This window comes from Hirundo rustica, chromosome 3 (genome assembly GCF_015227805.2).
Source record: "Hirundo rustica isolate bHirRus1 chromosome 3, bHirRus1.pri.v3, whole genome shotgun sequence".
In the NCBI taxonomy this organism is placed as follows: domain Eukaryota; kingdom Metazoa; phylum Chordata; class Aves; order Passeriformes; family Hirundinidae; genus Hirundo; species Hirundo rustica.
This window is the reverse complement of record NC_053452.1, coordinates 22,353,217-22,641,574: the sequence shown is the minus strand read 5'-3', so window position 1 is coordinate 22,641,574 and position 288,358 is coordinate 22,353,217. Positions and strand designations below refer to the sequence as shown.

Here is a 288,358-nt window from a genome sequence, read left to right as displayed (position 1 = left end):
AGCTATATTTTGTGCACCTGAAAGATTCATTAAAGAACTGCCCTTCATATCAACCATTTTAATATTGTTTGAAAAGTTTTTCTTCGATTCCAGGCAATATAACCACAAGCTGTGGCTCTGAAGATTCAGAATAGAATATAAGGAACACTTACTCACTAGAGGATTAAGCTCCTAGAGCAGGAACAAGCTACCTAAGAGCTGGAATCTCAGTCCATGGAGGTTTTCAAGACTCATCAAGAAAAAAAAACCCAGAAAGCCAGATGTGACATTATCTGGCCAGTTAGTAATAGCTGTGCACTGAGCTGGAGGCTGAACAAGATGACCTCCAGGAGGTCCCTTACATTTCATACTTCTGTGGTCAAAAAGTGTTACAAAAGTTCAAAGGAACTTTTCAAGGAGCCCTCTGAGAGCATACACGTATACACACTAACAGAGAGAGAAATCAAACAGGACTTCCAGTACAAACAGCTTCTCAAGATATTCTGCCATCAAAGTTAAGCTCCTGTGATCTCCACAGGCATTTGAGACATGAAGAAGGGCAGAAGTCTGAGGGTCATGTAGAAGTCTGAGAAAAATAGTCCCTGTGTTGTTTACATTCAAGTTTTTAGCCTTATCTCCCTATAAAATTCTTGTACCACTCGGGAAGCCCCCAGCTTTCTGAAGAAGCAATTGCCAGCTTCCTCCTAGTTCTTCCCTAAACCATTTCTGTTCTTGAAAGCGTTTTCCCTTCATGTGAGCTTGCATTCTTTCTAATTCCACATCCTGACATTATTTGGGTTTTGTCTCTATTCTCTCGGGAATGTGCCATCTTGTGTAAACCCAAGATCTGGCTCCTTATCTCCAGTAATTTCCACTCTCAGCAGCCTCCGAAATAACTGGTTAATTAGAGGCATATGCTTGGAAGCTGTGTCCATTTCCACAGTTTATGCTGTATCACTCAAGGGAAGCATTGGTGGAAAAATCTATCCTTTTCTACCGAGAAATACCTTTGGTTTGTTGTACCACCCCAGGCAGCTTACAAAGTAAAAGATGGTTTTGCACAGGGGAATTCAGGGATGGGACAGACTTTTGCACGGATTCTTTTCAGTAAGCATTTTGCTGCATTACCATTTCTGCTATCGCGTCCAGTGTCACCAGGGAACGGTTCAGCATAAACACCTCCTGAGGAACTGTTCCAGAGCCTAATGCCAACCTGAGACAGCTGCTGATGCTGAACAACATCATCAAGGGCCCACTGTCCCTTCCTGCCACTCCTCCTCCTTCACTACCAGTGAAAGAACTATGAAAAGACCAAGAGCTGGTGTACAGCCAACAAGAACTAAAGATCTTGCAGCTGGTTGTACCACCTGTGCCTTGTGAAATTCCAGCCAAAACAACGTCCCCTCCCTCCCCTCAGATAACCCCTTTATTAGAGAGAAGGGCATCCCATGTGATAACTTTATGAGCGGGAGGGGCACGTGCACAGCGGCAGGTATGGGCGGCAGCGGCTCCTGCTGTCACCAGTGGCTGTGGGTGACGGCTTGCCCGTCTCCTGTGGCTGTGCTGGGCCTCTCGGGGCGAGCTGCCGTGTACGTTCAAATCCACACGCAGCGTGCAAGCCACATTGTGCCAGATATATATAGCTGTTCAATGCCACCCTGCTGAGCCAGTGCCAGGACAGATCACATGGTGCCGGCTTTATTTGGGCTGGTTTGAGGGAGATGTACAGAATCCATGAGTGAAAGCGCTGATACATGCGACTCTGACACAAAAGGAAGAATCCTTCACTTAGGGCCATAGAGCAAACCCAATGTTCTGGATTCCCCCATTAATATCAAAGGGCATTATACATGTGCAGTCAGAGCACACTGTCTCGGGGCACGTTCTGCCCCACAGCCCTGAGGGGAAAATTTTGCTTGAGGAATGTTAGAAATGGGTCTATAGCTACTGATAACGTTCTTCAAGCATTCATGACAACGTTCAGACTCATTGATAACGTTCTTCAAGCATCAAAATATTAGACCTATTTGATTTTATCTTTTACTAGCAACTAATATTTTGATTAATAACATTTATTTTAACTCTACTAGAAATGGCAGAGGAACAGTTAAAATGGAAATTATGCATCTTCAGTCCATCTTAATCACATATCTATTCCAATTTTTGTGTTTTCACATGTGGCATGAGCTTACACTCGTGTCTTGCTTGTGTCCATGTCCTTGTTTAGGTTCAATACTGGTGGATGTTAGAGAGAAAAAGACCCTAAATAAGCATGTCTGGATACAACCAAAGGATTAGTTGCTGTGATTATAGTGCACACCCTGGTGACTAATGAGAGAGGTGAGACCTTACTTTTTGTGAGTGCTTGGTCTAAAGGGAGGCTCCTGATGCCAGCAGTAGCCCTGCCTTCAAATACATAGCTGACCAGCTTTGACTCTCTTCAGTGAAGGGCAGCAGCCCCTCAAATATAGTGGCTCATTAGAAAACATCAGCATTTCAGCTTTTTTATCCAATTAAAAACATCTGGCACTAGGGCGATCCAGCTGGCAGCCCATGGCTCCATACCTAAGTTGTGGAATGGCTGCACCCGTGGTTGCCTCAGCAGAGACCAAGAGCAGCTGCTGGAGCAGTGCTGGAGGCTGAGCACCTCTGCTGCATCCCTGCATTCCTGCCCAGCTGAGGGTTTCTAGACACCCCTGGAGGCAGGACTTCTGCCCTGGGCACAGCTGGCGGCTCAGAGGGTGGGCATCTCTTCCTCCTGAAGGGAAACATGGGCGAGGGGCAGGAGCACCAGCTCCTCTACCCAGAAGTTTGGGGTTTTTCCTGTATGGAGTAGCTGGAAATCTATTTAATGCCATTCTCCTATTGAGGGTCGCCTAACATTGTACTGGAAACACTAGGAACATTTTAAAACAATCTTTCAAGACAGAAATTTCTTGGCAGGATTTAATTTTGCACACTTAGTTCTCTCTAGCAATTTCTGACACAGAATTTGTACTCTTCCCTATTGACTCCTCAGGGTGGTACTGAGAGGAAATACAACATGACCTTCATCAAAATAAGAAGCACCATTAATACAAGTCCTATTCTTTCTCTGCTTTCCTCACAGAGTTAAGCGAGGCACAGGAATCATCAAATTAAATGGCTGGGTCAGCTTAATGTAATAAATCTATTAGTTCATATCATCGTATATTTGATTTATACCACCCCAGACAATTACTAGCATGTCATTTCTTTGTTTAGGGATTTTTAATTTGAAAGTGTTCTAATCCTTAGTGTCAGCTGTTCCTGGTGGGTGATGACATATCTACTGTGAGCGAAACATTCTGATGACATATAGAGTGTAGGAATCAAATGTCATAAGCATAAATATTTAAGCAATAAGACATGACAGGTAGAGCATTTCTTGGCGATTATCACACACCTCGCGTGGTGTTATGACGAGGCATTTGTCCAAAGGCCAACTGACTTTAACACACTAAAAGTGGCATGATTGCCTGGGAACGTGCTACTTGGAAGTGTCTTAGCCACATTTTTCCCTTCCCTTGATGATTTCTTCATTTTCCAATGGGAGCCCCAAGGAATTACCATTTCCTTCCCTCCAGACAGGGAAGGATTGCACCTTTGAAAGATCTAAGCACCCGAAGCTACATGGAAAAGGATCCTGAGAGAAGATGGACCTAAACCTTAATAGATGGCGTTCACTGCCCACATTCACAGTCTGAACTTGGCTTTGAAACAGCAGGTCTGTCATTTCCTACCATAATAAGTGCTTTCTGAACCCAGAAGACACAGTCAGCATGGCAATGAGGAGCTGAGTAATTTCTTAAGCAACATTCAAGCTACAGACAACTTTTGAGGAGAAAACACCACATCATCTTCCCTCAGAAGATGCTTTCTGTAGTTCCTTGCTCGGGTTTAATAGCATTACCTTTTCTATGAGTGACATAAGGCTATGCTGTGAAAAACAGAGGGGTTAGTCTTGATTGAAAGTGTATCAAATACATATTTAATCCTCAAAGTTATAGCTTCAGTTCAATCATCCAATACTGCCGAAAGCTACACTGAGATAAACCAGCTACAAGCAGCTAGACCATTCACACCTCTGGAGCTCACGTCTCAGGACTTGTTTCATTTCTGTCTGAGCCGGATTTTGCTAAATAGAACACTATGCACAAAAATAAATGTTGTTCAATGCCTCTAGTAGATTTTTACCTATTTGCTTGCTGTAAAGGACAGGAAACATATGGAGGAATTTGCCAATATGACCAGATCTGCACCATCCATGGTGATTTCTTCTGTGATCAAAATACCTCGCCTTTTTGCATAAATACTTGGCTGGGGTTAACATAAATAGGTGGAAGAATATATATACACATCTAGTGCACCTCACTGAGGAAAACAATGGCCCACATTCATAGTATGAAATTGAAGGTTGCAATGCAAATTTTAGGCATAACCGACTCCCTCAGCAACTCAGCTCCTTGGCAATGTGCAAGCAGAGCCTGGTTTTAATTTCACAGATATCTAAATCATGCTTAACTTTTGCTTTTGGATTGGAAGGAAAATGCCACAACTTTTTCTTTTACCTCCATCAACCACAGAGCTTACTGAAATAATAAAGAGTAACAGCAGTAGCCATGACAGTGTTTTCCTGTCTTGAGATGAGACACTGATGTTTCTATGGATGACTCTCTGCCTAGTGCTAAGGTGAATCCCTCTTTTTGTGAAGAAAGAACCATTCTGTCACATAGGGCTGCAAATCTCCCACTCTTCCTTCCTCGGCTGTAGCTCTGCAGCAGCTTCAGCACCAAGGTTCAGGTTTGTTCCTCAGCCTACGAAACCCATCAGGAGCACTCAGCCTTAGCAGCATTTAACATTCAAATCACAGGAAAGCCAACAGGAGCATCTCATGCAATAAAGTAACAGAAAAAAATCAGAAATGGAAAAGACACCAGCGAAGTTTTCTTTGTGATCATTGTTTAACACTGTAAGTAATGAAATATTAATGAAAGTATGCTACTTTCATTTTGTGAGCAATTTAATTCAATTAAAAATAAATGGTTCTCCTTGGCTCAGTGGATATACAGATATACAGCACTGCCCTTAACTTATTTTCAGCAGCATTTAAACGCAGCACAGCACAAAGTACAGCGACTGAAACATAGCCCCCAGCTAACATCGTTAACTCTTGAAGTCCCAGCGGCACGATTCTGTCACCCTGCTGAACCAACACGGCCTCTCCCAGGGAGTATTGGCTGTGCAGTTTAACTTGCAGGAGCAGTCATTTATACCCAGTGTGTTAGCAAAGATATCTTGCACTGGGGCACTGTTTTCTTGAAAGGAAGTAATTTCAGAAAGACTTAGCAGGCCTGCATGGGCCTGAATCTGCTAGCATGCCGTGATCTGGTTAAGTAATATATCTGGGAACTTCATGTCACATAATGTAGAACTATTCTTTTATTGCGCTGAAAGAGCTGTTTTAGATTCCCTCTGAGCCCATAGGCCATGTCTTTCTGATAATAAGAGTGTTATCAATGCTTTAATATTGAACTCAAATCTCTGCGTGAGAGAGCATCTAAGAGCTATTACTCAGTGCTGAAAGCAAAACCCAACTGTTCTGAATGGGGAGGAAAATGCCAATCTGTTGACAAAAAGTTAAACAGAGGTGAAATCTAAACTCTGGCCAACATTTTACAGCCTTAGCGCATTGTTAACTTTTCAACTTATCTGTCAGGAATAGGAAACTAATGTTTAAAAACAATGTATTGCTTTTACGAGCAAGGTCAGCATTTGTTAGATTTCAGGGTTATGCTGAGCACAGTCAGCCAGGGATACGCAGAAAGAATTGCTTCAGCACCCATGGCCTGAGGTTTTCAGAAAGTTAAAATGTACAAACTGATTTCATTCCCCTTTTTTCCACGCAACCAACAGGAGCTCTGCCCTGACATTTCTTTCAGCCTCTCTTTTCACGCGTGGTACTGCAAGCTGGAGGTTAACATCTCTGCCACGGGGCTGTGGAACAAAGCCTAGGTCAGAGAAATGGCTGTTGCATTTTGCTTTTGGGGGAGCTCGGGTTCAGGGTCACTCTGCACTCTTCCAGGGGCGAGGTCCAGATTTGTGCGTCTGCCCCTTGGACAATGCCAGGCTTTGTTCGAGCAGCAAAGCATCCTTGCTCAGCCATGCAGTTCCCAAGGAGCTGTGTAGGTAAGATAATACAGGGGAAGTGGAACAGAGAGTCATTCTCTGTGAGACAGAGAGAGAAACAGAGATCTTGTTCAGAAAATGTGACTCAAGGGTGTTTTCCCTATATACTTTTATATTAAATAATCCCACCCCGTACACTCAGAAAGGATTTGATCCATGAAGCAACTGTATGGACTAGCAGATCATGGTGTCATTAGGCACAATCTGTGTGCAATGTCCACTGCACAGTAAACTGGCCAATGAGGGAGAAAAAAATTAGTTTCGTGCAAAACAAAGAGCTTCTAAAACATGTGCAGCGTGTGCTGCCACATTCATGGATTTGCTTTCCTTCCCTTCTCTTTCCTTCGCAGTAAACAGGTGGGCAAGACTTACCCTTTTTTGCAAGCAGTAAAAAACAACATGATTGCCAGTTTAGGTGAATTTGGGTGGAAATCCCAGGAAGAGAGGGGTATTTTTTATCATTCACATTGAAATGAAATTTATTACTCATAGAATTAAGAATATTGGTGGGTTATACACAAATAGAGAAAAAATTGCTTCCACGAAAGAAAACCACAACATAGTATGATTTAGCTGATCAATCCCATAAAAGAGCTGAGAAATTGCAAGTACTCAAAAATTACCATCTTTTGAACAAATTGTAGACCCAGGTTTGCTTACAAAATGTAATACTTAAATAAAAGTCAAAAGGCACAACAGGTCTCATAAACAATCTGGCGTGAATTATTTGACCGGTTCTACTTAAAGTATATTTTGTATCTTCTGTCCCATGTGCTTGGAGACTTCCCAGCTTGTTTTAATCTCTCTAAGCAAATGGGAGCCCTCAAGGCTCATTAAGGCTATTTACACAGTTCTAAACTGGGAAAAAAAAAAAACAAAAAAACAAAACAACCCACCACTGATATGAGGTATGAATGGGAAGCTATGCTTAAAATCTATTTCCAAGTCTGCTACCAACATGGATTTCCCTGGGTCTACTTCAAAAAAATAGCCATGGGGAGAAAAATAAAGAAATGGTGAAAAAGAAAACAAAAAAAGAAATAAAGAAAAAAAAAAGGGGGAAATCTAAAATAGTTAAGGCTAGTGCTCATGATAAATCAGAGATAGCAGACTCTGTAAAAAAAAAACATAAATAAAATACAAGTCAGAAAAGAAGGGAATCTCAGGACCTGTGGTGTAGTCTTGACTATCCACAGGCAGCCATTTTTATGATCTTCTCATTATTTGTGAAATAAAAGTAATGGCACCTACTTTTTCCCCCACGTTATTGGTACTGTTTCTCTAGGTGTGGGATATCTCTTCCTGTGAATGTTCACTACTGTGGTTATTAAGGGAGAGAGACAGGGACTCTTGTTACATGGGACTAGAGGAGCATTTGCAATCATATTGATCTCCCAGACACGCAGGTGCAACTACTCATGGCCAGCCAGTTCCTGCCATCCATATACACATGCTCCTTTGAATGGCAGTTTGTACCTTCCCACCCACCCCAAAATAACATCTATCTGATTAGCATAGCACCTGGGCTATCCACATTTTCCAGTGCTGAGCCACTTCTTGGAAAGCAGGCCCTTGCCTCTGGAAAGGGGAGGGGGAAAAAATGGATATTGCAATGGAGGTTATAAATTGCCAAGTGGCCAGTTCAAGTGTTGCATGTGAAAGGAGAGGATCTTCTCATCACATTTCTTCCTAGACCCTGCGATTCTGTCAGCAGAAAATTGGGTTCTTCTCAACCCAAGCGGGTTTCAGTCTGTCCTGTTGTATGCTTCCTTATAAGCACATTGCTCCAAATAATAGAGCTCTAAACTGATCCCTTTATATCATGGAAGGCTGAACTGATGGCTGGGGAGGTAGCGTTTTGTGGCCAGTGATGCCACAGCTGAGGTTCTCAGCTCTGGTGGTCTCAGATGCACAACCAGCTTCAGCTAAATCAAGAGGAATCATGAATGCATACCCAAACGAAAAGTCAGCCTTGCATCCATGGTATGCACTCTGCATTGCAGCCAAGATACATATTTCCGAGCAAGACAAAAGTTAGAATAGACTTTGAAATTATAGCCACATCAAGTAGAGCTGGCTGACTGAACAACATTTGCTTGGGGCATCCAAGATTATACACAAATATTCTCCAGAGCTGCAAGATGTAGGCTAAGCATTAGAAGCTCTATCTTGAGGTTTCATCCAATCTTCAACAGTGTATTTTTTAAAAATTCACAAATTTTCAATAGCTTGTGAATAACAGGATACAAACATAACATTGTTCAGCATTAACTATTAAACATGGCCTGCAGCTGTACCACCTGGGGCTCTGATCCTGACAGCTCTCACAAGTTACAAAAGACTTGACTCTGGCCAGAACTTGGACAAAAATCCTCTAAGGAAAATATAAATGCTACAGATTTTTGCAATTCAGTAGGAGTTTGTAGTGCTCGCAGCATGTTATAACTGATGGCTTTTAAAGGCTCTTTCACTTCTTGGGGCAACGGTGTTACCTGCCACATTCCTCCTCAGTTATGAAATTACTTTCCACTTCTCTGAATTCCCCTCTATGGTTTCCACATGACACTGAAATATCCAAAGCTAAATTGTCAGGTACTGTGGCTGTGTGATCTCAAACAGTTGCTGCTTTTCACTCCAAAGGTAACTGCATTACTGCAGAGGGTAAATCACTTCCTATGGATGTAAAGTCCCTAATAAATTCCTTGGGATCCTTTGAGATGACATATGCATGAACACTGCTTTTAATATTGTACTAGAATTCAAACAACAATTATGTGAATCAAAGATGGCAATAAGAAAAATGTCTGCTTTTTGCTGTCTCTCTGTCTTACCCCTTCCCACAAAAATCATAATTTGAACACATCTGCAGAGTTAGATACAGGGCTTACACCTTCATACCATCTAGCAGCTGGAAGTGGTTTTCCCTCCAAATACCCCCTTCAAAAGCTTCAAAATCTGCCATCTTAAGAGCTTCATGTCTGTTTCCTCAAAGAGCCTTCAGTAGGAGAAGCAAGCCTCAAACCCCTTCCTTCATCGACAGCGATTGTTTCCCCTTCTTCTCTTCCCAAACCTGGCCTTGTGGTGAAAACTCCGTGGGACTGCTCTAAGAAAATTCTGCTGCGTGCTGACATTTACCAGGTGACAACAAGGTCGGGTCAGGTGTTTGATACCCAGGTCTTTGCATGTAATTATCAGGTAGTATTACAGGTAGCTGAGGCTCAGCACATTTTATGAAGGGTTATGATGAAGCTGCTCCTTAACTTGTCTAAGTTTTTTCTCAGTAAGATTTTTTTAAAGAGGCAGGGGGAATTTAATTCCTAATTCTACGCCTGTCATGGTCAAACGTGGAGGTTATTTTTGTGCAACTAGAAATTGTGAATAAGCAATGAGCGGGTTTGTCAGTCCAGAAGGTGATAGTCAATAATATCTGTCAGTGGTATTCTATGAAGTTTTGATATTTGCCACCAGATTTCTTCTCTGATGTTAGCAGATCAATCCCTGTTCTCTAAATCTTCTTAAAACCTCAAACGAGTGCTGCTTTCAACTCTTGAAAGAAAAAGCTATCCACTTTCTAGTTTTTTTCTTCTGTGTCCAGAAAACAGTCCAACAGAAGCTTCTTAAATCCACGAGAAGCTTCACTTGGGATTAAGGTATCCGTCGGTAGATCTGACCGGACCGGAGTTAAATTACATTTCAAACCAACATTTTAAATACTGCAATCATCATTTCTGAGGTCTGTTTGCACGTATTTTGGTCTGTTTGGTCGTCCTTTTAAGCTCAAAACCTTGCCGTAGCTGCGAAGTTGCCGTCTTAAGCGTAAATCAGATCTCAATATTTTCCAACAGAGGGGAAAAGAAGAAGAAGAAGGAAAAGCGCGGCTGGGGGGGCTTGGGGAGGGCAGAATTAACTTTCTAAAGGAGAGCGTGGGCTTTGAAAGCGGCGCGGCGGGCGGGCTGCGGCCGCCGCTAAACCAGAGGCTCACTGACACCCAGCGGCTGCGGCGGAGAGCGCAGCGCCCCCGGCCCGCGGGGACCGGCGCGGCGGACGGCCGGGGTGCCCTGCCTTGTGATACTTCATGGCAGGCACCTCTGCTCTTCGCTCATTACTCCCTCTGACGCTGCAGGATGACCGGCTCTTGCAAGGCGCTGAGCGTCTCTCCCTCTCCCGGCTCCGGTACCTCTCAGGTAATTCCAAAGTCAGAGTCCAAGGGTGAAAACTAGCCATCTTTTCATGCCCGACAAGGAAAATTATATACACGCCACACTGCGGTGTTTTTCTTCCTAAAGTCTTTATTTTAAAAAGGTTTGATGCCCTAGAGAGCAGTCTCCTCCTTGATTCACACGAATACATGTCGCACGCAGACCAGAATAGTATTCCCTAGAGTTCTAGAGCCCTGGTGTTTCCAATCACCTGGGAGGAGTGTGCCCGTGGTTAGGAGGGCTAAGACATTTCAAGGAAACAGTTACTGATCATCTGAGAAAAAGACAAGAGTTGGATTGGCAATAGAGGTACAAAAACCACAGGAGGGAGAGGCCAAGAGAAGAAAATGCTTAAAATATGGATATTAAAATATTCATCTCTTTGAATACTATAAAAATGGGGCAAAAATAATTGCACATAGAACAGTGGAAGCGGTCACAGAAGACAAGCATCCGGTGCCTTAAAAGAAGCCCATATAAACTGACCTTGGCCTTTAGTGTACAATACCTGAGCTGCTCCACTGGACATCCTCTAACTCTGAGGATATTCCTGGTTGAGGGATTGTGTCTGCCTCAATACCAGTTGTTAAAAAAAAAAAAAAAAAAAAAAAAAAAAGGCTGTAGACTCCTGGAGTTGCAGGACTGGACACCCAACCAAGCATTTGTTTGGTACCTCTCCATCAAAGACGAAAGGCATTTCCAATGTGAAGATGGGTGTAACTGTGCTTATGTCCAAGATTAACAGCCCCTCTTTACACAGTGCATGTAGTTCATAGCAGCAACAAGCCAGAGCTTTGCTTCTTTTGATTGCAGGATTCTTGCCATGCTCAGCACCACAGTTTCTGGATGCTTGATGAACATCAAAGGGAAAGCAAAAAATCAGTCTCAGCATATAAAATCCTAGTTCTCACCTCCAAAGTTTTGAAATCTGTTTCAAAATTTTGAAATTTTTAATTCCTCCTCTTTTACTGGAGCAGTACGAGGAGGAATTTCCTACCTTATTTGAGGCTTGGGAGTGCTGTGTAGAAAAGGTGCAATTCTCATTTCCCCTGCAGTTTGTGTGTAGGAGGAAAAACACTAGGAGTGTGAATTTCTGGTTTAAAAACCAGTGGTATAATCCTGACAAGCAACAGGTCTGTGGCCATTTACATCTCTTCAGTTGCCCACATGCTGAGCAGCCAGCAGCTGCTGGGCACTTCACAGCACACACTGAAGTATCCTTAGAGTAAATGGAGATTCCCCCCATTAGCAGCTGGAGGTGGAAAGTGTCAGAACAGGGCTGGGCTGGCCCAAGGCAGCCCAAAAGACTGCAGAAACATGCACTGGTCACAGTGTGCATTTGATTTCCTTGCATGGGTTTTCTGGCTTCTCTTCAGGTCATATGTCAACTTTTGCAATCATCCAGGGAGGAGGTTTGTTCCTCCCACAAGATCTGGAGTGACAGGCCCACGTGTGATGCTAATCTTTTGACAGAAAATTCCTTCAACCTCTCTTCAATAAGCGTCCCAGCAGGACAAGAGAATCTGGAGACACTACCATCTAGAAATTTTGACAGAAAAATAATCTAAAAACAATGTGGGATGCAGTCTTAAATTTAAAAGAATTAATTGTTTTGTTGGTGTTTTGTTTGCTTTTGTAGAGAAAATAATTCCCTTGTCTTCTTCTTTAGCAATTTACTTTTGAATAGGTGGATCTGTTCTTTACATTACTTTTGAGAGCCTGCATTTCCCAAATTCCTATCACACCACTGGGCTTTCAAGGACAGGAGGGAAGCCAAAACATTTCCATCTAATGCAAACATGGATTACTGGAAGGATGTTCTCATTTTTTAAAAATGTACTAGGAGCAAGAGCCAGGTTTGCTAGCACCTTCCCTGCAAGCCGTTGCTTCCTTGGCTTGCCTCGTGTAGAGAAAGAAAACCTCAACAACAGGAAAGGGCAGAAGCTCCTGGAACGCCACAGCATGCGAAGAGATGTGAGAAAAGAGTTACTGGGTAGGCATGCACACCCACAGCAGCTGCAAGGAGAGGGAGCACACGGGTGACTGCAGCCTTTTCTCATCAATCTCCACTGAGTCAGCACCCTGTTTTATCTGGGGAAGACCATCTCCAAAGTAAAAGATACCGTGCAAGGAGAGAAGATGTTTGATACCTCATACAGTAGCAGAGTTGAGATTTCAGCTGTGACTGCCCCCAGGCAAATCCAAGTTTCCAAATGTCCCAGGTGTGGTTCCAGGAGGTGTCTTCAGTTCCAGGAGGCAGACTTCTGAGTTAGCAAAAGCAGTGTCCAAAGCACATCTTGCTTAGAGTCTAGATGGAAACTTCATGTCAATTTGAATCGTTCTTGCAGCCAATGGATACAACATAGTCCTGAGAAATGCTGGTGAGCTGAAAGTTGTCACTCTGTGTGTATTCGTATGTATTTTTTTAATGTTTTTATATTATATATATATATATATATATATATAAAGATCTTGCCTCCTCTTGATTCTTCCTCTGCTCCCAAAAGTTTGGGGTATCTGGGGATCTAGTCAAGCAGAAAGTGAGGAATTTCAGAGCGTGCTGCTGACACTCCATCCCTGCAGAACTCATTACATGCCAGTTGCTCTACTTAGGGTGGATTGGGAGGGGGACCTATTAGAGAGAAAAAGTACAGAGTAGAGTTAAGAAGCATTTTTTTTCCTTCTAACTGCTGTCCTTTCATCTGCTCTCCTTCTCATGTTTCTGGGCTTTTTTTCCTTCTTCCTTCTCCTTCATCCTATGGAAGTGGCACTGAATGCTGATGAGATAATAAATGGTCCAACCCCAGGCAATCATTTGCTGGTAATTAGTTCAGCTACTGAACTTCTAAAGAGTCCTTTTTTTCCACTTGCCCAGCCAGAAAACTTGGGTGGTTAGTTACCCCATCACTTCCCTTTGGGGAAGGGGCGCTCAGAAGCTCAAGTACCTGAGCTCCCGGATACACTCCACAATCCCTAATTAAGCCTAGCCCTAACCTAGGTATTCAGTATTTTATTTACCTTTTATGACATTCCTTACTTAGACCAAGAGCCAAGTGCTGTATCCCAATGGGACCAAATCCGAGGTTCATTGTAAGCTTCTGTGCACAATCTCACGCAAGGTCTCAGGTTCAAAACAATTGGAATAGCACCACATTAGGGAACTTGGCGGGGGGTGACCTATCTCTGTTTCAGAACAGACATTTCAAAATTTGCCTTAGAAGGGAGGTTTGGAGAGGGAAATTATGGCATTTGGTTTAATGGGCCTGACAAGAAAGGTTCCATCTTTTCCCTTTCCCAGAATACCCAGCCTCCTCACCTCCACCTGGCTTTGCAGCTCCCAGCCTTGTGATGAGGAGCCTGTAGGCTTTAGGGCTGTTGAACCTGAAGCAAGCATCCTTGGAGCTGAGGGTCAGGAGGGATCCAGCTCCAGAGTAGTCCAAGTGATCGAGAACCCCTGGACCTGTGGCCCCAGGAAGCCCACCAGGTGAAGAGAATGAAGGCATACAGGAGGGCTTCCAGGGGAACCTTTGCCTGCATTCTATTGGCAGGACCCCAAATCCGCCTGGTTCCAAGAAACACTCTGGTTCCAACAATTCGGCTTTTTCTGACAAAGATCTCTTCCATCCGAGAATTCCTGTCTGTCTCTGGTGTACCCTCAGAGCCTCAGGGGTGACCTCTGATGAGCTGAGGGGAGATTTGGGGTTTTGGGTGCATAATTGCCTTCTTCATGGTGTACCACCTGATAGCCAAGTCTGCAGGTGAGGAGAAGGAGTTCTGTGTAGGCAGATTATGAAAGGTTTGTGCCCTTCCTTCTGATGGTGATCTGCATCAAACACAGAACATAAGATTAAATAAACCAACCATTTGTCTGCTTTGGAACTGACAATTCATGTTTGCTACTTATTAGATTCAAAAATAAAGCACCCTGAAAACACACAGAATTTATCGGACAACGCTGCACTTTCTGAATCACTGAAGGAAGGACATACCCACATTTCTCCCATCACACAGATCATCTCCAGAAAGTTTTGGTTTAAATCTTTATTTTTTAGTCCCAGGTTTTTGGTTTTAATTTTCTTTTTTTCTCCTCTTAAAGTCACCTTGGGCGACAGATGTCACTAGACCTCAAAAGGGCCGCTTGGATAAATACGTAAATAATATTCATTAAATAGTATGTGGCAGCATATCCCACTTTCTTTTTATCCATTCTAACAATACCAAATTTCTCATTCCTGAGACTCACATAAAGCCCACAACAGAGGGTTCACATTCAAACTCCAATCAGCAATTCACAAACTAACAGAGAATGATCTAGCTGATTTCACTAGGGACCTCCATATGGTGATGAAATTTATTCTGAGCCATGTTTAGGTTTTGTAGTTGTGGGCACCATACACAAACCCTGAGAGAAATGGAGATTTTTAAAGCTGAGCTGGGAATTTACAAATACAGTTCCCACTGAAATAAATGGATGCTATTTGCCCTCAGAATCTCAGTCATCCTAAAAGTCAGACAGAGTCATCTACACTGCATGTTTGTTTCTCAATCAAAATTAGGATAATTTCTCTCAGCTTCTTACGTCTACAACAATTTCCCAAGATACAGTCTTTTAGGCAGTAATTGTGCTGTTATATCCTGGAGGTGGATACATCTCCTCCAGTTTTATTATTTTTAAGCTATAAATTGTTCAGTTGGATTCAATTCTCAAAAAGACATAATAAGAAACTTATATTCCCCAACATTTTGAAGCATGTAACAAATATACCATTTTATAGTATGGTATAGGTCACAAGTTTGTGTAGCTAGTTTTCAAAATAAAGTAACATTCCAAGGTTTTATTATTATTATTATTATTATTATTATTATTATTATTATTATTATTCTCCCTACAGTTTGAAAAATTGATTGATTTTTTTTTTTTCCTTTAATTTTTGCCTGTTTAAGTACAGGACTTGGGTTGTTTTGTTCTGTATTTTTCCCTTCAGACAGCATATTTTCCTGATGGAACTCCCCTCCCCCCAATACACAATGTGCTTTTCTGATTTACCAGCTCTAGCATTTTCTCAACAATCATGTGAGCAAGAGCAAGGACTGAATATTTTTAGACACTGGAACTAAGCAGATGGTGAAGGATGTAGAAGATCAATAACTAGTTTTTGTAAAGTTTGCATTTCTGCTTATTTCAGTGTATTTCAAAATGCAACAGGAAGAATATAAAACTTCATGGAATGAAATGTGAGGAAAGTGCTCTCGCCTGTGTGCCTGGTATAGGAACATTTTTCCAGCCATTGTTTGAAAGCAAGCCATGCACTTGCTCCAGCTTTAATTGTGAACTCTCCTTTTGTTAATTTAATTGTACTCATGTTGCCGTTTGGTAAAAGGTCTTGGACAGATGTGTACTCATCTGACATTCTTCCAAGCATGTCTGCATGGTCGAACTCGAAAGGTTTTTGGGAGCTGAAAGTCATCCCATCAGGAACCTGAAACAACACCATCTGCTTTAGGTGACTAAGCACATGTCAAGAATAGCCATCTCCCTCCTTCTGGGCTCGAGCCTCCACGCTCCCTTGGGCTTTTGCTGTGGAGCAGCTGCCCTTCAGAGGTGCAGAGGAAGGGGAAATCATAAAACAAGTCCTGACCACAACACAGTTTTCACGGTTACTTCAGGAGCCCGAGGGCTTAACAGAAAACAGGGTGGAATCAGGCAGATGCTCCAAAGCTGGCAGCACAATGCTGGAAATGGGTGCTCCTGGCCCAAAGTAGGGACACTTAGCAGAAGAAACCAGTGTCTTGTTTTGTGACCTTGAGTAAGTGTCTCCACCCTTCTTCACCATCACTCCTCAGCAGCAGAAAGGGGCGGCACAGCCTCATTTCTGTTCCTCCTTTCCCTTTCAAACAGCAAGGCTCGCGGGGCTGGCTCTGGGTCTCTGTCCCTGCAATATTAGCCCGCAAGCACTAAGTAGAATTTGGAAGGCCAGCGGTTGACAAAGGTTGACGCAAGTCCCCCAAAGTCACTAAGGCAGAGTTCACGCTAACGAGAGTGTTCTCAGACACTGGCTGTGGGGCTGCAGAGCAGGCACCTTCAGCAGGATCTGCTGCAAGCCTGGAGTGAGCAGCTAAAGGACAGAGACGAAAAGGCTGGGAGGCAAACAGCTCCTGCTGCAGCTTTTTATCTCCAGCTGCTGACCTTTCCAGCCCTGCAGCTTCTGTTCATTAGTGGGAATGCCTGCCCCGTGCTGACGAGGAGGAACCGACTGGGTGCGCTTCACACGTTTCCCTGGACTTGAACTGGAGCTGTTCCTAAAACTGGGCAACGATCACGGGGCCAGGGAAGACCGAGATGCATTTTGAAGCCTTGTTCTGAACAGAGAAAAAGTGGCTGAGGTTTGCATGACAGCTTTAGGGCTTGCAACATCCTCAAGCTCTTCATGCTTAGTATGGCGAGGCAGGTGCCCCACAGCTGCCATCGTGCCCAGCGAGGACCAGGGCACTGGAGGGCTGGGACCAGCGGGGCTCCTCGTCTGCACGGGAGGAGACACAAGGGCAGGGTGGAGATGCTTCCTCACACCAACTTTAGAGAGCTGCTGTGGGGTTCCCAGCTTCCAGCCAGATCCTCACCACCCAAAGGGGGCCCCACTAAGTGTGTCGGTGTTGTCTCTAGCAGCTGTCCCTTCTACCCGAGCAGTGTCAGCCTTGGAGCCAGGCCAGCAGCTACGTGTGGAAGCTGTTCCCTCCTCCAGCCTTCTGGACCTTAGGCAAAAGAGCTACTAAATGAGCCATACTGACACCAATACTGCAATCAATTTGTTAATAAGGATCAGAGACAGACTCTGCTGCTGGGAGGAGGAGGCGAGGGGAAAGGAGATCATTATTTTTAATTTAAATAAATCAATATGTTAATGGGGGAAAGGATGCACCCTGCACAAGGATGGTGGAAGGGGGAAGGCAAATGAGTACAGATATTCTTTTTTTTTTTTTTTTTTTTTTTTTTTTTTTTTTTTTTTTTTTTGAGAAGAGAGGGAAGAGGCATGAATTTGTCATTAGTGAGTTTTTTTGTTGTTGTTGTTTGGTTTTGGTTTTGTTTTTTTTATTTTTTTTTTAAATAGAAAATTATTTAATGTAAAAAGAGTGTGAATAGACAATTTTAAAAGTCCTGTAACAGCAAATAACTAATTATACCCGTCTGAGACTCAGAACCATGCCTGGCTCTTTTCTTTCTTTAAAACAAATTAAAGAAAAAGGAATGCTTGATTCCCAGGTGGGCTTATCTAAGGCCTCTCATCTCTAATACACATCTAAAGGGACGGGAAAAATATCTTTTATCACTTAAATCTCCCTGAAATTTAAGACCAGCTGGGAATTTTTTTTCATGTGGATATGATTCATTAAATTCATGTCATTCCAAAGAAACCTTCCTGCCGGTTTATCTTTGCCACTGCAGTCATCTCTCCAGAAAAGCACAGTTTCGCAAATGTTGTCAACCCGGACAGCTCAATTTTTGGCTGAAGGTTAGATTTCATTCGGAAACTATGGAACTGGCCCCACATTTTTCTTTGCGAGGAACTGGTATTTGCAAATCATTCTTGAAGTCAACTTTTTCCCCTCTGCTGAGACAATAGGAAAATCCTGCGCCACCGCACCGCTTCCGTGAGGCTTCTCGGTCCTGAGAGGTGGAGGGATTTTATTTGCACGCTACATTTCGATATTAATGCATCGTGCTTGGGGGTTTAGAGCCTTTGATCAAATATAGGTACAGGAGCTCTGAAGGCTGGGCTCCGAGAACTGGCTGGGAGAGCAGCCGCATCCAGCTTCCGCTGGGATCAAGCGCAGCGAGTTTGTATTTCAGCAATCCTCAGAGCCGCTCCGCGGTGCGGGGATGTACGAGCTGATAAACAGAGGCTCCCGGCGCCCTTAATGTTCCCACATAACGTGCAGCCGCCGGGACGCTCCGTGGAGTTTTCGCAGGGAGGAAAATGTATGTTTTACATAATGAGCTCCTTCACATGTAGTGCCACAAAAGTTACTAGGGAGACCGTCTGTCCTGGGCGCTGGGAAAAACAAAGGGAAGTTCACGTGGCGCGATCGCTCCTCGCCGGCTCCGTCTCGCAGCCAATGCGGAGGGTGGGGAGGCACTTCCAGGGGCCAGAGTTTGAAAAGCGGAGCGGAGCCAGGGCGCCCGGGCAGCGGGGAGCGAGAGGCTTTGGGAAGAGGTCAGGCGGAGGGCAGGGTGGATCGGGTTCAGGGGCGGCTGTGGAAGAAAGGAGAAAGGAGAAAGGAGAAAGGAGAAAGGAGAAAGGAGAAAGGAGAAAGGAGAAAGGAGAAAGGAGAAAGGAGAAAGGAGAAAGGACGGCCGGCCCCGCCAGATGCTGCCGGCTCGGCTCGGCTCGGCTCGGCTCGGCGGGCCCGTGAGCGCCGTGGGGAGGGATGGGTGCGCTCCCGCAGGGAACACCCCGGGCATCCCCGCCGCGCCGGCATCCAGCCGGGACACAGCGCACGCCAGCCCTCCCAGCCAGATTGCACCCAGCGCTCGGGAAACGAAAAGTAACTGCGAGCGAATGCACCCTGAGCTCACCGAATTCATCCCAGGGTACAAGAGGAAACAGGTTTCACCCTGGGATTTTTCTTTTCTCTCATTCACCAAGCAGACGCAGCTCTGCCTCTTGAAAACCTCCGTAGGACGTGGCTGAGAGTAGAAATCTGCCCCTGGACTCCCCTTTTTGAATTCTTCCTTCCCCCAGCAGGTACCTGGGCACGTCAAGCTTTGGCGTTTTCCTGGGTGAAAGTATCATTTTCCCTGTTTTACCCTGGAGGAGCTTACTACTTCCCTGTATTTCAGTCGTAGTTACTACTTTAAGATTTAGAGTTACATTTCTAAGGTTCGGAAAATTCAAGTAATACAAATACTCTCTGTCAGTATTAGTTAGTACAAAGGCTGTATTTTCTCCTTGGAATATAGACAAAGCCCTTAGATCCACATTAGGGCTTCTACCGCATTTCCAAAATCCTCACAGACGTCCACTACCTTGAACACAGCGAATGTGATTAAAAGTATCATCTCTTCTCACCAGACTCCTGTGGGAGTATCAGATCTAAACTAGATTATTAGACTAAAACGCTGCTTTTCAATTCAATTCAATTCAATTCAATTCAATTCAATTCAATTCAATTCAACCCAAGTTAGCAGTTGGGATTTTCTGGTTACAGTTTGGAGCAATCGTCAGCATTTAAAGGCCAGACCCGTACAGGAATCGCCAGCAAGAGCTCAAACCACGGGTTTTCTTCAGTTTTGCAGCTCCTAGATGTGATACGGTTCTCTGTCAATCTCCAAATGCAGGCAGTAATATGAGCGAGAAACCTACACTAAGTATTCATAAATTACCCGTTTTTAAAAGCCTACAAAAACAAGAAAAATGTCCCCGGTAGAATAGTTCTCATATTAAAAAAAAAAATTTTTGTTGTTGTTGTTGCTGTTGTTGTTGTTGTTCAATAATTGTTTTTGCTTTAGCACTTCATGCCTTCATCACAAGAACAGTTTTACCAGGCAATATTTTGCTGCTGCCTTCAGACCAGCAATTAGAACAAGTAACAGACAGTTCAGACAATAGCCAATTTATCTGCAGAAAGGGAATTTGCATTTCTCTTTATATACCTTATGTTAAGCATACAGAGTATCATACAATAATTATCACTATATAAACAAATTGCAATGCTACGGTCTTCAGAGCAGTGACCTTTTGTTTTATTAGTGCACCTGCACAAAAGCTTTTAAGATGTTTAAAATGTTTTGAGCCTCTCGATCATATCTTCTGACTACTCCCATTATATAATTATCAAATGGATGCATCTAGAAAACAATCTATAATTAACATATATAATTAATTGATGCAATAACATATACATTAAATATTGTTATTAAATATTAAATTATATATAGTATATTATGCCTTATACATTATAATCTTAAATGATGTGTCATATATTGTATAATTCATGGGGTCTTTTGCATATACCTCTAAACCAGTATCTCACACGTCTCCACACATGATCACACCTAATATAAGCACCTTTGTGCATTTTGCACACATACAACGGCACCCCATTATTAATTTGTAGCTGTATTTGGGACTGATGGTTTTTAAGCATATGGTTTAAAGGAATTTTCTTAAGACATATTCAGTAATTACATAAATAAAATAGATTGTGAAAGTCTACACTGGTATCAAGTGCTTTCTATTAAGAAAAGTATTGTGAAGAAAAGTATTAGTATCCGAGCCTAATTATTGGTGCTGAAAGTCATTTCATTTCAAACATCCTATTAAATGAAGTCCATACAGAGAAATTATTGGCTGCTTGCACCAATCCCCATTATAAAACCCGGTGAAATCCCTTTTCAAAAAAAGGGAAGACTACAGCTTAAACCTTAAGTACTTCGATAAAAATATAAGATCAGTTTCATCCCAAAGTACAAATCCCAATCTCCATCTAAAACTGCCTGACCCTAAAATATATTCAGAGCTTGTTCTAATCACAGGAGATGTATTCCGAATAGGACAGCCCTCTATCATCTGCTAAGTCTCTTTAAGTCATCGTTTTCACTGTATCTGAAAAATTAATTCCTTTTCAGAAATATTCTCATCTTCTACTAAAAGAAAGAAAAAAAAAAAAAAAAAAGCTTTTTGATGTAGAGTGACAGGATTATGAAGTGACCCTTCAGGTCAGAAGGAGACTTTTCCTTTTCTCATCAAGGAAATCAATTTCTAAGTCCAAGTCTCTTAAAATAATATATTCTTGTGGCACGCATACAGCTTTTTTTGATCTGCTATGAAAAGAATAAGAGGTAAAGAGGATCAGGGGTGGCGATGGAATATTATAATCTGCCACACTCACACATCAGCCTTTCACTAAGTAATTCCAGATAAATTGAGGATTTACATATTTAAGATTAAATGGTGAAAGAGTAGCGATGCATAAATAGAAGAATACAAAGATACAATTTAGGGAAGTTAACTCTTAAAAAAATTTTACCTGATGTTTGGTACCCTTCCACTGTCCCACCCCATAATTTTTAAAGCATATAATGTTTATAAGGAAATAACCAGGATAATCTCTTTGAGATAACTGAGCACAAACACAGATGCCTTAGGGTTTCTCTCCTCCACCCCTCCCACCTTCACTACTGAAAAAATACCAATTACCATGACAAGAAACAGTTAAATGCCTCCAAAGACACATACACACAGCAGATGGAAAACAGGAGGAAACCAGCTGGAAGTGTGTTTCCCTTAGAACTGTTTTTAACAGCCTGTGCACAAATAATGTCTCACTAATTCGCAGATAAAAATAAAACATAAATATTTAAAAGGTGACTGGTCAAAGCAACAAGATGGCATTCGATATGGGAACTTTCCTTTTTTTACTCCCTTCCCTGCCCATATTCTGGGTAATTGTTCAGAGACATCCTGATCCAGGTCTCTGATTTAGGGAAGGTAACTCCAAGGCAAAAGCTCTGGTGATGGCCGTAACCTCTTGTGTTGCTATTTTCAAGGCACATGGGCTTGCCTTGGTTTTTATCACTCACCTGTTCAGCCTTTGCCTTTACGGTGAGCTTCCTGCGTGGAGGGCGTCCCAGGACTGCCCAGCTGAGCTCCAGGAGCAGTTGTTCACACCAGCACAAGATAAGTCCAGCCCTTTACAAAATTCCTTCTGCTCCTGGGTGCTTAAGCAGAAGCATTTTAAAGGAACGCCTTTTCCAGAAACTGCTAAGCACTTTCTGATAATCTGGATATTTTTAAGATGTCCGACAGATCTCTGTAATCCATATTTACCACCAGCCATCTCGACCTGACCCCTCAGAGTCCAGACAGCATCCAAACTCCCTCGTACTCCTGTAATTTTGCCATTAGGGAGAGCAAAATCAGTGGGGATGGGGAGAGATGGAAATGCCCATGCCCCCTTCTAGCTGAAGAAAGAAAGCAAGGACATGAGCAAGCACAAGGCATTGATTGTAAGAAAAAAGAGAGACTTCCAGAAGTATAACTGGGGCAAAGACAGCTGCAGGGGGCAATGGAGAAGGGAAGCCCATGATTCTTCCCTAGAATTCCCTGAGTCAGAAGCATTTGTGATATATCCTGCTTGTCCTGTCTTTGATCTTAGCTGTTACCATCACGTAGAACAATTTTAAGTAGAGTAGATGGGTTGTCTGCCATTTATTTAGATCCCTTCCTTTACAGTTCCTTCTCCACTGATTCTCATTAGGCAGCCCTCTCACACTCACCAGGAATTCAGCAAAGCAGATCCTTAGCTGGTGTTAATTGGTCTAAGTCCATTTGCTTCAAAGAAGCTGCTCAAACTTACAGTGCCCAGAAATTTGACCCAGTTTCACTTCTCTGCATAATGTGGTCTCTTGATGGAGGAACAGATATATTCCCTCTGCTCCGCGTCTGAAGTGTTAAGTCATTGCGCACATTTGTGAGAATCTAAGAAATCTGGATTTTTTGGAGCAAATAAAGCCTGAGCATGGTAACTTACTCAAGCTCAGGAACATAAGGCAGAAAAGTAACAGGGTATCATGCTGGTCCACCCAAAGGCAGAAAGAACTAGAAAATGCTGTCATGACACATCCAGATGACAGCAGAAGACGGGTGAACACATGAACACCTGGAGAAATCTTGGCCCGAATGACCTGAGACCATCAAAGACACTCTTTAGACAACTGTTTAAACAAGAAATCAAGAGGGATTTGGTGCAAATAAGACTTTACTGATTTGGACCAATAACAGATGGATACATGTAGTCTGATCATTCAAGGGAAAGACAGATATTTTATTTATTTTTGTTTGTTTATACATTTTTATAGCTTTTCCCACATGCCTTCAGGACCAAGAGAAGTGAGTGAGTCCTGGCCAACACCGCTTTCTCTTTAGGAGCAGCCCTGGCTTGATTGCAGAGGATGGCTGTGCCACAGAGCAGCAAAGGCAGTGGGGGGTAAGCAAGAAGGACAAGTAATTGCTGATCTGTGAGGCGAAGATGGGAAGAGAATGGTCTCACTCAGGTGGCACCACAAGGTTCAGCAGTTAAGGAGGAGCACTTCTCAGAAGCTTTTCCTGTTAAAATTCTGGCAGCACATCCCTTGGTTTTACCAGAATATTAAACCTGATTTTAAAGTTGTTGTTTTCTAGTGATCAATTTCCTTGTTGAAAATCTACAGAAAAAGAAAGGTCTGTTTCCTCTGATGTTTCTTTCCCTCCATGAATAAACTATGCCTTTGTCTGTTTTTATTTTTGTAATGCCACATTTATACCTAACACCTTCAAACACATATTATTTTAGAGATCTGATACCATCTAGTGTTATTGCTGGCTTTTCACATCTTACACTTATCAAGCAACCACAGTCAGCAACATGTCAGAGTTCATCACTACATCACGTCAGTAGTAAAACAAAACCTGCTTCCCACCCAATATCTATATTTACACACCCCACAGGTGGGTGAAATTTGCAGTTCATCTAGGAAATTCACTCTCCTTTAATCTTTAGAAATTAGTTTGTCTGTGTGTATATGTATCATTATCATCTAGTGCTTTGCCACTGATTTATTTCAGGCTCTGTAGAAAATAGGCTGGGATTACTAATAACAAACACAAGTGTTTATAAACAGCTTTTATACAATATTGGGCAGGCCAAAGTCAAGGGTGCATTTACTTCAAACCAAGCAATGTTTTCACTCCATTTTTCAGAGAATTAGATGAGATTTTTTAGTTTTCAAGTACTAGTGACTGGTGCAAAGTTTTCCTAAATATTCACAGCTCCTGAAAACTGGTGCTATCCAGGAGGGAGATGCTTATATGATTTCATGCTATAAGAGGACAAGACCACCAAGAAAAGCCAATCTCTGCAGTGGACAACAAAGTGGGTTCATCTGTTTGTGTACTTTAAAACACAAAGAACTGATAATATGCAGAAACACAGTATTCGTGAAGATAAAAAAGAAAGAAAAGAACAGTGTGGATAGTCTGATAGAAGATGGTGGATTAGTATCCATGGAGACTCCTTTCTTCTCTGTATTCACCCAATATGTACAGGATGTTTGGTGGTTTCTCCACAACATCCCACAAGTGCCTTGGCCTGGACACACAGCAAACATCTCTCTAGCTAAAAGGATAACTGGACTCCACGTCCCTTAGCTCAAGGCCTCTTTTCCTATATCATTGGGATGGATGTCAGTTACAACACTAATTTCTGCAGTAGGGCCACTTTGGAACTGCACTGGTAGCCATCAATACTTTTAAGTCCCTCAGCGACCTATATGTTACAGATATTTATTAGTACTCCTTGCAAACAATTTCCTGCCTCTAAAGGAAATTATTCTTTAATGATTACATGGAACTCGTTAGGAACAGAGGGAGGGGAGTTTATAATTTTGTAGTTTTGTGGAACATATTATTATTATATGTGTTCAACACTGGGTTTCACCTGCTCACTTAGGACTGTTGTCAGGGGGTACTAAATGCTCTTACACACTAAAGGTGTGTTAGACAATAAAGGTGTGGACTTCTGTGGTGTTTACACATGCTAAATGCCTGGGGCTAGGAAACAGATACTTGTCTTTTAGGAGCACTCTTCCAGGAAGACTTTTTCATCATACAGGCCATGTGAATGAGATCAGTTTAGAGGGAAATGAGCTTGTGTGTCTCCAATAAGAAGAAAAGAGACAAAGAATAGAGGGAGAAAGCCCATGTAGAGAGGGCTGCCTCCAAAAAAAGAGAAGCTGGCGTGTGAATGTTATTAAATGATGATGGTGGAGAAACAATTCAGCAGATAGAGATTCCCACGTGCCTCCGTTGTTTTAAGATGTGTGCTTAATTTACAAGACAACCACTGAAAGTCAGCACATTTCAGCAGCACATATGCTGCTGTCCACACTTGGAACAGAACTGTGATGAGCACCGAGTTGGATGAAGGACACCAGCTACACCGCAGGTGCCCAGAGCAGACCTGGCCACACCCTCCAGATAATTGATGCTCTGTCAATCAACAGCTTCACCAAAATGGAAAGAATTGTCAGAGCACACTACAACCCACTCGGGTGTGGCCACACTCTTGTGGAAGGAGGCATGAACTAAAATAACATGCTGCTACTTTTAGGGAGCTCAGCACCCGGGAGCTCCCGGATCCAGCACACAAGTGGTCCCAAAGCAGGGGGAGAGACTCTTTTGGGTACATCTGTACTTTGGTACAACTCATCCAGTAATCCTTAAGGGTGTACTCAAGCCAATTAAACTACAGTGATAGAGAGGTACCAAGGACAAGAAAATGTCGATAATGTTCATCTCCCATCTGATTTCCTGCTACTATTCCAGTTACACCTTTTTAGTCTCTGAGTTGAGCATCTCTATGGCTGTCCTCATTCTCTCTGGAGAATGAGAAAGTGAGAGAATGTTGCATGTGCAACAGCTCCGTTGGAAAGTTTTCAAGAGGTAGGCTGTGAAAATATTTTTTTCTTTTCTACAGTAACATTTTTCAGGGGCTGAGAACTGGCTTGGATATCATCTTTTCTCATTTCTCATTTTAAATAAATAAATAAATAAATAAAGTGTTGACATGACTTTATTTTGAAACAATGATTTATCAAAGAAAAAAGGAAAGAGCAGCTGTTTCTCAACCTTTGAAGCCAATCTGGCTGAAGTGTCCCATATTTCTCATTCAACTTTAAATGCTTAATTTTCATGTATATGAGAAGAGGACTTGAGTAACACCTCCTCTTTGTCCTAGCATTAGATACTTTTTAAAGTGTTATTTGTTCTGGCTGAAGTCGTGAGGAATTCCAAACCACAAAGTTCTCTCATTGGAGATGTCACCAGCACATACAGCAACAAACATATAAACAAAACTTTTGTGACTGAACAATCTACCTCAGCTGATGCTTGAAAGTCGACAACATATGTGCATTTTATTCACTCTTGTAGCACACGAGGGCTTTTCAGTCTCAACTACTTTCTGTATTTAAATTAAATACATGATATAGCAGTATACTGAAGTGCTTTCTTTGAGAAAGGTTCATTGGTGGACTGCAATAATTAATTTGCTTTTACATAATGTCAGAAGATAATTATAAAAGCCCCCTCAATTTGACACTGGTACAACCTGGGTGCCTTTTATTAACAAAGCAAGTTCTTAAAATATCCTTATTTTTACTGCTGCTACTATGTTAGCAGCTGAAATGTGATTATACCTTTGAGATCCATCATGTCACCTATAGTTACATGAAATGCTGTTCTCAATTCATAATACACAGAAATAAAGATACAAATCCAGTCCTACAGTCTCATTTTATGTGACAGCTCTCAGTCATGTGGGAGATGTGTACCACAAAACTGCATTTATTATAAATCTATATTAAAAGCCTGTCCTATATGAGCATGTGGATTAGAAAACTTGTTTCCTGACAATGTCTACAAATGCACAGTACAATCCATATTCCTTGCCCTAATACAGATCTAATAAAAATGTTCACAAAATTCTTAAGGGCTAGCTGCCTTTCAATTTCTCCCCCTCAGGTGCTTCCTTCCCAAGGGACTGGTTGTTTTAAAAACAAATCTACCTATGAGCCTTGTTTTTCCTAGAAAATCTCCAGATAAGCACAATTTGAAATTGCCTTTTTTTTTTTTTTTTTTTTTTCCCATCAAAGCTATTTCTTTATATCTTTGACATTGGTTTTGTTCTTTTAAATTAAAGGGGGGGAATCTGTAAAGCTCTGAAACTGAAAAGCACAGAATTGCAGGTCTGTCTGGAAAAGGCCATGGTTTAAGGCAAAGCTTACAGCTCTGGAAATGAACAGAGGGGATCCCAGCTCCTACCACCTGGAAAGAGCTTTCCAACCCACTGCATCAACAGCTCGTTTGCCTGTGCACAGGTGTGGCCAGCCCGGCTCTGGAACAGTCTGATAATGTTAAGTCATACGTTGCATGGATGGGGTCAAGGGAGGAAAAGGGAAAATGTTCTGTTTTCCATTGCTTCCCACCGCTGACAAATTTAGAAATGAGGCTGGGCGTATGGAAAAAAGGCGTTACCTCCCACAGCACACCTTGACTCTCTCCTATCATTAGACCATCACGGTTCCAGCCATTTGACTGGTACAGGCTTAGAAACAACAAGAGTCTAATTACCCAGACATTCAGTCTGTGTTGTTGCAGTGCATTCAGAGAGAGCTGCTTTGAAATCCTTTCAGCAATACACTGCATTCCCTGTGAGAGGCTCCCTGCTTTGCTGAGTTTACACAGACCCCTCTCTAAGGTAAGAAGCACATTTGCAAGAGCTGGCAGAACCCACGTGAAAGCTCAGAGCTGCTCAGGGCTTTCTTGACATGTTTGCATAATTGTGGTTTTTCAGACCAAAAGAGGAAGGTAAACTTCATTCATGCCTGACCTGCTGGCCTTCACAGCTGGAACATGTTGGAATCACTTCTGGCACTGAAAAGGTTAATTGTGTCCTGCTGTGAGGTAGGAGTCTAGAAAAGGATACCACATTTGGTGGGAATTATAGTAAATGAGGTTTTCTTTATAGCACTGCTCATTCTCAACATGTTGAAAGGGCATTAGTTCACAGTCACTTTCTCTGGAATTATCAAATCTGCTCAGGAAGCCTTCATTAGGATATTAAACAAGACTTAATAAGTGAAAGTGATTTGCATCGCTGATAATCGTGTGCATTAATCAAGCAAGCTTCTGTCTCTCCCTCTGCAATATGTTTCATGTTCCATTGTAAAGCCTCTTTAATTCTGTAGGGCTTCTTAAAAGGGAAACGTTACATTTAGAAAGCCATTTTTAAAATTATTTACTTAGCAAAGATCACTATAAATAATGTTCAACTCACTCCTCAGCTTTAACCATCAATATAATTAATACTGAGGGGTTTGTATCAGGGATATGGACCAGATGTGTTCCCATTTATCAGATATAGATTGCACTTACTCTAATAAATGTGTTTTCGTTCTGAGTAAGTTTTGAAACCAAATAACTGCATGTGACACTTTAATCTGAAGTCACAGTTTTAGGCTAAGGCATTTATTTCTCATGCCGTGGTGGACCATGCAAGCCTTCACTACATCATCCCACATACCAGAGTCACCCTCCCAGTCCTTAATGAAATTGTGCGGTAAATATCCCCCGTGCTCTTTAGTAATTCCAAGGTAACTTTGCATGATTTATTCTTAGGGGCTGAGGCCACTTCTGTAGCGCACAGCCAGCTAGCATGGTGAAAATAATCCTCACACTTCTGCAGATTCTCCCCCTCTCAAGATCCCACAAGGGTTTGTGAACAGGTTGAATTCTCACAACACCCCACAAGACAAGCCTTTTGCTCTAGGCAAACCAACACTCAGGGCACAAGTATTTTTTGCCTACATCAGCAAATGCTTGAGAAAACAGAATTAGACCCTTAAAAATCAGAACTGGACCCTCTGCTGCCCTTGCCGCTAGCCTGCACTTTGCCAGTGTGGGCTACCCTGCCTAACATGACCCTACAGACACCATGAGGGCTCTGTGCTCCCATCAGTGACACAGCCATGAGAATTTAAAAAACAAAAACAAAAACAAAAAAACCCAACAAACCAATCTTGATATTACTGCTTGCCTTCACCAAACGTCTCACCAAGCATAGCCTGAAGGAAATTTTTGTCGCATGAATTAGAAGCCATTGTGAAAAATGTGTATGTGCTGTTTATAGTGCAACAGGAGGGACTTTGGCTATAGTCTGTGAATATACAGAGGTGGCCAAAACCATAGTCTAAGTAAGGAATGACACTGATGCCAGGATGAAGCAGCACATCATCTAAACAAGCTCACGAAAGGGGGTGACCCCTTATCCACAAAAATGAGCTAGAAACAAGGAGGTTTCTACATTTCTTAAGGAGAACTTGACCTCTTGTCCATGTGAGAGGCTGAGCAATTATGATCATGTTTGGCTATTTCTGATACAGCTTTGATTCCGTTCCTAAAGAAGGGGTGGAAATAACTGGTGGGAGTCAAGGCCCACTCTTTTTGCAGGTATGATGGTTTAGCCCATCCTCTGGAAGAGGCTGCTTACTTCCTTCATGGACTTTTTGTGTTGTTCTTGCTGCATTTCATGACTTTTACGTTCTCCCAAGACTCAAAAACATCATTTAAGAAACCATCACTAAAATTATGACCATGAAAGCATTTATTGCTGCTAAGAAAATGCTGTTTGCTGGAGCTCATGTTTGCGTTCACTGGGGCTGAGCACATAGCTTAAATGGAGCTAAAGAGATGATGTTTCTATAAAGTTGTGGAGACTCAATTCATTCTAATGGCCTGAAACATGAATTATGTGCCCTGCTTCACTAACTTCATGGTTCAGTAAGCTGCTGTAGCTCAGATGGAACACTTTATCTGAAGAGAGAAAGGTGTTATTCCCTGCTTACTGCTGATTTCCTTTTATTTGTATCTATGTATGTGTTTATGTGTGGTGTTTTCTAGCTAGCAGATGTTAAACTTCATAGGTCTAACTGAACAGCTTCAGAATTTTTTTCCTAGATTATACTTGAGAAGATCAACATCCTATTCTTTCCAGTTTTCAATATCAAGTTTTATGGTTGGACCATTCACCAACTCATTGTTCCTCCCAGCTTTGAAATCAGTTATGTGGATTCCTTCTGATGATAACCAAACGGGAAAAATATTCCAGTGTCCACTAATAAGAGTACAAACACAACCATGTTTTTTTCTCAACTGCCACACGGAAGTTTTAAATTTTCAAAGCAAGTTTAAGCTCCCAAACCAATGCTTTGGTGTTTAAATGGATTTGGCCATTTATTTTGCAAGTGTGTTGGGAGTTGCACTGGAGGTCAGTGCAGCAGGCTTTCCTGAGCACGGTCCATTACCCTCTGCAGCAGCAGCAAACGCGGAACAAAGGGACCCCTTCATTATCCCACACAAGGAAAACTCTGGCAGAGGCTGAAAGAAGGTAATGAGTATATCTCCAGTGAACAAATAGAGTGCCACATGAAGATACCCAAACTAGTTCTAATTGACCAAAATGCAGTTTCTCTAGATGGCATTGCACTGTGCCATGCAAACATAGCTTAAACCCGTGTTTGTGGTGATGCATTCCTGGTAGTTCTGGGTAGAGTTACCTTTAGGGCCAAGACACCCTCCCTGTAGTTCTGACAACTGGAAGATCAGAGATAATGCTAATGAGACCCTTCTATTCTGAATTATTGTTGCCAACTGTACCGCTGTTAAAGCCCCTACTCGTGGGATCACATGATTTGCTGAGAATCTCTACTCTCATTTAATAATAAAAAGGTAATTTCCATCAATGATGCAGAGGGAAGCTTGGAAGCATGACCAGAATATGTCCTAAAACGTCTCCTCTCCTGCCAAAAAAATCCCTCAGAGGCATTAAAAGGAGTCTAAAAGGTATTATTTTTAATCTTCCAATATTTAAGCCAATGACATAATTCTCTGTGCTGCAGCATCTTACGATTTTTGAGCACTCACAAGTATTAATAATGCAGCCTAAAACAGATATTTGTGAAAATACAGCACTAAATGGCATAGGCACGTGAGGCCTTCCAAATAGCCGAGCAGGTCTGGGAAGGGAGGGAGGGCAAATGGCCACACAAGCGTTATCAGTGTGACCAAATAAGACAGGCCCTGGATGTCTCTGTCTAGAGGCCAAGTGGAATGAAACGTCTGCTGCCCACATCCATCAATTTGCTTTCCCCCAAAACAGCGTTCAGACTGCCCCCTGGAACTAGGTGGTCACCCATGAGTTTGCTTACTGCCGTAGATCCTGGGCTAAAGAGCAGGGAGAGGCTCGGGGATGCAGGGAACGGCGTACACGCAGGATCTCTGCGCAAGGAGAGGAGGGGAGCAGCTTGCAGGGTGGAAAGGGTAAGAGAAGCACAAAGGGAGGGAGTGTCTGCCAGGTGGGAAAAGGAAAGAATCCGGAGCCAGAAGGCAGCAAAATATGCAACTCTCTGAACACTAAAATAGAATGACTTCCTGGACAGAAAGGCGCAACTGCCCTTCTCTTTTGCTGTAAAATTTTACTACTACGCAGCTGCAGTTTGCCACCACCTCTCCTTCTCAGCACTGGTGGAAGTTTCTAGATAAATAATAAGCTTTACTAAGCCAGACTGGCATATGACCCAGAAAGAATTCCATACCAAGTTTTAATTTAATCTTTACATGCCACATTGAAAAATCAGGCAATATTATATCAACCAAGTGCTTTCAGGAAAAAAAAAAAAGCCCACAAACACACAAGAACCCATGTAGAATGAGATTGTTGATTTAGGCTTAATTGGAGCAAACTTTGCTATAAATGGCACGTGAATATAATTTCTCAGAACTGCTGAAATTTGTGAGTAGTATTGGTGTCAAATGCAGCCCTGCAGGATTTTGAAATAGGGGAATACAAACAAAGATAGGGTCTGACAATCGCCATTGCCCCCGATGTATTTTCACACCCTGAAGAAGGTATTACACATTAGAGACAAATACTTACACCGATTTGGAGGAAAAATTTGGGTGTGAAATTTTTGGGCAGGCTCATCTCATGACCAGAGACCAAGTCTGTGAAAAAATTTTATAAGCATAGGGCAAAACCACAGAGGGGTATGGTCACAAATATTTTTATTAGTGGAAAAAGCAAAGCAGAAAACTCTGGCCTTTGAGACGCAGGAGACAGCAAGGAAGTTGATTGCACTAACATAATCAAAGCACCCAGGCTCTGCCAGAAGCCTTGGACATCACCTGTTTTTAACTGTGAAGGCCAGAAGGTCAGATGTAAACAGCAATAATTGCTTGCAGAAATTATAACAAACACTAAGCAATCCTTCTCATAGAACACCGGTCTGATTTTGATGATCGTGACGTGGTAATAATAAGAGGAAATCCTTTCAAGGTTTTGTGCAAGCGTCACTGTGGATTCTCCCAGCCACCAGCTTTCCCACTGTTAAGCATTAATTGATTGCTAATCTCTGTTTGATGGCCCAGTTGCAGTGGGATCTGCTCTCACTAATTCGGAGAGTTTGTGACTCCTCTGAGAAACCCTACTCCTCTCCCCAGAGGCACCTTCTGAAACCAACAGTAGACAATAGCTCACTGGTAATTTCTATAATGATGTGCCAGTGGTACTAAGATACTTGCCTTCTTGCTGGAAGCACTTGGATAGCCTGTCAGTGTCTGTTATGTTACCATGTCATATCATATTTTATGTGACACTGCCTACGGGGCTGCATATATGGATTTTCATGAGCCCCTTCCCAGTGGTCATGGGGCATGTTTGGAGCAATATTATTTTCTACAACTTCTGGAGTAACACAAAACATTTTTGGAATTAAAATGACCTCAAACTGAGACTTTGCTGTTGGCCTGATATATGGTGCCCATGAAAAAAAAAAAAAAGCAAAAGAACATGCCTTCTGTCCTTCATGGTAAACTATCACAAGGATCCAGCAGCCACATAAAATTGGATTCTGGCAGAGCGATCAGCTCATTTGTACTCATATTTCCTGTCATTTGCCTTGTGATTTGCTTAGCAATGTCCTCTTGGTGAACTTGATATTACACCCTAAATCTACCCTGGTCTTTTTTTTTCTTTTGCCCCAGCAGTATTCCCCTTCTCACGCGCTGCAAACTCAGCGTTGTTGGTGGAAAGTACTCAAGTAAGAGAAAAACACAGATAAACCAATCAATATAAATTAGCACACAACCAAAGTAACTTAATTAATAGCAAAGAGGCTTTTTCATAAAGAGAGTAAATGCAAGGAGAACCATTATAATCACTTCTTCAGTGCAGGCTTTACAGTGCCCTAGTAGAGTAGCAACTGCACCTTCTTGTTGGAGATGGACAGTGTGCAGAGGAAGAGAGAGGATGAGAGAGGAAGGAAGGAAGAGCAACTGATGTGGTTGGCTTTCTGTTTTGCTATATCTGGGTGGCAAGTCTTCTTCAAGGAAAACTGAAATACCAGTAAACACTAGGCAGGAATTGTGGGAGGCCGGGAATTGAACTTGTTTCACACCTTAAAAAACTATATGTATTAAGACCTTTTACAGATTGGGTTTTTTTAAATCCACGTGTCTAAGAAAGCTTCCCACCGCTGTACCTTTAAAGAGGTGAGGATAACCTAGAATACATGAAGTGCCTGTGAGTGACAGAGTCAAAGATGGAACCGAGGGTCTATAAATCCCAAATCCTAGCTCTCACAAATAGTTAACACTTCCCCTCAAATGTGAAGAATGATGATTTTTCTGGGTTATGTTATTTTTGGGAGGCTATATAATCTCTTATTGGCCAATAAATTAGTTGTTCAAGATCCAAGCAAAGTAAACACACTGCAGTGAAAGGTGAAGATCCTATATTAATTTGTCTGATATAGCCTCCACTTCTGAGGAAAAAAGCTCACTTCAAATGTGATTTTATTACAAGAGCAATAGAAAATACTTTTCTTAAATGAAGTTATAAAATGATTTTTACCACATCCTTCCTCATCTCCTTTTTCTATGGATCAGAATGACAGGAACCAGATGCTAAGCCAGAAAGGACATCGTTCCACCTGCAACATCTGGCTTTTTGGCAAGCTATACAGGAAGCTTCAAAGTTGCATCTCTGCCTCTCACATGGTAAGGCTGCTGGTTGATTGCTTTATCTTTCTGGATGTAATTTTCCTTTGATTCACCTATAATTCGGAGGAACTGATGCATTTGTATCCATTTTGAATAAGGTTCTCTACCAAATGCCACATTTCATCTACAGGCAGATCCTTTTATTATCATTTAAGTGTTCTTTATTTCATGCACTGGCTCTACTGCTGCTCATCTACATTGTGGCTGATATTTGCACACATGCCACAGCCTTTTTTTCCTACACCAAGTTAAACAGCCGGGCTCTCAGCCATGCAAAGCCAAGTAAAAATTAAAATATTTTTCTTAGTATTACTCCCTGCTGCAGTGAGGCATTTTTAGAGAAGAAGCAGCCTCCTGTTACTTACAAACGTTCCTTGCTTACTCCTGTCCTCAATTCCTCAGTCCTCTTCTACCAGATTTTTTTTCCATTTCTCTGTTTCTTGTGAGCATTAGATCAAGTAAATGAAACATTAAAGTAACTTTTAGGTGAACCAGAAAAACAAGATGACTGCAAGTTAAGACTGAGCACCACTCTCCTCAGAACCAGCTGGCCTACTGAGGTAACAACTAATTTCAGCTGTTTCCAAGCCCTTTGATGTCAAATTGTGAAAAAGCCCCCGTCCCTACAAAAAGATAATCGAGATAGCAGAGAACTGTATGAAGCATGCATAGCACAACAGTGTTCTGGCTGGGCTCTCTAGAGGGTGCTGTGAAACACTCTGTTAATTAGTAGGAAAGGAGTAATGCATTATTAGCATCCATTCATTCAGGATTTAAATCCTGATTAGGAATGTATCCTGCCCTACAGCAATCAGTACCATTTTTACTTTGTGTTGTAATCTGTAAAAGGGAACATGGTTCCTTCCCATCTTCGTTCTGCTATTCCCTTCCTCCGTCTGCCCCAGCCATCTGACTGAAACCTATTTTCCTAATTACTCTATCCCTGCTCTGGAAGCAGGCTAAGGTAGAGCCTAAGAGAATTATTTTTCCCTTAAAGTACCCTTTTCTTCAGGTTCTCTAACTGGGGTCAACCAAAACTCAGCAGCTGCTTCAAAACAGCATAAAACAGCATAACCCATGACAGCAGGTCAAGTCATCTGTCCACAGAAGGCAAAGAGTCTGTTCCATGACGTGGCCCAGCAGTACCTGCACCATCTATTCACTTTAAACACGCTGGGTCAGGCTCCGTTTCATGATGGGTGGACTCTGACCTAAATCCAAGGCAGAGGGAATTGCAGCCTTGCCTCTGTCTAACTACCAAGCTCAAGGATAGATGCCTTGCAACCTGCAGATGTAAAGAGTAGAATCAGTGGAGGTGAAATGGATGTGGGTTGCACCAGTGTAATTGCCAAAAATATGATCCATTGTGTTCCACCTTCTCAAAAATCAGCAGGAGTAAAGGAAGCTTATTTTCCTCTAAATTTAAATTTATTTGAAAATATGAAAAGAGTACCCAAAACTTGTTTCACCTTTCTGAGTTTTAAGGATAATTCCACTCTGAGTCAGAAAAACTGGATTTTCTCCAACCTTCTGAAATTTGTTGTCATGAAAGTTTCTAGCAACAGAGGAAGCTGCAAGTGAGCTTATGGCCCAGTTCTCCTAGCTACTGTACCGACTCATGAATGGTCTTTCCTGCAAAGGATTCCCAATAAAAACAAACAAAAAAAAATAGATACGGAAAGTGACAATGGAAAGAGAAGCATAGAGGTGAAGTGACTTAATGAGGTTACACAGCAGAGCTAAGAGTAGAATATAATTCTACTCGTGCCTTCTCCAAGTACCCACCAGAAGAGACCACAGACATCCCTCAGTTTTTCCAGGCAGTCCCCCAGTGTTTGTTACCTTCCACTGGGCATCTTAGTTTGGTCTTTCTGAAAATAAAATAAAATAAAATAAAATAAAATAAAATAAAATAAAATAAAATAAAATAAAATAAAATAAAGTCCTTGGGCTGTACTTCACAGGGCTGACAAAATGGTTTACCATTATGAACACCTATAAATGAGTTTGATCTCATTTGTTATTTTTATTGTACCCATTTTGCACCTTTATATAGTTGGTTGTAAATAGGAATATAACTGTATCTTGTATTTGACTCATTTCTCCTGCAATCTGTGCAGATTGCAGATTCTCCTTCAGCCATCTGACAAAAAAGCAACTATAGCTGATAATCTCTGGGGCAGCCACAGGCAGTTAGTGGAGAAAGAACTTCAACAGTACTGTTTTCTTGACTCAAAAAGAAAATAAGAACTAAATACGATCTGAGAGTGATAGCTCCCATGGAAGACTACACATCCTTTTCCTCCCCAACAGCAGAGAAACCAACCAGAGGTGAAGCACCTTGAACCTTCTCAGACCTAGAATAAAGAAGAACTTAACTCCCCTCACCCTGTGCTTACAGGCATGGGTGTCTCCAGTTATTGAACCCTTATGGAAGAGTTAAAGTCATGCTGCTTGCAAGCCTGAGAGTGAATAAATAAATGTATTAACATGCACTATTGTGAGATGGAGCAGAAGCACTCGTAGCTCCAGTGGATACTGGCAGTCACGGGTTCACTGGGTAGGCATTGACTGATGTTAAGGTAATATCCAGCTCTTACTGGCCCAGCTGCCAGTCTCCAGCCCTCTCAGTAGTCTTTCTGTCCAAGGGAACCAAAGCATTCCTTTGCCTGCTCTGGAAGTACCAGTCACTCTTTTCTCTAAAATTGCCCAGCTGACCAGTGTAGTTCAGTAGGGCTCCGAGAGACTGCTTCCAGCCTTTCCTTAGTTTGCTGTCACTTCTGCTCCAGACGAGAAGGAACTTCTTTTGTACCAGAACCCACACTTGATTTTCTAGCCTGACCTGGAAGTAGATAACTTTTCTTCCCAACTTTTCCTCTCTCCTGCTCTTTCCTCTCCGCATACTTCTGTCCTTGCAAAAACTTTGCCTTTCTTCAGGGAAATTGAGGGATCATGGAGGATCACTGTGTGCAGAAGATCCTCTTCACTGCTATGACCATTACCTGAAGGATTCATTAGCTCTGTCAAGAATGTCACTTACCACATAGTGCTCTCCAAAATCTTGAGGGAAGGTCACAAAAAAACAACCAAGGAGCTGGGAATCTGGTGGGCACCAGTAAGATTAGACAGGACAAGATGCGGTCAAGGTCTCACATGAGATGGGAGAGAGATGGAAATCAGGCATCCAAAAGAGGTGGGTACAGACTTCCTCTGAGTCAAAAGCCTGATATGCCAGAGAAAAAATTGCTTCCAAGACCTCCCCTAATGCTGGCAAATTATGTAGAAATACAGATTTATCATCCAACCAACACAGTTTTGCCAGCTTTACAGATGTAGCTTTCCTCTTCTCCATTTTTTAGGCTGCGCAGCTACCAAGATAATTCTACAATGTTGAGCTTTTACTTCTGTGTAAAAGGTCTCATCTTGTTTCCAAAAGGAGTTAATGTTTTTCTTCAAAGATAAGATTTTATAATTTGTCCTTCCTCATTTACAATAACATTGTAGTTTCTTAATGGTCAGAAGCCAAGGGTCTAATATTTGAGTGTCGAGGACCACAAAAAAAAAAATCCCTGTGAACTGAACAAGATCTGTGTTCCAGGCTCTCTTGTGCTTAGCTATCAAAATGATTGGCACCAGTCGTATCCCTAGACAGTGTGACCTATATGAAAGTATTCCTCCTTCAAAATCTTGTCACTAATTCCAAATCACATTGCTTCAAGACCCTGTCAAAAATATATTAAATTTCTCCATAATCCAGTCCAGTTTCTCTGCAGAAGAACGGTTTAATTTACCCTGTTCAACCTGGTTAAGCTATTCATATTCTCCATTCGATTAGGCCAGCTCTACTTTTGATCACATCCACACCAGAAAAAAGATCATTTCCCAGATATGGTCTCAGGACATTCACCTTTTAATATCTTCAGTCAAACTGCTGTTTTGATGCTTTTCCTTCTGTTCTCCAGTCCTCTACCTATATTTCATATAGTTTTCAAAGGATGTCTTTCTGTGGAACCCTGTGAGACTTTCCTCCACCATCTCATGGAGTGGCCCCAAAGCGAGTGGTGATTTGCCTTCTCTTCAGTCATTATTCTTTATGTACACCTTTGCAAAATCAGCAACAGTCTCTTTACGAATGCAGTGAAACTGTTCATTCATAAACCAATATTAGTATTTCACCTGTGGCCTTTCCCTGGAAAAATGGAATGGCAGAGGGTGTCACAACAATGGTTAGGGAATTCTCCCTGTTTTTGTTGAGTGTGCATCCATCAGACCAGCTTTAATATGTGCACCCACCCACAAGCGTATATATTTTTATAGCAAATTCTGTCCAGCTAGTGAATGAAAATAAAAAGGGCTGCACTGCCCTGTGACACATCTACCAATTGCCCAGGACAAAATCTTAGCATTAACCTTCAATAAATGAATGGATTATACTGCAAATAATAAGATGGTTAAATATAGGCATGATCTTGCCTAACTTTGCATGATGCTAATTTATTTTGGCGTATCTTGATGGTTGCACTGTGGCTGTGTCCTTCTGAATGCTTTTTAATTGTCCAGTGGTTACCCTTGGCAATCCAGCTGTTGGCTACAGTAAAATATACAGTAATCCATGTCAACACGAAATGCACAATTGCACATATACATTGTGTACCAGACACGGGGGACACTCTGTGAGGTACACAGACAGCATTTATGCATACACGGCCTCATTCATTTAAAAAAATATAAAGCAAGATTCAGTTCTTGAACTGATTAGGAATATTGTGTCCAATGACTGCAGACTAAAGTTTTCTGTGCCTTTCCAAACAACAAATCATTAGCATTCCCCATGTAGTGAAATGTCGCCCTAGTCTTAGCAGTAAATCTCTTGCATGTGGTCTTCTGTAAAAACAAGAGGGAAGCCTCTGCCAAGAAAAATTAGCCTTTATACTGGGTACTCTACAACCAGAGAAGAAGGATGAGCCACTGCTCCAAAGGCTCTCTAAGGTACAGGAGAGATAACAACTGGGTGAAATTAAATACACAGAGAAGGGGCTTGCTCCAAGTCCTTGGGCATGGCAGCTCCTGTAAGCTTCTGTCTGCGTGCAGGATGAGTCTAATCCCAGACAGCCAGAGAATCCTGTCCAGAGATAGAACAGCCGTTGGTGGGAAGGCAGGTTTAGGGGTAATTAAAGATGCGAGAGGCTGCTGGAAGACAGGGAAATTGCAGAGCAGCAATGAAGAGCTGAAAAGCCCCACTGCAGGGTGCAGAAGGTACTGTGCTGAGTCAGGAGGATGTGCTGAACCTGCCCTGGCCAGGGTGGCACTGAAGGTCACTCACACAGTGGCAGAGATACCCCCATGTGTAAGCACGGGGTGCACATTCACCTGAAGGATGCTCAGCATGGTGAGAACTCTGCTTTTACATGGCACAGACACTCAGAGCATGGCCAGTGCTCTGTGGCACATGACTTTGTCCTTACATGTTCATTTCAAATACAGGGGCACTGCAAGTGCCGTGCTCCTTTCAGCCAGAAAGGCTGTTTGATCCATAAACCTGCTTTTTACTCTTTTGGTCCTCTTAGATGCCCACCTGTGCCTTAGAACTATTTCTTGAGCAGGCCTTTCAAATGCTCCAAGGGTGTTTGTACCTCTCTCCAGTCCCAGACTTTGGCCATATCTGTCCTTCTCCCAGTCAGAAAATGCATCTGAGAACAATGTGCCAATGCTTTCAAAGACATCATGCGTATCCCTGACATGGTGCTGACTGTTCTGCTAAGACACAAAAAATTCAGCCTCTACCACCTACCCAAAGTTCCAAATGCATGATCACCTGGAAGGAATGTGCAAAAAAGCAAAAAGAATATATTTACCATTGGCCACTGTTAGAGGATGCACAGTATCCTGTAAAACCTCCTGGATCAAACCATGCACAACATACCCTGATAATCCTTCTTCCTAAATTAATTTATGCAGATCCTGCTCAGGTTGGTCAGGTACCAATATCAATGATTTGATTCCTGTAAGGGAGGGCTGGAGAGGGGATTGTCCATTTAAAATGTGTTAACACTTTTTCTATGTTTTTCCTCCTTTTTACTTTCAAACTCAAAATATGGAATATTGTGTGACTTTAGATCTGCAGGGAAGAAGATTAGCCAGCTTTGGAACATGGCAATGTGCTTCTAAGCAAGTGGCAAGCACCACCTCAAACACACAGCCCTGGAAGGTGTGCTCAGTAAACTAGTATGATTTTATTTTTTTTTTTTTTATTTAATGAAGAGATGAGCTTCCCATTGCTCTCTGTCATGTAAAGCTCATTATGGAGGCCAGTTTCACCAGCTGATCCCTGTGTTTACCAAAACTCTATAGGTAGAGCTCAGAGAAATAAAAGAAAATGTTGAAATAAATAAATTAATAAATACTGGAAATTAAATGTGTTATTCATAGAGCAAATTAACAGAGATTACTTGTACAAGTAGCCTGCAATGTCCTTAAAAATATTCTTTAACCGAGGAAAAGTTTTCTGACCTTTGGAGGAAATGCTTGCTTCTAGCTATGACTAAAAAGAGATTTCCTTCTTTCTCTGTTGTGTTAAGAATCTTTTCTTCTTATAAAGAAGGCACCACAGTGGTTTATAACTGTCATAAAAGCCTGCAATCCTTTTGAGGTTAAGCTACTCAGCTATTCAACTTTTACTACAGAAACTTTGAAATTCAAAAAGAAAAAATAATGTAAGTTTTTGAAGGACATGTGTTGCTGTAGGTGATCCTGTTAATTAAAAGTGATTGCCTGCTAGGAAATCATACTTTAAAAAGTTTCATGAATTTATTAGAACCCTGAAGGTATCTTTGTATGCACAGGGCTTTACATGCCATTTATGCAATTTTGTTTCAGATCTGTTTAAAGCTTCACTGACGCTCCCTGAGCAGGGAACAGCACTGCCAGCATTTGTATGTGTTTTGGCTAATTGAATTATGTGAAAATACATACTAATGAAGCTTTACCAGTGATGTTTGCAGAGGATAGTTTAAGTCTCATTTTCTTCTATATTAGCAGTATCTTTCTGTCGAAGATTTACCTTTTTGAACAGCACACATTCCTATAGATTTTTGTGCAAAAACTATGTCTCTTTTTTTTTTTGCAGTGTTATTCAGTAAATAGTCATGTGAATGTATATGTGAACGCATGTCAATTGACATACAGCTTTCTACAGAGATGAAAAGATCAAGAGTAAACTATGATTTGAGATTAAAATATACTTGTTTTTTTATTAGGAGAGAACAATTTCAAATGGAAAACTAATTAAGGTCTATCTTAAAAATTTATTTTTCCTGCTACTAGATTTACAGATTGTATTTTAATTGGTCATTACTTAATTGTCCATTTCTGCACAAATCCATCTGGCATTATTCTTACATAGACCTTTCCTCAGCAATGCTTTACTGCCCCTTGACAATGGTGGTTGAGGGATAAATGATCGAGACAGAGCAGTTGTTTACTGTGTGGGGGGTTTTTTAAGCTGAACCATGGGAAATATCAAAGCTGAGGTATATGAATCTATTGCACTTGAGATGTGTGGGGATCCAAATCCCTGAGCTTGCCAACTGACTGCAGGTACCCCAAGTTTGTGGCCACTTCACAAAAGCAATCAGCTTAATTGCCTAATAAAAATTGTGCTCAGGTTTGCTGCTCATTTTCTTTTTCAGGTTAGACATTAGAAAACTCTTTTTTTCCTTTCTGTCATGTCATTTTTGTACTTTATAGCATATTGCATAAACTAACCCAATGTGCAAGCAGCACCCTGCCTTGGTGTAATATCAAATACTGAAATGTTGAAAGGGAAAAAGAATCCTCTGTGACTCTTACCAGCCAAGGAAAAAAGAGCTGAGGAAAAGTAACAGGAGATTTATGAAAGTTCACCGTACACTTTGATGAATGTGTGGGCAGGTAATTTTGCACAGGCTTTGGAATATGTTGTCTGTTACAGAGAAATTTATGCATCCCAGAATTGCTTTGGAATGATCAGTGCTGGGGAGTTGTTTGGACTTGACTGGGCAGTTAGTAAGGTTAACATTCGTCTGGAGCCACTGCACTCTCCTCTGCTAAGCTTTTCCAGATTCACACTATTAAAATAAAATCCCAGTACAGCTCTAGACAGTGTGCATAATTTTTTTTACAGCATATTAATAGCAAACAGGGAAAACTGTCATTTGACATCATTATTATTATTATTATTATTATTATTATTATTATTATTAATCTAGATTCCTCTTAGATTATTGTGCTTTGTATCAGAAAGACTGGAATTGAATTTTTTCAAGATGGGCTTCCCCTGATATTTATAAAATTTAATAATAGCATCTTTAGAAATGTAAATATTTAGGGTTTGAATCTGGGTGTGCATGTCCACGCATTTCAGAGTAAAAGAGTTCTGCCTAAATTTTGCCTTTTTAAAGTCAGAATCTGCATTTATCTATCCACCTGCTGTGGTATGAACAGTTTGTTGTGTAATGCATGAATAAGGTTTGTGAATAATGAAGCCAAGAGTTAATACTTTAGAGGATGGTATAAAGTACAGTAAGAAAAGCAAATATTCAATTTTTTCAGTCTCCCATTAATACTAGTGCTGTTGATCTAGACTGTAATGTCTTTTAGGATTAAATAAAAGTGTCAGTTCATCTGAATGACTGAGTGAATAATGTATTAATGTGCATTTGATGTGCCCATTTACGAATATGTATCTGCCAAGCCCAGTAAAAAAATTCCTTCTACAGAGAGTCCTTCTTTCAGAAACGATACCTCTTGAGGCATTAGAAACAAACAGGGCTTTTCCCTCAAGCTCTTATAGTCCCTCTTCACCATCCAGAGTAATCAGATAAACATTATTGACATGTCAGTGAATTCATCATTACATAATGATGAATTACCACTTCTATCACTATAATAGCAAGGTGTTTCAAGAAACTTAAATGAAAGAAGGCCTCAGGTTAAAGGGAAGACTTTTGTTCCATCATGTAAGAGATGTACATAATGCGGAAGAAAGCATCTGTAAAGACCCAGAGCCTTTTGAAAAAATAGCAACTCGAGCTCAACAGAAAAGAAGCAGATTTTGCATTTTGTCTTATTTATCTGTCATGCCTCTTTGCTCAGTGCTAGTATCTTGAAACTGCTTCTGCAGCAGGAGTCACAGCCAGTTCTACTGCAAGTTCTCTGCCACCAGCACACACTCAAACACTCAGCAGCTGTTTTCCTCTGAAAAGGAAAAAAAAAGACAACCTGGTGCTGTTACCAAATGCCAAGACCCTAGTTGAGATGCAGACAATGTCTCCAGGCTCCCATTATGTTGCCTCAGCCCTGAGCTCTGAAGAGTATCGATAAGGGGCACAAAATAAAACAGGGAAATCAAGAGACGCTGAGTAATAGACCTTTGAATCTTTGTTATTGTTCGATTTACAAATAACACAAACTGGTTTGGGTAGGGAAGAGAAAGCAGTTTGCAGTTCAGCTTTGGCCTCGATACAACGTAATTTCTCATACATGGAAAAAAGCATATTTGAACACTGAGAGTCATCGCGGTACAATGAAAGCGAATAATCGTGGCTTCTGTATTAAAGGGTGAGTCCCTCTGTACCCCTGTAAAAGGGGTGGCAGTGCTAATGCTGACGTAAAGCTTATCCACCTGAATGCATTGGGCGTTGGATGTGCATCGAGAGAGAGAACAGGTTTGTGTTCGGAGTATTTTCCATCTTGGAAGATCACCTTTCCTCTGTACCAGGCGTGTTTTCATCTCACTTTAAGTTTTGCCTGTGGCCAGTAAAACCTTATGGTTTTCAACTCAGATGAAGATTTACATTGAGAGTCTGGATTTTGAATGAAAAGAAACTCTAGATGCTGAAAGGCTTTTTTTTGTGTGTGTGGATGTCAGCTTGTGTGTGCAATTGTTCAGCCTTCTAGAAAGAATTTAGAGTTACTTGCTCTCAAAAACGGCACCAAACCCAGAGCATTTTAAGCATAACATACTATGCTTTACTAAAAACCAAAAAACCTCAATAGCTGAAGTCCCTTCCTGGAAGAGGTGCCTGGCACTCATGCACCCACAAGGATTGCTAGTCTTTGTCCCTGGGTGCTGCCTGTCTCTGAGGGAAGTCTGGTACTCTGGGCTGATCAAAAAGTCAGTTTAGGGCAATTGTTTTAGTTGGGTTGTAGACTCAGGTGGACAAAACTGTGCCGCTTAATTCAGATCAAAGTTTTGCCATGTCCGAACAAAGATGAAAGCTAAAAACGATGAATTCAAGGGAAAGTTGTGGGTTTGCCGTCTTTGCATGTCTCTATAAATACGTGGGCTCATTGTGACCCTACTGAACCTGGAACTCAGTCCTCCAAACACATCCTTGGCTTCAGGTAGAGTTGTTATCTGTTATCTGCCTCCTTTCCAACCACACTGCCCAGTCTGGCCCACACATAGACTGATCTGTGCCTGCACAGCGGGCCTTTGTCTGAAGTGACTTGGGGTTTGTATTTCCAAGGTAGCAACCCTAGATGGAGCAATAAATACTATTTCCTGGCAACGTTGTTCTCCTTAAGATGGCAGCATTATTTTTAAAGTAGTCCATTGAAGCAGGCTGTTGCTTTGAGACAAAACCACAAGGAAGTGCCGAATGTGGTTCCTGAGTAAAACACACCATGCTTTCCCACCAGACTTGTATTACAGAAGGGGCTTAATCCTTCCCCAAAAGATATGTCTTTCTTGAGACTCAGTTCCGACCAGTAAAAGATGGGTCATTCAGAATTTAAAAAAAAAGAAGAGAAAACAGACATGGCTCTTTGCAGTTTGCAGTCCTGATAGAACAGCCTCCCCAGCCTCTGGGGGATCAGGTAACAATGGGGTTTGATAATACTGCCGGAGTTTATTTGAGGGATGTTGACAAGCCTAATTGCTTGGCAGCTCCGAGCAGCTGTAGGGCCCCTGGCTGGTCTGGGGGGGGGCATTAACTCTTGGTTTGCCTGTGGGGTTCCTCATCACAGCCAGAGCACTGCCCGAGGGAGGGTCACTGTGACACCAGGCTGTGAGAAACACTCTGAGAAAGCATTTGAGTCTAAATCGAGGGAAGTGGCCGAGAAAGGTACTGAGAAAGATACAGAGAGGATGTAACAGTAGTAGAAGAATGGATAATGTGTTTTAAATGGATAGCAGGTCTAGATGTGGCCTTTCTGCATGTGTCCTCTGCGCATTTAAAATAATGTGCAGCAGGGTCAGTTCTTGCAATGGAAGCTTTTTCCTGTGTTATCCAGATAGCTGCCTGGAAAAAAAAAAAAACCCAACCAAGGCAAAACCCCCATGACAAACCATTTCTCTAACAGAGACAATGAGTGAACTTCCCTCAGCAGTCTCTCCACCATTAATTTCTACTTTTCACCGAGCTTTGACTTTAAAAGCAAATTCTACTGAGAAACAGAAGTGAATGGGGAAACATACCAAACATCATCATTGCTGATGTGATACAAAACATTGCAGATGTGAGAATTTGCACCACTTCCACTCCGTGTTCTACCCTACCAAAAATGGGTCATTTGCAAGTCTAGCAGCAGGTATATAGCTGTAACATGGCAGGGGAAAGTTATTTGGGGAGTTGCAGTCATGTATTTCCAGATTACTTTAGTGAAAGTGAAGTCCCTATTTTGCATTATAGCGGTGGTTTTGCAAACAATGTAGTTATCTGATGTGGAAAATAAAACACACAATTGTGCAATTGTTTTGGAACACAATAAAACTGCCATTCTCATTAGGCAGTGACCATTTGATACAGAAATCCCTGAATTATGTCTTATAATTCTGCATTAGTACTTGGCATTTCACCCTTTCATGGCTTGTGCTAGCAGAAGACTGAATAGCCAGAATTTTAGCAGAAACCAAGAAGCTTGCATCTCTTCACCATCACTGCCAAAAGGTTTGCATGCTGTTAGCCACAATATCTTCCTCGTCTCAATTCTCTGTCAGTTGGGATACAATCCTTAAAATTTGGCACGCAAGGGCAGCTCTAAGTCAGCCCACTTGGCACAACCACCCCAGGCCCAAAGGATTTCTAGGATTACTATCTTTCAGAGAGACCCCAGCTGTGGCATACAGCGTTATGTCTTCTTCCTGCAGTGTATTTAAGCTGTCCACATATCTTGCTGGTCCAAAACATGTGCGCCATCTCTTGTTAAGTGTCAAAAGGAAGTATATTCCTTCCCTTAATTATTAATCAATTCTTCTGCTTGATTTCATATTCATTTAAGCATTTAAAATAGTGTTCTGAACACATGCCTACAACATTTCTTCATGAAATCAGGAATTTCAAGTCTGTATCATCTGTATGCTCTGCACATAAGAAAGATTTTAATTCTTTTTACTGATACTTGGGCTTTAGTGCAAAAGTTTCTAAAGATGAGCTAAAAACCCTAGGAGATCTATGAGTTACTTCTCAGGAATGCCTAAGAAAACTGTGCTGCAAATAGTAGTATTTTCTTTTGTAAGCACCTAAACATTCAGCAGAAACATTTTTAAGGGTTACAAATCAGAAGCTGTTGAGAGCTCCTGCTTCAGTGTATTCTTTCTGGGAATGCAATTCAGACACGCCTGCCTAAAAGATGACTCCCTGAGCTCTGAGAACACTGAAAGCTTCCTTTGCTCAACTCATGTGACTTCTTTGTGTTTGTCATTTGGCTTGGATCAGTGAATCCCACACAGTGCATCATTTCTGATAGGAATGGCCAAAAGTGCTTATATATCAATCCACACTATCTGCTATTCAGGGAATATTTTGGCCACACCTCTCTTTGGTGCAGACCTTTGTATTTTTCCTTTGGTGATTTTCAATGCTGACTTTATTTTCTTGGCAAGGTGTAAACTCTGAATAGGACAGAGCTATTTTTAGCTGTACATCAACACATTAAAAACAAAGAAATAATTCCCAGCACCCATACATGAGCTAAAGTATAGGAGGATTTTAGATAGCTTGTAGACTCAAGTTTCTTTTACAGGCCTTAATGGCTAGCAAGTTAACTGTTCATTTTGCACTGTAAAGTAAAACATGCCCTCCTATCCCTTTTAAATAGTCTCTCCTTTCACCACTTCTATCAGAGAAGAATACTTTGTCTTTGTTTACTAGGTGCCTCGTCCTCTTAGAGTGCTCAGAGGATTGATAAAAGCTAATCAGTTCCAGCATTTAAGATACAGTAAATGACACAATTACCATCTGTGTATTAATGTACATCAAGGTGATTAATTTGATTTTCTTCCAGCTCAGTGAAAAAGAGCACAGTAAGGTAAAAGGGGCCCTGGATTCCCAATGAGCATTTTCTCCTGCATATCTTTTATTTTTCTATCTTAGGTGGTTTTACTTTTTTTTAATTGCAGCTCTTAATTCCAGGCCACCCTAGAGCATGAGGCGCCCAAAATGGCATTTATGCCAAGACAGTGTAAGACCACAGAACTCTGCCAACAGTGTCCATGTGATTTCCAGGGCATAGTAAAAGCCTACATTGCTGTGTAGTGCCCTGAGGACCTAGACACGAGCTGCACATTAAAAGCAATGCCTGCTTACTTCTAGTCCCTTAGGCCACAAACACCTTTGTTCCTAAGTAGCATGTTAAGGACCAATAACTGCTTGAAGCATTTCCAGGTAAACACTTCGAGGCAGCATTAATTTGAAACACCAGAGATCTGCTCAAAAATAACCTGAACATCTGTGTACAAATCCTACACCTGGCCTTTTTTCCTAATGTGGTTTAGAGCTGGTTGTGGAAGCCCCATCCTTGAGAGGGTTCAAGGCCAGGATGGATGGAGCTCTGTGTGACCTAGTGGAATGTGTCCCTGCACATATCAGGGGTGTTGGAACTGGACAGTCTTTAAGGTGCCTTCAAACTCAAGACGTTCTGTGGTTCTATGATTTGCAATTCCTTATTTCAGCTGACTCATCCAGACAATTGGGACAATCATAACAACTCCTGCAACAGCCAGGGACCACTCCAGCCTCCATTTTCTGGTGCTTATGAAGGCCCTTAAAGGCAAGTAGTTGAAGAACAACTCTAGTTTTATTCTGTCATTAACTCACCCTTTGGCCTTGAGCATGTTCGATTCCTGGTATCTTGAGTGAAATGGCTGAAGGCGAGGGGTTGCGGGTGGATGGATGGATGGATGGATGGATGGATGGATGGATGGATGGATGGATGGATGGAGGGATGGATGGATGGAGGGATGGAGGGATGGATGGAGGGATGGATGGATGGATGGATGGATGGATGGATGGAGGGATGGATGGAGGGATGGAGGGAGGGATGGAGGGAGGGATGGAGGGAGGGATGGAGGGAGGGATGGAGGGATGGATGGAGGGATGGATGGATGGATGGAGGGATGGATGGATGGATGGATGGATGGATGGATGGATGGATGGATGGAGGGATGGATGGATGGATGGATGGATGGAGGGATGGATGGAGGGATGGATGGAGGGATGGATGGATGGATGGAGGGATGGATGGATGGATGGATGGATGGAGGGATGGATGGAGGGATGGATGGAGGGATGGATGGAGGGATGGATGGATGGATGGAGGGATGGATGGAGGGATGGATGGAGGGATGGACTGGCCATAGACTCCTTCCTGAGCAGGGCAGCTCATTAGTTTCCCTCTGCAAACGCAGTTAAGGGATAGCCCTAAGTGGACCCAGCATGGCCAAGCGAGCACCACAGTCTGCCTGCAATCCCCCAATTTCCCGGCTCCCCAAAAGCTGCTTACACACTTTGGAGTGAGGAGCTTGCTCCGAATGACTCGCTCGCGTCCCTCCGAGATAGTTCGTGGCGCTGCCAGCAGATGTCAGCAAGCGATAATAAAACGCAGTCCCGAGCCTCGCAGCAGAGCGCGAATTTGGGGTTGCCTGCGCCCAACCTGCGCTGCGACCTCGGGGCATCCGAGCCACCCCATCACCCGCGGCACCGCCAGCCAGAGCAGGAGCCGCGACCGCCTGCAGCCACCTTCCTTCCAGCTGCTTTCTTTTGGGGTGATCCCCTCCTGAAATCGTCCTGGAGGGCAGGAGATTGCGGTGATGCCAAGAGCAGGCCACCAGGAGAAAGGGGTACTGTCCGACAGGACACGGCAGCATCAGGACACCCTGATGGGGGCCGGGAGAAGACAGCAGGGCTGGTACTTTCCCACTAATAAATGAAATGTGCCCAAAGCACCAGTGCTGGGAAGCGCTTGCTGGCACCTCCTGTTTTGCCACATACAAATAGCCAGCATGTCACTGGATCTGCTGACAAGTGAAGAGCAGAGCAAAATGACAACAGAACCAAACTGCAAAACTCTATCCCCAAATTCTCACTGTACAGGTTTAAGAATCGCCTCAAGCGACAAAATAGCATCACAGCAATCCCCATATAACTGTGCTTATGTCACTGTGACATGCTTTTATAAGGTATAGGTTTAGATTTTAGTATGGCCAGAGCCAGAGGTGGAAATGGAATACTTTCAACTCAATACTGATTGTCTTCATAACCTCAAATAGATCTGCTGGCACTTCTCAGAAACACTATTTAATGCAAGCAAAAAGTTTCATACCAGGACTTTTTAGCTATCTTTTTAGGCTGTTGAGTATAAGGGTAGCTTAGTTCTTACTGTGGTTTTAGTGCTTCAGGGGGAAAAACAGATCCCAGACAAACATCCTGCAAGTTATTTGCTGACTACTGACTCAGTCCTGGCCTCACAGTTATTTGCCGACTACTACTCCAGTCCTGGCCTCACTAGCAGAAATAAGGGTGAGGTAGCAAATTCTAATTCTTTGTGCTCTTCTTGATGAACAGCTCATCCCCCCATCAAGGAAACTGGAGCCGTGTGAGTGTTGAAAAGGCATGTGGAAAATTACTCAATGTTTGCTACAGGAGGCTGAAGCTAAGTATCATGATCAAGCTCGGAGTAATCCATGTTTGCACCGAGCCCCAGAGGCTTCAGGAAAGCAGAATGAAATCAATGTCCTGAGTGAATCACCGAACCATGGAAGCAGACAGGTCAGCACACACCAAGAGGCAGTGCTGGGTTTAAGTCTTCTTTGTGGCTCTTTGGAAAAAATATATATTTTTCTCACTCAGGGCCACACATCAAGTTGTTACTCAGATTTCCAGCCTTTACAGGAAGACTGGAAGGCATCTGATTAAAGCAAACAGATTACAGAAGCGTTTGATTAAAAAGCAATCAAGGAAACTTTTTAGCAGAATTAAAAGACATTTGAGTAGCATCATCTGGTCTGGTACCTTTTGCCTAACATTTTTCTTGTTATTGGGCTTTCTTTTCAAGTCTCAACTATCCACAAAGAAATCTTTCTCACATAGTTCAACCCTCATATTTCACTGAATGTGTTTGTCTGTGCTGGATAATTTACATTTTTTGCCCTGCTTTGAAGCCCATTTCAGGTGTTTTGGAAATATCTGAGCCTGAAAATTGATTGGAACCTATACAGAAAAATATGAGTATGCCAAAGGCTTTGCCAGTTCTGTCCCAGCTGTCTGAATTGTCACCAAGCATAGAAAATACTGTCCTCAAAGGAATTGCTCCTTGATATTTATAGGCTGCTAAAGTAAAACAAAACCAAACCCTTCTGCCCTGGTCCTCCCTGGGAATTCTCCAGACAGGCAGTTCTTCATCTATGCTCAAACCAATGAAGAAGATGGGCGAGAATAAGGAGACAGAAATTCAAATTCCAGATGATGTCAGGAAGTTATAAGAAATTTCCTGCTCATAACCTGTGTATGGAAGGAATACAGGGGAAATAGACAATGTGGAGATGAGACTGGAGAACATCTAGAAATACCTGTGTAGAAATACCTGGATTTAAGTCCCTTTGGGTGGACCAGAAAGTCTAAAGCACAGGTTACAGAAGCTCCAGAAAGACCTATAGTTTCAGGAGTAAAGGATGTAAGAACATTGTTGAATAGGATTTACAATATCAAAGCTGGAGACCAAGAAAATTAGGTTTAAAGACCAATTTACCGTACCTTACATCTTATTAATTGCAGCAGCTGATTCTTCAGGTTTCTATGGTGTATCTAAAAATTCACCCAAAGCCAAAAGACACCACTAGCATTAATGTTTACCTCACCGATATCCAGGAAGAGCAGGTTCCCACAGAGCTTAGCTTGGCATTTTCTTTTATGCTACATTGCTATTGCTACAGTAACTCCAAGAAAACACAACACCAAGGGTGTTTTCACAGGTGTATTTGTTATTGCAGGGTTTCTCCCGAGGGCTGCAGCAGGGAGGAGTGAATACAGGTGTTGGAGGCCAGCAGGGTCTGACACCCACAGCAGGGCTCCCTGTCATCCCACCCTCTCCCTCTGCCCCTTACCTTCCTCCAAAAACACCCCTGGGACTACTTATTGCAAAACTCTGCAAGGGAGGCTGTAATCTGAGAGGTTTACTGGTGCCAGTGTGAGCTTTTCCAGAGGGTTTCCACAGGGTTTAGATCCAGTCCTGAGGTTGTTATTCACCTATCCAGCTTATTTGCTGTAAACTTAAACATGTACTTGCAGGATTAAGGCAGGTGTTTCAATTCTGTGCCCAAACAGAGAAGCATTTAAACGTGTGCTTAAATGATTTGTGGAACTAAGGCCTGGAAACCCCCCAGTTTCTCCTCAGCATAAAGAAAGGATCAACAAATGAAATGAGAAGTTAGTAATGAAGTTCAGAGAATTACGTTGAAGGAGATTCAGGGACGAGAAAAGTGGGAAAAAAAAAAAACAAAAAAAAAACCCAAAACAAACAAACAAACAAAAACCCCCCACAAAACTCTTCTCTAGCACTTCATTCTTACAGAAAATATCCATGGCTTCCAGAAGAATTTAATCTATTTTCCAGTATCCACCAGAATAACAGTCTTTCTCAAAACACCAGCACAGATGCAACATCAGATGCGATGTTCTGACAGTGCAGGAAACAACCTTCGCAGCCCAGCAGGAAACAGGTCAGATCCTCTTGTCCCTCTTTCTGCTCAGAACCCTCAGAAAACGCTGCTGTACGAACTCTGCTCAGGTGTGAAAACTTTCCCTGCCCGCGGCTGTTTTTCCCTCAGCATGAGGAGATGAACCCACCTCAGCTAGTAAAGCTCGGAGCCCGACCGATGCCTGGAATGATAATGCAGAATGTTCGATATGTTCTTTTCTAAACGTCTGATTCTCAGCTTAAATGCCATGTTCCTTCTCTTTAATTGCGGATATAACCTAGAACTATGGGTTATTTCTCTAGTCCAGAACAATATATTTTAATTTTTTTTTTTTATTGGGATGTTTTTTACCACGAGGAAGAGCCACACAGTTTCAGCACTTCACACAGTTCCTTCTATTTTATTATCCCCTCTTCACACTATTCAGGCCTCTCATTGTTCCTTTCTTTGTCTTGTCAGATTTCTCTTTTGATGACTCGGTTAACTCTGATGGAAAGTTCTTTCAGCTGTTTTCCTCACTGCTGCTCTATCTTTTTCCCAGGCAAAACAAGGGTACGTCTCAGCTGCTGATGCACTGTTCCCAGCAGCCCGTTATATCCAGGAATGCAGGAATTTAGGAGGCATTTAGGCAATGTCCCTTCTCCCATGGAAAAGGAGGCACTCCTGGGTTTCTTCAGAATTCTCCACGGGTTACCAGGAGTCTGTTACGACTTCTGTCCCCACCTCTCTTTGACCACTCTGGAGTCATCCTGAGCCCAAAGCCCAGTTCAGGAAGGGGAAGCTCAGGCCCTTTGGGAATCCCAATGCTCTGATTGTGTGCTGAGGGAAAAGAACTCACTGTGCCATACGACATGGAATTTTATGATTGTAAGCAATTTTAGAGGGAATCCAACAGAACCATGAATGGAAAAGGGTTATATCTTTTTGGCTATGTTTTAGGAGGTAGTACAGGTTTAGCGTCCACTTTTGTATCTAAAGCAGTAAGAAAAAATATTACTTGTGATAACTGTAATCCCACTGCAAAGGAATGCTTGAGAGATTGCAATATTTACCAGGAAGGTGAGTTTTTGAGAAAACTGTGGCCAGAACTGAAGCAACATCAAAGAGGAAAGACATCAACACTCATCGAGGCATTGAGATTTTTATCATAAACCTGATATAAACTGGAATTTACCTAAGGGTCTGAAGAAGAAAAAAAAAACAACCTCCTTAGAGCAAATCTGTCTGTATCCTTTCTTCATCCTATGTCAAAGTGAGTTCTGTGATCCCTGAACAGGTATTTTTAGAAATACATTCTTCATCCTGTTTATAGAAAAATTAACATTTAAAACTTGGAAGAAAATGCAATTTTCTATGGTTGTACTCGTTGTACAATCTCAGACAGCTTTAAAATTATCAAAAGTGTAGTGAAACATAAGCAGCTACATCAGTGCCGTGACCATGCATCTGTCTAAAGATTTCAAATGAAGGTAGAACATATCCACAAAAATATGGATTATGGACTCATTCTTCTAGAGGACACTCAGCTTCTACAAATTTCATTAGGGGTTAGATTGTGATACTCTTATCAGTTTCAAGTGATGCCTTAATCCTTCATTCCAATGGGATAATTCAAAGAATTAGGTATTATGCAACTTGAAAAAGGTATGACAATCTAACCTTAAAAGCTGAGTGCTCTCAATGCCCAGTGGCACCAGGCACATTGCCAAGAAAATTAATGTTAGACTTTTGAGACAAATAATATTCATTGTTTTACACAAAGTATACTTTCTACCAAAATCACATGAGAAATTTCTTAACTTATAGATGAAATCCTCTGAGGGGAGGGGAGAATAGCTCCGGTTTCACTGCCTAAGTGTCTGTTCCATTTAAAGGATATTAGCTAGCCAAATGAAAAATGCATGAATCAATCAGCAACAAGGACCTTGATCTCTAAATGAGACAATGCTGAGCTTTGAGATTTATGGTCTTGCTTCCAGAATTCCATTATTTGGAGGAACAACAACAATAACAATGGGAGATGACATCAGAATAACTCGTGTTCTTCTTTTCTTTTCCTTTCCTGTTGATCACAAGATGCTGACTTTGTGTCATTCACCCCTGTCAAATGAGTAAATGTGCAGTGCTTTAAAACCTCACCAGATGCACGCTGAGCTCAAAATAAAATGAGAATACCTTGATTGGAAGGGCATTATTGCCACTTGCATTTTGCACTGCTAATTAGTTTATCCACAGAGCAATTCTTCCCTTTTGCCTTTTTTTCTTCTGCAAACAGAACTTCTTTTGATTTTTGCACAGAGAAAACATATACTGCTCGGAGTCATACTGGTGTAAGGCAGACAAGGGTTTCATTCTAACCACTTTTGATTCTTGTTCTCTTTTCCCTATAAAACTGCAGTTGCCCCTTGATTTTATGATGTCTAAAGTGGGTGAACTTCCTTCAGACAGTGTCTGGCAAGACCTGCCATAAGAGGCTGAAATGCTTCTGCTGTAATACCAAAAGTGAGAGAAGGTAAGGAGGGGATAGATTTATTGGAGGAGGCAGGAGAGACTCTCATTAGCACCGCCTGGATACAGGAGCATTCACAGCTTATTGTATCTTATAGTGAAAATATGTATACATATGAAAGGTACTGTAAAGATCAGATTCAAACTCTCTCCAGATGAAGGGATTTAGAATTTGTTCAGTGCCTTTTCTTGCATGAATGGCTCCTTTCCGGGGCTGTGTCCTTTCTGCAGTTATCATGGGATAGCTCAGGCATGGAGGCAGGAAGGAAGGGTAAAGGATATGTCAGAGATAGGAACACCCTTGCTACCTGACTTCAGTAACTTACAGGTTAGCCAAATCCTTGATATCATTTTAGGACACCTCAAGCTAACCAGTTAAACCTCTTTCCTTAATGACATGATCCTCATTTGGGATGGCAGTGAGTTTAACACAGAGTACATCAAGTTAGGGAGGTAAAGAAAGAATTGAATCACCCAAAATTCCCTCACCTTTCAGGAGTAACTCAGTAACTGGTTATCTGCAATGAAAATGACACCTACAAGGAAATTGTGGCCCTGCATACCAACCTGTGCACAGAAAAAGGTAAATTCCAGTGTTTAACTGCAAAAACAACCAACTTCATTGACATGGTAGCTCTTCTCAGCAACTTTGCACATTCTTTTGCAAATAAACCAGCACAGAACATTATCTATTTTTTTTCAAGTAGCAGAGAGAAAACCCCTCCAAAGAAATTGTTGTATGTGCTTGCCAACAGAAAACAATGCCTATGGGGGTGCCATCTCCAGTAACATGAACAAAAAAATGCACATAAATCTTACACTTGGGGTAAATCTAGCAATAGAACTGCTAGTAAATCATTACTTCTGCGTTACTAGTTGACACATTGCTGTGAAAAAGTGAAAATGCTGATTGCTCAGCTGCAGCAGTGGTGTTGTTTGTAGCCGTGAACGTATTGTGTGATCTTCTTCTTGTTCATTCAAGAGAATGTTCCAGTGTGCCACAGTCAGAAGAGCCTTCAGTTCTTGGTAAGGAATCCACACTTCCTAGCAGGAACATGAATTAAACCAAGGATGATTTCTTCCATGGATTACTTAAACTAATATTTTAATCCTCTTTCAGCCTCTATATGCTTATCACTTATTACTTTTGCATTGGCTTTCCCAGAAAAAACTTCTGTTTACCATCTCAGGATACATTTTACAGAACTTATGATGGTGAGTATGAGGAGAAAGCAACTGCTTTCCATACTTCTGACATGATACAAAAGCCACTGGAGTCAACATAGGAATTTCCCACTGGATTTAGTAAATTTAGAATTAGACCATTTTAAAAACAGGAATTATGGTTAAAAAAGAAAATGGAAAACAGCCATGGGAAAATTTGGAAAATATGGTGGCTAAGAAACCATCTGGTTTGGAAAAATATTAGATTTAATATTAAAAATATTATATATTTTTAAAGGCAGTCATCCATTTTGCATACTTTGAGTAAGTTATTGTTATTATTTATATGTTATCATTACTGGGGGTGCTTGCTTTACAAGAAATTCTTATGTTTTCAGAGTTCACTTGCTCCTGCTGTTCATAGGAGCAGTTTGCTGAGACCAGCAGTCCTCAGGTCATTTATTTCAGACAAACCAACCCCTCCCTGTCTGGCTGCCGCTGCTGTCCTGAGTGATGTGGCCATATAGAAAGCACTTCAATGTAGGACATCATGGCATTGTCTGGTGCTGGTTAGTTGATGACTCAGTGCCATTTCCAAGGAAATAAGTGACAGAAAAACCCCATCTTTGTACCTCATACATACCCAGGTGAGAGGTTTTGGAGAGAGAGAGAGGACGAAGGAATGGACTGCACTCAAACTCAAAATTAATCTGTAACCTTAAGAAAAGAAGATCCCCATGCTTTATGGCCTTGAGGAATTAGAAAGTTTGTACAGCTTTGGGAAGAAAAACACAACTCAGTGTGAGGGGAAACAGTAAATGCAAGCTGAAACTAGTTCCCATTTTGTGGGAAAGTCTACCTTTCATTCTGTTTGTCCTGAAATGGAATAAAATTTCTTCTTAATTTTTCCTTGAAGTTAAGTGCTAACAGGGTTAAAGTATTTAAGATTAGCCCAAATGTTTTGCTTTGACTTGAAAATTTTGAATTAAAATATATTTTGAAATTAAAATAAAAATGTAACATCTTCAATTTGATCAGGTATTTTTTTACATTTTTCTTGTAATCAGATTTCAAGGAGTTAACGTTTTTCATATAAAGTTTTCCTGAAAAGTTCCTGACAGGCAGGGAAAATAACTGGGCACAGAATTTTTGAAATACACCCCACTGCACCAGGTAGCTGCACGCACAAGAAGGCTTTGGCTGTGCTGTTCTAACCTGCTCTCAGCACTGAGAGTTTCTTTTACCAGCCTTTGTTGCTCCAAATGTTCTTTTAGACCACTAACCTGAAGGAATGGTCCTTGTGGTCCTGTGATGACACTCCTTTATTTATCAACAGATATCCACTGAAAAAAAAAAAAAAAAAAAAAAAGAAAAAAAAAAAAAGAAAAAAAAAGAAAAAAAAGGCTGACTTCAGTGGCCCCCTGCAGATGGAGGAATCTGGGGATCTGAAGTTAGGTTTCCCATTTCAGCAACATATTGTACTAAGTTACACTGGCTCTTCTGTTAGCTGAGAGCATCACCCAGCTTCCAGCAAGGCCACAGCTGCAGGAAAGGACTGGCAGCTACCACAGTACTGAGTAAGTATCTATTGAGATTCACTCATTACTATTAATTTCCCCAATTCTTCCAATTGATTCAGGAACTACTTATGGAAATTCTTCTTCTTCTGTCTTGCTGAAATCCAGCACTGTTGCTGTCAAACCTGCCAACAGGCGCAGCAATGCTACTGTGATAAAATAAGACCAATTCTATCCCAATCTTGCTTTCCTAGGGAAGAAGAGAACTCATTAAATAATTATCAACTGTGACAAGAAAGTAGCTGGCCAAACACTTGCTGCTAATCTAGGCATGACAGCAGGACTATACCTTTCAAAGCAGTAATTAGTTAGATGAACAACAACATAAGAACCAGACAATGACACGGAAAGGACTGTCCCAAAAGGACAGATCCATTATTCGTAGGGTTCAGTGTTTGTGTGACTTATGAATGTTATTTTGCGGTATAAAATTACATTTCTCCTCTGCTGCCTTTCTCTTTGTTTTCTGCACAGTTTATGGAAGGGGACAGAGAGAAAATCTGGAGCTGAAGCCAGCCATGAGAGAGCAGGTGGAGAAGCACTGCAAGATCTTCCTTACATTCATGAAATGAGGGTGGGTGGATAGATTTCACAGTAGAGCAACACCATCCATCTGCACCCTCCACCTTGTCTGGATAAGAAATCTGGTGCTTGCACCCTGCCCTTGTTTTATGCTTGGACTGACACTCACCCAGTATAGATTTGTAGATTATGTCTGGCTATCCTCTTGACTTTCCTTTCTCAGCAGGGCAGATTCTTAGGTGGTGTAAATTGGTGTAACAAAATTGAAGCCAGTGGAATAATACAGATTTATCCTCAGCACACACCATAACAGCAGTAAGTGCCAGAGGTGTTGTCCTACCAGCAAAAAGAAATCACAAGCCCAAAGTGCTGCCACTGAATGTAGAAAGCAGGATTACGATCACACGGAAAGTCGAAGCTGAAATTACACCCAGCCAAACTTGTTTTCAGCTGGGCTGCTCCAGTGCTTAAAGTTAAGTATACACATAAGTGTTTGCAGGATTAAAGCCTTGGTTTGTAATGACAGAGCAAATCCAAACAGAGATGGATTAGCTGGCAGGGGGCAGGTGAGGTGGTCAAAGGCACACGCAGTTCATCATATGGCTCTGTAATTTACTACGCGATTATCACAACTACATATTTGGTGTGGGGATATAGATATACATGCACACATGTATACACAGAGCCAAACTTTATTGGCACAGAGGCCCCACAGTCTTTTCAAATTTAGACTCTGGGCTGCACTTGTTCCAGGACTGTGTGTCTATTGCCAACACACTGAAGCGCCTCAGGCTTCAGTCTGATTCTTTGTTTGCTTGCCCATTAAAGTTCTTATCCCACACTCCCTTTTGGCAGAAAATTTTGTTATTTCTGCTTTATGCTGGCCTAGGCCCTTCTCTTGCCTCTGTTTCTATTAACCTATAGCAGTGACAGCCAGGAGCAAACTGAAGCAGCTGGTTGGAGATGCTACTATCAGACTGAGAAACAGCTGTTGTGCAGAGGGGCCACCCTGAAAAACTTCTATTGCAGCATTGCTGGGCTGTACTTTGGCCATTGCAGTTGGGGAATTGGGGAAAGAGAGCGCTTTCATTTTCAGATATTTAATTGCTGAAAAATGTAGGGGTGTGTGCAGCATCTTTATTGGATGTCACACAGAAGTAATGCTTTCCAGGTATTTGTTGGCACTTCACATGATTATCCTCTTACTGCCAGCATGGAATGGCCCCACGTTGCATCCTAGTGTGCAACTGACTTCCAATTTTTCTGTTTAAATTAATATTTACCAGTTGGTTTTTTTTGGCAGACTTTTATTGATAGCACTGATTCAAAACAAATAGCCAAATTCTGGCCTTGGTTACAGCCTATGACATTTGGAGTTAACTCCACTTTTACCAATGCCACCAAGGGCAGCCATGGTCCTTTTCTTGCCTTTTTTGTAGCATGGCCTTTGCTCTGTCCTTGCCTTTAGATAAGAGCTGGGCTGCAGTTTTAACTTGGAGTAAGCTGGGATACAGCATTGAGTGGAGCTCCAAAATGTATTACACTGGGCACTTCTCTAAGGTATTTAATAGTCCCTGCATCTTACCCTTCAGCAACCAGTTACTTCAGAATACCATCGTGTATGTGCAGAAGAAAATCTTGCAAAAGCACTATTAACTAGACCTTCACTATCAGCCAAAAAAATTAATTACTGCAGTACTTTTGTATTCATCAAAAATCAGGTGGCTTAGTCACTTCAGACACTTTAGTTATTTCCCAACTAAAGATGTACCAGTCACTGACCAGGGCACAGGACCTACACAGCAATTCGAACAGACTCAGACCAAGTGAGGTACTCGAAGAAGCTGCCCAGAATTTTCTGCATGTCCTGCTGTATGTTTGCCTCCATACCTCTGTAAACGTGCAGCATTCCAGAATCCAGGATGTTGATACGAGCAAAAACCTCAGCTATGTCTACAGAAAAGCTATAAAATGGCACAGCAGTGCCTGTGTAATGGGCATGTGGGCTTAAGAACTGTGGCATTCGGCTCACATCAGGAGATGTACTTTGAACCACATTCCTGTTTGTCATCTTACGAGTGGGAAACCGTCGAAAGAACAGTCAGCCACCAAGGCTGCCAAGCTAAGTTTGCTGTGACATTGATAAATATTCAAGCCAATGTCTTTCAAATGTTATTGTGAATCACCTTTCCCTCCTTCCTTCCCCTGCTTCAGTCATCTTGCTGGCTCAGAATATTCACCTTTGTCTCAGACCTCAGCTGCCTTCACTTTATTGCATATGATTGCTATTGTCTTTGTCTCTTTTATCCGCTTCACTGTGTCTCATTTTCCTAAAGTATCTGGCACCCACTTTTCCATAACACTGTTCCTTTGTTTCAGGAAAACATAATTTCAGGAGGCAGCAGAAATACAGTTCCAAAGGCCACAGGGTGACATCCTCTCTCACCTGATCTTTATTCATATCGAGGTTTAATGGTACTTTTTTTTCCATTTCTCAAGCACCCTGCAACACCCTTCCTCCCTGACAGGAAGGCACATTTTATTTCTCATAAAAATGCTTTCCTACCAGTCTTCTGTTCTTCAGAAGTTTCAGAGACCTTTCTGTTAAATGCTGGTTTTCTCATGTGGATGGACCTGTTGACCCGGTTATGGTTTATTACTGTTTTGACACTTTTTTCTCCTTCCTAGATTTGGAAGAACTTAGACCCTTTTGTCATTTCCAATTCCAGTCAAATTGGCTTCAGCAGCAATCTTCCTAAATTCTGTTTTGAATACTGTGGTAGGAACAATTGAGAATTCTAAATATCTGACCTGTCGAGCTTTCTAAAAGTAATATTTTTAACATAATACCACTAATCTTGTGTTTGTGGCTCATGCATAATCAACCTGCCCTGGATATCATCAACAACACCGAGGAAAGAAAAAAAGAAAGGTAATTTCAGTAATTTCTACCAACTCAGGCAAGGATGCTGTTATGCTGTCCTTTATGTACACTTTCTTAGCTCCCTGGTGCACTGAAAAAGGGCCCTCAGTCCATTGAAATAATACAAAACCTCAGTTGCTGATGGTAGTGGTAAGTGATTTCCTGTGTACGTTTTACACCAGAAGGTACAGTGCCTATTGTACGTCCCCATTTAGAACTCAAACACAATGGCTCATGCAGCTGCATGGTGACCTGCCAATAAAGTTTAAGACAGCATAGACTTCCACATGAATCTGCAGATTAATGAGACAGAGAACTATCTTCTTTTTTCCCCACAAAAGGCTACTCGTGCATTCAGAATGTGCTGCAGACTAAAACCAAAGTTCAGCTCGCCACAGGAGCAAGAGAGAGAAGAAACACGCACAGGATACACTCAGAAACAGCCCAGCCCTTATGGAAAACTCCTGTGGAATTTAACACAAAACGATATGCTTTCTACAGCTTTTTTTTTTTTTTTTTTTTTTTTCCTACCATCCTATAGCTCAGATACCTTTTCTATTAAATTCTACACAATGGCTAAAAAAACTTCATATAAAAGATATAATGCTCCATAGGTTTTAGAGTAATTTTATACTGTTATGTTACATTTCTATAGGACCCCCTTGTTTCTATTCCAATTATGTTATCCAGAACTTTTCATAAAAGGCCTATCTTATAATAGGCCCTTTCCCTCTCTTTTTGTTTTCCTCAAAAAAAAAAAAAAAAAAAAAAAAAAAAAAAAAAAAAAAAAAAAAAAAAAAAAAAAAAAAAAAAGAGAAGAAGTGTAGAGAGATATACATTACATGGTGTGTTTCTTACATCTCCATGATTTCAGGCATATTAAATTCAAATACATGGCAAACGCATTATTTGTCTTCTGGCTAGGAAGCTTAGTAAGTTACTGAGAAAATTGTCAAAGATAGACAAATATAAACTTGCAACTGCCTTCTCCTCTTGTTTAGGCCAATGAAACAACACTAGTGTGGAGGAAGGAGAAAAAAATGAGCTTTCAATATTTTTTTCTTGGGCAAAGCCCAAACTATAAACACTTTTAGAAACCTTTCTTGGCAAATGTCCTCTCAGGACTTTATGTAAAAAAGTGAAGTAAGTAGTGCAAAGGTTAATTTAGCTCACTGAGAAAAGTCTTCAGGAAGTGTTTGGCACATCACAGTCCTAAAACTATGATGTAATTCTTACCTATCTGTTTTTCTGGAATACAGTGGTTTTGTCTTGGGCGTTGTTTCCACTTGCAAAATACTTTCCATGATTTTGGGCTGCTTAATATTTGTCAGTAGACAAAGATTGCAGGTACTTCAAGGGTGATGTGATACCTTTATAATCTGAAGGTGCTAATCCACTGTGGAAAGATAGCTCAGACTATTGTTTGAGCTAATAATTACAGGCCAGATTATTCCAAAATGAACTGGAGAAATGACAGTAATATAAATAGATTTTTTCATTCAAAACTTAACTGTGTTGTAACAACACTGGATTCACTAATCCCTGTTTGGCACGGCCATGGCTCCAGACACAAAATTGTCTTCATGTACGTTGTTCAGAGGGGAAAGGAACACAAGATATTCCATATGGCCTTATGATGAGCAACAAAAATTACAGTGACTAAAGACATGGTGTCTAAGAAATAAGTTTCATTACTCACTTTTTGCATTTACAGAGTTAGTGATCAAAGTAAATAATTCCACATCCGTGAAGGAAAATGCTGGGTATATTAAGGAATGTATAGAAGACCAAAAGTTAAGGTAGTTGAATCAATGAAGGTCACATGGTCTATTATTTTTTTCTCTTCCATAAATTTCACAGAGTGACTGTGTTTTGATCTCAGAGAGGCAGGAGATGGAAACTTAAAGCAAAGTGGCAAGATTTAGCTTATCAGTTTGAGACAACTATTTTTAGTCACTGATTCTTGACACAAGGATACCCTTGCCAGTTTTTATGGCGTAAAGAGAAGAGATTCCAGAAGGTTTGATAAAATGAGAATGTCCTTAAAAAGGACCCATAGTAAATATAAAAGTAAGAGCAATTCTTCTTGAGTTTATTAACTGCATTTATTAAAGAACAATTTTGTGTCAGTTTTGACTCATCAAGAGCTTATTTTGTTCATAAGAATGCCTTTGATGGTGTAAAAAGGTCTCTGAACACATGAATCATGATTCAATACCATCCAAAGCATCATCAGATGTCATAAAATGGATACGTTCAAATTTCATAAGTGTTCATGTGGATTGTGTATCCACTTATTTTTATTATCAAATCTTTATTTCATTCCTGAGATGATAATATTATGTCTTACTGCTTTCATGATTGTTTCAATTCATCTAGTTTCTGCTTACATTTCAAGACTTTTTCCTTTTTACCTAACTCCCTCGAGAAGCAGCTTTGCATTGACTCATTTTCTTTCTTTTCCCTCTGTAAGAAAGTTTTGTGGTTTTTTTCTGAAGATGTTTCAGATGAACTGTGATTTCAACACCATTTCCCAGACTGACTGAGCAGTGGAGTCTCATTCTCTTTGTGAGCGTGTTCATGAAGTTGGTACTGTGGTCCAGGTGAACACAGTTTTCAACTCTCAATACCGTAATCCCAATGCATCTTCTGTTCTCTGTCTTTCTTTTGTTCCTTAAGATATTTCTTGAAGTATGGAGAATCCCTACTCCCCTTCTAGTGCTGGAGGAAGTGTCATATCAATCTTTGGGAATGCAGATTTCTTGTTCCTAGTTTTCTAGTGTTTGAAAAAATCCTGACTTTGTTGACACAGTAATTTTTCTGGGACAGAATTTATGATTGATGTATTTGTCCATTAATTCCTGGGTTTATTTTTTATTATTTTGATGAAACAGAGTAAAATAACATGTAAATACATCCACAAAGTTCAATGAGGCCAAGAGCAAGATCCTGCACGTGTGTCAGGGCGATCCCAAGCACAAGTACAGGCCAGGGGATGAAGGGATTGAGAGCAGTCCTGGAGAGAAAAACGTGGGGATGTTGATGGGTGAGGAGCTCAACATGACCTGACAATGCAGCCTGGCAGCCCAGACAGCCCACTGTGTACTGGGCTGCATCAAAGCAGCGTGGGCAGCAGGTCCAGGGAGGTGACTGTCCCCCTCTACTCTGCTCTGGTGAGACCCCCCTGAGCTGTTGTGTCCAGCTCCAGGGCCCCCAACAGAAGAAGGACATTGATCTGCTGTAATGAGTCCACAGGAGACCACAATAACAATCTCAGGGCTGGAGTACCTCTGTTATATGAAGACAGGCTGAGAGAGTTGGGGTTGTTCATCCTGGAGAAAAGAAGGTTCCAGGGAGACCTTACAGAAGACTTATGGATCTAAAGGGACCTACAAGAGAGCAACTTTGTATAAGGGTAGGTAGAGATAGGACAAGGGGTAATGGCTTTAAACTGCAAGAGAGTAGGTTTAGATTAAATATTGGGAAGAAATTCTTTACTGTGAGGGTCGTGAGGCACTGCAAGAGATTGCCCAGAGAAGATGTGGATGTCCCATCCCTGGCAGTATCCAAGGCCAGGCTGGACGGGGCTCTGAGCAACCTGGTCTAGTGGGAGGTTATCTCTGTCCAAAGCAGAGGTTTGGAACTAGATGGTCTTTAAGGTCACTGACAACCCAAACCATTCCATGATTCTATGTAAACAAAACAATGTATTTTTTGCTTTCATTTAATATATGCACCAAATCTTTGAGTAGATCTAAACCCATCTGTATTACCCAGATCAGTTGCTGAATAGCCTCATTTTCTCTCTAATAGATTGGGATTTTCCAAATTGTTGTCTCAAAGAACATTTGCTTTTCCATCTAGTCAGTCATATCTGCCATACTGGTCCCTTTACACACTTTGGCCCTGAAATTAATTTACCCTCTGCAGTCCAGGTGCTCCAACTCCATGTACGGATTCTGACAACTCCAACACAGCCTTTCTTTCTTACCCCATCGAGAGGCTTCTCCGTGATATAAATCTGCAAGGCAATCACACTTAAGATAAAAGTTCTTGTAGTTTTATCACTCCTATTATTATTATTATATTATTATTATTGCTATTGGCATTCTTTTAACCCTGAAAGCTAATAGGCATTGACAATGGACAAGGGAGATGTGAGTATTTCTCTATAATGTACTTGTTTGTATCTAAAACACTTTCACAACACAATTCTCCACAGTGAACTGTGAATTGAAATCCCTGATCAGTTCACACTTATTCTGCCTCCGTTCTGGTTGATTCTGAGAGCATCCCCAAAAGAGTGCAATGGCAGTGTGACAGATGGTTTCCTCCAGAAGGCATTCCCAAAGACAACATGGACAAGACTGCGCCGTATTATCTCACAACATCCAGCCCTTCAAGTATTCCCTGTGCCGCATCCCTGAGCTCACAGAACTCTGCTTCATGCAACCAGCACCACAGGGGCTGCAGCTTCAGGGTCACGTTATCCCATATACATTGAGCAAACACCACAAACTAAGAGTGTTCTCCATGGCCAAAGGCTCACTAGGTCAGGCCCAGAGCGAAACGCCCAAGCCTTGACTACATTTTTTTTTTCCTCCCATCCACTTAGTGGATGCCACACAAGCTAAATGACCGCCAAAAAAAAATGTTTCAAGTAACGAGAATTCCTGAAGCCACTGATTGTAATAAAAATACTCTATATTTTACTTAATTTTCAATGTACTTTGGTACCTAATGCAGCTGTGGGAGAGCACCACATTTCTGTATAAACACATCTGGAGGCCTTCCAGCTGCTGCTGGTATGGCACTTCTGTGGTGTTCCTCTACAAATAAGAAAAGCAGGCACAGAAGGAAAAGCAGAAGAGGTGGCTGAACAAGAAAACACTGACAATGTGGACAGGAATTAGCCTGCTGAAAGATGGGCTCCTCAGTCAACAGGGAATCATACCCTGTAAGAGGGAGCTGGTATACTTAAAGAAGGCTCTTTGGTTTCCAGATTCCATCCACTCAATGCCTTTTTTTTTTTTTTTTTTTTTTTCTCCCAGTAAGGGAAGACTGTAAGAACAATATTAGTCACAGTTTTCCCTCCTTCCTGCTATTACTTCATTTTTGTTGGAGAGGAGATTAGAACCAGGAGAAGTGGTCTCCAGCAAAAAGGAAGAAAAAGGAGAAATATGACACACAAGAAAATGGAAGATTAAGATAGCAGTATATCCAGCAAGGGAAAAAAAAAAAAAAAGAATTATGTGAAGTACATTATACACAGAAGAAATCCCAGCAATGGAATTTGCCAGGAACTAGATGAAAGAAGTAAAATCATTAATAATGAAGAAAGACATATTCAGTAAATATGTCTCTCCTTGATTTGGAAAAAGCAGGATAACAGCAGTATCATATTGGGCAGCCAAAGCTTTTGTCAGTCCATTAGTAACCAAATAGGACGTTAAATATCTGCTTGTGATAAAAACCTGTAATTCATCAGGCCCAGATAACTTGCACCTGAGGAGTCTCAAATAGTTGCTGGAGGAGATTCTTCCTTCCACATGTTAATTTTTAATGGGTCTTGAAATAACACAGAAATTCCAGAAGACTGGAAGAAGACTGTTTTCCCAGTATTCAGCAAGGACGAACATGACGACCTTGGTAAATACATGCCAGTGAACCTAACTTCAAACTGGAGAGGAGGTGAGGGGGGAGCAAAATAATAGAATATGGGATTCAACTGATAAAGAATGAAAGGACAGGAAGTAATTAATGCCAGTCAGCATGGTTTTATGGAAAATAGGTCTTGTCAGACAGACCTGATTAGATTACAAATTTGTTTAAAAATGTAACTGCCTCAGTGTGATATACTGAGACATTTGATTTAATTTTGTAAAACATTCTGATTTGAAAAAGAAATACTGTACAGCCTTGGTGAAATACCCCCTAGCAGAACAATGCTTTTATTAAGCAGCAAATCTCAAAAATGTTTTATCTCTGGGAAGTCATCACTGAATATAGATATTTTTAGCATGGCTAGGAAAGGGCCAGTCTTAGGTATGGCATCTGAGCATTTTGTAGCTGAGTTAAATATAAATTACTCTTGATTGTATTGCTAATGCAATCTTTGCAGAAACAAATAGAAAAGTAACCAACATGTACATAGATGTGATGTTACATCTTTATACAGCATTGGTGTGGCTATTGAAATACTTCACAGTTTCAGTGATCGTATGTTTCACAATGCCAAAAAAAAAAAAGCCACCCCAAAAACCAAACAACAACAACAACAACAACAACAACAAAACAACAAAAAACAACCCACCAAAAAAACCCCAGCGGTTTAAAGAATAGCTGCAAAACTCACTGTTAGAACTGAAGAAAATGCCTTACCATGAGAACGTTGGAGAATATGGAGAGATTTCTTGGTTACACTGAGTAAATACTTTCATCAGAAGAAAAGCAGCTGACGTACTTTCCTTTTTCAGCACCCCCAGTGTGCTTGGAAAAAAGAGTTAGGCAGTTTTAGGGCCCAGGTCACCCTGAAGGGTTTCTGTTTCCACATCAGTAGCAGGATAGGTTAAATGCAGCCTGGTGGCAATGGGGTGTCCCTCATGTCAGGAGGGATGCCTGACCTACTACACACGGCAGCACTCATGTAGGTCGTCTGCATCTGTGAAGGCTCCAAGGTTTTTCTCTTGCTTGTAATCCCTCTCCAAGTAAAAGGGCAGATAAAATGACCCTGGATAACTCAGAAAGTGTCCTGGCCAATTATCCTAGGGAGCCTCAAGGAGTTATCAGAGGATCAAAGACCCTTCTCTAGTCTTCAACTCAGAAAAGTTGCAGCTAGACAACAAAAGGAGAGGCAGGGGAAGAATGTGACAACTTAATGATGCTACAGTAGCACCGGGTAAGATCCTCAACTTGAGCAAGCAGGTGCCACTCCTTCAAAGTCAGTAGAGAGATGCTAATTTACACCAATGGAGAATCTGACATAATATGTTTTTTTATTTGCTTGAGTCCTGCCGTGGCTCCATAAGCAAAGGTTAATGCAGGTCTGCCAGGGGCAGGCTGGAGTTAACACAGAAAGGCAGTTGTGAGGTTGCTGATTCTGATAAAAGCAAATTGTGAACTGCAAGCATCTGAGTTTTGAGTGTCACATTCACACCTAACTGCTGCCCTTGCCTGTTCCCCACAGTCATCCAGCTCTCTTATCATGATACGTTCCTGAAACTGCATTTGTGCATTTGTGCTGCTGTCACTTTTTGTCTTTGGAAATTTGTGTACAGGCTTTCTATAATGACATACTAAAAATGCTTGTAAACTTCAAATTAGTGGATTACTATACGTTTAGCCCAGGCAAATCACTTCCATATCTTAGGCAGAAACTTGAGTCTTTACTTCTTCTAGTTCTGCATTTGTGGTAGGGATGTTAATACTGATAAAACTGATGGATGAGGGTAGTGAGGAGTTTGTTCCTTTCATGAAAAAAAAAAAAAAAAAGAACCTCTTTCTAGATCTCTGGGTCTTTCACGTCACAATGTCTCTAAAGAGTCAGACATCTCCATAGGGTTGCCCATCTTCTCCACTTCCACAGGTCCTCTTTGATTGGGAACAAAGTTCTAACTATCAGCTATGGCATCTCTAGAGCATTTTTGTCTGTGTTTTAGTAGTGGGCAATGTCAATACTGTCAACATGTCAACAATTAGTGGCACAGATGTAGAAGATAGCATGAGGACAGATTTTGAATATCACGCCCAGACTCCTCCAGGGCTGGGAGCTGGGAGCACATCTGCCTAGAGATGCATCGGTGACACACCATCCTTGCAGCCCCCACTGAATTCTGAACACACTGCCATCCCTGAACTCCCTTCCTCCTTGCAGGTTATTTCCTAAAAGTGATTAAGTACACTTTTCTTCTTTGAAAGGCAGTACTTCCCAGCTCCTGCTGAGTTTTTACACTCACACATAATCTCTGGTTTAAAACAAATAATGCACTCAGTTGCTGATAAGGTGCAAATCTGAACCCATGCTACCCATAAATTACAAAGATACCAGAAACAGCTGCCTAGCTGCAGCAGGACAGAGTTTAGGACAAGCCATGAAATCTACCCCCAAAACCTATTAAACCACCTTATGCTGAGTTTTTTGTTACTTACACTACACTGTGGGATGTGCTTCCAGCTGCCCCTGCTGTGAGTACCTGTACTAGTGAGCTGAAAGTAGCTGATGGTACCAAAAGGTTCAAGGGAAAGAAAAAGAAAAAAAAAAGAAAAAAAGAAAAAAAAAGGGTAAAAAAGACAAGGTTACTATACCAGATCTCTCTGGAAATAATTGCATTAAATACAGAAAAGGTTATATACCGTTTCCTTTGTCCTTTCTCTCCCCATAGGCTGCTGGCCTACGATTGTTTCTTGTACCTACCCTGTAGCTGATTTTATTGTTTATTCCTAGCTTCCCCCTCCAGTTTGCTCGGGGCCCTGTGTCTTAGCGAGTGACTCCCTGCTCCGTTTCCAAGTTCAGAACCTTTCTGGCTAAAGTCTGCGGTGACACGTAACACAAAAAGACAGCTCTGGGCACAGGGCATGCAGCCGTTCCTGGAGAGTGCAGGCTGCGGTTCGGCGGTACCGTTTCTGGAAGATTAAGTGGTTAAGCCTAACTAAAAGTGACTAACAGGGACGGATCTTTTCCTGTCAAACACATAAGGCTTTCCATAGAGCGGCTCCAAGGTTGTGAGTGAAGGTGAACAGCTCTGCTTCTAAAGACTCCTTAATTTTAAGAAGCTCAAAGAGCCGGCACGACACTTTGTTCTGCGACTTTCTTAAACGTATAGGCTACTTCACATCCCTTTCATGAGCCATCGTCTTTCTTATTTAAAGCAGACACAATGGAAGTTAAAAAAAGACGGAGGAGAAGTACAAGTCTCTACAGATGTAAGGTATAATTTAGCAAAGTATTTTATCACCCAATCCTGCCGGGTCCTCAACACATTCTGCGGGCACGGACTCCTCCACTCATCTCGTGAACAGTGGGGAGAGAGAGCACTCCAGTCTTTTTCTGGTTGCAGGAAACTCCCTGGTGTTTACTGTTCATTCAGCTTTTGCATGCATATTTATATGGCTAAAGCCTTGAGAGTCTTCATGAATTGATTACTAGGTCTGTGTTTTGCAATAAACCGTTATTTATTTAGGCATTCACACCGATTCATAAAAACCCACGTTCAGATCTTCTGATGAACGTGGTATGAAAGCACAGATAAAATAGGGAGATCCAAAAGAATATGTTTTATTTACAGGTTTTGTATAAATACAGAAACAGGGGACGGGATAAATACTCTAACAAAGTAATCACCAAACTGTTTTCATTAATAACTTATCACACCAGTTTTATTTTTGAAAACATCTAAAGGAAGCTAAAAGCTATGCAGGCAGCTGGTTGAATTTCTCCTGGAGGGTTTGAATGGGACTGCAGGCCGGTGCTGAATTTCACTCTTGTGAATAAATCCATGCATTATCTTTTGGAAAGCAATGTTTTTCACAGTGGAATAAAGCCTATTTAGTAAATTATTATTATTGTTTTTAAAACTAAATGACTCTTTATTAAAAAAAGAGACCTACTGAAATTTGAAATTTTCCTCATTACCTGAGGCACAATCAAATTGTCAGCTGTTTTACAAGGGTGATAATGTGGAACAGAAGTGTGACAACATTTGCCATCGTTCCAGCTGGTTCCCTCCAAAAGACACCTTCTCTCAACCTTCTCATCAGTGAACCCACATGAACTTAAAGAAGCACAAGTTATTGTTCACAAGTGATATGATAATGAACATCATAGAATCATTAAGGTTGGGGAAAGACCTCCAAGATAATTGAGTTGGTAGATATGAGTTGTTAGACTTGTTTTATTCGGACAGTGTCATTTGAAACACAAATTAAATGCTGGCTTCTGTAAAAAAATGTAGGAATTTGTCACTAATTTCACACTGTCAGTGTGACCAGGATTTCACTATATCATGCAGTTATCAGATTTTAGAAGCAAATGCTCAACCCTTTCATTTTACTGATGTAGAGAGAAAAAAAGCTGAGAATATTTCAAAATAGTTTATAATGTTATAACAAAATACAGCAGCTGAAGAGACAACTGGGCATTTTAAGGCTGAAAATAAAGTATAGTTTACTAGGTTTGGGTGTTGTTTTTTTTTTTTTTTTTTTTTTTTGTAAAACCACTTATTAAGAACATTTTTAAACCAAGACTAGTTATTTCTTAGAAGTTTTGCTCTACTTTGAGCAGGAATTAATTCAAGGAATTTACCAGCTTGTGCAGTGTAAGAAGTCAGAGTAGACAAGTTTATGAGCTGTGACTCCATTTCTCTAACTATAATGGATCTATAAATTAATCAAACTGGATTTGACCATAAGGGCAGTTTCCCAGATAATGTTAATTCATTCTTAAAGTGAATGCATTATAAATCACTATTTTTAAATACGCTTAGATATAGAATAGTCTATAATTAAGAGTCCAGACCTTTGAGCTCGATATCCTCAATCTAGACTGAACTGGGATGTAAATGGCAGTCCTCACGCACTAGATGAGGTACATGGTTAGATACTGCTCTTATGACTTTAACTGGATACCCTAACTCCATCCCTGCAGGTCTACAGTTGGCCATGATCAACATCTAGCTCAGCTGTTGAGGGTGATAGGATATTTTTCAAGGACGTGGACCTATTTTCATCACTCAGTCCTTCCTTGTGAAAACAGTGATGTTTTAACTGATTCAAATAATATTGGTCCAGAAAGATACATTATTTTTGCAGTGGATCCACTAATTTCAATCATGTTACAATGGAGGAGAATATCAGAGAAGTTAGAAGACACGCAACTGAATATAAATTAGTTATATGGAATAGTGTATTGCTAGGGTCCTGAGGGCACAACTACGCCTTAATCTTCCTGTCCAGCTTCCCTGGGGACTCCCATCCACCTTGTGTCCTGGTGCCCCTGGGACCTGGCTCACCCCTGACGGTGCCTGGGGCTGTCAATGAACCTGCAGGGGGAGGCTGGGCTTGCCACGTTCTCTCTCTGCCCTGGTTATCTATCCTGGAGGCCACAACCCCTGAGCTCCCTGTGACCTGAACGGCAAACCTGCTCACGACTGAGGTGCCTTGATCTGGGAGGCCTTGCTGCTCCTCTCAGTAGCACTTCATCACCGTGGTGCGAAATAAGTTTCAGATTACCCCACTAGCTATTCTGCTACTGCGGTCAGTATATGCCTTGCTCACTGTGTGCCTCTAGAGTTCCAAAAGAGAAGCTTGCATGGATACCAAGCAGCTGCTCCTGAAGATACTTAAAAGCTATTCCCTCAGATAACTCTGATCTTCGCAATATTACTGCGCAGCAATGGAGCATGGAAGCATTTCTTGGTCTTTTGGCAGACAGAAATCTTCTGAATGTGATAAAACAAGACCAGCCACTTTCCTTGGCACTAGAAAATATGTGTTCAGACACAAAAAAACCCAAACCAAACCAACAAACAAACAAAACAAAAATAAACAAAAACAACAACAAAACCACCACAAAACAAACCCACAAAACCAAACAAATAAACAAAAACCCCTCACCAACCAAACGAAAACCACCCTAAAAACCAAAACAGCTCAACGCAAATCTTAGTGGCTGGGAAAAGCCACTGGTGTGAAGGAGAAGAGAAAAATCACCTCAGTAGTACCTTCCTTCGAGCGAATAGGACTCACTTCACTGACCACTGGCAACCGTATTAGGTGCTAATATTCACGAGGGGGCTGTGAGGCCAGCGGGACAGCCCGTTCCCCGGTGCCCTCGCTGCCCGAGATGCGGGTGGGCCCGGGGGATGCTTCACGGGCACACAGGTCGGCGTGGGCAGCTCCTCCCGGACGCCAGCCCGGAGCGGGCGGGCCGGGCTCGGGGCCGGGGCTGCAGCCGGACCGGGTTCGGGGCCGGGGCTGCAGCCGGACCGGGTTCGGGGCCGGAGCTGCAGCCAGATCGGGTTCGGGGCCGGAGCCGCAGCCGGACCGGGTTCGGGTTCGGGTTCGGGGCCGGGGCCGGGGCCGGGGCCGGGCCTCTGCGGGCAGCGGCTCCCGGTGCGCAGCCGCCGGCGGGCCCGCGCCGCCCGGAGGAGGCGCTTCCCGCGGCGGGCGGGCGGCGGCGGCGGCCCCGGGCGGCCGAGTGCCGGCGTGCGCGGCCGGGAGCGCGGCGCTGCGAGCCCGCCCGGCTCCCCTGGCCTGCCCTGCCCTGCCCTGCCCGCGGCCGGGATGCGCTCGGAGGCGGCGCCGCAGCTGGGCGGCCTGGAGAGGTTCGCCAGCCCCGGCAAGGGCCGGGGGCTGCGGGCGCGGCGGCGCTTCGCCGTGGGGGAGCTGCTGCTCAGCTGCCCGGCCTACGTCGCCGTGCTGACCGTCAGCGAGCGCGGCAGCCACTGCGACGGCTGCTTCGCCAGGTAGGGCCCGGGCGGCGGCCGCGGCTGCAGAACTTTCCCCCTCCTCGGCTCGTGGTGCTGTGGCAGCCGGGAAGTTTAAACTCAAAGCTGGTTTCCCGTGCTCAGCAGCTCAGGAAGGAGAAAGGAAAAGAAAAAAAAAAAAAAGGTTCTGCTCTTCCCGTGCTCTGGCGGTCACGTAGACACGTGCGTTACCATCCTCTCGCAGGAAGTTTCATTGCTCAGTCTAGTTTTGTAATAACTTCTTGTTCGCTGGTTTAAATGAAGGTTAGATAAGGGAGAAAGGGGTCTGCAGTCGCCTAATTCACACTTCACGTTCCATCCGCAGATGGAATAGCTGTGAATGAAATGTATATATCTCCATAATGAAATAGACAGAAATATCTGTATATTACCTCTGTCTGAAACCTTAGTCTGCAAATTACTTTGACTGGGAGCGCAGGCAATGCAGGAACTTGTTTGTCGCATGGCTGGGAACATTGGCACTGGAGTGCTGCCTGCTCCTGCACGCTCCAGGATTCCTGGTGCTGGAGAGAAATGGGGGGCTCGACTTTGCTGGGGCCTCTGCAGCTGCTTCCTCACCTGTACGAAGAGGAGGCATTCAAGTGTGTGCCTCAAGCCTCTCTATATGGGCTGCTGCAGGGATGGGGAAAAAAAAAAAGAAAAACAAAAGAAAAAAAGCGCATATTAGGGTTAGCAGATTCAGCATAGATATGACACTCTGGCATGTCACGTCACAGCATATTTTTAGAAGGTGTACTTTCATGGTTTCTGACTGCTTACTGAGGAATTAAATGCTTACCTGGTTATAACTTAGAGCAAATATTAGAATTTGCCTCAGTAAAGAAAAACAACTATTGCAATTGTACTATTTTTATCCATTCATAGTTTTTCTTTCCTCATTACCTTATCTACTTATGACTTGTTCACTTGATTCAACCCTCTATTTGCATATGAGCACCTAGTATAGTTCCTAGTGAAGCCGGTGAAGTGAGTTCCATCGATTTGAAGAAGGGTACAGCTGAGGTGATTTTCTTCACCTCCTCTACACCTTTTTCTCAGCCCCTAAGGTTTGCGTTGAGATGCTTTTTTTGGCTTAGGGTTTTTTTAATTCTTGTACCTAACCACAGATTTCCTTGTGCCAAAGAAACTGCCTGGTTTTATTTATCATGCTCAGATCTCTCTGCCAAGGACCGGGGAATGCTTCCATACTTCACGGATACAAAGTAATACTGTAAGGATAATAGTTATCCCATGGAATAGCTTTTAGTTATCTTCGGGATCAGCTGCTTGTTATCCATGCAAGCTTCTCCTTTGGAGCTCTGGAGGAGCACAGCGATCAAGGAACGTACTGACTGCGGCAGGACAGCAGTTAGTGGGGTAATCTGAAACTTATTTCACACCAGGGTGATGAAGTGCCGCTGAGGAGCGATGTCTCGGTGATGTAAGGTGATATGCCAGTGCTCAGACATGTGTTCTGTGTCTGTGACTGTTGCATTAGCGCTGAACTAGCACGTACTAGATTCCGAACTGTGCTTGTTGAACTTGCAAGGAGCCCTAGCGGGGAGGTTGTGGGCTCCGCACCAGCCGTGGGACGGGAAACTTGGGGAAGTTGTCATGAAAACTTTGGTGGTAACGTGGGCAAAATGAGGCTGTAATACTGTATTTGCGTGAGATAGTGGTTGTTACTTTAAATAACGGTTGTAATGTCAGCAAGAGGAGTCGTGATGTTAGCCCGGCTCGCTCATGTTGCACCCTTGTGTGCTTTGCAGATACAATCAGAGGATGCCAGACTTGCTGGGTTTTATGGGCTCCGAATGCCAGTGACCACCACAATGTTGTACACATCATATGAGGACCATCACCCTTGATTTCCTCCAGCGAGCTTACATTTGTTTAAGACTTTTTTTTTTTTTTTTTTTTTCCCCCCCTACTTACACCAGGAGGGTGTGCAGACATTTTAAAAGCATTCAGTACTGCTGAGAGATCCCTACTGCTGTCATACCAAAATGTCACTTGTTGGGTAACACATGTTCTATTTTTGGTGGGATCTGTTGCAACACATGCACTTTAAAGCAGAAAAGGACCTTCCTCGTGGCAGTTACCTCTGTTGGGGTATATACAAATATAAAAAAGGGGGAGTGTGAGCCTTAGGTCTGCTCAGAATACACAGCTATCAGAGCAGACAGGGACAGTAAGGGGCTCTCAGGTGACAGGAGATCAACAATATATTTAACAATGCAGTATTTTTTTTTTTTTTTTTTTTTTTTATTCTGGAGGCACTTATTCAACAAAGGTCATATATTCTATAACCAAAGAAACATTAGAATTGCCATAGCAGAACCAAAGGGTTAATACTGTGAACAAGTACACAGAGCAGTTTTGAAGTTTGCAAAACACAATGTTTAGCTCATTATGCATCATACAGTGGCAAAAATGATGCTGTCTGTCAAATAGTATAGAGTAACATTTATCAAGAAATGTAGCAATTTATCAAGAAAGCAGAGTGCTTTTGCAGGATGAGAGTTGCTTGGAAAAACGTGCTTTTGAAAGTCTGATACAGTTTTCATTGTGAAATGCAAAATACTGCGCAAAAAGTGATCCAGCATACAGTTTTATTTCATTCAGGTTTCTAGAACAGAATAACTTCTGTTTTCTTTTTAAGGAAAGAAGGATTGTCCAAGTGTGGAAGATGCAAACAGGCCTTTTACTGCAACGTGGAATGTCAGGTACGGTCACACAGTTTGTAGGGGTGGGGGTTGCAGAGCTCCAGTTTTTGTTTGTGTGGCATTGATATGCTCTAATTGTAGCTATGGCTAATAGCAGTCCAGTCAGTTCCAGCATCCCACAGATGCTGACCATGGAGTTGTGCTTTGGACAATTACAGGATTTTGACATGGTCTGCATGAATCTTTCAAGATGAGTAGCTTCAGGGCTTGGTACCACTGAGACTTTGATTAGAACTGTCTGTCAACCCACTAATTATGTCTGTATTCTTCCTTTAAGGACAAACCATATAATTTAGCATTAGCTCACTAAACTGGTAGGAGTAATGGAGAAAAATCAAATCACTAAATAGCCATCTTAGGAGAGAAACAGTTTTTTTAGGAGTTTTTTTTTTTTTTTAGAATATTTGCAAATTATTTTGAGTATTGAGACCACCACAGCTGATGGTAATCATAATCATTTGAAACCTACCAAGCTTTCTCCCTAACCTCCCTAACCAACTCACTGTGGCAACTTTTATTCTTTTTGTATACTTGGTTTTTCTAAGACCCCGGATATAGAATATAAGTGCATACTGAAGTAGAGCAATACAAAGACATCCAAAACATTTGCATGCAGTTTTAACTCTGTTTGTAATTCAAATTAGAAGAAGCACCTAAAAAAAAAAAAAAAAAAAAAAAAAAAAAGACAGAATTAGAATCTAGCCTTTTTGGGTCCTCAGCTTGATGCAGAAAAATTATCCAGTTTCTGTGTGGAAAGACTCAGCTGGGTTGCTGGCTGAATAACGTGGGCTGTGCAAGGTCAGTGGTGCTGGACACGGAGTGTGGAACAATGCTTATGAAGGATTTGAGTCACCCAAGGTCTGGCATGCCACAGTGTGTTAGCTATAAGTAATCCAAACCTTCTCCTCCATGTTAACGTGCTCTTGGGTCCATGGGTACGTGCCAGGTAGGCTGTTGTCATTACCTGGACAGAGACATTGTGCTTTGTGCTCTTCAGCTCCCAGCCACTTTGGACGTGGCTGTTGCTTTTATTTTGAGGATCTATCTTATTCTCCTGTTGCACAAGTTTCAAAAGAGGCCTGACCTCCCCTCAGTTTTCCTTCTGTTACCTCCCCTACTTCCTGCTTTCCTACAGAATCCTAGTGAGTTGTGGATGAATCAAAGAGCTTTTTGGTTTTGAGGCAGCAGGAGAACTCAAAAGGCTTAACAGAAACGAGTTTTATACAAAATTTGCAGTAGTTTGTGGAATTTTGAAGTGAAAGCTTCAAGTATGAGCATCCTTAAGGGTCTTGAGAGGAGTCTGGATGAGCTTTAAAAACAGTTCAGAGAAAGCCTATGATTCATTCATGAAAAATGCTTGTTTCTAAGAAATGTTTCCTCGTGTCATTATTTCTTACAAGCTTTTAACTAGATGAGGGAAGGAAAGCCTTGAACAAAGCAGGTGTTTAGCAGCTTTTATCTGAGACTGTGAGTTTCTTCTCTTACTATATAAGACGTGCAATCATTTATGAAACAGTTCTGCAAGATTTTCTGAAGTAGGAAAGCTCAGTAATTTGTGCTGGGGAAAATAGCAAGTAGATGATGCATTGGAAGTAAAAGAACTTATTTCTTCTCATCCATGGACCTTTGCTTTCATCACCAAGTGGCCCTCCCTCAGTGTCCTGACTTCCAGCCTTGACAAAGTTTATACTTTTATATTTACAAGCAAGGAGGGATTGATTTCTTTTTTTTTTTTTTTTTTTTTTTTTTTTTTTTTTTTTTTTTTCCTGGTAAAGTTTTATACAGGTATTGCTTTCTTTAGATTGATATAAAAAAAAAAAAATTTGGTGGTCAGAATTCTCTCTCTAGAGGTACATGTTCCTAGAGTAAAAACCCGAACTGCTCAAACTGAGTGTCCTTAAGTCTGCTAAAGCTGATGCTCAGCAAAATCTTGTCTGTGTGACAAGTTAGTGAATTAGAATCTTTCCTCCCTGTTGGTGTGTGGTATGATACTCTAAATATAAAGGCTTTTTTTAGATTTTGTTGATGTCTAAGTTATAGTATGACATGCACAGGTACTAGCCCCTCACTCTTGCTGGTGATACACATGTGGCTTTTGATTCCCTAGTTGATATAACACTGTCTTCCATCTTTTGGGCCCTGTTGAGTCAGTCTGATGAAATCTATGAATGTTGCTGAGATTGAATTATTTTACATTCTTTCAATATTACCTTCAAGTGCAGTATTCTCTAGAAACCGCTCTCCACTGACTATACATGCTACACAGACAGTCTGCAGTGCATCTTCATCCCTGTCTTGTTCAAAGGCACTTTTCAGCAGTTCAGCAATTCTTTGTCAAAGCAAAAAGGATATCTGTGCCTTGATACTGAATTTGTAACACTGGAATGTACAGGAAGTGTCTCTTTTGCCTCCATGGATGTGAGACATCATGTGACAGTGATGAAAGGCCAGGGCTGTACTTGAGAACTGTCATGGTATTGTTCATTTCATTTTTATTTTATAAGTTAATTTTTCCTTGGAATCCATATTTTTCTGCCAAGTTCAGCTAAACATTTTATGTACCCAACAAGGGCATGGTATGATTTCATATGTTGGTTAGTACCTCGTTAGTCAATACAATTCAGTTAGAGAAACGTTCACCACATGAAGCGTATTGGGATGAAAACCCAAAGGTTTTGAGCTTCCTCTTTGCTTACTTGAAGATGTCCTATACCACAATGCATAGGAATACTTGCTCGTTGTGGGGAGAGGTGGATCTATGAGATACGGATCTGTACACACACACGCACACACAGAGGCTTTGGCGCAGCTCCTTCATGTTCATGTTTTCATGGGTTTGGTCTCTTATTTTGCTTTTAGGATAGATAACCACATCTTTGGCCTATATTAAGCTGGATGTTTGAGAGTAGAAGTTGCCTTCGCTGCATGTCCTTGCTGTTTGTAATGTTTGGTGGGTTGAATCTCGTCTGGGTTTGCTGAGTCTTTGTTTTCCCAAGCCCTAATCCAGGTGCCCTTTTAAAAGGGATTGTGATTTCCAGCAGATTCACACCGTCCCACTCTCCAGTTTCACCTCCTTGGAGCACAAGCCTGTTATTATTATAGTGGCTCTCAGCCCCCATCTGCAGCTGTTCAGGTCTTGAGTTCTTTAACTGTAATAAATTTTGTCAAGCAGGAGGAGACCTATGCTCATTTTTTCTCTTTAGAAATTAGTTGCTGAAACATACTGAAGAGAAATGTTTTGAGGGTTGGTTATGTGGTTGCAATTTTGGAACTGGTGAACTTGAACTGGCTACTGGAAATCCTCTTGCTGTTATTACACCTGGCTATCATTTATCCCAGACAGAGTGGAGATCAGCTAGCCAGTGTGCAGAAGATGCTCCTGTGGTGATTTTCAGCATTTGAAATATATTTTTAACAATTTATGGGTTTTTCTTAACATGTCATGTTAAAGGCTGCTGTAGTTGGTATTGCTGTAGACAGTGAAACAGGTATTTTTAACCAGCTAATAAGCCTGAAAATGTAGTTGCACACCTGTAATTAGCATTAAGCAGGTGCGTTTTAAATGGGACCTTGTAGAAATTGCCTGCTCCTCTTTGTTGAGCTGTAGAAAAAAAAATGGAAGATTTTTTTGCTCTAATGATTCTGCACAAAAGGATTTTGACACGTTCCAAGATTGTGTCTGTCTCCATACACAAAAACTTCCCCCATGTTTTTTTGTTTGGTAAATGTCTCCTGTGAACATGTTAAATGTTAACCCATGAAAGTCAGATACCCTCTATAGCCCAGCATTTAGGAAATGATGATAGGGAGGGATGGCTGTGGAGATATGTAAAACTTCTGCCTTCACTGCTTGTTGAAAGGCTGTATCAGAGAACTTTACCAATAATATCAGATGTCAGAAGCTGCCTCACTGAAATTCAGTTAAAGAGTTGGATACCATTTGATCACAATTGGGCCTTAAGATTTTAAAGAAGTGAGCTTAACCCCTGCACTGGCTTGCCCATCATTTCTGTCTGGTATTTTGTGTGTGTTTCTTTTTAATTGAGTGAAATAGAACAGAGTTTTTATTTAGTATTGAAAAAGTCCATGTGAAAAAGGAGGTAAGGAGGTATGGGACATTTGTTTTGTCTTGAGTCTTATTTTTTTTAATATTATATTTTGTTACTTGTTGTTTTTCTCCTGTGGTGAGGTATAAGACTGTGTTCTGGGAATCAATCCAGTAGTCCTGGACGGCAGAATCTTTTTGAAGAACTTGGTAAAGAGGAGTGTTTCCATGCTTTGATGTAAAAGGCATAAGCTTTAAAGAACTTCCCTTCCAAAAATGTTGTCACTCCTAAATGAAGGGAAAAATATTGTGGAAAATAGGAAGAAAATATCATTAATGTAGCATTAGGGATTCAGCTAGAACAATGCTACTTGTTATAATTCAAACTACTTGGAGGAAAATGTGGAAAAGAATGCAAAATACAGTCCTGCTGTGATCGCAGGGAAAGCTGCTGTCATGGTGTTTCTATCCCAGGTATTACTCAGTCATCAGAATTCTCTTTTTTTTTTTTTTTTTGTGGTGTTTCAGGCTTTCATCTCATTTTGCACAATTCAGCTGTATCTTGTCTCTTTAACCTCCCTACCAGTTCATATAACTCAGTATGATTCTGCCTGGGGAAAGATTTTAATTAACGATGTGTAAAGAATAAAGGGACAAATGGATTTTTTTTAAAAAAACACTGCTTTGCGACAGGCACGTGATTTTGCATTTTGATTTTTTGTTTTATCAGGTAATTTCTCCTGTTTATTTAATGGGTGTGTATAGATGAGAGCTCTGCAAAGCTTCAGCGCCTTCACTTTTTGAGCAATCATGCTAACATTAGTAGGTGTCCTGGGTAAGCAAGAAGAGGTGAGAGACAAGATTTCCCTCTGTCTCTTTTTAGCCTTTAGCCTGTCGATTCCTAAGCAAAGGCTGTCAGGAATTTTCCAGAAAAGGTTTTGGGGCATACTTAGGAAATGGGTCCCTCTGGGGATGTATTTTATAGTGTGACAGCTGTAGGAGAGTCGAGAGTGTAATTTCACATGACATGATTACAGTGTAATATACTATTTTGGTTCTGGTCTGTATTGCCACATCCTCTTAGAATATTTACACTGGAGCTTATTTCAAGCAGCCTGCATGTAGGTTTTTTTGGAAGTACCATACTGAGATATCAAGGAGAGCAAAGTTGACATTGTGAGGGGTTGAATACCCTTGCACTGTTTCAAATCCTACCCAGGGCTGGGGCAGGTGTTAACCTTTCTTTTCCTAATAAAAGTACCTCCTAAAGCTGTCTATGCCCAGGACAGTTAAAATAACTGTTTTCAATGGAAGAATTTTTGGTGCAGTAACTCTGAAATTAGTAATCTCAGCTTTTGGTTTGGTCTGCAAAACCTGTGAATAAGCTGACCAGCCGAGGCAGGAGGCACTGAGGGTCCTGATTCCCCTGACTGTTTACTGCTTTGGGTTGTTGTATGTAGCCTACAGCCGTGGTTCCCACAAGGAATCCATCTCCCAGTACACCTGTAGCGTGTCTTCCAGTCCTGTGTGTCCTCTCTAGTGTTTCAAATGGCTCTTGCCTTTAGTGGTCAGGCAGCTGTGGGAAATTGTTCCTTCTGTGCCCCTCAGTCACTGTGATGGGCCGTATTGATGGGTTTTTAGAATTATTTTTAAAACTTGGGGGTGAGTGGGCCAACACAGGGTCTGTCATACCGAGTGAATCCCGGTAATGGGATTTAAGAACATTCTGGAAGGTGCTAAAAGGTTTTCAGGTTTTCACTTACAGAGTTGTGGAATTTGTTGTGGGTTTTTTTCTCTGCGAGTGTTTTCCACCAGTTGGAATCTGGTATGAAAACATTTGGTGCTCCCTGTGCAGACAGAACACTACAGGTATGTTCTAACATAGTGCTATAAATGTGTGTTTGGGATGACATGTAGCAATAAATAACTGCGTTGCTTGAAAATTTCCATGTTGAAATGAATTAATAAAATGAAATTTGATGCAGTCTGAGGACAGCCTTTGCTAGTGCAGATTGTTAATATGTGATTCTGTGCTATTCTTTGGAAGATTCTGTGGCCTTGGTACACTTTGTAGACTGACAGAAGTCAGTGAATGCCTTGTGCCATCACTCCTGAATGTTGTTATTGTCTGTTCAGCTAGGAATATGGTATACATTACTTAAACTATATTCTACACATTTAACTAAAATGTTTGTCCGCATTAGTGTGTTTTCATTGTCTAGCTGTACTTTTATTCTTCAACATTTAAGGAAAAAAAATCTGATAATTCCATCAGAATGTCTGGGTTTGACCTTACAGTCAAATGATTCTTAGTGATTGTGAATCCATTGACTTCAGACACATTACTCCTGATTACACCAGGGTCACCTCATAATGAGGGGCCAAGGTATTAAATGGAAATGAACCCAATAAAGTCATCAAGCTCAGACCTACTGCCTCCTCACATGCTTGATCTAAACAATAAGAAAACTGGTGATTTATAAATCATGTTGTCTTTTTGCTTCTTCATCATTTAATACTTTTTTCCATTGAGTAAATGACGATGTTCTGACCTCAGCGCATCCATCCTGAATTTGTTTGAAAAAAGCAGGAGAGTTTTAAGAGTTGTACCCCTTAAATGTGACTCAAGCTTTTGTTCAGATTTAGTGAGCACCACCTTATTTTTTAAAGGAAACACATTTCACTTGACCTCTGGGATCTGGCAGGACTTGCTTCATCCCCTTTCTCATAGCTTTATCTCTATGGCACTTTTTTTTTTTTATTTTTATTTATTTTTTTTTTTTTCTATGTTTTCAGAAGGAAGATTGGCCAATGCACAAGCTGGAATGTGCCTCCATGTGCACTTTTGGGCAGAACTGGCATCCCTCAGAGACTGTGAGGCTAACAGCAAGGATCCTTGCCAAACAGGTGAGCAGAAAGCAAGGCTTGGGAGGTTTGCTCCTGCTCCGGGTGCCAGGGAAGGCAGGAAAATGAAAATTGACCGACAGTAACTGTCCCTGCAAAGCACACACACACCACACAAGTTTGCTGTGTACAGACAGGTGTAGCACAGAGCTCCAGCAGCTGAATGAGCTGACCATCACTGCAGCAGGGTCAGGACCAGCACAGTCTAGCTGGAGACTTTTGTGGGAAGCTAGTGGAAGGCTAGTGAGGTCTTCAGCTATAACCTATGGCCAAGCTACTGCTGAACGGAGCCTGGAAGCGTTTACTGATAGTTTCACATTAGTGTTTCAGCCTCTCTTCTGGTAGATTTGAGGTCTTAGTTACACGTGTGGGCAAGCACCAAGGCCCCACTGATGAAGAGACAGAACGGGATTTGGTATTTGGGCTTAAATTCCAGGGAATGCTTCTAGAGTTAACTGATTGCAGGCACTGATACCTTTATGAAACAATTGTATTTTTCAGCTACAGTTGCATAGCATTGTGTAACATATAACTCCCAGTACATTTGTGAGTCAAAAACACCTCTGAGGCATTCAGGTATAAACACTTATGATAATGAGTTAGCTGGTGAAAATCCAAGTTTGAGAGAGAAATCTCAGACCCTTGGTCTTTAGAGAAAAAGAATGTTGTGAGTAAGGAAAGATTGCAATGTCAACCTCCGTTTCAGTGTTCCTTAACTATATGGATACTGAGACTAACACGAGTGCTTACAGGGAGGGGATTCATGAGTTTCAAGGTTATTGTGCTGTGTATCTTTGTAGAGCTCTAAACTCTCTCTGCAAAAACAAATCCTCTTTGAAGCATATTTTTGTGATTGAGGTCTGCTTATGTGACAAGGGCAACCTGGATCCTGTATGTAGGGAGGATTTTGGTGGCCTGCTGGGAAGGTAGCTGCATCCTTGCTGTGTGTGTAGATGTGTGTGCGTGAATGTATGTGTGTGTGACTTAATTACAGCGTGGTTTGGTGGTGATCCACAAACAAAATCGAATGTTTAATGACAAAAAGTCATTGGAGTAAATTTCTGCTTTTATCGCTTACAGGGAGGGGGGTGAACCCTATATGTCATATAAAAGCTAAATATGCAAACCACAGTCCCTGAACCTCAGCTGCTGGGCCACCTGCAAAGCCATATTTAATGGCCAAGATTACAAAGAAGTGGCCTAAGGCCAGCAGTGGAGCATTGCTTTTGAACTCTGTCAACAGTCAGTTTATTCACTTTCCTCAAAGCAAAGCCTGTCTCCTGCCTGCTTGCTATTGTTAGCAGCTTTCTGGGTGTCTAGAACAAAGCAAATGACATATTTAAAATACTATTCAGTTTATGTATATAAATTTGATAGGAGTTCATCTTTGGCTGCCTAATTTGGTGTGGAGAGAATATTTCTATGCCTTTACTTAGGGCAGTCAATTTAATTAATTGCTGTTCATCAACTCTTAGAAATTCCATAGACTGTGGATTTGGGTTTGTCTTACAAGTAGGAGTTCCAAAATTCTGAACGAGTACACAAAGTGGCTGAAGTGAAACATGAAAATCTTATTTTTTTCCTCTTGTTGTTAGAAAACTCACCCTGAAAGAACACAGTCAGAGAAGCTGCTTGCTGTAAAAGAGTTTGAATCACGTAAGTAAAAAAAGTCTTGCAGGTAAACAGAGGTTTTGACTTAACTATATTAATGATTTGTTTCCCCATGGCTCCCCTTCATCAACACCATTCAGAACGCCCCACTCCTGCTGGAGGAAAGGAGTAAACAAACAGAATTTTAGTTCCTCATTTTTTTGAAAGTGCAGTACTCTTCTTCCTTTTTTTTCTTGGCTGTTTGTGGGAGCTGTGAAACAAGGATGAAAACCTAGACAGAGTTAATTATGTAGCATACATCCATCTCTTCCTTCTCTGGTGTTCTAGTGTCTTTTGAGAATTGTAGTGTTGTAAAATTAAAATAGCTGGTATTTGTTACCAGGAGGCATAAAATCAGAGACAGCAGAGTTGCTTGATGGTGACAGTGACTAAGGGGCTAATTGCAGAACCCTCTGGACTGTGCTTCAGTATCTGTCACTGCCAGTCAAATCTGACATGTTATATATGATTCCATGTCCTAAATGCTCTAAAATAATCCGAAGAAGGAGATAAGGCAATGGCTTGCTTTTAACTGGAAAGCTGCTGTTTACATCCATAAGGCTGAGTTAGAAACTGACCATTAGTAACCATCCTGGCACAGTTCTCACCAGTCTGTTGTTTTCTTTCTTGGTGCTGAACATAAAATACACAGAGGCAATGAGTTGTATATTCACATTACTCACTCTGATGGCTTCCAAAACCTTTTACAAAATGCTGAATAAATGTACTCATTGCTAGGAATTGAGGTAGCAGAGCAACCAGGCATAGTAGTCTTACTTGCTTCCTGAGCAAAAGCTCCAGCTTTTGGGACAACTGGGGCAACAAGGGGGGGAAAATGCCAAAGTTTAACTTTGCTTAGGGCAAGGATAGTTCTACAGGTAAGTTGACAGGACTGAGGTTGAGGAGAATGGGTAAGTGCTGAAGTAATTTCTGTGTATTCTTCTGCGTTGCAGCTTGTCTTCAATAATTTATTAATTTGGGAGATAAAAAGCTGAAATGTTTTTTTCTGTTGCAGTGTCCCAGTGTCACAGTCTTATGCGTGTTGTCCTCTAGAAGCCTTTGTTTTGTTAGCAGGCACCCCTGTTCCTGCTGTCTTTTTGACTCACCTCACTGCTTAGCACACCTTTATCAGTTGTCTTACGCTTTGCGACACCATACACAGGGCAGGAAAAGGCACCTGGCTGTCAGTTGGAAGCTCAGAATTTCTTATTTCTGATTTGTCTTAAATCTCATCAAATGGTCCCATTTCATTTTCCTCAGTGTTTTTTGTGACTCCATCATTCACATTTGCTCTTACAAAAAATTTCCTCCTTCTTCCACTGTTGTGCAGTCTTTTCTTTCCATTATTGTTTTGAGTTGGAGAGAGCAGGAGAGAACTAGTAACAATGCCACTGTGAGAGAGTGGACTAGGAAAAATCTTCCACTCTGCTCTTGATGAGAGAGGGGACCAGGAGTATATGTTGATCATCTAGCTTACTCTGCATTGCTCAGGTAGGGAAAGGCTCAGTGGCTATGGCTTTGACTAGAACTTGTCATGGGCCTGAGAGTAAATCTCTGAAGAAACCCATAGTGGGATACAGTTGACAGGTGTGCCAGGACATGCCTGCTGATGTTCCTACAGTCTCCTATTAGTAGATGTCTCTAGCCTAAGCACATCTCTGTTGGTGGTCACCCCCCAGCCCGTGGAGATATGGGCACTTTCAGGTACTGTTTGCTGTCTCCTGAAGCAGGTACCTGCAGTATGTCAGGTGGGTTGCATTCCTGGGCACCCTCATGTTATTTTCCTCTTGCTGCATAGGGAACCCCTGTAACCAGCCCCAGGGTTGTTGCCAGATCCTTATGACATGTGGCCACAAATAGTTAGGGTTTCTGTGCTAGGAAAGATCACATCTTTTAAAGGCAGCAGGGATAAGTGGCCTTAGCAGCAGTTTGGGCTGGGTTGTGCTGATAAGGAATAGGTCTGTATGAGAAAGTTTCATTATATGAGGCATGCTTTCAGGTGAGGGATGTTTACTTTGAGTTCACACCACAGTAGGTGGGACCATGTAGCTCATGAGGTCATGTCAGACTGCTGAGGACAGCTCTCCCCAGTTTGATGGGCTTCCAGAGGGCCAGGGCTGGCTGGGCTGTTTGCTAGAGTTAACAAATGCACTTTAAAGACTGCAACCCTTCTCCCAAGAAAGTAAAGTCTGTGTCCAATTATCTGCTAGCCTAAAGATGTCAGAAAATGCTTTTTAATCCTTCATGTTGGGCATGGGCTGGGCTCGATGATCTTGAAGGTCTCTTCCAACCTAGTGATTCTGTGATTCTGTGTTCTTGTAGCGCACGTGTGGCTTTAGCAGAGGCAATGTTATGTTTGTGGAAGAACAGACGCTTCTTGCAGTACTTCCAAGTGGCTTGTCCCTCAGGGGTTTCTGTTAAAGTCTGGGCCTCTTCGAACCTAAGTGTACCTGGAGGGGTTTTCCTGTTACTGAAATGGAATGTATTTTTTGTCCACAGACCTTGACAAACTAGACAATGAAAAGAGAGAGCTGATTCAGAACGACATTGCTGCCCTTCATCACTTTTACTCAAAGCACTTGGACTACCCTGACAATGATGCCCTTGTAGTTCTCTTTGCACAAGTAAGTTGGCTAGAGCACAGGCTGCTTAGGTGGATGGTGCTGTAGGAGTTTAGTCTTTCTGAAACGGGGAGAATGTTGATGGTGATGGAAAGGGTAGCTCTTTGCCTGTCTTAGGGACAGGTGACTATATTTGATGGAGATCTGCTTCATTGAGCAGTAGTGGCTGGATGTGCCCCACTTCCATCCTGAGGGGAGAGATACTTGTCTGCAGATTTTCACACTGAAGAAAAGGGAGAACAATCTTTAATAAACTTCGTTAAAATTAAGCTTCTTGTGTGCCAAAAATAGCGTGGCTGTTGTTGAACTAACATGGAAGGCTGCTGGCCTGAGACCCCACAGAGGCAAATCCTTCATTCGGGCTTCAGACTTGTGGAAATCCTTGCTGGTCAGGTCATCATTGTGTTTGACCTTCACAGGGAGTAAACTTCAGAGACATAGAAAGAGCAGCAGAAAGCGCAGTCTAAAACTTTTATCTGGTGTGTGGCTTTTAAATGTAGTCAGGTGGTTTGGGCATCTGGAGAGATGAAGGAAAGACAGGATGTCTTGTTAGATAACTTCTGATATGTCACTTCTTTTTTCTCACCTACTTTTCATATGCATCTGAATTGAATGTATTGTAGTGGATGGAATAATACACCAGTGGAATACTGAAAGATCCAGTTTCTTCTTTTTTCTCTTTTGCTTCAATATAAGGTAGTTTTGTACTTAAGTTTCTGAGTAAAATAGTATCTTGAGATGGGGGCAGTGTTGACTTCTGTGATGAAAGCTGAGATGCAAATTTCCTATTTGGTAGAGCTGGGCATCTAACAAGGAGGCACAGTTACTATTTCCTTAATACAGAGGTACTCTTATTCTGTAGGGGAGTGATTCTTTAGGTTATTTAGCATCTGCTTATCATCCCTTGTGTTGTTTCTAATTACACATTTACTTTCAATGACAAGGGGATTTTTCTCTTTTGAAGACTTTAAAATTTATATTTGTCAGAGGGATACTTTGAAGATGTTAATACAACCAATTTCTTGTGGTATTTCTGAATATTTTTGTAAGAATGTAGCCAGAATTCCTCAAAGATTTCATTATTTTGGCTATGATGACTTTGTTTCATGTCCTGTCCAAGAGCAGCTCCACCAGATTGTGGTACTTTAACTGACTTCTGTGAGCTGCTGACTCCCAGATCTCATATTCCATCCAGTCTTCTCGATGGGTGTCACTCATAGGTATTACCTTAAGCTCATCCTGATCATCAGGTAACTCTCTGCCACTGTGGACATTAGAATTTTTTGAACTAAAATCTCCAGAAGTCATCTGGATACTTCTCAGAAGTATTTTACAGAATGCAGCCTTCCGAGGTGTTGGTCCCAACATAAATCTTTCCAGGAGAAAGGGAGGTATGCTTGTACTTGAGCTGTACAAACATGTTTCCTAATAATTGTTAGCTTGACCTAAAACCAGTAGTATGGATATGCTGCTGCTCCTTTGTTTTCCTTCAACACTTAGTCTGCCTCATGCAGTGTATTTTGCTCCTTCCTTCCCCATTGTTTCTCCCTGTGGCTCAGGGCAGTCATTTGGGCCTTGAATACCTCTGATTCCTTCTCACTGCTGTGAATGAGCTTTGCCTGTTGCTCTTCCTTACACAGCTAAAGTGTAAGTGGTCCTTTTGAGTGGTCCTTTTGTCCAAAGTCCTTGCCTTTCACTGCTGTCGTCTCCAGCTGTTGGCATCGTTCTACTCTCTTTTGTCCCCATGGAATATAGCTCTTGAGGCTGGAGCTTTTCTTCCTCAGTCTCACCTTGTCATACTGTTCGAACAGTTTCTTTCTTGCCTCAAGTTCCAGCATCTCACCCTTTCCTTGAAGACCTTGCATTTCATGGCTTCCTTTGCACATTCTCTTTTCCACCATTGGGAACAACTTTGACCTCCAGTTTTATTGCTCTTGTCTCCTTACTCCCTCCACTTTGCCTGTTTTTAGTCAGGCGTTCATCTGGTGAAATCAGTGATATCTCATCCCTTCTAATCCCTCCTCTTGTGTCATTTCTAATATGATACTTTCACAAAGACTGTTGTCTCTGGCTTAGTGGCAGGGAGTTGATAACTCACTAGATATTTTTAAATATTTCCCTGTGGTTCGGAGCCATCAAGCTTTGTCAGCCTTTGTAGCCTTATGCTCTTACTCGCTGTTGATATTATCTTTCCCTCTATTGTTTTTGCATTCAGTAATTACATTTTGGTTTTGGTTCAGGTGTGCCCTTAAATTGGCCAGTGCAGTAGCATGCCCATCTTGGGAGACTGAGAACCTTTGGGTGCTATATTGATAAAAATAACAGGATAAAGATCAAGCAAAGATAGCAGAGATACTGATGAGTGAATCAGGATACTTGCCTTAATTGTGAACTCACCCTGAACAGTTCATACCTGAGGAGTGGCTTTGGGTCTTTGTGTGTTTCTAAAAGCCAGTCCAGGCTGCATTCCAGCTTGTGGGGGCATATCACTTTGCTTGGTGAGCAGCCTGGTCTAGTAGAAGGTGTTCCTGCCTCTGGGAATTGGAGAAAAACCAGGAGATTGGAACTCAATCTTTACAGTCCCTTCTGACAGAACCTTCTGGTTCTGTGATTATTGTTGGTAGTATTTGTTGTCAACCCTTACCCTTTCCAAAACAAATACTGGGCTATACTCAGTTGACTGTTCCTGTGCCCTTTCCAGCTTTGAGTGGACTTGGCCATGTTGTCTTAGTGAGTAGTTGTTTTAGTGCGTTACTGGTGCTTTTTTCATGTTTGTAGGGAGATAATGGTGAATGTGGCGAGGGTTCTCTTTGTGTGTGATTTGAAGTGGAAGTGGAATAAAGTACTTGACTGAGGTGCATTTTGGCACTTAAAGTCATACAAACCACATGAAAAAAGCCGAAACTTCTGTAAGATTCCTTTGACTTGGGTGAGAACAAAAGTGAGAAGGTTTTAAAACCTGCTTGAATCTATTCTGTAAGAGTTTTGTGAACAAGTTCTTTTGATCCTGTGTCTGTTCAAATTAGGAATACACTTCCTCTCATGCTCTGTCCTTTTTCTGTTCCCTCCTATTCTATGTCTTTATGAGGTTCAAGTCTTTCTCAGTGCATTTGTGGTTTTCACATGTGCTTTAGCTGTAGCTGATACGTGCAGTCTTTAATGACAGGTGCCATTGTGGCAGGTCTTTGTGACATATGCTCCATCAAAGCCCTGCACTGTCCCAGCCTGGCTGAGTTTGCTGCTCTTCTTTCCCACATTGCTCCTTGCACTTTTGGTTCTGCTTTGGCCCTTTCCTTGTCATGGCCCAATGAGGTCTCTTTTTCCCTTGTTGGGGTGAGGTTTCATGTGCTTTTTTGGAGCCCCACTTCTCTTAGTTAGCCCTCCAAGGAACAATTAGCTAGGTGTGCCCTGAGCAGGTGCAAGTGTTGGACTGTCAATTCTTTAGTGTCCTGTGCATTCCTTTGGAGCGGGACTTTGACTTCACTTTGCTTGTCCAGATGTTGTGGAGCTCCCTGTGAGTCCTGGAGAGGTGGATGGAGAAATGCAAGCAAATTTCTGCAGTTGTGTTTGATGTATGAGAATGTGACATGTGGAGTACTCAGCTGACCAGAAGCTCACCCAGCACCTTTCTCTTTTTTCTTAGGTTAACTGTAATGGCTTCACAATAGAAGATGAAGAACTCTCTCATTTGGGATCAGCCATATTTCCTGAGTAGGTTGATTTTCATATTTTAGAAGATAAAATAATCTTATTTAAAAACAAATAGGGGAAGTAGATATCTACCAAAAGAATTAAGTTATCTTGTTTTAAATATCTTGAAGTGGCTTATAAAATGTGGCAAACCATTTGCAGCAGTTTTTCTTAATAATCCAGTAATTTTGGTAAAATTGCACATGTAATTTGTTTTGAAACTTAGATTGTGTATTATATTCAGGTTGGTAGAAAACGCTTACTTAGGCAGCAGGTTCTGGACAGGGACATTAAGTAATTATCAAAGTCAAATGAGAAGGATTGCAGGTGATGTTGCTCTATTCACAACTTCCTGTTTTGGCTGGGTATAATCCTTCATCTGGTGCTCTCTGAACAATATCCCTTCTACCTTTGTTCCTTGGCAAATAGTAAATCCCTTCCATAGCTTCTTTGAGCCTCCTTGCTATGACAGTGGGAAAAAAAATATGTACAAGCTTCTTAGCTTTACAGATAAACTGCAGATGTTAACTGCAATTTATGAACGGGGGACTAGAGCTTTCTGTAGAGCCAAGAAACATTTCTTTCATTTTTAAATCCGTCCTTCCCACTTAATATTGTAGCAGAGGAGGGTATTTTCTGTCCCTGATCTTTGCACAGCCTGTATGAAGGTATTAGCACTGAGGCTTAGTTTGACTTCCTGGTGAGGCTTGGATTACTCGTGGCTTATCTGTGTCAAAGTAACCTGAAACTTAGGGATGCCCACTCAAAGCTGGATGTGATTCTGCCAAGTGCTGCAGACGAACAGTAGTAGCTAGTCCATGCTTCACAGATTCTTCTTCTTTAGGCAGGTCTGTCTGAAGTTCATATGCCTGATCTACAGATTGGAAATTAATGCCTTGAAATGCCCAGGGATCAGAGTCATTGTGGGAAGAGGAGAGTAATAAACCAGGATGTTCTGGAAAATTGTCAAACACCATCCTTTGTTAAGGCTCAGGATATGAGAGTCAAATCTTTCCTATTTAGCAGTTATGCCTATGGGCTAAAAATACTGAAGAGACAGTTGTTACTCTGCTAGGTTGGAAGAGAAAAAAATTGAAATTACAGATTTTATCTCAGATAAGCAGTGAACTGCACTTTCTCCAAGCTTGGTAGTAAGGGGATTTTTCCCTATCCATCCAGGTTTTTGTCTAAGTCATGTGCTTGTATAAGAGAGATCTCCTCCCTCCCACTTCAAACATGGAGGCTGTTTACATTTGAATAGAAGCCAGCTAAAATTTTAACACCCATCTTAACTTGCAATCAATGCAGTGAAGACTTTTGTTTTCCTCTATTTACTTGTTTCCTTTCAGGTTAAACATGTTTTTCTTTCTCCTCTGAGGGAAATTGTCTGTCTGTCGTGTTGATAGTAAAGCTTTATGAGCATACCTGTCAGCTGTCCTATAGCACTGGAAGAAGGGGAAAATAATAACTTGCCTAGTTCTGCAGTAATAGGATTTAAAAATTGTAATGATTCATTAGCACAGCCATTCTCCATATCATTAGAATAAATAACAGTACAACAGATTTTCCCAAGGTTACCTTCATGTTAAGCCTCGGAATAAAAACAGCTTAGAGAGACTGACTGACTCAATCTTTCAGACTTATTTATTTTGTGAAGTGGTGCTTAACTTTTTGCCTGTTGCTTGTGGTGGTGGTTGGGGAAAACATTTACTTTTCTACTTTTACAGTGTTGCATTGATGAACCATAGCTGTTGCCCAAATGTGATTGTGACTTACAAGGGAACCTTGGCTGAAGTCAGAGCTGTTAGAGAGATTGAGCCTGGAGAGGAGGTAAATGCAGTGTTTGAATGTGCTCTGTTCTCGTGCAGCCTGACAGGATTCATTCTGCTTCTCAGGATCATTTCAATTAGATGGCAATTTAATAACAGGAAGGAAGGATCTCTTGTTTCTCAGAGAAATGCAAGAAATGCTTTGGAAAGATTAGGGTGGCTCTGGAAGATTGAAGGGATTTTTGGAGGCAGTAGCCTATTTTTTGGTAAAACATGGGAAGGGCACCTGCAGCAGTCACTGTGTATCTGCCAGCCTCTCTCTCAGTTTACCCATCTGTAAAATGAGGCTGAGTTTACTGATGTTTGGCTGGTGCTTTGAAATTCCAAGATCAAAGCAAATTATTACTGCTATGATAGTTCCCAGTATAATAGTAATGTGTTGAAATTGAAGCCAGAATAAACAAGGTAAATGGGTACAGATAAATCCTCTGACTACTGTTTGGACAGAGAATCCACAAAACATGGGACTTGGTCATATCACCTCAGTGGCATTTGCTGGGAAATCACAGAAGAACAAATGTGTGGTTTTAGGTGGAGTGAAACTGAACAGAGAGGAATAAAAATCTGTGAAATTGAGTAAGGCTCTGGGTTTACCTTGAAACTTTCTCAGTCAAATAATGAATTTGGTAGGGAGTTTTAAACAGTAGAGCTACACTTAATTTAGGGAGGAAAAAAAAAAAAAAAAAAAAAAAAGAAGAAGGTGTTAAACAGATTTGGGGAGGATGTTCAAATACCTGCAGGGAATGAAGATACTGAACATCCTCTCTGGGGATGGAGTTTGCACAGAATTTCAGTGGCTCATTTGTAAATGTTAATTTAAGGGGCAAAGTTAGTGCTGATAAACTCAGATTTGATTTTTGATAGCATCTACTGTTTTCTGAGGTGTGTCATAGCAGCCTGGAAGAAAGGTAGAGAGGTTATTTTTTGTGGATTATAGTTGCTCCCCCTTGAGAACAAAGTGAGTTTAGTTGCTGTAGCCAAGGGTGAATGACTCTGGTGAGCAACTTCTTTTGATGCCATTTGCCAGTGATGATTTGTCTGTGATGCTGGCAGTCACTACAAATGCATTGTGGTAACAGACAAGGACTGATTCTAGCTTCAGAATTTTCTTGTGGAATTCCAGACATTTTCAGCATTTGGGGGGAAGGTGTATCATTAGAGGTAGAGATGTGGAGTATTTACCTCGCTCAGCATCTTCTTCGGGTTAAATTCTGCTTTAGAAGCTGCATCAGGTCTCCAGGACCTCACAGGTTTTGCCCATTTGCTTTTTTGACTCTTCAGAATTTTCTGAGCGAGAACTGTGGCTGTGTGTGGTCGCTGTACAGTCTCCCAGCCTGTGTCTCCATCTTCAGGCTCCCTGTAGCCATTGCAGGGCAACATTTTAAAGGTTTTTTTTTTTTTTTTTTGCTGTAAATGTGGTTCCTGCATTCCACATGCTTCGAAAATATAGAAGGGAGGAGTGTGAGGGAAAGCGTGAGATGACACACTTACACTTAAGAAGAAGGTGCACTGTATGAAATTACACATTATTTTACTTTTAAAGAAAAGAGAAACTTAAAGTATAAAGACTGAGCAAAGCGTTTCAAATAACTATAAATGAGGAAATGGAGCTAAAGCTGTTCCTTGGTCTGCAGAATGATCAACTGTGCTGTGCATAGGACATGTTTCTTGGGGCAGATCTCGTTTTAAAAGCACAGCATTAAAGCTAGTTGCAGGGGTTCTTTTCTGAAGACCATTGAAATAGAGGAAAACTTAAGAATAGTGTATATGAAGGGCCTTTAAAATGTTCAAAAGCAGGTTTTCTTTGCTTTAAAATATTGCTGCTGAAGTAAATCTGATATTCATTCTCCTTGAACTGGAGCACTGGGCCTCTCTTCTTTTCAGAGATCTAAAGGTCTTGTCCCAAGTTTCTAAAGCTGCTAGTGACTGCTGTTGCCCCAATTTTTGTAGGTTTTCAGAAAGAAAAATTTGAGATTCCAGCCTCCAGAAAACCAGGCCACTATAATTTATCCTAGGCTGGATACCTGAAATCATTATTTTACTTCTGAAAAGTAGGCATCTCTTTGTAGTCTGACAGGAGCCTGAGATTTATGCTGTGATAGTTTCCTTATCCACACCTGAATCTTGCTGTCCTGGGTGCAAGCCAGAGCAGTATTTGAGGGAAATTCCATAACAAATAGGAAAGGAACAATTCTCTGTCAGGTTGCATTCACAAGTGACAATTCCTGATGCTGCCAAGGGGCTTGGAATGTGAGGAAGCAGGCAGGTGATGTGGCTGCAGGGGTCCACAAGCTGCATGAATATGTAGCTGTCATACTACATATATCAGGGCTAGTATAATAAATATGTTTAGTGATGCTGCTCCTCACTAACTGCTGGTTTTTGTTTGTTTTAACCTTGTAGATTTTTAGCAGTTATATTGACCTGCTGTATCCCACAGAAGACAGGAATGACCGCTTAAGAGACTCCTATTTCTTTAGCTGTGATTGCAGGGAGTGCACTACAAAAGAAAAGGTAATGGGATTGGTGTGAAATATACTTCTGGCTGTCAAGGCACCTACCCATGTCCTTAGATGTAATATCCTATCTGGCTTAATTACGTTTTGGAAAGTAGGATAATGGGGATGGGGGGAGGTGGTTGTGTTTTCTGTCCAGAATGCTTTCTGATACTCATTCTTTCCACTGTAATCATGACACATCGGGAACTTTCCCGGTGGAGGCCTATTTAAAGTTGAGCTGCAAAGCAAAGATGGAAACATTGTTAAAAGTAGATAATTATACTGTGTCTGTGCTACTGGCCAAACAAATTTAGCTCAGAACTTTTTTTTGTAATTTCATGCTTTCTACCAACTCCCAGCAAGCAAATCTTGCTTGAGGCGCATCTGGGATAGAGTAGTGCTGCATTTTCTGGTTGGGATATTTCAGTCAATTCTAGGGAACGTTGTATGGTGTGTCTGGATAGTTTGGAGACCCAGCAGAATCTGAGGAGTGGTCTTTTCTCCAATAGCAACATATTGGTCTCCTCAAGGGCAGCATGGTCCTGGGTCACAGCCCCTTGTGATGTGCAGGCCAGAATTACGTTCATTACATGAGAGCTGGCGCCCCTCAAGGATCATAGAAACAGTGTTCCTGACAACAAGGTGTTAGGTGTTTTAAAGGAAAACACTTCTTGGAGGGAAAAGGTACCCAAACCCAACAGATACTGAGACAGCTGTGCCTGTGCAACCATTTGGATTTCCTTCACTGAAGGTCCTACAAGAGTTGAGCTCTGTGTAGCTTATCTGTCAAGTTCAGCCAAGATCAGTGTGTCTGGCAGAATCTAATCCTTAAGTTCCAGATCATTTTTCCTCCCATTTTCACCAGGTGTCCTTTTAAGAGCTGCTTCCCACATTGACCAGACAATCATCTCCTTCCCCTAAATGGTGTCATCTCTTGTGATTTTTTTTTTTCCAAATAGTACCCAGTATTGTTGCTTGAGGCTATTATTCTGTTGATACCATATCAGTTGTGTTTCTCCTCACAGTTACCCTGATAATTTTGCCACTGAGTTTAATGAAGCCAGGATTTCATCTGTGATTTTCAACGATGTGCTACTCTGGGAGACACCTGTCACTCAGCCTCCTTCAGTTCTGGAAAGAGTCCCTGTAGCTCTCTCAGCTGGCAAATTAAATAATAAAAGAAAAAGAAATCTAGCAACAATGTGAAGCTTAAACAGCATAAGATTGTATCTAGATTGTAGCTGACTCTTCCTGAAATGGTATATTAGATACAGAGATAAGAGTAAGTGGAGCTGTCCAGCAGAAATAACAAAATACCTGGAAATGTTGTTTTTTCTGTAGATCTGCAAGATCCTTTTCTGTATTTAAGATCATGTAATTTTCCACAGAGAATCACTTGGTAGTCAGCCTAAAGTACTTTAGCTGTTATAGCCTTAAAATAAGGTTAAATCTCTTTTAAACCCTGATCTCTTGGAAACAGTGAAATTTCTTATGTAAAACCACTTGCAACACAAAATCGAAAAGCTCTTCAGTCTTTCTAAAGAAAGGGACTTCATGGAAGTAGAGAATGGCAGATGAACTGGAGGGCCAGGGAATCCTAGGATTTCTAGCCAAGGCTTTAGAGAAAAATTGCAGGTGCACATTCTGCCTTTGTTTTTTCATTCTTTGAAGAGCTTAAGTTCGCATCTTTTTATTAGTTCGTGTCTTTTTATTAGAGAAATTTTGTATAGCAGGTGCACTTTTATTTGTAGGGCTTGAAACCCGCTTTTGTAAGGTCCATTGTGTTTCCTTCAGGATAAAGAGAAACTGGAAATCTGCAAGCTGAATGATCCTCCGTCAGCAGAGACTGTAAAGAACATGATCAAATATGCCAGGAACGTGATTGAGGAATTCAGGCGAGCCAAACATTACAAATATATCCTTTGTCTTATCCCGACTCCGCTGCTGTGCGTCCTGAAAATCTTGCCTGCTGGACTTCAGAAGTATGTGCAGGAGAAATGCTGTGACCAGTAGAAATTAAACTTCTCTCTGTCCTCTTTGTCTGAAGGCATTATCAGGTAGTTGTATAATGAGAGGCCATCGATTCATTGCATTCCTTGACTTCTTCCTACCCCCTAGTGAATTACTGGAGATCTGTGAACTCAGCCTGGAGAAGATGGGTGCAGTGTTTGAAGACAGTAATGTTTATATGTTACATATGATGTACCAGGCCATGGGTGTCTGTCTCTATGTGCAGGACTGGGAAGGTGCGCTGTGTTATGGGCAAAAGATTATCAGACCCTACAGGTAAATATGAGAGACTCTTTTATTTTTTAATGCTCTAATTATGCTCTGAACAATTAAGACAAGTTTGTGCAGAGATCACTTCTCTCAGTATATACGGTATAAACATTTTACCCACGATAGCATTACTCAGAAAGGAATAATTCTATGCCAGGACAGTGTTTGTTGTGATCAGAATGTGGTCTGGAATATATAGCAGGACTGACTTTGAAATCCTTGCTTTGGGTTCTCGAAATAATTTTGTGCCACCTTGGGTGCTGTGCTAATTCTGCTTAGCTGGATAAATACTGATTTCCAAAACACTGTAATTTTTTACTAAAGAAGGGCTTCAAACTGCATCTGCAGCTGGTGCTTTTACAAGGTAATGGAGGCAAAGCCTGTGTTGCTTGTCAGCCTCCCGCAGTCTCCCAGTCCTCTCTCTCTGCAGGAGCACAGTGGGCGGCACGGCTGCAGGAGAGCAGAGCCGTGTCCCAGGGCTGGGGCCGAGCAGCAGAGGGAGCTGGAGCCGAACTCAGCTCCTGTGCTCAGAGCTGGGGGTGCCCCATGTCCCTCATCCCGCTATCCTGGAGCTGGAGTGTGGGAGAATGCCCAGGCTGAAGCTCTGCGTGGGGAAAGGCAACACCCAGCCTCTGCAGCAAATATGAATACTGTAAAATTCTCTGTTTTTGCAGTAGGTGGTTAGAGCCAGCCAGTAACGCTGGCTGTGTCTGGTCCTGCCGTGAATCTCCCGAACAGATTCTCATCTTGAGATGTGACTTTCTTGCCAGCTGGGGGGAGCGCAAGAAAAGCTCTCCCTTTGGAACAGATGCCAACATAAAGTCACAGATCGCTTGGCAGAGAGCAGTGATACAAAGAAGGAGCCAACATTCCCCCCCTGGGGGCTCAGTACTATTTATCTTCCCTGGGACTTGCCCAGCTCCTCTGGCTCTGAGCCTGGCATTCCGGGTCAGCTCTGCCGAGGCGCGCCGTGCCCGCTCGGTGCCTGCGAGCGCACACTGCCGCGTGCGCCCTGCGCGCTGCCGAGGGCCCCTCGCTTTCCAGCCCACCAGCCATTGTGGAGCACACCGAGCTACTGCTGCGGCTGCAGGGTGGCTCCAGAAACTCATAACAATGCAGGCTCTCTCTGTTGCTGGCTAGATTAAAACTAGTGGCAGAAAGTCCTTGCCATCTGACAGCTGTTCAGAGGCATATGGTAGTTTCAGTCCAATTCCCAGCTGACAGGCGTCCCTGTCCCAGACACAATTGGCACTGGCTCTTGGCAGCCACGGCCGAGGCGATGAGCGCTGAATGGGCAGGGGCAACAAGAGGCAGCTCCTTGCCCCATGAGAGGGGGACAGAACTGGGAAAATGCTATGAAACTGCCAGAGTTGATGAAGCTGAATTTCTTTCTCTCTTGCAGCAAACATTACCCCTCCTACTCGCTGAATGTTGCCTCCATGTGGCTGAAATTAGGGAGACTGTACATGGCACTGAAGAACAGGACGGCTGGAGTTAAAGCCCTGAAGAGGGTATTTATTGCCTGCTTTCTCCATTAATAACACTAGTTCAGCCATGGGGTTGTTGAAAGACCGTGTTCTTCTCTGTCAGTGAGCCTGGTGGGGTAGGAAATGCACCATGTGTTTATATATTTGGTCACTGGATTTTTGGCTCAGATTTGGGTTTTCTAGAGAGGGAGGATGGGTCTGCTCTTGGGTGCCTCTTCACAGTGGGCTCATACTGCAGCAAATGGAGTGAGAATTATGCTTAAACATTCGCTCTGAGTTCTTCTCCGAGCTAGAGCTGCACCAGTGTAAATGAAGCAGAGCCCTATCTTCCCCTCATTTGCTGGGTAAGGACAGGAAAAATGCTTGGCTCTGATAAAAGGCATATAGTGTTTCACTGAAGTCTGTGATTTCTATATCCAACTTAAACTAGGCATGCTTTTGGTGGTTATTTGTTCTGGAACCAATTGATTTTTACATAGCTGAAGGGAATTCAGTGCATTTGGTATTGCTGAAATTGGGAAATACAGCATTTTGGTTTTGTTTTTCTTCACCCCTTCTTATTAGTCTGTGGCTTATTCTTTAGTTTTTTTATTCTGCTATTTCTTATTAGTCTATACTATGTTTCTTGACTATTTTCCCCTATTGTTGTTGGACAGAAATTTATTTTAGTTTCTTAAGCATCAGCGACTACTGTAGCATATAATGACTCAGCGTGGAATGTCACCATGTATTCATTTCTTCTTGCTTTTTAGATGCTGGCAAGTTTTTAGCTGGCAAATAACAGCGCCATCCAACCATGGTGAAGGATGCTAGACGAATATATACTTCAAAATTTAACTGTTACCTAGTTTGAAATTGGTGTAGGTTTTCCTTCACTGTGCTGTTAAACCCTTGGGTAGAAATGGGAATTGTGCCAGTAAGAGCATGGGATGGGGGTAGGGAACTGTGAGGTGAATTTGTTGGCACAGTTAGTTTCCTAACACAAACATTTTCTAATGACTCACTTCCAAAAGCTGTCTACAGGAACAGCCTTTGATGTTTGAGATTTAGTGGAAAAGCAAACCCATTGTTCCCTGTCAGTTCACGAGCAGCTTGTCCAGGAGATCCTCCTTTCTTTTTTTGGGCAGGAGGAGGGGTGGAGTCATTTCTCGCTGCTGAGATGGAACCAAAAGCCCTTGTGGTACCATAAAAGTTTCCCAAGAATGAAAAGACTAATGCTCAGAAGGCCAGGATACTGCAATTCCTTGCTCTGTCTTAGCACTGTTGGTCTTTAAACATTCTCAGCCTTACACTGAACTTTTTTCTCAGTCCTGTCTAGTGCTGCCTTTTATCATATCTTTTCTCAGGTGGAAATCTTGCCCCTGCACACTCTCCAGGGCAGGAAAGGTGCCAGTCAGGGCTTTGGCTGCCTGCAGCGTTCCCTCTCAGGCCTGGAGCAGGCTGCAGGTGAAACACCAGGGAGCTGGGCACAGCAGCGTCTGTCCCAATCTTACGGGATCTCACTTTTGCCTAAGAAGTTGCTTCCTTCCTAAAGCATTGGCAGCCCCTGGAAGGAGCAGAGGCTTTACAAATTCAAGTTTCAGCATTACTCCTGCACTAGGCCTTCATGTGTGTGACAGCTCAAGGATAAATTGGTAGGAGCAGAGCTCGCTTAGCTCTGGCTAAGTCCTCTGCTGGAATATTACCCACCGCACTTGCAGTTTTCTGTCCTGGAGCTGGTTGCATTCAAAGTAGTTTTGTCAGGAATATAATTTTGAAAGGTGCTTTGGGCTCCTTTAAGATCAAAGATGAATTCTCTGAATATAAAACCTTTATTACTTAGTTTTGAATTTCATTTTATTTCCTACTGGGTTTATGACTACAAGGGGACAAAAAAGTAGCTAGAGGTGTCAGACTGCTTCAAACCTCTAAAGAGAGTATTTATAGCCTGGTGTTATATATGAATCAATTGTGTGAATATTTTTTTTTTCTTTTCATAGGCAATTGCTATCATGGAAGTAGCACATGGGAAAGATCATCCATACATTTCGGAGATCAAAAAGGAATTAGAGGACCACTGAGCCTTTGAATCTATGCAATCCTTCAAACCTTTATTTAAAAAGCCTTGTTATGGAAACCTTCAGGAGTGCTTTGAAAAGCGGTAGAGTATGAGCACAGTTCTGTCCTATAATTGGAATGACAAACACACTTAGGCCTAGCTTCATATCTACACATATCTACAATTGTCTTTTTTTTTTTTTTTTTTTTTTTTTTTAAGGAAGCATCCATAGTTTCTTAAAGGTTATGCCTTTTGATGGCTTGTGTGCAAAAACGGCCTTTTTTTTTTTTTTCCTTTAGGGATGTTGGTGTGGATCTTAATAAAGTAAATAAAGTGGTCTTGGCCCCTCTTGATTCCACTGGTACAGTTAAATGGGTTCAGTACGTTTGTGATATGTACTTTTGCCCAAACAGTTTCGCTTAATCTGATAAATTAGGAAAAGCCCTACTTTTTCCATTGTGGTTTAGTATGTGTTTCCTTTTTTCTTGCATCATTTTTATTTGCAGTGGCTTAACTGAGAGAGAGGAAATGGGGTGATGAATTCTGTACATTTTACAGCAACACCACCAGTGTTCTGTCAACCAGTTCACCTGCAGGTCCATCACTGCTCCTGGCAGATGAGGATTCATCACAGCAAAGACCTAGGGCTCAATTTGTCTTGTACAGAAAATACTGACACCTATGTCAAAGCTTGAAGGCTTGCACAAGACATGAACTGTACAACTTCTGGCTTTTTAGACTCCTTTACAAGTTAAAGTGAGTCATTGCAGAGGAGAGCTCGTATTTCCTTACAGACATACCTTCACCTCCAGTGGATTACAACTATTACAATAATATGTTAGCAATTATTTTTAAGAGAGGAACAGGAACACTTTCTGAGGAAAAAGCCCAGGACTTAGCTTTTTCTACCCCTGTATAAAACAAGAGGATTTTTTCCCCCTCCATTTAGTTCAGTGGCAAGAGTTTTCTTTTAAGGATGGGGAGGGAAAAAGAGCGTAGCTGTAAACTTCTAGCATCAAAATTGAAATAGGGTGCACAATAAAATAACCTGCCCCTTCCTTACTGTTTTTACAGCTTATAAAGTATGATAAGAAATAACACACCACCCTTAAGAACTTCATTGTATTTTGTTTCTTGTAAGCACTGCTCTGAAAATAAAACTGCTAGAACAAGGGTTTGTCAGCTCATTTTGCTGAAATCTTTCATTGCTCTCCAGCCAGCAGTTGTTGCTGGAGTACATAAAACTGCAGATCTACAATTCCAGAGAGCCAAGGCTAGGAAGAGGGCACTAGCTGACTATTTTTATCCTAACTTTGTCTTGTCAAATAAACTCTTGTCCTGGGAAATAATACCTTTACTTCAGCAAGTCTGTCCAGAGCCCGGACCACACTTCAACGCCAAAGAATTGAATTAGCTGAACCTGAGACACCAGTGGGATCCTTGCCCCTGTGAAACTTAGCTTGCTATTTACGGAAGGTTGTTCAAAGCTCACTGTAGCCCTAGCTGTGTCTATCAGTTTAACATGGAAAACCAACTCAAGCAGTGTAGGTGCAAATACAAAACCCTTAAGCTGACACAGAAAAGAACACAAACATTGTTTTCCTTGAAAAAAAAATGGTTTATTGTATACTGTGAATATGAGGGACAGCCTTACCAAAAAAACCATAATGTCTTCAGTCACTCTCACATTTGCAAAAGCATATAAGAAACTATTTACACAAAGGCAGTGAAAGGGGTAAAAAAATTATTGCAGTCAATTAATGCTGATAGAATTTTTTATTATAAAAAGAGAAAGAAAAGAAACAGTGCAAAAATACTGTCAAAAGTAATCAGTTCTATACACAAGATAAAACTGACAAGCATAAGCTTATGTACTGATATGAATAATACATTAGAATATAAAATAGCATGCATAGATTTTTTTTTTTTTTTTCCAAAGGCTTACAATAGCATAGAATAGTTCTGCCATTCAGCCCTAACAGGAGGAGTTGGGGGCAGGAAGGGCACATAACTGATGTCTCATTTCTCTACAAAATGTGTACATACACTGAGGTGGTGAGATTCAGATCACTGTTTTGTGCTAAACTGTCAGGTATGGAATTACAGAACAAATAGAAGAGGAAGCATCACAATACTGAAGTAAAACAGGACAGTAAAATCCAGTGACATAAAACTTAAACATGTTATCTCACTTAACACATTCCACACAATAACATATGGGAATATTACAGTCATCTGCATGTGTAAACTTTTTCCTTTGTAAAATAACCAAAGAAAGGTACTTTACTAGTGAGGAAAATGTTTTTTTCCATATGGAGCAACCTCAACAGGATAAACATCCTATTACCAGTGTTTCTGGCACTACAGCGTTCCTGTCTTATAAAGGGCAAGCAGAAGCAAGAAAATATTTTTATTTAACATACACAAAAAGGGAGTTCTTGTACGTTACATCTGTAAGTTGTGGAGCTCACCAGCACAGGACATTGTGAAGGCCAGAGGGATAAATGGCTTCTAAAGAGAAAGTAATGAGAGTCATGGAAGATGGATCCAGCAGTAGGTACTGTACACAGAGAGCAGGATACAGCTTTGGCCTCAGGAAGCCCCTAAAGGACTGGCTGTTAGGTGCACCAGAGGGGCTGAGCACCCTTTTCTAGGCACATACCTTTTCCTTCCTCAACTACCAGCCACTGTCTGTCAGGGGCTGCCCCACAACCTGACTTAGAAACAGTTTGTAGGAAGCATTCCTCTTTTCTGCCTTCCTGCCTAATCAAGGAACACTACCCATGAAATACCTGAAACTGACTGTCCAACCACCTTACCCAGGTGAATCTGTGGCAGTCCTTCCCTTGCTGTTATATAGTGCTGGATTTCTCCACTGGAGGCTCCTGTTTACCATTGATTTCCAGTTCACTCTCCAAAGGCAAAGTACTGTTGTTAAAGCGTGTGGGAAACTCTTGGTGAAAGTGCACCTAAAGCACAGGCAACAAAACTTCAAAGAAATGCCAGCTAAAAAACAGCTGAGAGAAACCAATGGAACTGTAATAAGGTACTCCAAAAACACTGACTAAATTTATTTACTTTAAATATTTATATAAACACTGCTATTTTTGACCTGTGCACTGTTTTGTTTCACAATCTAACAATAGTTTATTTATGGTTCATATCTCCATCTTGTTTGCCCTACAGCCATCTGTTCCCTTCCTCAAATCCCTATCCCTGCAAGCAGCTGCATGTATAATGTCCTTCTCTCTAAAGGCTTCAATGGCATCTATAGCTCCCTTAGCACCAGATCCTACAAGAAAACCTCTCTAGAAGGCTAAGAATGAGCTGGGGACAATTGCTTTTGTGGTTCTGGACTTGCAATCTTCCTCTTAGTGGCATCAAAACCTATCCCAGACTCCAAATGCCTTTAACTATACATCAGGAGCTTTATATTCATTTTGTATGAGAGTGGTCAAAGGCTGTTTCCATGCAGTCTTTCCTCTCATGACCAGCTCAGGAATTTGCTCCTGAATATGATGCAGTCTTCCTATCCTGCAGTGGCTGCCACCCTAGCATTTTTTTAGCCGCCAAGATAAGCAACAAAATTTAACTGAGACCTCCCTCAGTGATGCGTGAGAACTGGTACAGCAGAGATCAGCCTGACGATTCCACTTTCTGAGCACACAGACCACAAACTGTTAGCAAAGCTGACAACAGCTAATTCAGTCATCATCTCCTCCCAGGACACCAGTGGGAAGTCGTCTGTTGGAAATGTGGCATTGTCAGTAGCTCTGCTGAATTTTCCCTACAGATTTCTGTGCTATATCCAAGATTGCCCATCAGTATTTCTTTTAGAGCTGCTTGTGAACTACACAGACGTAGCAGGTATTGGATCAAAAAATAATGTCCTGGCTGACAATGACCAGCGCTGTTGAAGCACTTAGGTTGGAAAAGAATGAGTAAGTCTATGTTTTGCCTTTTGCATTTCTGTTTGTTTACAAGAAAGTAATTAAAAAACACCCAGCTTTTGAAATCATGCAAATATTTAATAATATCTGTAGCTGAGGCAGCTGAAATAAATAAGTAGAACAGAAATGCACCTCAATATACTTGAAGGACCGTGCTGGCAATAGGCTGAGTAAGTTCTCAGTGATGTGTCTTCTGCCAGCTAAATTTAGCTTAGGGAACTTCTGATAAGGCTGAGCATTTAGGATCCCTGTATGCCTATACAGGAAAATGTTTGTGGGAACAAGCTTCGTCTTTCCTCAGGTAGTCAAGGACAAGAGGTGCCAAAATAAGGACCTGAAACAAGTAGGACCTGAGCAGCTGATGTCCACCATCCTCCAGTGTGACTGATGGAGGACAGAAATCGGATCCCCACAGCACTGAGCAGCGTCACAACCCTGCTCGAACAATGGGAAGCATGAAATGCTCAGACCGTAACTTTAACCAAAAAGCATCTCAATACTATAGTTGGTAATAGTTTAAATTAAAAGGGCAAATGTTGTTTGATGAAGAGTGTACTAAAAGGAAATACAGATGAAGAGTGTGGTAAAAGGAAAACAGACACGACGGATTCCCAAGCCAAACTTACCCATCCACTGCAAGTTCTCTCTTGGAAAGCATCAGGGAATGTAGGCTGAACTGCCAGACTGCAAGGTGAGTGCCCTGGGAGAAGACTGCTTGTGTCAAAATGCCATTCATTGATGAATCATTGTGAGATTGTAGTCCAGACTTTACTCCAAATGGATGAAACTGCTCTCAAAGTGCTGTTATGCTTTGATGTTAAAAAAACACGCAACACAACAAACAGCAACTCCAAGCTGTCCTTTTCTCCTCAAGGGTTCTGCTGTTTAAAAGTCTGTGGGACAGAAACTAAACAGCACTGTTGCTTTAAGGCTCATGTGTTCATTCCTGCTATGACTAAGAAAATTGGATGCAAAATGCATTTTCCTGTCACTCCCTAAAGGTTAGGAAATACTGCCCAAGCAATTTTGGCCTGATAAAACTATAACAGGTTCAAAGTGAGAAGGTTCATTTTTTCCCTTACAAAACTGTATCACATTTCAACTATAAAACATCAGCATGCTGAGGGCTGCTTGTAAGCTGGGGTGGAAAGAAACCTCTGAAGACATGCACCAGCCCAATTCACTTATGATACTAACAGCTCTAGTCAAGATAAAATCTAGCAGGGAAAAAATACATTGAAGTCAGATGAAAGGAAAAGTTTAAAATTACCATTCTTTGACAATGAAAGGGAAGAAGTGACTCACATTGGCCTCTATCTACAATACCAGCCACATTAGGAGTTAATTGGAAATGACTGTTTACCACATGGCCACTTATTTGGCTCATTAATAGGCACTGACTTAATTTAGAAAGGATTTTTAGTGCCTTTTTCTAATTAATGTTTTTCCAAGACACCTATGATGCATCTTTGCATTAAAAAAAAAACCAAAAAAAACCAACTAAATTTTCTTCCATTCAAACAGAGCTCTTCACACTCTCTTATGCAGTAACTTTCCTGTGCTCACTGTAGTGGCAGAAATGCACATTTCAGCCAAGAGCAGCTGAATAATAAGACATAGGAACAGATTATTTTCCCTTCTGATTTTCTACTTCTCACATCCAAGTGGAGCAATGGGACTTGACAGCTCTGAGTTCAAACTTAATTCATCATTAGGAAATTATTCAAAAAGTTTTAATGAGATAACTAATTTAATACACTTTGCTTCAAGGTTTATTCCTTGGCTTCTTTCCCAGATATAAAGCATTTCTCTGCAATTATCATGCAGATGCTGCTGAAAAGACTTTAAATGGTTGCTGCTAATTTAACAAGAGATACGTTGGCATCGGCAGAAAAAAATTAGAGGAAAACTGAAGTTGACTGAAAACTCAACTGATCCTTAAAAAGAACATGGTCAAGCAAAGTAATTCCTCCCCATTTGTTGGTGGCTACAAGTCTTCACCAGTAACTCTGTCATCGTGATAGGCCTGTATTGCAGAGCACCAAGTCAACACAGCAGTTTTAAACACATTCAGGAAACATTCTGGTACAGGACCTTAGCTTTAAGCTCCCCACTAATTTTAGTCCTTCTAGTGCCAAAATTAAGAGTGCTTGTAGGCTTAGACCTTTGTACATTGGCCAGGGTTTGGAGCTGGGGATGCAACAGAAAAGCAACAGTAGGATTAAAATATTAAAAGTATCTGGGAAAGGGATACCAAGAAAGGTGATTTCGTCACGACAAAGTAACTGCATTGCATCACTTGCCATGAGAGGCTGTGAAATCTTCACCCTTAAGAATTCTGAAACTGGATGTGATGCCTATCCAAGTTTAAAGTCAGCAGTGGGGTGAGCGGGGCTGAATCCAGAGACCTCCAAGGCGCCTCTCTAGCCTGATTCCTTCTCTAACCATCCGACAATAATTCACACACAGAGACGAAGGCAACTGGAGATGCCTAATTTAAATGAGATTCCTTTTCTACAGAGGGCGAGCCTCAAGGCAGTAATAATTTCAGTGTAATTTGTGAGAAGGTGCTTGATTTGGCTTTTTTTCCAGATACATTTAGTTGAAAATCCCCTGCTGTTCCACTCACAGACCACCAGTTGTTGGAAAGAGTCATTCACTGACTTCAGCCTGCTGCAGGCCACTGTACTTCACCCTACTTTGCTTCTTACAAATCCCTTCAAGGGTTGCACACAGCAGCAAAAGGCCTCCTTAAAAAGATACAATATTGATTTTTTTCAAGGACTAATCTAAAACCGTAATTCTTGTGGAATTTGAACAGTTTAGCACCCCAAACTCTCTGTGCTCACAATGTCCTGTGCTTGAGCCCTCTGTAACGTGCCCGGCTGCGCATGCAGAAGCTCAGGTCTCCGTGCTGTGCACCCTCAGCTTCCACACACACAGAGCTGTAGCTGACATCTAGCAGGTCTTGTTTTTACCAGGGAAGCCACATACTGGGTCCAGAATGTCCTTATGTGAGAAAAAGCCCACTGCCAAATAACTGTAGGTTTCAGAAGCTGTGTAACAAAATAAAAGCCAGCAAACTACCTTCACAAAGGATTGCTTTCCTTACAGACATGTTACAATGCAGACCGGTCATGTCAAATGTGGTTCACTTTGAAGGTCACTAGGAGTTTTATGAGTTATTAAGGTAATTCAAAAGTTATTCCAAGAAAAATAAATTATATTTTGTATAAAATAATCCATGGGAGACTAGTAAAGAACCATCATTCCTTACTTTCAAGACAACTTTAAAAAGTGCAATATATGCACACAGTGTTGTCAAGGCGGTTCCCCTTGTTCACCAGTACGGTTCAGTCAGATCCACAATGCTGGGTCTGGGATGCTATAAAAGATTAGATAAGTCTCGAGTTTTGCAGGAATTGTATGAGCACTTGGTAGACAAATTTGTACTGGGCTATGGTCTGGATCATAAACACTCTCTGCTCCCGCAGGTGCCTCAGCATCACAGGAACATCCATTTTCTGTAAAGCAAAAGGAAAAAAAAGGCATAAGGATGTGGGTTCATTAAATCAAACGATCACTGTCTCAAATATCAGTTATCTGACACAGGGAACTCTACTGGAGTTATAGAAGACAAAGGTTCTGAGGATAAAATTAAATGTGCCGGCAATGATACAGATCCTTTCACTAAGGGGGAAGGGAACTAATTGCCACCAAAAGATCCAGAAACTGCCAACACCTGATCTGCCACAGGCAAGTGTATGTTAGCAAATATTGTCCAGGAGAAATAGATCTGTAAAGTGAAACAAGGACCCAGTATCCACAACATGTGTTTTGCAGACCGCAGGCCAGCATCTGTTTGTTGCCACTTACTGAATATCCACTGGGACATATTAGTGGTTCTCCAAGGAGGCATCTTCCAGCTTAGTTTCACCCAAAAGAAACTCGCTTGTGTGCCCTGAGAATGCTCTGCATCAGGAACTAAAGTACAGTAAGTAGGCACAGGTAAGGAAATCCACTGGGAAGGCACAGCCCTAACCCCATTGAGCAAGCACAGGCAGCCTGTAATGGTCTGAACCCAAAAAAACCCAAATGAGTTCAGTGAGGCAGAGGCCCATGAGGTGAAGCATTGGAAATCACTGCACATTTCATTAGGATGCTATCATCAGATTTCTGGCATTTAGGGAGCCAAAAACCTATGATGCCGTTGCGTTTTATCTGTTACAACAGGTACGCGAGGAGCTATTGAGGAGTTGTGGAGCCATGAAGCTCAGCCTGCCAGGCTCAAGCTCAAACAGCGTGTAATGTGAGCCAAGCTGAGGGACACAAACCTTCTATGGCAGCAGTAAATGGGAGCACTACGATACACACTGGTTTTGAGGAAGTTCTTAATCAATTTAAGATATAAAAGGGAAGAACAGCTACCCTACCAGGCAACATAAACTGCACTTTGTAATGCCTGCTTGCAGAAACACCAAGAGGAACTTAGCAAGTCTTTTGACTGAGACTGCTGCTAACTATTGGAGGCCCAACTGAGCATGGAATTTGCTTCCAGGCACACGTGAAGTTTCCTGGAAAGTTTAAAATAAAAGTCATGCTGCATATCCATTTCTGTCCATGTGTCTAAAACTCAGAATCTCCATTCCATGTAAACAAGTATTAACTCATAGGCTATCACTTTCTGAAAACAAGGCCAAATATTCTGCCACATACCCCAACAAGCTGTTATAAAAGGACATCTCTAGAGAGTCAACGAGTGTAAATATTTGGGATGAGTAATGTCATATTATTATCAAACAGGTGCAAAGAAAAATGAAAGCTCTTTCCAGTTAACTTGGCTAACTTGGAGAAAGCCTCCCTGTGGACTCAGATGCTTATGAAATAGTCCTTGCTGAGAGGAGTCATGAGGAACCCGACCTCACCTGAACAGCTGTAACAAAAATGTAGGCCAGCCTTGACCTGCACATCATGTTCCTCTCTCAGCTTTTCAGTGCATGACAGCTCATTGGTTTTTAATGAGCACACAGTGATCCATGCACCTCCTCAAAATGGAGATGGCTTTGCCTTATCTCCAAAATGGAAGAAAACCCCACCCTGCCTATTCAGCCTCGTTATTTATAAGCAGCTTAGTATTTGATTCCAGGTAGGGAGAATCCTTAAATTCACCTTCATTACAATGTACATGTCAAAATATTTAAAAAAAAACAAACAAAAAAACCCAAAAACCCCAAAGAACTCCCCACCTAATGCTTCACTAAGCTGGCACTTGCAAACAGAGCTAACAAAAATGCTACATATTTCTGCCTCCTGAACTAAAGACCTCCCATGTGAAAGCATGCTATAGATGCAATCATGAGTTAATGTCCCAGTGCCAAGTCTGGACTAAAAGCTGATAGAGCAGGTTCTCAATTACTTTCTCGTACTGTGTGTCTACAGCAGTAAGGATGTAATGATGTGACATTTACTTGCCATGCAGCAGTTACTGAAACTCTATCCCTGCAATGAGATACAGCTTCAGACTCAACTAGCCATTGCCCAGAAGCCACAGTGACTGAAGCTGTATAGAATGTGATTAAACATGGCTTTTTACCTAAGCCTGAAATCTCAGGCTCAAGAGTTCTGGTTTTTGTTCCAGCACTGCTGTGGGCTTTCCAAAATTGTCTGTGTCAAAATTTTTAGACTCCTTCCTGATTTTTCTTCACTGCTGAAATGTTAATACATTTACTTGCTAGGACACATTTGTGAAAAGCAATTCCTAAGTCTAAAACATTTTAAGTGATTAGTATTTTTATTTCAGGACAAAGCCCCAATCAATTCTACTACAAAATAAATGAAAAGGAACCCCTCTGTGCAGAATCTGTCACAAACTGAAAACATACTGTTAAGATTTTTAATCTTTTTTCAATTAGGTTTTAACAAACCAAAAACATTAACTTGGTAAAATCTAGAGAAACAAAGCCCTTAATGAAAATTGTATTTATTGTTAATGATGATGTTCATTCTTAATCAAGACAAAAGAATGCTTTAATTAAAGGACATCAGAGAAATCCCTTATTATTGAGCACTACCATCAGGTCCTAGTGAAGTTGATGAAAACTCATATGAATTATGTCAAGGCTCACTCCCATGCTTAGATGTTGAGGTTCCAAAGCTGCTCTTTGCCCGATGGGTGATTTCTGTAAACCACAGACTGACTTCTGTAAAACGAGGTGGCCAGACCCTGTTGCACAACCCTTAAGAGTTTGCTTCTGTGCACTTACAGAGGGTGCTGTAAAACAGACACAGCTACACTGATGCTCACAAGCAATTCAGGATGGGTCTTTTAACTCTCCAGCTTTCCTCTGGCACACAGAAATCTCGTGGCTGCTATGTGAACAACAGAAGCAGTCACCACCGTGCATCTGTGCATAAGGAAAGGCAAGCATGGTCAAGAGTCGGAGCCATTGCCTCACCTTGGAGCAGCTACTGAGCAGCAGTCAGCACTGGGAGGCTGCTGGATTCCCAAGGGACATCCCTGTGGGCCCTTTCTTGGCCAGGATACTTCCTCCTATCCCTTGCTCCCCCAAATAAAAAGCAAAAGAACAAAGTGTCAGCTGTGACACAGATCTACAGGGCAGCTTCACCTTTGGTGAGGCCTAAGCAGAGTTGGAGAAGATTCATCCCAGCTGATCTGAGCCCAGGATCTGTAGGGGTCTTGTAACTCCAGAATGATGAGCTGCTGGAGTCCTCAGTCATCCCTCAACTCACCCAGTGGCAGATTATTGGGAGGGGCAGGTGATATATGTCTACTTGTCCCTCTTGCTGTATTCTTATCTCTACAAGCAGCTGTGGTTTTTGAGCATTTTCTGTGGCAAGAGAAATCCCTGGTTTCCACAGCTGTCATGAAAACTGTGGCCCATTTTTAGTCAAGGTGTGATGTTCTTCCTAGATGGTTTCCCAGTGACAGATGAAAATTAAGTTGCTACCCATGGTTGCTCTACTGGAGCTCCTGCTCTTTACTCCAGCCTGTGTTACTCATCATGCTGGCTGCAAATCCTAAAGCCCTATTCCCCACAGGAATACATAAATGCACTTATTCTTAAAACACAGTTAAGTTTCATTCCAGGTGAGATTACAAGAGAGAGGAAGGAGTCCAAGGAGAGAATTTAGAGAGCAGAAAACTTCAGTTAAAAGAGCAAGGACATTATTCTCTAGACTCTCTCAGGTAGTGCTTGTAAACACACTGTCCCTAGACTTTTCATTAAATACAGGTATGATTTAGACTAAATTCTTAAGAGAGGGAAGAAAGCCCTAACTTTGAATGCATTAAAATAATCCTAATAAAAAAATCCATAATATCAACTATACAGAAAACTACAGCAAGTAACCTGGCATGGGGAATCTCTGTCTGTCACATTTATGGTCCTTGCCTTGCTCACAAATGTAGTAGAAAGAAAAGACTTCAATGCCTTTTAATTTCAACCCCAGAAATGTAGCCAGTTAGCCAAGGGACAAGCTTGGGGTTTGAAAAAGAAGCTGACTTACTTCATTATGCTCCAAGCAGCCAATCATGAGCTCTGTTAGGATCACCACTCCAGTCCTGCCCACCCCTGCGCTGCAGTGGACCACGATGGGAGGGTTGCAGGTGTTGCTGCTGTCCAGCACGCTGTTGGTGTGCCGACGCACCGACTGTATCTCCTCCAAGTAAGCTGCAAGAGGAAAAAGCAGGCAAGGCTGCAAACATCTACATGTCTAAATGTAAAAATTAGGAGGGGAGGGGGAAAGAATGTGGAAGTTATTCTCTGTCAAAGTGGCAATAATTTACATTTTTTATAACATAGTAATTATCTTGGCCAGGGTGCACTGAACAGTGCACTGAACGCTGCATCCAGCAAGTACCAGCTGGGTGTCAATTATTACTTGGGAGTCTGCTCCTTTAAATTAAATAGTGCTTTTAAAAAATTAAATTCTGTTTTCCCCCTTGCAAATCTCCAGGTCCCCATAGCAGATGATTCTAGACATTACTTACAGCAATTCCTGCTATTAACAGACTGGGATCAAAACAACAGCTAAGTCCCATTGAAAGTACTGCCTGTCAAAGCCAGAATCAGATGGGAAGCGAGCATCCATCTGCCCTGTTTCCTCTCTTCCTTCTCCCTTCTAGACTGTGACAGAATCTCCCCCCGTTCTCTGTTTAGGGTTTATTTCTCAATAGCTACAACCGTTCTGGGAGATCACTGCTTTGTTTTCCCTGAAGCCATCTGTAGAAAGCTCGGGACTCAGGAACAGCTGCCTTGTCCTAGCATCATTCAACACATCCTGCTGTCAGACCATGCTGAGAACCTCACATGCTGGAAGCTCACTTGGCTTCCCAGCTCTTTAAATGGGAAGTGAGGCCTCCTGCTCTGACTCTTGGTGTCAGGGCACTGCAGCCCCAGCTGTCCTCTCCCCACATGCAGGATGGGGCTGGAGGCCTACCAACATCAGAAAAGCTGCATTTTAATGCACAAAAGGAAATGGGACACCAAGTGGTAGCAAACAATGGGAGAGAGGAAATGGGGACAATCGGGTTCCAATTACTGCTGTGCCCAACCACAGCTACAAGGGTTGGTAGGAGAAACAAAGCAGGAAACAAACGAGGAATTGGGCAATAGCTTTTCACTGAAGACAGATTCCCTGGTACTCCTTTGCTGAAGCCGAAATGTCATTTTTTGTTTTTTGCCTTGGTGACAGATTTGGGGAAAGGAGAACACACTATTTACATCGAGCATGTACCATGCAAAGGAGAATGCAACACTGCTAAAGGACGGTAGCTGTGGCAAGACTGAAGTAGAACTAGTGGATCTCCCTGAGAGAGGACTTAGCTGCCACAGAGCTACACTGCAGCTGCAAAGCTTTCAGGAACTAAGAGGGCAGGCATCTCCAACGCATCAGTACACCATGTACAGACTCCTTCAGCGGTAATTTAAAGATTTCTACATTATTCCGTACTGTAGTGCCAGAGATGTGTCTTAAGTTAAATAATGCTTGAATTGCTATTACTTAATATGGGAGTGCTTATTATTTGGTAAGAATCAGGAAGTGTTATTTACACATTACAGATGAATATAATTGCTGTGTTTTCAGAAATGCACGAACCAGGACCATATGAAATTGGGGAGGCCCTTAAGCATTGCCTGGGTACGTGTGGTTACAAGACTGGCAGTGAGTTCAGACTTCCTGCGTGTGTGATAGAGCCCTCTGCTCTTTTGCAAGAAGAAAAACTGGAGGAGATGCACCATAGCTCAATAGCAACCAATCCTCTCTGACCCAGACCTTTCTAATCACATTTGTGTACAGCCTATTATCTCCTACGTTCATTAGGTAGTTGAGAAATGGCAGTAACTTACATTGACAGATCAGCCAGCAGAAGTATCCTATTATTCAAAATTTCCTGAGTTTTTGGCACTGCTGCTGCCTTGGATTTTTCCTCCTGCTAATCCCCTTAGCAGGGGGAACCTCTGGAATCCCACTTTTTTTTTCTCCAAATGGCAGCAAAGTATAACCTAGTTGAGGCCTGTGTACACCACAGCAATGACCACTTGATAACATTTCCTAGCTGTAGCTAGCTACAGCAAACTGAATCCAGTGTGAGCACTCTTTTTCTTGATGTATCATGCAAAACAAAGAAATCTTACATAAAAAGCCTTGGACTTCTTCTGGACACCCATGGTCTGGCCAGTCAGTATACTGCAAATGCCACACTGTCCTCTCCTGTCCAGAGAGAAGATGCTTGACCTTCAGACCAGTAGTTGCAAAGCAGCCAGAGTCTGTGCGGAACTTGGTTGTCACCTTGAACTTCCCGTAAGTGGCTGAGCTGTGCTTAGAGCCCAGTTTAGGCCAGTAACGATGGCTCTTACTTCTTCCTCCCTCCTTGATAACAAAACAAGACAAAGAGCCATTAGTTTCTGCAGTTATAATTCCCTACAAACAAACGGCATAAAACTCTCCAGATAAGCCAAATATTCTTATTTTAAAGCACTTGGAAGAGCAAGGAGCATCCCACAAAATAAAGAAAATACCCGTTAAAACTTAAAGCTCTCAGCCATGTAGTATTTTTAAGTGTAAAACTACTTGAAGAATCTTGTCTCAAGACAAAAGACAGCTACTGCCTACAACACCTTGGTAAATATTCTTCTCCTGGGGAAGACTCTCCTTTAAATAGAAGGAGAATCTCTACAGCAGATTTTAAGTGTCTGTTCTTGATCAGCCTTGGGAACTGGACAGTGGCTTGGATGTGCTCTGCTACTCCCTGTGTTTGCTGAAAGCAACCAGGCACGAAGCCGAATGCCGTGTTAGTTAACATGTGCCAGTTTTTACAACGTAGCACATAGTTCTTGGATTACAATAGGAATAACTGTTTGGCTTGGCATAAGAATAAAAAGTTGTGGGGTGTTTTTGTTTGGGGTTTTTTGCTTTTCTTTTTTATGTGGACGCTTCTATGGAAACAACAGCTTCTGGTCTCTTTTCAGCTGATAAGAATGACGGTGTACAGAACTGGCCGTGGACAGTGTGGAAATCTCTGTCATTTTAACCAGGAGCAAGTTCAGCGCTCTCACATTCCGATGGAAACATCTTTGTTTGGCTTGGCCCAAGCAGGGGGAAGGAGGGCTCCTGCTTGTTTTGCTTTAGCACTTGGTGAACTGTGTGTCAGAAAGTTCGGAAGTATCGTACGAGAGCAGTGCAGGCATACGTTCAAACAGAGCCAGAGGAAAAGGGGATGTTGATAGAAAAAACAGGTTACTGGAGAGGGAAGTGATGATAGCAGGAGATTGGCTCACATCAGAAAGAAGTATTCTGTGATTTCACGTACCTCTTCAGCTGTGACCATGGCTATGACATTCACCCCCTGTTCCCACACCATCTGCCAGAAGTCATGGCATGTGTGTGGCAGGGGCCCTTGGGTAGCAATGTAGTGCCACTCCTCTCCACCTACAGTCACCTGGAAGAAAGGGAAAAAAAACAACCAGTCAGTGCCTGAATTTTCAGCAGCATCTGTGCCAGAACTGCCTTTTAAACAAAAGAAACTACAGTGAAATCTTTACTTCTTTGTTCTTCTACTTTTGGTCAAAATTATGAACAAAAATCATCCTTTTGATAAGAGCAAATCTGACAAAACGTGACTTTCAGTGCTGCCACGTCCTGTCTTGATGCCCATAATCATAAAGCTTTGACCTAAATGCCAACTATCTTTCTTGCCATTGTATCTGGATCATACAGACAAAAAAACCCAACAACCAACCAAATAAAAAACTCTGGGGAGTAGTTTGGGGCCCTGTGTCTGATATGGCTTAAGTACAAATAAGCAGCTGAGTGGCATCCCTGGGCTTAGTGACAGACCCAGGATGAAAAAAAGCTGAGGACCAGAGGAAGTGCCTACCTGCATTAAAAAGGCATCACCCTGCTGCAGGCTAACACAGGGCAGTGCAGAATGCCTGAACACGAATGACCCCGTGCCTGACAAGCTAAAGGCCCTGCTGGCTAGGACCCCCCTCAGTCATTTTCCATTCAGACAAAAGCGATTTAATAAATAGCCTCTTCCTACACTGGTCACTGCTGAAGTTGAGGCCAAGCCATCCCTAGAAGATGCAGCTATGCCCACGCTCTGCACATAACAGAGCTTGATAGGCCTGTTGCCAGCTAGAGATGAAATCAAGACAGGCTTAATTTCAAGTTACTCTTCCTCACTCACCCTGGCTTTCTCAGTTTAGAACATGAAAACTACCATAAAGTAAATCCAGCGCATCAAATGGCTTTCAAACACCATGAGAAATTTAAAATTACCCACAGCTGTAGTCATGTAAATCTATTTCCCAATACACAACTGGCTTACCAACCACATCTTACAGAAATATTTGTGTATTTGCATGACATGTAATGATATTCTTTGCAAAGCATTAACACATAGATTTACAGACTGTAAATTCTGTAGTGCCCTGAACAGAGTCAGCATTACCTTCCAGATAGCCAGTATCAAACACTGCTTTGTTTAATTGACAGAAGCACTTAAAAAAAAAAAAAAATCACAAGTGTATAAAAAAAAAATCATAATTTTATGACACATAATTTGCTGTACATCAGGAAAGGCTTACAAAATTTTTTTCTAACATTTTAGATAAAAAACAAAGTGCTTCTGGTACTACTACATATCATTTCAAAAATATGCTTACCAGAAGAACCAGGCAAACTCATTATTTTGGAAAGTTGAAATATTTTTTCCTTCTCAGGCTAAGGCCTCCTAATTCTGTGTATTAGCCCACAGCCACTTCTCCCGAAGTTATAAATCCCAGAGAGGATGATTTACAACAAAAATGCTGACACATCCATAAATATCAACGTACTGGCAGACAATGCTACGAGGAACAATCAATAACTCTGACAGGTTCAACCACATACTGTGTTTGAGGTACAAATCTTGGAATACATTTTCAGAAATAAAATCAATTTCTTTGTTAGTCAAGAAACTGTTTATTAAGCTGAGATGCTTGGGGCTTTACACCTGTAAATGACATAGTTTTTCTATGTTATATGATAACAAGTTTCTCACTTCACTGAAAACTGTTAAGCACAACTCTTTGACCCTGTACACCAGCTCCTTTTCTTTATTTCATGCTATGCAGCATTTTCTTTTTTGAATAGTGGTTAAAAACTGCAAGACCAATGCTGGTAGACTTCTTAAGTTCTTGTCCTAGATGGGAATTAATACAAACTGCACAGCCCTAAGCAGCATCCTGTGCTTGGTGTGATTGTCTGCAGCCACGAGTGTTAGTACAGTGTCACTGAGCATTTTATGTCACTACTGACCTGACACAAACATTCAGGTGAAGTGCTCTTAAGAAACTTTGTGCTTAGCCCATAAATTTAATTACAATTTTTCTCTTTGTTATAGATGACAATCTTTGTATCTTAACAACAATGAACATGGTAAATAAGCTGAGAATTACTGTAAAACTGAGGGGCTTGCAGACCAAGCAGTAGGAGCTGGAATCCTCCAGACATGGATCTTATCAGAATGACAGAGGAGTTTTCTTTGTCTACTGACTTCTGGTCCAAGCCTCCTGGCACATGATATGAAAGGCCCATAAATAGTCCGAAGGGAATGGGATGCCTGGAATGCTCACTGCATTCTAATGCCCTAACTCCAGGAAATTAAAAATTAAATATTGGGCTGAAAACACAGAGACACACTGTGCTGCTGAGGTAAATTTCACAGATGCAATTTCACCTTCTAAGCAAAAGCACATCTGCTTGGCTTCTGAAAGTGCCGCTCCGAGTGCAGGAGGGAAACCCTGCCAAGGCCCTCCGTCAGGCATCAAAACACTGCTGCCTGCTCCTGGGCGCTCCACGGACACGAGGTGTGTCTGTGTCCAGCTGCGACACACGAGATAAAATGTGGGCTCAAAAGTAGCCAGGGGAAATGGCATCATTCAGGAGTATCTGCTTCTTCTTTGTCTCCACCTACTTTGTAGGTACGAAGTTTGAGGCTCAGAAATTCATCATCATAGCAATGCTTGATTATGCGAAAAATCAGTATCTGCTTCCTACCAGGCTATGCAGGAAAGTGACAAACTGCCAGGATCCTGGTTTAGAAAGTGGTTTGAATCATCAGGATTTAACACTGTAAATCACATCCAGGGCCAGCAAGTATCTTTAAAGTTTTAAAGGGCTTTTACTCAAGGAAAATATTAATTTAACAGGATGTTTTATTCAATATTTTTGAATAATTTCTTTTTAATTTGGATTTTGACAATGAGAAAACTCAGATAACCCTCTCTTCCAACAAAATCTGTCATCTGATGCCAAGGGTTTCTGTTACTTCTCTCAGGGTACACTAAAAGCCAGCAGAAGACTTTGCAAATACTGCTGGAAGCTTAAAGAAAAACAAACATATGCAGTCACTGGAGCATAGCTTAGTGTTAAAACTGACCATGCTTTTAAATACTGTCAGGTCATACCTTTAATTCTTTCTATATTGAATTAACATGAAATCTGAAGTTTCTTGTTAAAAACACAATTTGAAACATGGAAATTTGATGCAGTTTCCAATCAGAGATGCAGGGACTTTATTGGTAAGGTCAGTGCATACTTTAAAAAGTTTCTTTATCACACTGCAGGTGTTGGGGCTGATCTAATGCATTCCCATGAGGTTCGAGAAACATGGCACCTCTTTCTACGCTAACCAGTAGAGTCATTCCACAAACAAGCTGGAAGACGTGGGCACAAAAAAGCCAGGATGCCTCTCTAAAATGACTTCCCAGTCTCCAGCAGTTAAATAAACTTATGTATGTTAGATGATAGGGGACTTGAGAGACGCCCACGGTGACACACAAAGGGATAATGACGGATCCTAAACGTTTTCAGAAGCTCCAGAGGTGCAGAAGATGCTGCTGTGCAGCCAGAAACGTGAACAAAGATTTAGCACTGCTTCATTTGCCAAGATAAAACTCAAGCAAGCTTTTACCTTTATGTGTGAAGCATTGATGTAGCCTGTATTGTTTTCTTTGGTCGGCACCAGCTCCACTCGGTTCTCCTCATAAGGAATGACCTCCCTGACGCGGTTGCGCTCCGTGTTTTCAGGCAGGGCAGCGGTGGTGAAGATCCCATCTGCCTTCTTCTTTGGAATCTGCTCGTATTCTGTAAACACCATCCCCTCCTCCAGCTTCCTCTTCAAGATTTTGCACTAGGATTTAACAGAAGGGATCACCAACCCATTAATGCTTCTGGGAAGAACATTCACCACTAGACCCATCCATTCATTCTTTGAATTCCAATACACAGCCATAGCATTCTCTCAGCACTCCTTCTGCAGTTATCTGAGGAAATATGACACACTTATTTCTACCAAGTGAAACCACTGCCAGATTTTATAGTTTTACATCCCACCTCCACATTTTTGAAGACTGATAGCATGAAAAGCAAACCTGTGCTAAATAATCTTGGTTCAGTAAGAATTTCAGCATGAATACATAGTAGATATTTTATTTTTTTTTCCAGGGAGAAGATCATGCCCACATTTTCAAAATACTGCCTAACTCAGAAGGATGTCTGTGGTTGAACACAACCCTATGAACAGACAAGGTGGAGGTGAAGTGCTACTCCCTGGGTACCAGACAACACAAGGCTGCAAATTTCTATCCAGAAAACCAGAAAGATTTTTTCCAAATGTTCTTCCCAAATCTTAACAGCAGCAACTGTTTTTAATATGTGAAATTCCATATTCATGCACACACACCCATGTATGCAAACATCAGGAGGCAAACAAATTCTTTTTTTTTTTTTAAATTTAATCCATCAGAGACATTAACCAAACTCCTTATCTGTATCAGAATGTGAAAGACAGTATCTGTGGGTGAGCACTGCAGAACTTTGCCCAATCAAGTGAAAAATGTGCAAAGCATTACATTTACAGATTGATCTTGTATGACATTGTACAGTCAGGTGAAACAGAGAACAGTCTCCATTTTCACTAACTTCAGTAAATGTTCAAGACATCTGATGCTTTGCCCGCTTTCAAAGACATACCAGTGTTAGCCACAGACCTTCAGCATTAATGGCTCAGAAAACTTTTAAGATTTTTTTTTTCACATTTTAAATCAAATTTTAGTATTTTAGATACTTCATGCTGCTGGTAACAAAGGGAACAAGCGTCATTTTGTGAGGTTCCATCTTACCCTCTCATCCATTGGCACCTTGGTGACTTCATCCTGGCTGTCCTCCGGCACTGGAACCCTAGCAACTGAGAGTCCGTTCAGTGCTGCCAACATCAAGGGCCTCTTCTGGGCCTCCAGGCCTGCCATCTTCTGCTTTTCTAGATTCTTTTGGCAAGAAAAGGCACGTTTTCATCTCTGTGTGATTATTTATAATGCCAGTAAAATGCTGGAATGTTTTTTTAATCTCCAAAATCTGCAACTCTCTGGCCAAGGAATGCAGATGATCACCATTAGCATCGTAAATTCAAATACAACCTCTATTCTTCCTGTTATTCCTCAAAGGCCTGCTCCTACATGAGCACAGCATTTTAATTTCAAAGAAGCAATCCCAGCATGTAATACAGTTTACATGCCATCAAAAGACGCACAAATACAATCTCAAGCATTTTCCTGCAGACATTACTCTGAATGCAGGACACACAAAGCATCACCCTGTTACGTTAAAGTAGCGCTACCAAAGCCAAGGTACCTGGGGCGTCTTTTCAAAAGCAATAATTTCGACCTATAACAACAAACACTAAAACACAGGCCATTGTTTCTCTTCTGTGATGGCAATGCTTAAAATGAGAAGTCTTCTGATGCGCTCAGCTTTTATGGTGATTCAAACAGCACCCATGATATATTCTGCACTAAAAACTGAGCTCGCATCTCCCAGAAACTGAATGCAATCGCAGCCAGGGAGGGATACTGTGTATCATATTCATGAATCATATTACGGTATGACATGGAGAACCAGAGCATGAATTTTAAATTCATCCTGCTGCCCCCTCCTTATGCCACTGGGAGCTGAAGCATCAAAAAAGACAGAGCATCTCCAGAAGTACCCAAATTAAGAATATTTTATTCCATTTCCTCAGCAGCTCTTTCTGCTGGATTTGGAAAGAGGGATAAGCAGAAGGGGTGCCTGGTTCTCAGCACACATATGGAAGCTGTGGTCACCAGATGGGCCAAGCTCAGCTCCTAGAAACACGCGACTGAACCTGAATGCCCTCAGACATATGTATATGCCTTGGTTTTTCAAAATCTTGTGAGCTTTTTTGTCACCATTGGGTTCCTCCAGAACACTAAGCAAAATAACAAACATATGAACTAACTCTGGCTTCTTTTTATACTTTGAAATGCAAGTATTTTTCCTTTGTTTGGGAATTTTATTATTTTTACTACTTCAAAGGTGAAAGAGAATAAAGTCTGTGCTTAACAGATCAAGGTCACAAAATTACCATTAATATAACACCTGATTCCTGTGACAAAAGGAAGATCCACACGTCAAATTCCTGATATAGGCTGAAACCAACTTAAAAGCCTAATGCTAAAACTACCCCTTTACTTTCAAAACGACAACAAATAAAGGACCTTTTGACCAAAGTGATCTGAATGGCTATTGCAGAGGAAGAATATTCAAACATCTAAGATCTCACCTTCATTTCCATCTTAAAATCCTGTAGGCTCCTGTTTTTCACTAATTTTTCTTTCCTCAGAAGATCAAAAGAACATATGCATGCTTGTTGTTATTCCAATGTCTATTCATTAATGAAAAATCATGTTTTGTAGTCAAGTATCTATTTTACATTTAAAGTTTAAGAGTTGTCAAGGACTAAACTCAGTCTCTATGTTGCAATTTAGTAGCTCAGGTTGTATTGCTAACAGTTGCATAAGCATAAAGGATGCCCAATGGACAAGAACAACAACGGACACGTTTAGAAAATTTCTCTGAATATAGAGTAGTATTAAAATCTAGCAAGTTACTGATCTAGTACAGTACAAACTCTTTTCTGCTTTGGACCACTTAGATGCTTTATTAATTTGTTTCAGACCTCATTGCTGAAAAAAAGAGCTACAGCATAAGCTTGGGTTTCTGTGACTGCAGTTGCACTGCTCACAGGCACATATGTAGGTCACTAAGTGATAAGCACCCCTCATATTTCTGTCATTGCCTTTAAATACTTCTTATTTCAAATTCATTGCAAGTTTAACAGAACCCTACTTCTCATACTTGAGTGCATTTTTAACAAAATAAACAACCCAGATGCTCAACCACACAGCCTCTGCAATTGCTGCTTCTCTATTTAGATATCCGGTTCCTCAGTTACTGGCAAAACTGACAATCCATATTCTAGGGCTACCAGGGTTTTATTCAGATAACTATCTTACATAAAGTGGCAGGAAGACCATTTGAAAAAAGTCCTGAGTTGCCATTATGTTATACGATACTTCACCCGACACCCTTGCAAAGGAGGAACAAAACACCAGTGCCAAAAACACAACCTCCCACCCATCTCGGCAAATGCATTCCAGACTCGCCCTGCTCTCAAATCCTAAAGGGAAGCAGGCATCAAGGGGGGTTTTGCCATCAGCCTCCTCATCCACAGCTGCCCACCCTGCCACCCACCTCCGGCCAGCACCACCGCCAGGGTGGTGGCATCCTCAGCTGGGTCAAACACAGGTCTGGCCAGCAGCCAAAGGGCCACAGCTGGAGCAACAGACAAGCCCAAGCAGTGCATGGGATCAGCCCCCTTGATGGCCCATACAACCAAATTGTACGTGGCACTTAATATCACATTTTCCGACTTTAAGCAAATTCACAGCTTCCCACCCACGTATTCCCTGCAGTTTACTGACCCAACAGTTTTCTGGTATGGAGGTTGACCTGTGTGATTACTAATTTCCAAGAAGCCACCACAACAGAGGAAGGCACTTACCCTCATCATGATCTCTCTTTCTATAATGCTGTCCTCGATAGAAAACATTTCAGACACAGGCCTTTCCTTCACCGGTTCTTTCTTGACCCGCTCCTTCACACTGGTGAGGTCGGGCTCCGAGATGGAGGGCCCCAGTGAAGACCCATTTATTGCCATCTGATCAGTTCGAGAGACACTGACGGCTTTGGAAGGCCCCGGCCTCATGGCCTTGGCCCTGGCTACGGCCACAGAAATGCTAACGGGGTCCTGCCTCAGTGCTCCATTGCTGACACTTTTACGAGGACCCGGATACTCTGGAGGAGGTTTATTTGGTATTCTAGCCAAGGCAGCTTGCAGCTGAGCACTGTACTCCATGTTCTCATGGAGGGCCGCTATCCGGGACACAGGTTCTTGCGTCTCTTCCTCCTCTTCGCTTTCACTGCTGTGTATCAGCATTGTGGCATCAGAAAATGTCTTTTTGTGGTGGTAGTGAGGGACTTGCTGAACTTCGTGCCCCATCTGAACTGACTCTTCCGGCTGTACCTGCTCCCGCAAAGTGTTCCTGCGCGGCAGAGGGGCGTTTAAAGTTTTTAGGGCCATGGCTTCTATCCCGCGCACCATATTGCTGATGACCTCCAGGCTGTGGCGCTTGTTCACGGCGGCGTGGTGCTTCACGGCCATGAGGGGCTCGCTGACCTCCTGCAGCGACTGGCGCACCACCGGCGAGCTGTCCTCCTGGAAGGTTTTCACCGAGAGCTGGACCTTACGAGTGACCAAGTCAGGGCTGCTGCCGCTGACGTACTTGTGCCGGTGGCTGGCCAGGTCGGGCGTGCTGGTGGCAGGGCGCGGGCGCGGGTACGGAGGCGGGGGTCTGAAGAGATAGTTCTTTAGCATGTGGGTGGTGTTGTAGCTCTGGCTGCTCTGCAGCTGCATGTTGGCCAGTTCTGGGGTGCTGACCGTGTGGGATATGGCGCTGGCTGCTGTCTTACTCTGAGCGGAGTTGTTGGGGTTCATTTGGTCAGCCGGGGCCACGGGCTTGTTATAGCCACCCCCCTGGGGCCCGTAGGTGATCATGTAAGGGTGCCTCTCTCGAATCTCAGGCTGGCTGTAAACTAAGTCTTCTGGCTGGTTGTAAGCATGTGTATTTCCAATATTGAGGTTCCTCAAAGACTGACTTTGGCTATCCATCTGGATGACCCCTCTCTTCATTTGCCTCATGACAGTTTCATAATCAGGCGTTGGCCTGTAAGACGGGACGATGATTGCACTGTGTCTGTGACTGGGGATATAGTCTGCTCTCATGATGTCACTTCCTGGGATGCTCAGATTTGAGGACATTGGAGATGCCTGGATGAAGTTCTGTGACCGATTGAGGGAGTTCATGCTGTGGGCACTGCATACACTCCCATTGGGTCCATTACCATTCAAGTAGCTGAAGTCCATTGGACACCTATCCAAACTGGTCTGAGACCTACAGTAGAAAGTTTCCTCATTTCCATGGAAAATGCTATCTGTGTAGAGTAGAGAGAGAAATGTTGACCTTTTTAACCCACAAGGACTTACTCGCTTTTAACAAAACTTCAAATGCGGTCTGCACCATGGAATACGGAGATAGCTTAGTGCACAAGTGCAGGGAATGTTTGGTCTTGGGAGCATCCTTGAGCCATTGAAATAGAACTAAAGCAAAGCTACCAACGTAAACATTCCCAACACTTAGCAAAATATCTTCTTGTGGGAAACATGAAAGGGGAAAGAGAGGAAGTGTTTTTGCCTGAGGTGGCAAGGAAGAATAAAGGGGCATCTCCTCCCTCAGCACTGTGAAAGGGTTCACTGCTGCTGACACCTTAAACTCCAGTGCTGCAAGCACATGGTTGAAAAATTCTCTCATCTCTTCTATTGATACATGGCTGTCCGAGATTCAGAGTAGCACAGGACTGTGAAATTGGAAATTCTACTTTAAACCAAACAACATTTTGAGAATCTGAAGTAAGACACATTTGGCTGATCAAAGCTCAGGGGGAAAAGAAAAAAAGAAAACAAAAACTCAAACAACAAACCACCTTACAGATGCACTATAGAATGCTAAATACTTCAGCAAAATGTACCCGAGAGGAAATCAAGACAGTAACGATCATATTGTGGATCACAACTTTACTGCAAGACTGTCCCTGTTGAAAATCTTGTAAAAAAAGAATAATAGCTTCCCAAACTCTGAAATCAACTAGTTCTATGAAAACATAGAAAAGCCTGTTGTAAAACTAAGGGAATTTTACAATTCTTCTAAAACTGAGAATATCCTTCACAGCCTTGCCTTGACGGTAGAACAGTAGTAGCCACTAAGTCTACTGTATGCAAGGAACTCTTCTAAACGGCTCCTTTTAAAACATACCAAATTCTACCTTAAAACAGTCAGAAACCACAAGCCAAAATGCCAACAGGTATGATTGAGAGTTCCTCTGTTGGTGAGAGCACTTCAACTGTACCTCTCATGAACTGCAAAGAACAGCAGCCGAACAGACCTGGCTACGTGTATTCCAAAAGGTGGGGTGGTTAAGGGTGTGAGACTCTAGCGTTTAGGGGCTGGGCTCCATTCCCAGACTTGATCAAAGTAAACTGGCACAACCTCTTAAAGAATTTATTTGTCAAACATGGGCGTAAGAATAGTTAACCCTCCTTGTGTCTGTAAGGTTAACAATGCAGGCAGATGGCGGTGAAAAATCAGCAGAAAAGGTTGTCTACAGATACAGTTTCATGGACAGAACATTATGATTTCTGCTACAGTAAAAGCTTTTTGCTATCTCCTTTTCCCTCACTCAGTTTCTCTCCCTGGCCCCAGCTGGCACTGCCTTTGAGTACAGCCATCATACTCGCTTTAGAAATTATTTTTTCAGCTCACTGAACTGGAATACCAAGTTTAAGGTCCATATAATCATACACGGATATTTTAGGGAAATTTGAAAACTGAAATTGGACTTCAAACAGAAGACTTACTGCAACATTAACTATAAAACTGCTAGTCCTCCTGCAGCAGTAGCTCCCATTTGACTATGATGGCATTATAAATCTAGACATAAGGCTTAGGAGCTTCTTTGCATACACATAAAATTGAAGTACATTAAAGGGAAAATATATGCTCTAAGTACCTTGTGAATTATGTGTTTCAGTGTAGTGTTCTCCACACTGGACATGCATAGGAGGCAGTATAAAAGGATGTTGTCTTGGCTGAAATAAAAGCACAAGGAAATAAAAAAGCATTAGAACTTCATTTGCTACAATTTTTGCAACCAAAACAGGAAAAATGGTTCTGTGCCCTTTCCATTGAATACTGCTCTTTCTTACCCAGACAGACACGTCTTGGCATTTCCTTAAAGAACAGAGAATAATTTTTTGTAAATTGCGTGCTAAATTTTGTTACAGAGCCCAAAGCTGACCAGTTAAGACTCCTTTAAGCTCATCCACCTCAGAAAAAAAACATCCACAGTTCCAGCTTTTAAAATTCTTCACATTTTTATTAAAAGCCCTTACTCTTGAAGAATTAAACCCAAACAAAACAGACACTTAATCAGGACAAAACCAGACATGGAACAAATTCAAGGACTTAGGACACTGTTATACAAGCAATAGGACCACATATAGACTTAAAGGAACTCTGTAAATTATATGAACATTGAATTCCGTGGATAATGAACTTGAATTTACATTAATAATCTGCACTGAAACAAAATTTTTTACACAAGTCTCAGAGGGGGCAATTCAGCATTTAATCAGCATGATCATTTACACAAAATAAATCAGAGCTGATGCCACATTCCTCAACTTTGTCCCTTGGTAAACCGATGTGTTTTGCAATTTCTACTTTGCCACCTGCACCGCAATGTCCTGTCTGGTGTCACTGAACAATGTGTATGAAAACATATTTCAATATATGCAGTAAGCAGAAAGACAAGGAAGACACTCCTGTCTCATGAATGTCTTCCTTAGCAGCAGAATAAGGGCTTTTCATCCAGGCTGACTCACGTAGCTCAAACTATTAAGGAATATTGTGGATGCCCAAGGCAAAAAACCCCACATAATCTTCCTTTGCATGCACATGCACCAAATGAGCACCATGCGTGTCTGCTAGCGAAGAGTAGGTGGGGAAGGGGTGAGATTTACATTTTCTATGGAAATGGTGAGAAGGAATGAGAATCAAAGATACTGAGCTCAGTGTGAATTCTTGCATACAAAATAGCTGTGTTAAGCCAGAGCTGGAAAACATCAAGAAGTAGTTTTGCTACAAGAATTACTTCCAAAGGAATAAAACCCTAGTTTCTCTGAACAACCTGGGCCAAGGAGACTGCTGTTGACAATTTTAGTACAGGAGCTGAGGCTGGAACTAACCAGGATGCTGGAAAGAGAAGTGACTTCTAATAAGAATGTACACATGTGGAGCAGAGAGTTTTCTTTGTGATCGATGTTATGAAAGGTATCTGCAAGAAATTTGGAATTTTAATTCTAAGGCTCATCTGCCTCCTTTGAAAAAAGAGAACCTTGGGGTCAGCAGAACAACAATATCCAAATTAATGATGACCTGGATTTTTTAAAAAATCAGGTAATTAAACATACCATTATATTAAGATCTCCTACACTGAGGGGGTTTTTCTGGAAAACCAACATCGCTGGGTGGTCTGACAGGAAAAAGAGACAGCAGAAACCATGCCAAAACCATATAAAGGGTCTTGATCTGAAAGTAAAGAACATGATCCCTAGTGAAGTGGCAGAGCCTCACCCCAAAGATTCCACTTCACTTCCCGTTTCTGCCTACTGATTTATTGCTACACAAGACAAATGAATAGGTAGGTGTATGAAGGTATGTGCAGTTCAGACAACAGTCAGGAGGGCTTTTTTTTTCCTCCCAAAGAGAACTGTTCCAACAAGTTCACAGAACAATTATGAAAAAGGCAGCTGAAAGTTCACCGTGAGCAGTTAGCAGCCCAGTGCACTTTTCGATTGATGAACCCACATTCTTCCTCTTGATCTTCCTGCAACTTTGGGGATTTAAAGCTTATTGCATGCTTATGTTTAAAACGAAGTGGCAGCAGGATTTGTTTTTTTCTTTTGAAAGAGCAGATTTTCATTTTTCATATATAATTTAGAAAGCAGCTCACTTTCCCCCCTTGTGATATAACAGAGGCTGAAGCATAAAAATGCAAAGCACAGTTCATTTTCTCATCTTCAGTTTTTCACAGTCATTTCCAGGGACCTAACTCATAATATGCCACAGAGAATGCAATACACAGCCTGTGTATTGCGTCATGACATCTTAGAATCACCTTTACAATGGAAGGACAAACAAATCTGGAGGCAGCTACAGCAGCTTTCCTGCCAGTGCCTGGGAAAAAGAGTGCAACTTTTAGATCTAATGGATTGTATACATACACACAGGAAAACAACCTGTGTTGAAATCTGCAAGGACAAAGCTATCCTAAAATCAGTACCTGCTCAAGCTTAATTTGGGAACATTTTCACAAGCTGTAACCACACTGTGGGGATATGAAAACACTTGCCCTCATCAGCTTTCTGCCATGCAGCAATAGGGTATTGGACTTTTCACTCTGGAGAGGTCTACAAAGTAGGTACAACCTATACCTCACATGAAAACTGGCAACCTGCATAGAGATAATATTGCCCCCTGTCTAAGGAACAAGCACTGCTGAACTTAGAATCTGTTAAATAAGATTAAAAAATACTGACATGCTAGATGTAAAAATTTCATCCAAAAAGAATTTCTTTAGAACAGATGGGAAGAAAAAAAAAAAAAAGAAAAGACTCACACATGTTCGTTTTTTTGTTTGTTTGTTTGTTCGGGTTTTTTTTTGGTAAATAGTTCAGGAAAAAATGACCCATTTTTGTCAGATTGATAGTGTTTCTGGAGATTTGTTAAATGGAAATAAAAACAATTTAATAAAAAAGCTGAACCACAGTCCTGACTGATTCTAATAGTTTAACTTAATTTAACAGTAACTTCACACATAAAATAGGGTCTTAACCCGAGAAGCTGGTAAATTGTAAGTAGTCTTTATACAAAAACATGAGGATTGAAGAAATGTGAAATAGAACATTTTATAATGACTAGATTTGATGCATAGAGCACAAGACACTTCAAATTCTTTCTAGAGGATTATTTCTTTATGTATTGAAATAACCTCAATCCAGCAGAAAAGATGCTCACTTTCTGCAAGGCAAATAAAAATATAATGCCTTGAAGACTGTAATTTTTACTGCGCAGAGGTGATATTATCCAGTTAATCAATCTGGGCAGTCACACCCTGGAAACTCATTCCAGTCATACTGCCAACAAGAAATGAGTTAATGGGCTTATTTGAAATTTAGAAAGTAGTTCATCTTACACAATGCCTCATCCCATTAGAAATGGTATAGATACTCTTAAAGACCTCACAGTGGCACATACCAAAGATGACCTACTCCAGGTTGGCCGTCGTCGGATAGGGGGAGGAGAATTTGATTGTCTGTGGAGGAAAAAGAGATATGATAGAAACCACAATATCTCAATTCTGAGTCAAGAACGAATGGGAAAAACAAGACGTGAAGAATCTGTTCATGTTGCTCATTACTGAGATTTTCAGATATATGGATAAATGAAAATAATTCAGGTTCTCCTTTAAATACGGGAGATGTTCCCATTCCAAACTATACATGCCTTTTGTTCATTATCTATCTGGCTCACTTGAAAACACATAAAAGAAAAAATTTGGTTTAAAATGAATTTTAAAAGTCTCTTAAGTAAAAAAACTGAACATGGCACACAGGTACAGTCTCAGGTGACTTAATGGGGACATTAAAACAAGGACAATCTTATGAAATTGATAGCAATCACTCCAAAGCAACGCACACAGATGAGGAAAAGAAGGATAAAACCCCAACTGGTTAGACAATACTAGCAGAGCCACATACAGTGTTAGAGTAGCCAGGTGCAGTGGAAGGAACAAGGAGTGTAGGAGGAAAAAAATATATGAGGAAGGGAAAGAAACAAGTTGAAGGAGGTAGAAATATAGTGCTTACGTGAAGAGAGGAAAGGTGGAATTTGTCCTCTTAGGGTTTCTGATCTGGTGAATGATGTTATGTGCGATTAGAGGAAAGGCACACAGGAAAACAACTATCATTTTAACACAGAGGGCAGGAAAATTATTTGGCTAGAAAACACACATCAGCATATGCTGTCATTGATATCTGTAGCTCCAGCACACAAGCTTATACCACACGAGACCGTGGCAAGGAGAGCATTTCTAAAGACAAAAATACATTGAGACTTGTTATTTTGCTCTTTGACTTTGTGATATTTCCTACCTTTATTAGCCCAAATATTTTCAAGTTGCCTATGAAACTGCCACATACAACATGTTTGTAGGACTCACATATTTCTGGTTCAGTGTTTAGGAAGAATCATGATCAAAAGCTACGGCTTCTGCAGTTGGGATTATGGGATGACTGGTAACAGAAAGTTCTCTCTGTTGACCCCAACACACAGCTTCAAAGGGGAAATATCCCAAGGTGACAGACTACAGCATTTTGTTTTCTTTCTTGATTATCACAGGAGAAACGATCAGGACCTCCCTTTGAATTCAATCCCTCCGGAACCATTAAAATTGAATTTAGTATTGGACAAATGAAATCCATTATAAACTGCTAAGAAATGTCTTTTCTGGTCTTCCACTCACATCCCAGGAACTGTAAGCAACATGTAAAATCTAACTAACATCTCTTTTCTGTAAGTGAAAAGATCACTCAGAGCAGTTCACCTGATTGGACTCTCCTATGCTTTAACTCACCATATGTTAATATAATATGTGCACACGTGAAAGACCTTCCAATCTTCCTCTCATCGTTTTGGCTTTATTTTCCAACAGATGGCATTACCCAGCTGAACAGATGGGATGTCCAGCTCTAACTAGAGTTGTTGATAGAGATGAGGCTTCTTCATGATAAGTTTTGCAAGAATTTAATGTTCTCTGCTATACACGCCCAGCATACCACAAAATTTTCTCAAAACTCTAACATTTTGAAAGCCAAATTCATCTCAATCTGAAAAAGTGTGCTGGTGTAAATGAAACATCTCAGATAAGAAACAGACTTTTGAATTACAGCTCCAGCCTAATGAATTCTCCCTTCAGTTAGAAGGAATCCACCTGTGTGAGAGGACTACCTCAAGGCCAGTTTCTAAGAAAGTGCTCAAACCAGAGCCTAAAGGAGACTTCAAGTTTAGATTTACAATCTCTGCTGTGTTGTGGCAGTACAGCTACGCAGATTAATGCACCCAGGTGTCCTTCCTCATTCAGTATGCATAAGAGGCAGATAAATTATCCTGCCCAAACTAGAAGATGACAACCTGCACTTTCCAGTGCCCTTAGCTGCTGGATGGGCAGTGCATCTGCTGCTACACCTCACATTTTGACATGATAACATATGTCACCTTTCATTCCAGTTTAGACTAATACTCTGGGCTATCAACAGCAGACACCAAGACCTTCAATTCAAGACTCCCTGTAGGATTTGGGTGCTTGGGGATCATCAAAGCTCACGAGGCTCAGAATGAAATTCATTCTCAACTGTCTGTTCTTGCTGTGGGTTAAAACAAAACAGGGGAAAAAAAAGGGAAAGGGGAAAAGAATAACTGACATACATGACTCGGGAAAAAAAAAAATCCCCAAAACCAAACAAAACCAGACATGCCAAAACTCAGACCAATTTCAAAGCAAGGTATCAGAAAAGAATTGTGAAGCAAAAGTACTTACTCTGTGCAGATTTTGTTCTGTTTGTAAAACTTGTGTCTTGACGCAAACAGACGTGAAATATATTTGGCATTTTCAAGATCATCCTTTGAAAATGAGAAAAAACATAGGGGAAAAAATCATTTGTTTTGTTATTTTTATCAAGAAGTGACTTTTTTTTTAAAAAAAAATCTAGTTACAGGAATGCTTGGTGAGGTCTACCACGCAGAGAATTTGGGTCTCAAGAGCATTGAAGGCGTAGGATTACTGAAACCCAGTGGTGTGCTTTTACACACTGCCACTTCACTGCTAAGGCACAGTAGGGGGAGGCCTCAATAATAAAATGGCTCAAGCTTGCTGGTCCAGTTTCTATCCTGGCCTTGGTTCAGGGAGATGTGGAGTGATTTCAAACAGCACAGAACAGCACCGTGGCCCTGTGAGTTCCAGTACCTGCACACACGGTAGCTCATGCCCAGTTTCCACTTATGCTGCTGTATTTTTGCCATTCAAAACTCACTTCAGTTTTTTTTTTTGCAGACTTCCTAGCATAGGATATTTCAGGACGTTTGGAAGAAAATGCAGAAATTAATACCTAAATGAAGTTCAGAGCTCTTTCTGCATAAAGTACAGCATGAGCTGTGAGAGGGGCGGTGTTATGCAAGTGAGCCTCTTTGGGAAAATGAAATTTTAAAGGTTTATTTTTACATAAGAAAATTCCATGATGACACTGATCAGATCTTTTTCTTACTGTGTGAAAGAGTACATTCTCTTCTTTGTTGATCAACTCTAAAACAATTGAAGACTTGTTATGAGCAATATTCCCAATGTCATTCCACCTGCAGAGTAAAAAAATGCATTGGAGTTTGCCAACACATACATTCAAACATTTCACAAACACAGTAAGAATCCCTTAGTCAACATCAGTCTCATTTTATGGGAAAGGTTTTCAGTAACTTTTTGGTAAAAAACTTGGTCAGGAAAGTAAGGAAATCATGATTAAAAGCAAAAGGATATTCAGCTCTTAACCCAAAGCAGGAGAATTAAAAGCTCTCTTTAAAAACACAAATTTGAAGACTCACAATAGAAGACACATTGAAAACACATTAAGGATAATGATTTTACTGAACTGTGGCATTTTGGAGTTGATTGATTCTAGCCACATGTAATAGAATTTTTTTTTTTAAGTGCCATTCCTCCCCAAATGCTGTTTCCACCTTTCATTCAGTGCCAATTTTTTTCTAAAGAAGGTTAAGTTGACAACATGGTTATGTAGGCTATGCATAGCATGTTAATACTCTGGCTTTATGTTTGCAACCTTTTTTTTTTTTCCCAAGTAATTGTCAGGTTGCCCAAGATCTGAGTTATAATCTTCTTACAAATAGCTGACAGACATTTGCGTACATTGCATGCAATCCACGGGGATGGAAAGGACTTGTTTGTTCTGTTTGCAGCATGCATTCCTCTTCATGTCATGGCAGGATGCTTGCAGTGCAAATTTCCAAAGAGTGAGAATCCCAGCACCAACTCTCATTTCTATTTGTAAAGAAACTTCTTGCTTTTGTCACCTGGCCCAGTTAAAGGATTATCTGATTCCTTTTCAAAATTAAATATGCAAAACACCAGCAACAGGGAAAAGGGAACACTAACATTTTTTAACCTGACTAATGAGAGCTCTTTTGAGGCAACCCTCCCCCCAAAATTCCAGTTGAAGTCTGATATAAGCCTTAGCTACTGACTGAAAATCCATGCTCCTCAAAAAACACAACTTTTAGGCTGCACAAAATTCCTACTCTAATCACAGGGATTAGGAAAAATCCACTTCAAGTAAACAGCAACAGTAATAAAAATACCCTCTAGAAGAGTAGCAAAGAAGAGCAAAACTATCCTCCCTGGAATCATGGAGATTTCTAGCAACATTTTTGTACAGAAGAAAGTTAATGGATAAGTCATTCTTATTAACCAAAACAGAAGAAGAAGAAACAATAGAGTGACACAGCCATGATTTTCAAAATCACAGAATGAGAAAATTCAACATTTTTTTGGTGGGGCACCCAAATGTGGCAACCAGATTTTCAGAAGTGTTGAGCTCTTAGGCTGCCAGCTGTGAGGTTTAGCAGATTTGCATTCAGAAGCATCAAAGAAGAAGACATAAAGACAAGAGAAGAAAAGGGATCAAAGCCTTGTAAACTAGAACAAGATACATGACAGGCTACTACAACTTTCCTGCCATCCAACCCATTCACAGACATTAGAAATTATTCTTTATCTAATCTGGGCCAAGAAACCGATCCTGAAAACAGTAAGGTTAGTTAGAGGATTGGAACTATTACAGTCACATATGCCAGTAAGGGAAAAAAAATTCCACACATAGAGCTCTGGAAAGAAACTCGCTTTAAATACAAAAGACCCTCGTTTTTACCTATAAATCACAGTTGTCCTTCCAATTCTGTTTTTTATGAAGATTCCCATGAAGAAAATACCAAGGTGTATGTCACTTCCATGGTTATCCTGCAGAGAAAGGATAATAAATTTAATTTAATAAAGAAACTGGTCAATACGTTTATAGGAATGCATGCTGAAGTACCAAAGAGAAGCCTTTTGGTGAGGATGCAGGACTAACCTATACTTTGCTGCTTGATTGGACTCTGATTTTCAGTATTTCAGAGCAGTAAGCACTTAAGTGGATTCATTGTGCTGATTAGTGAGAAGAGAAGAAGGCTAAATGAGCTCAAAGTTCTCCTCTCTCAAACACACTCAGACCACAAATTGGTATTTATTGTATAATATCCCACATCCTGTATTTGTGACTACAGCTATCTAGAGCCTGTAGGAATACCGAAAGCAACAGTTGTCTTTCACAGCCATGGTATTTCTCCAGACATCTGTTAAAACACGTAGAGATTTCAGAACACCACACCTGGAGACGGAATCCCTCTCAAAAGCTCTACTCTTCACACTTCCTCCTTTAAGCACTCCACGTAGAAGTTCACAGCATGTGACCCCAAAAAGTATTTCTATCTGTATGCAGATACATCCTCCACTGATTTTCAGTTGTTGGGTTAAATATTCAACTGCACACACAGTTGAATATTTGAAACAATACAATAAAAACAGTGCAAAAACAGCGGACTCGTAGAAGTCCCTATTGCTTTTACACCTACCCATGTATCCTTGTAGGCTCCTGTTTGAAAACCATGTGCTCCTGATCCATTTTGCAAGCAGATTTCTTAACTTTTTCCTTTCTTTTGGCTACAAAAGCTTAATGCTGTTGACAAAGAGCTTTTTCTACATTTATCAATGAGGAAGAACAGTTCCCCCTCAGCTGCATATATAGTAATTGATTCACACTTTAAAGGGGTAAGCAGAAATCACGCTAACACCACCAGTGTGATTAGAAAGCATGGCTAGAAGGAAGGATATGAGAGAAGTTAATGCACTGTGCCTGCACACACTGTAAAAGCCATCAGGTGCCCCTGCATTTTAATAGACCAGATCAGAGCTGCTCTCCTGGCCTTGCTGTGCTTGATCCTCAGGAGGCAATGATGGAGTCTCTGCACCTGTTTAACTACTGAGTGCTAGGCCTTTTGCAAACAAGCCATGGCTGGAAATTCATCCACAAGCTGAGCCAGCAGTTTAGCCTGATTAGAGTACAACACATTCTTCTGTCTTGTGCCAGAGGGACTTTTACAAGGCAAAAATTTAGGAATGCGTGGGGGAAAATGTATGTATTTGTATACATACTAATACATATATCTACATGTGTGCGTGTATACACACAAATACCCACATGGAAAGAAAGACTCGTAATTCTAATAACATTTTCCACCAGGAAAAAAAGAGAAAATTTTCATTTTCCCCATTGAATGCAGTTCTGTCTGTTTCCACAGCCAGCATGCTGCTCCTTGACGCAAGGCTCTGCCATTTTGCAGAGCACCCACTCCACTGTTCATACTTACCTTACTGCCACATGCAATAATATCTAATGACACTCCCAATACAGAAATCTTTTGCAGTGGTGTGCAGCATTATTCCAAATGAATCTGAGGAAAGCTTTCATTTCATGCATTAGCAATAAACATTACAAAATTTTTTTAGCGAGTTGAAAGTTTTTTGCCATTCAAGCTCCTCCCCTCCAGGCCAATTCTGAGATTGGCACAAAAGGATCAATTTTGACTTCAGCAGGAAGCTTGTTTTGTTTGGTGTGCGTCTGCATTTGTTTTTAAATTCCAAGTCATCTTTAAGTAGCAGGAAAAACAGTCACAATCCAGCACTTAGAGTGGCTGGGCAAGAAGAAATGGGTCGTGTTGGGAACAGCAGTTTTCAGTTTCTCAGCACAGCTTTATCATGGCAGCATGTGCTCCATAAGGCCACACATCCAGACAATCCATGGCAGAATGGGACTTCCAGTGAAGGGGAAGTGACTGCAAATGCAATGTAATCCCTGAAACTACCCCTTATTAAAAATGTGTGGAGAACCTATGTGAACATATAGGAAACTAAGGAAAAGTGAAGTTAATGCTTGTTAAGTAGCAACTTAAAGACACGAAAAGGTCTCATTTTCCTATCACATTAAATAAAGATGACCAGAGCTGAGATTCATTTGCTCTGGCCACTTTCCCATAGACAGAAGATGAAAGAAAAGCAAGGAGCATCTCTCATTCCCAAGATGGTACTCCCTTCTGTAACAAGGATGTCCATGGAAGAGAAGTAGCACTATAGGCCTAAGTGACCCTCCTGCTGCAATGTCCTTTCAAACTACCAGCAGTCACTTCACCCTCTGGAGCAGTTAAACAAGTCCTGTCTCTTTTGGACAAACATGACTTGCACACAGACCAAAAGTCACTGTGGAGTTCTGCATCGTTTGACTCAGAGGTTTCTTTGTAATATACACTAACATACCTTCACAGGGAAAATCTCCTGTCCAAACCCATCCAGACGTTCCACTTCATTGATGTACATTAGCTCAGCCTCTGCTGCTGTAATGCCACTGCAATTAGATTAACAAAAGACAACAAATAGTTCAATATCCCACACACACACACACAAAAATACTAGCAAAAAAAAAGTGAGCTTCACAAACCACTTGAGAAGACACTTTGGAAATGCTGCCTAGAAATGCACAACACAAAGCCAACTTTCAACATTAGTGTCATTGTCAGCAAGGGGGGAAATTTTACTAAATGTCACTAAGGTATAAAGCACAGTTCAAATGACAGGAGGAACAAACAGAACTGATCACATGACTCAGCTTCTTCCACACACATCAAATCTTTTCCAGGCTTTATTAAAACACCGGGCTGTGGATAGTTTTGGGTGGAAAACTTGAACCATTAGAGGTGCTAATCTGCCTGAATATTATACAAGGCCACTGGAGCTTCTTAAAATGACTTAAAAGGAAAGCCCTAACATTTCCAAGTTGTCTGTTGAAAAACACAGGCACTAAATCCCAAAGTTGAACAGATTCTCTTTCATAAGAGAGAACAAATCAGCTGAAAACTTTTACACATGGGTCTACACACGCTCCTGTCACAGCTCAGGAATTCAAACAGATTTCAATTCTCAAAAGCAGGTCAGAATAGATGGCAGGTTGCTCCAAAAGAAGGCCACTATTAATTTTTCTCCTCTTTGCTCCTCCATACCACAGTTTACAAACAGAAATACAGGAACCAGACAAATACCTGGGAGAAGGGAGGTGGAATGAGATCTACCTGCTGAAGTGAGGGGAAGTATTTGCTCTTTCTGTTGCAGAAATAGCACTATAGAGCACAGCAAGTGGGAAATCTTTCCTTTCAAGTCTGTGAGTTAACCGAGATCACACAAGCAGCCCATGGCAGGGAGAGAACAGAACCAAGCCTGTTCATGGCCAGCTTGGAAGCTAGTCCTTTGGTTGCATCAAAGGCCCAGGTTTGCATTGAAACTCAAAACTGAGAACGGCCTTAGACTCAGAGACCGGTATTTGTCCTTTTACAGCCATTTTTCCTCATGTAATGGGGAATGCGGCATCCTTCACATAATATTCCAATTGCATATGACTGTGGGCACTGCCATTTTTCCCATAACAGCACTCTAGAGGTTTGAACACTTCCACCACTGAAACACCTGGACAACATGAAAGACGCCTGCTCACAAAGAAGGGTTTTTTTACTGAAGCACTAATGCACACACTCCTAGCTCATTAACTAGTAACACTATACTGTGTCTTCTTGAGACTTCAAACCCCGTTCCTGTTATTTTCATTTCCATTACACTGGGGGCATTTGTATCCCCTTTCCTCATGAAAGAGACCCTCGGATCGCTGCTGATCAAGTCACACAGACTTTCACCATCAGGATTCAAATGAAATCAAAAAGAGAAAGGAGTCTACTGCATAGCACAAGTAGTGTTACTACTCACTCATTAAACCCAAGGGTGTAAATGCTCGTTAGTTGGGATTAAGTTCCTCAGCCATTTTGTGTTTACAAAAGGCAGATAATCTCCTGTGATAGACTAATTAAAAATCCAGAGACACAAAGCATAATAGAAACATGAAGATAAACTAGTTAAACACTGCCAGGCATAGGAAGGCAGGGAAGTACTAGAACGATGATAAAAGTTTTGTTTGTTTTTTTTTTTTTTTAATAGCACAAACTTTATCATGTCAGGCTCACCTGTGAGTTCGGTGTTCCTGAGCAACCTTTTGAGTCAGCTCCTCCAGGACAGCCTCATCCTGGGTCCAATCCTGTAAGAACACAAAGTAGCATCAAAAACTAGTCAACCAAAGAGAGAGGATAAAATGGCAGACAGAAATTATGACAGCAGATGTTTCAAGACTTGCAGTTACAGAGATGCTGTCACTCACAGCATTGAAAATTCAAGGCATGGGATGCTGAAAATATGTGAGAAGAACACAAAAGTCCAATTTTTTTATACCTTCTTTTGAGAGGCTAAAGAGATACTGTTAAAAATAGGGGTAAGGTCCTTATCATTCTGTAATAGAGAACAGAATATAGAACGCAGATAAAGGATCTTTTCCTGGATAAGTACTGAACAAATCCTTAAAAATTTAGAAATCTACAAAATAATACATACCTTTTAAAAGTGGTCCAAAATAATACAGACCATGAAAAATGAATTCATGAGTATTTTTTGACCTGTAACATAGGAGTACTCCCTTCCTCATGTTAAAGGGATTGAAAGTTTTGCTACTTCTTCAAATACTTCAAATACAATTAAAACCTACTTTATGCTTGCAACACATTTCTGAGCAGAAATTTTTGTACTCTCCAAATTTAATAACGTGCAGTAGAAACAATTCTGAAATAATTGGGAGCAAGTTAATAAAGGAAATCTACCCATAAATTTAAGGCCCAAAAAAGGAAGCTGAAAAACTTTCTTGCAAAACCTCAGAGTTCTTACTTTTATTTAAGAAAGCCTCAAGGCTGCATGTAATGTACTTAAATACACTGCTTCTTGCTCAATGGGGCCCTCCCCTCTGATATTTGCTTCTGCCACAAAAATATGTGAAAGTGGTAGCGTGCTAATGAAAAATGGCATTGTACATGCCTGTGCACAGCCACACACCTGTGGGGTGTACTGTGTACATAACTTTGTTCTTTTCACTGCTGAAGAAATGCCATTTGACACACATTGTAGCCTCACAAGATCAAACAGCACGAACACAGCTGCCCCTCCCTCATCCACAAGCTCACTTCACTAATGAATTTACAACAATGTTCTCAGTGGAGGCTTTTTCTATGCCCCAAATTCACTCAGGTCCTCCAACTTGCTTAGGGACTCGTTTGTATCTGCAGCACTTAGCCGCCGTTATTGAACTTGCAGTGAAATATTTGCCATTAGGTTATCCATCCTCCCCAGAAGGGCAAAGAGAAGTAGTTAAATCTCGTGAAAAGAGATGTCTAGAGAAATACTTGATTTAAGAGTAGGTTTCTGAAGGTGTAGGAAGCAGACACTGCATTGATCTTCCTAAATTTAGCAATATTTGCACGGATGAAAGGTAAAATACCACAAGGTGATGGCAAACATGCAAAAAATAAGGGAGCTGACCACACCACCACGGAGGTAGCTGACTCAAAAAGAGAGGTTCTAAGAGAAAACCCAAAGTGTAAATTGCTGAACCGCAGAGAAATTAACCACGTGGAAGTTCATCTAGAGACCTAAAGCCTTCCCTATTTTTTTTTTTAATAGAAAAATAGTACTAGTTTATCCCTGGAAGTGTTCAAGGCCAGGTTGGATGGGGCATTCAGCAACCTGGTCTAGTGGGAGATGTCCCTGCTTACGGCAGGGGGCTTGAAACTAGATGATCCTTAAGGTCCCTTCCAACCCAACCCACTCAATAATTCATTTTGTATTGAAAGAACTTTGCAGAAGTTCATTTAAGTTCATTTACAAAGTGACATCCTGACAACACTTTTTTCCATATCTGTTTTCAGCCACCTTCTTTCCCATTTAGGCTATCATACATGACTTCATAAGCCAGATCATACACCAGATCATCAATTACTTATCAATAGATAAGATGGCTAACCAAAGAAATTCTGCCTCATAGAGAAGATAACAGAAGTTTATTAGTGAAAGGTTAATACTGAAGCCACATTTTACATATATATTCCACACAAAGCATATTCAGATCTCTGTACATTTCCCTTCTTCCTTCTGATTTTTTCAGATCCTATTGAACTATCTAGTGGCTCAAAATCACGCTTTCACATCAAGACACCACACAGATGTCACCGTTTTGGACTTAGGATGAACTGTCCGCTGCAGTTCCTGTACAACGAGCATGGGTAAGTGGGATGAAATGCTTTTCAAGCCTTCAAATTATAGTGAGATGAATCATTCTCCCTCTACACTCCACTAATTGCAGACGGAAACCAGATGCCTTCCTTAACTTCCAGGCAGCTGCACTGAGGGCATAGCTACCCCACCCTGCTTCCAAATATTTTTTCCAGTTCGAAAGAATTCCATGATCTTTATTTATATTTATGAAGCTTACACTAAATACTCACGCTGATGAACTTGTTCATTGAAGACAAAGCCAGCTTTAGCTTCAGCAGGCATTTGTTTTGTTTTTTTCCTTCTCTAATTCATCCTCCCAGAGAGTCTCAGTGTCACACACTGCAAGTGCTTGGCATTTGTCACCAAATTTCCAACATCATTAGTGATCTAAGCTCCTTCCCTAAGCATTCAAGTTATTTGCTAGTTTCCAAATGTGAACCAAATTTACAGCAAATGTTCCCAGGAGCCCATTTTGAGAAGACCTGGCTTCACTTCAGCCCAATGCCCAGCTGATGTAAATCCACATTCTCTTCAGGCATGGCTGCATGGTTTGCCCTCTGACACAACACTTACTACAGCAGCAGCCCTTATGCCCCCTGGATATGCCAAGTTGCTAATACCGCAGTACTGCTAAAATACACCTTTGAAAACAGCTGCAAATTCTTTTCTGATTCAAAGATGTCTTGTTTCTTTTGTGGGCACCTAGTCCCAATGGAGGCTCAACAGGAACTGAAAATGGTGTGACATTCCACAGCATATGGAATCAAGCTGCAATCAAGTTTTGGGGAGCAAATTTTGCTTCCACTAGTCCAGCGCTGGTGCTTTTACTCTGTTATCAACAAAGCCATCTCTGAGTCATGGAGAAATTGTTCACAAAAAACCACAAAAGAGAGGGATAAGGAACTCACCATAGGAAACAAGACATATTCTCGGAGGAAGTCATGAGATTCAAACTGATTATAGTCTCCAAAATCCGCTGGAAAAAAACAACACAATTACTAATTTTGGCACTTTCCACACATGCTAAGGCCACACTCAACCTTTGCACAGATGCTTAAATTCAAGTGGGCGAGTTCTCTCTGAAGCCACAGTCCAGCACAAAGAATTTTGCTTGTACTTTAGCTTTTAACATGAAGGTCTGAAAATAGTAAGTGTTATTACCAGAGATCAAATAACAGCCAAGAAGTAATTTCTTTATTTTGACCCTTAATATAATGGCATTTGCAATGCTTAAGTATCAGGAGTGCAAGAGATTTTTTTTTCTGTAGCCTTCCTAAACCCATACCCTCATTACAAAAAAATGCTGGGATTGCTAAACCTCTTCAAAAATCATGCACACTTTTGCCTCTCCACCATTTCCAACCCTGACCAGGCAAAAATAAAGAAAATTTAACCTAACTGTGCTACAATTCTACACAGTTGAACAAAAGATTAATTTTACAGCCTATAAAGGTTAAAAGCCAACAGTCAGTTTTATTAAAAATTGTCAATAAGCAGCATGGGGGAAGGTCTATCCTTCTGCAGCCAACCTAGCAGTGCAGGCATTGTGTTGGTTTAACTGACTGGCCCACGCCTTTCTACTCAATTTTCTGCTGCTTCCACATCTCTCCAAAAGATACTCATCTCCATGCTCACATTCACTCATATGTCAGGCTGAAGATTCTTGTCTAAATGTTCTTGAGACTGTGGAGTTTTGGAAATGCTTCCTAAAGGCTAAACTACATTAAAAAACCCCAAACAATGCCTATATTTATCTATCTGTTAAATATACAACAGTTTATATCAAAAGAGTATCTTGCCAGAAGGTTTTTATTTTATATTAATTGAACAGGATCAAACACCATCTACACGATTCTCATATTATAGGAGTTGGAAATCCCCACCATAAATCATTTTATCTAAACATTCTTTCAAAGCTTCTAGACGATTTCACGTATTGCAGGTGCCAAAAATGCAGTTTCATTTTGTTTCTACCTCAGAGTTATGTTTTAACAGAAAGAAATCAAAATGGGCATGAAATAGAGTCTGCAAGTTTAAAAGAACTAGGTATTTCAAATACCTTTGGTTGCATCACATGCAAAGACTAATGGAAGTAATAGAATGTGAGAAATAGTAGCACTGACTCACTCTCAAAATTAGGAAAAAGCTCCAAAAACACAGTGAAACATATTCAGTTTCACTGAAATATTCAGAAACATAGTCAGACCTAACTTACACACTGGAAAAATCTTCATTTACCTAAATTAAAAGATTCATTATGGAATCTTATACACATATTTCTTTTTATTAGACAAACATTTCAAGATTTGACAAGAAACGTCTTCCCTTCAATTTTTAACAAAGATTTAAGACACAAGCCCAGCATTTCTACCGCCCTAAAAAAAGACCATATAAGCATTTCTCTCCATTGAACCTTTAATTGTCAAGAATCAGATCCTCATGTTTGCTATTTATGTATATACTTCCCTCTTCCCACCCATCAGAGAGCATGCAGAGAACATCATTGCTGAAACTCTGCCTCAAGTTCTCATAGTTGTGGGTAGACTGAAACATATTTTATCCAAATACAGAGCTTCTTCCTCTGCACATATACATTATATGAGTCTACTTTTATTGATGTCCTAAGGAGTCTCAGAATAAAAATCACGTTGTAAGAAGTAGTTTATTATTAACTTATAACTCACAGAACAATTATGGTCATGTGTTCTTTCATACTTCATATAGCACTATACAGCAAAATGAGTTTTTAATTAAAGACAAAATTAAAGCTGCTGCTATGCTCTTTGATGTAATTTGCATTTCAAACCCGAGAACGTGAAGCAAATTCATTACTGCAAAGTACTCCGTGGTCAGGGCTGGAAGAACTGGAGTTTTGTTGAGATTGGCTTGCATGAGTTTCAGAAATAGGAAAGTTGAGCACTGTGGTCCCTCATTCCCTCCCTGAGGTTGTGAGTGTTTCATCCACAGCAGTCCACCCATGCACTTTGGAATCAATTGGAAACCCAGCTCCTGTGAGTAGGAGTCATACAAGGCCTCAGTGCCCAGCCAAGATAGAGGACAAACCAAAAACCATTCCTGGACAAACCATTCCTGGGGTCACGTCGTCCTACCTTGTACTGCCAGACCCGCCAGTCGAATTCCCTGCTCGAATGAGGATATCAATCGCCCATCAAGAACATCCTTTTTCACCTGTAGGTAATACTGATATCTAAAAAAAAAAGGGAACATAAATAAGCACAAATTATAATGTCTATATGCTTGCACATTTCCTACGGATGGATGGATGGATGGAAGGAAGGAAGAGAGGAAGGAATCACTCCAAACAGGTCAGACTGTTGAACAGCAGGTCTTCAGAAAGTCCACATTACCACAACAAATCAATATGATCCCTACCTGCGCTGTTTTTCCAGAGGGATGAAAGGAAAAATAAAAGATTCTAGTTTGCATACCCCAGGACCTCATAGAAGAGGGACATCTGCAACACCACCCACGGAACAGGAACTGTGCTGCCTTAACGATGCTTGCAAGTGTTACTCTTTGTGTTGAGGTATAAGAAAAATGTAATCTCATTTGAAATGCTCAGATTTGGCTTTCACACAGCCTAATGAAGGTTAAAACTTGAGGGATTTTGAAATTTGATTGAGAGAGGAAGGCTGAAATGCACACAGCTTCTCAGCCTGAGCCCTATGCCTCAGTCGCAAGTTTCACTTGCTCAGTCCAAGAGACAAATCAGCTTTTTTCCACTCCTTTGCAGTGACCAAATCCTAACTCTGAAAACATGCATGCTTTCACAGAAGCTTGACGTAAGCTGCTTTATCAACTATGCAGGTGAGCAAGGTTTTGATGAATTTGGTCTTTAAGACTTGTACTCCCAAACGCAGCTATTTGGGTCCATGCTACATATACACACGAGTATACTGGTCTAACAAGGAGAGTAAAATCCACATCTGCCATAAAAATAAAGCTATTGTTAAGAGGCTACATGAGGCTCAAACCAGTGTCAAATCTTATAGTGACATCCCAGCTGTACAGAAGTCAAGATTGTCACCAGCTGTAGCGGAGCCATGATTTCAACCACAGGGTCCACACAAGTACAGACAAATCACACAACGACTTAGGTAAGCATCAACAAAATACAGTGGCAATGCAGTTACTGCAGTATCAGACATTATGAGCTAGGCTTTCAAAAGAAACATCCCTGTGGGATTTGAATTGCCATTTGACTTGTCATTAGAATACAGCGTAAGCAAGGAAGGAAACATTTCTTAGTGTCTGCCTTGGCCAATGTGGAATTCTCAAGAGCTGTCTCCACAATTTTCCCCCAACACTGTCTTTGACCTATAGCTGCCAAAATTAAAAAAAAAAAAAAAACCAAAACACCAAAACAAACAAATAAACAAACAAAAATCCACCTAGACAGATGTTAGAAATATTAGGGCAAGTAAAGAGCACGCACACTCACACTCAGAGTTACACACACACTCAGATTTACACACTCACACAGTTAACATATTCACAAAGAGCAGACAGCGCACACAATCTGGGAAAGATGTCTATTTACAGGTGTTTCACTTGATTGTCAGGAAGGGGTCCCATTTAAAAATCTTATTAGGAATATTCTACAACATAATAGAATCACAGAATGGGTTGGGTTGGAATGGACCTTAAAGATCATCTAGTGAGTTTAGGATTAATTATATATTTTAGATTGACATGCAGTAAGAGCTTAAGGGATGTACATAATTATTACTCTGACATTAACTAGTGCATCTGTCAGGAAAAAAATCTCATGGAGAAAGTTGTCATTTCTCACTGGCAAACTCACTGAAATGCAATCACCCACTGTGGCTCTGGTATGTGTTTCAGTGGAATTGCCAAAATAATCTGAAGGAGATTGAGGCAGAAATCTGCGGTTGGTACTTGCCTCCCCTTTACCCCTGACTGACAGTGACAAGTGGCATCTACCTGAAGTGTCCTCTGACATGTCTTTTCATGGTGCCCAAATAAAGCATGAACTGGGACATCTGTCCCCAGGCATGGACTGGGGTGGCTAATTCCAGTCTCAAGGCAGAGGAGGAGGATACCCTGGAGGAAGCTCCACTAGAAGACTCTAATAACTCCACCAGCCACAGATTCATGGCTCAGCCATGCTTCAAAACTGTGGTCAGGCTCCCTGCCCAGCCAACGGAGAGGAGCAATTGGCCCACATTCTGCCAGGGATTTGAGGCTCCTCCATCTGAAATTAAATTAAATGCTGTTATTATACCACTAGGCTAACTGAAACTGCTCCTTGATTGCTTGGATTGCAAAAGTAGATCTATAATTTGAGGGAAATCAAACATTTAAAAAATGTTTTAACTATAGATTCACTGAGGAAAGCTGTTCCAGGACAGCAGATAATAACATGCATTTCATAAGCCTTCTATTAGGTGGTTTAGTTGGGAAGGCATATGGAAAGTGAACAAAAGAGAAGTTTGCCATCTGCATGTCCAAATAATAAAAGAAAAAAAAATTCAAAATTAAGATTTACAAAGCTTTAATCACAAAGGCATTCTGGCATACCAGAGGAGTGTAGGGCAGCAAAGACACCACCATAGCCGAGTCAGCCTAGAGCTGAAATCTCTCACCTTCATTGCTCACTTTGGGTTAAACATTACTAGCAGAGCCATTGTGTGTTTAATATAATAAAGGCCACTGCAGTTTGCCAGCCTGTAGTTAATTCCAAGGGGAATGGGAGTGGACAACAAGTCTGAACAAAGCCATCATTATAAGGATATCATTTCCCACAACTCTATTTAGCCAACACACAAAACATTGGAAGTATATTTGCATGTATTGCATCAAAAAGCACATTTTTATAGAGTAAAGAAGCTGCAGCTTGATGATTGCGAGACATTATCTCAACTCCAGAAAAAACATCTGTATTTTGGCAATCCATACTATAAAGGGAAAAAAAACCCACCAAAACCCAACAGAATTAGTAAGCAGAAGATAAGGGTACTGTTTTAAAATGTAATTGCAAGACCCAGATTCAAACTCTGCTACAGCTGCATAAATGTAGGGAAACTCCATTTGCTCAAACAATTCTGCATGGACATCAAGCAGGACCAGGGTTCGCTTTTGTTCTCCTGTCATTTCAAAAAAGAACGTGGGTGTTTGTATAGTGTCACTGAATTCATTGCACCCTTCCATCACTGCTGTTTATCTGCTGTAAAATCCCTGTTGTTATCTGATACACGCAGAAAATTTCACTGATTTCCATTCTCCTCAACAACCAAGAGAATATCACAAGCCACACAGAACCTGGCCTGACCAACGCAAGTGAAGTCTTTGTAGAGAAATGAAAGGATGGCTTACAAAAGTGAGGATATGGTTAGGTTTGCAGAGTAATTGCACAGCATCTTCAGGATTTTCTTACTAGTGACTTCCACAAAAAAACACAAAGCAAATACTTTCGTACCTGAATAATTACTCAGTATTATCAGATCCACTAGCCTTAGTAATCAAGCAGCATCAAACCCTGCCAGGAAATGTAAAGGAACAAAACAGAAAATTCTTTTTGTCCCAGGGATTTACAATCTAAATGTGAATTTTATAAAAAAGGTGACAGTATTGAGTTAATAAGGCTTAATACTGTTTGAATACTGCAATGTGATCTGTCTAGATTTTTGTTATTTTTCCCCTGGGTTTACTTTCCTTCTCTGTACATCAGGGAGGGTTTTTACCTCCAACGCAACAGGAAGCACTTAGAAAGCTTAGTTTTTCTTTTTTTTTTTTTTTTTTTTTTTTAAATCAGTGTGTTTTATTTGGACATTTCAAGCCAATGTAAATACAGCACAGTTGCAATACCAATAAATATTTAGCTCTAGTGTATCTGAAAATAAACAAAGCACTACAAACCAGGTTAGTTACCCAAGAGGTACAACTCCTTTACAATCGTTTCTAATGATGCAATTACTGGCATGACTAACTTTTTTATAACTCATTAGGTACCATTTTGGCACGAAGCCTATCTATTGGATAACTGCATAGCTATGTAATTTAACTTCTTCTCTGGAGGAAAAGAGAACTGCTTTACCATTTCATACCTCCAAAAGAAGAAACCTTAAAGACTCAAAGGAGAAACAGACTGGTCCACCAGTGGTTTAGCTCAAGAACTTCAGCTCTCTTCCAACTTCAAAAAAAAAAAAAAAGCAATTAGAATACAGTATGATCTTCTAAAATTAGGAACACAATAAAAGTCTTGTTGAGTCACAACAACAGTCCAAGTCAGCTCATTTGAGATTATCTCAGTATGGTAATACGTTTCTGAGGAGAGACGCTGCAATGTACACTTAGGCAATAATGTCCCCACAGGGGAAGAGGTTTCACCAGAAGAGAGGTCTTTTATCATTTACTAAAATTATTTTAAGCACCAGCTTTGATATTGATGTGACTATTGCTCACCTGACACCTTAAAACCTGCCATAATTTTGGCTTTTATACTATTTAGCAACAGGATTCCATAGATACCGATATGCTACATTTGAAATAGAAGCCCATTTTTTATTTTGAGGACATATTTTCTCAGCCTTTGAAGTAGAAGAACCAATGATTTGGCTATTCACGCCAACCAAAGGAACTCACTGATAATGACTGAAAAGTGATTTCTATTTATTTATTACATATTTAAGACAATCGTATTACTATTTAACTCTTACCAGTAGCTTTTCTGAGAAAAACATGCTTTAATGTATTAATGATCATTAGCCCAATTTCATAGAATGGCTGAGGTTGGTGAAGCTACTTGAGTAAACTTGGCAGGAATCCAAGGCAGATTTGGGAGATCTAGGTTTTGTTCCCAAGTCTCAATCCAGAGTACTATTTACTGGATGCTGCTTATTTCATGTGGATCTCTCAATATAATGCAACAAATCTGACTTGCAAACTTGGACTGGATTTTATACGGTAAGGAAGGCAGACAGGCAGACAAGATTGGTCTTTTCAAATGCAGCATCAGTATATTGGCAAAGATGCTGTTATGATTTCTGAGCCTGAACATGCTGGAACACATTTTGGAGGCAAGGATTCAATCAGCACATCTTAATCTAAAGGCACTTTAAAAAAAAAAAGAAAGAGAGAGATACATAGATCCATGATGTCATTGTCAGTAACACAGAGGAGCTAATGCCTCGTCTTTGCCACTTAAAAAATTTAGATGGAGTTGATAAACAGAACATCTCTAGTTCACTCCTTTGGAATTTCATCAACTTCTCTCCCAGCAAAGTCTGGTGTTTCACACCAGTACTAGACAACCATTTATCTGGGATTTGTGTTAGAATATAAAAAGCAATGACAGTGTTTCCACTAATGGAAGGGTAACATTTTTGGAAGGGTGTTATTGAGAATGAGTCTACTACACCCTGTCACAGACCTTCAGGAAGATCAGCAGACTTGCCAGAAAAAAAAAAAAGAGTGAAGGAGACGAAAGAGTCTTTGTCACACATTCAGGAGGAAATCCCTTCAGAAGCTCAAACTGTCAATGCCAACACTAAAAACACAGTCATAACAACTTCCAGGGTAAGAGTTCTTTGATCATAACAACCTTAGAGGGTAGGTCAAAGCTAACTTCTGGTAACAGAAATGACTGTTCAAAAGCAGCATCCAACTGTCTACATCCTGGTTTCCTCCAGCAGCTGCATGGAAAACACAACTGACACTAAAAACAAAATAAATACATGGAAAGATTTGTATTATTCTCTTTCCTAATGAGACAGAACAACGTTGGGATAGCATCATCTTCACACATTTGACTGAAAAAGAGGAGAACAGTTCAAAACACAGTTCCTATCCCCTACTTCCAGATCACTCAATCTCTCTCCTTAAAAGCAACAAATTGTAGTTGAAAGGGAAAAATGGGGATTTGGCTACAACAGACTAACTTCACAGTAATGGTCACTTTCCATTTATTTTGCTGTGCCGGTTGTGAGATGAGGACAAATGATGCAGAGCCTGGGTGCCTGGTTTCCTGGGTGGCGCCCAGTGAAAGGCCAGCTACCACAGCTGGCCAGTGAAGGTCCTACCGAAGGTCAGTGCCTTCCAAAGGTTAAGGGCCTGCTCCACAGTCAGCTCCTGCCTAAGGATACCAGAACAGGAAAACCCTTGCACACCTAAAGATAGAATGATGAGAACTGTGTACTGCTTAGTTGTTGTTTAGCACCTCCATTGCAACAGTTGTCTACGGAAAGGTTGTTCATTTGTCTGCGTTCCCCAAAAGACAATTAAAATTTCAGACCTCCACCTGCTCCAGTTTTTTACACAGCTGGCTCATGATTTCAGAAGTAGATGCAAAGTATTTTAAGAGTAATAAGGTTTTTATTCTGGCATGAATTAGGCAATAACGCCGAATTTCTGCAGAAAAATAGAGCGCTTAAAGAGAAGTGCATTTGCATTACAAATGGACATTGACTGTTTAGGAAAGTAATGCAGACTCTATAACTTCTCCCATATAAGCAGTGTATGCTCCCAGTGTAGCCTGATCTCAAGGTGCTGTGGCTCCTTGTTGCCCAGAGCTCAAGGGATGGCCGGTGAAGCCCTCAGCAATGAGCCGGGAGACAGCAGCGTCGCACTCGGCATTCTCACCGGCAGCAAAAGAGGGAGCTCGCATAGGAAAGAGGTGCTCTGCCAGTGGTTTTCTTTTCCTGCCGTTTCTGACTGGCCACAAGCACAGACACGCACCCAGGCCCTGTTGCAGCCCGCAGACATGACACAAGCCTTCCAAAACACGCGCTCCTTCGATGCGAGGCTTAGCCACCAGATGCTGCTCCACAGTATCCACCAATTTCTCTATATTTAAACAAAACCCCCTCCTCCCCCAACCACTACAGGTCCATCCTCTGTACTTCTACTTTGTTTTTAAGAGTGTATTAAGCATTTTGCATACTCCAAGTTCAAATAAACCCACAAGCACAAAGTGAAACTTTAAATAAAAAGGCCAGTAATGGCATGCTTTTGCAAGAAAGGAAGGCATGCCACAACCTGATCTTGATTTTCTACTCTTGAACTATTGAATTAATTATAACAAATTACAGGGAGCCCCACTACAATTTATAAGCACAATAAACTCCCTTACTACCACCTATAATTTTATCAGAGTTAATCCAAATACCTAAAGAATTATACAGCACAAAACTTCAACCTGTCTTTTAAAGTTAAAAAAAAAGCAGGGGAAGCCATATTCTCATGTCTTCTGAGTCTTTTCACTCAGAAAAGACTCATTTGGTCTCTGCAAATTGGAGTCAAATGGAGTCCAGGATACCTGGTGACACCACCATAGAATTCATCTTTATAAAAGCTGGAGTAGGATTGCAAAAGTAAAGCAAAACAAAATCATATAATGCAAAGAAATCTGTATTTTAGCATTTCTAACTGAAAAAAAATTTCCATTCAATGCAACCATAAATATTACACAGAAACCCTAGAATAAAAACTTTGGGAGCAAAGAATTTGTTATCCACGTCTTTGAAAAAAGCCAAGTATCCATTAGGTTTGGGTTTTAAACACATGCTAAAAGTGCTATTGTTCAGTCTGTTGCTCAGCCTAGGCTTGAAAGCATGCTCAGCTATGTGCTCATGTCTCCTGAACTGAGCAGAACACTTGCGTTTGGCTACAGAAATCCAAAGGTTACAGCCGAGGAAACTATTATTTTCTTTTCAGCTTCACGTTCTATTTTGATCACAAAAAGGAAAAAAAAGTAGGTGAATTACAGCAATGCCACATATTGCTTTTCACAACATGGTTGAGTTTTTTTGAGTGCAAACCCACAGTATCTCCCACAACTGCTGTCTCCACCTTCACCTTCCTCCAAACACGGTCTTCCCCATTCCCATATAGGGTCCCAGGGCTCCTCCTCCTTGTCCTGAACTGTGTGTCCCAGGGGCAGCTACTGCTCTGATGCAGGGTTTTGGATAATAAATCAATTCTCCCAGCCAGCACCTGTCCTTTGGTGCCTGACACACACCATGGGCTCTACCTAAGAAGAGGAGCTACAACCACATACAGGCTCCACCTACACAGAGGTGCTCACTGGGGTGCCGTGGCACGCAGCCTGTGTGTCACTGCCCACTTGGTTAGTCACATCCTCACAACAGCAGGACCCACACACTCAGAGCAACTCATGCTCCAGATGGAATAAAACAAAACAAAAAAACCAACCCTGAAATGGGAGCTGTAAAAATTCATCCTCATAAGGATGCAAAAGTGCAAAGATAAGATGTGGCTATGTACACTGACGATTGCTTAACCTCCTGGGAAAGAGGAGCACGGAAAACCCCTGTTGGTCTTTCCTGAATTGGAACTAGATTTTGGCAAAAATGGGATTAGACCCCAAAAAGTTAATAACAGCTTGTATTTACTTGCTTTATTCATACGTGTTGACTCAGTTCAAAATATGCTGCTCCCTGCCCTGAAAAACAAGGCAGCTAACCTTCAAGCTGTATCTACTGTGGGAAAAGGTGGTTTAAGCTACATATGGAAGCAATATGAGTCAACAGTTTGAAAATTCTCCTGGTAGTCAGCCAGGCTAATGGCCAAGCAGGTTAGAATATCATGCTAAAAAAATGTGGTGAGTTAACTAGAACAAATGTATAGTCAAGCTCATACTATGCAATACTGAAAATAAGTAGATAACTTTTTTTTTTTTCTTTTTTTTTAAATGGCATTTAAGTACAGACATAACTATTCTTTGGACCAAAAACAAACATGAAGAGTTCTCACTGCTCCATTATCTTCCCCTCTTTGCATCAGTTGTAACAATAAAATATAATGTATATACCCCATAAGCCCCATTTAACTTTTCAATATATATTTTAAATATTCTCCTTCCACACAGCTATGAACTCTGGAATTACTCAAGTCCACCATGTTTTTCTGGCTAAATGTAGTGTGTTCTGCTGTGCACTGATGCAAAAGCCAAATTGAGTGAGCACATATACCAGTGAACAACTGGCATGCGTATGTAAGCATGCATCCAGAAGCACATCACAAAATAATTGGTTTGTGGGTGCAGAGCAGCACGCAAGTGTGTTCAGGTGTTACTTTATTCAAAGAGAGAGTGAACACATTCGAACTTACAGAAGAATGTCTGCTTAGCCTGAATTTAACAAAGCAAACAAAAAAAACCTCTGGTGAGCCTGCAGTGAGACCTTGTTCATGAATTTATAGAGCTCATTTACAAAACCCTGTCAGTGAAACCTTCATGTAGTATCCCAGCCTCACATAATCAATGTCTGAGAAAGCTCTATTGATTTAGTGGAATTTTACCTGGTGGGGAGTTAAAATCCAGTCCATTGGCTATTGCCTTTTACAGTTATCTGTGCTGGCAGTAAGAAAACACTGCTTGAAATGTGACACAATGAAGTTGCTGCCTATCTATAGGTCGTCAGTACAACACCTTATATTCCTGTGAAAAGATTGTTGGAACATCTACATTGGCATCACTGCCAGCAGAAAACAGGAAAACTCAGGTTGCTTCCATCTCCCAGAGACCCCGGTGAACCCAGTGTTTCCAAAGGAATAATTGAAAACAGTCACCCCACACCTCAGTAAATCATGCAACAAAACCACGGCCCAGGAAGTTGTAACATCCCAGAGAATGCAACTGTGCAAAAGTTAACACAGATCTGATAACCACGGGATGTTGCCAGGGAAATATGTGAATCAGTGCCCTGTTGGGTGGGTAAAATAGATCCATTTCACGAAATGAATAATTATTCTTTGTAAAAGCTTCAAAAACAGCTGAAGATATCAAGTGCAAAAGCAGCTGCCAAAGATAAACCAGTGAACCAGTAAACATCTCACTGCACAGGAATCTGCCATCTTCCGACACTGAGATTTCTGCCAAATCCTTGTTGGGATTCTCAGCTGCATAAGGACCTCCACACAAATGCTTCTTTTAAACACATTTGGAGACTTCAGGGTTGTACTGACATCCAATTGCAGATCCTTTAGTGCTATACCCTGCCAGCAAGGCAAAAAAATTAAAGGTATTCAGGTCACTGAAAAAAGGTAAGTTTAGAACTAAATTTTCATGATCTGCGTCTCAGTTGTAAGAGAAGGGGAAAAGTTTGTTCCAACCTGCAGTACAAACTTCAACATTGAAGATATTTAACTGAAGACTGGCAGTGTTACCATAACCAAGATTTCCACTGCCTGTTGAATTCTCAAAATTGAAAAGCTGATAGAAATCCCAAGCAAAACCCACATATCTGTTTGCTCACATGCTGCTGCTGCTCAAGCTGAAGAGGCTTGGCCCTCTTCCTGATACTGTAGGAAAATTTTAAATATCTATCTGAGGCTTCTAAATAGAAGACCAATGATCCACAGTTCCCTTTTCAAAACACACAGTAGGAAAGAGAATGAATCACCTGGAGAAAGCGATGCACAGCAGAGTAATCCTGAATCACACTATGGAAATGCCCATTTCTTCTCACCGATTACACAGGAACTCTAAAGCAACCTTCACTCTTTAAGGCTTCACCAGGAGCAGCAACATGACTGAGGCAGGATCGGCGTGTGTCATGAAGGGTTTAAGGAGTACATCCCCTAGCAGTGTGCACTTCCCTGAGGAGAGACTGCTAAGCCCCTCTTACTGCATCCTATGGGAAGACAAACCGGAGAGTACCAGCCCCAGCCTAGGTAATGCAGTCATCTGTCCGAACCGGTGCCTCAAACTACCCTGGGAGACAAGTCCGAAGCACATGCCGGTGTGTGAGGTGCACCAGAACACCCACCCCGTGCACAGCACTCCTTAAGGAGCGGAAAACCTCCCTCTGCAGTGACAAACATCGCTGCTACACCTGGAGGGGGAAAAGGAACAGCCCAGCAGTTTGCAACACTCTAAATGACAAAGGCAGTGGGCCTTTGTGACTGGGCACAAAACAATGATGGGCACTTCCGTGACTCAAGCAGCTAGGGATGACAAGTGTTTTCCCTTTTTCCACTTTCTTTATCCTTTCTCCTTTAAATTAAATCATTGAAGCTATCATCTTTTTTTTCTAAATCCCTCTATTTGCTTTTAGTAGCATCTGTCAGGTTTAAGGACACAATGCACTAAGAACCTTCAGGGAGCAAAATCTATCATAACTGATTCTACTGAGCCATTCCAGCAGCAGTGACTTTTAGATTAAGCTTACAGAAACCTCCCAATTTGTAGATGGGAATTCCCTGTCCATCATGGTGATGGCAGCTCACTCCCACCATTAGACATTAGGAAACATTAGACTTGAATTTCCAGTCTACAGAATATTATTTTCTATTTAGAAACAAAACTATTACGAAACAAAGTCCATTCTTTGTTTCTCTGCATTTTGTATCTCTGCGTCCTCTCTTAGGCCTGACACAGTCCTCAGGAGTAGTAAATACTTAGGTGAAGGTTTCCTGTAGACCTTACAAGTGTAAGTAGATCTAGCAAGGCCATGTTGTTAAATACACCTTTCAACACACCCCCTCCAGCTGTGTAAGCAGAAGCTTACTATCCATACACTCATCCTCTTGCCTTAAAGAGACTGCAGTTCAAAGAAAGCACACAATTCCCCTCTTCATTCCAAAAAAGTAGTTTAAGTCACAGTTTTCATGAGGTTCTACTGCCAGTTATGTGAAAATTTTAAATCACCTTTCAGCACTATTTAAGATAACTGGCTACTGACACAAAACAAGAAAAAGGGACATGTTCAGATCATACAAGTGACCCTTCAACAGATTTTCCATAAATACACACACATACACACACAGAATGGGTACTGCTAGCAATACAGCTACAGATACGCAACCATGTGTCTGTGTGGCACTGGGAAATCTAACAGGAGAAAGCCAAAGAGCAAGAAAAGCCGGATTTAAGTAGAAGATAACTCCAGGTTATCACAGTGATCCACCTAACACGAGTGCTTATCACCAAGCAGCAGTGAGGACAGCTTCCTCAGAGGCTGAGAAACAAAAAGCAGTCAGTGTGATTCATCCAAACACATCTCCATAAACAAAGCAAGCTCTTCACTGATGAAAGCAGAACCCCAGATTTCTAGCCTCAGCACCATTTCAGCTGTCAGATATCACAAAATAAACATATAGGTAACGCAAATTGTTTTTGCTTCCATGCAGGAAGACAGAAACTTTTTTCCTGCAACAGAAGCTGGTTAGACCTTCAAAGCAAGTTTCAAAATGCTTAATGAATTTCCCTCTCTTTAAGGATTGTAAAATGTCTCACTCAAGTACTAGGTTCAGTCTCAAAGATCCTCAGCTCTTCTTTACAGAATTAAGATTCAATCCTGGGAGTCTATGTAATCAAGACACATTTTTAACACAGTGGTTTGCAGCTGCGTCCTAATCATAAACAGTCACTTCCTCTGGTGACGAGGAATAGGACATGAGGAAATGGGATGAAGCTGCCTTAGGGGAAGTATCTACCCTGGGATTGTAAAACAGGGACAAAGCAGGGCCTGTTAGGATAAGACAAGGGGCAATGTTTTTAAACTAAAGGAAAGTCGATTTAGTGCAGACATAATGAAGAAATTATTTACAGTGAGAGTGGTCAAGCCCGGGAAGGCGTTGCCCAGAGAGGTGATGACTGCCCCATCCCTGGAAACTTTTAAGATCATGCTGGATTGAGGTCTGGGTGCCCCCACCTAGTCCCTACTCATTGAAGGTGGTTTGGATTGGATATGACCTCTAAAGGTCACTTCTAATCCAAACTGTCCTATGATCCTTTTGTGATTCCAAGTTCAGATTGGATGTGAGGAAAAGGTTCTTCACCTGTAGAGCGGTCAGTCACTAGAACAGGCTCTCCAGGGAAGTGACTACAGTACCAGCCTGACAGTGTTCAAGGAGCATCTGAATGACGCTTTAAATAATAAAATTTAGTTTTAGGTAGTCCTGCCAGGAGCAGGGGGTTGGGCTCAGTGATTGTTACAGGCCCCTTCCAACTTGAGAGATTCTGTGATTCAGTGAATCCTCTTCTGTCCTGCTGCACATATCCACATTTTCTATCCATCTGATTCCTTATACGCTTTTGAAATATATGCATGATTAATGTACTGTCATCTTTGAAGTTTCACAGGCCACACATCAATCCCCTCAAAGCCATACTACTATTGAAGAATGATATTTGTTTGGTGAAGCTAGGTATTCTTTTTCCTTCTGGTTTTTGAGAACTATAAAATATTTGGAATCATACCTTTCATGCCCTTCTTTACTTGGCCTTTACTAATCTAGTCTGAGTTTTGTTCTGAACATGTTAAAAAACCCCAGACTGAAATTCGTATCCTTATCTCATTCCAAGATCTTCAAAGTTTAGGGAAAGCCCTAACATCATAAAAATCACAAACACAGGCAATAAAATTGCTACATTGTACCCAGCTGCAGAGTTGGTTTTTTTAAAAAAAAATCTGAGTCATTTACGGCTGTCAACCATGGTAGAAGCCATCCACACTGCTTATCCAACACACAGGTTCAACCAGTGTCTCCCACAGCACACGTGCCCAGGTGGACAAAAAAAGGAGATCCAGAGTACTTTTTTCCAAGTGCAAATGCCTCCACTACCATAACTGCATGGAAGGATTCAACCTGGACTCTCTAAGACCAGAGTGGAAACTCCCTCATCTTGTGTAAATGATGTATCATTACTGTACAAGAAGAACAGAATCTCAGAGCATAATCTTTGCTTCCATTTAAAAGGGCCCAATAAAAAGGAAAGAAAGGATAGATTATGCCAAAAGTATCTGTTCTGCTAAAATTGAATGTAGAAATAGCTCCCATCAGGAAAGCAATATGTTAGCACACATGACTAAGCCCCAGAGCATAAAATTAGTATTATTTCCTTATGATCAGATATAAATGTGAATCTGCCCAATGCCAAGACATTCCTGTTGCAACATTTCTAACCAACACAGCCACTGCCTTCAAAACACGGTAAAGCAAGAATGCAGGCTGAAAGCATCCTACACTGTATTTATAGTTATGCAATGCTATTTTTTAGAGTTGCTACATATGTACTGCCCAACCACACACATGAAAACACATTCACTTTCTGGTCTAAAAGCACAGTATCATGTAATAGATTAGATCTAAGCGTCAACAGTTTCTTAAAATATCTGGCACAAAGAGCTCAGCTTTCAACAACCAACACACAGAGAACAAGCTCCCCATTCACTGAAGAAAGTCAGCTGGGAGAAGGGTTTGCCCTCCTCAGCAAATATTTTATAAACAGGGAATTAATGTTGAATCTTAGGTCTGCCTTGAAGGAGTTCTTACTTTTAAGTCAAAGTTTAAACATCCACTAAAATACACATCCCAAAAAGAACTAACTGAAAAATATTACTGAAAAGCGAAACAACACATACACTGCAATAATATGAACACAACGAGACCCAGGCAAATGCTGCACATTATTTGTTGTTGCTGTCCTGTAAATACAACATGAAAGCTAATTAAGTATCAGGCTGTTTACAAGGCAGGTACAACCCTAATGTGTGTGTTTTATGTTGCAGTAGCCACTACTATTAAAAAAGTCTAATAATTAAAACAAAACAATAAAACCATCAAAGGAGGACCAAAACACGAACATCCCAGACTGTCTAAGCATGGGTGGCCACCCAGGGCTCTTAGGACTCGTCCAGCTTTCATGCAGTTGCAGAGCTGCTCCCTTGCTTGGACAATGTGAGCCCAAATTCCTGCAGTTAGAAGGAAAGGAAAAGAAAAGGAAAGGAAAAAAAAAAAAAAAAAAAAAGACCAACATTTCCAAGTTACTTAATGGCCCACCCACAATCTTGTCCCACAAAAGAGAGCTGGGATCCCTGAGGACTCAGGACTCCCTGGCTCCAGTTAGCAGTGAATCCTAGAGCTTGCCTTTCTCCCAGTTTTGGGAGATGGGGGGCAATTCCAGGTGTAAGACCATCAGCTTGAGGACCCTGAACAGGACTGGGGCCTGTATGGTCATGCAGGCTGTCAACAGCCATCTAAAACCAAGGGAATTCTGTTCCAGCAGAAATCTATTTGCCTCATGTCGATTTATAAAATTTCAGCTCCAGAGTTCCTACCGGAGCTCCTCTGGGAGATCTCACCATGATATCCCACAAACACTCACATGAATAAGGCACTTACATTAATACCTGTCCCAGCTTTTCTTTTGCTGTGTTTCAATACCCAGCACACACCTACAGCACCCTCTATTAGTTCTTCTAGTTAAACAGGAAAGAAACAGTGCCACCACATAGGGTGCAGTTGGCACCCCATGCCCTTTCACTGCTGTTTCATACCAACTCTCTGTAAAAACTTACCCAGTAATCTGACTCCCCAAACCATTTAGCTGAGAACAAAAGTTTTGACGGGGTTCACGGGATTAAATTATCTTCCATTTCTTAGGTCTGCCATTCTTACGCAACACCCTGTCCTTTTCTGTTCATTTGATACAGCTTCCATGTATGGCAGCAATTGTTTTACTATATATGGATCATTTAACCTTGCAGTCCATTGACCCAAAGCTCTCTATAAAATAGAAATATGATAGATACAGATATAATATATATATATAATGATAAAGTTGGAAATATTCTAGAAGAAAAATTACCCTGGTTTCTGCTACAGAAGGGTCCAGCTCAATTTAAGAAATAAAGGGAACCGACAAATTTTTAACCTGGAAATAGTTAAAAACACAGGACTCTTCCGACCATTAATATCATATTTATGTTGGAGAGAACACTGCTGCTTCTGAGTAAAGAGGAGGTGCATCATCTTTCCAGCTGGGCAAGCCACAGAGCTGTTTCTGGTGCCAAGAGCAAGGGCTGTGTGTCAGGGCCTTTCCTGCGTGGCGTGAGTAGAGCTCATCAGCATGAGCGCCGTAGCCATGACACTTCCCAGAAAAGCAGGCAATGAGTGCAATCATTTTTCCTGGAAATTACATAGCCTGCCTCCAGATAAGATCTTTCCAAGACAGCAGGCATGCTCCTGAAACATGTGCTGGGAAATACACCGTAAACACCAACTGACAAAGGCTCCTAGGAGGAGACAAATTTGGACAAGGCAGTGAGACTTCTGCTGCCTGAAAACAAAAATTTTTCCACTCTGTTACACACCAGTAGCACTGAAAAGTTAAATTCTGACTTAAATCTGCAGGAGTAAGAGATCAAACTCTGGACTTTTTTTGTTTAAAACACTCCACCTTCCCTTTTGCCATGTATCACTCAGTTCTCTCTCATTTACCAATCCTCTCAACTAAAACGTGCATCTCTCTCTTCTCCTCCCAACCTGCATGCTATTTTTCTGTACTTTCACAGAAAATTTGTTAAGTGCCAGTACATTTTTGAGAACCATTGGCATTAAAAAAAATCCTATAGGTCTATCTGTGGTGCAGTAACAAGCACGGCCACACAATCAGTCACAGTCCTCACTTCAGGCAAGCACAGTCCAGGATGTCTGGAAAAAATCTGATTGTACACATTGTGCTGGTTTTTCCAGCACACTGTGATATTCAAAATAATTATTTTGGACAATGAAGCCAAACCAACTACCATGAGCTCAAAAGTACACACAGAGACTTCTGCAGCCACAAGCTGCAGGTGTGACCAACCATGAAAAGCAAAGCAGCCTCGTGTACTTGTCACATGTAAATGTTATATCCTTAACAGCCAAAAGAGTTCCACTTCACTGAGCTTGCCACAAAACCAGGCTAGCACAGGAGGATATGTGATATCCAGCCTTAACACAGAAATTAAAAGCACAGTGTAAGGAGCACTAACTAGCAGAAAAGACAGCAGTGACTGGTAGAAACCTGCAGCTGATTGGACTTGTATTAAAAGCTATCTACACAGGAGGATGTGAAACTTTAGCTTAAAAAAAAAAAAAAAAGAAAAAAGAAAAAAGAAAAGCACAGCAGACTAAAAGCAAAGATAAGCTCAAGTAGGCAAAGAATCTAACAAGGACTTTTTTGAGGGAAAGGCAAAAAATCCAGTATTTGTTAAAACAGATTTGCGAAAACATTTTTCCCTGTAAATATGAAGCACTCATTTTCCCCCTCTACTTTATTCTCACGTAATTTAAAATTTCATATAGTCCTAGGCATCTGTACCTCTTTACTCTTTAGAAGAGTTGCGTAAAAGGTCTTCACCTAGTACTTGCAGAAAAAACAAAGAAAGAGAAAGGCTGAGAACAGTGAAGAAGAAATATTTCCTTAAATGACAAACAAAAAATCAGCTACAAGAAATGGTGAAGAAAAGGGTATGGCAGGGAAATATCAAGGAAAATAAATATTCACTTATTTAAAGGAGGGTAAGTTTGAGGCTGAATTTTCACAGACCATCCAGAAAAGAAGCCTGGGAGCCTCAGGCTCTAATTTTCCACCTGCGAACACATTCATTCCCACATTTCACAGGTGCAGCCATCCCATTCCAAACGCTGTTTCCTTTCACAGGAAAGCTGCACGGCATTTCTGGGGAGATGCAGAGCTGACAGCTGAACTTGGGGCAGAAGCCCAATGCAGCACACTGCAGATGCTGGAACATGTCCTACCCTGCAGAGTCCTGCATGCCAGACCTACCATGCAGAGCACCACGGGGAGCCAGCTCCGTGGGGGCACCCACACTAGGAGCTGCTCTCACTTCCCAGGATTATGCCCCAGTCTGCACAAAAGCCACTGGATACCACTGAGTACAGAGCACCTAGCAAGATACTGAAAGCTTCTTCCAGGAAAGAAAAAAGAAAACCAGACCAAAGCACACCTTTATTCCTTCACAGGAGGCACAGCAGTATCACGCGCTAAGAAGGAGATACTGTGGGGAGCAAAATGTGACTTTGGTTTTCCCTTAGAACTGTGGGAAGGGGAGAAAAGAAAAAGGCCCTGGATTGTCTGATAATTGTGCAGAAAGCAGCATCGCACCCACATTTTCAGAAAGCCACAAGAGTGTGTGGGTTCTCTGTTTTTGGAACAAGAGCACAGTGAAAGCAAGCTTGTTTACTTTAGACACTGTACAAAGACATTTTTTAAAATAAATGCTTGAAAGGATGCCTCCTCTCTGAGGAGTTAGCAGAAAATAAAAGGCAGATTTATATGTCTAATCTATGCAAATATCTACTCTACAGGGCATCACAAAGACTGCGTTATATTAGACAGTATGCAGATCCCAGGTGCTTTAAATATGCCAAAAGCAAGCGCAGCATCTCCATCTGCAATGGCTGCTCACTGAGAACAGCTGGATGACTAAAAAGAGGTTGTCTAAGTAGCCTTCCATGAAAAATGCTTTTTGCTAATGTGCCAATACCCATACTCCCACCCAAATTACTCCTGCTGTAACTGCCATTGAGTCTGAAGAGGGGGTTTTGTTGTTTGTTTGTTTTGGTTTTTAAAATTTTGTTTATCAGAAATTCTAGAAATTTTCAAGTAGTAGAAATAATAACATGGTGAAAACTCCTACTGACAACTTCAGGGATTATCATGGGTTTTTACTTCATCTGTGAAAATGGAAAACATCTGTGAGACTGGGGACAAGTAGAATGCCATGACCGGGGCCAGGGGAATGCTGGAGTCACAGCAATCTTGGAAAAGACAGGATTAAGATCAGAGAACATATACAGATGGGAGCCTCAATCCAAGAGAAAAGAAACAGAGTTGAGAAAGGGTAGGGAAATAAGAGGTCTAGAGAGTAGGAAATAGCTTTCCTAGGAGAAGGCTTAATGCCAAGAGCACAATGTTATTGCACTGAAAGTAAGGCATAGCAATAATATTTATGTCATGGCCACTACCAGAAAGAAAAAACAGGTACTCTACAACTGGTGCCTGCTTTCTGTAATGTTTCCCTGGGACACCCTCAGGAAGCATTCATCACAGGTCAGGAAACTCTGAGTAGCCCCAGCATTTGCATTCAAAACCACGAATTGAACAAGACTGACAATGTCCTGCAGGTGCTTCTTACCCTGTCCCAGTGATTAACTTCATCTAAAGAGAAAAAAACAAACAAAAACCCACTAATATTTTCATCTCTAAGCAGGTGTCAGTTTTGTAGAAAAGAAGGAAAAAACTGCAAGCCAGAGTCAGACCTGACCTACTAAAAGAATTAGTGTGCTTCCCAGAGTACTCTTCGCCTCATCTTCTTTTGCAGGTCTTAGAGGTAGGCTTCAAAGAGCTTAAGAGCTAAATAAACTGCTCTGGCAGTCTTGTACTTGAATTTTCTTTACCACAGGCTCTCGTATTATCAGAAACGCCTCTTACAAATCAACTACAGGCATCCCACATGAGGACGTGGCAGTACTTGTGTTTATATGACAGGTGCCTGCAGCTCTATAGGTGCTACATAACCAGCTACATGGCCAGTCCAGGTAACCCATTCACCCACTCAGCATGAATCCACAATTTGAAATTATGGGGTCATTTGGGCACAAACTGAAAGGCATGGCACTCCTAAACCTAAACCCCCTTCCTTACTGCAAGCGTGACTGAACAGATTTCCCCGAGTAAGAGTGGAATCCCTCCTTCCATGAATATATTCCATACCCAATGGGAAATGGTCCTAGAGTAATCTCCTCTAGTTGACCTTGCTTGGAGCAGACAATCTCCAGAAATACCTTCCAACCTCAACCATTCTGCAGCCATTCTGCAACTGCTGCTTGCATTTCACTTCAGTAAATCATCTGACCTTCCCACGCTGTGATACGCTGTGAGGGACAGCACTGACTTCTCACTACACTGCTGTTCCCCTCCTCTCCCAGCATGTCACATGTGGACAGGTTTCCTCTGAGTCTGGCCAGCATGGGGACAGTGCTCAGAGCAGTGTTACTCACCCTTACTTCTGCCTCCACTCTTGGCCTGTCAATACAAGGCACCAGAGAAATGATGAAGAGCTCCTGACCACTTCCAGCAGCTGCAGGCAGTTAAAATCCAGGGGCCTGGAGGCATAATTAGCATTTTCTACTTCCAGCAGTAATGATAAGATGTAAAGGAGTTATAATTTTATAAATACTGTCCTGTTGATATCAGGATTCCTCCCGTTGGTCCCAACCACCAAAAAACGGCCAAACACAAAATGGTTCACACATTGTTTTGAAGAGTCCTTCCAGATGATCTTTCAAATAAAATTGTTAAGGAACATTACCTCAGAGCCAGTGACCAACACCCTAAGTAATGCCCCTCTCAACCAACAGAGCCTAAAATACTTGCATCATTTTCCCTTTTTGCAATGACAGTATGCGAGGCACAGGAGGTTGAAGTCACTGGAAACAGGAAGGAATATTCAGTTTGGCGACAAATTTCTCAAAACCAGCTATCAAGTCTATAATCCTACAGATGAGAGGCAGAGTAAACCAGCTCAGGAAACCAACTCCCTAGTTTTTGAATACTTGTTCATTATGTCAGTGTTTGCTGAAGCATTCTCAGAAGACTTCATCATCTTTAAGGAATATTAATCAACCCTGGAAGCCCTGGAGTCTACAATTAACTAAAAGCTTGCTGCTGAGAGATGGGTTTCACCTCCAACTCCAAACACAGCCAGGCAAGCTCAGGGCTGGAGGTGTTTCCATTTAGAGAAGGTTACAAAGGTGACAGGTTCACTGCTGGCAGTACTGTCACCACCTCTGCATCTTCAGCCTTTGGTGGTGGTTTTGTTTCAGGGTTGGGTTTGTTTGCAGTGGTTCTGCAGCCTCCCAGAAAGGGATGAAGTGTCTCATCACAAGTTGTGCATTTCAGGCAGATTTGTCATTTGTACCTAAATATAAGTCATATACATAGGCACAGAGTGGGCGAGTCCAGTGCCTACCTCAACATCACACGTAATCATATCATGATCAAGTCTAATCCTAGAAGCAGCCAGTATCAAAATAAAGACAAATGTTGAATCATTTTACCAAGGGCCAAAAAAATCCCCTATAAGCCCAAAGCCATCTCTGCATCTAATCAGGTTTTAAACTAAGCCTTTCTCTGCTAGTTGTTTCAGAAGAATCCTCCAGGTCCCCACCATTGCCTCAAACATGAACCTGCCTATTGCACAGTTGAAGGTTTGCTGCCATCACACAATCTGTGGTGCAGAAATTCCACTCCGTGAAACAAGCTAACAAATATCAACAGGCTATTCTATATCTGAAATCCTCTAGTGCACGGCTGGCTTTGCTACACACCTTTAAAGAAACATAAAAGGCACTTATAAGACTCTGCAGCTTACGCTATCAATCACTTCAGAAAGAAAAACAATTCAGCAGCCACTCCAATTGAGAGTGCTGTGAAGTTCAATTGTCACTGAAATGCTTTGTTATTACCAACCTGGGCAGAATGAGCAAATATACCTCTGCAGGTGAGCTATGAATGAGCCATCAGCACTGCAGGCTGCAGCTTGAAGAGATTATAGCACCCAAGTAGCTCCAATTCTTCCTTGCACACAACCAGGCCAGGATTGGGCTGACAGATTGAGCAACACAACGCTTCAGACATTCCATCTGCGCGCTAAAATAATTCTGAAGGAAAAGGTACTGAGGCTTCCCTCTCCCAGAGCGTACAAAGCAGGAACACACAGATGCAGACAAGCATCAGTGTTTGGTCTGTTCTCAGAGAAACTGAAGTTTTATGGTGCTTCTATCCCACTCTTTGGCAAGAGTTCAGCACACACAGTAGTCAAGGGATGGCTTGGCAGCTGCCATTTCAAGTCACAACTTTTTCACATCCTACCAACGCCAACCCCCCAGTCCAGTGTCAAATAAAGATGCTTTAAAATACGCAACCTACAACATCAAAAATTGCTTCATATCTTGCATGCCTTCTCGAATTAAGGCCATTCTTTCTTCACTATTTATATCTATTTTCCTAACTATTATGACTATGTGGTGAATTCCAGGCTTTCAGCAACAGCGAGCTTTTTTCAGTGGCAAGGCTTCTGCCCCCCTGAAGCCTTCACCCACTTATTCCAGGCTTTACCTTTAGTTGTGCTGATATAACTTTGCTCAGACTAGATAAATGGAATAATTTTGGTTAAAAAGAAAACAATCCCACCCCTCTTTAGCTGAGGTGGCCTTTTTTCTCCTCACTCTCTTTTTTGTATTATTAAATTTCAATACAACACAGATGTGCATAAACCACACAGTGATGTGGTTTACAAAAATAGCCCCTCAAAACAGTTGCATTGTTACAACCACAGCACGGGGCTCTGAATAAAAGAGTAATCCCCACTCAAGTTGTTTGCAAAGGTACGCCCTGATTGTAATTAAAGGACTAATGCCCTCTTCAACAGTTTTAATCTTTTTGTGAAGCATAAGGGGAAATCAAGAGTGGGATGAGCAAAACCTGGGGAAAAAAATGCCAAAGTTCACTTTCACCAAAGCTCACGTAGGCTTAAGGATAATAAGCTAAAACTCTATTTATATAGAGTTCCTTTGTCCATGGCTTCCTTTTCATCAGTAGAAAGTTACAGAAGAAAAACCACGGTCACCGTGGTCCTTTTTAAAATTTATGTCAGATTTTACATCATGTAACCATTACTAGCATTTTTTCCCTGCTGTTGGTCGTGCACAATCATTCAGTGAGACAGTTTTTTTGGGTTTGGGGTTTTTTTGGTTTTTTTCCCCAAGCAGACATCATCAAGTGGTGACCTCTCCCATTTTTTCACATTTGGGCAATCATCAGGAAAGAAGATAACCTGAGCAAGTACTGAATGCCAGAAACAAACCAACTGTTTTTCTGTCACAGTCCCATCCTCTCCCAGCTCTATCACAGTGCTGTGAACAGAGGGAAGCACATACCTCGTTACCTCCTGCTGCAGCCGGGAAACACTGGGCACGTAGAACATCACCCCAAAGAAAAGCAAAGGCTCATTGGCAAATTTGTCCAGCTGCTTCTTCAGAGGCTTTTCCAGTTCAACCCAGCGGTCTTGCTGGCTCTTGCTGAGAAACCAAAGGCCGAAGTAGTGAGTCTAGATAAAGAAACACACGAGTGTCAGTTTACCTTTGCCAGCTAAACCACTCAATGTCACAAATGCAAGTAAGAACAGATGGCATCGTGTACATTTTCCCATATGCAAAATCGGTGTAATTTCTTTTTTACTGCCCTTTTTTGTAGGACATTTTGAAGACAATGATAGATTAATATTGCAATATACTTCACAGGGCATTATCTGCCTCCTATCATCTCTCCCAAATGCATATCGAAGAGCTCTACCTGACGTTGTGGCACAGGTGACATGAATGATTTACAGAGAGTGTCTGAGTCTTTGTTTTCTTAAGGGACACCTGTGCTTTGTGAACAGACAGCAAACACTAAGCCTGAATTCAAGTGCAGAAGCTCCAGGAGACTTTGAATCAGTCCCACTGCACACAAGTGACAAGGACTCTTCCAAATAAAAAAAAAAAAAAGGCATGCAAACCCATATGCATATGTCAAAATATATCTACCAAGACCAGAACCATTTACCTGACACAGAATTGTTTACTCTTCATTTTTTTAATGCACACACAAGGTTTTATGATGGACAAGTGTACACTTAGAATGTGCATATCACACACAAGTTGTTTGCTCTAGGCTCTAGAGAAATACCAGTTGGAAACCTCAGCTCTTTCCTGCCCAGTGCAAATCTCAATGGCTGTAGCAGCTACTGTATGAGCGACATGGGACTGCTGCTGGTGAAGAGGAATTAACACACATCAGTGCTCAGAACTAGAGCTACAAAGTGGCAATAAAGCAGCTGAAGGAATAGCCAATCCATCTTGAAGGATTTTATTGAAAAGCACTTAAACATCAGGTACTATGACTACAGATCTGAAGAAAAAGTGAAAAACATTGCAGCAGACAAACTGCAGATGTTAAACTTTGCAAAATCCACCATGAACAGACTGTTTCGTGCTGATATGGATGTTTCTATAAAACCATTGCACACACTGTGACTTAGCACACAACACAAGGACAAGTAATACAATACCAAAAATTTTAAATGTTTACAAACGGCAACAAACCAGCAGGGGAAACGCTGCTCCAACTACTTTATAGCTGAGGGCATGCAAGAGACAATCACGCAAAACTCTGAATGGGAGCACAGGTGTACTTACTTTGGGGTCTCATTACACACATATTTTCGACTTTGGACAACATCCAGACTAGGGTGATAACTAATTCCACTTGATTCCTCAATAAAGCCTGACAAACAACTTGAGCATTGCTCAGACTGGTACAGTGAAGCAAACTTGTTCTTTTATAGTATTTCCCCCTGGAAATTAAAGGTATCTTCAATAAATCAGTCAATCGATCAATCTATCTAGGACACAAATAAATCAAGAAGTCAGCATCTCCCACAGGATAAACTTCAAACAAAACTAACCTCACACATCGTCCCTAATATATTTCTGCTCTCCCTTTGTAGTCACCACTGGATAAAAAGTTCTTTCTGATGAGTTCACCTTGGTAGTAATTAGATTAAAATGAAGGTGGGAGGGACAGTGGAGGCAGCAGAGAAAGGGAGTTAATGTGAAGGCAGAAAAAGGCAGTGATTTTACCACCTCTTAAGGGAAATCTTTTAACACACTTGAAAATCTGCAGGGCAGCTCATCCTTGGCAAGAAACAGCGTGGAGATGCGAAAACAGAGCTTCCCTACACCTGAAAAAGTAAACATTCACAACACCTAGAACCCAAATTTGAAGTGTAAAGTACTTGTAAGTCATCTGGCAGCAAAGAAGGTTCTGCAGTCTAAAAGAGTTATTCAAGGAATTAAGGTATTGCAATTAAACAGCTCGAATGAGCACAGTCCCTCCCCTTTGAGTGGGGGCTGGGAGACAGCACGAGTCTAGATTTGCTATTGGAAAGGATCTTCAAGTACCAAATCCAGAAGAAATTCCAAGGAACAAAAAGTAAGTGAAATACAGTGTTGAAGCTCCTAGATTACAGCAGGTACTGTGGAGCAAACACGGCAGCATGCATTTTGCACAACTAAAAGACAATTTTCCCAGAAAAGCAGCCTGGAGAGGATCAAGCTATAGCAGCTGAAGCACAGGAACTGATTGGAGAACAGAGCTTGTGTCACAGATTCAAGAACTTTGGAGACAACCCACACAGTAATTTGATCATTAGCTCCCTGTTGCCAGCAACTTTACTTCTTGAAAATGTAATGTGTTTTTTAAGAACCCATAGTGAAGGACTTCTGTAGCCACTACTGTGCATGCCTGAAGAGACCCTCCCCCTAGGAATATCAGTAATCCCCAAAAAGGGATGGAAGAATGTGGGACTGGAAATGGCTGGTCCATCAAGTTGAGCATTCTATGAGAAGGCATTGGGCTCTCCAGAAGGCCATGCATGGAGAGTCATGCCATGCTCTCCAGTCAACAAAGCACCAAAAATTAGCTGAGGTTATAAAAAAATGGGATGTTCTATCTATAAACTAGGTTGATTCCAAAACCTGTTCTGTTTGTCCATCTGCACAAAGTGAACCACTGACTTCCACTCTGATTTCCATGGAATCAATATGGATTGAACTGTCAGGCTCTGAAGTAACACATATTGCCCTCAGGGTCTTAAAATTTGCCTTACCTACCACTCGTGACTTCATATGTGGTACAAGGAAATTGGTCTACACTCCTCCAGGAGCTGCTGTCCTCTGCTAAAGCAGCAAACACGAACCAGAGCGCTTGGGTGCCCTAATGAAAATGTGATTCTCAAAATACAGTGAGTCAGAACCCTGGACGTAAAAGAACTTCACTAGGAAGTCTTAAAATGAGAAACATTATAGCTGCCAGTTCAGAAGGCAACATATTTGTTTTGGACTTGGCCTTACCTACCCTCCCAAGTCCAGAACTACTGGACTTTCTTTAGAACTAGTCTTTACGCTGGGCCAAACAAGTAGAATTGTCAACTTCAGGAGATGACAGAAAATTACTAAACTGGCAAATGTCATGCTAAAACATTCATCAAGCCCAGCTCAGTGTTTGTTAAAGCATCTGGTAAAGTGGCCAACTAAATATTTATCCTTGAGAAAGAGATGGAGTTCCAGCTTCTCAGGGCAAAGGACATTAAGTCCTGCTATCCCAGGACACTGAGGGGAAGGTGCCATTTACAGCAGACAATTATTCATAGAAGGGTTTTTGTAAAAGCACTGCCTGAACCCCATCTCAGCTTTGCTGGCAAGATGAGTCAAACCAAGCCAGACTTGGAGGAAACCTGGCTGCAAAACCCCAGGTTTCAGTTCTGCCCTAAAAGAAAGGGGCACTCTTGGAACCCTGGCACGCCAAAAGGGCACCTTCTGGGGCACTAAAGTCAAAGTCAGAAGGGCAGCAAAGGGCCACCTCTGCACAGTGGACAGCATCTGCCCTTGCTGCTCAGCTCACCAACCTCCTGCTTTGGTTTGAGGCTTAGAGGAGCACAGTGATGGACATACCATTGTGAAATTTTAGCTCACAAGAAAAATTTTGGTTGGAAAGAACCTTCTTGCCTTCCCCCCCAACTTAAAATACATCAGAGTATACCACCTTTAAACATTTTAGAAAGTGAATTGAAAAGAACAAAAAGGAGAAGGCAACATGAAGACTCCCAACAGATTTGTACAGGTTACTCTCCTACTTCAAGCAGGTTCACTTAGTCTGGAAGTGGAATGGAAAAAATGCCATTATATCGGAGGAAAAAAAAATCATCTGTGCACATACATACAAGATTATAAAATGACATTTTTTGACCTTGTCTTTCCTGTCCCTTCCTCCCCTTGTCTCGTCATTACCTTTTACATAATGCTGGAATATGCTTATAATGCTCATTTTACTGGAACTGGTAACTGTTCAAGTAGAAGACCTGATGCTTTGTCAAGAGCTTTGCTGAAAAGGATAAAACCAGATTTTACAGTAGTTACATGGCTCCACTTTCTGCTGACCTATTCCTGAACCCTGAGTCAGTCAGGCAGGGAGTTGCATTCCCCAGAGATCAAATAGAAATATGCATAATCCATTAGATACTGTTTTTCAGTCATGTGTGGTATGATCGACAGTCCCTCACAACAGGGCATAATCTCAAAGAGTTTTGCCTTTTAGCAGGAAGGGTTTGGACAGTTATTTGTTTATTTTTGAGAAACTGGATTGAGTGAGACACAGATGCATTCCTAGCTTGAAGGTAAAGGTTATGGTATAACCGGGATTTGTTTGAACATAAGACCAAACTGAGGTATTACCTGAGACTGCACGGAGGAGACAAGCAGGATTCTAGCACTGTTTTGTTAGCATGGGATTTAATGAAGGTTGGCTTATCCTTACTTGTATGTCACAGTTTGCAAATCAGGATTTCTAAGAAAAGGCACGTGCCAGCTGCAGTTTTCACTGCATTCAGGGAATTTTAAAAGTCTCTCTCTGACATGAATGCTTGCAAGGATTTTTGCCTCAGTACACTTAACAGGCTTCCCTACTCAGCTATCCAGTTGCACAAATCTTGTAGAAATTTGAGCTTTGTGAAAATACTTTTGACCCTTCTACAGAATTTGTCTGGACAGTGAGTTCAAAAACTATGGTAAACCTGTAGAGGAAAGGGGACAGTCATCAATTTACTTCATCATCCTCACAGACAGTGGCAGGAAGACTACAGGCGCAGACGAGGAATTGTATTTGGGGTCTGAAAGAAAGAACAGCACCAGGCACCTCCAAGCTTGCTAGCTCCAATTATTCCTCATCCAAGGAGCAAAAGAGGACACAGGGAGACCCTCTCAGAGTTGAAAGAGGTAGGTAATTCTCTCCTAAAAAAAAAAAAAAAACCCAAAACACCCACTTCTGTCAAAAAATGCTGTACTGTTGAAATCTGAACTTTACAGAACAAGTTCTACGTTGCCAAAACCTTGTTTAGAAAAAAAAAAAAAAAAGCAAGGAGGGCGATGAAAGGAGGGGAATGCGTTCCAACAACATCAAAGCATTCTCTTCTATGTTGTTAAAATATTTTTTTTTTAATCTTGAAACACAAACTTTTTGTGCTGACATATTTCTTTTTTCCATGACAGAAACAATTTTGAAAATTAAAAACCCCAAAGCAATAGAAAAGCGCCATAGAACTGAACACTGACCAGAACAGTTTCCTTTGCTACTCTACTCTCTAATTTCATTTCTCTGGAAAATTTTGGAACTTCAGGCTTTGTTCCAAAGTGGAACAAAGCACGTTCTGAAATCACAAAATGCTTTGTGGAAAAAAATGCTAACGCACTGACAGAGCTATTGTTTGCAAATGCAGGTGGACCTCCAGAGAGAATCAGGAGGCCCCAGACTTCTGCTGCACCAACTAGATAAGCTCACAAGGAACACGAGGAGAATCTTTTCATTCATTTCACTGCTTTCTGCATTGGAAGGAAAGAGAGAAGTTAGGTTCTTCCCTAAGGATATCACCAACAGAAAGAAATAATTATTTATTGATAAATCTTCATCTCTATAAGTTAAGGGGTGGGGGGATGACAGATGATTCTACTAAAACTCATATCAAAACAAAACAAAAAAATGCCAAGTATGAAAAATACTATGCAATATTCCCTCTGCCCTGTTCCTGCCTGCACATTCTCCAGACTACTCTGCACACACACAGAGTGGGATTGCTCTCCCATTCTTCATCATTAAAAACAAAACAAAACAAAACAAAAAACAAACAAACAAACAAAAAAAACAAAGAGGAAAAAAAAGAGGAAAAAAAAAAAGAAAAAAAAAAGAAAGGATTTTTGCTTAGTTTTCAGATACTGTAGTTATTTGTATGCTACCTTCCAGCTGCCCCCCACTGCCATGGGACAACAGCATAAGACACTGCAGTATTTTTAATTTCCCAGCTGTGCTTACAGAAATTATCAGCCAGGACAGCCAGATGATAACACAGCAACTTCCAGCCAATGGTTTTCCACTTTTGATTTGCAAAAGTCTAGAAGCACGTAAGATACACACAGGGAGCCCACAGGGGGTAAGAAAAGTCATTTAATTTGTGCTGTGCACATCAGAGAGGTATTTCTATAAAGGATTCAGCACTGAAACATTAACCTCTTCAGCAAGAAGTAGAAAATATATAGGATTTCAGTCTTGAGTAAAGACTGGTTTCTTCAACCTTTCTAGAAGCACTGGGAATTTAAAAGAAGCCTCTCAGGATTTCAGAAGTGAAATATTAAACAAAACAAAAGGAAGAAAAAGCCCACCATCCTCCAGCTGTTCCTAGTAAAACACAACTGTTAGTTGTTACTGTTGCCTACTTCGGTTCTATTGTAACACGAGTATTTATACGAAGGAAGATGATTAAAACCCAGTGGTCTCCTTCCCGGTTGCGTAACTCAGCCCATCAGCGCCGGCGAAAGCAGGGTTACATGCAGAAAAAAAAGTTCCTGTAACTTGTCCTTCGGCATCCCCGCTCAAAAAAGTAACGCTCACGGCTTTCTAAGAAAAGAAACTTCATGTTACAAAGAGCTCTCAAAGCTATGATGAATGAGCAACAGCCCAAAGCCCTGAGCGCCGTCCCGCCGTCAGTTTCCACGCAGCCAGAGTATGTTTGTCCAAGCTCCAGCTGCTGATCATATCTGGCCAGCCCCGAGAACAACATGACTCGAAGGCACGGGCTGCCGGAGCTAGAAATGCCTCCAATTACCCGGTGACAGATGGTCTTCCCCGGGCCACCCTTACCTCGCGTAATTCCAGCCTCTGAGCGACGGCTTCCAGGCACTCCTGCCCCGTGCTCTCCACGGACAGGGTGCACTCGATCACGTTGCTGTCCAGCAGACGGATCCTGGTCACAAAGCAGTTCTTGCTCAAGACGTTGTAGCGCCTGGTCCGCCGCAGTTTGAGCCCGAAAGGCATGGCTGGAGGCCGGCAGGGTCGCCCCGTCGCCGGGCTCTTCCCGCAGCTATCAGCACGCTCGTCCACTCGCCTCGAAGGCTCCTGCAGCTGGCACTACTCTCCTGCAGAAATGGAGGTAGCTGTCCATTCCCGGGGCAAGCTCCGAGGGATTCCTGCAAAGTACACGCCAAGTGAGTAGACTGAAGTGTGAAACAAGACGCCCCTGAAGTTCAGCGGGAAAGAAAAAAAAAAGTTTAAGAGTCACGCTTAAAACCATAAAATAAACACCTCCACGCACAGGATTGCCAGGCGCTTACTACATATCCCAAATGAATACCTTATACAACAAATCTTCCAAAATACTGTTTTGGCGCTGAATTTCAAGCTCGGATTTAATTGCAAAGCCGTTCTTTGAGAGGCTCGGTACAAACAGCAACTCGACAGGGCACTCATCCAGAGGTGCTAACTCTCCCACCATTACCCCCACCGCAGGGGTCTATAACATAATCTCCGAGTTTTCATGCCCTCGGGCCGCGTTTGAAAACTAGTTTAAGAAGCTAAGGAATAGAGGCACTGAAAAGAGGTGCGATCTTGCAAGAAGAAAGGCTGGCTGCAGGAAATGCAGGCACTCGGCACCTCCGAAATAAATAAATAAATAAATAAATAAATAAATAAATAAATAAATAAATAAAATATGCATGTGAAAAGCAAGAAACATCCGAGCCGTTTCAGAGGAGCCTCCTCTGAGGCAATCCCTCGCATCTTGCTGGCTTCCAGCTCCAAAGCAATTCGCCGTTCCGGGGGGAATGAGCGACAGCGGGAACGAGACTGCCAGAGACCAGGGCAACACCGAGCGGCAGGAGGAGAACACATCTTCTAGATATTGTTTCTAACTATTGCTCCAAAAATTTATCAGGGACGTATGAAACTGCTGAACCAAATCACAAAGTAGACAGAAGGACCAGAGATACAGAAGTAATTGCATTTAAGAAGTTGCGAGCCTCACCTGCAAGAACCACTCCTTTTAAAGAGAAACAAACCAAAAAAGTTGAGTTAAGAGCAGGTTCAAGCTAAACGAAAACAAAGCATTTGCGCTGACATAGCCAGCTCTAAAATGCCACTTTCCGTGTGCTGAGAGGAATGAAGGCAATACCAAATTACTTGCTACCAGGTCTTCCTGGTTTTTTTTTTTAATATTCTGGAGCAAAAAGTAGAGGAACGCTAATGGTGGTATTTAAGAGTCCATTTCTCTTAACCAATAGTTCTGCAAATGAAAAACTACACCCTATTTCCTTACTTCTTAAGAGAAGCAAGGGAAGGCGCTGCCAGCAGAGTGTGCATCATTTGAATGCATCAGCTGAGTGTGACATGTCAAAGAGATAGTACATTGCCCACACATATCCCTTGGCACAGGACTGCATGAATCAGTTATTCTCACTTTTTACTGAATTTAGTTGCTATGGAGATTATTAAAAGCTGCCCAATTGACTACAGTGGTTATCATGACACTAGAAAAATAATTATCACATTTTTACATGAAGTGTATTTTCCAAAGCCAGTACAACTTGACATTTATTAGGGAGTTAGAGCAACACAAACAGAACAAATAAAAATTTTAAAACAAACAAACAAAACAAAACAAAAAACCCCACACCCCCATACAAACAAAAAAAATCACTGGTTAAGTGCGTGACTAGCCTAGTAGTCTACCAGCATCACCAGAGAAAAGCCTAGAGACTGAGAAGGAGCACTTCTACTTGACTGAAATGCAAACAAACCTAGCAAATTAGCTGCTGTGGTTTACTCTCCCATTTTTAGCTTTGATGGGTATTATTTTCACATAAATGCATGAAAGAACTGTTATACCTTGCATTGCTCTAACATCAGAAGCCATCAAAGATGCATGAACACATCCTCACAACAACCTCTGATAAGGCAGGGACATGTTCCCCAAGACTCATAGAAAAAGAATTGAAACAAACATTCACCAGCTTGTCCAACACTGTTCAGGAGAATGGCTGCAGAGCTTGAAATAAACCATGCAGGACAGGCTGCTGCTTTAACCCGTGGCCAACTATTTGCCAACTACCTTGCTGACCAACCTATCTGAAACTACTGCCTGAATCTGAAAAGTAGGAAGAATGAAAGGAAATTACAGAGAGGGAAGGGTGTGGAGGACTACATCCTAACAAGAATAGCATTTTTGTTCAGTCTCTGGCTTCACAGATTATTTTAAGTTGGACATGCAGCGTTTTAGCTAGCCAATTCAATTTCAAAAAAGACTTTTATCATTCATTACTGCTAGTTGCACACATTTCCTTGCAGAGCATGAGCCATTCTCTGTACAATAATTGTACAGAGAGTAGCAACAGCCCAAGGATGAAATCAGTCTTAATTTAAAAATCCCAAGTGTTTGGCCTTGCTGTCCAAGTACAGCCACTGCTGGACAAGCCATGCCAGAAGGTGTGTGTGCAAACATGCTATTCTGGAACCAACCCATCTGCTCCTGTGTACCAGAAATGTCAACATGTTTTGGACATTAATTGCTCTAAGTTGTATCATACACTCAGGTAAATAAGGCCAGTATTTCCCCCTCTTTTCAAAAGCAGAAAAGGAACCGGAGCTTTCCCTGAATTCTGCTGAGGGCCATCAGCCAGCACCATTTTCTCAAGGTGCAGATGTACAAATGGATGTGCTTTGTGTGTATTGACTGGTTTACTTTTTCATGTAGCTTAAATATATCTATGAATGCCCAATGACATCTCTCTCACATGAAAGGTCACACTTAAACTAGTTTCCAGTTAGAGAATTAAATGGGATGGCAAGGCCAGAAATACTTAAAATCAGCTCAGATTGGCCCAGAACTTTTAATTCTCGAATCAATGCAAGTGTCTGAGTTCTCTGTTTACACATATTCTGGATGTTTGACCAACTTCTCACTGGGTTTTCTATTAAGATTACTAAGTAAGATCTCAAAGACCAGGCACCTAAAGGTAAACTAGGTTCTTCAACATTTGTGTCATCTTAAAAGTATCAGGAGCATTCATTTTGACTCATGCTTATTTTGTAGACAACTGAAAAAAAGATGCCATTGAGAGACAGGAATGTTTTGGTCTTCCAAATGAAGGATTATTCCATTATAGGATCTCCTTTCCCCATTTAAAGGTTGCCTGGGAGAAGCAATGTCCCTAACAAAGTCACCCCAACTGTGCAGGCATTCACAACACTCCCCTCCTCAAACTCACACTTCCACTTAAAACAAAACCAAACCAGTGAAACCAATGCAAGCCTATAAACAGCTTATCAGATAACCATGAACTTGCTCTAGTGTTAACAAAGGATTTCTGTTGAGAGTATTTCAGGTGTGAAAGGGAAATACAACATCTTTTAAACTGACATTTTCTATTAAGAATTTATTTTTCTGAAGAGAAACTACATTGTGCGCCTTTGAGTACTTTTTCTTTTTTCTTTTCTGTTTATCAATTACTCTTTGCAAATTAAGCTTATTCTAAGAAGTATGCTGAATTGAACAAGGTTCTTGGGGCATGAGCTTTGGAATTTAAACATTCTGCTAAGTGGAAATTCCTTATGCTTAAAGTACATACTCTGTAGGTCTACAAAACACACACAAAATCTTAAAGTCCTTCTACCATTTCTCGGAAAACAGCTACCAAAAAAAAAAAAAAAAAAAAAAAAAAAAAAAAAAAAAAAAAAGTCTCATAAATGCTGTTTCATCAGTACAAAGAGATAAAATACCTTTATGAATTCTTGGTAAAATTTGATATTCTCTTACTTCATTGGACCAAGAAAAAAACTGAACAACAAGACAGTTCCTTTGCTATCAGAGACATTGGAATCAGACTTTTTATGGTATTGACTTGAAAAAGCCATATGGATAAAGTCAATGGCTGTGCAATGGGGAAGACCAAAAATGGAAAAACAGAATAAAGATTGAAGCCAAACTTCAAACTTGACACAGAATAAAACCAAACCTTCAACCCACAACACAAGTTCTCCTAAGAGCCTTCATTAGCAAGCAGCTTAAAGAAAACCATAAATGTCTCAGCTCAAGACACTGTTGTCTCTCTCTTTCTCTTCATTTGACTGAAGAGAAACATCTCTGTTTGCCTGGGAGCCTTACCAGCACACTGTGCAAAGGCAGCAGACACAGAGGTATGGATCTCTCCAACAGTATTTGATTCCTCCACAGCACCACTGCATCTTTCAAGGGGGGAGAGAAGGAGTCCTTGATCATTCTTGAAAAAAATCCTTCTCTGTATAGAAGGGGTTTCAAGAGGTTCAGTCATAGAATACTGCTGTTCATATACCAATAGGCAGAGGGGAAAAAAAAAAAAGGCATAATCCATACAACCAAGAATATCTTGCAAGCACAATGCTGGGGACCAAAAAACATCTTCAAGACAACACAGTTATAATGATTAGGGAGGAAAACTACCCTTCTTCACTGGCCAGTTCTGCATGAAAAATTAGATCAGATTCACACTGTGATACACAGAATAGAATTGTTTCTGATTTTAAAGAAAACTTTGTTAGTTTCCCTATGAATTTAAATTACCTGATGCAGGTAAAAATTTGTGCTTTTCCAAATCAGTAATTTTCTTATTGTTGTTTGGGGTTTTTTTTAATGTGACATTACAGTGAAACCAGTTCAAACCACGACTACACAAAAAGCAAATGGAGTAATATTTTACACGTTTTCTGAACCTAAAAACCAAAAGAAGCTGGAAATTCTTCCTTAGTTCTCCCAAACTAGGGGCTGGCAAGATTTTTGTTTGTTAGTAATTTTAAAAGATGCACTGAAGTGACCAAGGGAAGGTGAGGTGCTTGGTGTTTCATGAGGAAGAGGCCATACAGCAGAAGCTGCTTTGTGAGATGAAGGGTACTGCTTCAGTCACGGGGCATTCTCTCACTTTCTTAAATTTATTTGAAGGCCAGAAGTGAAGACAAGCTTATAAATAATTAAGGCAAATATAAATCTCAGGACATTTCCAAGTAGGTGACTCTCTCCTCTATTACAGACAACAGGTACAGACTGTACTACATTCAAAGGAGCATAAAAAAAAAAAAAAAAAGAATAAATTTCATCTGATACGGAATGCACTTAAAGCAGAACGCTTCCCTTCACTTCGCTTGCTTTTGTAGGTAATTTCTGAAGCTCCAGGAAGAAAGCAATTATGTCAAACTGCAGCCTGTGTTTACCAACAGCCCCTGGCAGCCCTCCAGCATTCCTGGCAGTGCAGGAGCAGCAGCACACCTAAGGGAAGTATGTAACCCTGGGCTGGGCAGAGACCGCAGCTCGGCATGGCAGCTGCAAGCGCTGTGCTGGCCTGCAGGTGTAGGGAAGGGCAAAAATAACAGTGCATGGGAGACGAGGTCCGAAACAACCCGAATCCATCTGGCTGAGTTGTGTCCAGAGCAGGAGATCTCTCTGTGAAACAGCTTTCTCTCCCTTGAGTGCTCTCATGGGAGAGTTTCATGCAGGTAGAGCACAGCGAGGAACATTTCTGTGCCTAACAAGGTGTCTGTATCCCACCCAGTTACGGGTGGAAGTCCCATAAAACCTGATAAACTCTCAGGAAACTAATTCATCTCTGGACAGATGAAAGGGGGTTTTAGCCCTTACATAGTAACAAGTCTTCTGCTACGAGGCCACTGTCTTCAATTACATGTTTATACGGTCCCTGGCGAGACCTAGGCCTCATCTTCAGGTATTTAAATCTCCTTAAAAATTCTTGCAGGCAGGAATTTAAATATTTCCTAATCCAAGCAGTAATAAAACTATTAACACTCTCACCTCCACATTCTGGAAAAGGAGTCAAATTACAACTTCTTTTCATTTTTATAACTAATACTCTACGCAGAACTTTTAGAGTCTGTAAGCATCTGGAGATCCCAAAGCTGCGTACAAGAACAGAACTGAACTGAACACTGAACTCAGAAGACGACTGCTACTGTTACTACTACTGTGAGTCATCAGACAACAATGCACAGCAGCCAAACTTCAAAAAAAATCTCAGTTAGCATTTCTACTTTCCCAGTCCAATCACAGCTTTCCCTCTTCCAGGAAAACTTGCGTTCTCCATCAGATCCACCTCTGCTGTAACAGATCTTTTTTGATCTAAACTGTTGTGTGTTTTCACTGAATCTAACTTGGGTCAGCTTCTGGTTTCACTAAAATAAAAGAGTTTTCAAATAAAACATCTAGAGAAGTTTAAATAAAGACAAAATAACAACTTCAATTCAAACCAGCTGGAATTCTGCCCTTTCCTCTCCTTTGTGGCAGTACCCAGGAGAATACATATTCAAAAATTCTGAGGCACATAGAGATTAGTACATGCACCACTTGTTATTCCCTCCCTCCCTGTCTCCCCTGCTGAAGTACTACACTTAATGCAAACACACCTTTTTTGTGCATCCACAGCAGAACGATGCAGTTTTGTGGGTACAAATCTGTCAGTAAGTCCTCTTTTGTGACAAGGTCCACAGGTACCAAGTATTTCTATAGGTTCTGGTAAGTCTGTGTCCAACAAAGTTTCCATTGCAGACAAGATGTGAACTTCCCAAACTGCAGATTAGCACCTTATCCATTACTTCCTTACTTATCACTCCAGTACACCCACAGCAATTCAACAAGCCTTTCTAAGGCAGCTACTGATGGAGAGCACTTTTTGAAGTAGTCTAAGCATTCAAGTTAGGAGTAACATCTGCATAATGTGACGTACATATCTACATGATGCTTGCCTCAACATTGCGGTCAGTTTTAACCCACATCATATCAGTAACAAAGGTGGAGTTACCATTCCCCTTGTAGAACTTTGTGTTCTAAAGTTAAAAAATAAAACAAAAACAACCTACCAAATTGAAATGGCAGACTCCAGTACTTTTCCCTTCCAAATAGGAAATGCTGCCTGTCCATGCCAGGTGTCTGCAGCAGCCCCACCTCTCTGCCACGGCAGGGTTTAGGTCTGCAGGGTACAGCAGTTAACCATTTACAACCCTCTCACACCGTGGCTATGTCACTTCAAGACCTCAAATTAGACACAGCCAAGAGCCTGGATGGCAGCTGTCCAAGGATGCAGTTTTGTACCTGAGGCAATCTTATTTAAGAGCTCACTTCTGCCAGGAATGGAGAGAGGTCCTGATCTCTTCTTCCTCCCTTAATTCCAGAGCACACTACAACTTGTCTTGTGCCAACTCTGAAAATCTGCTGGATCCTCCTCCTGGCTTAGCATTTCACCTCCCTAACTTAGTAAGAGAGTACCATCTTTCTCAGCTTGGTTAGTGAGTTTAGATAGCTCACAGCAGAACCCAGAGTGAGTAGCTCATCTGGTAGGGGGAAGAAAAGAACCACACAGATCAGAGAAGGAAAAATAAGAGCAATTCTGCCTTAATTGTGAGCAGTTGGTCAGGTCTGGAGAGCAGTTTGTGAAATCATAGCCCAAGGAAGGCTCCTGGTCTCAGCAAGCAACAGAGATCCCCAGAACACATCTCCATTATTCCTACATTACAAAGCTATGTTGGAATCAAAGTTGCTTTATCTGAAATAACCGGGTGATTCAAGTTGCACTATTTTTTTTTTTTTCTTCCTTACCCCCTCCAAAATATAGCATTGCATAATTGAACCTCTATAAGAGGAGTTAATATTGCAACATCTCTATGTGTTATGTTTTCTGCATGGGACAAGCCATTCAGAAGAGGAGAAGCAAGACCAGGACCAGCATTCTGGTATTTTGGCACATCCTTCTTTTAGACCTGGTACAATTGGTCTGTAAGTGCCACCCTTCAGGAAAGGCACAAGGTCCTGTAGCCTAAATTTTCACTGAGCACTTTCTAGCAATCAAAGGTCAGGAAAGCCTAACCATTATTGTAACAGTCAACTATTTAAAATCCATTATAATCAAATGACTTAAAAATGTCTGAAAATATTTGACAGGGTTCTTCACCTTTTGTCGCCATTTTACACCTACTGGCTACAATCAGCAGCAACATAGCATTGATACCATTTACTTTTCCTCCTAGTTAGTTAGCTTTCTGAAGGTTTTTGACTCCTTCAGACTTGCTGGAGCTACAGTGATTTTTAAGAGGTTACGTTTCCTCCTAAATGTGATTGACGGGCATGCAAAAACATTATAAAAACAATGAATGATACGCTTGGTAAAAACCACTGAAAAACTTCTTACAGCATGTTTCATTGTTCTCTCGTGTTACAAAGGAAGACCCGAGTAAAACTAAGAAGCTCTAAACACAGGATAACATGAAGAGCAGAATCAAGAGCTCTAACAGATCCAAGTATCAGACAGGGGGTAAAATGATACACCCCAGAGCATTCTCACTAGTTAAACATCTACTGGAACAAACTGGTGCCAGCTGGTGTATAATTTTAAATAATGCAATAAAAACTTAATTAAAAGCAAAGACACAAAACTTCAAACATCACCTATCCTGCTTTAATGAAAAAATATCTGTCTTCAAGAGGTGGCTGCAGTTCCACTTCTGTCCTGGGATTTCACAATGGAGCAATTACAGGAGAGTGCTCGGAAATTAGGAAGCAAATAGCCACACTGCTCGGGAGACCGAAAGGTCTGCCTGCAGCTCATAACTTGGCTCTGATGTCAGATAGACTGGAAGCTGCCTACCTGGCCTCAGACAGTGCTGCTCTCAGCTGAGATCCTGCTGGGGAGGTGTGCTGCTGCAGCAAAATACGGTCTTATGCATTTAATTAAGGTGTGATATTTCTGCTCCTGCCTTCTTCTGATTTTAAAATGGGTTACACACAAGTGAATTTTTACAATTTCTGCTTAGTGGTGATGCTTGTGTACCTTCCATTCTTCTTCATTTTTTAAAATATCTATCTATCTGTATATGGAAGATTGTAATGTCTTTCAAATAAACAGAAACGAGGAAAACCTGGGTTATAGCTACAGATTTCCAAAATGCATCAGATTACTTCCAACTCTGGCAAAAGACAAAAAGGTATTTGTTTCACATAAGGAGGTTGCAACATACGTGGATTCCTCGGCCCATCAGGAAAGAAAATATTTTCTTAGTATTTACAGCTGGGGGAGAGGGGAAGGATCAACAAGAAACACTGAATTTGCAACATCTCAGATGTTAACAATGCCACTCTAAACTGCCAAGCTGCCCTTCTCCTTACAGGAACAAAATCCAGTCCTGCTCCCACTGATGTCTGTAACGAGACTGGCACCAAGTGAAGCGAGACCCATGCCTGCAGACTCGCAGTAAGAATAAAACTTTGTTCGGTTTCTTGAAGTTTAGAACAATGGTCTGCTCTCCTGGAGAGGCTCAATTAGTCCCATTCAGTACTAGGTAATGAGCAGAGGCACTGCAATGGAGAAGTGGCCGCAGGTAGGCAATGAGAGCCAAGAGTGACAGGGTGAAGGAAAAAGAAGAGAGGGAGAGAGAAGAAAAATAAAGTTAAAAAGGCATGCACACTGTCAATCCCAAACCACCACCAGGCACATCTAGCTACACAAGTAGATACTCCACACAAGATCATAACATGAACTTTTGAACTTGCATGGAAAAAAGCCTCTCCACTACTTAATGCATTAAAACATCAATGCATTCGTAAATGCTGAAAAAATTCCTTCAAGTTGTATCAAAGGAGGATTATATTGTGGGCACATGCGCGAAGGAAGCAAATCTGTTATCTTTACTGAATATAGGCCCCGATGTAAATCACACAGCCACAGCCTGTGAATAACTGCGTTTGTTTCAACAGCAAAACACCTCATCTGAAATAGAGAATAGCTGCCGGAAATGAGTTAATGGTACTTTTCTTTCTGTATTACAGGATTATTTTCCAGTGCCCACTGTGTGGGCTTAAACACTAGACTGAAACAGTCAAAATACTTAGAAGTAAGATTTATGGCCAAAAAGGGGGAGGCTGGGGGGGAACCTTCTTTGAAGTGATTGACTTCTTTGACCGGTGTCTCAGAATTACAAGGCTACAAAAGAGCCCCTCTCTGTGAGCAGCCCCCTGCATTCTTCCTTCATCTCTGTGGCAGATCATATTGATAAACAAGATTTGGAAACAATTACCTGGGAATCACAGCGCTGGATAGCACATAGTAACTGAGATACTATGAATAACGAATTTCTTCTTATTTTCTAATAGTTTTTAACACAAAAACTCCTACACCTTAAACACTACTTCAGCCATCAGCATTAATCCTTCTGCACTGCTATGTTTTCCAAAAGGTTTCAAATGAGCTTGAAGGAAAAGTCAGGAGTTTACTTCCACATCATTCCAAAAAGTGTTGCTAATTATGTTGATAAAAGGGAGAAATTGTACCAACTGGAACCGTATATTTTTTCATTGTACAAAAGTAAAATTTTCCTTTTTAAGTTTGCAGTAGTGCTATAATAGATTGGTTTAGACTGGCTGTTTATTTCCTCTAACATATTATTTGTCATTAATTCTACTCAAGAGAACAGCTTTGTGCTGAAGGCTAGTAAAATTGTATTAGTTTTGGAGTGCAAAATACATGCTGCAGCTTTATACACAAACCCACTGTAATAAATTCTAAAAACTGTGGCATGTCATTCTTTGTTCACCTTTCTAAACAGTACTTTGATAGTCACTTTACAACCTTTCACCACAGATCTGCAAAAAATCCTCACCCTTTAACATATGGTGATAGCTTTATTTGGAATCATATCTGAGGTTATCAGCTTATAATGAGATTATAGCCTGATTCTTGTTAACCACCCCTGTTAGAGAAAACAGTTGCTTTGTAACACTTCAGAGTGAAAAACTGCTTTGCAGAAAATTTTACTTTGTCATGAGCTGAAAAGAAAATCTTTTTTTAAATGAACCATCTCTATTTCTTGCTCAGATAAATCTATTTTTATGTTAACATTTTAGCATACGATTGGAGCAATAAAGGTCAAAATTGACTTGTGAGCTTGTGACCCTCTGTAATTCCTGCAGTAGACTTTATATATTCAAATGAAGACTTTGTATATTAAAATGGAGAGAGATAAAACCATCAAAACAGAACATTAACATTTTCTTGTTTTGCTGTTTTTGCAAGTAATTCAGCTTTGAAGCACAGGATTTAGTCTGACTTTTAGTTCTCAAATGAAAAGAAGCAAGGTTACTCTAAATTTAAATTGCACAATTTATTAAAATAGCCTGGATCTAAGCACTACTTGCACAAAATCAAAACACCTTCTATGCAACCACAGGTAGGTGTATTTATTGTGCGTTCATATCAAAGTGGCACAAATAGGCCTTTGATCCACTGGATGCACTGCAGTGGCCACTGAAGTTCTGCAGGCAAAGAAAAATACTATATATAGGTTATGTAAGTTTATTTTCTTCTAAGTACAAAACCTAAACACTAAAAGAGAAGAAGGTGGAGTAAAATAAATAATATTTAAATAGTCGCCCTGTATGAATCAAGTTATCTGTTATCACATGAGCTGATTTGCAGAAGTCTACGATGATGAGGTATCCCTAAGACTTACACCCAATTTAACTGCAACACAGAGAAAAGCAAGAGAAGAAACAAGGAACAAAAATAAAAAGTGGGAAAAGCCCATATGGTCCAGCCCTCCCTGTAATCCTGGTCCTGGTTAGCACACTGGAAGCATTTCATTTCTCTTACTTGAAGCCTGATATTCATATTCCTCTGTGGCTTAATGTCAACATGGACTACAGATTGCACTCATGTCTTAAAGGAGCTGAATGATTTAGCACAGCAAGCCCATAAACTGCAAGAGGGATAGCAAGAAACCTCATATTCCCATCCACTTTGAAGAAAAAGGAAATTAAATTTCTTAATTCCTAGTTCTGTTGCAAGTAGGCAAGGATGTAGTGATTGCCTTTACCAAAAGTAAGTAAAATCTGTCCTTGGCAGTTGTGAAGACACTCAAGCCTCCTGAAGTGCTGTTAAGTGTGGCCACCACTCCTGGGAAATCAAACAGCCTGTACCAACACAGTGTGGGCGTGAGACAAGTCTCCAACTTCAGCCTTTCTAGAGCCAGTGCAAGGTGAAGGCTGCTCTACAGGCTGAACAGAAATGAAATAGCCAAGATGTGACACGAGTGTGCATTTCATTCAACAATTTACCACAAAGACAAGCCCGTGCTAACATGAATTCCTGTAATCATGGAATAGAAAGTTGCTGTATTTGATGAAAAAAGTGGAGCAGACCAAACCACGCCTGATGCTATCTCACAGCAATATCTACTGCACACGAGACACCAGCAATTCCACCCAAGCTATTTATTTATTGCTGCTAAAGTTCAGCGTTCCCATTTGCAGATGCGAAGTTCTGCGTCAAACTTGCCAAGAATTAACTGGCCTGCCTTTTTTATAAAAAAAACCAGGCCAGTTTTATGATTAGTTGTGCTTTTGAGAGAGTTACTAAAGACCAAAGGGTCTCAGGGTAATTATTTACAGAATGAATGCCAGGGATGAAGTGACAGATAAAGCCATTACAAAGATCATGCAGAGTAAGGAATGAGAAATTTCTGCAATTTATTGTCTATCACTGTGAAGTGTGATTCAGAGATAACACCAGCTCTGCTCATTCCTCTTTATAGTGATAGACTATAATGACTCAAGACCTTTAATTCTCCATTTCCAACTTCTTACTGGATCTATTCAAGAAGGTAAAAAAAGATGAAATCAAGCTTGCCACACAGTAGATAGACAACATGAAGAAGTGATGCTGCCTTGCTTTGGTTTGGAAGGCAACCACCCCAATTGTGACAGAAATGAAGTGTTCCCCTTCAGCTAAACAAAAGCTGTGGTTGCAGTACAAACCACTGCCTTCAGTGCAAGGAGGGTTTAAAACCTGCTCTTCTGGGAGGGGGGCTGGAGGCAGCACAGTTCAGCCATGACTCTCTAAGGGGGAACAGGATCACTGGAAAAGAGTTTTAAGAATCCTTGTGAAAGACAGAACAGCTCATATCCTCCCCAGCCACTCCCCCACTGCAGAATACAGGACACTCAGTCCAAAAGCATTTTCAGTGCCTAAATATAACGCAGGCACTCACATAGCATAAATAGGAGAATCCTTCTGAAGGGCTGTCTTCAAAACAACCTCCATTTTTCAGTAGGGCTAGAGTTCAAAGTCATATACTGGCATGTCACATTCCAGATATTCTCCTAAGAAAAAGGAATTTATTTTTATTATACCTGGCTATTTTTATAAAGTTTCTGGAAACAAGAAACGTTAACACTGTGCTTAATTAATACTCATACACCTTCAGGTTTCTCTTTGGACACAAGCCAAGAAGATTTGAGGGGAATATGATCCTATCCTTATGGTATTTCATAACATCAGTTTTCATTGGCAACCATTGATTACATACCCCAAATGAAGCTGATAGATTTTTCAGTCCTTTTCCTAAGCTTTTATATATAAACTTGCCAAAGTAAAAAAATAGCTGACCCTTAATATTACAGTTCATGCCAAAAATAATATGAAGCTATTAGAATCACAGAGCCTAGAATTCAATTAGAAAACGAATGCTGCAAAATATCCAAGCATAAGCATTATGATTATATCAAAAAAGAGTATGCAAAAAAAAGGTGTGTTTTTGAAAAAAAGCTAAACTGATAGTTGTGATGGACAAATTTCAAAATCCTTTGTTTCTATCTCTAAACACTCCAGAAAACCAAACATTTTAACTGGCAGTAGGATGTATATACTGGCAAATATGTGTCTTCTGACAGTGACAAGGACAGCATGAAACCTACTACCATGTTTTCACAAGGGCAATTCAAAAAATAAACTAGTAGAGCCAAAAGACCAAGTTCATATTGCTGGAACTTTTTCAGATCACTGGTATATAAGTAAGACTCAAATAGCACCCCTTCACTACTACGACTTATGAAAGTACTCAGGCCGACACTAGGAAAACAACCCAGACACCATTTATTTAGATAGTTTTAAGTTAGAGTGAGAATTTCATTTGCAGAGGGGGGAAAAAACCCTTCTCTTTGGCATAAAGTGGAGAGAGAGTAGGGAGAAAAAGAAAAAAGAATGGTAGAGATAAGCAAAGAATGCAGAGAAAATATTTTTCAGTGCAGATAGAAAAGGGGGAAAAAAACTTTCCAGAGGTTGGCCAATTTTTATAAGTTTTAAAAGTGTTCTGAAGAAGTAAAACAGTGAGTGGCATGAATTTCATATACATAATTCAGAAGACGATTCTTCTTCTAAACTCCTTTGCCAATTCAGACTGCACTTTTCCCCACTACAATCAAAATTCTTTTTTTTTTTTTTTTCAGAGAGCCAGTAAAAAGCAACTCTAACTCATCTAACTCATGTTCTAAAAATAAAATAAAAAAAAAATGCACAAAAATATGGGTCATATATTACTGATCAGAAAGAAATCTAGAAACCTCCTCAATCCTAATTTATGTTTTAGCTCCTTCAGTAGAGAGGTCCAATGTAACTACTCACCACCCATTCTCAAGAGTGAGGCTCATCCTTTTATGTGCACTATTACATAAGACAAGAGATGAGAGCAATTAAACCATCCCATGAAAATAAGTTCACGTTTGCATATTGCTATCATTCTTGTACCTCACAGATGTGAGAAGTGTACATTTTTCTCATCGGTACACAAATATTACAGCAGTTTCAAAAAGTCAGAAAGATGAATTATCCCATTCTGGAATCAAGCCTGCCTGCCACCCTAGACATCAAATAGCCTCCCAGTTTCTCACTTTGCTTTTCCTCAGGACAGTCCTTGTGCTTCTTAAATGGTTCTAGAAAACAAAATTAGCAACTTTCATAGACAAGAAAAGTAATAATGTACTACATAATTTTCTTCCACTACAGCTACCTGTGGAATCTTAAGAAATTGACAATGAGACAAGTTTATCTGTGATCTTGAGAAAAGAAGGGAGATGTTGAAGCAAGCACACCTAAACTGAATAATGGTCCACACAGCTGAGGAGGTTTCAACACCTTCTTTCAGCTGGAGAAAGACAGGATTTATATTAAAGCTCTCAAGTAGTATAAAAATTATGTGCCTTAGCTGTATCCCATATATAGTTAGCTTCCCTTCACAGAGTGGTACCCTGAATACCCCACAATGAAACCAGAGGAAGAGTCTGGCTATAGACATCAGTATAAAGGAGCATTTATAAGTCTTGTTTTCCTTCTACAGAACTAAGAGTTAAATAACCCATTTGACATTTTATTCTCCTGCAAATGAAGGATACAACATGCAGACTTCCTGTAGTGGAACACACTTTTCTTTTCCATGTACAATTTAAACTGGCAAGTTCAAACAGAGAAAAATATTATATGTATCCATGGATATCTAATTTTAGAAAGACAAACAATTCTCCTGCTCCAGCACCAGGGGGGAAAAATGGTAAGAAAGAAACAGCTATTTCAAGTCTTACGGAAAGGAGCTATGACAATACGTGACGTGCACAGGGCATAGTAAAGATTGGGTTGGGCAAGTGCCCATGAGAAAAGAAAGCTTTTGTGGGCTCTGCATCTGAAATGGACAGGCCCCAGTTAAAGCCATCACATCTTACTGCCAGCTTGACACACTACATTTTCTCCAGTGGAAAAGCTTTGGGAAGGTTGACGCCTTTAGAGCCTTTGCGGCCGTTGTCAAGCCCCGCGTCGTGTTGGCAAGCACAGAGATTGGCATTATGAGGGTTCCATAAAAGCAACTCTAATGTCTGCTTGTAACTTACACACTTTATTTGCCAAAGTTGCTGTGGTTTTGGGTTACAGAATTTGGCCAGAACTCTTCAGAAACCCGACTGGGCATTTTTTCCTCCCATAATCTGAAGTAGATAGAGATGGAGAGGTAGATGGTTTAATTGCATGCAAGCACATGTTCATCACATACTACAGTTTGTGCCACTACAAACCAGTAAAAGCCCGTATGTGAAATGTAAAGTAGTATAAAGAAAAATAGCTATGTTTGTACAGAACCAGTGTGCTTTAATTAAGAGGCAAAACAACAAAGGCAGGCATCTAAAAAGAGAAAATGGGTAAAACCCATGGATGTTATGGTTTTGGGGGCAAAAGGCCAGATTCTCCTTAAAAATGGAGTGCTAGTGCTGAAAAATTCATGCTAAAACCAAGATACAGCAAAGTCCCTCTATTTATACATCCCTATACCTTAGGTAGCTGCTAAAGGTAGCAGCAGTCTCCAAGGTAAAACTCACTAATTTCCAGTACCAGAAAAATTTATTCCTTAGAATTACAAACTGTCTAATTAGCAAGTGAGTTAGCTAGCTAATTTCAACTATGAACAAGCACTGTGATTCAGATATACCTTCAGGTTGTGTTATGCAATTTATAAAACACTTTCATTCTTTAAATATACTGTAAACTAGGATCCAAGAAAATAAATATTGCTATCTCACCTTCAGAATTGAAGCCTGCCTTGCATTTCTGATTTTTTTTGTCCAGAATTATTGGACAGAAGTTTACCAGTCCTCAAGGCATACTGAATCCTATTTAAACTTTCCAGGTCATCTGAGCTTAAAAATTACCTTTGTTTTCTTTCCCCAGCTCTTGCTCCTAGAAACTCCCTGCATGATTTCACCAATCAGAAATCAAATTTGCAATCTTGGGACGATCCTAAATGCTTTGTTTTGTTTGTTAACGATATCATTAACAGAATAAAAAAGAATAGTATCCAGGAGGACAGAGAAAGAAAAAATAATTGAGTTATCATGATGTCAAAAGTATGACAGGGCTTACGACTTCCTAAAGATGAAAACAAATTCAGTGTTCAAACTGAGACATTGATAATGCTAAATCCTAAGAAATATATCTCTGTGGCCTTAAATACAATAAAATATTGTCCAGAAGAGCACCTCCTATTTAACCCAATTTGCAATTCAATTATCTTGGTTAAAAAACCCAAACATTAAAATACACATAACTAAAATTAACCTCATTGTTCATTAATACTAAACTTTACGTAGATGGTCTAAGGACAAAGTAACCACCCAAGGCCAACAGAAAAACAAAAGGCATTTTTTAAAGGGCATTTTTGAAATTTACTATAAAGTCTAGAAATAGACACTGAACAATTACAGTTACAAATTTAGCTTGCCAAATTACCACTGCATTGCATAAATCCAGTGAGTTATGCGGGATCCCATGCAGGGCACTAGCACTCCCATCTCAAAGTCCTTTTAAAATACAGACTAACAGATCTCGCTCCTTTAACTCCCTCTGCGGTTCTTTGTTGGTGCCTGACTCAATTGTCTGTTTCCTTATTTTTATCACATATGAGAACACTGGGATATTTAGACTACTTACAATGTTCAAAATGTTTTTGAATTAAAATAGCCAAAATAATCCAAATAAAATTAATCAAGAGAAAACAGTGGTACACAAAATATTTCCCTCTTTTAAAACCTTGTTTTTTACACCAAATTTTATCTGCTGAAGGTTTACCAGCCAGACTTCCTCCCCCTGCTCCAGCCACTCAGGCACTGTGAAGAGGCTGAATCTTTCTCACAGCAGCCAGCCAGGAATTCCCTAATTTCCGACCCAAGCAGTGACCCATGCTGAGCCAGAAGTGCCCTGACAACCAGGTACTCCTTGCTTCCCACTCCCTGTGCTGAGCAAACCTCGACACAAATCCTTCTTTTCAAACAATATGACTTGAAAACAAACCAAAGGTTCCTAAAAATCCCCATAACGGGGAGTTGAAACTCGTCCATGGATGCACACGCAGACAAAAAAATACCTGAACCAGCTATAACATTGCATAGGAAGCCAGAACCCTGTTCAGGACCGGACAGAGTGGTTTGAAACACGATACAGTCCCTTTGATACAGCTCATGAGTTTAGAAGTGGAGGGGCCGTATCCTATTAAAAATAACAGGAAATTGGCCACAGCAATAAATCTAAAGCTTTGGCTGCTGCAATTTCTTATCTTCCATGAGCAGCTGGTGGTGTGCAAAAAAAAAAAAAAAAAAAAAAAAACCCACCCAAAAAACCAAACCATGCAACTTTTCCTTCTTAGAAAAAGAAAACAAATAAACAATTTAAAAAATCACTCCAAAACTGTAGCTTCCACTTGGTGATAGCTTGCATCAGTCAGTTGACAGCCTTGGGAGTCCTAGATCCCCAAGATCTTTTCCTGTCACACCAGGATACTGGTGGTTTACTGCTGCCTCCAGACAAAACCATGTCATTGAGAAAGTGAAGACGGTGCACTAAGGTTGAGAAGTCCCAAGGAATCTCATCAGATGCTTTGGTACTCCTGACAATATTTTCTTGTGCAATTTCTGCCTCCAAGTGATCTCTCTGTCTCCTCTGATAGCATTTTTCTCTTTACCTACTGAAACAAATTAAGATCCAAGATGACAGCAGCTGCTTCTAATGGTTTACCAGCACTTAAAAGGGACTGCACCAGGCAGTGTTATCACTGCAATTCCCACTAGAAGAGAAGCAGCTTCTGCTGGGCTGGGAAAAAAGGAAAAGTACGAGGAGGTAGGGAAGAGGCAGCCAAGGCTCTTCCTCGAATGGAATAAAATACACACGTCAGAGGATTTCATTCAACTGGCAGAGGCTACACTGAGCTTCTTGCCAGCATAACTGTGTCTGCTGTGGGTATGAGTTGTTTTCCCACTCATAAAAGGAAGAGCTTTGCCAACAAAACTTTAAAGACTAAGACCAACAACGTGGGTGTGGGGTTCGATGTGTTTTCAGTACACATGAGTGAAGTTAACTATGGTCCAGTTTCCTGCCAATCTCATCCACACATCGTGTAGTGCCAGTATTTTCTTTGTTTCGTATTCTGATTAGGTCCTGCAAGCATTTCTGGAGCAGGCTTTTCAGACAGACAATTCTCCTCTGAAGCATTTTTTGGGGGGTTGTTTTTTTTTTTTAAATCCCAGTATAAGATCCCAAAAGTGAGGAAAAACTTAAGGGCCGAGTGGTTCAGTACAAAGGACAGATTTCTACTTTAAGAGCTAAAAGCACTTCTAAAACATGTATATTTTGCCTACATTTAGATAACCACAACATGCTAGTTGTATGAGGTACAATGGGAAGATGAAACCACTGCACCTACTAAAAAACCCCCAATCCTCAACAACAACAACAAAACATTCTTCCAGCCCTAGAGACTTAAAAACCAGAAGATGAACCTCCTTGCATTAGGACTAATTATAGCAGAATAGTTACAACATGTTTGGAGATCATCTCACCTGTGAGGATGTGCCAAAACCAGGGCTCAGTTCTCTCCTGCTCCCCTGGAGAAAGGTGAGAGGGAAGTAAGCTCCAGTTTGGATACTGCAGGACCCCAAGAAGTATCTCCCTTTAAAAAAAAATGTATATAAGAAAACAGATTGAAAAAACTTCCTCTCCCTTGCACACACTAATCCTGTAAAGCTGTTTCTTTGGCTGGAAAAGCTGTGCTAGAGCTGAGGCTGCTATGTGCACCTTCTCATCTCAGTTATCCGATTTTGAATTTCAACCAGCTCCTGATCCCAAGCATGAGAAAAGCTCCACATATTTTTCAGCAGCCTCCAGGCACAAAAGGCTGTGAGCCAAAAAGTTCCATTCCTTGATATTACACCTCGATAGTCTCTTCTCTAGCACCTAAAAACCTAACACAGAAGTCCACAGGGTACATGGTGATCTCGCTGGCAAGAAAACTAACATTGGCAAAGGAATTACTGGGCCACCAAGATGACTTTGCACCAGCATAGTAGAAGAGAGAGTTAGGGGTATGGAATTTCTTCATGCTTGAGGGCTAACTCTCGCCAACACTAACCCATCTGTTTCATTGTTTTCTATCTGCTTTGATTTTTTTTTTTTCTGCAAAAAAAGAGAAATGCACATCAGAAATGTTACAGACCACCAGATTTGTTTCATATATTATCAAAGCTAAACATTCAAGCATTTTATGGAGATTAAGAGATTAGAGTCTGAGAGTTTTTATTCTTCTCTGTGCAAGGCTTTCTCTTTCAATCAATTTAAAAAGTGAAGTTCAAGGTATGTTGTTAATTCCTGAGGGGAAATGATACATAACCCACATGCACAAAGAAGTTGGCTTGCAAGCGGTTGTTTTTACAGCACAGAATCTGTTTCAATCTATGTTTGTTTAACAAGATGCAAGTCTAACAATGGTAATTTACTAAAAGCTTGTGCGCTAAGTATGTACAATACCAGAAACAATGGTCATAACTCCTTCCAAAGATACAAAAGCATCCACAAAACTATCAAAACATAAGCACTGCCCTGGATTAGCTGTTTCAAAACCTGACATTCCAAACAGCTTCATCATTTCAATAATCCATCTATAAACATTTAACTAATTTTGGACTCCTGTTTTGCATTCCAGCAATGAGTTACTGCCAGTCAATCCAACACAGAATTTCACTGTATTTTCACTGATTTTTTTTTTTTTTCCCCCTAAGCCATAGTATCATTACTGTTTGCTCAGACAGCTTCTGCAACAGTAAATCATGGCTTAAGTACTGAACCAGGAGCACCAATTATTCAAATACCTATTTACTATTAAGGTCCTCGATCTCTATTTAAGCACTTGAATAACCAGCTGCTTGTACAACTAATGGCCAGTGACCACACAGCTGCAGAAGGTGAGGTGGCACTCTGCCTCTCCAACGAGCCTGTTTGTCAGTGCCCAGGCCCAGCCCGCATCCTGCAGCGTTACAACCATAATCACATTTTGAAATTATTCATCATTTACAATGTTGTTTGAGGCTTCCTAGATGGTATTCTGTTCTCCTTGAGAACCCAAGAGAACTAAATGAATCTTTGTGATGAACAAGAACCTGTGCCTTTAGCTAGTGCATTGGATGGACAGAGCTTCTTCAGTCCCTACCCTGTGTGCTCCCGACACGTGTATTTCACAGACTATACCTCACCATGATTTGTGCCTGCTTACTCTCTGCACCAGAAGACTGAATCTTTCTTTGTCATGGTGAACATGTGGACCGTAAAAAAAATTCTGGTTCAACATTTGCATTTTGCTCCTGGACACAGTTTTATGTCAAGATAGCACAGAAACTTCTAAATGGGCAGGTCACATCATTAGAAAAGCATCAAGCAGAAAACAACCAGGTGCAGCAATTCCCCTCGAGCCTTAGAAAACAATTAACAGCAACGTTTACAAAGGGCATTAAAACATTAGAAATACTTGTTTGGCAACAACAAACAATGCACAAACCTGTTTCTGAGGACAACTTGGGGAGTGGGTTGCAGACAGTTATAACAAGGTCTGTAAACTATGGGTGTTTACAGTGCACTTCTTACTACCTTCAAAAACAACGTGTTTCACATTTCAGACACATTTGGTCTTGGTTAACTGCGGCAATCAGTTAACCATCGTTCAATCACACATACTTGGAGGGTGACTCACCAGGTGTCAGGTGTTTAACTTGCATGTTCCCCGAGTAACATCTAGCTGCTGGTATTTTTCTCTCCCCTGCCTCCAAAGCACCGTGCACAAATGATCACAGTAGTGGGAAACTTGCATCAGAGGATTAATATCGTTAGTTATCATGGTTAGGATTAATATCATTAGGAGAGATATGCAATACCATAACCACTCTGAATCTTGCAACAAATGAGATAAGCTGCAAATTGTCTCTCTAAAGAAAGTAATTAAGGGAATGGAATTTCCAAGATTCTCTGAAAACTGCTTTTTTCTGAGAGTGTTCTTCTACCTGATTCTTCAGCCACTACGATGCAGGCACCAGCATTATTTTATTTCCTTAAAGAAATATAAATTCAATGGTGCTACCTATTTGGAGTAGACCTGGCATTTTAATTTAGCACATTTCGAAACAATACCAAGTTATACACCTCATTGTTTTTCCCTTACAGGCAGCTGTCAATGTATTCAGCACTCATAGAGCATCTGGTTAGCAAGATGTGGCTGCCTTCAAGTTTTGGAATTCTGTCAAGTGTTTCTCTAAAAGAGAATTGTTTTGATCCCCAAGTTGGTCATGGGGGTCTCTCAGAATTGTCCAACACCTCCTTCCAAGATAGCTGCCACTATTTTTCCAGAGGGCCAAGCAAACAGGCTTTTCAAAGCAAGCCATCACTACTGGAGATTGTCTATCTAAGGAAGTTCACAACATCTAAATTCTCTGATAAGCCCTGACAGGAGAGTTTCTGTAAATCAAAACTATTTCTCCAGTGTGTCAGGCTAGAGCTTTGAAGTCTCACACAGCTGCTGGGCTGGGAGCACCAGGTGACAGACTTCCCCAAAACTCTCTGAGTGCTGACCCTAAAACTGCAACAGAAGAGCCCTCAAGGTTGGCTTGGACTGGAGAGTCTGATCCTATGGCTAGCAAAATGTCAGAGCGCACATGAAAAAATCAACACACTGAAAACTCGTCAGCAACACAAGGAGGTAAGAAGAGCAATTCCCAACAGAAGAGAAGATTCTGATCACTAAAACAGCTTTTGCACTGCCTCTGCCCAGCAGACCTCTGAGAACCACAGAATCATTAAGGCTGGAAAAGACCTCCAAGATCATCAAATACAATCTTTGACTGAACACTACCATGTCAGGTAAGGAAGTGCCACATCAAGGTGCTTTCCACTTCCAGGGATGGTGACTCCACCACTTCCCTGGCCTGCCCATCCCAATGCTTACCCAACCTTTCAGTAAAAGAAATTTTTCCTGATGTTCAACCTGAACCTCCACTGGCCCAGCTTGAAGCCATTTCCACTGGCTACTTTGCATAAGCAATAAGTTAATGCAATTCATCATGTAACCAAATAGATAAAACAGCTTTTTCATCCTTCAATGGAAAAAGTACGTGTAGATGTACTTGCGGAGAGGTTCATTGATGACAAAGCACTGCAGACTAAAGCCAAGCTTTTTGGACCAAAAAATTTTACGAGGGAATTATAAGGGCATCCTTGACCTCTTGCAAAGTAACATCAATTTTTCTGCAAATTGTGTAAAAAACACTGACATTAAATGCACCTGAAGCATTGTGTTTCTGCAAAATCCAGGCAATTTAACATAAAAATGCTCCTTTTACAAAAAAACCCTCCATTTTTAGCAGTTTAATACAGTGAGAAAAGAAATACCAGTACACAGTCTCTACAATTTAGTCATTTTTACTTGCACTGAATCTTCATCTACTACATACAGTTATCAGGAATCACACTTTGCAGCTACTAAACCAATTTAGAAAGGAAAAAGGGAAGCATTTATTTTCACCTTTTGGGAGGGTGACACTTCATGGAAAGACTTAACGAGTGTAACTTGAGTAATACCTTGGACTATACAGAAAAAATACTTTGCAAAATTCAGGGGACAGGGAGAATAAAAAAACAGATATTATCATCATCATTACTATTAACCCTTTATTGCAGATAAAACAACCAAGAGGTATAAGAAAATAAGCTGCTAAAGTTTCTTAAGAAGCCCACTCAGAGAAACCAACACTCCTCAATGCTTTGGAGAATTCCTTTGTTTAACCCAATCTAGAATTGAAATTATCCTTTTGGAAGTGCAGAAAAAAAGCTTTGCAGAGAAAGTGACTGTATTACTATGATTAAGGAAATCCTCTTCCTCCAGATGGGTTTCCCCACCACAACACTACAAATTCAACAAGCCACATTTGGCCCAAGCCTTTAACAGCTATATACATTTTTAGGAGGTCTTTTAGCCAGCAAATATAACATTGCCCTTAAGCTACCAAGGGAAGAGCGTCACCATTCCAGGAAATGCTCCAAAAATAAATCTCAATGAATGAAAAATTAGAAGTAGCCTACAACTATTTATTACAGTCCTACACTATCTGAATAAATAAATTCATTATGTCACTTGGGCAAAAGTTTTTCAACAAAAAGCCAGAAAAAGCACCAAAAACATTCTCATGTTTGTAAACAACAAATACTAACTCCATTAAAAGGACATGAAAAGCATACCTATGCACAAGTTATTTTTATTTTTAATGGAAGAATTGCCTTTGCCAGTACCCATTCACCTTCTTCGAAAAGTGTATTTTCCATTCAGCCCAATATTTAAAATATAGTCTTCAATTACGGCTGATAAGGCATATATTTCAAATGCTGCATCTTTTTATTTTTGTTTGTGCTCTAAACCAATAGAATGTATTTCCTCAATGTAAATCTTTTCTTCAAATTGTTAAAATGGATTATACACAAAGTCTATTTACTGAAAGCTTGATACTTTTTCCATCAGCCTTAGCAAAATGAAGAACAAGAAAAAGGTGCTAAAAGTAGAGGTGCTTGAGGAAGAGTAGCTTTAGATACAAAGGTGACCTCTGGTGAAAAAGCAAAATCTAGCAAAGGGACAAGAAGACTGTGCCAAAGGACGAGGTTTTTACATCTCTTCTACCCAGATATGTAAAATTCACACACAAGTAATTAATTTTTAAATGCTGAAATTGATTTTTGGAAGGTAACACTGAAATCCTTCAAAAAGACATTTCACAACAGAACCCTCGGCTACAACAGGCTCCCCATACACTGGCATTATCCAGCTTCTTTACAGGGTGCAAACTACTCGACTCTTAATGCACATCACCATTCAAAGAGTACTGAAGCAAAATATTGACCTCAGCTAATAATGTGCAACAACCAAATCACAAAACCGCAAGTACACCTAGCACAAACCTTGAACAATGATGCAGTTGAAAAGCCCAACCCTGGGGCTGATGAGTGCACTCACACGCCGAAATGCAGAAGCAATCTATTTTTCTGTATGCACGTGCAGTTCAGGCAGGGTCTTAAACTCATAGTGGTGTCTGGTTTCATAACATATGCCCTTCCTTATCAAATGTCATTTGTATTGCCATCCCTGCATCTGTCTCCACAGATGTCATCCCATGTAATGGAGCATATGGGCTTAAGCTGACATTGTTTGCAAACAGGAAGAGCTTTTGGCAAGAGGAACCGAACATAAAGTGTTCTGCGGGCTGCCTCTCTTAACCCATCTTTGGTTGGCTCCTCTGCTCAGCTGAAACTGGTCAGCTACTTTCTGAGAGGGCAGAGTGCCAACCTGACAGATGGGCAGAAGTAAAGTCATGCCAAAGAACCAGAATGTGCATCTAATTTGATAATTAGGGGCTGAATTTCCCCTTAGAAATATTGCAATGGCAGCACGCACAAAGTTTTCAAGCTTAAGGGTAAAAGAATATGCTTCAGCCTATCCAGTTGAGGGTTAATTCTGAAAATGACAAAAAAACCCCACCAACAACAGAAGTGAGCCATGGAGGAGGGAGGAGACCAGCCATGGGCTCCTATCATTCAGGATTAGTATTCTTCAAGGAGAGAAGAAAAGAGGAAAGGGGAGGAAAGACACAGCAAGATTGAGCCTTTATCCTGAAATAGCTCTCCACGAGGGGCACCTGCAAATCTTGGCCAGAATGTGTCTGTGGCCTTGCTGAAAATAATTTATGCTGAATAGAGATAAAAGCAAGGAACTGATGGCCACTTTACAAAGCATTAAACACAGCTTTCCTGTCCACAAGGAATAGCCAAGCCAATAGTTAGTAAAAGGCAAAGGACAAAGAGTGTTTATGGCTCGGTGGAAATCAAACATCATAGTGTACACACATACTTGGAACTGTTGACAATTGTTGTCTTGGTCTTTATATACAGTGATACAGAGCTGTGGCATTCAAATAAAAAAGTTAACAGTAAAAGAGAGAGACCGACCTGGGGACCCAACTGAAATTCTCTTTTCACACATTTTACAAGTTTTCATGCATTAAGGCAGTGGCCCTGTGAATATCTTAGAGTCCTGTCAAAGCAGGCTCTTCTGGGTCATTTTTCTCTTCATCTTTTGTGTTTCCTCTCCTTTTTCAAGCCACTTTACTCAGCAGAACAAATGCCAACAGCTATGCATGGCTCAGTTTGGAAAACATTGTTCTAATTCAGTCCTCTTTTTCCAGTTCTAAAGTGGCTCTTCCAATTTACAGCTTCTGAAACAAAAATATTAAGAGCAATAACTACAATGGCTTCAGTTAAGTGGGATTTACAGGCTTATATTTTGGATAAACAAAGAAAAATTTTAATCCTGTCTTTTTATCATAAGCCCCGTGTTGAAAAATACTGCAAGAAGCTAAGAGGTTACTTAGTCTCCCTTTGCTTGCTTTGGAAATAAGACGTTTCTAGAGGGCTTTCACGTTGTCAGTGGATGGAAATTAGCTCTCCAACACAAGTAGTGTTCTGAGTCACGTCTTTGGAACAGAGCAGAAGGCTCAGTCACAGATTTAAAATAATTTTAAAATGATAGCTGGAAAGTGTCTAAAATCACATGTGCTGCTTTACAGACCTCCACTGAGACATTTCCTTCTGAAGAAATTGGTCAATGAAATGTCCTTTGTTGTACTGTCAAATTCTGGCAAGCTGCTTCCCAGTATAGTGGGAGACTTAATTGGGCTTTTGTTTAATTGCCACCAAGACAATGACGCTCAAATGAAGAGCACAACATCAGCAAATGAGTGAAAGCAGTCAATTAGGATGAGCATGAAAGGATCTTTCAAGAGAGGGGAAAGGGCTACTCAAAGGACTGCAGTCATAGGCTAGAAATTCAAAATATAAACATGTCATTTACCAAAGTAATACATAGCTTTTAGAAGCAAATAAATTAAATGACAGTTACTATAAAGAAGAAGCATCATTATGAAGCAAGATCAAGATTTTATGCCACAGCACTGCTGCTAAACTTAGGAAAAAAGACAGTTGAGTTGGGGGATTAGCATGAATGCAGGTATCAAACTGGGCAAAACTCTCCCAAATGCACTAGAGGTGCATAGTCAGCGACAGCCTAGATGATACAATAAATGAATCAAAGAAAGAAAGAAAGAAAGAAAGAAAGAAAGAAAGAAAGAAAGAAAGAAAGAAAGAAAGAAAGAAAGAAAGAAAGAAAGAAAGAAAGAAAGAAAGAAATTGTCATGGAACATAGTAGGTATCAATTATCTTGCAATGAATCAAGAAAGTAGTTGGCATCCCCAAAAATAAAATACAAGATAAAATCTAATATTATCCTGGTAACTCATAAAATCAGTAATATAACTGAAAACAAAACAACACAAAAGGATCTAGTGTATATTCTACAGCCGTAACACAAGACTTGATATGAAATCCACAAAGAAACATCAATTGGCAAGACAGCAGCTGCATTTGCAAAGCCAAAAAAAGGTTACTCAAAAAGGTAAAACATAAAGACAAGCCTAAAGACCTTCACATCCCCTTCACTTACACTTAGAAGTGCAATCTCCAACACTACAGGCAAACATACACCCTAGCAAGCAAATGACATCTATTAGTGGGAAATGAGACTTAACCGTAAGGACACGTAGAAGGTAGAGCAGGGTTCACAGCAATGGCAAAATGTTTGCCCATGATCTATCTAAGGTTGGACTGACCTGAAGGAGTCACTGTTCTGAAAATTCAGCTCCGCTTTTTGTTTTAAAACTTCAGGTCTAGGTTTACCTTTTGGTTTGATAACAAATGAGCACATGAAAAATCCTGAAAGTCTGTTATTTTCACTGGCCAAGATTTCATGCTTAATGGTAAGAGAATATATGAAACATTATGTATTTCCAGATTTATATATTCAATTTCTAGCCTAGATGAGCCAAAAATGACTCCGAGCATCTCAGTTATTTATTTTCTCAGCCAGGGTTCACAATTGCAGGGTCACCTGTTAGACAAGAGCACTTTCCCCAAAAGACAAAGACTAAGTAGTGATACAACTAAAGAGGTTCTTGAGCTTTTTCTACCATTTAGCATACCAATTGCAAACAGAAGTTGTAGTATGCTTTCTCGGCCTGCACATTATTACAATAGCATCTGACATTAAATTAAAATTAAAAAACAAGCCTAGTTAAGTATCAGATTTGAAAAGATATTTCTGACAAAGTAAGAAAAGTCGAGACAGAAAAAAATTAGAAAACACAACAGGAAAAAAAGCCCCATAATTTGAGTGAAACCTTTATTACAGAAACATGATACTGGTACCTCCTGAAAGAGATTGTAAAAATAATGGAAAAAGCCCTGGTGAGACAGGAAGCTTAAATACAGTTAATCTAATGATAACTTTCATAATACAGGAAGCAAGAAAGCTACCAATGAGATGACAAAACCAGAGATTATTTTAGGTGTTTACTTATTCCCAGACAAAGCTATAAAGTGTGCGAAAGGAGCTTGGGGTAACAAGAACACCAGAGTTACTGCTACAGCCTCTTGTTTTAAAATAAAATCAAAGCACCCAACTTGGCAGGCAATAACCTCCGACAGGATTTACTTCGGTACAAGCTGTCAGGAGTTAGTGATCCCTTTCACACACTCACCTTTGCAAGTGCAATTTCCTGTTGCAAGCTGACGTGCCGATCCCGCAAATCTCTGCTCACACGAACGCCCTGGTTTGGTAAGCAGGGCTGCCAGCTGTGCCGGGGGCAGCGGGGCGGGCAGGCACACGCTGGAGGCTTGGGGATGTAGCGCTCACCAACTGGACTTCCTGCCTGGAGCTGACGGTGCCAAGGTAAATAATCATGATACCACGCCGACAGATGTGTCAGAGGTATGAGGTATTAACTAAATTTACTACAGTCTTGAATAACTGGGTTGTAATTTTCCGCTCTCCTGGCACGTAGCGTAACGATGCGAGGTGTCTCACGATGCCAGGATGTACCCAACTGTGACTTAACCTTCTGTATCTTAGAACCCACGTGAATTACACTGCCTCCTCTAGCACAAGACTGAGCTCCTTTTGTCTAATTACGCTGGTCCTCCACCAAAAGAGGGCTGAATTTAGCCTAACCAAGTCTCAGTTACCTCTGCCTTGTGAGGTAACTGAGACCGACAATTTAAGAACTGTTTGGACAACATTCTCAGACACATGGTGCAATTCTGGGGCTCATCCTCCTCAGGGACTGGAGTTGCACTCCTTGTGGTTCACTTCCCACTCAGGATATTCTATGATTCTGGTCAAAGGACATAAGACACAGTTGTCATCATCATGATCCTGGCAGGACAAGGATAGTGCAATCAGTGCTCAGTCTCAGCAGACATGGCAATCAGGCAGTCTTTTGTTTTTAATTTCCTCTGACCTTGCAGTTTGTCCTTGTAGAGTTCTCACTGTTCATGAGCTAAGGCGTTTATGTTTGAACAAACCTAGTACGCACACTGCTTCCACACACTCGATAACGTCTTCTGCTCAACATTCCACCAGATCTTCAGAACCACCATTCATTGCTATATTCCTTAAATCAAGAAGATATGAAAGTATAGAAACCACTGAAAATACGAAAGACTTGACACATAGACTTTGAAGATACATACAGACAAATGCTACAACGAAATACCAGAATTAATTCCAGTATTCCAAAGTGTCCTAAAACAAAGTGAATTTTTCCTTGTCTGACATTTCTAACTTTTGAGAGATATAAACTGCAGAGGTAAAGCTCATGGCCATGTCTAGACACCACTTACCCAGTGTACAATGCCATAATTGTTGTGGTGATAGGCAGCTTGCAGCACAATCGTTCCTTGTCCATAATATAGAACATCACATCTGGGAGACTATGGATTAATGGTCTTCATTTGTTGACAGAACTACTCTTAAAAGCCATATACCTTTGTTATTTTATAAACTTCATTTACTTTTCCTATATATCTCTACCATTATGGGGATGAGGTATGTTTTAAAACAAAACTACAAAAACCCCACAAACATTTCAAGCTCTCCTCAAACTCTTTTCCCAGTGGGTAGAGGAATTATTGCATAAAGACTTCATGAATCACCCATCATTGACAACATCATCCAGGACAAATTCTGCACTGTTGAATGCAGAGCCCCCTCCTGTGCAGTTAGCACTTGATACCCAGCCCTATCTGTTTGTTACCCAGATTAAATTCTTTCAGGTTTGACCGCTGTACACAGAAATCACCACACATACCAGTAAAATAACTTCACTGAGATAACAGCGAAGGAAATCTACATTTAAGTCATCACCCAAACAGTTCCTATCCATGCTGACTCTCTGTGAGAGGCATTTAGGACCTTGTTTGGAGCACGTTGCAGAGACCAGGTCGAATGATGTCCAACGGAACGTGGTGTACAAAGCACCCAGCGTGGCCAACATGAAACATTCCTGGGCATCACACAGGAATCATACCTATCAAGTACAGGGATGAAGGTATGAAATACTGCAAAGGAGGTCACTGTTCACAAAGGCCCCGAAACACAGTACTGATGAAAATACTTCCTTAAAAATTTCTGGATTGGTTTTATACTACCATTTTACCAGATCCTTTGCTAAAAAAAATGGGTTCAAATACTTAAGCAAAAAAAGAAACTCCACAAAACAACAACAAAAAAAACCCTTGATTTTTTTTTCCCCAAGTTCAGTAACCCAATTCATCTTTATCCCTAAGAGAATGATGAAAAATAACAATTATGGGGGCTATAATCACAGTCTTTTAAATTAAAAAATACTTCATTATTTCAAACCACTATGAAGAAAATTACCTCTTTGATTACAAAGGCAGAATCTTTTCCATTTTTCTGACAAAGACTTTGACTCTTCAGTGAATGCTGAAGTGGACTGTGGAGTCTCATTTTAACACAGTTCCCACAACAGAGCTATTCCTAAGAAATTGATATTATAAATCAGAGCTAATTATTGGGAAGTTTTCCTAATAAACAATCTAGAGTCTGCCTTGAACTTATAAAATTATTTTATTAACTGTATTACCAAAAGGTCTTTTTCAACATGGAAGTTTAAAAAGTTATTTTCATTCACATATCTTAACCTTTACAAAAGGCACTAAACAAAACTAACATGTTCTGCTTTCAAAACCACTGCCACAGGGTGCTCAGGTTGTGGCAAAAAGCCTTCTTGAAAGAAACATGCACAAACCTGTTTTCTTCATCAAAAGAAAATATTGGGATAATGGAGGATATCCTTCACTGTCATAGTCCTATCCTCTGCTGCTCTCTTTGATTGAAACATACAACATAGAGAGACTGACAAATTGAGACTGACTGATTCTATCCCAAGTAAAAAAATAAATTACTTTATAAAACCACACGATTAAAGAGAGCAGAAAAGGCAAAATTAAGTGGCATTAAACAGTGGAGAATGTAACGTGAAGTTAGTTGAATGCCTCTCTTACTGAACAGATTTACATACAGAGAACTTTATTATCACCAGCTCATAGTCCAACCAGTCATGACCATTGCAATATATTGCTGAATGTATGGGGGGGGAGGAAATGCAGAATTTCACATCTCTATGCAGAGAACTCGTCGTACTTGCAAAGGACCCTGACCACACACAGCTAACATGGAAGTTAAGCCACGTGCTAACAAACTTCTACTGTAACACAAGCTGAAAATACAAAAGTAGGTAAGAAACCTTATATAACATCGACCAAAGCTGACATTATTGAGTAACAGACAAAATGACTAATTGTCTCCAATGTGCACCCACCCCTTGTCAGATGTTTTGACAGATTAATTAGTGCATGGGTGGCAGTCTTCATACCAAACTCAGGTTCAAGGAAGCACTGTGAGACATCGGTCTTTCCGGATAAACTCATTTATACATCAAAAGAGACAAGTGGGCCATTGTTAGACAAGGTTTTGAAAGCTCAGCCTATCCATGGTAATAATTTACCTTTTCAGTGAAAAGTTATAGGCAAATGTACACTACAAGAACTCAGAGCTGTCCTGTGATCAATAGTTTTAGATTACTACATCAGCAGCAAGGAACAAGAGCAGCTAGAGCAAAACTAACACACAGTTAGCAGAGAAGACCCCAAGCTACTGCATTCTCCTTACAGGTGGTACTTTTCATTCCAGCGCCAGAGAAATGCTCATCACTTCCCAAAGTCAAGCAGATCCTGAGGTGGTATCAGTAATTTTCTTCCAAAACAACTGTCTCAACTACTGAACCATAAATCAACATTTCTGAATTTGCATATTCAAATGCACTTGGCAATTTCCCAATCAAATGCAAAACCCAGAAGAACTTTCAAGAGGTGAACCAGCTTCAGAGGGCAGGCTATGACCAAAGATACCAAAATCCTTATAATCGATGCCAGCACCCCCCAACACACCATTTGCAGATTGCACCAAACCATTTCTTCTCCTCTTCCTTAGACTGTAATTCAAGACATGTATTTTGTCTTTTCCTATTTGTAAACTACCCAGTACATTCTACAAGACAGAAAGGAATGCAAAAACATTACTTATGAGTTGAGATGCATCTCTCCATACAGAACATTGCATTTAAACTCTTCTTTGTAGATAGTGTTGAACAGAATGCAACATCAAACTGCATAGAAAAAGCCCTAAAATATGCAAAAATTAAAAATAACATTTATCTTTAAATGGCAGCTTTTCTTTCCCCCTTGTCAGAAAGAAAGATAATTTTAAAAAAGGAAGGGAAATTGCTAGCAACCAACATACCATTTGGATGCTAAGTGCTATCCCACCTCAACAATGCTCTCCTGCAATACTTCAGTTCTGTTTTACAAACAAGATTTCCAGCTATGCACAGCTGCATTTTGGGTCACTAAGCTAAGAAAGGGAACACGGATACATGGAAGAAAACTCGCAAGAAAACCCTGTCATTGTCTTTCTCTGCTCTCAGAAAGAACCACAACAAAGTGGGGAGCAGCAGCACATCAATACTGTGATTTAGCTTCCTCTGCTGTCACAGATTCCCACAGCAGTCTTGGCAGAGGTGGAAGGAATCACAGGAACTTTACTCAAATACGTCTACATGAGTTGTTTTATTCACACGCAGAAACTTGCCCTGTCCACCCTCCGTTCTGAACCTGCCAGAGCTCTGAAACTCTGTCAATATTTCTGTCTACCAGCAGCAGACTGCACCAGCCATCCCCTCCGATTAGCAGCTGATTTCTTTATCTGGTAAGCTAACCAAAGCATCTTCCTAAACAGGCTGACTCTTCACAGCACTATCAAGAATGTGAATAGACATCAATTACACTCAGTAGCTCTTAAAAGTATGCCAAACTAGGAAAAACAAGAAAAATAAAAGTTATCATCATTTCAGATGCTTGTTTTCTAGGACCTTTGAAAGAAATTTCCACCCCCAAAGCTCATCAGGGTTTTTCTTCCTGAGGCAGGTCTGTTCACATTGGGCATTTCGCAAAGCTCTTAAGGGAGAAGTCGGATTTCCTCTGAAATGCCTCTTTTCTGTGTTTGAGGTAGGACTTTCAAGGCCTGCTCCCTCTGAAGGCATGAGAAATTTCACTCCACCTCAGCACAGGGCAAATTAAGCCACTAAATATATTGTTTTCCCCTCTTCTCTCCCTCTCCTGGTAAACAACAGGCACAATGTTTTGTGTAGAAATTCCTTTACACAGCGTCTCCCTTTCAAAGCACCTGAGATAAGCATTGCGTATCACATACCCAGAGAATGCAGTGTTTCCACCACTGACAGGATACACCTTGCACTCAAAGGACAAATGAAAGTCCTGTGTGAAGAGGTCAAAATCAAAATGGCACCAGCGACATACATCAAAAATAGGATCTGGCTTCTGTCTTTTGAATCTCTGATTGGCAAAGTCCCCTGATTTTGCCCAGGCTTGTCCAAAAACCTGGCTTAATTATCATCACCAATAAAAACCTAAAGGCATTTTATCTATAAGGTAGTGAATTCCTCCTCTCAGAAGAGGGAGTTCCATGATAAGAGCTAATCTCAAAAACCTTAGGAATGCAAACTATTTTCTCAGTTGTAAAAACAAGAAAGAATGTCACAAACACAAGTTAAAACAACTACTGGTAACCTCCTGCTTCTCCTACATTGCCAACCTCTCCTGGGCTAAGGCCCTATCTACCCTTTGTCCTTCAGAGAGATATGCTCTGAATCCAGCCCAATGGCCAAAGGATGTTCCAGGAGAGGACATCACTTCTGTGCACCTTTACAAATGAGAGCCTTCCCATAAACTTTATTTTCTAAGTTCAAAAAGCTCTGCAAGGCTCCTTTCACAACATCTTCAGCCCTTTCAACGGGGAAGGCAAAGTCAATCCACATTTTATTTCACAGATAGCTGCAAGGCAGACAGCCTGTAAAACAGCTCATTCTGGCTGGTTAGACCACCTAAAAGTTGCACAAGTCCTGGCCTTTTATTCCTTAAGCTAGAGCATAGTTTTCTGAACTCTTAATTATGTTATACACTACATACACTAATCTCTTAATTTGGGGTGTTTATTGTTAGATCAATCACAATGCCTGCTACTAAATCAATCTTTCCTCCAGCAGATAGATATTCAAGAATTCCATGGTGTTGGTATACTACTGCTCTCACAATATTTTCTTTGATGCACCCACTAAGCTGCAAGAGAAACAGTTACCTCCATAAACCAGTCCTTGTGCTTCTCACAGCCACAGAACTATCATTCTGCTAACAGAAATCAAAACTATTTATATTGACTACCCAAATTAAAAAATACCCTTTGTCCATCAGAAAACCTACTAGAAATCATAACCAAATTGACTAATAATGGATATCAGTGCTATCTGCCCTCTAAATGAAACTTAACCATCAATTCTGTCCTTCTCATTGCCAGCCCAGGCCGTAGCAGAGTACATCTAAGTTAAAACATCAAACTTGAATGTGTTAAAGACTTAAAGTCCAAGACATGCTTTCCATAAAACCTGAACATATACCAAAAAATTAATCTTTCAATTCCCCCTACATGAATATGTAATTAAAATCAGCATCATTCACAGTACAATAGAGAAACTAAATTACTATAGCATGTCTAATCATCAGCCCAATATCCTGCTTCTAAGGGCAGCTTACTCTGTAAGAAAACATACCAAATATCACAACAGGCACATATAGCATCACCTGTTCTAAGAGAAATTTCTCAATCCCTATCAGATAGGGCAGACTTATGCCCTAGAGCAGTACAGTTAACATCTCTTCACTGTAGCTGTGACTGTTCTTCCTGTCCCTAGAACAGTTCACTTATTTTGTTCATCCTAACAGGCTTTTGGTTTATATGATGTCTTTTGGTGGTACCCACCAGAAATGGTGATTTAGAGGTATTACATACTTTGGCTTTCAAACTACTCCTTATAACAAGTCATTGCTCCAAAGGGTAATGGTCAAGCACTATTTTGCACACTTACATCCTACCTCCTCTAACTGATCCTCCTGAAACAGTGCTACATGAATATTTTCTGTTCAACTTCATAGGAATATTTTTCAATCACCCTCTTTTAATAGGAGACCACAATCTGATTATTCCACGTGAATTCAAGCACCACTTTAGTAACATCCTTTTTGTCATTAACACAGTATTGCAAAACAACTGTGGCATTTTTCTTCTGCCCAACACTAAGCATTAAGAAGGCACACAAGTTCAAATAAAATATTGTTGAAATCTTACTCTCCACCTTAATAAATACAGTTAATTTACAATCCAGTAACATGAACAAGTAATTTGATTATTCCATCTAACATGCATATTCTTGATTTTATCAAAATCATCTGCTGTGCTTCCCTTTCACCCAGGTTTCTTGGATTCCCTTTACAATTTCTCAGACTTCTTCAATCTTGCCTAATCCAAATACCTTTGCATCATTAGCAAGTTTTGGCATACCATCATTCATCTAGTTTATTAGATCACCAACATGCGTGTTCACCACCCTCTTTTCAGAGGTGTTTATACATCACATAATGTAATTTTAGGTTTACATTGTTACTGACAAAATAAAAAATATTCTTAGTCATAAGGACAGTTAGACTGATTGAGAATTAGAAAGGAGAGTTGCAGTTTCCAGAAGACATGCTTGGTGTTGAGCAACGCTAGGTACCTAAACTCTCTACATGAGAGGAAAATAAGACTGTCACAAAGGCTACAGGACATCAGAGGGGTCAGCATTCTCTTCTTCCCAAGCCAGCATGCATCCATTATGTCGTATACCAAACATCCTCCAGAAAAGTCATTTGGTCATAAAACCTTGTTAAAGTTAGCTAAATTTACAATCACATAGGTATTCACATATAGCTGACAATAACATGTTCAACTGCTTATTAGGATCGCCCAGGATAAGGTAGGAAATACATTTTAGAGCAAATACGCACTTCTTTTTACATACTTTCTGCTGTACCATAATCTTGTGTCCTTAATTCCTTTCACATTCCTGATTTCTCCTCGCTCCCTCCAACAGCCCAAAGGAAAGGAGAAGAGTCATGGACTGCAGTTCTTGCTCCTTGGGGCTATCTCCACATTGGTGAGGAGCCCTATTCCTTCGGAGGGTGTGACATGTCTCCTCACGGGTCACCTCTTCAGCTCCACGTGCACAGCAAACCAAAAGGCTTTGAGGAGAACAAGGGCACCCCATGAGACAGGCTACCCTTGTTCTGGACATGGACTGAATCCAGCACCAAAGAAAGCTGCACCTGCCCACTGAGTTTTAAGGACCCTGCACCAGGCACAGGAGGATAGGGGTTAGACAATGAAACCAAAATCATGTTTTTACCACAAACATGGACTTCAGCTCAGGTCTACCTCCATTTCTTTAGGAACTACTCTTTATTCTTGCTTTTTAATATGTATTTTTAACAATTTCATAGGTGGAGGAAGCAACTTTCATGCAGTCTCTGAATAAAAAAATCAGTAGGTTTTAAAAAAGGAAGCTGACTTTTTCACATAAAACTTCAGAGAATCTTATGCACAACCTTGTACCGTACTCCTTCCTCACAGGAGGAAAATCTACACAATACTGCTTTATTTTCGAAGATCAGGATCTGTTTCAATGGAACTCCACAACGCATAATAGGTGAAGATATGCTGTACTTCACAGAGGACTTAGACAAAAAATATTTTTATGGCATTTACTTAGGATAAAAATTAGGTCTTTACTGAAATCTTCTTACAGCCGAGCTGGCTACACCGGCACGAATATGCTGCATACTTGGTATTATAGCCTGGCTCCTGCAAGGACTTGTATACATGTTTATTAGTACATATATAAACGAAATCCCATGGTTTCAAAGGCACTATTCGTGAACGTGAATTGAAGCACATGGGTGGGTCTTTCCAGGACTAGGAGGTTTATGCAGCTGAGCAACACTGCACGCTGAAAACTTTGTACCTGTTGTATACTACCAGCAGTTTGTACATTCCCCTCTCAGCTGACAAACCCCTGCAACAGAGGATTAGCTTCCAGCTGAAGAGATGGAGTTCAAGCACACTTTTCATACTGCATATACCTCTGCTAAATGTAAGTCCATATTAAAATGAGCTACTTAAGTAACAATTAATCAGACACAGCCTCACTGCATATGAAGAGCAACAGAATGAAGAGCAGCAGATTGGCTCAGCAGTACCAAATAAACATAGAAAAAGGAAGCCATAGAGTTACCAGAACTATGCACACAACTCTATTTGTGTGAGTATATGTAAAATACTTTCTCCATGATTGGTGGAGCCACTGCTAGCCAAGGCAATTTGCTAAGTGCATAAGAGTAGATGCATTTCATAGAAAGCCATTCCATACCTAAGTTACAATAACTGACTCATGGGCTTCTGCTGGATGAGGATGACCAAGAGAAAAGTCAGTCATTAGTACTAACACTGGTTGCTAATTAACTCTCATGAACAACGCTGCACCAAAGCTACTTCTGCTACTATTACAGAAACATTTAAAAGGCACGTGTAAAACTCTAAATATAATGTACATACAAAAGCTCATATTGCTCAGTACAGAGATCAGCCCAGCAGCTCTCGCTCTGGCCTTGGTCTGCACCACGGGATTCCTTGAGGATGCATCAAGACAGACATGCTCTACAGCTTCTCGCACACAAATGCACTGGCAGAACTGATGGCCCACAAGCTCTGCCACAGAGTTTAGGGACTATCTTTTAGCTGATGGACTGTGCTTCAGCCCATAAATTTGCAAAGCTCCCGGGTTTTATATCATGGCCCGTGAGATATACACAAGTGCCCTCTGTCTGTAAGCAACTCTGGCACAGCCTTCTAAAGATACCAGAAAGAGTTCAAGTACTGCCAATAACAGAACAGGTCCTAAAGCTTATTGGGATTACTATAATATCAACACACGCTCTATTTTATACCGGGTAACAAGTACTGGGTGTCAGCAACAAACCCCCCAGAGGCCAAGAGCAAAAGCTCTTTAATCTGTATTTTGTCACTCATATTTGAGGGGACATTCTCAGCTGGGTAACAAGAACACAGTCCCTGCTGGGACTGCCTCCCCACACATCTCTCCTCAAAAAGTTATCTCCTCTCATAATATGGAAGTTGGCAGGTGGTGACTTGTGATTTTAGGGGGGGGGGAGCTATTTTATATAAATATTTTTCCAAACTCTGAAGAATGTAACAATGATCTTGGAATAACCAAACCCTGTAGCAACTATCTGCATAGAGCTTAAAGAAAAAAGAACTGGCTTCTGGTAAAAGCATTTCTGCTATGGTTTCAGGCTACATGCCAAAAATCCCAGAAAACTTCTCAGGCAACAATATATTGAATCTGAGCCTTTTACAGGTCACTGTTCCCACCTTGTTAAAGTTACAAACAACCAAAGAGTTGCTTATAATGGAAACGTATGAGTATTTTATGCAAATCAGAGAGATAAAACATACTTGATAGGAAAGCTCCAGCGCACATCGTATCCACATACCACACATACATAATGTAACGCATGTCCCAAACACACCCCAATAAAGTGAGCTGGTTTGAGATCTTAACAATTCATCGACTTTGCCACATCAGAAACGAGAGCAGATGTCACTCTTGCCTGCCTCGCCACGATCTTTGCTGCAGCACTCGGCGGAGTTACAGAGACTTGCCGAAGACGGCCAGTTTAGGCTTGACTGTAACTAACAAAGAGCAAGGTAAAGCCCCGGGCGGGGGGGAAGGCAAACACGGGCATGCCGCGATGTAAATAGGGACAGCCCAGCACGGAGCCCTGCCGTTCCTCGCTATTTACAAATACCTCTTGACGATTCAAATGCCGCGTTATCCGGGTGTCTGACATTAAATTCACGGGCTGGACGGACCGTCCGAGGCTCGCTTATCGCGGGTCACCGAGCGGCGTTCGCAACGCAAGCAGGGCTATTTTGGTGGTTCGCGGAGAGGGACGCGCACCCGGCGGAGCTGCGCGCACCCGGCGGAGCCGTGCTAGCCCGCCGCCGCGCACAGCGAGCCGCACGCAAACGCTGCCGACCGCACGCTGCGAGTGCGGGGCACTGCTCGGGCTGTTTCCAAGTCTGCGCGGGGACGCTCCCGAACTCGAGCGAGCTCCTTACCTGCTGGGCGGCGCGGCGGCTCCGGCTTTGTGCGCGCCCGCGGGAGGCGGCGGTCCCGGCCCGCGGGCAGCGGCTGCCGCCGGCACCGGGCGCTGCGGAGGAGAGCGGCTCCCGCCGCCCCGGCCCGGCCACCGCGGGGAACTTCGGCGGGGCGCCCGGGAGGGCGCTGCGGCCGCCGCTGGCGGCGCGGAGGGCCGGGCGCCCCGAGCTCCTGCTGCCGGCCGCGGGGTGCGGGAAGGAGGGAGGCAGGGCGGGAGGGAGGGGACTGGTGTCCCGCGGAGGCGAGCGGGGCCGGCGGGCGGGCGAGCCGGAGGCGGCGGGGCCGGGGCCGGGCTGGGGCCGGGGCGGCGCGGGGAGTCACGGCCCAGGAATGCCAGGAATGTGGGGCGGCCGCTGCGGCCGCGGGGCCCGGAGACGTCGGGGACGCGACTTGGGATTTCTTTTCTCTTTCTCCTTCTTTCTTTCTCTTTTTTCTTTCTTTCTTTTTTTTTCTTTTTTTTCTTTTTTTTTACTCTTACCCCCTCCCCAAGGAAGGAGGAGGAGGGTTGAAACCCACCCCGCGGAGGAGGGAAAAGGAGGGAGGAAGAGGAGGGCGCAGGCTCCTGCCAATCCGGGCGGGTGCTGGCGGCGGCTCATCCGAGGAGGGCAGAGCTGCCAGGTGCGGGTGCCGGCCCCTTCTCGGCCCTTTCCCGGCCCTTTCTCGGCCCCTTCCCGGCCCTCCCGCCCTGGGGCTCCGCGCACGTGTCGGCCCGGTCCGTCCGGGAGCACCGGGGGAGCTGGGGGAGCATCCCCAGACAGACTTTGGGAAGCGGCAGGCGGGGAGCTGAGACAGGCTCTGCACGCGTGGGCCTGGAAGCGCCTGAGATCCTCCTTCCATCCCTCCCGTACGGAGGTGCCGGTGCCCGTGACGCCCTGCTTCTCTGTAGCCACTTTTCTGCCCTTTCTTAACTCCCTGTCCGTCTCCTGCAGCCGTGCGCGACAGCATCGTTTCTCTCCATTCCTCCCTGTGTTTGCTTCTGCTCTTCTCATCTCAGCCTTTTCAGTCTCCTGCTTACTATGTGACCCTCACTTCTAGAAGTGCGGTTATCCCTGCTCTTCCAGCTGCACAGAGGTAAAATGCCCGTGATGGAAAAACGCTCATGATGCCACGGTCGTGCTTCAGTGCCTTGCTGGAAAGCAAGCAGAAGAAAACCTGAAGCTGGCCTAAAACGTGGTGGTTTGTAATTACACGCAATGCCCAGCACTTGGCTGATGTGGGAAAGCCCATCTGGTGCCTGTGTAAATGACAAAAGGAGAAGGGAACACATCATGCTGTAGGAATACTGTCAAGAAGGTTGAGGCTACCAACAGTGTTGAATATATCACACCAAATCAAGTAGGCTTAAGAGGAATGTGAATGTTAGAAATTATGTGTAGATGGTCTTGTGCGTCATAGCTAAAGGGCAATTTGCAAAACTATTTTTGCCTGGAAAATGACACTTATTTAAAATTATCCCCGTTCCAAAATGAATCCACATTCTAGAAAGTGTGTAAAATACCCATAATACCAATGGGCATCTACAGAAATGTCAAAGGCAGGTATCCCTTTAAAACAACTGTGACACTTTGAGGAACTTAAGGACTCTTGCAAACAGGGGAAATTATTACAAGTAGAGATAAATAAGAATTGATGTTGTTTTGGAGTTTCTGTTACTGTTTGTTTCTTGTATACCTTACTGAAGGAGTAAGTGAGCAGATTCACTGGAGTCAGGATTACTCAGATTATTAATGGTAAGAGGATCAGGAGCTGAGCGAGGGAGAAATAGCACAGATTCTTGATTTTGATAGATAAGTAATTGTATTTAAACACTGTACATGGAATCACAAGCCTATGCCTTACCTCTGGCATAATAATATTATAATTACGTTTTGCAAGCACTCCTTTTCATCTGAGACTCTCAAGCATTTTACAAGCACCACACCTTAATGAAGTAAGTAATTATCCCCATTTTATATATGGCTACACTGAGGCACTAAGAAGTGACACCATTTAGGATTTAAACTTGAATTGTACTTGCCCATGTATAGATATGACAGTTTAGTGTAAAAATCTGGAAGAAATATCAGGTGTCAGAATGAGATGATAAAATGGATCATGCAGCCACTGTGTTCTGAACTGATATAGAAAAGGGATTACCTTACTGAGTAGAAAGATGCAAAAGAGGGCAGTACGCATCAAGACTAGGGTTTAATTTTTTTGCTGGATGTTCTGTCCCCTCCATGATGGGCCAGGTGTAAGGATGCTGTTTTTAACACAGTAAATACTGACTTTTGCATCTGTGCCTCAAGGTGGTGCGCTGGCTCCCTAAAGCATTTAGGTCGGATTCCTGGTTTGCAACTGGTCGCTTTCACTTTCTCTCTCTACCTTTGAAATAAACTTATTTAGGGAGCTTAACTGAAAAGGAAACAATGTTGCAAGAATCACAGACGCGCTGAAGGATGGGAAGATTTGGGGGAGAGATTTGATGTAATGGTTACCTTCAGGATCAGGTCCCCTAGAAGAAATAAAATTAACTAAAATAAATAAAATCATACTGCTTCTCAGCAAGAGCAAGGTCAGCTCAACAAACTCTGCAAAATAAAATGCATTGCAAATTTACCCAACCAAGAGAAGATCCCAAAACTGAGAATGGTGATGACTTTTCATGAGATTAACTAATGCAGTGATTAATATTTGTATTAGACTTTCAGAGATTGTAGCAGTAGGTGCTTTAAAACACCATTCTTCCCAGGCGTTATCACCAGTTCCTGCAAAGAGGTTTCCATATGCAAATCTGTTGCATTGGTGCTACTATGGTTTTCTAGGACCATTAAAACCTGCAATTTTTACATATATCTTTGTTCCTCAAGAGCAGTCACGAGTATATGAATTTGGGATTAAAACTAACCATTCTTATCTTCTAGTCTATAATAAAAAACCTAAAATTAGCTTAGGTGTTACTCAAACTGTTTCAATAATTGAAAGTAAAAATGACACAAATTATTGATTTGATTCCAAATGTCTGTGCTGGTTCAATTTTGTCCAGAAAACTTTGATGATTAATCTTTTATCAGTCATATGTGGGCTGGATTATATACTGTCTTTCTATGCTGCTAGTAAATTTTGCAGCTTTTTTTTTTTTTTTTTTAACTGAAAAACACACCACCTCTAAATTATATTTAGAGATTTTTTTGTCTTGCTGTAATGATTTATGGAGTCTATCTCAAAAATATTTCCTCTGCTCTGGTATAAATAAATTTTTATACTGGATTCTTGCACAGTACCACCAGCATTATTGTATTAAGTGCACTACAAAATAGAATAAATATCCAAATAACATACAAATAGAAACATCCCAACAAATGGAAAATAGCTCACTGGCATTGGACTGCACCTAAGTTACCCTAGCTACCAGGTTTTTGGCTGATGTTGGGCATGTATCAGCACATCCCTGTGTCTGTTTTCTTGTCTGAAAATTGAGATAATGATAGTGATCTTAAGAAGGTTCTTTTTGATTTTCAGATGAAAGTAATATATAGGAGAGAGACATTATTTAATTTTTTACCCAAATTTCAGATTTGGTGGGCCTGAATGATTTCTGAAACTCTAATGAAAATAAAGCCCAGCACCATTCAGCTTGACCAAATGGTTAACTGTCAGCAGAGGAAAAGTGACTTTATCTATGTCAAAATATAGGAGACATTTATTAGGAAATTGTGTAAGGAATTTTGAAGTGGCTTAGCACCTTGATAACGAAACCTGTATTAAACATATTTTGAGTGTGTTAAAGAATCTTTTTATAACATGGAAAAATCTCAGTCCTTGTTGGTTGGTGAAACCATGTCATAACCTGTTTCATACAAAACTGTCTTTAAAGTGTGCTTAAGCAACAGCTGGTGGTTTCTCCTGTGAACAGTAGATGATGTTTAATTAGTTTTACAGTCATCTACATTACAATCAAATCAAAGAATGCAGTTGCAACACATTCCCGATTTGTATTGTAAATGTGACCTTAACTGTGTTCCTAAAATCTCTGTCATGTGCTACAGCTGGGTACACTGACCTGATTGTCACGTAGGCAGAAATTTAGTGCACAAGCAGAGATTCCCATTCCTAAAATCATATTAGTGCTTAATAAATTGATACTTTTAATGTTTGATGCTTACCACAAAAAAACCAAACCACCACCACCACCACCACCAAAAAAAAAAAAAAAAACCAACAAAACAACAACAAAAAAACACCAAAACCAAAACCAAACCAAAACAAAACAAAAACAAAACTTCTCTAGTATTCGGTGCTATCATTAATTATTCCATTTAGTAGTGCTGCTCAAAATCATCTCTTAGAAAAGGAATTTGGATTACACAACCTTGGAAAACAAACCTGTTGCCACCAAGCATGAGCTAACATGTTACAGTACTCTATGGCTTATCACAAATAAGCCAGCACCCAGTTTTGTAGTCCAGAAAAAGTCTTGGTTGATTATCTGTGCAAATAAACTATGCTGTGTTGAATATTCTAGTTTGCTTAGAGTTGTATTCTGCCTGAGGACTTGTTTAATACCTATGACTCTTTTCAGCTCTCCAGTTATGGCAGTAAAATAAAAAGTTTTTTAGTATTTATGAATAAAGTAATGAACTTTTGATTCCGTGGTGGCCAGTACTCTGAAGGGGTTTGGGATGAAGAATGTGTCTTACTATGTAACTGTTACTGCTGTCCACTGACAGAATGAATAACATTTTTACAGTTTCCATGGAATACCAATTTGGATATTTTTGAATGTACCATTTAGCATGGTATTAGGTCTTCAAATTTCTGAAAACACTGGCCCCTTGAGAAACAAAACAAAACAAAACAAAACAAAACAAAACAAAACAAAACAAAACAGACAGACCAAAAACCCCCAAACAACTAAACCCCCCCCACCACCACCACCGCCCCCCTCCCCCCCAAATTACTAGCTTTTAGCAGAACTTAGTTTTTGGGTGTGCCTTGAAGTCAATACGCACCACTGATTTGTAGACACTTTAGTGGCTGTCCATTTCTGATAATCTTCATGCATCTCAGCAGGTGTCTGACTGTGGCCACCCCATTGAAAATACTTTGTTGCCAGTGAGAGATAAACGGTTTCTTGAGAAAGTAAAGAGCTAATGTCATAATCTAAAATGTGGGTAAATCTGTGTAACTTGAATCGAACCATTAATGTTTGCTTATGTCTGTGAAATAGGTCTAAGACCATGCTTGGATACGAAAGCACTCTGAAACTCCAGATTTTAAGGTTTTCCGAAACGATTTTCTGAACTGTACTGTAAAAGAATTAAACCTCAGCTAGACGTGTCTCAGCTTTTTGGAATCTATATATTGTTTCTAAAAGAGCTCTGATTCTTACTCTCACTTTTGGTCAAAACAAACAGGGAACTTGCTCTGAGTTAGAGCAATTTGGCATACAGAGAGGTGTATATATAAATATTATTTTCTGTGTTGACTGTCATTTGCATGATAAGCTAGATGCTCTGGAAAGACTTGAAATACCTAAAATAATTTTCCTGGAAAGGATTAATACAAAAATAGTATAGGAAATATCAATAAAACTGTTGGCATTTAGACTTGGAAGAGGTGAGGAGATAAAATGATAACCAAAGTCATTAAGAAGTAGAGAGCAGTTGTTTCCTCCTTCTGTCATTTCAGTTAGTGGCTCATAAACTATGGCTGATAGAGATGGGTTTCCTACCACAATTAGCTGGGTGACTGAAAACTCCCTGTAGAGCTTACCTGTAGAAATGGCAGAAGTAATGTTGGGGTGTTTATGGTGAATGTAGGATAAGGAAGCATACTTTTGTCTAAAATAATCAGACTTTTCACAAACACTGGAGGATTTTAGAGACAACATTAAGATATATAGAGGCTAATAAGTGATTTGATTAGCTTATTATGAATGGTGTAAAGGATGTTCTTAATTATTTCACTGTCTAATAAATTGTTTGACCACTAAGTGAACACAACACAAAGCAAGTATAGATTCTTAGGTAAGTACACACATAAAAGTAACATACACACACACACATGCACACATATATATATATATATATATATATATATATAACAAATATATGTGTAGAGTAAATAAGAGTGGAATTTCCTCCCAATGAATTCTTGGTTGTTGGAAGACCAATATTTCAGCTTTAATCCTGGGTTTCGGGCTGCAGCCACGCTGTGGACCTAAAGCCCCGTGTCACTGGCCAGGTTAAGTCAGATGGCAGGCAGTCAGCACAGCTTGAATGAGGTAAAAACTTAACCTTTTAACAGCAATAAGGATGAGTGGAAAGGCTTCTCTAAGTCTTGCACTGAGCAAGAAATTGGAAGCTGAACAGGAGACACCAGCAGATAAGATGCTATCTCCTGATGTATGAAAGAATTCAGTGTGCTGAACATGTCCTTTAGTGTCCCGATGACTCCTGTCAAGCATGAGGGAAAGGTATTCTTTCCAGGATGATCCAGTTGTGTGCCCAAGCAGGTGGAACGCCATGGAGAAGAGTATCCAGTACCTGAGAGAATCACCTGAGCTCAAGGTAATCTATAGGAATTCAAAGAAAGAGCAGTCCCATGTAAATCCATATGAGATCTCTGGTACAAAATCCATGAGGCAGAAGTTTGTATGGAGCTGCCTTTATCCGCTTCTGGGGCAAAAACCCCAGACAAGCAAACAAACAAATCCAACAAAACAAAACAAACCCCAATTCTGTCTGCAAGTTTTGGGGGTTTTGGTGTTTTTTTCTGGTTCTTTCTTTCTTTCTTTCTTTCTTTCTTTCTTTCTTTCTTTCTTTCTTTCTTTCTTTCTTTCATTCTTTCTTTCTTTCTTTCTTTCTTTCTTTCTTTCTTTCTTTCTTTCTTTTTTTTTTTTTGGTTTTGTTTTGTTTTTTGTTTTTTGGAAAGTTGTAGTGTTTTTGTTTTAGAAGCCTCATTTATTTTTAAGCGTGTGGGCACAACCTCATCTTCTGTGAATGACGTGCAAATGCAGAGACCCACTGTGTAAGTACTTCAGAAGGTAACACTCATTTGTCAATAGTCAGTCAAGGTCATGTTTTTCCAGAAGGAAAAATCGTGCCAAACACAGTCTTGGTTGGTAGAATTTATTTAAGGGTAAATGAAGCAGAAATTTGGAACTTCTTTAAGTGATACAATACTGCATATTGTGAGGTGAAAGTAATTACTGTCAGAACTGTTGTTTCCAAAGGGTATGAATTTGTATCTTCCCTGGAAAATGTGGATGTTCAAAAATAATAGAAGCACAATTCAACTTCCATGACAAAAAGCTGAAACTGGGGCCAGTGATTAGAAAGCAACAAAACTTGAATTCTTAGGTGCATCCCAGATCATAACAAAGGAGAAGCAAAGTATGAGCTCAAGATTTTAATTTGGGTAGTTCATGGGAAGAGGATGTTCAAACAGAAGATAAAGCATAGCAAGAGCAGCCATGATAAATCGCCAAGAATCTAGTATAGGGAAGCCAACAAAGAAGCAAAACTCAGACTTGTGAAGGCAATCATGCAGATATCATGGCTGGGCATCACTGGGAGAGATGGCCTTTGAGGGAAAGGGAAATTAAAAAGTAGTGGAAAAAAGTAGTTAATAAAGTAGTAAAAGGTGGTAGAGGGAGAAATTATTGAACGCAAGCCAAAGAAAAAAACAAATTTTAGAGAGGTCTGACAAGAAATAGAGGTAACCTAACTTACCAGCTGGCATTTTCTAAATTCCCCATTTTAAAAAAGGTGATGGTAAAAGTGGCAGGAGTCAGAGATGGCTAAAAAAAGTACATGCCTTTTAGTTGATATGTAGTACACTTCTCTCTTCTTTTCTCTCGGATTAGAGGAGAATGACACTCACAGTAGATGTACTCGTGTGTGGTTAGGCATACAGTTCTAACAAAAATGGGGGCCAAAAGGTAATGCAAGCCATAGATTCATGAAAGTTAGGGAATAGTGGACCAGGAAGGATACATGTTCCTATTTACCAAATGCCCTTTGAAATCTGATAACTCATTGTCCATAAGATGTAACAGTGATTGATAGTATAATGAATGTATTTTTTTGTGTTAACACATGTAGCATGGAGCATTTGCTAAGTATTGTCATTTCTAGTTGGCAACAGAATTATAAAGAGAGGGAGTTCACCATTAAAGAAAAAGAAGTGCTCCAATCTTATTTACAGTTTAGTAACTGGTAATTTGAAGCCTTAGACAATATGGACTTGATGTGTCAGATCATAATGCAATTGCTATAATTATCCTTTTCTTAACTGTACATCAGCCCTTCAAGCATTATTCTAATGGCTGTATTCATAGTGTTTAAAAATAATGTTTTTAGAACAGGAAAGGAAGACATAAATACTTTTTCACTACTGTAACTACTGCTATAACTGCAAACCCATCTTCAGGTAGAATGGTATGTGTTCACTCACATAAAAAACATTTCCTTTTAGATGTTTGCTTTCTTCCTCCACCCTTCCAATATACTAACAAGTGTTAAACAAGTAATATTTATAATCAAAGCCAACACTTGCTAACATCAACTAACAAGCAACCTGGTTTTGAATCCTTTATATGGTTAAACTATTATTGTTTGTTGTAGTGGGTCTATCTTTGTAACTGCTCAGCAGCTTTAAATCCAGTGGTTAACATTTCTGCAGAAGTTTGTAGATTATTAAAAAATCACAATAATATTACACTGCATGTAAAGGTAAGAGAATACTTTCCTGTGATGGAAAGTATTCAGAGTAATTGCCCTAAATATATCAGGGACTTAATTGAAAGCAGAAGTTCTAAGAGAGTTTTATCCCTGTAGAACACACTGGTTATAAAACACAATAATTCATTTATTGTGTAAAGGTCTCTTACTATCATTGTGACAGATAGGTGTTAGGGATTAGAGCACAGGGATTCAGGGTCTTGTTACATGATGTTTTAACTCATTTGAGCTGGTGTCCCCACAACCCTCTTCACTCTCTCCTGCATATCCCTGTTCCACCTGCTGAGCTGGGAAAGGCATTTATCTAGCCAGACAATGCAGCAGCTTGCTGTCCAATTTACATGCTGTTGCTACCAGAAAGGTCTTTGCTTGACTTAATACCCCTTACTTGTTTAATCTTCTCTCCTGGCAGTTCAGATCAGTACCAAAGTCATCACAAAGGAGCCGTGGCAAGGTGGGGGACAGAAGGGAGGGTGGCAGTGTGGCAATATTGCCTGGAGGTGTTTTAAACTGCCAGGAGCCACACCTGTGGGTCCTTATCCAGCACCTGCATGTGATTCACTGTCTCACCTTAGACACCTTCTCAGTACTAGGAAACCTCCCCACTGGTGTTCAGTAGGTTATACTAGCCACTGTGACCCCAAACAATAGAGCAACTGTAGGTATTTGATCCACTAGTACATTCATCCAGTTGACCCTAGCACAGATGTCAGCATTAACACTTCAGTAACAATTTCAATTGGTACATAAAAAATACTATAATACTAAAGAAACACCCCCCCATCTCCTCTGGGAACATAGTTACAATTTGTGATATGCTGTGGTGCCTGATTTTGTTAATAAACTGTGAAAAAAGATTGTGCAGGTCACTTCAACTTTTTTAAGAGCAAAAGGCAGCTCAGAAATCTAAGGTGTAAGGCTCTCTATGCATCCCAATAGCATCCACCTTAACATTCATTCTGTTAAGCAAATAATCTGTGTGCTCTGTGAGAAATCATGTGAAGAATAGGGAATCTGAGGGTGTACAAACAGCCAAACATTGTATTTTACAATGGCTCCTGGGTTCTATTAGTGCAGACTTAACCGCGCAGCTGCAACACCGACATCTAAACCACCACCCTCTTCTCAGTTATTTTCCTGCATTGGCAGAGATGGGGAATTTTGTTTTCCAGAGGCAAGAGGCATCACTTAGTACAGGGTGAGGTTTGGGTGAGGCTAAGGAAAATGATCCATCTTCTCTTACACACCCAGCCTGGCACAGTGTCTGCCTCTGGTGCCTCCACAGGGAAATTGGGAAGGTGGAACCCCATCAGACACAGAGTACCCAGCTCCTTTATCTCTTTCCCTGGGTGAACAGGATTGCTGCAGCTCCTCAAGTGCTCTTTGATGTGCATATGAATTTATATATACATTTACATGAATTTGGCCTTTCCTGCTGGATTCTGAGTCCAGCAAGGAAGAATATGGAGGAAAAGCTCCATCTGCTTCCTGCTTCTTGTAGTATCCAAGCAGGGGGAGATTTTCTCATCAGACATTCTTTTCCTTTCTTTTCCTTTCTTTTCCTTTCTTTTCCTTTCTTTTCCTTTCTTTTCCTTTCTTTTCCTTTCTTTTCCTTTCTTTCCCTTTCTTTTCCTTTCTTTTCCTTTCTTTCCCTTCTGGTTAACTCTCTGACACTCTGACATAAACTATAGCAATACAATTTTTACCTATAGTGGTTTTTGCATTCTACTTACTGTTCTGGCCCCTTACTAGAAATCGCAGTAACAGATGCAGGTGAGAAAACGTAAATGGTGATGTTTGGCATTTGGCAAAAACCTGAATAGAATTTCAAAGACAGAGAAAACCAATTCACAAGACTTGAGGTAGTCTTTGCTCAAAATCATGGGGAATTATAAAATAGGGGATTTTGAGAGCCTCTTAGAAAGATCTTATGAATTCTAGCCAGTAGTGAATAATGAAAATAGTTACAAGTGTTAGACAAACTGATGGCTGCTATTAACATCCTTTATAACTTACTATTTTTTCAGAGTATTTGATTTCATTCTTGTATCTCATAATTCAATCTTACTTTTCCTAATATTTTTATTCTTATATTTACTTCTGGTAATTAATGTCTTGACACTTATGAAGGTGAATTGTGCGTAATAAGTTGATGTGGCAAAAGAAAAAGCAAGTTTCTGTACTCTTTATGAGTCTTTTCATCTTTCATGATAATTAGTTAAATCCTGCAATAGTTACATAAAGGTTGTCAAATATGAAAGGATTAATTTGTAAATCATTAACCCAGTACAATCTTGACCATTCTTAGAAATCAGCTTCAGAAGAAGTGTTTTCTCATATTTAAGTTGACAACAGTGGTCAGGATCCCTTCCTTTAGCCTCAGTTATCCAGATGTTAATCAAAGTGCATCTCAAAAACTCTGCACACACCAGCTGATTTTCATTTTTCACGCCTTGTAAGAATGCTGGAGGCTGTCTCTGTTCATTCGACCCCTTCTGGAAAATATGCCACCAGTTTTGGAGGTTGAAGCCATTTCACTGAAGCCTTCCCTGAGGGATTAATCATGATGAACTGCTTTAAATGCTAGGGCTCCATGTCCATCAGTAGTCCCACTGTAATATCATCTGTAGAAAATTAAAATTCTTCAACTTCTACAATTGATTGAGTAGCATTTGTTACTCTCCATGGGAAACACTTACTGAAAGTAGCATATAATGAGTATTTTATTCTTAAAGAACATTTGCTCCTTGTCTACCACACAGAGGATCCCCTTCAGTTCAGACTGCTTCACAGCTTTCATTAATTATTTGGCAGTACTGGGTGAGGGTTTTCCACTCTTCTAAAGTAGTTCCTGCTCCACTGCTGTTCTGTGCTGTTCTCTCAGGAACACCTGCATGAAGTTCACCATGGAAATTTTTAGCCTGTTCAGTTGTTTTGGGTTTTTTAAATGTTATTTGTGAAGAGGTATTTATGATGGATCAGTTCCATCACTGCAATGGCTTGTTTTGTTCAGGACACAATTTGGAGATTTTTTAACAATGTGCTGGTGAGTTTGATGTGCCATATTTATTTATAATCAGAGCTCTCACCAGCTGACTGGTGAGCTGTTTATCTTCCCAGGGAAGATTTATTTAACTCGATTTCCTAAATATAATTAAAAGAACAGTGCTTGAGTAAATATTCTCAGAACGATTATGAGAGGCAGGACATTTCAGTAGGTAAAATGACAATCAGATCATAGAATCACAAGTCACGGGTTCTGACGGAAAGGAACATTGTGCTTCAAATCCAAAACTCCCGTTAGAGAGGCAGCCGAAGGATAGGGAGGGGAGTACCAGAGGGTTTGAAAAAGCAGTCACAGGTACCCGGGGAACTTCAGAATCCTTCAGCCTTCGTTGTTGCTACGTCCATTCCGTGCTCTGTGTTAGACCATACTGACAAACTATCAAGGGGCTTTTTTGATCGTGTTGGTATTTTTGGGTAGAAAATGTGTAATATTGGGCTAAATTGCCTCCGTTTGCCTTAAAAAAAGAAGAAAAAAAAAAGCCAAAAAAACCCAACAACAACAACAAAACACCAAAAACTTAAAGAAAAAAAACGATCCCCAAGCCCTGGGAGGAGAACTGAATATGAAATCACTTCGGGATCTTTCTGTTGATATTTCCCAGAGAACGGGTGACGACCAGGATAGGTTATGTCGTTCATTTTCTCAAAACTCAGGCTCTCATTGCGGTCGGGGAAGTGGGTTTGGCTAGAGATACGACACCGCTGTTACAACCCACAACTGCTGCCTTCATCCCCATGCCTTTCCCCATCCTCATCCCTTCCCGCCCGACTGCGGGCACGGCCCCGCCCAGCTGTGGGCAACGGCCTCGAGGCCGCCGCGCGCCTGCGCCGCCGCCTCCAATGGAATTTGAACGCTTCCAAACCAGCCACTCAGGAGCGCGGGCTGTGCCGTGCTGCGCTCCCATTGGCGGCGGGGCCGCGGCAGCGTGGCCAGCGGCGTGGCGGCCGGGCCAATCAGCGCTCAGGGCCGAGGCATGGCGGGGGCGGGTGTAAACGGCCGCGGGGCGGAGGAGCCGGGTTTGAGTCGCGGCGGGAGCGCCCGGCCGTGAGGGGCTGGGGGCACCGCGGTGTGTCGGCAGCGGCGCCGGTCGAGCTTCACAGTGAGTGAGCGGTCGGGCGCGGGGCTGGCGGTGACAGGCATCCTCCCTTCCCCGTGAGGGCTCTCTCCGCCTGTTGTTGGTCTCTTGTTTTAGCTACTCTGAGATGCTCCGAGCTCAGCCGCGTTGCTTTTAAAAGTAAATAAAGAAGCGCCTGGCGCCTCGTACGGAGCCGTGTGTTTTCGCACCTGAGGTGCAGCTGTCAAACGCAGCTCTAAGAGTATTAAACCCTGTTGCTGCCAGGGGATTCATTAGAGCGAGGTTTTATGATCTGCTCTTAACTGCGTAGAAGTGTGTCAAAATAGGATTTTATATTTTAAGGTGCTGCTTGGTGTTTAGATCAGGAAGCCTGTAAGGTTGTGGAATGCTGTATTCTAATCGCTGCTAAGTTTGAAAAATGCAATTTCTTTAAAAGGGCCGCTTACTTAACCTCTTGGAAGGTCTCGTTGTAGTTGCCTTTGTGTTGCAGGCACAATACTCTCCATTTTATGTGAAAGAAGAACCCGGCCAGTATGAGCTGGGCTGTGGAGGAATGGAAAGAGGGCCTCTCCCCCAGAGTCCTGCAGAAGATCCATGAGCTGGAAAGTCAAGTGGATAAGTTTAAAAAGGAGCGTCAGCAAAGGCAATACCAGCTGGAGACTTTGGAGGCAGCTTTACAGAAACAGAAGCAGAAGGTAACCCAAAATGCAATTATCCATACCAAATACTGTTATAACAGTTTTTTTTCCAGTGGTTGTCGTTCAGGAATGGGTTAGTGTTTTGCTTCTTTTCCCTGACTGAAAGAAAAGGTAGCACAGAATTATAAAATGTTTATATTCATCTTACTTAATACTCATCATGTCCTTCTCTCTGTTTAGTTCTTTTTGGTTGTTGATATAATTCCTCCTTCCTATCTGTTTGGCATGATTGTCCATTTCTAGGTATCTATGTGTTCTTTGAGGTTTTTCTACAGCTCTTTATGATTAGGAAAATAAACATTTCATTGTTATACCTCTTAAACTCTGTGATAACAGCTAGGTCTATTTTATATACCAGAGCTGCACAGTTGGCAACCTCTTCCTATTTCACCTTGCCTACAGGTAACTATAATCTTAGTTTACGTTAGGCCTTAGTTTTCTCCTTGTAGAGACTGGAGGTTTGGGATTTGGTGTTCCTTTTTGTTTTTAGGGCTGTAACTTTACACCTCATCTAACTCTGTCAGCCCTCTAACCAGGGGGCTAAGGACCTGGTTGGTCAGGGTCCTGCCATGCTTCAGGTCAGCAGTGACACATTTGGTTCAATTTTGTACTGTAATATTTGACTACAGCTCAGAGACAGTTTCCAAAGGTTTTCTGGTTTTCCCTTTAGATTGATACAGCTTTCTAGAAAATCTTAAGCCTAGCAGTTTGCTTTGAGTTTCTTCCTGTGAGTTTCCAGGAAATTGTTTCAACTGTTCCAAGGAACTGCTGTGCTCCCCAAACAAAAAGGTGTGCTTTAAAACTCTCAGAAGCAGCAGGTAATACAATTTTCAGTCAGAAGATCAACACTTGTGCCAAAGATGATGCCCCTTGGATGCTCCTCCAGGGAGGAGAAGGACATCTTTGCTGCCCGACTCTATTTTCAAAGCTGTGACCTTTGATAATTGCTGTGCACACTTTGTAGAGTGAGCCAAGGTCTTCTGGCTACTAAAGATAGGCTGGAAAGGGAAGTGAGATGATCAGTGAAGAATGTGGACTAACGATGATTATTAGTACTTAGGGACTGATGAATTTTTTGAAGAGCTTGTATCTTGTCAATAAATAGAAACAGTTAATGTCACTGAGCTGAATTTTAGGAAATGTGGGGTTTGTTCACACCCAAGAATATTTAAACAATGTGTACATCTGAGGTTTTTAGATCTGTCAGGATTTTGAAGCGTTAGGAAGAAAATAACAGCATGTGAACTTTGTGTTACTAAAATAATAAGTGCCCCAAAGTATAGGGAGAAGTTGATCATTTCAAAAATGCCTCTGTGTTCCAACTAGGTTGAAAATGAAAAAAATGAATCTTCAATACTAAAAAGAGAAAACCAAAGCTTGATGGAATTATGTGATAATCTTGAGAAAGCAAAGCAGAAAATTTCACATGATCTTCAAGTAAAGGAATCTCAGGTCAACATTCAGTCAGGTCAGCTGAATTCCTGCAAGAAGGACATTGAAAGGCTCGAACAAGAACTGAAAAGGTGAGGACTTGCTGTGTGTCCCTAACATATTTACAGTGGTTATTTTGTCTTTTTTTGCTCCTGCCTCATACTTGTCCTAATAGAAGCAAAGAAAGAGGAAGCTATGTTGTTCTTTTGATTTTTTTTTTCTTTGATTTTGATGAAAACTAAAGAGACTTGAGGTATTTGACTGCTGTGAGAAATAATACAGCACAATTTATGACGTGTAGAAATATCAGCTCTGTGCAAGGAATTGCTGAGGTCCATCAGTGAAGAGTCTAGTGAGATTCAACAGGGTTGGTAGAACTTCACTAATGTTCTCTGTATCTGCTGTCAATCTGGGACAAAGAGGTTGTGAGCTGAGGATATGTGTTCCATTGATCTATTCCCAAAATTAAGTCTGCTTTGCTGAGTTCCCCCTTCCCCTTATATTATTTTATGTAACTGTCCATTACAAAACATCAGTTAGTGCATGTACCTCATTCTTGGCAATCGTTTGTGATTTTGTATTTGTCTGTATTTTGTTTGGTATGTGGTCACTTGCCACTTCGTCCCAACTGATGGTCCTCTGGGAGAGGAGTTTTGGGCATTGAGCTGTAGAAGAGGGGTAAAATAAAAAAGGTAAATGTGGAGTCACTGATGCAGTAGGTTACAGCCTGGAACTATGATCTTATCAACCTCTGTGCTCACCGAGCAGGACAAAAGTTACTGTATGGTCTCTGAACTAGTTACATGGTTACATCAGGTGCCCTGGAAACTCTTCAAGCTCACAGAAGTTCCTCAGATGGGTTGTCTGCTGTGGTGTTTTGGGTAGGGATGTAAATGGAACACATGAAAATTACACTGTTGAATGGAGAGTATTCCCTTGCATTTTCATGAGCTATGCATAGTTTTCTGAAAGTGTGCTGTATCAGAACACAACAACTCAAAGTTTTGTTTCCTACCATGAAGGTGCTTCCTGAAGAGTGTTTGATATTCTCAGTGCTTACAGTGATTTGGGTATGTTTAGCTGAACTACAGCTTCATGCATTGAGACCTCAAATAGTTCTAGTTCATTTTCACCTACTTGGGGTTTGATTTTGGGCTTTAGCTTTGACTCCTATGTACTTGATAAAATATGTTGTAACTCTAAATAAAATATTCTTTTGTGTTATACCACCTAGAATTTTTCAGTGGACATGTCTTGACTTGATCTTTAAATTCTTTAAATCATATAATTTATTAGTGTATGTTAGGCTCTTAAAAATAGCTAATTAACTTTTTAGTTTCCATTGTTAATTTATGCTGCTGCTTCTTTCCTAAACAGATGCAAATGTGAGCTTGAGAGAAGTCAGCAAACATTGACTGCAGGAGATGTATCATTCAGTGGCACTCCGCAGAAAAGTTTTACTGCTCCTCTAACACCAGTTCAAAGTAGTAATGGTAACTGATCCTTTTCTTCATCCAGCACAGATAGCTGACTGTCAGTTTTTGTGGAAGGTTGAGTATTTTAAATGTTACACTTGTACTGAGTTGCCTAGCCTCTCTATATAAATTTATTATGTGAATATCTGATTTGTAGCACCCTAGGTTTCAATTTAAAAATTACTAGTGCAGATTGAACACATCACAAATATTACATCTTTTCAATGCTACATTGATGGAGATGGAAAAGTAATAAAATATCCTTCAATAGACTGCAGCAATCTTTTGAATGCCTGTTCCTGGTGTCAGCTCTTCCCTTCATGTTGTGGGGAGCAGATTTCTTTCTCCCTGTACCACAGTTACATTAACTAAACTGCAGTCAACAGTTAAATGTGTTATTTCTTTGGAAAATTATTTTTTGTTTAGAGTGTTAATTGTGCATGATAATCTACAAAATTTATGCTCTGTTCTTTTCAAAGCATCACTTTTGTCTTCAAATTAGTGACATCGAAAAGATTTAAAATATTTGAATGAGCTGGAAAAACAGCAGGAAGTTTCCTTAAGTGGAGAATTCTGCAGCCAGACATCCTTATGTACTTTATGCTGAAAAACTTTGATGTGCTCAATATTATACATGTTATTTACCTCTTTCAGTGCCATGAACAAGGGTTATGCGAGTTTGGCATCTCAGTCTTACTCCAGGGGAAAATCTGAGATAATCTCTTAGCTCTTGTTCCTTTTACTTTCTTTATGTATATCTGAAAAGGGGTGCAGTTAATGGCAATGTCAAGCATTCCACTAAGCATGGCACTCCTGAAATAGGGATAAGACTAAAATGATTTACCTAGCTCTATTTAAAATTGTATTCCTGGGGAGATATTTTCCTTTGAAAGCTGCAGTGTTAAGTTCATTAAAATCATTGAATATTTCAAGTTGAAAGGGACCCATAGGGGTAAGAAAACCTGATTGGGTGAAAACCTGGCTGGACTAAGGCAGATTATGAAGAAATATTCCTGTCTTTGTAGATGATAAGTTTGAAGAACTAGAGGAAAAATACAAGAAAAAAGTACAAGAAAATAAAGAGCTGGAATTACAACTGAGAACCATCCAGCTTAAGGTAAGTATCTCTTAGGACTGGTTTGTGTGATATCTAAGAAAGTGACCACTGAGTGAACTTGGAAAATTAAATGGAAAAGTAGTGAAAAATATTCTACATCACATAAAAGATAATTTCAAAAGAAAAAGAGAGAGAATTAGTCTGTGTGTACTGCCATTCAGAAGTAATCTTGGAGAATTCAGAGAAGCCATCCTCTTTGAATAGCAAAGGAAGAAGGACATTAAAAATGAGAACACATCCTTCAGAAACTGGAAGTCTCCTGCAAGCAAGGACAAGATAAAACAGTGTCAGTTATGCCAAGCTAAATACAATAGGATAATAAAATAACCTTCAAAAAGATTGTGAGAAATAATTCACATCTAGAAAATAGAAACCTATAAATCTTTCAAACATATGTGAAGGAGGAACAGTATTAGCTAAACTCCGAGAACAAGATGAATAAGATGGGAAAGCCCTCAAGGAAAAATCCATTGCAGAAAATGTGAAATAATTTTATCTTTGGTACTTAGCAAGTAAAGGTTTAAAAACTTTTCTATATCAGAGCCTTTTTTGATGGGGTTGAATCTGTGGCACAGCCTCAAATTGGAAGTAGTCTTAAAATTGATAAAATGAATAGCAATAAAAAATAAATCCCGAGATAGAGAGAGAATATTTGCCCATTAATTGATAGGGCACTGCAGCGTGGGACTGTTGAATTACTGTGATGTGCGTGTTGCCTCGTTCTTCTCTTGACACTGGAAGGGGACAAGGATGATGACATTAGAAAACAACCACTTACAGTGCTGCTTCCTGGAGATACAGTTTAGTCAGACCAACTTGTTTGTCCTGGGGAAATTGTTAGAAACATGGCATGATACATTTATTGAAGTGTTTGTAGGCATATGGAGAAAAGGTCAACCATTTACTGATAAAGGCAAATCCTGTCTCGTATATTTTCAGACCTTTTGGGCTTTTTCTTTTAAGAACAAATCAGAAAATGTGTAAGTGAAGTGCGACTCAGTGTAATGTTGGATGATACACTGATGAAAAGGAAAAAAATTGATAAGGGGACTCCTTGCAAATTTAAAGGAAAATATTGAGTGCAGAGTGGGAAAAAATGGTCCATTTTACTGGGGAATGGTCAACAGAGGAGCCTGAAAAGGCATGGTAAAGAAAACTGTACTATTCAGCATATTGACTGGTGTCCTGAAAAAGAGTTGAACAATATGGTTGGAGACCACACAGTATTTTGTAACACTTGCAATAATTAAGATGGTGAGTAAAATTCAGCTTTAAAAAAAAAAAAAAGTGAAGTAATGCATCATGAAAACATAATTTGAAAAAGGAATACCTGGTGCATTTGGACTCCAAGTCTATGATTCCAGGAAGCATTTTGTAGCCATTGGGATAGTTCTGAATTCAAACTTTTATCTCAGAAACTATAAATTTAAATGGCATATAGGGGAAATGAATACTGCATGCGTGGTTAGTTTTCCCCTTTATCTGTTAACAAGTCATTTTACAGGATTGGATACAGTATTTTGGACAATGTAATATAGATTTCTGGTCTTGGCACAGCTGTTCCTAGATAACACCATATTCTCTGGTCTGACTCAGAAGTCACGCTGGGTATTACATGGTTTAGGGATTTAGTTTAAGAAAAAGTAATTCAAATGAGCTGCATTTGGAAACCCAGTCAAAAAAACAATAGGGGCTTTACTGTTTGGGATTTTTTGGGGGGCTTTTTGCTTAAGAAGGAAAAGAATCTTTCTTTTTTTTTAATGAGAAAATATTGAAAGCTTGTACCTGGCAGATATTTTATTATAGCAATTTTGGAGTACTCTGTTTATAAGTTTAAATTATTAAATCTGTTTTGAATTTACCTGTGCTTCTCCAGTAGAACTAAATGTTGGTCAAATATCAGCTGCATTAGTCTAGACTTCTGTTTGTTGGGGTTTTATTTGTTTGTTTGGTTGGTTTTTTTGTTTGTTTGTTTTTTGCATCTTGCTTGTCTTTACTTGCCTGCAAAAATGTGGCTTTGATTTCAAAAATTGTAGGAGTTAAATGGTGAAATCTCTCTTGAAAAAGACAGAAACTTATGTATCTTACTTATAAAAATACACAGATCAAAATACTTTTTTTGATATCTTGATTTATATTTATAAATATCAGCTATGCTTGGATACTTGGGTTAAAGTTATTTCATTTACATAGCATAAAAAAATCGTGAATATATCAGGACTTTGCACTGGTAAACACTATGATGTTATAATGATGTGAAATGATGATGACTTGTTAGCTACTTAATATTAAATTAGTTATTTTGTTATGTGTTGGATAAGGAACTGTGTAAAGGTCCATACTTTTCTTTTTTTGGACACAGAAAATGAATCAGCCTCATCCACAAAGCTCTTTGAGTCACAGAGAGATTGCTCGGCATCAGGCTTCCTCATCTGTGTTTTCATGGCAACAGGAAAAGGTGTCAGCTAGAAACGAAGAAACACCTGCAAGGGGAGCTTCTGCTAGAAACCAAGAAACCCCTGCAAGGGGAACTTCTGCAGCATCCTCCTTTCCATGGGATAAAGAAACAAATTCAAGTATGCTATCAGAGAAGAGCGAGTTTGACAACAGCTTTGCTGAGAACTCGAGTTCTTCCCTCATGATCCAGCTAAGAGCACAGAACCAAGGTATCTGATGCATTTCCTTAGGACCCAGAGGCAGTGCCCTGTATGATTTCATGGAAGCTGGTGTGCAGATAGAAGCAAGCTATTGAAATCAGTGCTTTTAGCAAGGAAAAGAGAAAGATACTTGTTGCTGCCTTTGGTGGCTGGCCCTGTTGGCTGCCCGGTGTATTTTCAGTGATCAGCCATAAAGACTTTACTTGCAAGTTGTGGTATCTTTTACATAAGGGGTATGAGAATTAGAAGGGAATAGTTTGTATTTTTTGGGCTGAGTAGGGGATATCATCTAAAAGGAAAAATGCCTTTTTCCATTAATCCCATTTCTCGCAGAACTATCTTCTTAAAACAGCTTACAAAACTCTTCAGGATTTAATTTCATCTCACTGTTAAATTCAGTTATATTGTTTCCTTATTTTTCTATACTATTGATACTTTTGATTGAGCAATAACTATCTTTAAAATTTGATGATTGAACATGCTTAGTGCATAACTAAGCTGGTCCATGATTGATGCTACTGGAAGCACAAAATGGAGTATGCTGCAAAAACTACAATCAAAACCCAAGATCTGGTCTTGTATTGCACATACTGACATGAAGAAATAATCATCCCTGGTAGTTGTAGGAGAGGAAATAGTTGGTTTCTTGTGGATTTGTTGAGCATTCATTTGAGCCTGCTATTTGTACTCTTTGGACAGTTTTCCACTGTTTTACAAGTCCCTGTACTCTCCAAACTCTTCATTCCAATACCTCACATGCAGCTTCAATTTTGGTGGCTTTTTCATCATGGAATCCATACAAATTCAGAGCCAGGAAGACAGGACTTCTTTTAACAAAAAAACAACCCCAAACCAGATAATAGTAATTCTGGATAATGCTTCCTGTAGCTGACTGTTTTCTGTTGTGAATTGTGTTTCTACTGTGTTGTGGTTTTTGAAAGATTGACTCTTACTGATGTATACTGTGAGAATATTACTTGGTTTAGTTTTCTATGTATTCAGTTTTGAGACAGGGAAAAGATTAAAATATGAAATGGAACATTTACAGTTACCAAATAGTTGAAAAGTCTTTTGGAAACAGTTACTCCAAGCAAATGCTTGTAGGGGATATACTTATAAAAAGAAAAAATAGATAATAGATATTTCAAGTGACATGTTTCTGCATGTTTAAAAACAGTAACAAAACCAAACAAAAATAAACCAGCAGAGGAACAAATTGTCTTTGCCTTTGCAGCACTTGTTCCTGAGCTCTCATGTTTGTGTTTCTTCTCATGAGGTAGGAATTATTGATTTAGAGTCAACTGTCTTTCAGTTGTGATAGTTCTTGTCATTGATGTCAGAGTAGAAGACAGTTAAAAGTTGTTTTAACTTGCTGAAAATCTTACAGGGTGTCCGCCTGTGTCAGGAAATTGGGTTGTTATCAAACATTTTAACTACTTGGAATTGTGTTGAAAGAGGTACCTTCCAAAGCAGAAAGTATCCTTCATCTTTACTGTGTTTTAAATTCAGAACTAAATTCCATCATTAAAGACCTAGAACAGCAATTACAAGCTCAAGAAAAACTGAAGAGGTCCCATATGAGTAAACATCAAGAGACTGAACTAGAGCTGGACAGATTGAAGTTGGAATTAACTGAGAAGGATAAAACACTGAACAAAACCAGAGATAAACTGACTCAAACTAGTACACAGCTTGATCAAGCTACCACACAGGTAAAATGTTGCCTCACACATCTTCTCACTGTCCTTACAGTTCATTGCCAGGATTCCTAGGTGTCTGTTTTCAGCCATTTAGTAAGAACCAAGGTTATCAGACTAAGTTTCTTGAGAGTTTACTGAGGATCAAGTTTTGAGAAGTATATGCTAATTTGATATGTCTAAGGTGTAAAAATATTAATACATGTAAACAGTTGCCCATATTCTGGAAGGTTTTACACCACCTGAAGAAACAATTTTCACACTTGGGTAAGATTGGCTCGAATTCTGAAAAAATAGTTACTGATTGAGTTGCACAGAGCAACAATGACATCTGGTGGCAAGTTCTGACCTGAAAAAGACTGTCACATCTTCAGCTGAAAATCAGAATTTGTTGCTTATAGTACAGGATGCTGTGGGGTCGTAGTCTTTGTATTGTAAATTGCTTGTTTTAAATAATGTCTAGGTAAAAATGTGATGCAAGATTAAGAATATATGCAGTTTCTAAATGGAATTTCACAGCCTAATTCAAGAAGTTTGAATTTATAGTAAAAATCAGTAGAATAGTGCAACTTGCTTAGTGAAGAATTTACAGAGTATATGTAAATACACATAAAAATCTGTAATGGTTCAGATTTTTGCTCATAATCATGCGCAAAAGGAGAATGCCAGTGCTTGAAGTAGTTTAAACTGCAGAAGGTAACAAGTAAATCTTTTCCTTGATTAATCAAGTTGCATTACCTTCCTAAAGTTCCTTCTCACAATATTTAACAAACTTAAATTAGTGCACAGATGTCAAAATTCCTTGAATCTTCATATTTTCATCTCTTAACTTTTTTCTCTACTAGTTTGGTTCATATACAGCATAAGAAAGATGTTTGTGCATATCTTCTTTTTGTAAAATAGTGATCCATGTTTGTCAGCAAGTTTCTGCATGCTACTTAAGTATATTGGTGAGCTAATGTTTCCCAAAACTCCTGTATTGGCCTTTAAAAAATAAACATTTGCATGTAAACCTTGATCACTCTGCCTTCTCAGAGAGATAGCTACATCTGCCTATTGATAACTCTGTGAGGAACTGGTTTAGGGGAAGTCTTGGCTGGGTAGAGGAAAATCGAACACCTGACATAGTCCCTTGACTTCAAAAAGGCACTGTCATCTTGGTGAGTTTGTGGGAAGACAGAACTGACCCAATCTGACAGCTCAATTTCTCTGAAAAGGGCTTAATTTTAATTTATCTGATTCCAAAAATGACTTGATTCAGTTTCCTAAAAGATTAGGGTTTTATCTATTTAATTTTTCCCTTGTTAATTTTCTGTGGGTTTGAGAGAGCAGAAGTGTTTTACTAAGGAATCAAAGGGGATTAAAAGCAGGCCAGGGGAAGGGGCAAGGTTGTGTACCTAGAAACATTGCTGGGGAAGGACAAGAAGTGGGACTTGCCACCATGGGAATTGAGGTGCAGCCCATCCTTAAGGTGCAGAGCATCTTTCCCCAGAAGGTTCCTTTGGTCCTGCCGTCTGAAGGTGACTCTTTTCTGTTCTGTTTCTTCTTTCTTGCACTGGAATTAGATCTCTGCTTGCCCACCCTAGACTTTGAAAGTAGAACTGTATTAAGACTTTAGATTTTATTTCATGCCTTGTAGCCTGGATTTAATGCTGGCAACCCTCTTTGTGCCCTTCTCTGTCACTGGTACTATTCATGGACCTCAAGCACAGCACCTCTGTGTTACCAAGTATTTTCACTCCTGTGAGATCTGCAATGAGCCTTGTGAGCCTTTCTTATTTCTACTGTTTCATTCACTCAATAAATAACTCTTGTTGCTGAAGAAAGAGAGTCCCATTCACCCTTTGCCATTTTTCTTACTCTAGGGAAAGAAAAAGTACATATTTTGCATTAACAGATTTGCTCTGGAATAAAAATTACACTTTTTTTTGTTCAGGAAGTTAGATGAACAATGCTTTACTCTCTTGGGTGACATGATATTTACATAATCAACTGAGTTAAATAACAAGTTATTGTGGAGGTGAACCTAGACATAGCCCACTGGTGGTTTTTTTTTTTTTTTAATTAAACTTTAAGTTGTAAAAAATATTGTTATAATAAACTAAGATAGTTGCTTCTTTTTTCTGTCCATTATCAACTTGCTGAATCACCCTGAAATTCAGTGGAATATCCATTTATTTCCAGTCTAAATGTGTAGCTGCTTAGCAGTTAGCAGTCATTCTTTAGTTGGTACCAACCTGAGGTACTGAAAATGCAATCTTTTCTTAATGCCAGATGTAGCATCTTTCTGTAGACTGTCAAAAACATTGATTTTTTTTGTATTATCTATATATAGATAATCTTATATATATCTCATATATTATCTAAAGATGTTTTTATTGTGTGTGTATACACTCATGTATACACATAGACACCTAATACATATATATACTCTTTCTATACACACACACATGTTTTTTCACTAACATAAGGAAGAATGAATGAGTTTTGTACTTTGAGTTGCTAAAAATTGATATGGTGCCAGCTAAATTTACTGTGTTTATATGAATTCTAGAACAATTGTAGTAGCTGACAGAAGTGGCTTTTTTATGTGAGGGCTTGTATATTTAGATGAAACATCATTTGCACCTTTAACAGTTGTGACTGAAAACTAAATTATTATAGGTCCAAATGCTGGAGCAAAAGGTGAAGCGATTGTCAGAAGAACTGAATTGCCAAAGACAAAATGCTGAAAGCACTCGTCAGTCTTTAGAGCAGAAAATAAAGGCAAAGGAAAAGGAATACCAACAGGTAAGGCAAGGAGAACTTTTTAACTTTGACTTCCTGAGGAGATGAAATCACTTGGCTTATATCTGATTTTCTGCTAGTTGTAGTCACACTTGACAGAGAGGTAAAAGTTGCAATGGTAATTTAAAAAATGTAAAACAAATATTGCAATGGGGGAGAGGCTGTTGGAGAGGTGCAGGGTTATGTTGGTAATCACTGGACAACAGAGAACATATCTGAGAGATGGAATGAGACACAAATCCATGAGAAACTAGGCTCCATTTTTCACAAAATTATGTATATGTGAGCTCAAACTTAGTTACTAACTCAATTATTTCTGTGGAATTTAATTTTGCATGCATACCACACAGAAGAAAATAATTTCTTTAGGATTATATCTCTATTATTCTTATTTTGGTTCATGCTCAGAAGATATTAGTATAGTCAATTAGCATAAGTGTCTTTCATTTTCATCATGCCAGCCCTTGCAGAGAGAAAAAATGTAGCACTATTCCAGGAATTTTTCTGGAAGTTATATTTGATATTAACAACATTAATACTGATTTGGATTAGGGCTAAACCCTTTGTGTTTTTCTTTTTAAGTTTAATAATGTAATCAGCATTAGGAAATCCAAGGCACAGATTCAGAAGTGGTACTGCTATTTCAGTTGGACATTTTAAGTTTGCTCTAGGGATTGAATATAAGGGCATTTCTCTGAAGACAACTTCTTATTGTGTCAAATGTTTTACCTGAAACCTTTTCTCTAAGGTATCTCCAGGTAGATAAAATAATTGACAGAATATTTCTGGTGGGATAGCCAATAAACAGTGCTGCTACCAGCACTCTTGAGTGGAAAAGTGATTTTACAAAGTCTTTTAGTCTAGATGCTATCTCAGGATCTCAATTTGATAATGAACCTTGTCTAGAAGTGGTAAATTGGAACAACAGGTGTTTGTATTTGAATAGTTGTAGCATCATTGTATTAATCAAATGAGGGGTTGAAGGCCTATGAACCTTCTGTCCTGATTTTTTTCTTTTTTGGTTAGCTAAAAAAAGGCCTTCATAAAATTAATATGTAACCCCATATACTGCCTTTCTAAGTTGTTCAGCAAGGCCATTAATTGAGAAGAACTCTTTTTTCTGCAGTGATTAGGATTTGTGAGCTGTTATACATTCTTATAATGTTTGCTTAATGTTCATTTATTTATAATATTAGTCTGTCAAGACCTATTTAAATGCTCTGTATTACACCTTGCAAAAAAATGTGTGCAATATCGTGGAAAAAACCCCAACCTTATAGTATGGTAAGTCAGTAATAGCAGAGATGACCTTGTCCACTTGTAATGTAATTCTTACATGAAACTTACCTTTAGTATTAAAAAGTTTAACACTATTGTTTTCACTAGTTTTAGATTAATTTTTTTTCCCTTTCTGTGACAGGAATTTACAGTAATTAAATTCTTAAGCAGATGACATAAATTAGGTTAATGTCATTCTTGCCTGTGGCATTTGCCTCATGAATTAAAGCTGGGTTTAAACTGTTGCTTGCTCTGTAAGACAAGTGTTCCTGAGCAGGCAGTACCTGCTGATAAAAATCAGTTCTTGTTTCTGCAGTAACCAAAATTACCATTTCTGCAGTAACTTCTTGTGGTCATGTGTCAATTTCTTTTCTTCTCTGCAACTGTTTTCTAGGAACTCTCTTGTCAGCAGCGTTCCTTGCAAACACTGGATCAGCAGTGCAACCAGATAAGAAGCAAACTGAATCAGGAGCTACAGCAAGCCAAAAATGACTTCAATGCTCTGCAGGCTGAATTTGACAAAGTAGGCTTTTTTTAGCATTAAAGTCCACTACTGGAGTGGTATTAAGTTGTCTCAACAGCACTGCCTTAATTTAATTTAATTATACATAAAGCAAGAAAATAATTAATGTGGCAACTTGTATTAATGTTTTTACAGTATGTATTAGATGTTTTGTATTTACCATTTCTTGCCAAAATACTATGTATTTAAATGTGAATTATAGGCTTTTAAAAGTTTGTGGCTAGTCCACTTTTCACAGAAAAAGACGTAAATGCAAACAGTGCAGGTAAAATAAATCTGAGGAAGGAGCAGTTAAGCCTGATCACCAGACACTTTATGCAAAAAAACCCCAAAACAAAAAAAACAACAAAGAAACCCAGAAAACCCATGCAAAGGTGTAGTTTGACAGAGCTACTGAGCAAAAGGTCGTTGCCCTTTGGAAAAAAGTCTTATTTTCATATACCCTGGCCATGCACCTCTCTTGTGATCCTGCAGAGAGCTGACAGAGCAGATAAAAGAGCAAAGAAAATATTACATTTAAACTACCATATGTGTATACAGAACCAAGTGTTTGCTATCAGTTTAACTCCCTAAACTGGTTCTCCACAAAATCAGATGAGTGTGATGGCTTGCATAAAGAAGATCAGTATGAAGGAGCTCTTCCACAGCTTTGGCAGCAGCTAGCTATTAAAACACATTAGTTGTCACAAACTCCCAACTTTAAGTAAGTTAGAAAGCAGCACAAGACTTAGGAGTGGGTGACCATAAAAGAGGAATGTTTAAAAGCCTCCAAAAACCCTTAAGAGCATTTCTTAAGCAGCAGAGCTGATTTTCTAAAAAGGGCCATAATTTCCTGAAAGTTATATTGATAATCCCCATTTGCAGGCAGCCTGAACTGAAACATCATTTCTAAAACTGCCAACAGCTTTCTTGCAGGCTTATTTTCTTTTAGAAATATAGTTGTGGGACTACATTCAGTCAAAAGTTTTACTGGAGTCTTCTTTATTATATGCATATTCTTTTGTATATGCTTACTGAAAAATTTGAGAGGACAATAAGCGCCTTTTACTTCCTTCTCAAAAAAAGGTAATTCATCACTTGTTGATCTTTTTTTGACCCACTAGTGTAATTTCCTTGGTTTTCAATCTGGAGCATTTTGGGCTCTTTTGGAAGGGTTAAAATCTGTTCGTTTTTTAATATGTCAACAGAGCAGTAATTGCAGTTATGACCCTAACTTTCTGATTCACATAGCTTAGCAAAAAGGCAATTGTATTCCAATCTCATTTATATCCTGCAGATATTATTGTAATGATGTAGTGGCAAGTAGGTTGAATTAATCTTATTTCAGACAGTCTAGAAAAGTATTTTAGAGACATCCCATCCTTCTGCTTGGAAGCAAAGGAGTGGAAAGGCAATAGGCAGCTTTTCTCCAAACAACCGTAAAGCAACACTTGGGTTCATGTAATAATGTATTTTCATTTTGTAACAGAATGTTGAGTTCAGGAATGGGAGTTTTGAGAAAGAAGTCATGCCTGTGATTACAATGTTGGTTTTGCAGGTAATGGCAGCAAAACAACGCCTAGAACATGACACCAGCAATCTCACCCAGAAGCTGTGCAGAGCAGAGCAGGCTCTATCAGCAGCCCAGACTAAGGAAGCTGACCTGACAAGAAACTTTCAGGTGAGCAATGCTGAGGAGTATTTTGCAGAATTAATACCATAAATCAGCAATTTGTAAACACTTAATAATCTAGAGCATTCGCTCGCATTTGTGTTTTTCCTTATAAGTAAGCTTTATAAACACTTTCATGGACTATCTTAATATCTCATCCTAATTGTAACAAAAAATGAGGCTTTCCCTAACATTGTGGAAATTAGTGCAATTTTTGAAGTTACCTGTGTGGTTAGGATTCATAGCTGTAAAGCTCATGATATGGTTCTAGTTCATGCTGGACTTAAAAAAAAATAGATCATGTTTCAAGAGATTGTTGCTTTTGGTTCTGAAATAAAAATTGAATAATAAGCATGCTTGATCTCTCTTGGAATAAGACAGTCTAATAAATATACAGTGCTGGAAAAACTTTCTCCCAAATGAAGGCAAATTCAGAGCAATTTCTGTATGCTGCTGAACTACTTCACTCGCACATGCAGAAACCTGTTCACTTTAAAGTTTCATCTGTCTTCTCAGTTACATTGGTTTGCTTTGGTGGCAACCAGAGCAGCTACACTTAAAATTGTTACAGTTTTGCCACTAGAGACCTCTCAATGCAAATTTTATCCTTTATTTGGAGAACCAGCAGTTAAGTGGTAAAAACAGCTGGATACCCATGTAAGCCGTGTCACAGTTTGGTTTTGTTAAACACACTCATTTTGCCTGTTGCCTGTTGTCATAAGCAGATGTAAAATAACCTGTTGTAGTCTCTGCCAAAAAATTACCTTGAAAATTCTCTGCAAAAGTCTAAAGTAAAATAGTAGGTTTTGTTCAGATCATCTCAAATGTTTGTACAGGTTTAGTAAATTGTGAAAATTTAAGCGTGTTCTTGCTGGTAGATTGCAATGGTCAGCGGGGGTCAGCATTCCCCGCTCTTGGAATGTGACCGTTGTTAGAACAGCACTGCATGGTTTTGGCCCAGCTGACTGGATCTCTCTCATACATTGACTTGTTGAGCAAGTCCAGGGGAGGCCACCAAGAGGATGATCGGAGGGATGGAACGCTTCTCCTACAAGGAAAGGCTGACAGAATAGGGCTTGTTCAGTCTGGAGAAGAAAAGGATTTGGGGTGATCTAATTGTGGCCTTCTAGTCCCTGAAAGAAACCTACAAGAAAGATGGAGGGAGAGTATTTACAAAAGCATGTAGTGACAGGACAAGGGGGAAAGGGTTTCAAACTGACAAGAGGGTAGCTTTAGACTAGGAAAAAATTCTATACCCGGTCTAGCAAGAGAAGTCCCTGCCCATGTCAGGAAGGTGGGAACTAGATGATCTTTAAGGTCCCTTCCAACCCAATGCATGATTCTATGGATATTGGGAATGTTTGCACCAAATTGAAATAATTGGGCCTTTCAGCCATTTTAATTCCTTAAACTTGTTTGGTTTTGTCTCCCTAGATCACCCTAGGTTTTATAATTAATGGTTTAGTTTCATTCATGTACTTGTATTGCATTTGTGCATGCAGTTTTAAATGCAATGGGTTTAGATGCTTGGACTTTGAAAATGTTAAGATTGCTAGAAAAGTTATTAATTGAAATTTAGATGCGAATGGATTTTTTTTTTTTTTTAAACTGTGGGTGGGAAGGCAACTGTTAGCAACAGTGACAATTTTAATCATGTTCTGAGGGTAATTTATTTATGTTGTTGCAAAAACCACCCTGCTACACCAGCAAAATTTTAATTTTTTTATTCAGACCTTTCCATTTCTTGAGCTTGGCTTTTGTGAAGTGATGCCCATCTGCTAGTAGTACATGGATGAATAATTGACAGTCTGTTTCCATTTGGGCCATGACAGTTCTGTGCCATCTGTTGTCCAGGGCACAGGAGTTTGGAGAACTAGGATGAGTGTCTTTAAAATAACTTTTATTTGGTTTCCTGGGTGCAATGTAGTTACGTAGTATTTTTTTTTGTGGTGGTGATAGTGTTTTGTTTGCTTGTTTGGAGTTTTTTTAAATCAGTTTATTAGAAAGAAAGTGCTGTTAATTGCAAAGCAACGGTCTGAAAGTGTAAGCAATTCTAACTAAGATTTGTCCAGTGTTGCCACATTGTTGATGTTTAGTGGAAAGAGCTAGTCTCTACATGAGTTGACAGCTGAAATCTGAGCTACACATTTCATGTTAATTTTGATGCTATTGGAGGGATTTGTTTACCAAGCTGCTTTGGGAAAGTAGCCTGACTTCATCAGCTTAGATTTTGTAAAATCTGTCCTGTCTTGTCTCTTTCTGTGAGGTCATGTGGTGCTGTTTGTTCTATGTTAACAAGGAGCATGCTGACTCTGTCAACTGGCAGCATCTCTCAGATGCTGTCAACTTGTTAAGAATAAAAAATTCAGTTTGTGTTTCCAAGCAGTGCTTAGAAACCCAGGCATAGATGCCTAAAGTCTTAATAGGATCTAATGGAATATCTTTACTTTAAATGAACTGAGTCCATTGGTGCTCTTATCAATTTACATGAAGTATGGCGTTATTTGGTTTTGGTTAGGAAGTGAAACACGAGAAAAATCTTCTCAACAGTCAACTTGAAAAGAAATCTCAACAGATCCATCAGCTTGAAGAAGAACTAAATATGACCAAGGAATCTCTAAAGCAAAGCCAGAATTTTGTGGAAGAGTTGAAAAGTGAGTTATGATTTTAAATTTACAGAACTCTTTCTGAATGTTTCCCACAGTGCTGTAAGTTTTATTGTGAATTAAGTGAAAATTTTCTGCTGGGGGACATGATTAGTATTTTTTAAGTGCCTTGAGTTTGTTGTTGATGAAAAGAGTTTTTTGTCTATGAACATGTACAGTTCCTGAAGATACGCTGTTTTGAAAATAATCAAAGTGTATTGAACTTATCAGCAAATTTGTTTTCATAGAACCTATTTTAAATAGAGAACTTCTGTCTTGCAGCTTCTTTATGGAAAGCTGATTGTATGTAGTGCCTGATTGCCTAAGGTAATATAAAGATCCTTCAGTGATATAAGTTAAGAGTAATGCTTTGCAGTAGAATGAGGATTGAAAATAGTAAAAGCAAATAGTAACATCTCATCTAGAAAGTTATCAGTAGACTTGCCAGCATTGACTGGCAAAGACTTGATGGTATTTTTTTTTTCTACAGATAAGAATGCCGTTCAGGAAGTGGAGCTGAAGTTACTGGAAGAGAAGTTTAAAAGGCAAGAGAGCTCAGTTTCACTGGAGAACCTGAAAATAGCTTTAGCTGACATGGAAAAGCAACAAGAGTCTACCCGAGGTCTCCTCAAGGAAAAAGATAATCATATTAAAGAACAAGAATGTAAAATAAATAAGATGGAAGGAGAATCAGAGGCTTTGCAGAGACTCCTTGAATTAAAGCAGAGAGAATGTGAAGAATTGAAGAAAGAGACTACTGTTTTTTCTCAATGGAAAAATGAAACTGATCATCTTATAAATAAACTTAAGTCTGAAAAGGAAGGTATGCTGGCTCATATTAATGACTTGGAGAGTTCCCTTCAAAGTCAGCAAAGCAAAAATCATGAGCATAGTGAGACACTTAGAATGATGCAAACTGAAAGTGACAGGAAATCCACAGAGATTAGAGAACTTAAAGGTATGCTGGAATGTAAAAGTGCAGAATTAGAAGAACAAAAAAAAGCTTTTGATGAACTTAAACAGAAAGCAGAATGTTCTGATAAAAAGTACTGCAAAGAGATAGAAAATATGTCCTGTAAAATATTCCAACTCACCAACCAAGTTGCTGAAGTAGAAGAAAAGTTACAGTTGGCAGCAAGTCAAGGACTGCAAAGGGAGCAGTGCTATCATGACCTGCTTGGTGAATATGAAAAAATCTGCTGTCTGATAAAAGCAAAAGATACTTCAGAAATGATAGAAGATGGAGAAGTTAATTTACAAAGCAGACAGGATAAGACTCCTTTGGATAATATGCAATTTGCAGCAATGGATTCCAACACTGAGGATCATGGAGGTACAAGAGCTCATCTAGAAATGGGTAAAACTAAGGATCTTGCTAATTTACAAGAGCAGATCTCTTTTCTTGAGAGTTCTTTAGTGGCTCAAAAGCAGCTGAATTCAAATCAGCAGCAGCAGTATGAAAACTTACTGCAAATAAAGAGTGAAACAGAACAAAGGTTATTTGCAGTAGAACAGATGCACAAAAACTTTGTGACAGAAACCGAGCAGCAGATCAGTAACTTGCAAGCGGGTATTTCAGCACGTCAGGAATTAGTTGAAAAAACTTCAGCTGCTCTTGAGGAAAAGGACATGCAACTGCAAACTCTGAATGAAAGGCTAGAAAACAGACAAGTTGAGCTTCAGGATTTAAAGATCAATAATAAATTGCTTGAGGATTCACTAAGACAGCTGAAGATCATGTCTGAAACATGGGGTTCAGAGAAGAAGGACATGTCTTCAATGATTTGCTCATACAGTAAAAAAGTTGGTGAACTTACTGAAGAAAACGCAGCCCTTAGGGATTTAAGCAGTGCTTTAAAGCAAGAACAAATAACTTTACTGGAGGCAAATAAAAATATTTATGATAGTTTAAAGGAAAGAGAAGAAATAATTTCTGAAATGTCTGGAAAACATGAGGAGGAAAGACAGCTTATTGAATCAAGAACTGAAGAAATCAAAACTGAGCTTGAAGTTTTGCAGGCCAAGTATAAATCAGTAGAAGAAGAAAATGGAAAAATTATGAACATTCTGAGAGAGCAGACAATTGAATTAGATGAAAAAAAAGCAAAATTAGAACAAGAGAAACAGGTACTTAGTGAGAATGAAGAAATCTTACATAAGCTAATAGCCTCAGAAGAAGTAAAAAAGGATTTGGTTCATGAACTTCAGCAATTGCAGTCAGAATTTTCCAGCATCCAGCATGGGCCTTCTGTGGAGCTTGACTGTTTAAGCCAGGAAAAGTTAAATGTCAGGACAACACAAAATACAGTGCAAGAGAAATGTGGCTTTGTATTTCAAGAAAAGGAGCAATTGGGGAAGGAACTACCTACAAAAAATGAACCTCTAATGTGCAGTGTTAATTGTGGACAGACACTCTGTTCAGAACAGTTGAGAAAATCCATGGAAGAAAAGGACATTGAGCTGAATAAATACCAGGTTAAACTTGAGCTTCTTCAAATGGATTTTGAGGATAGCGAACTCTCTCTAGAGAACTGCAGGTTAGAAGTGATCCAACTGGAGACTGCTTTAAAAGGTATGGAAGTAGAACTTGAGAAAAGTGTGAGAGAGAAAGAGAGACTGCAGCAAGAACTGCTGTCTGCTAAAGAAATGAAAACTGCAGATTCTTCGCTTAAAGTATTAGAGGAAGATGGCCACTCACTGGAGTATAATTATGGTGACATTTCCCAGGATTGTGGCAGAAGAGGAGTAGATGACTATCCTTCCTCAGTGTTGCTGGCATCGTCTTTGCAGGTAACAATAAACCAACTAACTGAGCTTGAGAAAATGTGTGAGATGTTGCAGAGTGAAAACACTGCTTCAGCCTCTGGATTCAAAGATGCAAAAACCAGTGGTCCCACAGGTATTGTGGAAGAGGAGAAAGATGATGTAATGAATGCAAACAGTGATTTAAAAGCTGAGAAAACTGTTCTTCCTGATGAACTTATGGATCAAAGTGATAACAGTGATCTCAGAATGTGTTCTGATAATAAGGAAATGTCCTTCAGACTTAAAGAATGCAGTTCTTCTGACTATGAAGATTTAAAATTGTCCAGCAAAGAAGTTAAGGTACACTTCGCTGAAGTAAGAGAGAAGCTTTTGACTTTCCAGAATGAACACCTAAAATTGTATGAACAGCACTGTAGTATGAGCTCAAAGATATGTGAGCTGCAGTCTTGTATTGAAATACTGAAAGCGGAAAATTCTTCATTGTCGACAAGTCTGAGCAGTGCTCATGTAGATTCTGTGCAAGTGTCACTGTCATCCAGCCAAAATGACACGCTGCCTAAATTAGATGAAACTAAGGCCATGGATTCTTCCTCAGCCCTTTCTGTAAATCCCTGTTTGTTAGAAGTAAGTGAGGTGGTTGATTCTCCTAACAGTGGTTTGTGCAAATGGACAGAGGAAATGAATCTGACAGACAGCTCTGTAGAAGTAATTTCAGAGGATGCAGCAGAAGTTTTGGTTGAAAAGTGTCATAATGATCGCAATTTGCGCTCTGTTAGCAAGCTCAGGAGTATTATTCCAAGAAAATCTAACCTTGAAAATAGAATTGAAGAACTTAAGACACTCTGTCAGACATATGAGAAGGCCATCAAGGTACTTGAAGATCAGTTTCATGTTCAAGAGAATATGAAAAATGAGGAAATACAAGAGCTGAAAGAAGTTATACTTTCTGAAAGGAAGGAAATAGATCATCTCAAACAGCAAAATCTATCTGAAAAGGAAGAATGGCAGAAGAAGCTGAATACTGTGACTATGGAGATGGAGTGCAAACTGGCAGCAGAAAGAAAACAAACAGAGAATCTCTCTTTGGAGCTGGAAGCAGCAAGACTCCAACTACAGGTCCTTGATTTAAGTTCTCATTCACTGCTGTGCACAGATATTGAAAATGTAAGTAATTGCTGTCATGCCATTAAGTTTTATGTAAATCTGTTGATTTGTAGTCAACCAAATAGAATTTTTGCAGTAAAATCTGTTTAAAATTCTGCCTCACAGAAGCAGTACTATTTTTTTGGAGAAAGAAGAAAAATAATCCATACTTGAGCTGTAATCTTTGTCTCTTTAGTAATACCAATAATAGTTCACTTTGTCATGTAGACACATATTTTCCCAAAATACAGAAGGATGTGGTCTTTGCACAGTCTTTCAGCAAATTTATCTGAAATTTCTCCCTCAATACCTTCAAAACCTTTTGGCCAAAGATGTGCGCAAAAATAAGTGTCAATCCTTTCTGTAAGAAAGGAGACTGAAGTAGGGAGGGACGATATCTATTTATTTTGCGTAAGAGCAGGAACTTTACCAGTTTAAAGTTTTAAAACTTACCTTTTTTTTCTTATATGTATTCTTCCCCCTCTTTTTATTTATAATTTAATTGATTGATTCTTATTCTTTGCAGAACATAGAAGACAATAGTCCTTATAAATTGAGAGTGCCTGTGGAAAACTCAGCTCTGAAAAACAATCTTGAAATAATCCCCATTGAGAAAACGGCTGCAGGAGATGCTTCTGTGTGTGAAAATGAAGCTGAGACTGTTGAAGCAAGATCAATGGAAGATTGCACTGAGAAAATTTCTGGAGAACTTGAGTATAAAAATATGTCAGTAAAAACAACCAGCCCCTCAGACCATGCCAGTGCATTGTCATTTTCCAATAGTAGGGTTTTGAGTGCTGGGTATTTCTGTGAAAATCAAATAACCACTGAAATACTTCAGGAAGAAGCAAAACAACACACTGCTGAAAATTTGAAGCTGATCTATGAGACAGAAAAAAACTCAAACCATGTTGATTTAAAAATGAAAGTTGAGCAGTCAAACTCAGAGATAAACTTCCAGGAGGCACAAATAATTTCAAATAGCTCAGCTTTTGCAGAACTGGAGGAAGCTACTGTAGCTGTTAAGGAAGAAAACTGTGGCAAAAAGGAAAAACAAAGACCAGTTTCTGTCAATAGGCAGGAATTCTCTCTTCAAGTAGTCTCATTAGAGAAAGAACCTGAGAACCTGAAGTCTGAGCTGGAGATAGGTGAAATTAGATCGCCTAATGCAGCAGACACATTTGATGATGTAGAAATGACCAAGAGAGCTGGTCAGGAACAATTTCTTGTAGGTGTAAATGAACAGGGGAGTCCAAATTCTGAGCAAGTTAATATTGAGAATTATGCCTTGTTCATAGACCATGACACTGAAATGCTTCAGGCAAAATGTCAACAATTAGAAAGGGAGAGAGAAGTTAATCTGAAAACTATTTCTAGCTTTCAAAAGCACCTTGTTTCTGTCACAGCTGAGAGAAACTATATTGGCCAAGAACTGAGTATTTTGTCTGAAAGCAAAAAGGAGCTGGACCAGAAGTGTCAAAAACTACAAGAGAAATTAAAAGAATTAGAGTTAAGTGAAATGGATTCTACTGGATTCATTAGAAGGTTAGAGGATGAAGTGAGGACACAAGCAAATTTGCTTGAGGCTGCAAAATCTGATGTAAATCAATTATCCAATGAAAAAGATTATCTTCTTCAGAAGCTGCAAAGTTTAGAAAATGATGCTGCATCTTTCACCTTAGAAAAACAAAAATTCCAGAATGAAGCAGCAGATTCAAAGAAAGAAAAAGAGCTGATTGCAAGAGAGTTGGTAACGATGCAGCATAAATTAGATTCATCAGAAATAGAAAATTCAAAGCTTTCTAAATCTTTGGAAGGCTTGTTAATGGAAAAAGGAGAACTTGCTGCAAGACTCAGCTCAGCACAGAAAGAAGCAGACCAATTGCGATGTGGAATTGAGAAGCTGAAAGTAAAAATTGAGTCAGATGAGAAGAAAAAACGTCACATTGCTGAAAAGCTGAGAGACAATGAACGGAAAGCTGACTCTCTTCAGGATAGAATAGAGAGGCTTGAAAGGGAATTGGAGATGTCAGAGAAAAATCTAGAAGATACAATTATTGAGCTGGAGACTGCCAAAGCAGAGGCAGAAACATTAGCAACAGATATGGAAGAGATGACTGAAAAGCTGAAATGTTCTAACTTACAAATTGATGTCCTCACCTCACAAAAAGAATGTTTGGCTAAAGATTTAAAAGAAATGCAAGAAAGATTCCTTGAACTAGAGTCCTCAAATTTGACTTCAGCAAAACAGTTGGAAGAAAAGGAGGAAGAAAAGATACAAATCAAAGATGAGTTTGAAAATGCTGTGGCGTTGCTGAGATCTGAGCTCAAAGATGTGACTGAGAAATTAGAATTTTCATGCAAGAAGGAAGCAGATGCTAGAGCAAAAGAGCAAGTCTTGATTAATCAGGTGGCTCGTCTTGAGAAAGATAAAATAATGCTGTTACAGGACTGTCAGGAAATAAAAAATGAAAACATCAAATTGGATCAAGAAAAGGAAGTACTTGTTCAAGAATTGATGAATTCTAAACAAAAACTCGATGAAAAGGTGCAGGAAAATGGTGCTCTTGAAAAGCAGGTGAATGAAAAGGTAGCACTTTCTTTGCAGCTGACTCACATGCAGCATGAACTTGAGTGCTGGCACCAGGAAAAAGAGAGGCTGCAGAAACTGATTGCTGAGTTGAATCTGAAGGAGCAACATTTTTCTGATGGTGAAACCTCTCCGGGTATCCTGAATGTTCTAAAAATGTCTTTTAAAGACCTTGAGAAGGAACTGGAATCTGCACTTTGTGAAAATAACACTCTACATAAAAAGGTAATATGATTTCCATTAGGGTAGAGTTCCCTTTGTAGAAGCAAGGATAAAGTGTCCTCTGGGAGTCCCTCTTCCTTAATAAATTTAATCCTAAAATAATTTTAACCTCAGACTTTTGCAAGAAACATCCTATTTTTAAAATTTTGTTTTCCATACCATCATAAATTTTCATTGAAGTTACAGAGCTGGAAAGCACGGCATTGTTTTGCATAGGATGAATGAGAAGGTAGATTGAAAGTAGACATAGGAGTTTTAGCAACCAAATATTGCGGGATAGTTTCCTCTTTCCTGTAGAAGAAAAGGAGAAAACTCAGTCACCAAATACAAATTTGTTCTTTCATATCAAGAATAAATACTTTGGAAGCTCCAGAGAAAGTGAAACAATAGTGCACTTGCCATGTGAAAACATCATTACCCTGTTGTGATTCTTGCTTAAAACTTGACCAACTATGGGAATAAAATAATCCATTTTAGAAACTGCTTGTTACATATAAGCACATTCTTTGGAGGTCTTGACACATCTTAAAAATAAGTCTGTAAAATTTTATTTCAGGTAAATGAACTGACTGAAAGTCAAATTGAGCTGCAAGTCAAACTAGATAATACTGAACAGAAGATTGCCCAATTACAGGAAGAAAGAAATAAACTTGCTGAAGAAATGCAATGTGTTCAAGAACATTCAGAGAAGAACGAAGTAAGTTACTCCATCTGCAGTATATTTGTGTAGAGGGCCAGATGCTCAAGTACAGTACAGGGGTGGAGTCTGGTCAAGGGAGTCTGTGATGATGTACAGTATTAGAGGTTATTGCTTCCAAATTTCAAAAAATCCAATGTTCTCTTCTGAGATAAAATGATTATTTAATAGGTTTTTTTCTCTCTTCCTTCCATCCAAGCTGTATTTTCTTGGAATAAAGGCCACTGCTGGTTAGCTAGACATTGTTTAGTATTGAGAAATTCTCTACTTCAGGCTTTTGACCATCAGACTGAAGAGGTCAGATAAGAAAACATTTTTCAAAACTACTTTCAGTGTTTCAGTTGTGCTGAAATAATTCAGGACAAAGTCAAGGAAGAATCAGTTTTGGAGCCTTTATTTTTAAGTTGTTTGCATTTAATTCTAATAAGCTATTTTATCATCTAGACAACCTTAGGTCTTGTTTGTGACCAATATTATGTCTTCAAACCAGTTTATGTGGTCACCTGACCTACTAACTTTATTTACAAAATTCTGTAACCAGCGGCTTGTTTTTATTGTGACATTGAGGATTTTGAGTGGGAAAAGAACAGGGATTTCTGCGACTTTCAGAAATCCTAAATGGAAATATAGGCCAGCTGTCCAAAAACTAGTAAAAAAAGTGGATGAAAATGAAAATGCTTAGAAAGTTTTGTCTTGTTAAAGAGTGTGAGGAAAATGACCCTTAACACCTCTCAAGTTGCTCTCAGAGGGAACAGCGTTTGAAGACGTTAAGCTTTGATTTTGGCAGTGCTGCTTGATTTAACACTGTTGGCAAACTTGCCCTTGTTTTCTTTTATGAAAACCTTCCTGTGCTTCCTGTCCTACCTTTTGTGTTCAGGTGTTATCTTCTTTGATTACAGTGTGTTTAGCCACTGTTAAATATCTTTTTCTTACCTAATTGTTTTTGAAAATTCAAAATTGCTTCAGATTTAAACAGTTTAATGGGTCAACTCTTTCTCCATTGAGATAATTCCAAATACCAAAGAATGTACTATTACTATTTATAGATTCAGCTGCATCTAACAACTTCAGAAAAAAATGAACTGGCCAGGAGTTTGGAAATGGTCAAGAATCAACTACAAGAAAAAGAAATTGAAATTAAAAGAGAAACATCAGAATACAAAGACAGATTACTTCAAGCAGAGAAAGAGCATCAGGATGCTCTGACAGAAACTAACCGAAAGGTAAATCAAAAAATAGGAAGAGTAGTGCTGTGAACTTTTAATTCAGTTCTATGTACGTTACAAAAGCTTGCTGATCCTCTTGCAAAAAAATTTATCTTTGCTAACAATATTTCCAAAATCATATACTTATAAAATAAGTATATGTTTCCAAAAACATATACTTACCTTGGAACTTAGTAAGTGTTAAATTAACTTTTTTCCATATAGCAAGCATGTCAAAGTGGATTTGTCTCACAACTACTAAGCATTTAATCTATAAAAATTCACTGGGACCATAACCTTAAAAAAGGGAAAACAACAGTATGTTTAATCCAGGAAATGGTTGTTTTGGTAGGAATAGAGAAGAAAATTTAACAACTTCATGATATAAGGACAAATTTGTTGGAAATATACTTGTCAGGTGTGCCATATGCAAAGAGCCATCAACTATTCTGCAGAAATGTCTGTGAACATTTACTTGAGGCCAGTAGAACACAGGCAAATAACCTACTATAGTTGTTTTGTAGTAGTTTTCATTCTTATTAATATAAAGTATATGTAAGAACAAGTTATAGTAAAAGATAAGGATTTTCTTTTGACAGGCTTCTTAGAGGCAAGTTTGTAGTATTAGAAATATGTACTTGAGACAAATTGCTCTTTGAATTTTAAACCCCTCAAAACACAACTATTAAATTTGCTGTGGAATTCCTGTGGGTTTGTGATATGCTGGTACAACTTTAAAAGGTACGTCTTTAAAATACAACTCAGTGTCCTTTTTGGTATCATAGTAATTAGGCATATTTTCGTTCTCTAGAATGAAGTTGAAATTGAGGCCTGTCATGAGAAGATTAGTTCACTGGAGCACTTTATCAACTCACAAAAATTGGAAATTGAGCATTTGAAGTCAAATAAAGAACAGCTAAATAATTCCCTTAAAGAAGCTAATCAAGCCTTAGGAGAACTCCTAAAAACTAAGGTAAGAAAAACCCCGAAGTATGACAAATTACATGAGATTCCAGACATTGTGTAGTAAAATAAACATAGGTTTGGGAACCAGAACTTTGGCTTGACTTTGGTACAGCCTTTGTTTCACTAAAGAGAAAATAGAGCCTGGAGAAAGCATTGTTACTATTGATGTACATTAGAAAAATTCTCTTCTGTGTGGCATGACTGAGATCACACAAGATTGGTTTCTGTGACCCTAAACACAGCAATCTATTGACTACAGTACACTGAACATTGCAGCTGAGCTAAAACATGGTTAGAATTCACTCAAAGAGGCTTTGCAGTGCCTCAGTTTTCTGTTCGTTAATTACTTTGATGGTAAAATGTACCATGGTCTGTCCCTAGGCATTAGTTTGATATATTGCTCTTGATTCAGCTTTTTCAGTTCCATTTTATATAGAATTCTCATTACAGCTATTAACTAGTGTAATTCTATGACAGAGTTATTCTCAGGGATGCTGAAATATGAGCTACGGATAACTGGGAACAGTTCTTGGTTTGCGTTTTGGTAGCACAGATAAAACTTCACTGTCCATATACTGAACTTCTGTACCAATCACTGCCTTCTCCTTGTTTTCTGGATGGTTTTGGTCTTTTTTTGGTGCTGCTTCAGTCTGATTTATTTCTGGCTCCAACTATGTTCTCCCACTTCAGGTATTAGTGTCTCTCTAAATTAACTCTTGAAGCAACAGACAATTCCACTTACATGCACTGAAGTACAATAGGCTCATCTTGCTCAACAGTTCTTAGGGCCCTCCGCTGTGGTGTTAATTTGGTTGATAAGAGCAGTCCAAGAATAAAGTCCTGTGGGATGTGTGCTAGAAAACAGCGTATCCGTGGAAGTGTCAATGGAGCAGAGAAAGCTACTAGTTGTGCTCACTCTGGTATTTGCATGTAGGCTGGTACCAGACCATGGAAGGATAAAATGTTCAGGTTGGACATTGCTTCACAATGCTTTCTTTGCTATAGGAAACAATGTAAAGCATTGGAAGGGGCTGCCCAGGGAAGTGGTGGAGTCACCACCCCTGGAACGGTTCAAGGAACAGCTCAAGGTAGCCCTTAGTGCTATGGAGTAGTTGATATGAAGGTGTTCGGTCAAAGGTTGCACTTGATGATCTTGGAGGTCATTTATAACTTCAGTGGTTCTGTTACTCCATTTGATATTATAATATTTAAAAGGAGGAATTATGTTTCTGGTGAAATAGCTAAATTTCTTATTTTTTAGGCTGATAAGTGTAACATTATAATTCAGCTGAAGAAGGAAAATGAATATGCCCACAGTGAAGTGCAGATGTGGATGAAATCCTGCAAGCAGCTGGAACAGGAAAAGGAAGTGTTGCAGAAACAACTAGCTGAACATGATGAGCTGCTAAAGAGGGAAAATCTGACTATGGCAAAGCATGATAAAGAAGGTAACTGAATCTAGATTGTTTCAATGCTTTCTGAGTGGTGCATTAATCTGTAAAACTTCCTTGTTCCCTGAAATGCCCACTTGCATATGCGGCTCTAGTACAGAGCATGATTCTTAACTAGGATAAAAAATTACAAGAGCAAATGTCAAACATTTTCAAAATCTAGCTGATCTTTTTTTCTCTTAAAGTAGTTGTTTCTCTTCTCAGAAACAACACTTGGTTCTGAATAAATACATTATGTGTTACATTTTTGGTGTTGAAGAAAAGGGGTGTTTTTCTTATTACGCAAGTTTTGTGTGCAAGTTCTTTTATCATTTTCCAGCAAGCTTTTCCCTTTGGTTCTTGTGCTTTGTTCTTAATATTTTAGCGCACCTCATGAGATTCACTGTATTCTAAATGATACTTAAAGCAAGTTAAGGGTGCATACAGAGAGTTAAGAAATTACAAAATGAGAGGGAAAATGTTTCCCCATGCACTGGTCAAGAATTCTTTTCAAAATTTGCACATTTGTTCTCTATTTAACAGATATTATTATGCCTGTTGCATTACTGAATTTGTTTCACAGTAATTTTTTTGTAGTTGCACTGTTACAGAACATGTGTAATCAAAAGATGTGTGACCATTGCATTATAAATTCTCACATATGTATCTTTTACTATGCCAGTTATATAAATAGTTGTGTTTTTCTTTGAAAGATGCTGATCATAATGCCATTACAGAAGAAATTAAGTTAAAATTGGAAGAATTGCAGGAATCTACAGAAGTGAAGACCAGAGAAGCAAATGAGAACTTGGAGAAATACTGTTCTCTAATTGTTAAATATCATAAACTAGAGGAAGCAAATGAGATGCTAAAAACACAAGTCAGTTTGTTGAGTACTCAGCTGAAACAGGGAGCGAGTGATGCTGTCAGCACTCCTTTGCTGAATTCAGAGAAGTCGTCAATAGAAAAGGGAACGCACGCTGTCAAAGACAGAAGGTCAGATGAAGAAACCACTAAGCTTTCAAGTAAAAGGCAGAGACATGAATACAGCAGGAAAGAAAACGGAGAACCAAGATCTCCTGCTCCAGAGACTTCATTGAAAAAGAAAAGGAAATGTGATATCTCTCAAAATCTGCAGGGTCGGGACAGCACTGACTGTGAGTTGGATGGGCTTCCAGAAATAGTGCAAAAAGGTATTTATGTCTTGTAAAGGCAAATGTTCTCTGAGCACGGCACAGGTGTGCTTTTCTCTTCTGTTTCGTTGATTGGCTTTCACTCTTGAGTAGATGACTATGCAGACATTTTTGGTGACAGAAATGGAAGGTGAAAGGAGTCCATGAGACATGTGGCAGCTGGTGTCAAGTTAGCTTTTGTGGAGTGCTGGTGTTTGACCAGCAGAACACATTTCTGTTGGATTAATAACTCCTCTTCTGCTTAAAGTTAAATGGTCGTAGCAGTATCCTGTGCTACCATCACCTCACTCACATGCGTAGTGTGCAGTAAGGCAACTGGAGACTAGAAGCTACGGAGTATATTGGTGTTTGGAGGGAAGTTCAGGTGTGTTCCCCAAGTGTGTGCTATTCATGTGCTTTTATTTCTTTCAATACCAGTAATTAGAAGTGCGTTAATTTGCAAAACGTTAAATCGACTAAAATTTCTCGAGTTGAAATTGACTTGCCCATAGCACTAAGACATTAACATCTTCATGAGAGCTCACTTTCCATCTGCTATGAATGCCATGAAATTAGGTAGCCTGATATTCCATATAAGGGTTCACTGCAGCAGAGGGTAACTGAGAAGACTGCACAAATCAGGACTTGAAAAATATCAAGTAAGTTCGACTACCTTTCAAGTTGTCCTTTATAATTAATGTAATTGCCACCATTAAAGGACAAACCATAGGGATACTGAATAGCCTCAGCTTTGGTGGTCATTCCCAGAAATCAGGATTTCTAAGGCTAAACATTATTTGCATTTCACTTTGTTACCAGCATTACTGTATCTTCTAAAAATAGCCCTGTTCTGAGGGCATATGTGCCAGTTCATGTTTGAGTTTTAGGCTAGATAGAAAGATAATAAGCAGTCTAAAACAAGAGCATCATGTCACAGTATCATGAATTACCAATACTGGTTTTCAGTTGGAAATTACTTTCCACATAATAATGTTCCTGTAAAGAAAAAGACCAAACACTTGTTTGATTTTTTTTTTTTTTCCCCCCTATAGAATTCCTCTTGTAATTCAATGGTTGTTCTGTGATATCTAAGTCTCACATTTGAATTTTGGAATATGCAAGATCTATTCAGCAATCTCTTTGTTCCATTTTTTCCAGTGGAACAGATGATTTATTTCAATCAGCTATTTTACTCCTATTGTGAAAAAAGAAATCCATTTGAGGAAGTGTGCTTGCTTTAGCTGATTTTTATAGAAGCTGTTTATTTTTCAGGGTTTGCTGACATCCCCAGTGTCAAGGTCAGCCCTTACATTTTACGCAGAACAACACTGCACCTCAGATCCAGTCCCCATCTGGCTTCCTCAAGTGAGAAAAGGCCTTTGCCTACACAGGGCTCACAGAAATGCAGACCAGGCCATCTTGGTGAGCGCTGCTGTTCGACACCTGGTGGCAGCAAACCACTAAAGGTAACTTGGAAAAACTTTATCTGGGTATAAAAGTCATGGGGAAGACTTAATGCATTCACTAAATGTATTCATCTTGCCAAGTAAATTTGAGGACATATCATCCTTTATGTTCCTCAACAATACAGTGGAGAGAAGATCGTAAGTACCTGAATGACTGAAACATGACATAGGTCTTGACCATCGTAGCAATCTGCAAATTGTTCATGTGCTGGCTGATATTTGTGAGCTCATAGGAACAACCAGTGAGAAATGTAAATTCAATACAGTTTCTTGTAATGGATATTGAAGAGCAGATATTCCTTGTACTGTGGCTTCTTAGGTTGCAGAGAAAGTAACCACCCACAAGACTAACCTCTGGGAGTTTGAAGTTTTCTGCGAACAGCTTTTCTTAGAATTTATAGAATAACTACAGGTATTTGAGAGACTATTAAACATGTGACTAGGGAACACTTGGATGTTAAAGAATGCGTTGTGTTGGGAGAGACATTAAATAGCAGCTAATTCCAACCTCCCTGCTACAGACAGGGACTCCTTCCACTAGACCAGCTTGCTCATGCTTACCAGACTTTGATGTTGTCAAAACAAATAAATACTACACAGTTATGTTTTGAAAGTGGATTTTTATTAATAAAAGGTTAGTAACTGTAGAACTGTAGTTCAGTAGTAGACACATTGCTGAATATTTCACAGTACCTCAGAGCAAGGTGTTCTTTCTAAGATGATGGAAAGGCTTTGCAGATTATAGAAAATTATTCTAACTTTAGGACAGAAATAAACTTTTTGCTGTCCAAACTTTGCTTCTCCAAAGTGTGTAACCATGTTATCTCAAGTTAAGCAGTAAGAGAATAGTTATTGCTATCTCTTTGTATTAGGGTTACACAGAAATATGTCAGTAGATAAAAATCTTTCCAGTTTGCCAGGCTACACAAAAATATTCTTTGAACAATCTTTTGTGGTCAAATTCTTTTGACTGGAATCTTGCACATAGCTTTTTGGGGTTTGTCTTTTCTTTTCTTTCATTTTTTAAAAAACAAAAGTTATTTTGTACTAGAATATAGTGTATGTTGGCAAGATACCAAAAGTAACTAAAGGCAAATGCCACATAGTTTAGTGGATACATAGCTTTTGAGGCCAGAAAGCACCATTGGGAAAATGAATCAGATCAGACCCATAATTTTTATAGCAATAGGAAATTGAAAAAATAATAGGGTGTTTTGCAGTGAGAGTGAATCCACTGGATTTGTGTATGTTGGTTCAAGGGATAATCACCCCACTTGCCAAGAGGTGCTTCTTACAGACATTGTCTGGAGGTCTGTGTTTTATTACTGTTTCATTAAGTGATGTCAATAAATTTTACTTATGGTCCTTTATGTCTGTTTCCCCATAACCTTAGAAACAAATGGTGTTGCTTGTAAAGAATCTGAGTAATGCAAAAAAGAAAGGAAGCCTCAGTCACAGAAAGTTGTGTAGTAATCACCTGCCGGCAGTGGTGTAAGCTTGCTGTAGATTCTTGCTGACCCATAGTCAGGGTTATGGCAAATAACAATTAATCAGTAATAATATTTTCTAATCCCTGGAGAAGGGATTTCCCAAACATTCCTCCTCTTTGTCTAAACTTGTATTGTCTAGGTCCAAGGACAGGCTACTCCTTACCTTCAACTAGACTGCAGTAATTAAGATTTCAGCATTGGTTTTGTACCCCCAAGTGTAAATATGCAGAAGTCATCAATTCACAAGAATTTGTGCCCTTTTCTCTTGGACACTGCTGAATATGTGTGTTGGTTTTATTTCAAGATGATGTACATCTGGGAATTTTTGGAGGAATTGCTCATATTGTTTCATCATGTGTTGAAACCATTAAAACGTGTTGTTTCATGTTGATATTAATGCAGTAAAAGGTGTGTTTAGTTTAAAAAGTGAAATAAACCTTGTTTCCTTATTTTTGACAGGTACTTGTATCTACTTTATTTCAAATACCCAGTTTCAAACTGTTGCAAATTTCTCAAGGTGTTTCAGAAGTGCCTGTCATGTTCATATGCAAATTTATTCACTTTTCTATGTGAATTTAATGCAGAATTTAAACTGAGTGCTTTGACTGCACATCGGTCAAAATGTGAAAGCAGTGGTTTCTGCCCAGATGTCAGCAAAAAAAGTGACACCTATGCTTTATGTTTGTAGAATGTGTACAGAAAAAATTAAATACAGCTCTTGGTACACACAACCAGGTACTTTAGTAAACAGCTTGAGAGTACTGTCCCTTTTTTCTGTTCCTGGAAAATAGCTTGCCAGCAGTGTAGCAGATATTTCATCTCATACCACAACAAAGCAAGAGTTATCAAGCCTCACTGTGTTGTGTATTCAGAGTGATAAGTGCCTTAAAAATATGTTTTTCTGCTTTCAATATGTCTATGTCTTTTGTAAATTCCCAATATTTAGTCTTCTGCAGCAAGTCATTCGACCCAAATCAGAAAGCTAATAAGGCTTTCCACTACCAGTAAACAAGGATGTTTTTGTTTGTGTTACAGGAAAATGATGTGCAGCAGTTCCAAGCTTTTCCACCGATGAATTCTACATCAAGGTCACCGCTTTGCCCACATAAACAATCCCCAAAACCTCTCTCTGATAATACTAGGGACAGCTGTACAATACACAAAGTAAAAAACTCCCTAAATGAACAAGGATTATCTGAGCAAGATGAGCAAAAAGAAAATTGTAAGGTGCAGTAAATCTGGCTTAGTCACTACTCAGAATAACTGGTGATCCAAACCAGTTTGTTATATAAATATCTGAACTGTATGGAGGGCACCATTTTCTCTTCTCCAATGAATAAGGATATATGGGCTCTGCAGAGCTTCTTTGTGAGTATTTACTAGTACCAAAAGTCACTCAGACTTGTGAAATTATAGTGAAGAGATAAAATTGATCTTTTTATAGAATCACAGAATAAATTAGGTTGGAAGACACCTTTGAGGTCACTGAGTCCAACCAATGACCTAACATCACTTTGTCAACCAGACCCTGGCACTGAGTGCCACATCCAGTCTTTTCTTAAACACCTCCAGGAATGGTGATTCCACCACCTCCCTGGGCAGCCCATTCCAATGCCCAATCACTTTCTGTGTAGAACTTCTTCCTAATGTCCAGCCTAAACCTCCCCTGGTGCAGATTGAGTCTGTATCCTCCTATCCTGTTGCTGGTTAACTGAGAGAAGAGACCAACCCCCACCTGGCTACAGCCTCATTTTAGATGTAATTGTAGAATTATGATTGTAGCATTTTCTGTAAATACTTCTTTATATATCTGTTAAAAAAATTAAACTATAGAAAAAGTGGCCACATGTTGCCATGCAGTTAATTGTTGCCATTTTTATTGTGTACCAACAGTTGACTTATAAATGGAAAATAAACTCACTTAAGTTATCTAAAAATGCTAGTTTCCAGGAAAAATGTGGCAAACACTATTGGATAATTCAAAATGAAGTAATGATTTTACTTTCTAGGTGAAAGACAAAAATATAGTACCAGCCAGAAAGTGCATCCAGTGCACAGTTCTAGTGTCCTGTGTGTTGGTATCCCTTCTTACTGATGGAATAATAGTGTGCAAATAGGGGTGAGACATGATTCAAACAAAGCCAAAGAGCACAGTCTTATTTCCCTGAAACTAAGCATCTGACAATGTGTACTTCCCCGGCTGAAGGTCTTATGTTGATCTTCACATCTGCCAAATGGCCCTTGGCCAACCAGGAATCCTCAGCAAGATGGGGGTGAGCACTTTGTACCAGGCCAGAAAGGACCCTGTAACAACAAATCTGTTCTTGTTCTAGCAGCAGTGGTTGTCTGCTGCTCCTCTGCAGGTCACCCTTCACCTTGACAATGCTTAACCTCAAATCTGTCTCAGAAAATCATTGAAGACTTGTACCTGATGTAATGAGAATGGATGGGTTGGGGAATGGTCAAGCAGTATCTGCATGGAATTCCCTAGGTTACCTCCTTTTCATTCAAATAGCATTTAAGATTCCGGTATCATCAATACCAGAGAAGTAACTCCATCCAGTTCATGGAAGTACACTTGAATTTAGGATGATTCATTACAAAAATGCTCCCCCTAGCTTGTGGATCTCAAAGGTCTAACAGGGCTTTGCACACACCAATTTAACACTATAGAAAAGGTTGACATCAACCACATCAGTCATTATCCAACTAAACAGAAATTACTTTCTGATCATTTGCATTATCCTTGCCTATCCTTGCCTGGCCAGGTATTAGGGAAATCAAGCTCCTGTATGTGAGCAGTATTGCCCTAAAGCTCCAAGATGCACAGCAGAGTGGCATTTTCACATTCTTATTGTTACTGTGTTAGAAAGAAGTGGTTTCTTCTTTCAACAAAAAATGTGCAATGATGTTTTCTACTCCTTGAAAAAGGTTTCTGAAAATAAGAGACAATACTTTTGTTTCAAGTTGAACTTTCGGAGTATAATGTTACCTTCTACTTTCAAGCTTCGATTTACCCTCAAATCAGAGTGGTTTTCTCTTTTTACATATACATATCTCCATTGTTCTGCCTTTCTTATGGTATTGTCTGTTAGAATGCAGTCAGTTTAGGAGATCAAATGATCTACTCATCAGTCTAACAAAAAAATTTCAACATTTGTATTAAATGTGTATGACAGGCAAATGAAAATAATTTTCATTTTCCAAAAGATCAAAATCTTGCCACACATGTGGCAAGTAACTAGATATACCTGTGCTTGGCATCACATCAGTAGATACTGTGCCTTTTTCTTAAACATCTTGTTTGTTAACTCAAGTGTTAGGTAATTAAAACAATCCTTATGGCACTATGCCAAAAGACATCTTCCAAAGACACTGAAAGGGGCCCACCTTAAAAAGATGTATTTTGTTGTCTCATCTTATGTCAGGATACTGTCAAAGCTCATAAAAGCTAAATTATTTCAGACCAAGTTTTGTATCTTGAAATTATTTAGGGATCTTCTGAAGAATTACAGCAATTAAAAAAAAAATTGTCTTGAGGTAGAAGTATGAGTATGAAGAGGCTTTGGTAGCCGATAATAGAAAAAAACCCAAACAAAGCTGGTGTGTTTTATTTATCCAAATCATTGTTTTTCTATTTTAATCTGATACCTTGAAAAGTGTCCCACTTGGAGAAGAGTGTGGAAAAAACATCTATCTTTAGAAAGCTGTCTAATCTTAACCAGAAAAATTTGAACAACTATGTTATAATGAAAGAAGTGACTAGCACGAGTAAAAGAAAGCATTGAGACTTTAGTTGCTACATATTTTCCTACTTGGCTGCATTTGTATTTTATAAGCCTTTATATTTCATTAAGTGTGAAATGTTTGCATTTTGAAAGATTACAATGTCTGGGTTTTTTTAGCAATGAGTATGTATTGGCGTTCTGGGTAGTCTTAGCTTTTCGATGTAGGTTAAGATTTTAAAGAGGTCTTGGATTAATGCCTGTTGATAGTGGGACTTAATATTCTACATTCCCTTGCAAACTGATGAGACTTCAGGTCACAATCCACATAGGGAAGCTCTATCAAGAACATAATTTCCAACCTATCTGTATATAAAGCATGCAGAGCAAAAAAATCAGAGTGCCTCATCAGGATTCCTAGTAGGATTGCATAAGGATGCGTTTTGTCATCTCTCCATAATGAATGAAAGGACACTTGGATGTGGCCTTCTATTCTGACTGAAAGTCCCTGTAAAAATGTCTTTGGTGCTCTGCTATTTTTCTTAGCATGCTAACCTGGTTGTTGCCATAGCGATACTGTGTTACATCACAGCAAGATGCATTAGCTGGATCTCTTCTTCACTTTCTGGTTTACCCAAGGTTTACATTGTAATTGGTGTAAAATCTAGTTTGCTGTCCCAAGGGGTTTTGCATGCTCCCCGAAATGCCCAGAGCTGTACGTTAAAAGCATGTTGCAGGAAAGCTGGCATCCTTCTGCCATGTTCCCCCACAGCTGGTGGAAGGGTCTGGGTGGTCTGTGATGTTCAGCTCTTTCTTCAGACTTTGAACTATTCTTCTCATTTTTACCTAGTAATGAAACAAAAACATAAAAGGAGATTTGTTTGTTGGCTGCTCTTCCTGGATTCTTATTATTAAGGGCTAATGTTTGAAGCGATCTCTCAGGTGTCAGAATTTAAAATGTTTACAATGTCAGATCCTGCTCTGACTTGTGGAGCCCACTTAGCTGCAGGGGTGTTCATGAGTTCTCTGCACTGCCCTGCAGTTCCACCCTTGGGGACAGTGCTGCCATTCCCGTGCTTGTTGGCTCACTGGGACTGCTTGGAAGGGTCTGCTCATCCAGTGGCAGCCAGTGGGAGGGGGAGATGGAGCTGAAAGAAGAATCACACTCTCACTATCCAGGTAATTTTGTTGGTGTGCCCTACAGTTGATGCAAATTAATAGACTTTTAAGCAGAAATAAAAATGCCAGGGGGAACAGTGATGAATTCAAATTTGCCTGGTCTCCGAAGAGCGTATCAGACAACAAAGCAAATAGTGCCCTAAACCTTGAAGGTAATGACAGAGAAAAGTGCAACACACACCTAATGGGAAACTACTTGTACAACAGAGGGCAAACAAGTTCCCTTTACACAGGGTAACATTGGTGAACAATGCAAACACTAAGGAAAAAAAACCAAAAAAACCCCAAAAACCAGTGCCCAGATGCCAGAGAACTCCATATTTGTCCCAGGACTAGTTTCAAGTGCCGTGGTTTTGCTGTTTGAGATTTCAGCTGTCTAACCCTTAAAATAATTCCACCTACCTCTGCTTTAACTATCTTATCCTAAATAGCCATAAATTACAAAAGGCTGTCAGTAATTTTCTGCACAAAACAGCAATTGAAAACAGGTGTTTGAACTTAATGATGTTGACAACTGGATGCAAGGAGGACTGTGGTGAAAGTAGACTGCAGTAGTAGTATTCAAAGGCAATGTTGTGGATTTGCTTGATATATGGACTAGTCTATGTATAGTTCCAGGGACAGATGATAGGAGATGTCCTCTAGTTAAAAAAAAAAAAAAATTAAAAAAAAATAAAAAAATATATATACACACACACACATATATATAAATATATATATTATATATAATAATTTGTATGTGTGCATGTTCTCTGACATACTTATATACACACCCAAGCACTTATTTCAATGTAGAGTTCAGAAACTATGGAACACAGAAAAACAGGATGTAGCTACAGCTAAATCTGTTTGGCTTTTTGCATGGTTTTATTCCTGGAAGCCTTTTTAACAGCAGACAAATCATGATCTCTATTGACAATACAGCTGTTGAAATACTTCAGTGAAAGGTCTGATGGATGCATAGAAAAATCAGCAGCTCTTTGTATTTTGCTTTTCTGCTACTGTGCTTCATAAATTAAACAGATGGAAGCTTAGTGAGAATCTGCTCTGTGCTGGATACAGAGGTTCCTGTATTTCAGGGCTCCTTTATTTAGGTGGCCTGCTGAGTACCACATAAAATACAGTGTAAATATATTTGATCTTGTGAAGGAAGATTGACTTTTTCATGAAGATTGTGTATCCATATCTGACCACTGTTTTTTTCTTTTAGAGGCAAAGTGGGAAGTTGGAAGTTATTAATTGTGGTTAAAGACTGCTTAAATTATTTTTTTTTCCAGTATAGAGAAAAGGGAAGTGTTCTGTATTCTTTTGACCTCAAGTTGAAAAATACTGTTTTCAGCACAGTTGATGATATTTAAATTTATGTGTGGTTTTAGGCACTGCCTGGCACTGAGAGATTGAAGATTTTAGTTCTTCTGAGGGGAGCATAGTTTGGATTAACTTAACTTTGGACTGATGTTGTTATCTTAGATTCTGATCATGGAGGCTAGAAGAAGTAATGGAGAAGACTGATACTTCATCCTATGGGATGTTTTTTTTTTTCTCTTCAATTTCTTGCGAGCAATTACAGATGAAAGAATCTATTTTGGGATTCCCAGATTGCCTACTTGCTTGACTGCTTGTTTAACTTGGTTAACTGCTCTTTTACTTCTCTTATTTATCAAACTGTTTAGTATCTGGCTCCTGATATTATTTCCAAGTCAGCAAGTCTACTGCTGAGACAGGCAGTTACACATGAAAGTATTGGTTTATATCAAAGAATCTAAATAAGAACCTCCCACAAAGTGCACATCCCCTTACACTACTTCAAGTATGAGTGGGAAGGGTACCAAATGATAGATTTGTTCTGGTGTCTCCATCCCCATTGCTGACTTCTTTGACAAAGCAGCACTTTTGTGTTGAAAGCATCATTTTAATGTGCTTAAAACGACACGTTAAAAAAAGGAAGGTCAGTGAACCACCTGCAGAAAGAAAATATAGCCTTGAATGCTCTGCCAGAGCTTCCAAAATGTAGCTGAATTTATGGGTTGAGTTCCCATGGTGTTTGGCTACAGCTTAGAAGTAAAAGGTGGGGAAACTATTCTTGTCTTTGCTCTAAAGCTGATGCTTGGTGAACACAGAGAGTCAACCTGATCTCTTGTAGGACTGGTGCTGGAATCACCATATTCCATACTCAGATAACTGGGAAAGGGTTGTACCCTGCTCTGATGAGCTTTGAGGAGATCAAGTGTTAATTATTTCCCACTTGTTTCTTATCCAATATCTCTTCATCAGCAGAGGAAAGTGGGGGATTTTACAGTCATTTTTAAAGGCAATTCTCCTGGGCTCAGCCACCACAGTTGCTATTTCTGCATTGCTGTCTAGGGTACATTGAGAAAAAATGTTGATGGGAATGTAAGTGATTGCTGGCTTGCTGTAGCAGGCAGGAGGATTCCACAAATTCACATCATCCCTGTGGTACACTGGAGGCACTTCTATAAATTCAGTAATGCAGCTATGATTATTCTTCTCCTCGCCTCCCAATTAACCAGTACTGCACATATTGTTCCCTGTCAAATGTCTTATTTTGTCGGATGCCAGGGAGCAGTGTTGTTCTCTTTTCAAATTGCTGGTTTGATTTCTGGCAGTACTTGGTTGCTTTAAAATGTACTTTCTGCATCCATTTTCCTCAATACTTAATTAACTGGAGAAAACTACTGAAATGAGGTTTCAGTTAAGTGGGTGTTTCACTTCTGTCCCCACTACCTCATTCATTTATATCCTCTAGCTCACTCAAGTCCCAGAGACTTTGTCTTCCATTTGCAAGGGATTTTGCAGTCTAGATTATCCATCTTTTAGCTAAATTCTCCTGGAAAATACCATTCTGGAAGATGCAGTTCCCATCTACATTAAATACCAGAAAAGACTAGAAAAAAGCACCTCTTTTCCAGGTCACAGCTACTGCAGCATGAGCAGTGCTTGCTTGAGCATCATCTGCGGTACTTCTGTGCCTTTACAGGGGCGTCTCAGGCGCTTACAGGGCAGGTAACTGCTAGAAAGCACTTGGCTCCCACCTTTATCCCCCTCCTTCTGATGGAGCATGTTCTATGGGAAGTGCCTGCCTACAATAAGCTCCCATGGATTAGTGCTCCATGGAACTCACAGCATAAAGTAGCAGCAAATTAACGTTTTCTGTGTGAGAATAATGTGGAAGATTGCTACATCATGGCTTGGGACTGCATGTTGCCCAAGGTTACGCTTACTGTGTGCTCAGGTTCCTCCATAGTTAAGACACCAGCTTGAACATCCAGAATTCATTGGAGCTAAACAGGTGCTTTTTCATGTTTTGTTGTGACCCCATGTGTTTCTCTGTTTCAGCCTTACAAAGAGCCAAGACCATTGGAATTAAAAAACATCAGCGATCCAGTATAATTGTACTGGAAGAAGGGAAAATGGTGATGAAATACGCAGTCAGCAGTCTGGATTGCAGGTAGTTAGTAAGCAAGTAAATGGTTCACCTATCTTGGAAAGTACAAGAGTAGATTCTGAATGGCAGATCATTGCAGAATGGACTGAGAGCCCCTGACCAGTGTGGTTTGACTTGCTCAAGACTGAGAAAATTATTAATATCACTGTGTGATATTAATATGAATGAATCAAGGGGGAAACGGATTACAGTTTAATCAATTAGGATTCCTAGAGCACCCTCACTGAACTTTGCTTTAATAAGACATGATAATCATTATGGCCTCTTTGTTCTGTGGAGGAAAACCTATGGGTATTCATGGCATGGAATGGAGTCTGGAAGCTGTCATACAGAAAGGGGAAATAAAATAGGCGGACTCTGAGAGCTTACTGAGAAAGTTTTAAAACTCTGGTTCAATTTGAAGCATTTACAACAAGCATTCAATCTTGACCCCTTTAACAGAAAATTAGTTGCTCTGTTGAAACATGTTAAAGATAATGGACGCTCTCCATGAGCTGGAAACACAAAATGTCCAGTGCTTCAAAAAAAAATCACCTTTTTTGGTTGGAATATTAGTGTTCAGAAAATATGGAGTAAACTCCTTGTGATAGGATTGTGACTGGAAATCCAGTGGGTTTCTCCATGCACATGCTTTGTCAAAACAGATGAGATTTGCAGCCTTTAGCATTTTTTTTTTGAGAAGTTTATGCCCTTAATGTCTTATGATAGACATTATGAAATACCCAAGAACATGAAAAGAGCAACTTTAAAACCTCTTCCATGACTCTAAAGAAATTCTCACAAAAAATTCTGAACTAATATAAAAGTCATTCAAACCTATCTGCAAGGCTGCTCTTTGTAAATATTATAAGGTAATTTTATATTTTCTGTGTTCTGTTTTGCTGACTTGACTGCTAAAGTGAACCTTCAAAAGGGAAAAGTCCAGTATAGCAGCCAAGGCTATGGAAGGCCAGGAAGTGTGTGAATTTGTGGCCAGGCCTGCACAGTGCTGAGCCAGCAGATTGGATCCTGTGTTTAACTAGGTGAGTGAAGAGTATTTTACCTATGAGAGTTTCCCCTCTAGACCTCATTTTATAACTATATATATATAAACCTATAACTAAATCATGGTCTGGGTTAGGCTTGGTTTCAGTGGCCAAAGTAACCAGTGCAGGTGTGAAGAATCCACCGTACACATGTCCTCTGGTAGTGAGGTGGATTGTGTTTGTGAGGTACTTGTCCATCTCTCCAGTCATCTTCATGTTTGGAAACTCTGGTTTACATAAGCAACTTGAAGCAAAGGCTGTTTGTTCCTGCAGGCACACCACTGAATGTGCACTTGAAGTGGAGTGAGCTCTGCTGTGTAAATGGCCAGAGCAGGCAGTAAAATTAGAACATCCAGTTGAAACTCCAGAAGAAATTTAAGAAATTGAGATTAAATATTCATGCTGGAATTTCTAAAATTTTGCCAAGATAGATTATTCCTACTTTAAGTCACACGGGTAAGAGAGCTTGTTTCACAGGACATTTCCACTTCTGCCCGTGATGGGGCCACTGGGTCAGTACTGGTTTGGAAGAAAGTTTCCACATACCAGATCACTGACTTTTTCTATTGTGAGAAGAATAAACTTGGGTGCTGTGCTCATCTCAGAGCAGTCATTTTCATTTTTACTGGTTTACTTTAAAAACTTTCCCATGTGCAGTATCTAATTGTGGTGCATTACAAAATGCTGTATTTAAATGGTAACAGTGCACAGGGCTGAAAGGGACTGTTGGTAAGTTGCTTATTCACTTTGATGATTAAGCCGCTAATTATTGCATTAGCATCCCAAACCACAGTCGTTCGTGATGTGTCTCCTTAGGGAATCCCATGAGACACCATGGGCTAAGTGGAAAGGGTATGGCACTCGGAGGAGGGAAGGGCCAAGAACATGTAGAAGATAATGCCAGGGATTAAGCAGAGGTTGCTTTCTCCTGTGTCTGCTTCAGTGTGGCTCAAGATAGTGCTGAGGTGTGGTACATCAAAAAGAGGGGTTTTTTTCACTTAGAAATGTGAAAATAGACCTTTCCACTGATGGCTGTGAAAGGCCCTATGACACTTTCTGCCAGGTTTTATCACCGGCCATACTTGCAGAGTAATCAAAGGAAATAATTTTATTTGATTGAATAAAGCAGCTTTTCAGCTTCCACACCACTGTGGTGTTCAGCTGTGTTGCTGTGTGTAATTTTGTGCTTTAATACTCTGTGGTTTATTCCTTTTCCCCTCCGGGATGGTAGTTTAGCCTGGGTTGTCTGTCTTCTCTGATACCTACCCCTATTCCCAAGTGTTCCCTGTCAATCCTTCCTGATGCCAGCCCCTGTCAGGACTGCCCCTTGGGGAATCCTTTGGTCTCTCCGACTCTCCTTTGGTCTGCTTATATAAATCTGATCACATTAGCCTTCCCATTGGGTTATGTTTTGTAAACTTCACTTTGTGTCCTTCCCTGGTCTTCTCCCTATTGGCCCCTTGACCCCCAAACTCCACCCTGCTTCTGTCCCTTAAAACCCATGGTCCAGGTTTGTCCCCTGTCTTCACCTCTGCACTGTATTCGAGTTATGTGATGTTAATAAAGGAATCTCAGACTGCATGTGAAGCCCACTTTGCTCCATTTTACACTGGCCAGTGGCGACTGCTTCGGACCCTAGGACCCTGGGGGTTGTGTTGTGCCTCCGGAAAGTGCCTTATCACCAGGCACAAGACGACACAGCTGCCTGTGCTGTTCTAGGTTCCTGTCCTGAAATGTTTGGTAACACTGCAGGATGCCATTTATCAGATGTCTTCCATCTTTCCCTCACCTGAGATAAAACTTTTGGTGTCATTACACTGTATTTTTTTGAAAATGAACACTTTATGAGCCTCCTAAAAGCAAAGGCATAAAGCAAGTGTAAGATATTACTTTGTGTCTTCAGAAGCTTTTGGTTTTATATGATAAAATTCCCAGAAATAAGTTACTTGGAACAGCTTGCTCGTTGGAAGACTGATGGGCACTGGATCCCTCACCCCTGCAGGTGCTGTGTTAGTTTCCCATCAATTTCCTGAAATGATGCACTTACAGGCCCATTCCAGTGCCGATTTCAAGCCCAGGAGATACCTTTTCCACTTTCCTGGAATATAAGAGCTACCCTTTTACTTGTACCTCTTAGCAAGGACCAGCATTTTCTTCTTTTTAAGGAAATATTTTTTATGGAATTGATAGCTTCTCAAAATGTATCTAAGTATGGATCAGGTTCTACAGCAGATGTGTCATCCTTGTACTTCTAAAGGTATAAAACTCTGATGGTGGATTCCAGCAAGTGGCTAGATAATAAAACTCAATTTTTACTAGCTTTCTTGAGTGGAGACCATTTCATTACTACAGAAAATGAGGGAACCTCTTTCCCCTCTGAAAATTTGTTGGAAAAACTCTTTGGTTTCTTAATTTGTGTGGTAGAAAAGAAAATTTTCATGCTCAGTCATAAAAGAATGTTTGAATACCCAGAGCTGGCCAGATGAAAAGAGCCCTCAGCTGAAGACTTCTAAGTGGACCACTAAATGCAGTCTGCAGAGGCAGTGAAACAGTGTGAACAGTAGAAATAAATTTTGCTGGAAAGACAGGTGCATGCTTTCTCCTGGGCATGCTGTTTGAGATTGCATGTTCTAAAGCAAAAAAAATATCTATCTCTGTTTCCTAATTGAATTAGGCAACTAATTGTATTCTTCTTTCCCTCCGTCCCCATGTAACGGGGAGACAGAGGGAAGGAAATGTGACCATTTCTCTGGAAAAGCAACGGTGCTCTCTTTCTCAAAGCTAGAGAACAGGTTGCAGGTTCTAGAGCAGTGAATTCCCTGGTGAGTGGTGAGGACTGCTTGGACCTGGAGTGTGGACAAACACAGACAGTGTCAACACATTTGGGTGGGTTTAAGCACCCTCACGATGTTTAACAGGCAGTAGACCAACATGGAGATTGTTTCAGGGAGCAGATCTGCGACACTATGCTGGAGCAAATGCCAGCAGGAACTCAGAGAGGGAAGCACTGGTTTTCGATAACAAGTACACAGAAGAGCAGAGCTCAGAGAAGGAAGTACCCAAATAACAATTTGGCAGGCATCCAGTGTGGGTAAAAAAAGACATTGCAAACATCTTGACTTGTGTTGCCATCTTATTGTCTGTCTGGTCCAGAAAGTAGTGATAGGAAATAAAAGAGTTTGGTTTGAAGACAACAAAATAAAAGAGAAAAATACATTTTTGTAGAACAAAAGTCCACTTGCTGTGAAATTCATTTCCATCCACTGGCCAATTCACTCTTAAAAGCCACAAAGTGATTCAGCTTCCATTACTTTTCTTGTGGGAACTGTGCCTGGTCTAATAAATGTCACTGCTCACAAGCTTCTTGCAGTGTATGTTATGCTTACAGTTATTTAACCTTTCCAAAGAACACTTCTTTCTCCTGTGTGTGCTGTGTTGTTCTACCTCTTCAGAGATAGAACAACAGAGATAGTTCTTTTTCCTTTCATTGATGCATGGCTAAACATGCAAATATGTGATTAACAATAATCTTTAAATCAGTTCTTGGCCAATTTAATTCCTCTTTTCTGAATTGCTTTAAAATTTTTAGTCAGTATTTTTGAAGAAGAAGACACCAGGCTTAAGTGCAACTCAGGTGCAGAACAATGTGCTCCTAGATGTCGAACATGTTGCAGTGGGACATAGCAGAAATCTGCTGCTGCTTGCAAACTCATCCTTCTGGAAGCAATCACGTACCTTCAGTTTCCTATTAAAGATTTCTCAGCTCTATCTCTAAGGCAACAGTTGACCTTACAAATATGCTCAGCATCCTCTAGTCAGATGTAAAATATATATCCTCTCAAACTGAGGTGCAGCTGCTGATTTTTTTTCCCCACAAAACCCAAATTTTACTAATTTCTACTCAGATCATTCCCCAAACACTTTTCCCACCTACAGCCTGTCAGCCCAGCAACTAAAGTTACCAAAACACCACCTCTCCCCTAATTGTAGCACTCTGAAAGACAAAATAACCTTCTGCATTCTAATTATTTTATAATTCCTTTGATTGTTGTTTATTCAATGTGCAAATCATGTGTGTAACTCCCACATGCCTAGTTCAAGGAAGTGTAATTCTAAATTGTTACAAATTTGCAGAAACAAATAAGCCAAGGTAGCTTGTTTAAAAGCCACACTCCGACAGTTTCTCAGAAATGTTCCCACCTGAGTCTGCTGTGGCAATATGAGCTTTATAATGCAATCTCCAAGTGCTTGACCATGAAACCTTTGGATGAACAAACCCAATGAAATTTCATTTTGCAGAGGCCTTTAAAGTAAGATCTAGATGGGAACTCAAGCATCAAATCCCTCTCAAGGCCAGAATTAGCAGGCTCAATCCCTGTGGGACATGAGAGAAGCACGGGATAAAAAAGCCCCAAGCCCTGTGCACTGGGCAGGGCCCCTCCAATTAGCAGCTGGCAGGCAATGCAAGGAAGGCTGTGAATGAACACCTGCACCCTCTGTGGAGCCTCTGCAGCAGGCCCTTGGGAATGTGTTTTTATCTCTTTTTTCACTTTAATTCAGAGTCTGAAAAGAAGAAGGAATTTATATTGTCAGTTATGAGGAAGCAGAAAAACCTAGCACCTTTTAAATCAGTGCTGCAGCCTCAGTTTGCAGTGCTCATGTCCCCACTTTTACTCCTTCAGTCTAACCTAGAGGAACAAAAACCCAGTTGAGCCATCAGCTCGTGAGGACTTGGGTCTTCTCAGCCTTTGGAGTCTGCCTTCTCCATTTCATGGGCAAGTGCTTAAACCAAACTGGGATAACAGCAGAGACAATGGCAACACCACAAACACCACTTTCTCTGCAAATGACTTTTAAAAGGAAAACGGTGTCTTCTTTTCAATTTTTTCAAACGGTAGTTATAAGCTCTGCTTTCAGGAGAGGGCTCTAAACCCTGGATTAACACAGGCAAATGTGCTTTTGCTCATCCTTGATAAGGTGCCAGACTTGCAGACAGGAGAGACAGGGCTGTGGCTGTGTATTTGTGCCTGGCATTTCTTGTTCCTCCATGGGCCTCTTTCCTCTCTGTGTGGGAGATGTCCAGACCAGTGTTTTGAGGTGTATAATTCTCAGCAGGCACCACCTGGGGAGCCTTAATGTTGGACTAAAACTATAGAGTTTTACATTCTACTCTGGTGACCAAACTCCTAAATTCAAGCTATTAAATCTCAAAATCCTCTTACTGGATCTAGTCACAGCTTCCAAGTCTATTTTGCTCATCTGCTCCAGAAAATAGCAGTCACAGCAAAAAATAAAATGCAGGAGCAAACATACTTTGTGAACAGGTTTTATGTAATTAAAGCCATTCTGCATGCTAAATACATTATCTGTCTTTTAAAAACATTATTGGAGCAATACACAAAAAATGTACAGAAAAAGCTCTCTTTACTGGCCCTCTATGGAAAACACTCATGCTGCTGGTTTAGTAGAGGGAATTTCTCTTTGCTTTTTATTAAAATTGCGTAGTAGTCGATCTGCCATAAATTGTTGCTCAGCATTGATGTACAACATTTCTACTGAAGGTGACAGAATATTTAATATTAGATGTTTTTTGCTCACCTCATCAAGGTTATGCCTCTTACTTTTAATGTGCATTTGAAATGCATCTTCTAATGCCCTTAAAAAAAATAGAAAAAGGAACATCACTGCAAAAAACCTCAACTGTTCAAGGTCCATATACTTTCAAAATGAAAAATAACTACTCAGCCTGTTTTTCAGATCACTTAAAATACATCCCAACCTTCCACTTTTGCTCCATCCCCTCCCCATCCACCTGTAAGTGGATTTAAAAACTAAAATCTTAAACATTAAGGTTGTTGGATATTCTCATTCCAAGTGCATGCCGTTTGGCAGGAATTATGTTAGGGAAAGACTTCCATGTACAAAATTCTAATTTCTTCTTCCACTTTTAATAAAAATACGGGAGTACTGATGCTCCCCATCACAACATAGTGGCCCCCCTCTGTGTTTTGGTGGAGCCTAAGTCTCTCTTGCTCTGTCCCACCACACTGATGCTGCTAGGCTATGGGGGTGCTGGGCAGTACTGCAGGCAGCCTCCTAGATTCATTTATAGCTCTTGTTCCTTTGTCCACTATATGGTGCTACTTAAAGAGAGTTTTGGAACTGCCTCTAGCCAGCACTTTTTACTCTGAAGGTCATTTGCATGACCTCTTTGTTCTTGGGTCTCCTTTTCAGTAACTTCTTAGGGAAACCTTGAAGGTTGGCCTTCTGTGCTCTTAGTTTGCTTAATAGGTGTACTAGGGAAAAGGGGATGTCTTTGGAAATTCTTTCCATAACTTTTTTAGAGCCATGATCAGCTCTGAGCAAAGGATGTGTGAATTGGTAAAAATAAAGACCTATCTGACTAGGGAAATTAGATCTCCAGCTTCTGCAATCACATTTACATTTAACCCAGTTGTTGTGTTTTCAGCAATGTCTGCAATGAGCTGGAGGGCTCAGCAGAGCTTGTTTGGTTTTATACTGCATATTAGAATTGAGAGGGCATTCATGATTTTATCTGTGTAACACTGGCCTAAATACATGGAGACTTTAAAATGTGTCCATAATATTAATCCTGCAGGGTAGCTAAGGCCATAAGTTGTGTCTCTTTCCTAGTTAGACATGAAACCTGTTTAGAAATTCATCTTGTGCTTTAGAATGAAAGTATATTATTGATTGTAAACTTTTCTTCTGCAGACCAAGTAAGTTCTGTTATTAGAGATAGTGTGAGAACACAACGGATGATTTTTCATGGATTTTTAGTAAACTTTTTTCGAGGGAGGAGTACACAGCATCTAAACCAACTCCCTCTAAAGCCAGTGGAGCAGTCTTCTCACCCTGCAGGCCTGAGCAGGGACACAAACACACAAACCCTTAACTTTTTTTTTTACTGTATGTATGGGCTGGTGCCATATTTTGTGACCTTTTCAATGTAAATGAATGGGTGTCTTTCAAATCTGCTAGTGCTCCTCCCAGTGTATCCAGAAAATTCACTTCTAATTTGGACCTTATGTTTGCTGAAAACTAAAATACCTAGAAGGAAGGAGGTACTTCTCTTACCCTTAACTGATTGCTCAGAAAACAAACTAACAACTTGTGTCAATGGCCACTTAATTTTTTCTTTAAAAGGGGCTTAAGGATTATAACTCAAATCCTCTAAATTGAAAAAGAAATACTGTGGTGTCAGGCTGAGCTGGATTGATTTTTAGGGACTGGTGCCCCTCTAGCATGAAAACACTTAAAATCCTAAACACTGAGGTAAAATTCTCTATCAAAGGAGGAATTTCTTCCAGTTAAGATGCAGGCAAGAAATTGCTTAGGAAAGGGACACCCAGTTTTGTCACTTTTAGCAGGGCTATAAAAAGGTCTGTGGTTTATCACAGCTCTCTCAATATTAGAAATGTGTTGACTTACTATTAGAATATACAGAACATGAGCCCAGAAGAAGTTGCTTAATTTAGACACAGGCATCATGATGTGTGTTTGGCTCTAACCTTTGTGTGTGGATCATTAACTTGAGACTGCACATATTCTAAAGAAAGCAATCATTGCATTTATTTATTTTGCTTTGATAGCAGGGAGGAAGAACTCTAAACACAGAATCTTGCTCTGGTGAACTTTGCTAGGGAAGACTCCGTGGGTTGCCAGCTCAAGTTTGGCTGGGAACTGGAATGAGACAGTTGTAACAATAACATCCATCACCATCCTGTATAAAGGAATGATCTTGAGAACAGGGTTAGCAAATATAATATTTCCATGTTTCTGCTAGAAGTCAGTGGGAAATACAAGGCTGGCCGAGTATTTTCTACTCAGCTACACTGTTTAGATCATGACTCCCATACAGTGCAGTCACAAAAGTATTCATCCAATTAAACTGAATCAGAGTTACACTTTGGTGTCATTGAAACCACCAATTCTTTACACTGATTTGTCAAAACTTTCTTTCTCAAAGGAATAAATATTAAAGGCAAAGCACTTACTCTTTTTGGAAACAACTTCTAATCAAAATATCATTTGTAAGATCCTGGAGAAAACAAAGGTACTCTTCTTCTCTGTACAAACACACAAACTGTCAGTGTCTAACATTCATGGAATACAAACAAGGTGTAAAATACCAACTAAAGAGGCAGTAGTTTTAAAGTAATTAAACAAAATTGCTTCATCTATTCCTTAGTCTGCATTTTTTTACTAATCAGGCTTATAAGTTCTAAAATTACTGATTCTGACAATTCTGTTGATCAGTTCCCAAAATATTCTAATCCATTAATTGATTAACCTAAAAGATCTATGTCTTTTGTGAATAATCAGGTAAAATTCGTTCAAGGGAACAAAGTGTAGGTACCAGAAGATAATTTTAATTTTGTTTATTTATTAATTAGTCTTAATATATTTAGCTTGCCTACAATAAGAGGGGTGGCATGACCCAAAAAAGTTCTTCCAACTTTCTGATATCACATTTCCCAGGCAAGTAGCTGAATCCTTTATTGCCAATAGAATCCCTCTACTCACTGCATACAGCCATTGGTAATAGGAGCTTGTGTCATATTTTCAATTTTCCTCTAGATTTCTACTTTAATATTTTGATATGAAACTTAGAAATAGTTAAAAGGGACAAACGAACATCTGACTTACAATTCTTCAAGTTGTAATCCTGGAGTAAATGGCATTTCAGAATCATGACTCCACAATTCATGGTTCTGCCACAAAAATAAAAAGGAGAAAAAAGCAAATAATTTGTTTAAATATCTTTGTATTACTATTATTTATTTCCATTATTTATTTCCATTCGAAGTACCAGGGGAAATAATCTGATTTCATATCAACATATCAAAATCACAACTGTATCACATTTCAGCTCATGTGAAATTAACATCTTGTGTGTCAATCACTCATGTAAATAATGAACAAGTATTATTATTGGGTAGGTTCATGTTAGCAGAAATGGAAACCAGCTTGTATAACCTGAAAGAAATGATGCTAATATAAAGAAAACCAGAATTTCTGTCAAAATTGACAATCTTTACAGATTCCATATAAATACAACAGCAATTTTGTTAGACAGACATGCAAAATACATTTGTGGTTTTGAAAGAGGACTTAGAAAATCAGATCAGGTCATCAAATGAGAACAGGAGCTTCTCTTGCTAATATTGTTACATGAAGGTTTTGGTAATTGGAACAAGGACTGAATTAGCACTATCAAGCACAAGGCAAATCATGCCTGTGGTTCCTTTGCTGAGCTGTGTAGGAATTTAGGATGGCTTCTATAAAGGGGCATGTGGGCCGAGGAATTATACAAAACTTCTCTATCATGCATGGCTTTGGCTATTGTTAAGCAGCCCTGATATTTAAATGCACTAAAATTTCCTAAATCAATCCACCATTCATCTTGAAAATCCAGATGACTAATGGAATGTAATTTCCAGATAAAATCTTGCAGGGCATTCTACAGTAGTGACTGTAGACTGAGTGAATAGCACTTTGCCTGGATATTTCTGGGCTCTAAGTTTTTATTTAGATGGAATGAAAGACTGCAAACCAACCAAAAAGCAAGACTTCAGTCAACTAGGAAAGAGCTCTGCTTTCAGAAGAGCAGATTTGTGTTGGGATACACTGTTTTCCACATCACATAGTGTCTCCTTGGTGTTTCTCAGGGAGACCAGTTACTTTAGCTGTTCCTGTTTTATTCACAGATGCCTGTTAACCCTATGTGCTGGATTCCTCAACTACAACCATAGTCGCTTCTCATGAGATAGTTGAATATTTTGGTTTTGTTCTTAACAAAGATTTCCCCAAAGCCACTGAATCCATTATCCATTTCATTTCCACGTAACCAGGACAACTTTTGTGTGTGAGCCGTGTTTTCTGCCCTTTTTTTTTTGAAACTCACTTGGTGCACTAACCTCAACTGGCTGCTGAGAAAAGTGAGCAGAATGTGGTCTCATATGTTCATCCTCTAAAAATCTGAAAGATTAAAAGCACAGTGAGAAAGAGTTATGATTCAAATTATGTGTTTGAAAATAAAATTGTGTAACTTTTAGCATTGATGTCAGTACCTGTGCAAGCCTTCTCTCTTTTTGTTTTTGATGCCTGCTGATTTAATCGATGATGTGCCTGGGGAGGAGCTCCTTTTTTTGGAAGGAGGATTATAATACTTATATTTTATAAGAAAAGCTTGATGTGATGTCTTCAAGATCTGAGGAGTAAAACATTGCTTCTTTTCTGTAAAGTAAATTGCATGTTTGTCAAGGAGGTCCCCAGTGTAGGTTTTATGAACAGAGTTTTGAAATGCCTTCTTCCTATTGTGACTGCCCAAAGGCATGTGAGGCTGCAGGAGGGGTGAAGCAGATGATCGGTGGGCACTAGGACTGTGAACAGGCGTCTGAGACAAAGCATACAGAGCAGTATTTGGGATAGCCTTTCTTGCAGCAGGAGCCAGCGTCAGAGTCCTTGAAGTGAACTTCTGACATGATACAGAGAGGGGCTGCTCTTTCTTTGTCCTAGGATAGTTGCTCTGACCAGACAATGGGTGACCATTTTCCAACAGTGCCCCGTCTGTCTGTAAGTTAAAGAACAAAACTGACAGATAAATTGCATGAGAATTCACTATTTCCTACAAAGTAGTTCACATAGGAGGAGTTTTAAGAAACAGTTTCAAACTGGCTCAATTGGTTTTAAGAGGTGTAACTGACTCGATGAGTTCTGGGAACCACAGTTAGTGGTTAGTTAGTAAAGCCATCCTGCCACTGTGCTTGAGCTAATTAACCAGTCTACCTAGTTTCCTTTTCCTTCCTTCTCTTTACTAAGATGATGTTTCCAACAGCAAGTAGTCTTGGGAAATTACAGAAATCACATTTTCCTTGCCAGGGCTGACAGGGGGAGAACAGGAGACTTTTTTCTTCCTTGGACATTGTGTATTACCACTTGTGGAACTGATGACTCAATGGCAGTCTCACAGTCCTCCTTCAATGGTGTCTTCTTGTTCTCTCTGTGTGCCTTTGAAGGTGGGAGCATGGCATCATCTCATGAGTTTGAAGACAAACAGAGCCACTGCTTTCCTCACAAATTCCGCAGGTGAAATTGTGGTCTATTGTTTTGCTATTCATCTCACTGGGAGAAAGATTTTACAAAACAAAATAATGCATGTTTGAACTGGATGATGTTTGTAAACAATATAGTTGGAAATCTAGTGGTAAACCCACTATGATTCTCCAATTATAGAAAGTATTACAATCTAAATATAGTCTGCTGAGGAATTTTTTGCCTGAGAGAGACACTGGACTATAATAGGGTGAAAAGTTTTGCAAGAATTTGTTGAGGTGAGGTCCACTGGCTGAATTTGGTGAAGAACAAGTCTACTCACATTAGTATGGGGTTGTCCAGTTTCTGGTATCTGGCAGAATATATAGAAATAGGATCAATTACTTTAGAGTCTTGGTATTACCAATAAGTAATGTTCTAAAATTCAGGGAATACCGTAAAACACCACAAAATGTGGGAATACACAGAAAAATATTGGAATTTCATTCTCTTGAATACACTGTATTCTCTTGAAGATATTTTAGTCACAAAACATGGGTACCTGTCACTGTAGGCCATGTAGGGACAGAAATGGTTCAGTGGGAGGACAGGTGCCAGGTTGCAAAACTGAGAGTCAAATATTATCTCTGCTTGACTAGACTTTAAAAAACCACACCGAACAAACCTGAATATAACTGCTGTGCTTCAGGCACTCCCCACACCACAGAGCACAGCTAACTAAAGGGAAAATGGTTTTTTCCCCGTGGCTCAATGCCACCTGTGTGACAGGTCTTACACTGTCGGAGTATCACATACCTTCTGCTGGTTTGGAGAAATACTTCTGCGCTTGACTGGAGAGGCAGGAAGACCATGTACAAGATCCTTCTTGTATTTCTCAAGGGTTTGAATTAGTCTGTCTCTTTTCTGCTGGTCCTTGTCTGTACGTGTAAATATGAAAATACAATCTGTTCCTGTTATATCAATGATCAGAGTATAGCTTTTCATTCTTCTTTTTGGCCACCAAAGACTATTTTGTGTCCTCCTCTTAATACCATGTAACAAACAGAGAAGGCAATCATTCTACCTTTTACAGTTGGCTCTTGCTGCTTCTGTGCTCAGCACACACCTAAATTTGAAATCAGTGTGAGTCAGGACTCCTTTATATCACTCAAACAGTCAGTAATGAGCTACTGGAGGGATAAGAGAGTATGGTAACGTTTTGTTCCCACCCTGTCCATCCTTTCCCCTATCCTAGACAGAAGCTGAGACAGGTCAAAACAGAAGAGCTGAAGCAGTTGAGTAAGGATGCAAGTTCTACCTACTAAGAGTTGAATGACCAAAGGCAGGCTGCCCCTGTGGTCTGTGCAGGTTGCAGTTCCAAGAAGGTCCTCATTCTGCACTGGTCAGACTCAGGCTAAGAAGACTAGGGTGACCCTTTTGAGAGTCCCTCACACACAAAATAAACAGAAACAGACTCGGCTCTTTGGCACTAGCACAGAAGCTGTGATGACCAATCCTGAAATATCCAAGGCCAGGTTGGGTGGGGCCCTGAGCAACCTGATCTAATGCAAGGTGTCCCCACCAACGGATTGGAACCAGATGATCTTTAAGGTTCCCTTCAACCCAAACCATTTGATGATTTCATGGCCTTCTGATCTTTCTGAAAATATGTGAGTGAGAGTAGAAATAGCAACACTTATTCTTACAATCATTATTGCTGCATACTATATTAAAGAATTTAATATGTAATATATTATATATTAAGTATTATAAAATAATAATAAGAAAATACATGTGTAGGAAGCAGATATGAGTTACCCAAGACTATAGAAGCCCACAGGGGCATATTTATGTATAATACAAAGCTTCTCACAATTCACTATCCTTTGTCAGAACTTTATTTTTAACAATGCACAGAAATGATGCATGGCCAAAATTTTCAGCTCTTTTTACGTGCTGTGTTCCTTCCATGCACAGCTCTGAGAGAAAGTATATGTTGATGGGCAACAGTACATTTCTATTTTAGAGAGATGTTTAAAAAATACCCTCCTACCCTTCCAGTTCTAGCTGAAACTAGGGACTCACACAATATATCGATAGAGTTCACTGAGGTCCTGCGAGGTGCATATGACATTTTGAGTTGAAAATGCAGCTCTGTCAGAATTTTCTCATCCTGTGGAGTTCTGGCACATGATAGCACATGCCACTACTGCCAGGCAGGCCAGCAAAGAAATGTGTTCTCCTCCCTCCCCTTTGGTTGCAGCTGCAGAAGATGTGATTCTAGAGAGCTGGAAAGGCTTCAGGAGGGTTGGTGAAATGTGACTTCGGTAGTGTGATGATGGTTTGATTAATAATGACTTACTCCTGTCAAAATTCACAACTGGTTCATGATCAGCCCAGGGTCCCCTTACACTGCTGCTGTGGCAAGAGAATAAAATTTGCCCTCACAATATGTTGCAAATTTTTTGCTAATGAGAAGCAACAGCTCCTCCTCTGAAGGGGTGTAACTGCAGGCCATCTCACTAATGTCACAGAATAACACCTGAAACCTGGAGAAGTAGCACTTATTAAGGATATTTTCATGGAGGGGGAGATGCACCAACCTGTATTTAGTATTGCAAATTTCTGAATTAACAGGAGGGTTACCAGGTGTCATTCTTACAGTACTATTTCTTTTGGAAAAGAAACAGCTAAAACTTTTTTAAAAAACAAAACACTAATGGGTGGATCCTCCAAAGTTTGTGAGGGGTCTTATATGGGGCACGCCATCACACAGTCTAAAACGGCCTCAAGGCTCTGTCCTTTTCATTGAAAAAAACAGATGTCACTGACAGCTAAAACCAATATATAGTCTCCTGAGGCATGTAATCTGGCTTTCCAGTCTTGCATAGACATGAATTCATAGCATCATCCTATTAAGAAAAACATGTTGACAATGATAAATCCTATTTGGATGACTGGGAAGCAGGATTATACAACTCACTGGAACAAATAACAAAATGTACTCGCTCAGTCACACTCATGCAGATATTAATACCTTCCCCATTTATTTTGGTTTTCACAGGACCTAATCAAAGGAAACCCCCCCATTCTGATTAATTGCATTCTACAATCATGTGAAAAATAGCAGGCAAGGCAGCTTGTGTGGTGTCTGTGCAACAGTGCCACCAGACAGGGTACCAGGTTTCTTTCAGGACTGTGTCAATGGCTTGGCAGGCCACAGGAAAAAGTGATGTCTGTGCCACTCCTCCCTTCTGTCTGGGCGCAGGTGAGGCAGGACAACTGAGCCTTCAGCAAGCCTTGCCAAGGGCAAGAAAATAAAATGTTCCAGGTCAAAGAGCCACAGGTTTTAAACAGCTTTTGTCTAGTATTTCGGTGATATTTTGACTATAAATATGGGTTATAAACATGCCACGTGGCAGCAAGCCTATTCAAATACGTCCTATTCCAGTGCGTTGTGATTTTATGTTTTGAGGAGTTAACAAAAGCTCCTGGGCAGAATGTCTCATAGCAACCCTCCCTCCCCTTTCCTGATAGTTTCACCTGCTGGGCTTTGTACGTGCCACAGCCAGGTGAGGCTGACCTGAGGGGTCCTGCAGCAGATCCTGTTTTGCTGACGTGTCTGCTAGGGGATTTACTTGCCTAAACACTTCCCAGCCCTGCTCTCCAGTTTCTCTGTAGGAGAAAACAACCACCTGCCCATTATGCCTTTCTCCAAATGTTTTTTGAGAATAGCAATGACCAAGAACAAAACAGAAAATAGCATGAAAACTTTGCATGATGCATGGGGTTTTTTTCTTTTTCTTTTAGAAAAGCAAAAATTAGCTCTCCCTCACCTTCTGATCTCATGTCTTAGCTGAAGAGTTTAAGAACTGGCTGAACTGCTTCCCAGGGAATATAATCATGCAGTCTGGCCAGTGCAGGAGTTGTTTAGGCAAATGTATTCAACAGCCTTTCTCTTAAGCTCATTTTCTTGCTAAATTATTGTCCTGTCATCTGTGGCAGGCATTAATTTATCAGTGTTAGAGTACAATTTCACTGGTACTTGTACTGGTATATATACTTGTCAATGTGACAAAAGTAGAGAAAATAGAAGGGATTTGGTTGTAATCTGGTTCCTGTAAACCATAGGAAGATCAGATACTATGGCTCCCATTCTGCTTTCCTGGCAGCTCTTGTTGCTTGCCATCTGATAATAAAACACACATTGTCTTTCCTTTTGCTGCTGTGTGGAAGTCCTGTGTACAAAATGAGTGGGCACAAACTTACCCAGTATAATAGAAGCAGCTGACCTGATAATGCTGGTTGATGTGAAGGAAACAAAAGAATTCTGTTGGCTTTTTTTTTTTTTTTTTTTTTTTTTTAAATCCAATGCCTTTTAGTTCTACTTATCTTTATCTTACGTAGGAAGAAGAGTCGTTAAACACCGCAGACTACATGCACAGCTGCCTCCTAAGAGAGGTTATTTTTGAGTCTAAGGCAGAACATTATGGCGCAAGTATGAACATGGGATATAAAACCAGAAGAGGCTTCCCTTGTTTACCAGATGTTACAAAACTTAGTGATTATAGTTAGAAATAGAAGCCACACCTTGGCTCATTCCTTCATTCTTGACTCAGAGTGGGAGTTCCTGTTTAATTCCTAACCAAGAGTTTTAAAACAGTTGGCTGGTGTTTAATTCCCGATGACTTTTGAAACAAGGTTTCAAAGGACTGTGGGGAAAAGAGAAGAGGGAAAGTGGTAAATGAACTGCAGGCTAATATGAGTCTTGAGCATGACAATCAAAAGTCTGTTACACGACTCATTTGAAGTAATGTGAGCAGCACCAGTCAGAAAGGTTTAACACAAAACCATGCTAACTAGAAAAGAAAAAAAGAGATTTTGATTGTGGTAGCATGAGATAAAGGTGTTTGGTCAAAAGACTTCTGCAAGCTCCCTGGCTTTGTTCTGTATGCCTGCATGGCATTTTGACTAGGAAATTAGAGCAAAATTACAGGTGTTTACAAAATGGTGAATGGGGAGATCTGAAAATGTAATTAGCAGGTGTTTCTAAAGCAAGGATCACTTTTGATATTGTAATATTAAATTATTTCTTTCATTTATCTAAAAGAAAACATAAAATCATTTCTCATAAAGCTTGAATAACTTCAGTTTGGGAGTTCATGAATAATAAAGGGGTATTTACTGTAACAAAGTGATGATGTATTGCTCAGTGATGTAGATGTAGGGAAGCAGCATACTTTTCAGCATAGATAATAGAACATCTCCACTGTGAAAAGGCAGGCTCTTACCCAAAGAAGAAGAGTCTTATCTGGGAATCAGTGTCACTAAAAAAAATCCATGCCTTCTTCTAGATGAACAGCCCAGGGTAATTTCCCACAGCAACAGTGGAGCCAAAAATAAACACCATATAGATGCCCATAAAGAGTGGAAACCTCAAGTGTAAGAACAGGGAGCATTTACTTATGCTTCTTCAACAGTTGCTGTTGGAATTATACATCCTACTTTAAAACTTTGCTATTCAAGAAGCATTTACAAATTGGGAAGGATACAGAGAAGATCCATAAGTATGATGAACTCTGGAAAATACTCTCCAAAGAGTCAGATTTAGGGAGCTGTATGTATTTAATTGTGTAAAAGGATGGTTAAGAAGTAACTTTATTCCTGCTTAGGACTACCTATAGATAGAACAGAAATTGAACAATACAAATGCATCCTAAAAGAGAGGTATATGTTCCTCATTGCAAGGTAAGTTAGCTTTTGGAACACTTTAATGAGAAGTAGGATGTATATAAACAAGGTTTGGACATCTGAACTCTTTCCCCACAACTCTCAGAAACAGCAATGAATGCGGAGAAGATTTAGGGAAAAACAGGCTATACAACCACAGCAGTTTATTCTTGCTGTGTCTATGAAACTCAGAGATACATCAGTCATCACAGATCATCTACCAACTTCTCCAGAACCTCATTTTTTTTCTCACTTTTTGCTGCTGTTTTTAATTGATGTAATATTAGATTTTTGTCCACTGCAATACACAGGGTTACAAAGAGAATTGCTCATGAAGTTCATATCTATGGGCCAGGTGCTGTAGTCTGTACTGCTGACAGTTTGTCTGGTGGGGGAAACTGCTTATCTTGGCATTTCTGTGCAAAGAAGACCATTTCTTCAGCACAAACCAGTGGTGAGATGATTAGATTTGATTTCAGAGGCTCTTTCCTATGTTAGCTGTCCTGACAAAAAGCCTATGTTAGCACATTAAGCTACAGGACATGGGGTTTTTAAGCTGCAAGGTTTGGTTCAGCATGTTTTGTTTTCAGCCATGTTTAAATGTTGCAATGCTATTAGGTGAGTGGAAAACAACGATTTTAAAGGGGAGGAAACATCTCTGAAGCACCAGAAAAAGCAAGGAAACATTTCTAAGTGGCACTGCATGTTGTTCTTTGCCATGTTGTTTTCTAAGCAAATGCCAAAATCTGCACCTTTTACTACTGTGAACGCTCATGTTGACATTAACAGGAATTTCTCCAGGAGGAAATCAAAAAGTATTCAGCTCTCCACAAAAGACCACCCTTTCCAGCATTCCTGAATTGCTTGAAACCTTTGGCCATAACCCACCTCTGCTCTGACTGGTTCTGCCCTACTAACATATTCATGGTTCTCGATGGAGCTGACAGTACATGACACAATTCCTGTGTAGATCCCATCAAAATTAGGAGAGAACACACTCTCTTCTCTTATTTGAGCAAAGAAAAGTTTTAACATTTGTTTTACTTCTGTAGGGAAAGTGGGTCTTTTATTCTTTTAGTGAGTATAAGTAAAGGATTCCGGAAGGTGGTGTACAAGAGAAATGTCAAGACACTTCACTCCTGTTTAAAGTATTGACTGATTGTTATTTTCTCCTTTGGCAGCAAAAGGCAAAATCAGTGCACAATGGCTGGGACAAGCATCCTCCAATAGCTCCCAGTACACTCTTCCTCTCTTTTTAAAAATACCCTTTCAACAGTACAGACTCTGAAATTGATAGGAAGGATGGTTTGGTGATTAAAACACTATTGTAGGACTTGGAAAACTATCCCATAATTCCCAGCTCCAGAGTGATTGCAGGTATGTTAATTAATCTCTGGTGTCTTAATTTGTTCCCTGTAAACGAGGATGATAACATTCATCTACTCTGCTCCAGCTGGTGCATCATTTTGGGCAGATACTCCCAGAAGATGATCTTGAAATGTGCAGGGAAGAAACTCAGATCCCAAATGGAGCTGCCTGCGCAGTGTAGGATTTGTAGTGTGACAAGAAGAATTTATGAACTAGACAAGTTGTTTTATCATGGATAACAGCTGAATGACACAGTAGTCATACATTTGATAGTCCCTTTATTGCAGCTCTCTTGTGAGGGTGGTATAAGCATTTATTTTTTACAGACTACAAAACTTTTTATTAAAAATCAGCTCACTAATCCTCCATAAACCTGCAATGATAGAAAATTGATGTTTGCTTATATAAACACATTAATTTTCACTGATTGCCAAATGATTTGTTCAATTGCCCAAGATTCATGACAACTAAGATTCCTCATCTGAAAGGATAAAATTATGTTTATATAATTGACTGTATACTCTGTTCACAGAAACTGTGGAGAAAAATCTGGAATTTTGTATGTCTTTGAACTGTCAGGAGAAACAGCTTGTTCCTTTTCACAGGTGTTATGGGCTTGAAAATCACAAAGCAACTTCACTTCCAGCTGGCTAAAACCTGAATGGAAATTGTTATTTTGACTAATGTCTGTCTCAAGCAGAGAATTATAAAGGGAAAAACACAGATTATAAAAAGACCAGTATGTGCCACATCTGCTGGTACATGGAAAAATAAAATTCCTCTTAAAGAAAGCTATTATTCCTTTTTCCAATTACTAAAGCATATGTTTCTGCACACATTTGTTGTGTGTTTGGGTTTCATATCTATAAAAATAAGTCACAGCAAATGAAGCAATTATATGATCAACACTTCCCAAAGGGTGAACAAGAAACAGTCACATGGCTTCTTGTACTTACATAAAGCATTACTTGTAATTCTTTTCGGGTAAATGTATATCCTGTGCTCTGAAAAGTCCAGGGAATTGCGTAAAACATACAGTGGTCTGAAAAGCTCATCTTGCCATCGTTGGTAGTGAACCTTGACTTGGTAACCAAATTGTAGCTCAACAGAGTGGAGAAGGAAAGGCTTTGTCTTAAGACCAAGGCTGTGAACACCTCAAAGTGTGCTCAGAGAAGCAGATTTACCTCAGGTCTTTCTTCAGGAGGTTCTTTAGCTTGGATAGAGTGACCTGACCACTTCCTAGCACAGCTTCACCATGCTGGTATGCGTTTTGATGGACTGATACCCAGTACTCTGCTAATGGAAGCGGAACAGATACTGCAAAACTAGGACCAAAAAAATGCATGAGAGAAGTCCTTGGTGGACACACTCTTATTCCTGGAATGGGAGAGTAGGAAGAGAATTAAAGTAGGTTGCCTTGGACCACTGCAATTCCCTGTATTGATGGACTTGGAGTCAAAGGGCTGAGCTTTAGTAAGAGGTTTTCAGAACTCCAGGATTAAGTCCTGTAGGAGTTGTGGGTTACCTTTATGATATCCTGTTTAGGGCTGCTCTGATTAATCTTTCAGGAGTGTTTTTTCCTAGTTTTCTGCCAGCTTGTGTGGGACAGCATCATAGGTACATCAGCCAAGGTTTCTGCTCCCCTTACTGAGCTCATCAGCCTCAGGAGATCTCACTAAAACTTGGGCTCTTTGAATCTGGGGAAGAACATGATTGTAACATGGAAATAATGGTTAGAAGGGACTTCTAGAGCTGTCTTCTGCTTTCAAAGTCCAAAAACTGCAATTCAACTGCTTAATATTAATTGTTAATTATTAATCCCTAATAACTGAGAAATTTAAAGGACCTTCTGGATGCCACAGCTAAGTTTAAGTCTGAGGCTCAGTGCGGTATAAATAAATAAAGCACTAGTTTCAAACAAAATTGCACTGACTTTTCTCCTTTGTTC

The 288,358-nt window shown here is 40.5% G+C and overlaps 4 protein-coding genes across 12 annotated transcripts; 2 read left to right on the top strand and 2 right to left on the bottom strand.

Moving 5' to 3' along the window:
* The first annotated feature begins 72,948 nt into the window (after positions 1–72,948).
* On the top strand, positions 72,949–102,087 carry SMYD2 (SET and MYND domain containing 2). Its single transcript, XM_040059785.2, has 12 exons — positions 72,949–73,147; positions 75,810–75,873; positions 82,715–82,825; positions 84,418–84,478; positions 86,972–87,096; positions 90,737–90,804; positions 92,511–92,613; positions 95,016–95,126; positions 96,905–97,025; positions 97,222–97,396; positions 98,793–98,901; positions 100,857–102,087. Exons 1-12 carry the CDS (start codon positions 72,966–72,968, stop codon positions 100,935–100,937), a joined length of 1,311 nt encoding a protein of 436 aa, XP_039915719.1. The 5' UTR covers positions 72,949–72,965; the 3' UTR covers positions 100,938–102,087.
* A 585-nt stretch (positions 102,088–102,672) lies between these two features.
* Positions 102,673–212,899, bottom strand: PTPN14 (protein tyrosine phosphatase non-receptor type 14). Of its 7 annotated transcripts, XM_040057469.2 has the most exons (21): positions 202,635–202,787; positions 201,876–202,549; positions 192,765–192,874; positions 173,405–173,730; positions 166,555–166,724; positions 143,928–144,025; positions 141,726–141,793; positions 138,690–138,760; positions 136,942–137,029; positions 134,462–134,550; positions 132,791–132,878; positions 132,067–132,149; positions 129,726–129,783; positions 126,418–126,496; positions 123,296–124,785; positions 120,558–120,701; positions 119,348–119,566; positions 115,700–115,828; positions 114,525–114,759; positions 112,393–112,556; positions 102,673–108,389 (listed from the first exon to the last, which is right to left on the bottom strand). In XM_040057469.2, the coding sequence occupies exons 4-21, from the start codon at positions 173,576–173,578 to the stop codon at positions 108,261–108,263; spliced, it is 3,576 nt and encodes a 1,191-aa protein (XP_039913403.1). In that variant the 5' UTR covers positions 173,579–173,730; positions 192,765–192,874; positions 201,876–202,549; positions 202,635–202,787; the 3' UTR covers positions 102,673–108,260. The 7 variants fall into 7 exon arrangements, with proteins under 7 accessions (XP_039913403.1, XP_039913404.1, XP_039913405.1 ...); XM_040057470.1 differs by lacking the exons at positions 201,876–202,549; positions 202,635–202,787 and adding an exon at positions 212,846–212,862; XM_040057471.2 differs by having other exon boundaries at positions 192,765–192,809; positions 201,876–202,787.
* A 12,785-nt stretch (positions 212,900–225,684) lies between these two features.
* On the top strand, positions 225,685–260,721 carry CENPF (centromere protein F). 3 transcript variants are annotated; one of them, XM_040057466.2, is made up of 20 exons: positions 225,685–225,777; positions 226,244–226,448; positions 227,778–227,974; positions 229,260–229,375; positions 230,383–230,474; positions 232,837–233,140; positions 234,641–234,843; positions 237,493–237,618; positions 239,288–239,416; positions 240,954–241,076; positions 243,586–243,721; positions 244,203–247,642; positions 248,148–250,436; positions 250,990–251,130; positions 252,177–252,353; positions 253,147–253,308; positions 254,563–254,749; positions 255,445–255,924; positions 257,176–257,369; positions 259,895–260,721. In XM_040057466.2, exons 2-20 carry the CDS (start codon positions 226,287–226,289, stop codon positions 260,093–260,095), a joined length of 8,859 nt encoding a protein of 2,952 aa, XP_039913400.1. In that variant the 5' UTR covers positions 225,685–225,777; positions 226,244–226,286; the 3' UTR covers positions 260,096–260,721. The 3 variants fall into 3 exon arrangements, with proteins under 3 accessions (XP_039913400.1, XP_039913401.1, XP_039913402.1); XM_040057467.1 differs by having other exon boundaries at positions 225,710–225,777; positions 226,215–226,448; XM_040057468.1 differs by having other exon boundaries at positions 225,717–225,777; positions 226,227–226,448.
* A 15,129-nt stretch (positions 260,722–275,850) lies between these two features.
* LOC120749765 (spermatogenesis-associated protein 7-like) lies at positions 275,851–281,546 on the bottom strand. The gene is made up of 8 exons (XM_040057422.1): positions 281,398–281,546; positions 280,129–280,250; positions 279,656–279,685; positions 278,349–278,851; positions 278,196–278,256; positions 276,925–276,989; positions 276,273–276,344; positions 275,851–275,998 (listed from the first exon to the last, which is right to left on the bottom strand). Exons 1-8 carry the CDS (start codon positions 281,444–281,446, stop codon positions 275,851–275,853), a joined length of 1,050 nt encoding a protein of 349 aa, XP_039913356.1. The 5' UTR covers positions 281,447–281,546.
* Positions 281,547–288,358: the final 6,812 nt, after the last annotated feature.

Coding starts and splice junctions, on each gene's coding strand:
- SMYD2 (XM_040059785.2), top strand. CDS start 72,966: ATGCGCTCGGAGGCGGCGCCGCAGCTGGGCGGCCTGGAGAGGTTCGCC. Junction 90,805..92,510: donor GGATCAGCCATATTTCCTGA/GTAGGTTGATTT, acceptor CTACTTTTACAG/TGTTGCATTGATGAACCATA. Junction 92,614..95,015: donor AGATTGAGCCTGGAGAGGAG/GTAAATGCAGTG, acceptor TTAACCTTGTAG/ATTTTTAGCAGTTATATTGA.
- PTPN14 (XM_058419602.1), bottom strand. CDS start 173,578: ATGCCTTTCGGGCTCAAACTGCGGCGGACCAGGCGCTACAACGTCTTG. Junction 166,725..173,404: donor AGAGGCTGGAATTACGCGAG/GTAAGGGTGGCC, acceptor TTCTTTATCTAG/ACTCACTACTTCGGCCTTTG. Junction 114,760..115,699: donor CCATGGTCACAGCTGAAGAG/GTACGTGAAATC, acceptor TTTGTTATCAAG/GAGGGAGGAAGAAGTAAGAG.
- CENPF (XM_040057466.2), top strand. CDS start 226,287: ATGAGCTGGGCTGTGGAGGAATGGAAAGAGGGCCTCTCCCCCAGAGTC. Junction 239,417..240,953: donor TGCAGGCTGAATTTGACAAA/GTAGGCTTTTTT, acceptor TTGGTTTTGCAG/GTAATGGCAGCAAAACAACG. Junction 243,722..244,202: donor TTTTGTGGAAGAGTTGAAAA/GTGAGTTATGAT, acceptor TTTTTTCTACAG/ATAAGAATGCCGTTCAGGAA.
- LOC120749765 (XM_040057422.1), bottom strand. CDS start 281,446: ATGTCATATGCACCTCGCAGGACCTCAGTGAACTCTATCGATATATTG. Junction 279,686..280,128: donor TTTCTCCAAACCAGCAGAAG/GTATGTGATACT, acceptor ATATTCTGCCAG/ATACCAGAAACTGGACAACC. Junction 276,990..278,195: donor TTTCTCAGCAGCCAGTTGAG/GTTAGTGCACCA, acceptor TTTTTGTGGCAG/AACCATGAATTGTGGAGTCA.